The 288358-nt window shown below is 35.9% G+C and overlaps 3 protein-coding genes and 1 non-coding gene across 7 annotated transcripts; 1 reads left to right on the top strand and 3 right to left on the bottom strand.

The window, feature by feature from the left end:
* Nucleotides 1–5774: 5774 nt before the first annotated feature.
* ALX1 (ALX homeobox 1) lies at nucleotides 5775–27930 on the bottom strand. Of its 4 annotated transcripts, none has more exons than XM_043880624.1 (6): nucleotides 27776–27930; nucleotides 27543–27650; nucleotides 26994–27455; nucleotides 23696–24000; nucleotides 20545–20673; nucleotides 5775–6407 (listed from the first exon to the last, which is right to left on the bottom strand). In XM_043880624.1, exons 3-6 carry the CDS (start codon nucleotides 27217–27219, stop codon nucleotides 6087–6089), a joined length of 981 nt encoding a protein of 326 aa, XP_043736559.1. In that variant the 5' UTR covers nucleotides 27220–27455; nucleotides 27543–27650; nucleotides 27776–27930; the 3' UTR covers nucleotides 5775–6086. The 4 variants fall into 4 exon arrangements, with proteins under 4 accessions (XP_043736559.1, XP_043736569.1, XP_043736550.1 ...); XM_043880634.1 differs by having other exon boundaries at nucleotides 26994–27146; XM_043880615.1 differs by having other exon boundaries at nucleotides 27779–27912.
* A 37302-nt stretch (nucleotides 27931–65232) lies between these two features.
* Nucleotides 65233–254245, bottom strand: LRRIQ1 (leucine rich repeats and IQ motif containing 1). The gene is made up of 25 exons (XM_043880603.1): nucleotides 254102–254245; nucleotides 252443–252554; nucleotides 248782–248873; nucleotides 247487–247604; nucleotides 246507–246730; nucleotides 242318–242392; nucleotides 236809–238440; nucleotides 230546–230698; nucleotides 228304–228454; nucleotides 207841–208034; nucleotides 207220–207347; nucleotides 202202–202275; nucleotides 195452–195545; nucleotides 177357–177536; nucleotides 174322–174771; nucleotides 170846–171056; nucleotides 162140–162259; nucleotides 148150–148239; nucleotides 147384–147505; nucleotides 146765–146860; nucleotides 146433–146515; nucleotides 136933–137034; nucleotides 75031–75163; nucleotides 72202–72262; nucleotides 65233–65592 (listed from the first exon to the last, which is right to left on the bottom strand). The coding sequence occupies exons 1-25, from the start codon at nucleotides 254243–254245 to the stop codon at nucleotides 65422–65424; spliced, it is 5010 nt and encodes a 1669-aa protein (XP_043736538.1). The 3' UTR covers nucleotides 65233–65421.
* On the bottom strand, nucleotides 182326–182432 carry LOC122686628. Its single transcript, XR_006338870.1, has one exon. It is a non-coding gene; the product is annotated as a U6 spliceosomal RNA (small nuclear RNA).
* A 2639-nt stretch (nucleotides 254246–256884) lies between the features above and the next one.
* Nucleotides 256885–283241, top strand: TSPAN19 (tetraspanin 19). The gene is made up of 9 exons (XM_043880647.1): nucleotides 256885–256936; nucleotides 264731–264823; nucleotides 264912–264984; nucleotides 267195–267319; nucleotides 271904–271978; nucleotides 275359–275469; nucleotides 279471–279614; nucleotides 280753–280836; nucleotides 283040–283241. The coding sequence occupies exons 2-9, from the start codon at nucleotides 264743–264745 to the stop codon at nucleotides 283106–283108; spliced, it is 762 nt and encodes a 253-aa protein (XP_043736582.1). The 5' UTR covers nucleotides 256885–256936; nucleotides 264731–264742; the 3' UTR covers nucleotides 283109–283241.
* The last annotated feature ends 5117 nt before the right edge of the window (nucleotides 283242–288358 follow it).

The following is a 288358-nucleotide window of genomic DNA, read 5'->3' as shown; positions in this document are numbered from 1 at the left end:
CTGAATTACTTTTCTTCATAGCTTTAAGGAAAGCATGTAAAGTAAGAAGACAGGAGAGTTGTTGCACTTAGAAACTCCTTATACTGACCATAAATTTCCTCATCTGTGCAACGAAGGTGATAAGACCCACTGTCACAAAACAGTGAAAGTTGGGGAAAATAAATATGAAAGTGTGTTGTTAATTCAAAGTTTTATATAACTCTTTCAATTGCCAGGAGAAAACTAAGGCTCAGAGGAATTGAATAACAAGACTTTAAAGCTAAAATGTGGGGGAACAAGGATCCGTAAGGCCAAACTCCTTCCACTGCGCTGCCCAAACCCTTTGCCTCTTCCCAAATGCCCAGCAAACACCAAGAGAAGGAAACAGCAACCCACTCCAGCATTCTTGCCTGGGAAATCTCATGGACAGAAGAGCCTGGTGGTCTACAGCGCATGGGGTCGCAGAAGAGTCAGACACATCTAAACGACTGAACAATGAACAACAAATGCCTAGCACCCATCTGCTGTGTCAAGGTTCCTTGGTGACCCTCACTAGAATGCCTCATTCATTCATTCAACTGCGACTGCCTGCTTTAAAAAGTCCTGTTCTCTTTCAATCCTCCATTCAGCTAGTAACAGATAATCGGATTAAGTTTTTATGTGCTTTTATACTCTTTCCATAACATAGAAACATCCTCTAGGATAAAAATTACTTAATCTGAAGAAATGACCCTGGTTCATCAGAAGGGTATTTTGAGGGTAACATTTGTGCTATGGACTCCCTCTGGAGTGATCTTTAGTGATCGTGTAAACTCCTTCACAGATGTTTTAAATAAATAAAATGCATAGGCTTATGAGGGAAAGCAATTATATCGAAATACAGGTGTCTAGATACTTACAAAACTAATTTTAGGATGCAGTAATATCTGTGCATCTTTGTTGATACATAACAAGATCCAGCAAGAGAGATAAAAATTACCCTAATTTTGAAATTGTTTGAAAACTGTTCTAATCATATGATAAACTTGATCGACCATTATTTCAAGATATCATTTATATTCTATGCAAGTATCTGTTCAATTGGTGACAAAGCGCAGGTACTGCTAAAGCTACTCAGATCTCTTGTCCATATTTATAAATAAAATGCTATGTTTCATTCTAGGTGTTATTCGAAACAAAGACCTATTATTTTTCTATCACAGTTTATGGATCCTCTGAGTTCTATCCAGAGATACACCCTCTTAAATCCACTCTCCTATGAATTCTGCTGTAGCATCCTGCATAGAGAGTTTGAGCATTTGAATCTTTTTCATATTCTCGAACTGGACTGTAGAAGTAACCTGTGAAAGTGAGTCACTCAGTCATGTCTGACTCTTTGTGACCCCATGGACTATACAGTCCATGGAATTCTCCATACCAGAACACTGGAGCGCGTAGCCTTTCCCTTCTCCAGGGCATTTTCCCATTCCAGGGATCGAACCCGGGTCTCCCACATTGTAGGCAGATTCTTTACCAGCTGAGCCACAAGGGAACTGTTTTTATAAGTAACCTATATGGGGCTCCTTTTGCCTTCCACTAAAAACTTATATTTTGACAATGCTGGTAATTGTTCTGAATTATTGTCTTAAACCCTTAAAAGTGTATGTCAAATTAGGTATGAAAATATTACAAGTATATATTATATGAAGATGCATGAAAACCTTCAGTATGTAGTGTCTCTTTCCTAAAGTCAGACGTGCTATAAAATAGTGTCATGATGAAATGCTCGAGTCATTTATTTGTCCCTTGAACTTGGAAAAATGCAAAGTGGTATACAACTCTAAGAAAAGAAAAACTTCTGTCAATTCTCTACTGTTTTATGCAGTAAAATTGAAGAAATAGCTGGACCTTGCCTTGGAGTCTTGCTCACCATGTTTGCAATATATTTCCAAGATATACGATGGCAGTATGTTTATTTAAAAAGTAGAGTTACTCAAATAGAACAAAATCTCATTCTAGCATTTACTATACACTGTAAAACCAGTATTACATTTGCTTTTGAGATTCTGGGCCATAACTGCTGACTCTGCTACTGTTAGGCATTTTACTTCTGATTTCGTTTTCATTTGCATCATTAGGGACATTACTGCCTGGCTTGTATAAAACACATGCAATATATGATCAAAACAAAAGTATAACAATATAGAACATTTTATTAAATTCCCTCACAAAAGTCATACTTACTTTAATGCAGAATATGAATAGCTATAAGGAGATGTCTGTTGGAATTTTAGATGCCTAATTTCTGTAAGTAGAAATGGCTTGACGTTAACCAATTGTCGCTAGTGGTATAGAACCTCTGACTGCCAATGCAGGAAACACAAGATACACCGGTTCAATCACTGGGTCACAAAGATAGCCTAGAGGAGGAAATGGCAACCCACTCCAGTATTCTTGCCTGAAGAATCACATGGACAGAGGAGCCTGGAGGGCTACAGTTCATAGGGTTGCAGAGAGTTAGACACAACTGAAGCGACAGAGCATGCATGCACACACACGTTTATCTTTATATTCCAATCAGGAAAAAGATAAGTCAACCCAAGTTGGATCTTAATAATAAGCTGCTGCTGCTGCTAAGCTGCTTCAGTCGTGTCCGACTCTGTGTGACCCCATATATGGCAGCCCACCAGGCTCCCCCATCCCTGGGATTCTCCAGGCAAGAGCACTGGAGAGGGTTGCCATTGTCTTCTCCGCTTAATAATAAGATGGTTTCCATATTTTTCCTAAAATACTTGGCAGTGAAAATGGTCATTATTTTTAATAAAAATATATCTAACATAATCACTCATCATTTACAATACTATTTGACTTAAATGTTGAAAGACAAAAGTCAGGGTCATTGGTAAGTTTAGAAAATTCTTTGAAAATTTCAAAAGGCTTATACAAACACTGCAGTTGATCTTTTCACTTCTTATTTTTAGCCAAGGAATTGTTTACAGTTACTAATAAAACTATAGCATTACATGTAAGACAGCATTACATAAAACACAGGGAGGTGATGTACAAATCGTACTATGGAAGTCAAATAAGGACCCAGTCCTTGAACTGAAAACGCACATACTAAAAGGAAACAGTAACATATCATCTTTGTGAAAACTGGTGTTAAGTGCATTGGTCTGCCCCTTACCCCTTCCTTGGAGGTAAAAAAAATCAACGGCCAACTGAAATGATGAAACTAACACACTCCAGTAATTTATACACACAATTTCATGAATCTCCTTAAGGTTATTCCGGTTAAGGAAACTGTTATTCTTTTAAGATATGTTGTAAGGACTGAGGGCCAGGATTACAATGGCTGTCTTTCTCTGTTTTCATAAAAAGTTACATAAGAAGAAAATAATCAGTAGTTACTATCTCTAAGAAATAAATATTTTCAAAATTCCACAAACCATTTTCTGAAATTTAATGTTTTTAAAAGAAACAGCAAACTTTAGCTAGTATTCCATTTGCTTCTTACCATAAGTTCAAACCTTAACCAACTCACTCAGAAAAAAAAAGAAAGTATAGGAATCATCTATTAAACCATCTGTGCAAGAAAAGTGTGGAGGCGACAAATAGAGGATAAGATTGTTACAGGGACAAATGTCCAAGGGGATCAACGATATGATGAACAAAGACATCCAATTTCAATACTGTTGAGCCCAAATAAAACTGAAATGCTCCTTAGTTTTTCCTTCCTTAAATATGTACATTCAACATTTTTGTGTTATGAATTCTAGTAAAAATAAATTTTTTAACCTAAGTTCAGAAAGAGCAAGAGAAAATTCAGGAAGTGCGTCTATGCACTCTTTATTTTAGCTTTGTCTTATTACATCAGAAGTAATTATATTTGTGAATTTTTTATTATATTTTAGCAACTTAAATACATAATAAAATTTTCAGCCAATAAAAACAAAGGTTGGAATGTTAACTCAAAAAAACATACAATTCTTACTGCCTTCATAAAATGTGAAGCATGATTGAGGGTACAAACTTTAGGCACGTGTCGGTCCGAAAGACTACAAACTCATCAAAAACAAGAACTATGGATCCATTACTTATTTTATTATCCCAAGTAGTACTTCACACACTGTAGGTGTCCAAAAAACCCGTGTTGATTGAATTAAATTTATATAAGAACTGATGTAGAACTTCGGCTAAAAACATATTACTAAATTGAAAAGAACTGAGTTACAGAAGCTCCAACTAATTATTAGAATATAATGAGGATAAAAATTTAGAGAAGGAAAAAATAAGGCATGAAGTGAAATTCAAACCTGGTTTAAAAGAGTTTTACCTTTCACTTTAATTAGGCAAGGGACCCTAATTTTCAATTATTAAAAAAAGCAGAGAAAAATGAACATGGACACCACTGAGTGGGGAAATTACTGAAAAGAAAATCTTACATTTTAGTTTTAGTTCACAAATTTCTACTGACCACATACATGTGTATATCAGAAGTCATTCTCTTCTGAAACATGAGGATATTTAACAGCTGCCTAAACAATCCTTGAACAAAAGCATGTAAGCATAATTCTCAGGGCCAAAGTTGCACAAGTTTGTCTTGGGAACAAAACTAAAAAGAGAGAGCACAGAAGTCATAAAGAACAGAGTGATTATGAAGTCAAAGAATGTTTGTTTAGGACATCACTCAACTCTATCATCTGCCTAATTTAAAATTTTATTACAGAAGATGTCTAACTGCTGTAAATATTTTCCCACTAGAGACACTTACCGAATTTAAGTACTTTTTCTGAAATTTAATTTTTAAAAATCAGTTAATCTTGTCCTTTAGCCTTGAGGGCTTCCATGCATATCCCTAAAGGCTGTAGGAACCACAAGGAAGATTCTGAGTACAAAAAGCAGATCGTGCTCTGATCCAAGCCATGGAAGTCATCTTCATTTCAATTAATTTACTTTGCCTTTATGAACTTACGAGTCTTTCAAGGAGGCTGACATTTCACTCATCTGAAAAAGCCTGGAATGTGACAGGGGAAAGGGAGGAGAAGTAAATCAAAGGGGTTAGCAGTTTTCCAGATGCAATGTATTTTTCTTCTCTTCTTTTCCACCAGAAATTTGAGAGGCTTCTGACATTTTAATTCCGTGCAAAACCACAGTAGCAAAAAATGTGTACAGCTTCTATGTCAAAAAAACACACACACGTGCACTTGGACATACTCATGATACAAATATACATTCCAAATTGCTGTTCCTTTACCTGAATATTTAAGTGTATTTATTAGATGTTTGTGTGTAGTTTCATTGATACCATTCTAGTTTAAAAGCAACAGCAGATTTTGCAATTTTCTTTTTGTGTGTGATAACTCATCACTGAGGCCGTGCTGGCTTGTTCATTAGAAAAGATGCTATTTATAGAAACTGTTCTCAAAACTGTACTTTTAATCATATCAGGATATTTCAGTTATCACCTTTAGCCACATGGTTTCAGGACACGATGCCCAAATATTTCATGTAAATGCTGGTCATTTCCAAAGAGCTCTTTTTTCATTGCATGGAAATTCACTAAAACATCTAGAGTTAAAAAATCTTCGAAGCCCACAGATAAATTCTCAGCAACAGAGGATATGCCCATTATGCCTTGGAGCCAGAGATGGAAAAATGGCAGTTAACTCCCCAAAATACCCTGCTTCAATATTTACCTGACAGCTTCAGTATCTTGACATTCTCCCCAGTGCATTTCCTCCTTTTTCAGATATTATTTTACAAGGGATTTCTTGTTATACAGAACTAACATAAATCAATCTATAACAGAGGAATTTGTTTAATACATTTATTCTTTTAAGAAGTTGCATGATCATATTTCATTGACTCGTACAATAGAAAGAAAAATCTTACTACTAAAACAGAGTTTGTGGAGATGGGTGCATGGTAAACCTATTTAGTCTTTTCAGAGGTTCATTCTTAGATTTTAATGTTAAATAATAACAACTATTCATTTAAGCTGGTCTCACTGTATATCTTGACCTTTAGCAATTCCACACACAGCAGCTTATTGTGGTATCCATTAAATAGGAGAAATAAGAATGTTTTACTTTGCCATTAAGAGAAAAAGAAAAGAGTACTGTATGTTACATGGCCCATGAAATATTGGCGGTGTGCTCCTTGGCCTTCATTCGAAGAACTGCGATACTGGAGGACCTCCTTTCAAACTCTGGCTTTGTTTCAAATGCATGTCCATTGGTAGCCCCGGTAAGAAGAGAGTCAGTGAAAAAATTGTTGAGGGGCACGTGGCTGAACTGGTTCTGGTGGTTTGAAAACCCCGTGTAACTGGAATCTGTCCGAGGCGAGTGAGAGTAAGGTGTCATACATGAGGAAGTGTCACGTGGTAACATGCATGAAGTAACCACAGAACCGCCACTTGCATTTCCTGCCCACAAATTGTTCTGAATCTGGAATATATAAAACAACAGATATTACATTTACGCATTCTCACTTTGGTTCCTTACTTTTGGGAAACTGAATTTACAAAGTTTTGCTAGCTGTTCTTTGTCTGCTCCTATTGGGCGGTCTATAATTTCATTCTGAGTACATCAAGCAATTACTGAAAAACAATTATTTGAAAGATTCTTCTAGTTTGTCACACTGGAATGGATCACCAAAACCCACATGCCTGACCACATAAAATACTCTCAATACATGTCAGTCTCTTGAGGATTCTTTTTACAGTCATGATTTTTAAAATGAAATCTGATTTAATCATTATTTTTGATCAATTCATGTGTTTAGGACAGTGATTAAAATATGATTAAGTTTAAATACAGTTTTCATCTTTCTAAAGAAAATTACAGAATTGCTTTTTTAAGTTCCATAGCTGACTCAGTGTGGTAGTTTTTGCTGGAAACCAATGCTGATACCAGGCTGGTTGTTCTTTAGAGATATTTTTGATAAAAAATCATTTTGGAAAATGTTTACTGTTTCATTGTTTTTCATTCCCTCTAGTCTTGAATATCTCTGTCAATAGGACAATTATATACATATTTTAAATATTTATTCTATGATTTATATATGATATGATGAGGTTACAGTAGAATTACAACATGTGAAGCAGATTTAGAATTCTAAAATTTGACCAGTACCCAAAAATGGAAGCACAACTGAGAAAAAAAATTCAAGTATTAGCAAAAATACTATATGAATAAAAATTAAGTATAAGGTAACAACTTACATAAGACTGAAAACTGAGTTATCACTTGTGCCCAAGAAATTCACAATCATCATATTAAATCCCTATAGGAAACATTTCTATATTGTGCAGTATTATCAGCAAACACAAATTTCTTTAAAGTTACTAGCATGCAAAAGAAACACTAAGTCAAATTTGTATACTATGAATTTTAAATAGGAGGCATCTTAGACCAGCTATTTAAACAAGAGCAAGGAGAGTGATCACACGCACTACTGAGAAGCACAGAGAAGTCATGCCAAAGGCAGGAGCTGGGAAAAAGCAAGGAAAATGCTGCTTGGTATAGCGTAACAGAGACACAGCCTTGGAATATGAAATCTGAAAATTATATGCCTTTTACAATATTGTTACACTAGATTTAGACTTACACTAATAAACATAACAGCAGTATATATGTTTATCCAATCTGGCTTTCTTTTCTTTTTTAAAATCATAATTAGAACAGAATAATCAATTACTTAACACATATAGAAGAATAATTTTCTTATATTTCTTTTTACATAGGAATTTCAGTCTACCACTGTAGCCTCTGGTATACTCTTACAAAACCCAAGCTTAAGCCATACTTTTAAAGACAACTTATTTTCAATTAATAGCCAAAATATGTCAATGAATCTTCTAGATTACATTGTAGAGACGTTACTCTGTCACTCTGAAAGGGCCACTTAACCATTTTCAGGACTGAACAAATATCATCCTTTACGTGGGGCTTCAATGATTGGCAAGATGCTCATTTTAGTGTTGTTTTTAAAATAGTTCTTTCTAAGCTGCTTTAAATATGCCAAATCTGTGGGAGATATCTATAGACCTCTATCTAGCTATCTAACCAGCTGTCCATCATGATTTGCATACTTTATCAATCCTTAAATTGTCAAGGGCTATGCTGTTTAAATTTTGGCTCATCCTACGACGTTGTGTCTCCCTTTACCCAAAATATGATGATTGGTGTCAGTGACTGCAGAGCTATCTATCTCAAACCAGCAGGAGGGGCTGTTAATGTCATTACTCTGTCAAACTAGTTCTTCCAACTTGATCCGGGTGATTTTCCTCTGACATTCAATCAAACATTGTGCTACACTGAAAAACCACAGTCACATGTCTGACAAAAGAGCTTTCAGGAAATGAAAGTGAATTTGCTTGCTTACTTTTGAAAAAAATAAATGCAAGGCCAGATAGTGGTGGAGAAAGATTATTTAGGCTTTACGTGTATTAAAGGATTCCTCAACTTACAAAACATAGTGCTAGAAATTATTATTGAACTCATCTACTTGTATTCCAAATGCACAGGAATATATTTAACAACTAGGTAAAAATAAATAAATAAATAAGGAGAGTAAAAGCAAGGAAGGTGATCTATGAATTTAAATTTTAAGTATTTTCACCCTAAATGAACTTAGGAAAATCTCTCCATTTTCTATGACATAAGCAAATATTGTTATTTTGATCAAAACTTATTTCAACATGATCAAGCAAGTTAAATGCATTATTTTTCATGAAACAGAACATATAGAAAGGTCTTCTGAACAGAACAGATTAATAAAGCAAGTTACTAACAGCAATACTTTAGTTGGACTTAAGAGATACCCAAATATTTTCATGACCAGTGAAGCTGTCACACACTTTTACTGATATGCTGGGTTTCCATGATTTCTGTCTCCCATCTCTTCCCTGTCTTTCTTTGATTTTCAAATTTCTGGCATGTGTTCATTTGACTTTGGGGATCTAGATGGTTTCTATATTAAAGCTGGATGCAAATCATAAAAAATAATATCCCCAGTGAACAGGGGTCTTGCCTCCTTGGAAGCATTTCCTCTGGAGGTGTAAAACATCTGATGAGGACAATCAAGACCATGCTCATGATATCTAACAGTTATCAATTAATGGCCACGTGTCAAGCATTTTGTTAAAAGCATGACGACTTCTGAATCGTTCCAATACACAAAAAGGTATGTGCCTTTACTATCCCCATTTTGTAAAAGGTAAAACTATAAAGCAGAGAGTGTAAGAATTTCACCCAAGATTGGATAACTTCCATGGAGGAGGTCAAATCCGAACCCCAGAAATCTTATGAGATGCTACAATAACATAAAAACTAGTCTTATGAGTTGAAATTATTTACTTATTCACAATCCTAAGTTTGTGTGTATCTATAAACTCCACTTTCTGAAAGCAAAATTCCCAATGATCACTCACAACTGTTTCTCATCCCCAGGCTTGACACAGTACATGATAAATCCTTAGTACACATTTATTAAATACTGGAAATCTCTAAGAATATGAAATTTGGACTGATTCATCTTGAAGATGTAATCAAAATTTTGTGGACAATTTATGCTAACATACCTAAATTTTTCTCTCATGATTTGAATGCCAGAATCACCATACTACACAATCTTAACAGAAATCATGAAAATTACACTGCTAGAAACCCTGTTGACTCTATATCTTTAGGCAGGTAATCTTCTTTTTCTTTTTTGTTAAACACTTATTATCTTATCTTCTGGAGATTCTGATTCATTAAGCAGGCAGTGTAGCTGAGGGGGTCTGTACTAAAATAATGGCAAAGATGATAATGGGGCTTCGCAGGTGGCACTAGTGGTAAAGAACCCACCTGCCCATAAAGGAGAGACGTGTGTTCACACATATGAGACGTGTGTTCAATCCCTAAAGATGGTAAGACACAAAAGCAATTCAGAACATCATTTAGGATAAAGAAACACTACTGAAGTCCAACTTCCTTCCAAATGCAAAAAATTCTCGTACATTTTCAATTATGTTCAATTTCTGGGATAAGAAACTCATCCTGTTCTAAAAAGTATTCCATTCCCCTCTGGGGAGCTCTGTAAAAAGGTGTAATCTTCCTCTCTCTCTTCTCTTTCTGGACAGAACAAGCAACATCCTTCTTACATGAGAAAATTTTCAAATATCATCATGAGATTATTATACAATCATAAGTCTCTCTTCTCTAAGGATTCTTCATATTGATTTCCAGGCAGTATCATTCTAGTCACATTCCTTTGGATGAGATGGAGATTGTCAATACCCTTTCACTCTTATAAACATCCAGCACTGACAACGGAATATAATACTCTAGATGTTGTCTGATCACTGTGGGGATAATCTAGCAGGTATCATCTTTGTTCTAGATCATCCACTTCTATTAATGTCTGAAGAAGTAGTGTGGTTAAACAACAAAGTTGTTTGAGCTTGTAGTTTAATAAATCTACCATTGTCCAGGTGGGCTTCTTCTATGTCTCCTTCATTCCATTCTTCTAAGTGGTCATTTTAAAAGGATGCGCTAGAATCTGCAAGTCATATTGTCTCATATATATATTTAACAACAGAGAAGTTATACAAAAATCTTACTGACTTATTGAAAGAAATACTATATTTGCTGTTAAATTTTGAAATGAAAGAATGTTATTTTTTCTAAGATCACTACTTATCTTTCTAATATTTTTTATACTAGTTCATAGACACTAGTGCCAAATAATTTTTTGTAAGCTTCTAACCGTATAATATGCAAGAGATGTACAACCAGGAGCAATGTTATTTAATGCCCACATTCTTTTTCAAATGTGCTTTAAAAAAAAGAAAAGAAAAAAGGAAAAAGAAAGATTGCCTGTCTTTACATTTTTTCTTCTTTGCTGTGTTTATAAGGAGTGGATAATCTAAAAATATTCCATGTTTTAATGTGGTTCACAGCATTTTTTAAAGTTCTGGGGGTATGTTCAAAGCATTGTCCACGGAATTTAGCCAACTGCCTCCCATTAGCATGAATGAAAGTTTAGCTGACTTACTACTCTCCACTTTGAATGTCTGCCCCTTAATGTTTTTCTAATCAAGTGAAAACTTTATATTTAATTATTCCACAGCTTTGAATTTTGGAGGAAATTTTTTTTTGTCTGATTCTATCCAAGCTGAAATCATTTAATGTTCACCTTCCTTCCAAGGAATTAAAAGCAATAGCTAGAAGGAGAGGGTTAAATCTAAGAATACACACATATATTAAGAGTTCTTCATTGTGGATCTATGTATGTCATGAATTGAAGGAACAGAGTAAATCATGGATAGGAAATTATAAACCTCATTTACCTTCACCTTAGAAACTTGATATAGATATATTCTTTACATAACCAAAGCTAGAAAGAAAATTCTAGTATGCTAAATGTGGTATATATTTCTAATGTTATTTTCTGATTTTACTGTAGTGGGGAGTTTTTCATACTTCTAAAAAACCTCTTAATCTAGGTTTATTATTCTTTCCCTTAGTTGTAAAGTAGCATGGTGTGTAAAACAATATCAAATAGTTTCCTGATTTATATACTCTGTATCTCAATGTTAATGGTATTTATGGAGATATTAGCCTATAGAATTTAATCTGGATTTAATAGAAATACTGAAAAATTTGAGAATATAGGAGCAATTTTAGAGCACTCTTTAATTTTAAAGTATCTCTAAAGCCAACTAAATAATTTTTTTTCTACTAAAATAAGTTTACTTAATCTTACTCCTCCTCTACATATAGACTGCTTCTTCCTGCCACCAACATTTATATGTACACGACACACACACACACACACACACACACACACACACACGCACACACCCCAGGATACACGTATTATCCTACACTCATATGACCTTCACATCGCAACCCCAGCAGTTCCCCGTGGGAGTTAAAGGGCTGCTGGGAAAAAAGAGATCAGGGATTCACAAAGAGGTATTTGTGATGATGTTATAGCAATAGCTTCTTTCTGTTAAAATAAAAAAGTTGATTTTGGCTTTTCCTGTTTGACAGAATGCTTACTTTTATTGACTACTCTGAGTATTATTCAATACTTACTATAAAGATTTATTACCACATTATCACTATAGAATTTAATTTACCAGATTTTTATATGGCCTCTTTTAAAAAGGCAAACATCACTTTTGACAAAAGTAGTTTGACTTTTTAAGAGGCCATTATGTTCTTTATTAGTATATCCCCTCCTTTAAAATTCAGAGGGATAAAGTATTAATAAGAATCATATGCTTATTAACTTGAGATATTTCTAGCTGTTGGGACCTTAGGGTCCCATTAACTTTTCTAGTAACTACATCAGTAGGCTTCTGGCAGGGAGAAAGGATATAGGTGTTTTTCTAAACAGTGAATTTGTTACCAGTGAAGAAATAATATACACTGAGACTTTGTGTACCTGGGGGAAAAAACCCCAACTTGAATTAATCACACAGTGAAGAGATAAATCTGAGCACATTTAGATACTACTTGAGATAGAAATGAGGATACGTTTTCATCAGCGCCCTCTTATTAGATGTAATTTTAACTATATATACATATATATAAGTGTGTATATATATATATATAAATACTAAGATTTTGGAGAAATTAATTTCAAAAATTTTAAAAATGTGTTCTCAATGCATAGCATTACTAAGTTGAAGTGATCAGAAAGTATTTATTCACCAGAAAAGGATCACATGTTAATTGTTCATTGCTACTTTGAGTTCTTAAATGAAATTTCATCTTAGAAATGTATATATGGATTTCAAACAGGAGGAATGCCTTTTCTGTTTAAAAAAACACTATTAGATGTAATAGTCATGTGAGACTAACAAACTGGAAAGAAATTTGCCATACAGAAAAATAAAAGTGTGTGTCTCTTTTTAGTGCAAAACTTAAAAGACTATCTCAATTAGTCTCATTAGCAATGTTAATGTCTATAAATTTTCAGAATGACATCATATAAATATTGTTTAAATTTTGCATTATTCAAACAATATTTGAAATATGCTCCACATAAAAGATAAAGGAAACATTAAGAACATCTTTCTTTTCCGTTACTGTCGAATGTGTTCTTAAATTTTAAATTGTGACCATTACAAAAAATTTTTATAGGAAATCTCACCCTACATACCTTAAAATGAAACTTTTCAAATCAACTCACTTTAGGAGAGAATAAAATCATAGCATTTGGCATTTGCTATGCAACAATTATCACTTGAAGTATTTTCCAATTATTTGTCACCTTATTTTTCATCTATTTTAATGCACGCATCCTAACTACTGTTGATTCACAAGTGCCTAATTCATTTTTTTTTTCCTAATTCATTTTTAATGAGAATTCTACTACTTAAAAAGTTCAGAGTTATAAGAAACAAAAATTATAAGCTTTCTTTGTAAATTATTAACCTAAAATGTAAATCAAGTATGCAAACATAAAGTATTTATACAGTATATTTTTAACCTTAGAGAGTTTCACAAGGTGTCATATACAAGCTTGCAATTTATTCTTAAAATCCTGAGTCAAGTTACCAATTATATTCATCTTATATTTGAGTTAACGCTAATTTAGAATTTTATTTTTGTTATTTTAAAATCAACTGTGCATTTGCACGAAAAAGTCTATTTAATGCTCCATAATTTAGAATAAAAATGAAAACTCACAGATGCATGTAGTTTAATAAATGTGGTGCACATACAATTCTGGATTAAGGTATATCCTGAGGTTCACACTAACAATAATGGTTTAAACTGCAGGTTTTAATCCAGAAGTTCTCATAGACTTCTCAGACTTTTATGCTTAATTTCCCCCCTCCTCCTTCCATAAGGTAGGTTTAATATATATGAACAATTTATTTTTATATTTTTAATTTTCACTTTTTATTACTTATTTTGATAATCTACTCAATTTAGTGATTTACTCTTTCCTCTTAAAATACAAAATATGTACAACCAAATCAGTTAAATACAACACTTAACAGGGTTCACTTAACTAAAAGCAAAACGAATAAAAAAACCAGCTAAGTTATCACTACTATGTAGTCTTTAAATGACATTAACTTTGAATATTACATTTCAAAAATAAGTCTATTTTCATAATCAACAATGTGAAAGCACTTTACTTCTTCTAGAGGATATTCTTTACTTCTTTAAAGTATCTAGGATTACTTTCACCAAATAGAAGAATTATTCACTGTGTGTGTCTAGCTGTACCTTTACTTGATCAATACTAACAAAATCTACCTCCGGCTACACATAACTTAGTTTTAACATACACATATATGTGAAATACACTTTATATGTTTTACATAAATATATATATTTAATTAATTTAGGGATGGTATCCATTGTAAAAACTATATTGATTTGAATAATTTATATCCTTCTGTAACTGTAAATATTTGTGCTTACAATCACGTGATAAATTGTATCACTTGTTGACCTAGTGCTGTTAATATTTTGTCCCTCCACTCATAAAGGACGTTTCACTACAATATATGACCATCTCATTGGTTGTTTGAAACATATGGAACTACTCATTACACAATGCATCATGTATAGCTACATTATTAACATTTTTAAAAGGTCTTGGAGTCTTTGTTTACTTCAAATACTTGGGGAAAAGACAGAAATAACAGTGATAAAAATGATACTTTTTCTAAAGGTAAAAGCTGCTCCAGGTGCCTTTAAATCACAACCACAATGGTTAAAGGAAATAAGCTTCATATTCTTTATTTAGCTTAAATAAAGGTAAACATCAAGATTAGGAGAGAAACTTGTTGATAGAAGAAGGTAGGGAAAACAATATCTTCATAATCACTATTTCACAGAAACTTTAAAACTGTATAGCAACGTTTGAAATAGTATGTGCTAAGCTAAAAATACTATACAGCTTTTCATCTGTTTTTTAAATTATTTTAGTGACTACAAATTATCTATAACTTGAATCCAGCGTTTGCTAGGTTCAAACTTGAAGTGGCATATATTTATAAAGGCATCAATTAAACAACAGAAAGCAAAAATACTACATGGGTCCTTTTGTACATTTGGAAAACAGATAAAATCATGATTCCACTATTTACTAAGTAAAACCTCACTGAAAATTTTGGTAGGAAAACTTTCAACCTTTCTTTTGAAATTTTTGATGAAAAAATATTTTCTAAGTGAGAAATTATTTATTTTGGTGGATTAAGAATATACTCAAATTTTCCTAAAGCTATCATATTTATTTGGTTATCCTAATTTAAAGAAGAAAGTGTATTTAACTAAATTTGTTCTTTCCCTGGGATCCTCAAATAGTAAATTTACTCACAGAATGTATTGATTCCAATACTACAACAAAAAGGGGCATTCAAACCACTTAGCTACTTCTCTACTACAGAAAAAAAATAAATGAATAATGACTAATAGCTATTATAGAATCGTGACTATTTATTGAGCCCTCATTATGTACTAGGAAATAGTTGGCATAAACTATTTCAATTCTCACAAATAACATATGAACGTCTATCACCATTTTATAAATGAAGAGAAATGTTCCTAGCGGTTAATTTATTTGCCAAAGGTCTAAAAATCTAATAAGTGGCAGAGCCAGGATCTGAACCCATAACTACCTGATTGTAAAGCCTGGAGGCATACATTAAACCATGGCCCACCCCAAATCCCAGGATTTAGCTCCATGGACTATTTGGAAATCATTTTAATCCTCTCCATAACAGAAAAAGTATCATTAACATCTTTATCTACACTAAGACCACCAACTCCAGTACCAACTGTACCTCAATTTTACAAATAAAGAATCAAGATTAAGGAAGTCCAGAGACTTTTTCAAAGTCACCCAGCTAGTAAATGATCAAGTTAATGTAAGCTTAATCTGAACTAAACCTAATGGCGCAAAATGAGCACTTCTTCTAAGAATGAAGGCTAGCTATAATCTTTCGCTCAGTCATGTCTGACTCCTTCCTATAGTCCATGGAATGGTCTAGGCCAGAATATTGGAGTGGGTAGCCTTTCCCTTCTCAAGGGGATCTTCCTAACCCTGGGATCGAACCCAAGTCTCCAGCATTGAAGGCAAATTCTTTACCAGCTGAGCCACAGGAGAAGTCCATAATCTTTCTAGAAAATGTGTATAACTTAACAAAAAATATTTTATTCACCAAAAATAACTATTTTAAAGATGCTTTGGTTTTAATAAATTAGAAACACATTAGAATCTAATGTTGATAGATACTTGCTTGGTTCTTCAACTCAAGGACAAAATTATGTCAGTCTCTTTTGGTGTGCTTGATATATAGTCTGCATCAAGAAATGTTTGCAGAATCTGTAATATCTACTTTGCAATCTGTCTAGAAAGCAGGAGATTTTGTCTGGATCATTTGTATAACCGCTGTGCCTAAAACAAGATCGAGCATATATCTGTTTGATAAAATGCAAAACTATAAAATGATAAAACTCTGGATGAAAATGCATTAAGCTGAAAGGGGTCTGCAAAATCTTTCTAGTCTATTCCTTTCAAAGAGGAAAAGTTAGCTGCTTAAGACCACAGAGCTGGTTGAGAGCAGAGATTCAGAAACCATCTGTTTTATAAAAAATAGACTAATTTTGTTTTATAATGTACTCCTGAAAACTGAAGTAGAACGAAACTTTTTTCACATCTATTCGGTGTATATATAATCTGCTTAACACTGTGATGATACACGCGTGAGTAAGAACTGAATCATCTTTTAAATACTTTACATCCTAAATGGTGTGGCAGGCATTTTTACACAATCCACCACAAGGTCGGTGAGAAAGTGAAGGCATTGATTGAGGGAAAATTGAGAGGCTTCCTGGTTTAGGTGAGGGAAAGGGAATTCAAGATAGAGGGAAACAGATTTAGCACAAGCAATGACTCTTTTCTAAAATATCATGTAATGGAGAACATCAAATAATTTAATTTAGCTATACTGTATTGACAAATGGAAACTAACATTGTGACCCAAAATAGAGCTTTTAAAAAAATAACACTACTATTTTCACTACATCAAAATATACTACCTTTAGTTACTACTGACATCACAGTACTCACTTTTTTGTTTGCCTTCAAACATGAGCAAGTTTTAAAAAAACAGTATCTTAGTCCGAAGAAGTATCTACATTTTTAAAATGTTTTATTATTTAGAAATTTTTTCCTTTCCAAAGTAAGGCGATGTTTCAGCGTCAAAATTGAACTATTTCAATACTCAGTGTTGGTTTAAGGAGAAAATGCTGCATAAGAAGCCCGGGACTCCTGAACTCAAAACACTTGGGCTCCAATTCAATGAGTTAATGGCTCTAAGGAGGAAGACTGGCTTAAAACAAGCCCTCAACTGGTAAGTTACTTTTTTTACTGTTACAGCTGTTGTTGCTAGTGTAATGAAGACCAGTGAAAACAAAGTATTTAGAACATTTTAGAAAGTATTAATTACTATTCATAAATAAACATTGTATGTTATATATAGATACTTTATGCTAGGTAAGATTATGATACAAAGGCTTACTATTATGAGCAGGCTGAAGGAGAACATTTTCTAAACCATTTCTGGTTTTGATGTATTTCTGTGTATGCTTTTGCTTCCCTGCCAAATTGCTAATTCTTTATTTCTGTCCTGCCGCCAACTTTTTCTAGTTCCAACTTTTTTGTAATTAATAATTTTTTTCTGTAATTAGTAACAGTAACCACATTCAATGTCTTATTGCACTGAGTTGGTTAGACTCTTTCAATTCCTATTTTTCCCATTATAAACTATTTTCAAGCCACATGATTTTTTTTTTTTTTTCATTTTTAAAAAGAAGTTTCCCTAGGCTGAGTCTTGAGAGACATGACTTTGGCATAGCTATTTTTTCAAACAAACTAAAATAAAGTTAACCACATATTTTTAAATGAAACAGACTTTCCCCCTGACTTTCTTCAATACCTAGAGTGGGGAGTGGTAGACACTTGATTTTAGAATTTTTGGTAACCAAACATTAAATGACTTAGCAATGCAGAAAAGTACTGTGGATTTGACAGCACTGATTTTTATCAATGTTAATGAACTGCATTGTCAAAATAACTTCAACATATGATGTCTGTGTTCCCATATTTAAATTAAGAGGTGGTATAACCAAATATACATAAAAATTATGAAGAACCCACAAAGAGAAATTAGTGCAAAATTCTATTATCTCTGAGGGGAATTTTTTTTAACTAATCTTTTGTTGGAGTGAAAAAGACCATCAAATGTATAATCTGACGGTACCATTTCCTTTCCTGCTTGAGCTACTACGTGACCTCATTCTGCTAATTGCTAATATCGAAAGCTATGAGGCACAATAACATAATGGCAAGATAATTTTAGGAGGTGACTAAAATTAAGGCTGACTAGAGTGTATTGTTATATTAAGCTTTTATATAGAGCTTAATTGGTGCAAGGCCCTATTCTACACATTTTATGATATTCTAAAGAAGAAAGGGGGGCTAGCAACTAGGCAACTAAGAGCAAGGAGCAGAAAAGTGGAAAATAGAAATAGAACAATGAAAGGAATGAAGACTGAAATAATAAGGTGAAAAAAAGTACGCTGCAGTCAAGTGTTGTGAGATAGACTTAGCAATAAGACTGCTTAGGGTCTATTGGAAAAGAGTTCATAATTTGTGACTTTATTGTTTCTAAAGTCATCACAATCAAGTAGTTTAAAAGTATGCAAAGTATATGCCATCTCTGTTATCATTCTATTGTTTTTCACTGGTTGGCTGTGAACATTTTCTGCTCCCTTGAACTAAACTGCAGATCTGAATAATGCGACTTAAGTCTTACGTTACGCTCTTTTGCTATTAATCATTTAATCATACTACTTACCCTTAAGAGCCACATTGCCTCTGCTTAAATCTGAGCTTTCCTACACTAGTAAAAGTGAAAAGATATCTCACTTTTATTAGAGGCAGTAAATACCTCACCCCTCTGTGCCTCAGTTTCCACATATAAAAAATGGGAACAATTAATATCACCTACTGTGTAAGGTTATTGCAGGATTAAATGAGTTAATAAATGTACACTGCTTAGAAGAGTGACAGACAGTGAAGGCTATAGTCTTGTTAACAACTAGGAAAACTGCAATCCTGCTCCCATGGAACTTACCACCTAGAGGAGAAACATCCTTGCAGCATTTTGCTTAGAACTCAACTAGGACACTCAAAACGTGTTGATGGTAAGTAACCAGGAGGATACACATATTTTTAAAACAGGAGAAAATATAAAGGAACTACTTTAAGATAAACTTTTTGAAATAAGGGAAATAAGATTCTTCTTAAGGTATGGACCTTTACTCAAAAGGTACCCATATCACTGGTCTTTAAGAAAACTGCAGTGGCAAGGCTTAGCTGGAGAAGCCCTTTATAGACTGCCCTGTAAGGAACCACTCGTGTGATCATGGACCAATTCTTTTTCTTAACTCATCTGGCTCTGGTTTCCTGACTTTTAAAACAAAGGAACTAGGTGATCTCTAAGGCTCTTATATCCACATATAATATTACATTAGTAAATTTCATGAATTAAAAAAAAAACTCATGAATTTACCTGGAGGAGTGAAAGTCTCAAGATAGGTTTTTTAAAAATCATGAAAGGTACAAGAATACAAAGACAGCATGAAATTAAAGGACGGAATTCATGCTCACAGGGTATGAATTTACAGTTGAAGAAAATGAGTATCCTTAAGTTTGGAGCTATGATGATTTGTTTACTGGACTATCAAAATATTTCATCAGTATATGCGTTACATATTCATTTTCAAAGTAGTCTCTTATAACACACATCATTAAACAATAAGGAATTAAATAACAGATGGCTTGTTTCTTATAATACACATATTCTTTATGTAGTAAATACAATTTTCAATATTATAATTCAGTAGCAGGAAAAATTAATATCCAATTACAAAGACAAAATATATTTTATTTATGTGCATTACAAAGTATGCAAAAACAACCCTCTCTAAATTAAAAGAAACAATTAGAGGAAAAAAATTTCTAAATACTCTTAATGTGATACAATTTAAAAATTAGGTCCAGAACTAATTCTATACATGTTTTAAGTCACAAAGGGATAAATGTTTCCTTGAAACAATAAGCAGTTTCAAAGCTGAAAAGACAACACAGGAGAAAAAAATAGTTTTAAGTGAACTGAAGGTTTCATCAGCCACATTCAACAGCAGGTTATGGTACAGCTCATAAAAAAAGAGCCACAGAGCCTAGCAATATTTTATGTATTTAACAAAGGGAGTGAGTCTGAATTATTAAAATGCAGAGTAATTAAGAGACAGATTATTGAATGATGCTACTTAAGTTGTTGCAATGTATACCAAAGAAAAGACCTTGAAATATTTTAAAATAAATAAAAATAAATATTTTAGCAAAATAAAAATCTAACAAACATGGAAACAATTTTTGGAGATTAAAATTTTCATTCTTGACTATTATATTAGACGTGATAAAGTTTACACTAGCCCTTTGAAGAATATACAAACCACACTTGCGTATCTCAGTGTTCTGTGCAGTTTACCATACCTGTGGATAGCTGTCAGTTCTTGGCAAAACTGATATGTCATAGGTGGCAGCAAAATGGCTCTTAGCTTGTTGGATCTGGCCGTAACGTTCTCTTTTTCTCCACTTGGCCCTTCGATTTTGAAACCAAACCTAGTTTTTTAAAAAAGTAGAATTTCAGCTAAGGAATAGCTGGTAATGCAAATATGATGGTCAAAGACTTAAAATCAGAAAGGTAAACCAGGTCAAGAAAATTACAAAAGCAGAAATGTTTTTATATTAGAAAGGGATCCACAAGTTTTACTTTCTATTTTATTTTACCCCGATATGATAAGTGCCATGTCTACTAGGCAATATAGTTTAATAGAATGAGACAAGATGTTTTCAAAACTTTATTTAACATGTCTGAGCCTCTATTTTTTTTACTAATTGAAAATAAAGAAGAATTAGATTATATGACCTTGAAGATTCCTTATATCTCCAAATTATCATAGATAATAATCCTCTCTCAGAGAATGCAAGTCTGAAAGACACTCATAACTTTTTAATTTGGGGTTATGTATAGAACACGAACTCAGCCAATCTATAACCAAATTAATATCTAAGTCTGTCAAAACAATTATCTTTAAAATATGTCACAAAGTGAAAGCTCCTCTGGGCTGTACCCAGACTTACAAAAACTTAGAAAAATGTAAACAAACACATTACATCTAAAACATATGGTACCAGCAGAAATACAATGATTATTTAGAAGCAAACTAGTAGGATTACATGTTATATTGAGTATGATAAAGATTATGGATAAAATGGTATCATCTGAAGCTGAACTATGGTTTTAAAATATACAAACTGTTTAGACATAAATTGTATCATTTATAAGATTTTCTCTTATAGAAAATGCTCATAAAATCTTAAAGATAATTTCTCCAATTTAAAATACTTATGGATAATATAAATTTTAAAATAGGACAGATATAATCAAGTGTCAAGAAAGACTGTGTATTAGTATGGCCTCCACACAGTTACTAAACTGTTTTCCAAATTTCTTTAATTAATTATACAGTAGAAACATCTATTCTATCATCTATTTCCCTCAGAGGGTTAAATATTAACCAGTTCACACTTGTAAGATCTCCAGAATCTTCATTTTAATATTTTAGGTATTAAAAGGTTATACAAAAAATTAAGTTCAACATGTATAACTTGATATATAATTTACATGAGCAGCTTTCAGAAAACTGTTTCGTCTTCAGAGAACTAGCTTCAGAATACAAAATATTTAGGAAAAAAGCTGAAAATGAATTATAAAAATGCACATTGTAAAAAAGCATTTCATTAAAATTTATTTGAACTTTTTATTCTTTTTTGTATTCAATTCTACTCTCTTATCTCTTTTCCTTCACACTTAAGAAGACATGTTAATATTCAGTCTGGAGTGTAAGCAAGTATTGCAAATTCAAGATGGCACTTTGGAGAGTTCTCAGCAATCAGAAGAAGGCAGGGAGCCACCTGTTCAGATGGTTTCCCAGAGCCCTGCTGGTGAGTGTGTATCACCCACTATATTCAGGGCTTAAGACACCAGTAACAACAAAATACAGCAAAGCACTTTTTCTCCATAGACGGGCACCAAGAGCATACTGACGGAGTTTAGTAACGAGGGCTTTTTCCTTTAGAAGAAAACCTTGACAATCACCTTGAAATAGGTGCCAATTACCACTCTTATGCAAAAAGCAAGGAAACTACCTGAGTAAAATAGGTTCAGGCTGACTCTCTGGGCGTCTTCTTAGGCCAAACTTAACCAGGACTTGGTGAAATGTTTAAGGGGAAAACAGACTTTGTGCACAGCTGATCATCTATGTGTAAACATATTTTTCTATGGTTGTGAGTATAACTAATTTAAACACATGAACACAAGACCAAAAAACACACGGGTGGGGTTTGTGTTAAGGCTTGGCAATTCTCAAATTCTTTCTTACGACTGACTTTCTCCATATTTACTTCCTGAACTAAGATAAAATAACCATTTGTCTCTATAAACTAAAGCAAAAATCTGCTGCTTGTTATTCGTCCACCACCAGATGTTGTCTTTAACAATGTATAAGAGACTTACAAGGGCTCAGTCTTCAGAAGGAATACGATTACTCTACTCAGAACAAAAATTTATTTCTTTATTCTAGTGGTTTATGGAAATTGCAAAATTCAGTATTATTTTTTTTAGAGTCATAAAAACACACGAAATGGTCATTCTCCTGAATTACTCTTACTTGGGAACTAATGAAATAGTTTAAAAATATGAAGGCTAGGAAAAATAAAATACGCTTAAGAATTTTACCATTTTTAATTTTGTTTTTTCAAATTATTAAAAAATGTAGTATACTGAATCATCTAATTTGATAATTTGAACACAATTTTAGATATAACTTAATTGAATTTATACTTTTAAAAGTTACTTTTAAGACTATTATTCCTACTGTTTCTGAAAAAATCATGTAAGTTATCCAGATTTTACAAATTACAATGGAAAGGCATGTATTGACAATTGCTGGGACTAGAAAACTGTAGATGTGCTTATACAACTTTTCTTTAATTATGTATAGTGAAAATAGTTTACGGTATACCTAACAATTGAGAGTTTGTGAGACTGTCATTTTTTTTCCTTTGTTTTATTATAACTCCAACCTTGGTAAAATTATAGATGCTTATGGGCCACTATACAAATAACTTACAAATCTAAGGTATATAACCCCAAAAAGAGCTTCGACAGCTGATACAATAGAAAAATAAAATACATGAATTACTACATTGGAGAGCTATGGTTCTGGGTTTTTGTCCTTTAAAGATCACTTTTTGAAATCAGATATTTGTTATCATATTCTGTTCTTCTAAAATAAGCATTAGCTTTTATGCCTAAGTAATAAGTCAAGTTCTTTTCTCTTAGGCTTGTGTGTGAGTTGTTAAATCGTTTGCAAGTAAAAAGTAATTTTAGTAGACTTACATGCCTCTGCTACGTTGTTCTCTATCTTCAGCAGGAGAATTAGTTTCTGTCTTTGTGGTAAAACTTTGGAATAAACTTTGTGGTAAAACTCTGTGGCAACCCTGGAATCATTCTAACACTACCCCCCAACCACCTCCCCGCTCCAAACACACACAGCCTCCAGCCTTCATTGGCTCCTACCTGGACCCTGGCCTCAGTCAGCTCTGTCCTCAGAGCAAGCTGCTCTCTGACATACACATCCGGGTAATGGGTCTTCTGAAAGACCTTTTCCAGCTCCTCCAGCTGCAGGCTGGTAAAGGTGGTTCGGTGTCTCCGCTTCTTGCTGCTGGACACGTTGCTGTCACATTTGTCCCCAAGTTCGTCCAGTTCTCCCTTCTCTGGAATCCCTTTCACAGGAGACAACCGGAGACTGGTACAGTTGTCCATAGCTCTGTTTAGTTCAGTGTGAAGAGGCTGTCCTTCTACTTTAGTGATCCCATAGTTCACTGCACCCAGAGGGGGGAAAAACAGTTCTCAGGATTGCAAAACACCTTGATGAAGTAAGATGAAGTGATACAGAGCATCAGGCAGGGAGTCTGTTACGATTATATCGTGCGGCACTGATTTGATCATCATATTATCTACTATTGGGCTTCCCTGGTAGCTCAGCTGGGAAAGAATCTGCCTGCAATGTGGGAAACCTGGGTTCGATCCCTGGGTTGGGAAGATTCCCCTGGAGACGAGAACGACGACCGAATCCAGTATTCTGGCCTGGAGAATTCCACAGACTGCATAGTCCATGTGGTCCAAAAGAGTCAAACAGGACTGAGTGACTTTCACTTTATCTACTATTATTAATTCACTTTAGGCAGGTTTAGAATCATCTAAAAATGTGTACATGGAACTTATATAATTTGCCAGCATCACATATAGCTCTGTTTTTCAGGATTAATGTAATATTTATCCACATAACTTATAATCAAAGTAGTCATATTAAGAATCTCTGGTTTAAAAAAAAACTAAATGACCATAATTTTTTACAAGTGAGCTGAATTTCATATGTCTTATTTATTCACAGCAGACAAAAGTAAGCTACTAACAGGGCTCAAAAAGGACATTTCAATTTTAAATACTGTCTGTAAACCAAAATCCATACTCTTCTCAAAGTTATGTTTCTCCTTCACACAAAACCTATGGACTAGAGATTTAAGAAATGGCATTGTTTCTACTATATTTCCAATATTTCAACTGTATATCATGTCCACATTTAACATTTTAATTTCAAAAAGTGACCTACTAAGTTAAAAAAAGAATTTTTCATCAGTTTCTAAAAGTGTTTTTACAGAAAAGGGTAAGATTTAAGTAGACTTCTTTAGCTGCAGTTATCCAAATATGTCAAATTTATGCTTAACTCTTTTAAAACATGAAACTGTCTTAAGATAGAAAGCTTTACTCTTCCTTTCAATAAAGCACAAAAATTAAAACATCTATTAGAAGATTACAAAGGGTATCATCCTGCATTCTGTTTAGGGGTGTTTTAATTTCAGTGATTTCCTCCAGATTCGATTGTACCCCACACACAAATGTAATGGATACACAGAACGAAATAGGAAACATTTTTTTAAGTCGTCTCAGCCATAACAACGATTTCCAATGAACTGTTACACTTTTTTCGTTTTTGTCTATTTTAAAATTTTCTTACAATGTATTTTTAGAACTGCTTTACTTTAGTCATTATACAAATGTATTGAACTCTAGTACCTAGGTAAATCAAATACCCAATAGCCTTTAGGCAAAAAAAGTTGTGATGTAAAACTAAATATAAAGGAGAGCCTTGACTGATTAACAAACAATACAGTTTTGTCTCCGTGGGCAGAGTTAATGGGGAACTGCGGTAATTAGCGATGGGGGAGGGGAAACAGGCGTGAGGGTAAGGGCATCTCAGGAAAAAGGCAGGAACTTGCCTAAATTTAGCGGACTGCTTGTTGCCTACAGTCACCTTACTTAAAACTTTCCTATCAAAATCCATCCTAACAGTGTGATGCTCCTTTAAAACTTTATAAAGTATCAAAAATCACCTATTTCTCTTATTTTTGGAATCCCGACAATTTAAATAAAATATTATGATTCTTATTCAGCAGTCAACAGAGGACATTTCAGAACCATTTAAAAACAAATCCTGTCCATGGAAATAACTTTATGGATACACTTTAAAATTCCAAAATATAAATCCTGCAATCTGAAATATAGACAGAAAGTCAAAACTTTAGTATATTAAAATAAAATTATTTTTTCGCGTCTTTCTAAATAAATGAGACTTAACGGATTTTTCTGTTTGTTCCTTTATTTTTTATTTAACCTTGCAAGTCAAAAGTAACTTGCAACGTTGAACAAAATGAGGCCTTTTTTAAACAAAGGCTATCGCGTACTAAGTATTTAGAAGAGTAACTACTATGAGCCAGTGGCTCGCCAGATTGTGAACCTCCATTAAAATAGGGGGCGGGAGGCTTGTTGTAAATATTTCACACTTAATTCGTTTGTTATTTTAAAGCAACCCGCTCCTTACAGCTTAACTGTGGAATATATACAATGATAAGGAAAAGTCCTCTTGGAATTGTAAACGTGCTTTAGCTGTCGCTATCTGAAAAAAATACGTTTGTATTGGGTTACAAGATAAAAAGATAGATGGTTTGTTTTGATAACATTTTGACTTTGAGATACTTGGCCATCCAAAGTTGAAGATTTCACCCAGAAGCATTCCGAAAGGCTTCTTAGAGGCGACTTCTACCGTGGAGTCAGAAAAATCAGACAATGCGGAATTCGCGAGTGAGTGATTATATTCGGGATTCTTTGCCCGAAGCTACGTAAAGTGATTTGGCGTTGAACATTTATGCTGTTGCATAGCAAACCCAAAGAAGCAAAAATCACAAATCCAGAGAAACTCATCTAGTAAGCTTCTAACTTCACAAAGATATCGTTACGTCTTGGAAAATTAAAAAAACCAAAACAAAAGGTTTTTCACCTAAGTTTTCTAGCTCGTGACGGCAGTGACGTCCTCTAACGAGCTGTGATGGATTTCAGCTCCCCCGGCCCGGGGCAGCGCGGCGGGCTCGCAGAGGAAGCGCGCTGTCTCGACTCAATTACGCTCTGCTTAGCGCCCTATCAGTTTACGCCCGGGTCCTGGGTAGCGGGACTCCACGGCCCGTCAGGGACGCGACTCGGCAGCAAAAGAAGAACCGCGAGGATGCACCCCGGGGGTGCGGGCTCCTTCCTTGGCTCCCCGCTCACCCCCTCCCCGAAAGTCTGCAGCAGCCCCAACTCCGCTTCCTAAAACCAGCACTGTTCCACCGCCTTCCTCCGCCCTCCAGCTCTCCCGCTCCCCCTTCCTTTCCTTCCTTCTTTCCTTCCTGTTTTCCTTCCTTCCCTCCCGGTCCCGACCGGTCCCCGCCCTCGGATCTGCGGGTGGGCTTCCGCGACCCCCCTGGAGCCGGGGACTCACCGCTGCTGTCCAGACTGGGCGAGGTCCTGTCGAGGCGCACGTGATGCTCGGCGCGGGGCAGGGGCCCGAAGGCCTGCACGCATTTGCCCGCCGACGCTTTGCTATAAAAGGACTCATTGTCCAGCGTCTCCATAACGTGCTCCAACGCGCCTCCTGCGCCCATGTAAAAATCACTGTTTTTACTCGGTGGGCTCTTGAGGGCAAACTTCTCGCTCAGAAACTCCATAATCCTGGAAGGCTGTCGCAGAGCTCCCCGGAGCTCGGGGGGCTGGAGCGCGCTGGGGGAGGGAGCGAGTGGGCGGGAGGAGGGAGGGCCGGAGAGGAGGGAAGGGGAAGCGAGCGCTGCGGCGACTGGAGCTTCCCGGCTCCGAGCCTTTTAAGACGTCTCGGCTGGAAAGGGGGCACCCGAAGTTGCTTTTATATCTTGAAACTCAGCTGGGCTCCTCGGGCAACCTCCCAGTTCTAATGAATATGAAAATAGGCAGGCGACTAAACTCCACCCCGGGCCCCCTCCGCCCCCCACCCCACCCCCATCTTCCCCCCACTTACCCGGGCAGGGCGCGTCCAGGCCTAGGTTAGACAGACAGCTCCATTTCAGACAAATGCCAGCAGGGACGAGGCCACGACACTCAGAAACATTGTCGCCGCGACAGTGGACTGGCATTTCGGAAGAGCTTGGTGAGATCGCGAGGCAGTTAACCTTCCACTCCCCGCGCTCTGCGCCCTCCGGGGCCACCCGCCCGGCACCGGGTCCCCACCCCGCCCCCACGCCGGCCACTCACTACCAGAAAGATTTAGAGGCGTCTTAAGAACTTGAAAGGAAGTAATGCTCTAAGGGGCTTTTATTTCATCCGTAAATCGTTTATGTGGAAGATCCACATTAATCCGAAGCCCAAGAAGCCGGATACGTGGGCAGCTATTAACTGGGCTGGCCGTGGTCGAGGGGCCGCTGCTTCTTCCAATCCCGAGGAGTTCGGCGTCCGGGCGCTCTCGGCGCTTACGAACCCGTGGCCTTTCCTTTCTTTCTGGAATGCGGCGGCGTGTGGATGTGGTGGCAATGGGAGAGGGAAGCCGAGCAAGGCATTGAAACCATTATACCAATATCAACCTCATTTCTCCACCCTCTCCCACCCTCCCCTTAGTCCACGATTTTATCATTAGATCCAGATTATTTTAAGAAACCTCGATAGGAAAAGTGCCTCCTAAGGGTCCTTACTATAGGCCAGAGGGGTTACACAAAGGGGTTTATGAAAGAGGAAGGCCTTCATCGTGGTTTTTAAAAGATGATTACTTTTAAAGAGTCGTAGTGGAGTTTGGAAAAGCGCGTACGGGGAGCGACGGGCGCGCGCGGAGCTGGGCGCACTGGCAGGCGGCGTCCCGGCGCGGGCTGGGCCGGGGCTTCGGCTCCCGCCGGAGGGGATGGGAGGAGGTCGGGGAGCTGGCGGCTCTCTGAGGGCAGAGCAGCGCTACGGGGTGGAAAGCCCCTCTGTGAGGCTTTAGAACTGCCTTTGGTATCGGAGGATCCCGCAGCGTCGGAGGGAAAAGCGTTCAGTGCCTTGGGCAAGAAAAGGCCGCCATTAGCAACAGGCCTCTTAAACTGGCAAATTTGGTGAAAACGCCCACAAGTTGGGCATTAAGGGTTGCGCCCTCCACGAGAGGCCTCCGCCCGACAGCCTTTTTCGTACAGGCCCTAGCCGCGCCGATGGCGTCTCCCCAGCCCAGCAGGGCAGTAGCCCCGCAGCCTTGGGCACGCCGGGCACCCCCGACCCTGGCGTGGCGAGGCCAAGCCCAATTCTGGCGAGCCTCCGGAGGGGCTCGGGAATCTCCATGTTCTTCAAGGTCTGGGCTGACCTAGGACTCACTGGAGACCCTCTTCGAGGCCACAATGTGCCGCAGCCGGGCAAGAACAATGATGGAGCGCTCCGCATCTCAAACTTGCGCCTCAACACTGCTCTAGAAGCGCGGCGGGTCTTCAACCGAGATCGGGACGAGTGGAACCTCAGCAGGCGGCCCGGAGCCGCAGCCTCGCTCTCTCGGGACACTTCTCCGGAGCAGGGGCACGAGATCGGTTAGTTCACGTGGCGCCGCGCCCGGCCTGGCCTTGAGCGCGCACTCGGGTTCCTGCGAGTTGACACTATTCCTGAATGATATCACTTTTCCTGTATTATTGTTACTATCTCCAAAGCCAGGCAGGCGGCACCAACCACTAATTGTTGAATCTCCAAGGGGCGCAGTCAAAGAAAAGCTTTCAGGGACTGCGGTGAGGGAGAATACCAGATTGTACCAAGGCGCACGAACTCCTAGCCTGGCATCCAGGGATGGGAGGAGGGGAAGAATGTGGCGGGGGTGGGGGGGGGGGCAATGCCAGGGAAAAGCTAGCGAGAAGGTACCCTGGAACATCCTGTCCATGCTTAAGGCGGAGAAGCAGGCTATGCGCTTCCCGAGCTCCTGCGAGCGGATCCTGGACCGCTCCTGTAGGAACGTTGGATATTATCTACTCAGTCTTATGCGGGTTGAGGATTTTTTTAATTCTCTCCTAGCCCCTTCTGTACCTTACCTTCAGATGTTCTTAAAGTACTTTCTCTAATAGACACGGGGAGGGTAAGAGAAATGGTCGTCTAATAGGTTTTTCAGAAATTCACAGCAGCAAGAACAACGCCTTGCTGATTTGAGGAAATACACAAACAACTCCTAGCTATAAACTTAGTTACATTGTAGAGCTCTGTCAGCTTGTTTATAAATATGCGTCTTAAGAGCCCTAAATTCCCTGAAAAACATTCGGTGTCTCTTAAATGAAAGACATATGATGCAAGCTCTAGAGTACTTGTAAACCAATAAAGGTCCAGCTCGCAGAGTAAACTGCAGGAGAGCCAGGGTCGACAGCTGCATAGGAGAGATGTTTCCACCCCACACCTCAATCAACCCCACTTTTGATGGTAGTGGTAGGCGGGATGGGTGCAAGGTGTCACCAATCCCACTTAATATCCCTGAAGCCTCTTGGAAATACAAATCTATTATACAGAATCCCGTATGTTTGGGGACATGTAACCACATGTGCCCAAAACAGAGGGAACAGCTAATGACAAACTCCCATAACGAATGCTTAATCTGCAGTTTTTGGCAAGAAGCTGGGTCTCTGGTTGCCAAGAGCTGGGTTAAATGGATTCTGAGAGGTTGAGATGCAGTTTATGGTCATGTCACAGCTCTAACCATTGGAGCATTAGATAATAAAATTTAAATATACTAATTAAAACAGCAATAATTAAATGATTTATGGAAATCATAAGAAGGGAGAAAAAACTGGAGGCTGATTGGGTTGGAGTCTGCCTCATCCCCCCTTAGATCTACCTGGTGCTTTGAAGATAACCTTAGAAATTGACCATAGCACTTTGATAAATACTTGGCACTAGTCTATTCAGAGCAGACATTGAGCTTTCCTCTTCAACAATCTTTAAAAACCTGCTTCTAATCCACATTCCTTATCCCAGCCCTCCCCAATTCCAACTAGTCAGCATGACTAGGGCTCCAGGGGCCAGTACTTAAGGAACCGTGGCTGGCAAGAGAGACTGGGTTTATTAAACCACATTCTCACTGGGATTTTATCTCAGCACACTCAGTCATCATTCTCAGGCTACCATTCCCTTCTTTCCTACCACCTTTCTATTTTGCCTGTGGAGAACTGTTCATCATTTTCCATACCTGGAACCTGGGTTTCAAATCCAGGATTCAGCTCCCCATCTTTCATATTAGTCAAGAAATCTACCTGGCTGAAAGTACTTGCAGGAGGTGGTGGGAATGGGGTAGAAGTGGAGTAGGAGAGGGGATGTAGGAGTAGGAGACAGAGGTGGGGAGACATCAATTGCTTTTAAATCCTAACAAAATTTATGACGTTGTAGGATGCCAGGGCTTTCAGATCCCTGGATATAGCTACTGATGCTGCTGCTTCACATTTCTTTGATGAGACTGAGGCACAGTGAGTCAGGATGCAATGTGCAGAGTCTGGAAAGGAAAAGGATGAGGTTAGCATGACCTACTGCAGGTTCCATCTTTGCAACACTGTTTTCTTATTCCTCTGGCACCAAGGATGCTAACACAGTGGGAAGGCTATTTTGTGAAGTGACTCTGATGTTCTGATTTGAAGTTACATTTAACATTTTTGCAACCAGCTTGCGGTTGTTGCTGCTGTTGTTAGGTGCCAGCTCCCCAAACACAGTGATTTGGGGTGTGTTTAAAGTCTTCTTTATTTAGCTCCTTTTAGAGCCTAAAGTAACTGAGTAAACTCAAACTGGTTAAAAAGTCTATTGAAATGACTGACCCCATCCCCCATTGCCCCACACACAAAGGTAATTCAGCTAAGTCAAGTTCAGATAAGGGATTGGCTGCCAGTTTGACTTATTACATTTTAAAAAATTCTCACGGTCTGAAAGCTTCTTTTGATGCTCCCCTCTCCCATGAGAATGTATTTTGGGAAATGAAAAATATTTTGAGTACATGCATCAAAGCTGCAGTTGAAGCAATGTGTATACCACTATGGTTCCTTTCTCAACTTCTTGAGAGAAATATCACACTTATATAGTAATAGTGGGAATGTCAAGCTAGGGTTGCAAGAATTCTCATCTTAGCCCTTTCTTTTTTCGGCAAGAGTTTGAGGCATATTGGTAAGTAAAGCTAGAAAAAATGCGTGCTGAATTAGATGAACTATGACAAATGTAGAAAAGCAAAAGTCTGCAGAGGGGAGGGGAAGCTGGGTAGAGGGAAAACTCTCATGAAAAAGTACAAAAATAATTGAATGTCATGTATGATGGCAAGAAGCCAGGTGGCCTCATGTTTTGTGTGTGCTCTGCTGCTTTCCTTCCCTGGCTTCATCTTCATCCTTCCCACAGCTCTACAGACATAACAGATACAGAAATGTATTTTGCATTGAAGCAGTTCAAGAAGTTTTCATCAAAATAATGTATATATACTAACCCAAAGAAACATTTAAGCTTTTCTTTAAAATATATGTTCCGATCCAGCATCAGCTACTCTGGAAAGCACTCCTACAGATTAATGTATAACTTTGTCATATTTTTGAAGCCTCTGTATTTTAATTAAAAAAAAAAAAACAGTGGCCTGAATTTTAATGATTCCTATCACAGTCTTTCAAGTGTGCTCTTAATGAAGCTCTCAAATAGGTTAAATTTACCTGTGATTTCAATCATAGTAAATATTTTGGCATTTTAGAAATCCATATGCTTTTTCAAAGACCTATGCTTGTTTCTGAATTTCAACTTGTTTCAGTAATAGTTACTTACAAAGTTGCCCTTTTCTTAAAGAGAGAAATGGACTTAATTTCTGCTCACCTAAAGGATCTAATTTAAATGTGAAAGTCTAAGATGACTATTTTCCCCACTTGCAAATATTTTGACTTATCTAACATGTCATCGCTTACATTTACTATAGAAATGTATTTTATTATAAATATTAAAAAATCATCATTCAACTGCGATAATCTACACTCATTATGACTTTCCTCATTGCTCCAGGAAGTTCTGAATATAATAAAATAAAAAGACAGTTAAACTTAAATCTCTGTGACAGATGTACTTTTGTATAGTGTATAATTAAGCTAAACTGTATTCAATTCCTAAATCCAGATTTCACTAGCATATTATTAATCGCTTACCTATAACGTCTTCCACCGTTTTGAGGTGTGAATTATTTAAACTTCTATCCAATGTGTTTTCAATACATTTTTCCTGTTAATTTATTAGATATGTCTTAAAGACAGAACTTATTTTCAAGAAGATGCTGTGCACTTTTACGCGTTTAGTTTTCCAGTCTCTGGGAGAGACTTCTTAACAGTGCAGTATAGGTAGAAGCAAAATGACAGGACGAATGTTTCTCCTTTGGACTGGAATTGTATATAAGTCCATGGTCATTAAACAAATCTGGCCAGGGTAGGGCCCAAAGACATAATCAAGGCAGATCCAAACTGAGAGAAGCAGATTCTCCTCCCGTTAGACCCCTCCAGCCACTGAGCCCCTCCCTCGCCCTCGAAAACCTTTTGCCTCGCGTCAAGAAAACAGTGTGGGTGCAGAGGAGGTGCGGTTAGAACGCACCTCATCATAAGCAGCCCAAAGCCATTCGTAGTCTGGTTTAACCTCTTTGCCGCTGTGCTTTATAAATTCAACAGAAAGAAGAAAAACGCGTTTATTACAACAAGGATTAGCCGGGGAGTGGGGAGGAGGTATGGGGGAGAGAGCCAACACCTTCATTCGAAAACTCATCAAAGAACTAAAGAGGAAGCTCAAGATTAATATTTATTCACTTCTTTGCAACCTCTGCCCACCTCCAACAATTCTGCTGTTAAGTTTTATAAGGGAGCTTTAACTTGTAAAGTGCCCTAAGCAGAGATGCGGAATGAAAATGTCTCTGTGGCTCGCGTTCGGAGAGCCGAGCTGCAGGGACACCCCTCACCGGGACGCAGGCTGGACACGCGGCTGCGGGCGGCGCCCGGCGGCGCGAACCCGCATCCGAGAGCCGGCACGCCGGTTCCGCCGCAGGCGCGGTCGACCCCACGCCGGCGCTCTGCAGTCGGGAACCGGAGAGGGCTGCGAGCCGAGCAAGCTTCCGAGGGCCGGCCGCCGCGATCCCTGGCCCCCGCGGGTCGCCACCTGGAGCGCGCCTTGGGTGGGGTGGGGGGGTAGGACCACCCTGCCGGCCGTCGGCCGGGGGAGCCGCAGGGCACCGCCCGAGCGCGCCTCTGGGGCGAGGGTTGAGTCTCCAAACGCCGCCTGAGCTGACCTCAAAGCGGTAGGCGAAGTCACCTACCAGGCGAGAACGACGCTGTGGTCGAGAGAGCATTTGTGGAGGAATCTCTATTCTGAGCAAAGAGAATGAAGTTTCGCTTCTCCTGAAACCTTGAAAGAGCCTCCACGACTACAGAAAGAAGTTCGTGGTTAACCGATTTGCTGCTAATATTTCATCAGTGGTGCTCTCCCTCCTTTAATGGCGAATGCTTGGGAAAACGACATATTTTGAGCATTCCATCCAAATATTGATATTGGCAAATAGATCATCCAACCGTCCCCTGGTCAGGACAGGGCACTTTTTGTTTCACAAGTTGGCAATCGGAATTAATCCATATCACAAACTGCTGCTGATTTGGGGGATGAAGCAGAAGACGTGTCATTCCCTTGAACAGTAACGTATGCTCGCGAGTGTGTGAAGTGGCGCGCACACTCCCTCTTCTCCCTGCCTTCCACGGGGTATGAGCCCCTCTGTCATGGGGCCAGGTTTCGTCCTGATGGCAAGAGGTTCCTAGTGGGTGCGTTCAATGCCAGGCAATGGTCTGGTCTTCTCTTAAGATCTTGCTTTGCAGTAAACATTTCTTAACCTTTACTGGATTAAAAAAAAAAAAAAATGTCCTTTTTGTTAAACTGACGCACTACCTCTAGCAGGGTGGCGCCCGCCGCCTGGGAAGATGCCTACTAAGAAGGAATCCCCTGGACCTCAGCGGATTACGTCATTTCTTAGCTCCCCATGGCAGACGCCCCCAAGGACGTTTGCTGTAGTCAGATCTTTCCTAGGTTCACAGTTTGCTCTTACAAAACGTCATGAACGCACAATTTATTAATGACGTTCAAATATAAGAAGCAATTAAAGTATTTACTGCTGTTCTACCAAATCCTTCGGGCGACTCTTTTTCAAGTTCCCCAAAAGAAAGGGGGAAAAATGGCTCTAAATAGTTCGTTTATATTAGAGTCTTTGTCAGATTTCAACCACTTGTGCAATACCAAATATATGTGTGTGTACGTATATATATACATATATACACATATATGTATATAAGCTGAGTTCTGGAGGACTTTTAGTTTTAGAAAGAACTAATGTGAGGGGAAATCTCTTTAATGCACTTACAGGGAACCCCCATATTTCCAATAAATTCATTTCAGGTTAACATTAATGAAATTATTTGTTTTACTCTGTATTTGATTCACATGTCCCGCTTTTGGGGAGAGGGAGATGCAGTCATTCCTTTGCTACAGTAAGAATTGCTCAATAATTCAATTGAATTAAAGAAAATCTAGGTAACTGGTTATTCTGTGTTTAGTAAGAATGCCCTTTAATCTTGTATCCTTTTTCATGTTAATACAACTCTGGATGTTGTCTTAGAGTTTAAAAAGAAGTATAAACTTTGGCAAAATAAAGGAAAAATGCTTTATTAATGTAATTTTTATTTTTCATGAAATAAAATAGATCTATGGGCAATGTTTTATTTGAGTTACATGAGCTGCTTAGGGCATCTTTAAATGCTGGATCACCATGGAGGCAAACCACATAGGATGTAAGAGCCTCTCTGAAGTATCTCATGCAGCTTTTTGGCTCTAGAAGTGAACCCTGAAGAATCTTGTAAAGCATTTTTTAAAAACTGCCTTCAAGTATTATCTATTTGAGGTGGGCATTAATTCTATTCAATGTTTTCATCAACACATATATTTATTTCACTTACAAAATTTTATGAAGTATAGTTTCTTAGGAGTGCTAGTTAAAGTCTTAGACTACAAGAAAAATTGGGAGGCAGATATGTTTGGAGAAGGTAGAATAGTGAAATTAAACCAGTGAAGATCAATATAAAGTTCCAAATTAAGATTAAAAAATATATATATATGTATAACATATATATAATATATATATATAACATATATATATATACAGGAGAAGGGCAGCAAAGCTTTATTATAAGGGGCCCATAGATTAAAGATCTGAAGACACTTTGAGACAACAGTGTGAGTTAGTTGCTAAGGTAACAGCCACAAACTTAGCTTATATTGCATTAGTAAAAGTGAAGCAGTCACAAAGGAAGAAAGATCAGGTCCTCACTACACACTGCATTATGCAGAAGTCTAGAGAACAGAGCATTGCTCTGGAGACTATTTTTACTGAGGGAAAATAACAATTTTGAGCTTTGCTAGTGTATAGGGGGTGAGTCAAAGAGGATTTGGAAACCATATTATGGAAATAATTGCTAAAGGAGTTAGTGATTTTTTAGCTAAGACCTACAAAAGAGTAATTAAATTTATTCAGTTTAGCCCCAGTGTGGAACTAAGTGGATCAAGGTCAGTTAGAAAACAGTTTTTTGTTTTGTTTTGTTTTTATGTAAGAAGCAAACTTTTTTCTTAAACAATGATAGTTCTCTGTGACTAAAGCAGGCTGATGGTCAAAGTTGCATGCTGATGGACAAGATATGTTACAGAAATCTGTCTTATCTAAGTATCTCCCAAATCAAAGCTTCCAAATCATGTTCTTAATGCCTACACTAGCATCACTTCACAACAGATTCCTGTACTACCAAGTTCCAAATTAGGATTACTCTTTTCAGTAAAAAAAAAATAACTTTGTATCATATTTTACCTTAATTATGAGCTAAAATTAAAGACTACACTTAGAAAGCAGGTGTTTTCTGTCAAATAACAATAGTATTCTTTTGGTCTGCTTGTATTTTTCTTATCTAGATAATGTTATCAACTTCTAGCATAATGCATATATAGACATATCTATTTATAACATCAAAAATACTGCAAAGTACAAACTAGACTCACCCAAGATTTGGGTCCAGCTCTGTCCAACACCTGCTGACAGTGTGATCCTGAGAAAGGTATGTACCCATTTAAGATTCAGTTTCATCTTCTGACATGAATTGGGTCAGAGGAGGGGAGTAAATATAGAAGGAGTTAATGTATATAAAGTATTTAGTGACACTGTCTGGCCATGTTATAGGCACTGAATGTTTAATATTATTATGATTTTTAAAATTCAGAATGGGGAAGCATCTTTAATGTTTTTTAAAAAAATATTTACAAAATTTTTATTTTATTTTTTATTCTTAATAAAAAATTTTAAATTAATTTTTTTATTTTTAAGCATTTTTAATAAAAATGTGTTGTTGCTTAGCTGCTCAGTTGGGTCTGACTCTTTGCTGCCCTGTGGACTGCAGCCCACCAGGCTCCTCTGTCCAGGGAAGAATCCTGGAGTGGGTTGCCATTTCCTTCTCCAGGGGATCTTCCTGACCCAGGGATCGAACCTGTGTCTCCTGCACTGGTAGACAGGTTCTTTACTACTGAGCCACCAGGGACACCAAATAAATCTAATGGACATAGGTAAAAAATAAATTAATGGTGCTAAGAAATAAAAAGTAGTTTTTAAAACAGAAAATTCAATTATTTAAATTAAGAAAATGAAATATATAATTATCATTATTTAAGAGCTAGAAAGAGGAAAAAGGGTCACATATCAGAAACAAATCTCCATGAAGATTCTATGTCCTGAGGTGTTTGTACTAGTGCAATGTAAATGTGCTTGCCCAAGACAAATATTCATTTAGGCTGTAAGCACAGGTATTGCCTCTAACAAATTTTCCAAGATTTTTGTGATTTGGGAGACCTGGATCCTCCTCCCAGCTCTGTTATTAACCATCAATTTGTATAACCTAGAAGAAATAAAATTACCTGTTAAGGTCTCAACTTGTCTTGTTAAGATAATCCCATTGTAAATCATGTTTTGAAGAAAAAAAAGACTATATTGAAGTTGTTAGAAATATAATTGTCAATTAAACTATATGGTCTCTAAGGGGCTGATATGGTCTGAACCTTTGTGTCCTCCCCAAATTCATAATGTTGAGACATTAATCCCCAATATGATGCATTTGGAGGTGGGGCCTTTGGTAGATAATTGGTTATGAGAGTGACGCCTTCATGATGAGATTAATGCTCTCTTTTGAAGGGATGAAGAGCCATGGGTCTCTCTCCTGCCATAGTGTAAGCCAGGAAGAGGGCCCTCCTTTAGAACAGATCTCTGAATTCAAGATTTCAGAACTGTGAGAAATATTTGTTGTTTAAGCCACCCAGTCTATGGTATTCTGTCAGAACAACTCAAGCAGACTAGGACAGAGTCGGCTATACAGTCTAATATACTAGCTTTTTCCAGCCATTGCCGGGATTAGAGGACTCAGAATGGTGCTCCCGAGAGCCTCATGGACTCATTCCCTGGGGTAGAGCAGCTTGTTCAGGATGTCACGGTGTGCAGCAGTATCTTTGTGAGGAAAATATTTACCAAGAGTTCTGCCAGTGTCTGTGCTTGAAAGCAGCTTCTCTCAGATTTAAGAAGTATCAGCATATGTGAAGTCAAATCTCAACAGACTCTGAAAGACTAATGCCTCTTAGTCATTCAGTTTTCTCCCACTTAACATGAATTTAAAAAATGAAAAAATATCAGTGTGCCCATAAATCAGAGACTTTGTGATAGGCAACCATGCTCTTATCGTTTCATATTTGAATAAGATTAGTATTTTGCCTGTGCTCAGTCATGTCTGACCCTTTGCAACCCTATGGACTGTAGCCCTCAGGGTCCTCTGTCCATGGGATTCTCCAGCAAGAATACTGGAGTGGGTTGCCATTTCCTTCTCCAGGGATCTTCCCGACCCAGTGATCAAACCTGCGTCTCTTACATATCCTGAGTTGGCAGGTGGGTTCTTTACCCCTTGCTCTACCTGGGAAGGATTTGCCTAATCATGTTTATTATTATTTTGAAATCAGCCAGTAACTTTTGGGAATAACATTATCTGACAATACCAACACCTTCCTATTTTTGAAAACTATCACATAGCAATTTTCCACCTAGAGACCACACATGAAACCTAAAATCTCTAGACTGGACAGGTCTCAAGGTACTTTATCCAAAGCTACTTTCCAATCCTTTTCTCCACTAATTCCCTGTCTCTCCCACCAGGCTCTTTCAGTTCTGTCCAGTCCCTGAATTCTTCTGCTCTCCATTCCCTGTACATGTTGCTGCTGTCTCCAGGTACTTATTCAGACTGTATCCTAAAATGCTTTCCTCAAGATCAATTAATCTTTCAAGGTCAGTTAAGTAAACAGCCTTTCCCTGTCCATTCTCACTTGAGAGTTCCATGCCCCAAATATTTTTTAATCCCCTTTAGGATACAAAAGTGAAAGTTTCTTGTAGAGTTGTTTATTGGTATACTCATCTTTTAAAATTATTTTATATTTGTGAAGATAATAAAAGATACAAGTTTTTGTTCTCAATTTTAAAAATGGAATAATTAGGAAGAAATAAAATCAAGGGATGGATATCTTTTTTCTTTGTCTCCCTAAAGAGATAATGAGCCAATATTTTCCTTGGAAGAGAAGGCATAGGAAGTAGAGAATTGGGAGGAGAGGAAACTGTGAGCCAATCTAGCCAGTTACCTGGCATTCTCTTTGGGACCTGGTAGTGGAAATATTTTCTGGGTCTATTTTGGAGTATAGAGAGTTGCCTACAGAGTTGTGTGCTAACATTTCCACCTGTTTTCTAGAAATATATTTTTTATTTGTCCATGTGAATAAATAAGCTAACATGCTATTAGCAATGTATGCCTTTTACATTTCCAGTGTTCTGCACGCTTTCTATGGAGGAGGCCTGATATGTATGTATGTATGTATTTGAAGCACTAAATTCCACTTCTATTTCAAGGCAAACATTGAAAAGTTGGTTTTCAAGATCTTTTAAAAATATTTGTCATTTCATGGAAATATTTCCTCAATAAAGTATGCAGAATTGATCCAATTTGGGGTTTAACTTTGGAAGATTAGTTTGGAAAGCTTTTCTGTGTCAAGTCACCATTTCTTGAATGCTTGTGATGCCCAAGGGATTGAGTCAGGGGCTTCTGATCTACTTTGTCACTTGATCTCACTGCACCCTATGAGGTGTAGTTTTAATTTACTAGTAAGCAGACAGACTCAAGAGTCTGCTGCTTGTCCAAGGTAATGTATCAGAGTGTGGGTTAGAACACACGACAGGTGGATTACCCAAAAAACGTGTTCTCACTTTCATCCATATATGTCATATCAAAATATGTACTGAACAGAACAAAATTGATGTGCTGATTTCCTACTTTGTACTGTGTATTATACTAACTCATTCTAAATGATGGTTTCATTTTGAAGTTAATAGAACCTCCACGGTTAGACCAAATCTGAATGATGCAGAGAGAGATGAAAAACAGACCCACCGTTTCTTGTAATTTTCTGTTGATACATGAATTTTGGGAGAGAAATCTTGAATAACTGTGGGAGGAAATCTCAAATCCATGTCAACAAACGAAACAGTAAAGTTAACACTTATTTATTTGACTTGGAATGTATACAGTTGAATATTACTAATTGTTATAGATATCTAATCAGGAATCATCTTGTTTTTAATACTTCTTAACTTTTTAAAAATTATTTATTTATTTATTTATTTTCATTCATCTCTACTAGTTGGAGGCTAATCAATACTTCTTAAATTTTTTCTCCAAGATAAGAAATTTTAGAGACTGGTAGAGTCGAAGTTTTCTCTTGTAAGATAATGTTCTTATGTTCTTACAGTTCTATTTAATTTAAAAAATGTATTGCATATGAGTTAAATAAAATATATTAATTTTACCAATTTCTGTTTACATTTGTAACGTGGTTACTAGAAACATTAAAATTACATATGTGGCTCACATTATATTGGTATTGTACAATGCTGATCTAGACCAATTCCGTGAAAATTATAAAACAAGTTTGAAAGTTTCTATTATGGCCTTTGTAGGAGAAAATAACCTTTTAGAAATTCCCAAAAAATTTTTTGGAATTAAAAATTTTTTATTAAATTCTTAAATTATGATTAAAATTATTATTATTAAATCAATTTTTACACATACTCACCTGGTTACCACTGGTAGGTGTATTCGGGCCTTTATAAGGGAAGCATGGATTTGAAGTGGTTTCTCACTGTGGCTCTTGTGATATAAAAGTGGTTATAACAACACCTCCTAAAATGTAGGGATGCTATGCAAGTTACACTCATAGTAAAAACAAACTTTTGTAATGTTAATTCAATTGGTTTGCTTTTCTCTAGAGCTTCATAGAAAGGACTTGTCTTTCTGCAGCGCCTTGGTTAGCTATTGTCCAAAAGCAAGGATGACAAACAGCAGAGAAGCCCTTGCTCTGACCTCTCAGAGCTAAAGGAGATGTATATAGGGTTATCATTACCATCTTTCTAAATTGCATATATATGTGTTAGTATGCTGTAATGATCTTTAAGTAATTAGCCTCCAACTAATAAAAATAATTGAAAAAAAAAAATAAAGGAGATGTAGTCAGCGATGGCACTCCTCCCTGCCCTTCCTGCTCCCTTCCTCACTGAGCTCCAAAGAGTCCTCGTGACCCCTTCCTGCTAGTAGCCGTTCCAGACCTACTGCAGAGGACTCTTGCCCTTAAGTGCTGGCAGGGACACAAGTTATAAATGAAAAGTCACATGAAACCTTTCACCTCGGTAAATTTTTGACTTTGGTAAAATTCTGGATCCTAGACACAGTACATGAATTGCATGATATTTGGAGTGAGAGAAAATTGGTGTTCAGACTGTCCTGCATAAAGCATGCATTATAAACACACTATATTTGTTCTTTTCAAATCCATTCTATTCATTTATACAACCTTTATGTTTTAGGTCTTAAAACTGGACTTATAATACAATGCCAGATATAATACGGCTCCCATTAAGAGATCCCATCTCTGTCACATTTCAAACCATACCATTTGAAAAATTAACAGCTATACAGTTCTGGGTGTTCACTGGATGGACTGATGTTGAAGCTGAAACTCCAATACTTTGGCCACCTGATGCGAAGAGCTGACTCATTTGAAAAAACCCTGATGCTGGGAAAGATTGAGGGCAGGAGGAGAAGGGGACAACAGAAGATGAGATGGTTGGATGGCATCGCCGACTCAATGGACATGAGTTTGGGTAAACTCCGGGAGTTGGTGATGGACCGGGAGAGGCCTGGCGTGCTGCGGTTGCTGGGGTCGCAAAGAGTCAGACACGACTGAGTGACTGAACTGAACTGAGTACATACGAAAGCCTGATACAACATAGACTACAATGTGGATGCAAATTCTATTTCTTACCACCAGTAACATAAGACTTCAACCTGACTTTATAAGATCATCCCTTATTAAAATCAAATTAAAATAAACATACATACATACCAAATGAGAGTTAAATTAAATAAAGCAGAGCTAAATGCAATGATGCCATCTTAAAGTCTAGAATTGCAATGGAGGGTTCTTCTTTTTCATTTAATAATATTCACTATGTTTAGCAGAATCAAAGTTTCCTTTTCTTATAAACTAGGATTTTTTTTTTTACTACAGTGTCCTGTAGATACTGTCTTTTATCTATTATCTTATCAATTATTTTCTGCAACAATACATTGTACCTAAGTTATCTCACAGAGGGATTTCCTGGTGGCTCATATGGTAAAGAATCTGCCTGCATTGCAGGAGACTCTAGTTCGATCCCTGAGTTGGGAAGATCCCCTGGAGAAGGGAATGGTTACCCACTCCAGTATTTTTGCCTGGAGAATTCCATGGACAGAAGAACCTGGTGGTCTACAGTCAGTGGAGCTGCAAAGAGTCCGACACGACTGAGCAACTCACTTATCTCACAGGATAGCCTCTAGGTCAGTGGTAACTTATAGAAATGCAGTGTTAAATATACATGTAACTTAACATTTTTAGTACTCCCTTTAACAGTTTTTAAAACCAAATGATATTATTTTAATAATACATATTTAACCCAAATTCTATTGTTTTAACATAGTCAATATAAAATTATAGGGCAGCTGTGCATTCTCTTTTCATACTGTTTGAAATCTGTGTATTTTATATCTCAATTTAGACTAACCATATTAAGAGGACTCTGTAGCTACATGTGGCTTAATGGCTAACATTTTGAACAGCATAGATTTGAATTATAGTTCTTTATCTGCTGGAAAGAGGCTTTCTCTGAATCTCACAAACTAATGTAGAAACAGCTCCATCTGGGTAGGCAAAAATATCATGATAGGTAATGGATTTTATCCTATACTATAATAGTAAGATTACACCTCCTATTAGTGATTAGTTAAAACTTAGCTTTGACAGACAATATTCTATAGAAAGTTTAAGGATCTTCTTCCCCTAAATTAAAGCATACATGGTAGATAACTCACTTGCCCCCAGTATAGTCATGAGAATCATAAATCTTGATGGCGAAAATTTTTCTTGCCTCTGAAGATTACGGAAACTGCACTTGGTAGGAAATATGTGAGTGCTGTAACACTAACTAATGCATGAGCACAATAAGAAATTAGGATTTGGATTGCTTCCCACAGCACCTTGTAAGATCCATAAACCAATATCATTAACTCTCCTGTTAAGACATTCTGGAATCTCCGAACATCCTATCAGCCTTTTTGTGATGAGATTTGCTTTGTCGTTCTTATTAGAAGTGATTGGTGATGATTGTGATAGCAGTGAGGGAGGCAGCTAGGTAGGAAGGTGAGAACGGAGAATTGGGGCTGGGCATGAAACAGAGGCGGCAGCAAAGAACACAATGCCATTCTGAGACTTTCATTTGAATAGTAGCATTTCCTGAGTCCATTACTGTCAATTCAAAATTCAGTCAACTAAGTGACAATGTAAGCTTATAGTTCTACCTTCCCAAATCTTAAAGACAAATATTTGTCTTAATATCTCATCAAGAAAACAGGAGAAAGTGTATCTCTTCTTTTGATTTATTTTGAGGTTTTGTTAAATTTTTTAAATTAGAAAAAATTTAATTAAAATTTGTTTTAAAATTTACCTTTTCTGGTATCATAAGCACAAATGAATTAGTGTTAAAAAGATAATTTTTAACTTTGCAAGATTTTTCAATAACCATTTTAGGGCTGGACACAATAAATGATGCTGCAAAGAACTTCCAGTATAACTCCACAATTAGGAAACTATTTTATTGATAAATAAATCAGTCATAACCTACAAATTTAAGGAGCATCAACACCCATCATCTTCCTCAAAATTAATATTATGAAACAATTACACAGATCACAGAATAAGGAAACTAGAGATTAAATTATTTTAGGCTCTAAAGCAGTTTAATCATAAACATCTCACTTTTCATACCAGCCTTTCCACTTTATTGATTGCACATCTGAACCATAAAACGCCATCAGTATCAGCTTTAATGTGGTTTTTCTCTTGAAGGGCTCACATTAAGCTGAGATAAAATATTTTCCATCATTACATTATGTTGGTTTGTGGATGCTATTAGTAAAAATATGACATAACATCGTTCACAAAACAACTACACATGGAGCTTACTTCCAAAGCCTCAATTTCTAGGCCACAACATATGAATTTATGTTTTCTTTATCAATTGACAGCTCAAGGCTCATTAACATTTCCATCTCAATCAAGTTAAAAGATATTTACAGGCTTGAGATGCAAAAAAGCTCCAAAAGTAGATGAGGGATGCAAACTAAATGAATGAATCTCTAAATCTGCTAATCATTTCAAAATGAAGTATTTCAATAAAGAATAAGGAAAGCAGCAAAACAAGCCAAAAGTTCACTGGATCCTATTACACAGCAACAGACTGAAAAGTCACTGGAGAATTTAGCTTTGTGAAAAAAGCCCCAAAGTCAGGAGAGTTAAGATCCTAAGGGGTATGAAAGGTAAATGCAGCATTTTGCATATTCTTCTTGCTAAGATATCACAGAATATTAACCACACAATAGTAATAGTTTAATAAAACTCATCTGCAGTTTTAGAAAATATATTAACCTTTTAAAATTATAAGACCAGGGTTTAAAAAATTGGAAAGATTTCTTAACAATAATTATTTTAAGGCACTTAAAAAATTATAAAGTACTTTTGAATCAGAAGAATATTATTAATGAACTTGAATGAGCATTTGCCCTTAATAAATGATAAGAATGAAACATTACAGATAAAATATCCAATTCATTAAATTGATATTTAAATCTATGTCATCTAAATTTAAATGGAACATATATATTTTTACCTTAACTCTAATCTGTTTAAGATTACAAAGTAAAACAAAAAAGCTATTTTCATTTTCTATTCTGAATTATTTTATATAACAATTTATGTTTGAAATATCCAATTATAATAGTCAAATAAAATTTATTAATGTATTAATAACCCATTAATACTATAAATGGCCAATAAAATATAGCTATATTTTCTTATATTTATGGTATTACAATTTATTATTAGTAACAACAATCATCTCTAGTACATGTGTTATAAACATTTTAAATAAAAAAGAAATTGGATATGCAAATTCCATTACAGTATTTCAAGAATTCACTTCTGGAAGTCATCCCACATGAACACAGGGACAACAGCAAAACTGTGTTTCACATATGGAAAATAAGAGAAGTCCATCAGGAAATAGAATTGTGAAATATGTATATTAATACAAATTAAATACGGTACTCTAAAACATTGTATCCGGTCGGTAACATGACCAGATAGCCACAGATCTCTTGCAGCAATGTGCCATATGTTTTGGATGCTGAGGCTTGAAGGATTAGTTTGAAGTTTTCATCTTCTTTTTGCCACTTCCCCATCCACCACTGAGCTGTACAGGATTGTCACGGAATGATATACGTTCCTTCTTAGAAGATCTTGCATTTGTTATCATTGGTGCAAGGATTCCCTTAATTGAACAACCTAGACAGTGATATTAAATGTACACATTCACTTAACTTGATCCAAGTAAGATTATATTTAAAACTAAGAAATATATTTGCCAGTCACATTCATTTTAGAACTACGTGATCTTTGAGTTAAAGAAAATATAATGTTTCTTTTTGTTTGCAATATAATCAAAATTTAGTATAAATTATATTTAGGTTAAATGAAAGAAAATGATTTTAAAAGTTAAATAGATATAACAATTCCTTCTATCTATAATCCAAATATCCCTGGTATTTCAACACTATGAGATTTATCTTCTAAGTTTCTAGTATATTTGCTTATGTTTTCATAATTTAAAATTTTATAACTTTATTTTTGTAAATAATGAGTATGTTAAAAATTACTTTTAGAAGTGGTCCTGTTGAATTAAGAACTTTTTCAGAAAAAAAATAGCGCTTGGCAAATTTTGGGGGAAAGTATATTAGATGTAGACTCTAAAGATATTCATGGGTTCTAGTCTGGCTGCATAAAACACAGTTTTGTGATTGGACAGGTCACAGCCTTTCTGAGTCTTGGTTTTGTAAATGAGGAAATTATTATGCATTACAGGGCTGTTATGAAGATGAACTTTCTGATTATACTGTGGAGGTGGTTAGACCTGGGAGAATGCTTTGTAAACAGGTGCTATAAAAGTGGAAGAAATGACGATTTACACTCAACAAGTTAGAACTTATCCAGAGAAAAGTAACAAAAACTGTGAGAGGTGCAAAGCACATAGTTGTTATAAGCATGGGATAGCATTTTAGAAATGTTTTACTCAGCAAGAACCCGAGATACCCTATCAAGAATACTAGTAAAGAATTATGATCATCTGCTTCACGTCTCCTGAGGATTAAGCAAGTGCACAAGGCTGTCTCTGGGGGGAAATGGCCTGAAAAGCCCAGAGTGAGGCATTCCAGAGCTCCCTCAGTCCTGGTTTGGGGCGAAGGTTCAAACCACGTGATTCTTCTTCATTATGATGCTTTTGTTTTTAAATAAGTTTAGAGGGGAATATATCAATTTTTTTTTCAATATTAGTTCTCCAACTTAAATTTAAAATATTTAAAAATATATGTCCAAACAGATTTGAAAACATTAGACCATTTGTGGAATTTGGCCTGTGATTTCAGATTTGGTACAGCATGAGGGGTAAAATTGATTATAAAAGTCCACCTTATACTTAAAAACTTTTTAAAAACAGAGTATTGCTTTTTTATTTTTAATCTTAGAATTGTGACAAGGAAAACAAACTCAAAAGTGTTAATGAGCCTCTGTAAAAGGAGCAAATTTTATTGGTCCACAAAGAAAATCTTACTAAAAGGCAAGGGAAAAAAAGTTAAAAGCTATTGTCTTAGGAAACGATATTCTAGAAATGGAAAGGCTGACGCTTATGCCTATGGGCAGAAGTCTGTGATGGAGTTAGAAAGGACTGCAGTTTAAGAGGCCTTCACAGCTGCGCCTTGTGAAGACAATCTCAGCAGAGAGACAAAGGAGAAATGCCAAGTGAAGTTGGCCTCTATGTGCCGGCCAGGTTTAGCCTGCGTTAAACTAGCCCTGGTAAGTTAGTTAGTCAGGATCCTTTGTGAAGCTGCAAGAACTCTTTCAAGCAACAGGATGTTACTGCTGCACAAAAGCAAGAATTTCCTAGTGATAAAATAGTGACCTAAAAAGTTAAGAAAGCATCCTCAGAGCTTGTCCTGTATTTGCTAGCTCCAAATTGGAAATATATGTATATATATTTTAACCAAATAACAGAATGGAACCTTCACTTTGGTTTATTTAAAACAGCAATAATAATAGTAAGAGCAAATGACTTGCCCTAGCAGTAAAAATTCTTTGATGAATAAACTATTTGTTGGATAACAAGTATCTATTTATGAGAGCACATTAGTAAGGGAGAATGCTAGGGCTTGATGGAAGGTGTAGCATGCAGGATTGAGAAATGGGACATATTTAGAATTCAGGTATATTTATTTAAGATAAAAAATTGAACTTGATAAGAGTAAGCATATTTCCACAAATGCCTTAACACAAATGTTTTGTTCCAATAAAAAAAGCTAAATAAAGTTCCTTGCCAGCTTTACTCAAGCTAATAAGTAGAAATAAGTATATATTTTAAAATACAAATTGATAACATAGGTCATTATTGGTTAAATATTTTTGACGAAAGTATCTTAATAGTATATAGATGTATTATTTAATGCCTTTATTCTTAACATAAGCTTTTCATCAAAGATGGCAGATAATGTGTAAGAATGGTGACACTTTCTTTATAAAGTATTGAAATATTTAAAAATAATTTCATATACTTCTAAAACAACTATTTCAAAATTAAATAAAATGAATTGCATTACAATATGGCTTTTCTGAAGACCAAATCCTGATTCTGAACAGTGTTTCTTAATTCTAAAAAATTTTTCTATTGACTAAAAATTTATGTATGGTACTTTTTTTCCTAATAGTGTTCTGTTGTCTTTAGTATTTTGAAGCTGTTGATAAATCTTCAAGCCTTTTTGTACTTGTCCACAGTGTAACCCTAAATTACAAGGCAGCTTGTAATTTTTCATTGTTTAGTATAATTCCTTCAGCAATAATTATAATTTAAAAACATATTGTGTGATATTACAAAATAGATTTATAACAATTTTGAAGTACATTTTCTTCAAATAGAATGGTATGAAAATTCTATAGGAAATTAGTCTTTAAAACTACATAAACACTATGTAAATATATATATTTAAAAAAATATTTTAGATGTGATTAAGCTTGCATTTCATTATTTTGCTATGTGTAAATAAGCAATTTGAGCAGTAATCAATATAGCTTATTCTCTCATTGCATTTAGTGAGACTTTTTGTTATCATATAAATTCTTGAAACACCAGAAATACAGAAATAAATTGAGGAGTAAAGCAAGACATCTACGAAGGAATCACATACTGGCATTCATTGTAAAGCTATTACTTTGTCCTATGATTACTCTAGAAATGAAAAAAGAAAATAAAAAAGCAATTTAATAAGTCAATGTATAATCATTCTGAAATTACATACTCACATGAAAATACAATAGTTAGAGATTTTACCTCAAAAAAAATGGATATTAGAACTAGACTACTGATGGGTTCCTGGAATAAAAAAATTATAACTAAAGGATCTTTGCCAGTTTTTCTCTTTCCTGCACATTATTGTTACAAATTTCACCTTTTTTTCGACAACAGTCTGCTGCATATTTGCAGGTGACCATATAAATCAACCAGTCTCTTACATATATGCTGAAAGTATGTCTTGATAAGTACGATCTATCTTCCAGTAAGTCGCTTCTTTGCCACATAATCTGTGTTCTGCTAAAGATTTGTTCTGGTCCTTTAAAAATGTTTTTGGGTTAAATCCTTGGTTCTTTAACAAATGTCAAGGTCTATATACGCTGTGTTTTGATAAGTAATTTAATATGTAAAATGCTTTGAATGACGCTCCTGGTATGTATAAGAAAAACTTCCTTAAACAGGTTAAAGTAGAAATTTCATGATGTATAGTAATACGTCATTGGATTTTCGTTGAAACACTATGTGTCTGGACATAAAAATCATTTCAAAGTCCTTCTCATATTGTACTGCTTAACAGCAGAAACAGCAGAAGGAAAGCATGAAGGAAAAAAAAATCAACATTTTAATGAAAGTGACCAGAACAAATTTTTAGCAGCAAAGCATTTACATCAATTTAAATGCTGTGAGTGAGTTACACTGGGTAAGTTTGAGGTTGAGGTAGATATTACAGTGTTCAAGTAACAGTTGCTTTTAAGGGCTATTGCTATGTCCAACCTTGAATTGTAATGATCATTTACAGATAGTTTAAAGTCTAACACTAAGAATGAAAATAAAACAAATAAAGGGGTTGTTTATATCATATTTAGATTGCCTCCATATAACATGGTGATTTTGCTTGTTTTGAAATTGTTTTCAAGGTTTTTCAGTGAATAAAATTTTTCTCTATAACATAAAAATACTAATAACATTTTCCTGTTTCTTGAAATCCCAACTGGACAATGACATTTACAGTTATCCTTCTTACACAATATTTAAGACACATATAAAAAAGAAAACCAGTTAGGTTTGGTACATTTGATAGCCACAGACTACCCACGGTATTTGTTATTGTTGCTAAAAATCATGATGCCTGATGTTTCTTTTTAAATCAACATGACACATATAATTTGCTTTGTCTATGTACATTTATTTTGAAAAGGCAATTCCTAATGTGCATAAAATCTAATACATATCATAGAGGGTGGGGTATCCTGATACATAGCATAGATTTTTACTTTTGTATTTTGTGCATTTCTTGATCTTTTATAATAACTACCATTCATAGCTGATCTAGAATCTTTGAGGCCTCCCTATAGTATGCACTGTTTCTGGGTTTTATTATTTTTAACACACTGCTGTGTTGATTTCTTCTCAGAGATGTGTTTGCACAGACAAGGATGGCTAGAATATGGTGCTAAAAATTCTATCTAGTTTCTTTAAATTCTGTTTCTTGTACTTATATTGTTTGATGTTGTTCTCATTTTTTTTTCATGGGAAATTTTTTTTTCAGTGATTTTTGGTTATAAAATCTAAATAGGTTTTATGATTTTTTTTTGAGTATTAGATTAGCTTTCTGTCATGTGACCATTAAATAACTCTTCTTTCCTGGTGTTTCTGGCTTCCCACCAAACTAGTAGATGCTTATTGAGTATTTGAACTCCTACAATAAATTGACTAGGTAATAAAAAGTATCACTCAATAAGGAATTAAGAATGAAATTTAACAATCTATAAATTATCTAGGCATCTGTTTCCTTCTATACACAGTTGGTTCTAAAAATCAGGTCATAGGTCCATTATTCTCATCAATTCAGAAAAAGTCTGTTCCTAGATTCTCTAATTGTTCTAAAAATATTCTCTTCGCTACTCTGCTTATTATACTTATAACTAAGTGTCCATAAGTATTTGTATTTAAAGAGTAATGGCATGACTTATGCTAGTAATTGAGAGTATTTTTTACACTTAACTGATATGCATATTCTTTTGAAACAACCCAGTTCTTTGTCTTACCCCTCTTTTTCCCATGTTAATTAATTTTGCGGAAAGTAAACATTTAGCTAAAAAATATGCATTTTAAGTCAATTCCCAAATGTTTTATCACTGCACAGTTATCCTTTGGCATTTAAATATTTAAAACCTAAATTAGATTTTCAAGATCACTTGGAATCTTTGAAAGCTTGAGCTCAAACTCTTCCCTTTATTTACACATTCATTCAATATGTATTTATTTAGTGCCTATTATGTAGCAGGCACTGTTCTATTCTGCCTTTTAATGAAGCTCCCCTGTCAATATGCTTCCATGTGCCAAGTAATATTAGTAACCATCATCTCACAGTTGCTTTCCATTTCACTCTATTCTCATAATTTCATCTTTACAATCCTCATATGGAACTTGTATAAAACAAATACTTATTTCCACATTCCCAGATAGTGAAGACTTGTGGATAGGTTTCCCAAAAACTTTTCATGGAAACTTTCATTATCCCTTTTCATGCTTATTAGTTCTTAGCAGGGAGACATTTGGCAACAATAAACATGACTCGCCTGAGAATTTATTATATTATTGTACTTAGTTTCATTCATTTGACAAATGCATTTCACATTTGACCATACCCATTTATTTTTGCACATTAAACTAGTGTAAGAAATTGGTTTGAAAGTGACAACAATAACCAAAAAAAAAAAAAGAAAGAGTTTATTTATGAAGGAAAGGGGTAAAAACTAAAATACTACAGTTAGAAACATGATGCTTTAATATATTATCAATAGAGCATACATAGATCCTGTCCTCAAAAATGTTGAAATGTGTGTAAGTTGTTTTTTTATTACAGAGAATAAATGTAGTTGACATATGTATAACTAGCTTGCTCACAAAAGTACAGTTGAAATTTGTCTTTCTCTGGATAATATCAACTGCTGGTGAAACCACTGTTTTAGATCTGTAAATATTATTCTGTGGTTACTAATAACTGTTATATTTAACTGTGTCTGGAATCGTTGTTGACTGTTTCATTAGACTGTCTCAGATTCTGGAAACAGGCTGTATCAGGCTGTTAAAGGACATTAAATCAATAGCTATTTATTATGTGCCTACTCTGTGCTAGACTTTTAATATATGTCTATTAGATGTTTCAGCAACCATGTAAACATGAGCGTGGTATAATAGTGATTAATTTTGACTATCCAGTTCTGGTTACGGGAATATTTTTAGGGTTGAAGTGTTAATGTTAAAGTGTTTGTTTATTCAGGGACACAATATTAAGACCTAACAAATCTGTGTTCTTAAAGGTCCTGCCAAAAAAATTGAGATTCAGAAAAATCAGGGTTAATGGTTTAAGCAATATTAAAAGCCTTAAAATAAAATTTTTATATTGTCAGAGACCAGCTCTTGCTGAACAAACTTTTTTAAAAATAATAATTCTATGATATAGCTCTAAGCTTCTTTATTGACATGTTTCTGTAAATCAAACATTTCCGATAAGAAACAAGAGGATAAACAAATCCAGATTTTATTATACATAGAAGAAAAAAGTTTAACTTGGCCACAGTTGTTTATAAAAATCTTATTTACCTTATTTTTAATCTGTGGAAAAAAATAACATCAATGTCAGGATTAAAGTTTGAATATTTTAATTAAGAAGTTTGAGAGTTTTTACCTCTACAATGGATTTTGATAATGGTGTTGTGGAATTATTTTATTAGAAGAATTTGTAGACAGAATGCCATCATTTACAACTATGCCAGTTAATTAAAAGTATTACTTACTAGAGTGCACATTTTAAACAATATCTTTATTATGCATTTAGCATCAACAAAAGTTTGCCCTGTACAAAATTACTCAACTTTTTACTATCAAGTCTATTAAAAGACTAGTATGTGCCATTGTCCACATTTTCTCATCACACATTTATCTTCAATTCTGCCAAAATTAGTTTACTCATGACCTGAAAATGTCATCTCTTGAACGAGTAGCAGGGATCTAGGAGTTCCTTATGTTCCAGGCCCTGGCATGGCACTTTATATTCACCATCTCATTTAATCCGCAATATAGCTGTGCACAATGCATTATCACCCTCATTTTAAAAATAAGGAAACTGAGGCAATGAAATTAAAATTTTTGCCCAAAAGTAAGTGACAGTAACATATTTGAAACTTGACTTTATATGACTAAGTGTATTAAAAAGAAGACAGTATCATTTTTAATTTTAAGAAATAAAGAATACTAATATAATAGTACCATAAAGAAAATCATTAGGCAGCAGATGTGAGATGCATATCTTTTTTTACATTCCTTCCAATGGAAAAACCTGTCCATTACAGAACAATATCATCCTTAATTTCTGTAAGTTGAGGAAACACAAGAGAAAGGTATTTCTTTAATCTGTATCCGTATCTATATTTTGTGCTATGCAGTGCTTAGTTGCTCAGTCATGTCTGACTCTTTGAGACCCCATGAACCATACCCACCAGGCTCCTCTGTCGATGGGGATTCTCCAGGCAAGAATACTGGAGTGGGTTGCCATGCCCTCCTCCAGGAGGTCTTCCCCACCCAGGGACTGAACCTAGGACTCCCACATTACAAGAGGATTCTTTACCATCTGAGCCACCGGGGAAGCCCAAGAATACTGGAGTGGGAAGCCTATCCCTTCTCCAGGGATCTTCCTGACCCAGGAATCAAACCAGGGTCTCCTGCACTGTAGGCAGATTCTTTACCGGCTGATTTACCTGGGAAGCCCATCTATATATTATCTGTATCTATATATGATATGACAACCCTTAACATGATTTTTCAATTTAAGAATTACTTTATCAAAACACTTTTTTCAGACAATTGTATTCTTCAGTTATGTCACTGCCTTTCTGTTTACCCATCAAGACCTTCTAGGTACTACCAGAACTTCTGAAGTTGTTCAAAGAATGCTCCCATATTTCAATGATTTTGACTGAATTACATAAGCACATACAGTAATAAAACATTAATAAGTGTCTTCTTTGAACTTTACAAAAATAGACATGGAATACTAGAGACTACATATTTTCTCCTTTAAGAAAATATCTGAAGAAGGATTTCCCTAGTTGTACAGTCGATGGAATCTGCCTGCCAATCTGGGAACACGGGTTCGATTCCTGATCCGGGAAAATTCTACACGCCAAGGAACAACTAAAGCCCATGAGCTACAGCTACTGAGTCTGCACACATAGAGCTTGTGTTCTGGAATAAGATAAGCCACCGCAATGAGAAACCTGCACATTGCAATGAAGAGTAGTCCCTGCTTACTGCAAGCAGAGAAAGCCCAGGAAGCAACAAAGCTTCAAAGACTGAGTGCAACCAATAAATAAATAAATAAAATATCTGAGGAAAATGCATTAGAATTAAAAACTATCTAGAGTTTATAAAGGCTAGGTACAAGTAAAACCAATATGCTATTTAGTGGACAGTTGAACCAAAACTCAATTTATTTCTTTATTATATATATATATTTCAGTCTATTCTGAAAAATATGCAAGGAGGGACATAAATGGGGCTTCCCAGGTGGTGCTAGTGGTAAAGAACCTGTCTGCCAATGCAGGAGACGTAAGAGGCATGGGTTTGATCTGTAGGTCGGGAAGATCCCTTAAAGGAGGGCATGGCAACCTACTCCAGATTCTTGCCTGGAGAATCCCCATGGACAGAGGAGCCTGGTGGGCTACAGTCCGTGGGATCACACAGAGTTGGACATGACTGAAACAATGTAGCAAGCACCGGGACATAATTCAGCATGACTTTCACTCATCTTTTGACCACTCTATGTGACAGAAAATTAAGTTAAAGGTAAAACATTTCTAAGCTTCCAGTGAGGAAATAATTGACTTGTAAATTTAAGTTATGGAATGCAGGGAATCAGTTGGAAGTAGCAGAGCTGCCAAAAGGGTCAAAATGCTAGTTAGAGATTGTGGATCCTTGAAAAGGGACATTTCAAAGGAGATACAGGTTAGGAGTAGGGTGGCAGAAGGGTTAGAGAGCAACAAGATGACAAAATGGGGAGGTGAATTCACCAGTGAAGCACCAGTGACTAGTATTATATTCAGAAAATAAAGTCATTTATATTTACAACTATATTCACCCAATCAAGTTGCCTTACTGTGGAAGTGGAGAGAGATGGCTGATGTGGGTCAGCCACATTAAAATGATGTGTGTCTTGCCACATTAAAAATTAACACTGCAATTCACTAACAAATCTTTGCATTGGATAGAACTCATTATTAATACATTCAGAGAGAAAAACCAAAGCTCCTTCACATGAGATATACTGTTCATGTTTTTAAAATACCAAAATAATTTTGAAATACCAAAATAATAAAATTTTTTATTTTTGAAAATAAATTTAAGCTGTATTTTAAAAAATATTTGTAATATTTGCTATATTATATATAAGGTACAGAAGTACTAAAAAGTTTAGAATTTTGACATTTAATTGAATTAGATATCATCTCTATTACAGACTCAGCCTAATATATAACACATATTTGTATATATGTTTACATATATACATATATATGGAAAAAATGGAGAAGCTCTGTACAGTCAGCAAAAATAAAACCTGGAGCTGACTGTGGCTCATCAGGAGCTCCTTATTGAAAAATTCAGACTTAAATTGAAGAAAATGGGGAAAATCACTAGGCAATTCAGGTATGAACTAAATAAAATCCCTTATAATTAATTATACAGTGGAGATGACAAATAGATTCAAGTGATTAGATCTGCTAGACAGAGTGCCTGAAAAATACGGACGGAGGTTCACGACACTGTACAGGAGGTGGTGATCAAAACAGCCCCAAAGAAAAAGAAATGCAAGAAGGCAAAGTGGTTGTCTAGGGAGACTTTACAAAGAGTTGAGAGAAGAGAAGCAAAAGGCAAGGGAGAAAAGGAAAAATATGGTAAAGATCTAACAGAAGCAGAAGAGATTAAGAAGAAGTGGCAAGAATACACAGAACTGTACAAAAAAGGTCTTAAGACCTGGAAAACGATGCTGTGGTCACTCACCTAGAGCCAGACATCCTGGAGTGTGAAGTCAAGTGGGTCATCACTATGACCAAAGTTAGTGGAGGTGATGGAATTCCAGCTGAGTTATTTCATATTGCAAAAGATTATAAAGTGTTGCACTCAATATACCAGCAAATTTGGCAAACTCAGCAGTGGCCACAGGACAGGAAAAGGTCAGTTTTCATTCCAATCTCAAAGAAGGGCAATGCCAAAATGTTCAAACTACCAGACAACTGTACTTATTTCATATGCTAGCAAGGTAACACTCAAAATCCTTCAAGCTAGGCCTCAGCAGCACGTGAACCAAGAACTTCCAGATGTACAAGCTGGATTTAGAAAAGGCAGAGGAACCAGAGATCAAATTGCCAACATCTGCTGGATCATAGAAAAAGAAAAAGCAAGAGAATTCCAGAAAAACATCTACTTCTGCTTCACTGACTATGATAAAACCTTTGACTGTGTGGATCTCAACAAATTGTGGAAAATTCTTAAAGAGACAGGAATATTAGATCACCTTACCTGTCTCCTGAGAAACCTGTATGCAGGTCAAGAAGCAACACTTCAGTTCAGTCACTCACTTGTATCCGACTCTTTGCAACCCCATGGATTGCAGCACACCAGGCCTCCCTGTCCATCACCAACTCCTGCAGCTTGCTCAATCTCATGTCCATTGAGGCGGTGATGCAATCCAACCATCTCATCCTCTGTCATCCCCTTCTCCTCCTGCCTTCAATCTTTCCCAGAATCAGGGTCTTTTCAAATGAGTCAGTTCTTCACATCAGGTGGCCAAAATATTGGAGTTTCAGCTTCAGCATCAGTCCTTCCAGTGAATATTCAGGACTGATTTCCTTTAGGATGGACGGGTTGGATCTCCTTGCAGTCCAAGGGACTCTCAAGAGTCTTCTCCAACACCACAGTTCAAAAGAATCAATTCTTCGGCACTCATCTTTCTTTATAGTCCAACTCTCACAACTATACATGACTACTGGAAAAACCAGAACTTTGACTAGATAGACTTTTGTCAGCAAGGTGATGTCTTGCTTTTTAATATGCTGTCTAGGTTGATCATAGCTTTTCTTTGGAGGAACAAGCGTCTTTTAATATGATGGCTGCAGTCATCATCTTCAGTGCTTTCTAAGCAACAGTTAGAACTGGACATTCAACTATGGACTGGTTCCAAATTAGGAAAGAAGTACATCACAGCTGTATTTTGTCACCCTGCTAATTTAAGTTATATGCAGAATCCATCACGCAAAATGCTGGGCTGGATGAATCACAAGCTGGAGTCAAGACTGCTGAGAGAAATATTAACAGCCATAGATATATAGATGAAACCACTCTAATAGCAGAAAGTAAAGGGAAACTAAAAAGCCTCTTGATGAGGGTGAAAGAGTGTGAAAAAGCTGGCCTTGAAACTCAACATCCAAAAACTAAGATCATTGCATACGGTGTCATCAATTCCTGGCAAACTGGGAAAAAGGTGGAAGCAGTGACAGATTTTATTGTCTTAGGCTCCAAAATGACTGCAGATGTTGACTGCAGGCACGAAATTAAAAGACGCTTGCTCCTTGGAAGGAAACCTATGACAAACTTAGGAAGTATATTAAAAAGCAGAGATATAACTTTGTTGACAAAGGTCTGTGTAGTAAAGCTATAGTTTTTTCCAGTAGTCATGGAGGGAAGTGAAAGTTGGACCATAAAGAAGGCTGAGCGCCAAAGAATTGATGCTTTCAAACTGTGGTTCTGGAGAAGACTCTTGAGAGAGTCCCTCGGAGAGCAAGGAGATCAGTCAATACTAAAGAAAATCAACCCTAAATATTCATTGGTAGGACAGAAGCTGAAGCTGAAGCTCCAATACGCTGGCCACCTGATGTGAAGTGCTGACTCATTGGAAAAGACCTTGGTGCTGAGAAAGATTGAAGGCAGGAGAAGAAGGGAGTGACAGAGGATGAGATGGTTGGATAACATCATCAACTCAACGTACATGAGTTTGAACAAACTCTGGGAGATAGTAAAGGACAGGGAAGCCTGGTGTGCTGTAGTCCATGGGGTTCAAAGAGCTGGACATGACTGAGTGACTAAAGAATAGCAATAACTAGGATAAATCTCATACAAACAATTTAGAGAGAAGGCCATAAAATGCTAATGGAAATGGTTTCCCTTGTTCTGGAGAAGATAATATCCACTTAAAACTAAGGTTATATGAATATATGATATAGGAGAAAAGCAACAATGGTTGAAAAATTCATTTGTTCTCTGAAGTGCTAATCATATACAATTCATCTTTGTACTTTTCAAAAACTAAATTATAATTCATGATAGTGTCTGTAATGTTCCATCTGTACACTAAGATAGACAGAAGCAAAACATTTATGATGCCAAGAAGCTGGATGGGAAGCAATTGATATCCTTACACTAGGAATCACAAGACCCAGATTTGAGTCTCAGCCCTACAACTTTCAGCCTCCTTAGCTCTGGGCAATTTATTTATAAAATTAAAAGCTAAATCCCACCTGTTCTGAAGTTAATCTCAGGCAATAGGTGATGAGGAACAGCCTTCTGAGCTTCTCATTTTTTTCCTTTTCTTTTTTTCCCATTCACTTATTAAGACTATTTTTCTAAAAGAGTAATTTCCGTTCACAGAAAAATTGAGAGGAGGGTACACAGATTTCCTATATATCTTCTGTCCCACATATGCATAGTCTCCTTCATTATCAACATCCCCATCAGCAAGGTACCTTTGTTACAAATGATGAAATTAAATTGACAAAATATAATCACCCAAATTACACAGCTTACATTATAGTTCATTCTCAGGTTTTGCTTTTGTACATTCTATAGGTCTGGGAAAATGTATAATGAATGGCAGTATGCATATAGTATCATATAGATTATTTCCACTGTCCTAGAGTACATCACGAGAAACACTGGCCTGGAAGAAGCACAAGCTGGAATCAAGATTGCCCAGAGAAATATCAATCACCTCAGATATGCAGATAACACCACCCTTATGGCAGAAAGTGAAGAAAAACTAAAGAGTCTCTTGATGAAAGTGAAAGAGGAGAGTGAAAAAGTTGGCTTAAAGCTCAACATTCAGAAAATTAAGATCATGGCATCTGGTCCCATCACCTCATGGAAAATAGATGGGGAGACAGTGGAAACAGTGTCAGACTTTATTTTTGGGGGCTCCAAAATCACTGCAGATGGGGACTGCAACCATGAAATTAAAAGACGCTTACTCCTTGGAAGGAAAGTTATGACCAACCTAGACATCATATTAAAAAGCAGAGACATTACTTTGCCAACTAAGGTCCGTTTGGTCAAGGCTATGGTTTTTCCAGTGGTCATGTATGGATGTGAGAGTTGGACTGTGAAGAAAGCTGAGCACTGAAAAATTGATACTTTTGAACTGTGGTGTTGGAGAAGACTCTTGAGAGTCCCTTGGACTGCAAGGAGATCCAACCAGTCCATCCTGAAGGAGATCAGTCCTGGGTGTTCATTGGAAGGACTGATGCTGAAGCTGAAGCTCCAATACTTTGGCCACCTCATGTGAAGAGTTGACTCATTGGAAAAGACCCTGATGCTGGGAGGGATTGGGGGCAGGAGGAGAAGGGGGCGACAGAGGATGAGATGGCTGGATGGCATCACTGACTCGATGGACATGAGTTTGAGTAAACTCTGGGAGTTGGTGATGGACAGGGAGGCCTGGTGTGCTGCGATTTATGAGGTCGCAAAGGTCAGACACGTCTGAGTGACTGAACTGAACTGAACTGAAAAAATCCCCCATGCTCAACCTATTCATCTTCCATCCAACCCCCTACTACCTTTGATGTTTTTACTGTTTCCATAATTTTACCTTTTTAAGAATGTTACATAGTTGAAATCATACAGTATGTAGTCTTTTCAGGTTGACTTTTTTCACTTATTAATATGCATTTAAGTTTCCATCATGTCTTTTCAAGGCCTAGTAGCTCCTTTGTTTTTTTTTTTTTTTAATCACTGAGCAATATTTCATTATCTGGATGTACCACAGTTTATATAGCCATTCACCCACTAAAGGACATCTTGGTTGCTTCCAAATTTTGGCAATTATGAATAATGCTGCCATAAACATCCATGCACAGGCTTTTGTTTGGTTGTAAGTTTTCAACTTCTTTGAATAAATACCAAGAAGCACGACTGCTGGATCATATGGTGAGGGTATGCTTACTTTTGTAAGAAAGTGTCAAACTGTATTCCTAAGTGGTTGTACCATTTTGCATTTCCACCAGCAAAGAATGAGATCCTGTTGCTACACATTTTTGCTGGCAGTTGGTTTTGCCAGTGTTCTAGATTTTGGCAATTCTATTGATAATAGGTGTACAGTGGTATCTCATTTTAATTTGCTTTTTCCATGGATGTTTTGGTCTTCCAACTTTGTTCTTCAACACTGTGTTGGCTATTCTAAGTCTTGTACCTATCCATCTTTGTACTTGCTTAATGATTCTGTACCTTGCTTTACTTATTGCAGGCATGAGACTGCTTGCACTCACGATGTTGCTGTTCATTTGCTAAATCATGTCCAACTCTTGCGACCCCCATGGACTGCAGCACACCAGGCTTCCCTGTCCTTCACTGTTTCCTGGAGTTTGCCCAAACTCATGTCCATTGAGTCGGTGATGCCATCCAACCATCTCATCCTCTGTTGTCCCTTCTCCTCCCACCTTCAATCTTTCCCAGCATCAAGGTCTTTTCCCATGAGCTGGTTCTTTACCTCAGGTGGCCAAAGTATTGGAGTTTCAGCTTCAGCATCAGTCCTTCCAATGAATATTCAGGATTGATTTCCTTTAGGATTGGCTGGTTTAATCTCCTTGCTGTCCAAGGGACTCTCAAGAGTCTTCTCTAGCACCAAAATTCAAAGGCATCAATTCTTTGGCATGTGCCCATGATGAGGTTTATATAATGACCCACAGATATATGCAATACTATTTAAATCTTAAGTTTACTCAGTGAGGGATTAAAAATGCATATTATATGTATATACTACAGCTATGTACAAATTAGATATATATATATATATGTACATATATATGCACAGAAATACATGAATATATAACATGCTAATAATTCTTTGCTTGCAAACTTTATGTTAATGGAATGTACTTAGTAAATTTGAAATAAATGTTAATGGTCCTTTTTGAAATTTTTTACTTTAGCTACCACCTTTATTCTTTCAATCCCCATATACTATTGGGTACTGGCATCTAGTAAACCATGTATTTCACTTTGTACTTTTGATAGTCAGATTAATCTGCTTTGATAAGAGCTGTAAAATTATTTTGTCAATATACTGGAGGCATTGTAAAATGTTAGGATTGACTCAGAATATCTTTCTTCAACTGATTTTAGGCTTTCTAAAATAATAGGGTATTTTCAGGAATACTTGTTAGTTTCTCATTAGCAGTAGAAAAGCCCAATTCCTCCACTATATTTTCAAACTTATCTTGAAATTAGGCTTCATTTTTAATGCAATTTTATTTTACATCACTTCAGTATGTGGAACCTCTGGTCCAGACAGGCTTCTCAGCGTTTCACAAATATATATTCATATTTTACCATTTGCCTTTGTTTAAATGGTTTATTTCCACTTTTTTCCCCCTTACTTAAATCCCAAATGTCAGTCTAGGTACAGATCAAGTATACTGCCTCCAAGAAGCCTTCTTCATTTCAACAACATTAGCAACTTTACTTTTGAAAAATATTTTTTTCCATATTCAGTAAATTCAGTACCATATTATAAGGGCTTACATTTCATGAGAGTTTAGACATGCTCAGAGAAGAAGCTGATATGGGGTTGATTATACACTATTACAGAGGAATTTTGGATTTTCAGTCTCTGGCTAACTTTGAAAATGGAATATGTCCGGGAAAGTGCAGAGATAATATGAAGAAGGCAACTGGTAACCAAAATTAGGTGTATAGCGAGCAATGATCCATCAATAAATGGCTCCAGAAAGAATGAATGGATAAGAGGAACTATATTCTTACTAAGCTACATGTTTTAGCCCAAGGAAGAACAGAAGACAGTATAGCACTGAGTTTCGAATGAGAAAAGATGGATTCAAATTGTTGCTTTCCTTTGCTAAGTTTTTGGTGCCAACGTTCAAATAAATAAACACTCTAAGTCTCATTTATATTATCTATCAAAGAAAAATAATCATATAAGTCAGAAAAGACTATTAAAAGAAATCGGATAAACTCTAAATTGCTAGAGCAATAGAGTTATTGTTATTGTAATGCATCCTTTATTTTAAGTATTAAGTGGGAAATGAATTGAGAAAACCAAAATCATTTAAGGATATCAAATATTTTTAACTAAATATTGTTTAGATCAGGAATTTTTTTGCCTAGTCATTTCATAATGGCACATTTAAAAATATGAATGTGACCTATTTCATCTATTTTCAAATCATAATATAGATTAGAAAACTTGGTAGCAGATTTCCTTGGCCTCATGTAAGAGGGCAGTAAGACCTAAAAGGAAAAGAACAAAAACCTTAGGAAATTCTTTAAGAAAAGACATTGTTACTTTATATGGATGGCATAGTTCTGCTATTATTTGATACACAGAAAAGGAAGACAACTCTACTTTGAAATTGTTTAAAAATAATACAATAGTAACATAACACATACAACAATAACGAACAATATAAACAAGAACAATACTTTAAGTTTTTACTTATTACTAGGCAATGCATCACCATACTTTATGTATATTTTTACTTATTTATTCCTTACTAAAATTCCATGAGATAGACATTATACTTCCATTTTATAGAGAGTAAGCTCATTCTTAGAGGTTAAATAATTTACCCAAGGTCACACAACTTATCTGTGATAGTGGAGTGGGAATTTTAAACCTGAATGTATCTATTTCTAAAGAATATGTGTTCCAAATATTATAGCAGTATTGAAAGAGAAATAACTAGAAAAGTTCAAAGGCTGAAAAAGTTTTATAGCTGTAACCCATAAACTACTCTCTAGATTTGGCTTGCGAAGCTGAAAGAAATATTTTAGTTTTAATAAGGTGACAAGATTTTGAGAGAGAAAGCTGGAGGAAAAGAGCTTTCAAAATACTGAGACTTTAAGTGGTTGGCCCAGTGCCATGGGGGCCTAGGACACAAAGACTCTGACAGTTAAAAGATTTCTATGTATAATAAGCTATGCCATTTTTTTTTCCTGTTAAAGAACTATTAAGACATTTCTTTTAAGCCAAGCTAGTTAGCCATGTGACTAGATACTACAGACTTCAATATCTTACCTCAACTGATTTTTCTTTTTTACAACAATTACAAAGAACATTTACTAAGCACTTATTTTGAGACAGATACCATTCTGAATGCTCTCTCAGTTCAGTTCAGTTCAGTTGCTCAGTCGTGTCCGACTCTTTGCGCCCCCATTGACTGCAGCATGCCAGGTCTCCCTGTCCATCATCAACACCCAGAGCTTGCGCAAACTCATGTCCATCGAGTAGGTGAGGCCATCCAACCATCTCATCCTCTGTCATCCCCTTCTCCTCCTGCCTTCAATCTTTCCCAGCATCAGGGTCTTTTCCAATGAGTCAGTTCTTTGCGTCAGGTGGCCAGAGTATTGGAGTTTCAGCTTCAGCATCAGTCCTTCCAATGAATATTCAGGGTTGATTTCCTTTAGTATTGACTGGTTTGATCTCCTTGCTCTCCAAGGAACTCTCAAGAGTCTTCTCCAACACCAAACTTCAAAAGCATCAGTTCTTTGGTGCTCAGCTTTCTTTATAGTCCAACTCTCACATCCATACATGACTACTAGAAGTGAATGCACTATTTTTGATCCTAAAATAATTCTACAAGGTAGGTATCATTCCTATTTTAAGGATGAGAAAATTAACTTATGATACAAATCTAGGCAAACTGGTGTCAGAGGTCATATCCTTCACCATTATATTACATGGATGTTACAGTAAACTCGTATGACAAGAATTTGGCAGATAGTATTTATTCATATTCATTCTGTTATTTAATAAAAAATATTTTCTAAAGTGGCTTGTCTTAAATTGTCACCTAATGAACACTTAGTCATTAGTAGTGTTTGCAATAATGTCACTTATTGACGACTAATGGAAACTACAGTGTGAATGGCCTTATTACAGTTTCTTAGAGAAAGTGTTAAGAAATGAACTCTCAATAAAGATCTTATATACTCTAAAATCTATAACTCAGTTTTATGTAAGTGAAAGGTGAAGCTTGTGCATTTCAGGATAGTTGCTGACTTACTGAGTTATTTATGTTTTAACATTCATATAGTACATTTTGAACAGAAGCTTTGATATTATGTAAAGTGAAAAGGCAATTTGTGTAAAAATTTTATTAGGTTTGTTTATTTTTACCCACACTACTTCAAAACAGTATCATATGAGTTTGTAATATGCAATGCTTAGAATGGATATGGTATTATTCACTATTACGTGTGGCACAGATTGATTCCTTATGAAATGTTTTATATATATATATAAAACATCTGACGTTATTACCACATTTTGTTGCTGTAGAAAATTTGTATTAAAAGAATAATTTTACATAGGTGAATTAACCTAAAATGTTTCTCAACCATATTGACCAGAGCAACCTTTCATGACCAGATTCTGGGAATATTTGTAAGTTAGATATATTACAATTATTTTAAAACAAAATTAAAATTCATTAAAATAAATTTACACATATAAATGGATTTAAATGACTGGAATCTAATAATGCCAAGCATCTGGAGGAAAAGTCAGAGAATCATTTTGAAGTTTTCATTTATCTGAAGAGCACTATCTGGATTGTTGAATTGTTCATATTCAAATAAATATTGACTGTGTGTGTATATAATCATACAATCAATGAGTAATAAATCTTTTTATAGAATAACTATTACTTAAAATGAAGTGTAAGTTAATATGTGGTCTTCTGAGGTTTACTATACTTTGGCAAAATTAACAAAATATGATATTAAATAAACCATCTTTTGTGTTAATATACCATAACACTCTAGAAAATGTTTTGCTATCTTTACAGTGTAAGTTAGATGAAGAGTTTGAAAAACTTAGGCTTTCTTACTCTCAAATACCCTAAGATACAGATAGTTTTTAAATGTTTACATTCTTTTCAGAGTTAAGAATTGCTTTGTAATTCTTGTTAAAACCATGATATATGTATATAGTTATATTACCAAATTAATAAATGGGTGACAAGTTTTCAAATGTAGAAAGTCATCATTAGTAAATACAAACTGTCATCTATTCAGTGGAAATAGCTTTTAAGAGCATGGTTTTGACAGTATAATGTTATTATCTAAAGTCTGCTATTTAAAAAAAAAAATTTCCTTCAAACAAACTTTACTTACAATATATATTAAATTAATGACAAAAGGCCAAAACACATAACTTTGATATATAAATCCAACTTTTTACAATTAACCTAAACAAATTCTTTTAGAACTAAATGATCAAAGAATTCAATATGATCCATGGCGGGTAGAGGAGTAAATCACTGAGTCACAGAATAGAATTAAAATAAAAACTGATGCTGTTAATTTTAGAAATAATTTAATTCTGTTTATATCAAAAGAAGACATTCAGAGAAGGAAAAAATTCAAATGGATAGTTTTGGGCAGTTCTGGTTGCTGGCATCCTACCCCTTATCTGTAAAAGAATGCTTGCTGGCATTAGTTTCCATCAATTCATTTGTGATTTTGAAATTAATTCTGAAGGAAACCACAACTTACTTGAAGATCCTGCTGAGTGTCTGTGTGCCTGAATTTTTTTTTCTGTCTTCACAGACAAAGCACTTCCACTGGTCATGGAAAAAAGGTCTAAATCCGTGTCTTCTCTGCTTACAAGTCTTGCCTGGGAGCAATGGGAGAGAATGTATACAATCATGAAACAAAATATGGCATTTTCTGAATGCAGCTCACATTACCCCAAATAAACAAACAGGCTCTGTCAAACAACCTTCTTCAAAATGATACCACAATCCTTTATTGCTGCCCAGGCAGAACAAATGCACTATGTCAAAGCATTTTTTGCAAATAAGAGCCGATTTTAAAATTGAGGTTTGCTATTTGAGTCTGTACAACAAAAGAAAACATTTCAGTACAGTAATTTTGATGAAAATCAATCTGAAAGGCAACTGATGAAACTTTAAATAGCTTAACATCACTTATTTACCAAGGATATTATTTAATTTTTAATTGAATGTTAGAAATGTCACATTGGATTATTTTCTGCCATATTCATGTTTTACCACTTATAAAATTCCCTGAAATGCCTTTCATCCCATATTTGTATACTACAAAGCCACGAAAGATCTCTACTTTCTCACTACAGTCATTATTAATGTAAAATACTATATGTTCAGTTTAATTTGGGAGTAAGGGTAGACATATAGAAATTTCAAGATATTTTAAGGACATATGTATTAAGTAATTTATTTCATCTCAAATTACTCTCTGAAGTTTTATTACTATCTTGGATTGAACTGAAGAGTTAAAAGAATCACCTCTTGGCTATAAATATTGTTTTACATAATGTCTAATATCATTAAGTAAGGATTTATCAGGATTCGGCCCCTAAATGGGAGAAAATGTCATGATAGAAAGCAAAGTGGCCTCAGAGTAGCTGGAACTTTACCCAAACCACAGGATGCTTGAAATCCTGTGAGAAAGCATTGTCCTTAATATCTGATGTGAGAAAAATTTAGAGTAAAATAAAACCATCAAACCGTCACTGTGGTTACAAAGCTATCCCTATATGATGCGCTACAAAAACTCATGAAACCAGAACCTAAAGATCATCTTCCTTCAAATTCAGATGTCTGCATCCCCCCCTCCCACCTTCTCTCACTGTTAAATAAGCAAGTTTGCTATTGGTGAACTCAGAGAAGAAGCCATTCTAGGGCATTAGTCACTTTTTAAAATGCACCTGGCTAAGTGATACCATTGTTTTGTCAAAAAAACCTCCATAGAAAACTGTTTCAAGTGAAATGACAACTGGCTCACAATTTATACTTACGATTTTTATGATGAAAAATGTTATACATTCTTTCTGGATTTTATTTCATTAGTGCACAAGGGTATGTATTTAATGGTCCCATTACTATAGCTCCATCAATTCTGAGACATCACAAGAACCAATCAGGAATAAGGGGGGACTATCAAAGCAATACCAAGATTTTGGTGACATCAGTTACAAAATAAGGAAAAACATGCTAACCACATAAGGGACCCTCCTGCTGACAAAAGAGGCTTTAACTATAAGCCTTGGGATTTTAAAATCAGGTTTTATTTGCTTCAATTTAAGGATAATTTCACTATGCCTACTTAAAAAGCAGAAATCTCACCCTCCTCCAGACAAGATGATACCTACATGTCAAGAAAATATTTGTGAACATGTCTTCCAAAAATCTTGTTATCATCTAAGCCATTAACATCCAAAAGATTGTTTATTCCAAAACAGAAAACAGTATCAGTTATTAACTAAGCCAGATTATAACAGAATCAAATTTAGAAGTGAAATTTAACAATAACACACACTTTCACAATGGTGCCACCTCACAGCTTAAATGCAAACCTAGAAATTTCATAGAGGCTAGTTACATGTCTAGGAGCATATTTGACTCAGCGACATATGTATTTATGTTCAAATTCTATCTGTGAAAACACTGGTTTCAAATTGAACATCATCCTTCCTCTTACTGTTAAGGAGTAGAGAAATCATAAAGAAAATATATCTTTTCTTCTATGTCATGTAAAATGGATATACTATACATGCAAAATAGAATAAAATTGACCTTGCTTTTAATACTTATTCTACAAAACTGTATGTTTAACCCCAAAACATTGTAATATTAAACATTCTTCACAGTTGTAACATGATAAACAGTTTTTAGTTTGTGTCAGATCAGGATTTTCTTATGTGCAATGCAATAGCAAATATTTAAATAGTGATTTTGCAAAACTCTTGGTCTTTGTCTTCTGATCAGGTCATGTTTGTAGCCTCATCTACAAAGTTTGTAATATTCTTTTTTCCCATATTTGCACAATGAAATGAGTGGTATGAATTCTGGAACATGACTTCTAAGCAAGTGGATCCTGCTTCACCTCCAAACCAAGAGACTTAATTTAAAGTAGAGAATCTCTTCCATTTAATAAAGAACAGTCAGTTCTTTCTTATGATTTTTTCACAAACAGGATTTTATTAAACATTTATTTTAAAATTTTGTATTTTTAGAAGACAAACAGCACACATAAAATAAATACCTATTTACTTATTATGCAGATTTTTTTAAAAAGAGAAATAAAATATTATAAGGTGAAATTCACTTGTAAGCTGCTTTTCAGTATTTCTACATATGTTTTGAATAAGCATATTCAAAAGTTTTTAGAATGTTATTTCAAAATTAACCTAACTTCTTTTTGCATTTTGCTTCTTTCACTGTACATTACATCTGTGAAATACAGATCTAGTTCATTTAACTGTTTGAATAATATGCTAATTATTGCAAAATTACTGTAGATGCCATGAACATACCACATCATTGTACTATTTCTAGATGTAATACAAGTGTTTTAAATATATTTTTCTCTTTGATTGCAGAAAGCTGAGGTATGCATACCCCTCCATTCATAATACATTGTCATCATTGTGCAAACCCCTCTCTTATATAATAAGACAGAGGCCTTGTTGTGTAACATATGTGGGCATGGAAGGCACTTTACATGCTTTATAGAGCTATAATTTACATTTAATAAAATGCACAGAACTTGAACATGAAGTTCAATCATTTTCAAAAATTTTCTTTTCGATTTACAACTCCCATAGAAGCTGCAAAATTGGTACTAAGAGTTACTTGTATAGCCTCCACACAGCTTGTCCAAATGATATCTTGTATAATTCAAGTTCAATTAATAAAAACAGGAAATTGACATTGGTGCCATACTATTACTAAACCATAGACCTCATTCACCAGTTTTCACACGCACTATTTGTTGTTGGTTTATTTATACTTCTCTGACATTTTATCACATGTATAAATTCATGTAACTACCACCACAATCAGAATAGACAATTATTCCATCTCTCCAAACAACCTCTTTGTTTTCCCTTTAGAGTAATACCTCCCCCTAATCTAATAACTGGCAACCACTAATATAGTCCCCATCATTATAATTACATAGTTTTGAGAATGTTATGTAAATGAAATCATACAGTATACAACATTTTGAAATTGTCTTCTTTCACTTAGCAAAATGCTCTTGAGATCCATGAACATCTTTGTGTATACCATAAGTTTATTCTTGTTTGTTGCTTTTTGTTCCTTTTTGTGTATCTGTTGTATGTATGTACCACCATTTGTTTACCATTCACCCAGTGAATGAGATTTGGGTCATTTCCAATCTTTTCAGCTATCACAAATAAAACTATTATGAACATTTATGTATACATTTTTGATTGAACGTAAGTTCATCTCTCTAGAAAAAGTGCTTAGGAGTACAACTGCTGAGTCAAATAAGTATATATTTAACTTTATGAGAAATTGACCCCCTTTTATTTTATTTGTTTTTACAGTGGCTGTACCCTTCTTTAGGACTTCTCTCTGGCTCAGTGGTAAAGAATCTGCCCATCAATGCATGATATGCGGGTTCAATCTCTGGGTTGGGAAGATGCCTGGAGTAGGAAGTGGCAACCCACTCCAGTATCTTGCCTGAAGAATTCTATGGACAGAGAAGCCTGGTGGACTACAGTGCATGGGATCACAAAGAACTGAACATAATTTATTGACTAAAAAATAACAATTCATGCATATGGTATATGTCTTTGAATTTTTATAAGCACTGTTTGATAGGTTATAATTGTAAGGGCCTTGCACATGTTAATGTTAACATCTGTGATTTAACTCTACTACAGTACACCTTCTCCTTCTGTTTAATCCTGTTTTTTCCTTCTCTCACAGGAATTGTTCCAGAGAGCTTTCCCCAATAAACACCCTACATTCAAATATCAGAATCCCAGAGTATATTTTCTGGAGAAATTGAACTATGAGTGTCTCCTGCAGGAAAATGCTAGCATTTTGGGAGGATAAGTTTACTAAGCAATGCAATTGTCTTATCTATGACACAGATCTATCTACATCTATGACATGCCTTCTGATGTATATTTGGAAGTATTGTTTGCCTTTTTCTCATTCTTGTCTATCATACAATAACTTTAATCTTATTTGGAAGACAGAGATATTATTTATTAGCTTCCTCAAAACCCAGCATTTGAATGTTTGACTATGTCTAATTCTGTCCTCACTTTTGAAGCTCAGTGACAAAGTATTCTAGATGAGATTTATATTTATCCCTATATTAAGAAATAACTCCATCTCTTGGTATGCCTTGTTCTGATATGATGTTAACTGTCAATCTATTGTTCCTTTGTAGATAAACTTTCCCTAATTCTTTTATGCTGTCTAATCCAGGGTTCATTTCAAAGATATTATTTTTTATTTTCAGAATGCATAATTGCCTCATTTGCATATCCATCTTCCTCTAATTAAAATTTGATCATTTTTTGTTTGATTATTTTCTGTCATTTTATTATGCGTGGTATTTTTATGTCTTTGAGTATCTTATAGTAGCAGCTGTTGCAGCCTTTTAACATTTCAAGATTTTCCTTAGTTATGGCCTGGTCCCAGTTGTACAATTATCTGCACAAGTTTCCTACAAGTAGGGTGTTTTCATTCCCCAACACCTTGCAAGATTTCCACACAATGTGGCCTTCAATTAGCCCAGTATCCTTTTAGCATAAATCCTTGATCCATTCCCCTGTCTTGATTAAAAAAAAAAAAAGTCTGTTCTACTACTACTACTTACCTTGTTTTGTGTTCAGCTGTTCTTCAATATATTTTTTTAAAGTATTTATCATTCTATATATTTGTCATACATTTGTGGGTAGTGTGATATAATGGGATATGTAGGAAGATTAATGTCAAAGGGTTAATCTCATAGAACCACTTTGATTAGTAATCTACCCAATCAGTTTTCATTCATTTTTAGAAGTATAATAATTAAATGTAATATCCCTTCCTTTATTGTGGCATTCCTTGGCACTTTATATTCCTGATTTTTGCTCCAAAGTGGCTACTCAGAAATCTGTGTGAGAGTGTTAGTCAATAATATGTAGGGTGCTAATAGCCTGAGGTACCACTTTTCCTAGGGTAATCTCTATGTCATTCTGCCAGAGGGATTTCTGTTAAAATGCCAGAAAATATTTGTTTAGTGATTATTTCAAATACGTGCATCCTTCTGTAAATATTTCCATAAGCACATTAATTATAACTATTGTCCTAATTTTTCTCCTGTTTTAGGAATGACGAATATAACTGCTCTGGATATGATAATATTATTTCCCATTAGAGAATACATTATTTTTCTATACTAAATTCTACATGGTAAGTTGACTTATAATCAGTTTTCTCAGTGAATGTAGAGTTTGAGCAAGGAATATTCATTGGTTGATATAAATGGAAGGTGTCATAAAGTGAGGGTTATTTGATGCCCTTCATTTTCACATGCCAAGGAGGCCACACACTTCTGTCATTGGTCAGGGTACCCTCTTTTCTGGAAATTTCTGTAAACACTAACATTTCTTGTTTGGGGACTCTATTTCTCCAGATTCCATATTGGCCATTCTCCTTCTGTTAACATAGGCTTCCTCGGATATCATACATTTCAGCTGACGTTTGAAATGCACATGAGTTATACCGTCTAGAGTATACATACACTCTGGTCACCATGCTAGAATTTGGTTGCTCCTAACACTCCAACCATTTACACTTTACTACTTAGAATGGTTGAATACACATCTACTTTTTTTTTTTTTTTCACATCTACTTTTTAATTTTTATCTGGTTTGAGTTTTTGAGTCATGAGGGTGCTTTGCTGTTTCCCTCAAGTATCCTCCTTTTAAAATAGTCTAGACAATAATATTGTTATATAATTTCTTGCCCAGAGTATCTTTTTTTTTTATTTACATTAGTTGGAGGCTAATTACTTTACAATATTGTAGTGGTTTTTGCCATACATTGACATGAATCAGCCATGGATTTACATGTGTTCCCCATCCTGAACCCCCCTCCCACCTCCCTCCCCATCCCATCCCTCTGGGTCTTCCCAGTGCACCAGCCCTGAGCACTTGTCTCATGTATCCAACCTGGACAAAGAGTAGCATCTTGTTATTTTAAAATCTACCAGATAAACTATGTATTTTAAGGTGACATCATATTTTAAAGTCATATTATAAGCCAAGAAAACATGGTACTATTTTAATATTTAATATGTTGAGATTATCCCCAAAAGACACAGCTGTGTGGTATTTTCACAATTTGTACTACTTATTGACACATCTTAAAGTCCCATCTGTTGAGTGCTGTTGTCCACAACATTTTTTCTGAACTTTAAACACATTTCTTACCACAAGCTGGACTCTTCCACCATTAAGTACGTCTGGATCTAACTCAGGCAAGAAGTGATTGCTGCATGGTGACAGAAACAGAAATCATATTATTATCCCAATGTAGAGGAAGACTATGAAAAACATGCCCAGTGAAAAGTCTGGGAAAAATCAATAATACACAAAATGGAAATAATTGTTTTCTTAAATTAGGTGAATGCAAAGATATACACAAATTTATGTCTTTTCATAGTTACTTTAAAATTCAATTTGACATAAATTTTAAATTTGCCAAACATAAACGCATACACAGAGAAAAAATCTGAAAGTACCAATAGTCTTAGCTAATAAATTATAGAAAGGATAAGTATTGTACCACATCTACTTATATATCTTACTTATAAGAAAGGCAAAACTTCTTATTTTTAAAATAGCTCTGGTATGTTTAATGCATTATACCAGTGCTCACAATTAACTTCTGTTTAAGGCTAGAGCATTGGTATTTGGCTTTTCAAGAACTTCTGTTTTTGAAAAAAAATTTTCTTAAAATATTATTACTTATATATTCCTTTATATGTTATGTTTTCAAAAGAGAAAGTCCATCAATAATCACCTGTTGCATTATATGTTTAAATATAACTAATTAAGGGGTAACTGGTGTTGTTAAATGTTTAAGTATCTTAAAAATACATCCTGAAATGTTTTGTTTGTATTTTTCACATTATCTGCACAGATGTTTTTAAATCTCTAAAGAAGACCTCTTTCATCTGGTTAATATAGATGGTAAGCTATGAGTTATGCTACATTTGGTTATAGTCCTAAAAATATCTTGTTATGAATTATGCTAAATCAATTAATACCAGCATAAAGCAAACTGTACTTGCATCAATAGGAACACTTAGCAAAATTAAAAAAAAACCTCAACTATTGATTGCTTTATTCCTACTTTCTTTACTCACAATGAAATAGGATATAACCACCCAGGTTTTTAAATGTTTTAATTTCACTTTTATTTTTCACTTTTCCCCATATTATTGAAGAAATTATATGGATAGAATTGACTACATATGAAGGTTTTTTCATTTGTATATATTATAAAAAAGGTTTAATTTTTATACCTTATAACATTCTGCTATATTAAGTGTTAGACCTCATAACTGTAGGATTTGTTTCTTTGTCACTCATTTAAATAGTCAATACCCACAACCCCTGGAAATGTGTCCAAAGTGTCATCTATATTTAGATTCATATTGGTTTATCTATTTGAAAATGCTTAAATAGCACTTTTAAAAATTGTTTTGTGGATATATGTAGCTACAGTGAAAGTCATAAAAATTTATGACAACTGTCTAGTATGGGAAACTAAATAAAACTCAGTGTTCTGTAATAACCTATAAAGGAAAAGGGTTTCCCAGGTGGTTCAGTAGGTAAAGAATCTGCCTTCAGTGCAGGAGACCCAAGAGACCTGGGTTTGATCCCTGGGTTGGGAAGAGGTGATCTCTGGGTGAGGGCATGGCAACCCACTCCAGTATTCTTGCCTGGAGAATCCCAGGGGCAGAGGAGCCTGGCAGGCTACAGTCCATGGGGTCACAAAGAGTCAGACATGACTGAAGCGATTGAGCACATAAGTGAAAAGAATGTGAAAAAGGATATATGTGTGTTCTACACCTGAAGCTAACATGACATTGTAAATCAACTGTACTTTAATTAAACAAAATATATTTCAAAAATATTATCTCCAGACTTTTATTCCTTTAAAATTTTGGTTTAGTAGTTAGGTACATAAGTGTTTTATGTTTTGTTTGGACTGAATCTTGTTCCCTCAAAATTTATATGTTCAAATCTTGTTCCCTCAAAATTTATATGTTCAAATCTTGTTCCCTCAAAATTTATATGTTCAAATTCTAATCTTTAATACCTCAGAAAATTACTCTATGAAGACAAGGTCTTGAAAGAGACAATTAAGGTAAAATGAGTTCAAAGAGGTAAGCCCTAATCCAATAACTGGTGCCCTTGTTCAAAGAGGAGATTAGGACACAGGTAACACAGGTGGAAGGCTGGTCATGTGAGGAGCCAGTGAGAAGAGAGCCATCTGCAAGCCAAGGAGAGAGACCTCCAAAGAAAGCAAACTTGCTGACTCCTTGATCTTGGACTTTCAGCCTCTAACACTGTGAAAAATAGATCTCTGCTCTTTAAGCCATGCAATCTAGTATTTTGTTATGGCAGCCCTAGAAAACTAATACATACATTAATATAATAAAAATTAATTGACTACTTATTAGGTTAAAGGCACATTTCTTTGCTGCTAAGGGACATCAACACTTGATAACCTCAATTTGAGAGCTCACCTCTATCTAGTGAGAAAGAGCGATATCATCTCACTATAAAGAGGAGGGAACTAAAATATTGAGACATCACTGAAAATCAGTTACATGACTGGTAAAGTGGCAGGATCAGGGTTGAGTTTAATATTAACTGCCAAACATAAATGATAATAAAAATAACACAAAATAAAATGCTACAATCATCAATACAGATGATATTTATAAACAGTTAATAGATACCATGCATTTTACTTTATAAAGTAGAATCATTTGTGTGGTTCATCATCACCATCAATCATTTGTGTTGATTTTTAAGCATTACAGAAACTAAGTTCTTGAATTTTTTATAGTGAAAAACATAGTGATCAAATCTATTCTATATAAGAGGCCATTTATAGTCTGGTAATGTAGTATATTGGCCTTTGGCTATATAAAGTCATGTTTGTTTTAGCATAATTAACCTAGGTTTCACTTTTCAAGATGTGTTTGCAATACAAAAATCTTAATTTAAGGGAGATGACCTCACCATTTCGTATTTCTGGAACCAGTCGTTTCAAGAACCCCAACCTGTGTATGAAGCCACTGGTATGTATATTCTTTACTCCTTTCTAATTTTTCATTTGCAGTGGTATCCTTATATATAATGTCTTCTTCCTTATCTAGGGAAAAATGTGAAAATATTATTTGTTTTTTAAAGAAATCAAGTTTTGGCCACGCAGTTTAATCTAGGCTAACAATTTTATCACAAGATAGAGAAAAACAAGACAGGTCATGGGAGCTAAATCATCTGCAAGAAAAATACAGTCAGTCACTTATAGATTAAGTACTTTTCCTGTTTGAGTTTCAAACCCACCTATTTTGAAAAGCAGAGTTGTTTTAATGAAACTAACACTCTAGAGGGCTTTTTAGTGTTTTAGTTAGAAAATAGAAATAATTATTTTTGGTAGGCAGAATTTAAAATCTGACTGTTCTCATACAATCTTATCCATATGAAGAATTTATAATTTATATTGAGGATACTCAAAACAGATTTGTAATTTTGTATAAAACAAAACTTGGTTTATATAAGCTAGTACAATATGTAAATTAGGAAAATCATTTATATTAGGTTTAGGAAACCTGTGCTAATGCCATTGCAATGATTTCAAAGATGGAGAGGGGAAAGCGTAACAATGAAGACGAGCATGGAAACTATGCAAAAGGAGATATTACGCCAGGTGAGAATACAAGGTAACAAATATAAAGGAAAATAAAGTAGTTAAAACAAATAAAGAAAAATCCAACCCTTATAGCTACACTTAAATATAGTATATGTATTCATATTATTAAAAAAAAAAAAAGGATCTGCAGACATTGCTGCCACATCAATGCCACACACTTGAGTTACAATGAAGACCTGTTGTTCTAGAGCACTTCTCCATAGACTTGATTTTTTAGATGACTTCTTTTTTGGTGCCATCACAATTTTTAGGGACATGTTAGCTTTGTAGGGTTCACTGACAGTACACCAGAGAGGGGGTACCTACTGAAACTAACTCATGGTAATTAAACTCACAAGAAATCTACAATTTAAAATCTGGTGTTTAAAATGTCAGTTTATTAATTTGAACTATTCTTTCAATTGGCTTCACCTAGCTTAAAACTCAACATTCAGAAAACCAAGATCATGGCATCCAGTCCCATCACTTCATGGCAAATAGATGGGGAAAAAGCGGAAACAGTGACAGATTTTATTTTCTTGGGCTCCAAAAGCATTGCCAATGGTGACTGCAGCCATAAAATTAAAAGACGCTGACTCCTTGAAAGGAAAGCTGTGACAAACCTAGACAGCATTTTAAAAAGCAGAGACATCACTTTGCTGACAAAGGTCTGTATTTAAAACTATGGTTTTTCCAGTAGTCATGTATGGATGTGAACACTGGACCATAAAGAAGGCTGAGCACCAAAATATTAATGTTTTCAAATTGTGGTGCTGGCAAAGACGCTTGAGAGTCCCTTGACAGCAAGGAGATCAAACCAATCAATCATAAAGGAAAGTAACCCTGAATATTCATTGGAAGGACTGATGGTGAAGCTCCAACACTTTAGCCACCTGATAAGAAGAGCCGACTCATTGGAAAAGACTCCTGATTCTGGGAAAGATTGAGGGCAGGAGGGCAAGGGGATGACAGAGGATGAGATGGTTGGATGGCATCACTGAATCGATGAACATGAGTCTGACTAAACTCTGAGAGACAGTCACGGACAGGGAAGCCTGGCGTGCAGCCGTCCATGGGGTTGCAAAGAGTCAGGCACGTCTTAACAGATGAACGATTCTTTCACTATAGATATTCAAACATAGAAAGTCATCTTTTATCTGCAGATTGTTTGGAGGACAAATGAGGCATGCTGTGAAGCTTATTTTGAATGCTAGGTGCATGGGCAGTGACACATTCACACATGTATACACACTCAGCATCTATTGTTTTGACTATGTTAAGGCGATACATTTATCATGTCTTTTTTTTTTTTCCTTAAGATTTGCTGTGGTACTAGCGAAATGACTGGTTTTCAGTCCAAAGAGATACAAGGTCCAGTTCTCAGAAAAGCTACAAGTCAAGATGTTTATTTCTCTAAATTACATTACTTAACTTCCTGTTAACTTCTCATGACATCTTGCCTTTCTAAAATGGTCATATCCCTTGTTTCCTGCGTGCATGCTAAGTTCCTTCGGTTGTGTCCAACTCTTTGTGACCTTATGGACTGCAGCCAGGCTCCTTTGTCCATGGCCTAATCCAGGCGTGCATACTGGAGCGGGTTGCCATTTCCTCCTCCAGGGGATCTTCCCGACCCAGGGATCAAACCGTGTACCTGTTGGCAGATTCTTTAGCACGAGCACCACCTGGGCTTCCTGAATTTAAGCCACTGCCTCCATAGTTGCAGGGCTTCCCCGACAGTTCAGTTGGTAAAGAATCCGCCTGCAAGGCAGGGGGCCCCGGTTCAATTCCTGGGTTGGGAAGATTTGCTGGAGAAGAAGGGACAGGCTACCCACTCCAGTATTCTTGGGCTTCCCTTGTGGCTCAGCTGGTAAAGAATCCATCTGCAATGTGGGAGACCTGGGTTCGATCCCTGGGTTGGGATGATCCCCTGGAGAAGGGAAAGGCTGCCCACTTCAGTATTCTGGCCTGGAGAATTCCATGGACTATACAGTCCATGGGGTCGCAGAGTCTGACACGACTGAGTGACTTTCATTTTCACTTTCTCCATAGTTGCTGTACTGAGGGAACAATTACTCTGCATTCAAAGGCTGACCACTGAATTCATGAGCAGACACCATTTTAGTAAATGGCCTTCTTTACACAGAAACTAAAAAAGAGACTCAAACAAAGGGAAGATTTGGGCTTGCCACCCCAATTACTGCATTAAGCACTTTTCTTTTCCATCAGAGTCCCAGTGTTTTATCTGCCTTTCTTGGTTGATCAGACCAAATGGTGAACCCATGAGTGCAATAACAAAAAGGAATGACAGAGAGGAATCAGTGACCCTGGTAATCAACTGAACCCACAATTGGAACTTTACCTACTCTTGATATGTAGCAAGTGTACTTTTAGCTAAAAATAATCTTTGCGTCTTTCTGCTTTTGAAAATAGAGACATATACTTGCTATAGCCCCTTTTTAAAGTGCTCATTCTGAAGTTTTCCTCAATTCTGCAATAATACTCCATAAACCCTAAGAAGTTTTACATCAGACTGAGTCCAGTTTCTCAACAATCATCCCCAAGTAAAGATTACAGATTTCACTGTAAGAGTCCAACTCATATTCTTTTAACCTGAAGGCATGGATTGGTAGATTGGCATGAATTCAGTGTAAAAAGAGAACTAGCATAGTGGTGACATTGGCTGGATAGATCCAAGCATACTGCCATTCAAATGCTGCAGGAAATGATTCTGCAAATGACTTTTGCAATACCATTTCAGGATTACCCCTGTCACTGAGGAGAAAGTAGGATTTACTTCTTGAAACTTGATTTTAGCATTTTATTTAGGAAGAATAATGGTGACCAGGTTTACTTACAGACTTTTATCATTTTCCAGTTCAGTTCAGTTGCTCAGTCGTGTCTGACTCTTTACGACCCCATGGACTGCAGCACGCCAGGCTTTCCTGTCCATCACCAACTCCCAGAGCTTGCTCAAACTCATGTCCATCAAGTCAGTGATACCATCCAACCATCTTATCCTCTGTCGTCCCCTTCTCCTCCCACCTTCAATCTTTCCCAGCATCAGGGTCTTTTCAAATGAGTCAGTTTGAGTTGGAGTACTGGAGTTTCAGCTTTAGCAATCAGTCCCTTCCAATGAGTATTTAGGACTGATTTCCTTTAGGATGGACTGGTTGGATCTCCTTGCAGTCCAAGGGACTCTCAAGAGTCTTCTCCAACACCACAGTTCAAAAGCATAAATTCTTTGGCGCTCAGCTTCCTTTATAGTCCAACTCTCACACCCATACATGACTACTGGAAAAACCATAGCTTTGACAGGATGAACCTTTGTTGGCAAAGTAATGTCTCTGCTTTTTAATATACTATCTAGGTTGGTCATAGCTTTTCTTCCAAGGAGCAAGTGTCTTTTAATTTCATGGCTTCAGCCACCATCTGCAGTGATTTTCAAGCCCCCCAAAAAATAAAATGTCACTGTTTCCACTGTTTCCCTATCTATCTGCCATGAAGTGATGGGACCAGATGCCATGATCTTAGTTTTCTGAATGTTGAGTTTTAAGCCAACTTTTTCACTCTCCTCTTTCACTTTCACCAAGAGGCTCTTTAGTTCTTCACTTACTGCCATAAGGGTGGTGTCATCTGCATATCTGAGGTTATTGATATTTCTCCCGGCAATCTTGATTCCAGCTTGTGCTTCATGCAGCCTGGCATTTCTCATGATGTACTCTGTATATAACTTGAATAAGCAGGGTGACAATATACAGCCTTGATCTATTCCTTTCCTGATTTGGAACCAGTCTGCTCTTCCATGTCCAGTTCTAACTGTTGCTTCTTGTCCTGCATACAGGTTTCTCAGGAGGCAGGTCAGGTGGTCTGGTATTCCCATCTCTTTAAGAATTTTCCACAGTTTGTTGACAAACTATGACTATGTTGGCATAGTCAGTAAAGCAGAAGTAGATGTTTTTATGGAATTTTTCTGGTTAGACTTCACAATAAATCCTTTTGATTTTAGAAGAAACACCTTTCTGCCTTCAAAATGCAATCTACTACCTACCTACTGTTCTTTCCTATTTTTCTAGGTCTTTGTCAATTTCTTGTACCATCATCCTAAGACAAAAGTTCTCTTTTTGATCCATGTTCTCCCCTAGTTACTACAGTCTATATATGCTGTTTTTACTTCAGGACACACATTCTATTAATTTTATTTAAAATTGTTAAACTTTTTATTTATAAATTGTTAAACTCTTTTACTATATAAATAACACATTTTCACAACAGTTAACCTTAAAAATACTGAAAAGTAAAAAGTCAAAGAAAAGAAAATCTACAAAAAGCCCACTATTCAAAGCTAACCACTGAATAACATTTTTAAGGCATTTCTTTGTAGTTCATTTTTCCATAGATTTGTTTTATAGCATTTTTTCCATTAAGTACTATAACAAATGAATTCTATGTAATGGAACTCTAAACCTGAAAGTGCTTTTAAGGGTTATACCCTATGATGTACCAACTTGTTACATGAAGGTTTTTAATTATTCTATTTAATCCATTTTTAAGGTGGAATTAAAGATGACATGTCTGAATTTTATGAATATTTTGAGGAACGTGGTATAATCTATATTGTCAAATAGTTTACAAAACCTTTACCAATTTACCACAAGCTATATAAGCACCAAAGAATTGATACTTTTGAACTGTGGTATTGGAGAAGACTCTTGAGAGTCCCTTAGACTGCAAGCAGATCCAACCAGTCCATCCTAAAGGAGATCGGTCCTGGGTGTTCATTGGAAGGACTGATGTTGCAGCTGAAACTCCAATACTTTGGCCACCTCATGCGAAGAGCTGACTCATTTGAGAAGACCCTGATGCTGGGAAAGATTGAGGGCAGGGGGAGAAGGGGACAACAGAGGATGAGATGGCTGGATGGCATCACCGACTCGATGGACATGGGTTTGGGTGGACTCTGGTATTTGGTGATGGACAGGGAGGCCTGGCGTGCTGTGCTTCATGGGGTCTCAAAGAGTCAGACACAACTGAGCGACTGAACTGAACTGAACTGATATGAGGTTAATCATTTCACTAAGTCCCTAGTCAGCATTGGGATATTAAGTATTTTAAAGCTGTTGATACTTTGAGAAAAATATTGTCTAATACAGTCTTAATTTATCTATTTCTACTGCTAGCAAAATTTAAAGTGGTTCCATATGATTTCTTATTAATAATATATAAAGTATAAAGTATCTCTCTTGTTCTTCCCAATTATCTGCTGGATTCTAGTATTTCCATTTTTGCTTTCAACTGACCATTCAAATTCCTTTATCTGTTACCACTGGTGCAAATATTTTCTCCTGCCCATTGTTTGATTTTAATTTCTACTCTATTTTCAAAAGGGGCAAATTTTTCTCTAGGCATACAAATTTATCTACTTGCTAAATATCTTCTAAACTATGAACTTTTTTCCTCTCATAATTTATAGGTTGTATCTTCCAATTTGACAAATATAAAATGATAACTAAGATTTCAGGGACAAATTCTACACTCTTCTAATATTTTGTCTTTCACACTAAAATACATTGGTTAACAAAATTCCATTAAGAGAACTCTAACTCTCTCAGTCTGCTTTGTCTTCCCTTTTCATTCCCTCCTTAATTCACTGCAATCCAATTTTGTCAAATTGAGATTATCCTTACAATGAGGACCTTAAACCATCTTATCTACCAAGCACATTTATTCCTCATCTTCATTGGCCCTTCTGCTGAATTCAACTACACAGAACACTTTGCCTTAAAACTCTCTTCTCTGTGAGACTTTGGAACATCAGACTTCAAGGGTTTCCTTTCTGGTTCCTTTACATATACTCCCTCAGATGTTGATGCTTGTCATTCTATAGAATTTAGGAGCACCCCACCCTCACCACCTCATTCCATGCCTAACGTTGTGCTGGCCTTTGATGCCAGTCAACTGGATAACTAGATGGTATGGTGATGGTTTAGATGCTAAGTCAAGTCTGACTCTTGCCACCCCATGGACTGTAGCCTGCCAAGCTCCTCTGTCCATGATATTCTCCAGGCAAGAATATTGGAGTGGGTTGCCATTCCCTTCTCCAGAGGATATTCCTGACCCAGGGATCGAACCCAGGTCTCCTGAATTGGAGGCAGATTCTTTATCAACTGAGCTACAAGGGAAGCCCAGATAACTAGATACATAGTGTTTATTGCTTCAAGGGGGTGGCAGCTTAGAGGACTGGATATCACCAACCTCTATTTTATTCCTGTTCTCAGATCCAGCTGAACTTCAGAATCACAGCATGTTTTTATCATCATCCTAGTGAGTCTGCTTTTTATTCTGACTCCCCAGGTCATTCAGACCAGATATTCTGGAGTTTTCCTTGGCTGCTCACTCCTTATGTAATGATATTTAATCCAGAACTAGGTCTAGTCTCCCTGCCAGTTATCTCACTAATACCTGGCTCCTTCCCTCTCTCCACTGCTCCATTTTGACAAGGAGTGAGTCTCTGTTGACTGACTGACGTGTGTGCCTTAGCTCACTGCAATATGGCTTCCTACCTGTACCGTTTCACTGAAACTGTTCACACCGAGATCATTAATACAACACTGCTAAATCTTTCACATTTTTTGAAGTTCTTACTGACTCCTCTAATATTATACATTGTCCACTTCTTCCTTCTCGAAAGGCTTATTTCCTCTGACTCTTGCTTAGTCACACTTGTCCTGTTTTTCTCTGCCCTACCATCTAAACCTCAGTTTCCTTCAAGGGTTCCTCTTCCTCTGGCATATCTTCTAGTCTCAGCATTCTTTTCTGGCGCAGCGTCCCAGCCCCATCTTATTCTTTGGTTATAAGTTTCCTGTCAGAGGATATTCCTTCAAGTTCTTCTCTCATGTTCTGAAATGTATTTATCCAAAGTCTCTCTACTAGGTATCCTACAGACAATTTAAACAGATTACGTAAAAAGCTAAACTCAAGTTTTATCCCACCTTTTCCAAGTTCCTATAATTCTACCATCATTGTCAGGGTAAAACTCAGAAACCTGAGTGTTGTACTGAACCAGTATTCTTCCTCACACTTTACCTGCAGATTTTACCTCCTAAATTCTCTTCATTCTGTCAAATCTCTGGTGTTTGCATTGTCACTATTGTAATTCGGCCCACTACCATCTCTTCTCAGTTACTGTAACAGCATTCTCACTGGTCTTTTTGCTTTTGACCTTGTTCCCACTTATATATCTCCATACTGCAAATGGTCTTTCTAAAGTACCCATTTAATTTGCACTTTCATAGGTTGAATTCTTGGTTCTCTACTGTGTCTGGGTAATGTTCAAAACATTTTGCATGGCATTCCTTATCCCTTTAGACACATCTAATAAGTTCCTCTCTCAACCACCCAGATGTATTATAATTACTCAAAATGATCTCGTTTGCCTATAGACATTGTGTTTGGGATTATATACTTCACCAATGGTGTTCTTACTTCAGGTCTTACTTTGGAATTTACATTCTTCAGAGTAAGCTCCTGGTCTTCCAACACTTCATTCCTTATTCAAACTAGGTTAGAGATGTCCTCCATGGATAATATAGAGACCTCACGATAGCGTTTATTATATCACACTTTACTCTTCTATTCATGTGTCAGTTTTATCTACTAGAATATACATTTTATAAGTGATACATAGTAGGATGATGTTCAATAAATATTGGTAAGATTAAGGAATGATTGTCATAGTTAATTAATGTTCTCTGAGAAATGGAATTTAGATTTTTAGCATGCAGACAAACCTGTGTATTGTGGAGAATAACACATGTCTAAATGTGATTAACTTTATTATTATAATAGAAACTTTAGCTCTGAAAGTTGCAATTAGATTGGGATAAAACTGACAATCAAGGTAGCAAAGTAAAAACAATGTATATATATATATATATATTTATAAATGGCTACTTTATAAAATGTTGACAATGTATACAATCCTAGAGAAAAGCAGTTCAGCTTTAAAAAGTTCTCCAAAAGAAATTTGTTTTTTTTTAAATTAATGAAAATATTTTTTCTTCATGAAAAGCAGAGTAAGTGTTCATTAAACTCATATGCCTCAAATTAACCAGTTTCCTAAATTTTCAATATAGCATAGTATCCTATACAGAGGAAGATTAGGATTCAATTATCATTTGGGACACACAAAAAGAAGCTAATGATTTATATTTTTAATACCTATGGCAACTTTCCCGTGACTATTTTTCTTTTCTTTTAATAGCCTTTCTCGGTAATATAATAATAAAATACTATTGGTTTCATGGGTGGAAATGAGTTCATTTCTTTACCAAAAGCTTTCGGAGGACATGGTGGCATGCTGGCATGCTGAGCAAAATGTTTCATATGACAGAAATATTTTTGATAACTTTGATAAATGGCTGATTCTATGTATCTTATGTTAGGAATAGTAAAAAATATGATTTACATTATAAAGTATAAGTGGTCTGCATGTGTTTGTTAAGAGCAGTTATTGCATCATACCTCACAAATAAAGGGCGAATAAAATTGGAGTTTGGCATAAACAATTTTAAATTCATTAACATCTGTATAAATACTTGTTGATAGGCTGTTTATGGCTTCCTCCTTAACCAATCCAGTCTGTTGTTGGAAAGTTGACAGCACTGGCATGAAACCAATAATTCTCTAAGAGCCATTTGTGTATGACAAGCAACATTTCTATTCTTTTAAAATATATTTAAATATATATGTAATTGATCACTAAGGAAAAATGATTGTATGAACAAAGAGGAGGACTGTTAGTCTGAGAGCTTAAAAACAGAAATCTTGGGAACAGAGCCAAACTATATGTAAGGGTCAAAGGCTAATTGCAGCACTAACCACTCCTTTACATATTTCACTATATTTTATGGCAGAGAAGGCAAAAACGTACTAGGATAAAAAAATACTTGCTAGTTTCTGACATTTGAATTAATTTTCAAAATTCATCTGTTTGGGGGTGTTGAATTTATAAAAGCAAAGAAAAATAAGAGTTACTAAATTATACAGTTTAAAATACATGGATTTTGTAAGATATAATTTTAATACTATGTCACTGCTAGCTTTAAGTAAATCCCTCTAGGATAACAGAATCACTCTTCTACAAAGTGGATATAGTTGTGCTTATTAAACAATTATGCATTCTGTACTCAATTTATAGGATATGTTTTCCCATTTGTGTTGTTCAGTTGAGCTGTACCTCCTCATTAATGTCTTTATAGTAGAGTACCAAATACTACATGAAGAGTGGTTCTTTGGTTTCTTCTGTGAGAGCCACATAACTCAAGAAAATGGCAGGTTTGTTAACATAGAATGTGTCTCCATGTTCGCTGTTAACCAGGGCTGAGGCTAGGATAAGGCAAGTGAGGCAAATGAGACACTTGCCTTAGGCACAAAATTTAAGGGAGTGCCGAAAAATCAGTAATCAAGATAAATAATATTTTAAAAGCAAAATTAGCACGAAAACCCATGATGAACAAAATATCACAATTTTAAATGCCAGAATGTGTTAACAGCGCTGTGCCAAGCTCTATTGGAGCCTGAGGAGAAAGGGTAAATCAGTAGTACTGATCCTTCTCTGCCACGGCATTGGCAGATGTACCCACATCTAAGTGATACTAACAAAAGTATCACAGGATACAAAACAGGATATTGTTTTTAGAACGATCCCATAGCCATTGTCTAAGATTCCTTTCTACTGTTTCTCATGAATCAGGCACACCACTGATTTTTCCACTAGACGAGGCCCTGGATCTACTATATATAAGAAAATAATTACAAAGTAATCCAGTTCGTAAAGCAAAGCTACACATTACCCACCTTTCCATCGACCTAACAACTAATTTGCACAGTCAGCTGACCTTTCACTTACTATGTGTCATGTTGGGCAAATTATTTATGCTGTCTCTGCCTCAGTGTTCTCCTCTTAAAATGGATATAATAACAATATAAAATAAGAAAATATATATAAGGTCACACATTTAGTATGGATTTAATAACTGTAGCCATTTTTCTTTAAGTGAAATCAGCTCTGTTATGCACAGTTTTGATGTTCTCTCAACTGTCACAAGCTAAGACTTACCTACCCTGCAGGTGGGACCATCCGTACAAATTTCTAAATCCAGGCTAAGATCAAGGTTCCAGGGGATGGCTGTCAGGGGGGAAGATTCCAGGATTAACCACAGAACTAGACTGAACAATTTTCTGGGGCAGTCTAGGAAGTCCGTCTTTCCAGAAATCTAAGTCTGCAACAAGTGTTTTTAAAATGCATTTTATGTCATAATAAATGAGGCTCTTAGTGTATCTTTAATGCAGAAGAATTAATTTCCAAAAGATAAGAAGGGTACACAGTCCTAATTGATTTGAAGTTATTTCAAATAACTTCAGCAATTGCTCAGTAATAACCATGAAGGAGGTTCCATTGACATGATTCTCTCCTGTTTCACTCTCTCAATTTAATTATCCTTGGAAAATATTCCTCTATCCAACCTAGACTCCCTCAGGGAGTGTTAATATAGTAGGTCATCCAAACCAGGGCCCACCCAATAGAATAATGATGAAACTAATGATGTAAGTAGGTTGGCTTTCAAAATAACATGGTTATAATGGCTACATAAATATTCGTGCCTACTTTTTTTTTGTTTTCTGATATAATTTAGACTTCAGTTCCCTGCTATATCTAAAAGTTCCTACTCTTTGGTAAAAAGACATCTCTAATTCATGTATATTGATTAACTGAGGGCCAAGTAGATGGTTAATTTTCTTTGTAATCATTGTTTTTGAATAGCTATAAAACGGAAGTACTCTAATGCATATGTCCTTTCCATCATAAGGGACTGGAATACAAAAGCAGGAAGTCAAGAGATAACCGGAATAACAGGCAAGCTTGGCCTTGGAGAACAAAATGAAGCAGGGCATAGGCCAACAGAGTTTTGCCAAGAGAGCACACTGCTCATAGTAAAGCCCCTCTACCAACAATACAAGAGGTGATTCTACACATGGACATCACCAGATGGTCAACACCGAAATCAGATTGATTATATTCTTTGCAGGCAAAGATGGAGAAGCTGTATGCAGTGAGCAAAAGCAAGACCTGCAGCAGATTGTGACTCAGATCACTAGCTCCTTATTGCAAAATTTAGGCTCAAATTGAAGAAATAAGGAAAACCACTAGGGCATTCAAGTATGATCTAAATCAAATCCTTTATGATTATACATTGGAGGTGATGAATAGATTCAAGGGACTAGATCTGGTTAGACAGAGTGCCTGAAGAACTATGGACATAAGTTCGTAACATTGTACAGGAGGTGATGACCAAAACCATCCCCAAGAAAAAGAAATGCAAGAAGGCGAAGTGGTTGACTGAGGAGGCCTTACAAACAGCTGAGAATAAAAAAGAAGAGAAAGGCAAAGATAAGAATGTAGACTTCCAGAGAATAGCAAGGAGAGATAAGAAAGCCTTCTTAAGTGACCAATGCAAAGAAACAGAGGAAAACAATAGAATGGGAAAGACTAGAGATCTCTTTAAGAAAACTGGAGATACCAACAGAACATTTCATACAAAGATAGGCACAATAAAGGACAAAAACAGCAAAGACCGAACAGAAGCAGAAGAGATTAAGAAAAGGTGGCAAGAATACACACAGTAACTGAACAAAAAAGCTCTTAATGACCCCATTAACCATGATGATGTGGTCATTCATCTAGAGCCAGACATACTGGAGTGTGAAGTCAAGTAGACCTCAGAAAGCATTACTACAAACAAAGCTAGTGGAGGTGATGGAATTTCAGTTGAGTTATTTCAAATCTTAAAAGATGATGCTGTGAAAGTGCTGCACTCAACATGCCACCAAATTTGGAAAACTCAGCAGTTGCCACAGGACTAGAAAATGTCAGTTTTTATTTCAATCTCAAAGAAAGGCAATGCCAAGGAATGTTCAAATTACCATACAATTGCACTCATTTCATATGCCAACAAGATTATGCTCCAAATCCCTCAAGACAGGCTTCCACAGTAGATGAGCCAAAAACTTCCAGATGTACAAGCTGGATTTAGAAAAGACAGAGAAATCAGAGATCAAATTGCCGACATCCGCTGGGTCATGGAAAAAGCAAGGGAATTCCAAAGAACATCTACCTCTGCTTTATTGACTATGCTAATGCCTCTTACAACAAACTGTGGAAAATTCTTAAAGAGATGGGAATACCAGACCACCTTACCTGCCTCCTGAGAAACCTGTATGCAGGACAAGAAGCAACAGTTAGAACTGGACAAGGAATAATGAACTGGTTCAAAATTGGAAAAGGAGTACGTCAAGGCTGTATATTGTCACTCGGCATATTTAACTTATATAGAGAGAGCACATCATGAAAAATGCAGGGCTGGATGAATCATAAGCTGGAATGAAGACTGCCAGGAGAAATATCAACAACCTCAGATATGCAGAGGATACCACTTTAACAGCAGAAATTGAAGCAGACCTAAAGAGCCTTTTGATGAAGGTGAAAGAGGAGAGTGAAAAACCTGACTTAAAACTCAGCATTTAAAAAATGAAGATCATGACATCCGGTCCCATCAATTCCTGGCAAATAGATCGGAAAACAATGGAAACAGTGACAGACTTCATTTTCTTGGGCTCCCAAATCACTGCAGATGGTGACTGTAACCATGAAATTAAGACACGCTTGCTCCTTGGAAGAAAGCCATGACAAACCTAGAGAGTGTATTAAAAAGCAGAGAAATCACTTTGCCAACAGTGGTCCACGTAGTTAAAGCTATGGCTTCTCCAGTAGTCATGTATGGATTAAGAGCTGGACCATAAAGAAGGCTGAGCACCAAAGAATGGATGCCTTCAAACTGTGGTGTTGGAGAAGACTCTTGAGAATCCCTTGGACTGCAAGGAGATCAAACCAGTCAATCCTAAAGGAAATCAGTGCTGAATATTCATTGGAAGGACGGATGCTAAAGCTGAGGCTCCAATAGTTTGGCCAGCTGATGTGAAGAGCTGACTCACTGGAAAAGATCCTTGTGGTGGGAAAAATTGAGGGCAGAAGGAAAAGGGGGCAACAGAGGATGAAATGGTTGTATGGCATCACTGACTCAATGGACATGAGTTTGAGCAATCTCAGGGAGATAGTGATGAACAGAGAAGTCTGGTGTGCTGCAATTCATGGGGTTGCAAATTGTCAGACACGGCTTAGTGGTTGAACAACAATAACAATACATTCTGATATGTTTCTCATTGATTAATCATTTTCTGCATCTGATGATTTCAATATTTCCCAAACTTAAGAATACAGATATACGTCTGTTAGAGGTAGAGATAACATCATATGAAATACTGAATATGTGTTAAAAAGTATTGCTTGCATTATCGAACAAATTTATAAGTAAAAATAACTTTCTTTTCCAATTTGATTGACAACATATAAAAGACTAATAAACCTGGACCCAGACTTATTGTTTTCCACTAGTAATAACTTAAGCAAGTATCCCATTGCCTGGCGAAGATTTAAGAATTTTCTAAATGGATACTCATTAATGAAAGATTTTTTTCTTTATTATGTTATCCTAGAAAGACAGAACTTATTTTAGGTAGCAGAACTGCATTTGTAAATGAATCATGGCCTCCATTCATGGAAAGCTTGCTGATGTACTCCTGGCATAGTGGAGACAGAAGTCAAGGTAGAGATTACAGGTCTTCCGTATAAAATTAACTTTAAACTATTTATATACTTAGTGATCTGTGGAGCTTCATGAGTTTGTGTATCTTCCTGGGTGATTTCAGTGCTCTGGATCTAGGCCATTCTAGTAGATGTGTAGTCTTGTCCCAGTGTTGTTTTAATTTTTTCTTATTCGTTTTTAAAATCATGTTGGTTGGTTTCTTATTGTTGAGTTTTAAAAGTTTTTGGTACATTTTGGATAACTGTCAGATATCTTTTGCAAATACTTTCTCCCAGTCTGTGACTTGCCTTCTCATGCTTTTGATAGTGTCTTCTATAGAGCAGAAGTTTTTCATTATTTATTTCCTGGATCTTGCATTTGATGTTATATCTAAATGTTTTCCACCAAATTCAAGGTCACCTAGATCTTCTAATATGTTATCTCCTAGGAGTTTTTAGTTTTGCATTTATGTCTGTGATCCATTTTGAGTCAATTTTTGTGAAAGTATAAGGTCTGTGTTTAGATCCTACTCTTTATATTTTTTTCTTTTAATTTTTGCATGTGGAAGTTTAGTTGTTCTAGCAACAACAGTTGGCACGGACTTTTTTCTCCATTGTACTGCCTTTGTTTCTTTATCAAAGACCAGTTCACTATATTTGTATGTGTCTATTTTTCACCTGTCTGTTCTGTTTCACTGATCTATTTGCATATTCTTTTGCCAATATCACACTGTCTTTGTTAATGTGCCTTTATAATAAGTCTTGAAGTTAGGTAACATCAATGCTTCAAAAAGTATTTTAAAATGAAAGTCTGAGCTGCTAAAAAAAAAGGTAGAGAAATCTTATCCTACAAATATAAGAATGAGTGAGTCTAGAGGTCTGCTGCACAACATAATAAACTATAGTTAAAAATATTGTACTATGAATACTGAAAACTTTCTAAAGGAGTAAATTTCTCAGGTACTTTCACTACACACATACAAAATAGTAACTATATAAGAATACAATAGCTATCTTGGTTTTGTACACTTTGTCTATAAATGTATACCAAATCAACAGATTGCATACTTTAAATACATATCCGTGTGAGGACACGTGCTAAGTCACTTCAGTCATTTCCGACTCCTTGTGACCCCGTGGAATGAAGCCAACTAGGCTCCTCTGTCCATGGGATTCTCCAGGCACGAATAATGGAGTGGGTTGCTGTGCCCCACTTCAGGGGATCTTCCCAACCCAGGGATCGAACTTGTGTCTCTTACGTCTCCTGCATTGGCAGGCGGTTCTTTATCACTAGCACCACATGGGAAGCTCCTTAAATATATATATATATATAATTTTTATTAAAATGAAATTAAAATGTTAAAAAATTAGAAAAAATACAAAAAGAAAATTTGTAAGTGTAGCAAGTGACTGCATAGGAGTTATCTCTCCATGGTAAGGGGGGAAAGAGCTCTTTAGTAACTGGCTGAAGCAGTCAAAAATCTTTCTGAGTTGGACAGGTTAAACTCACAGCTCTAAAAATTTCCCATTAATTTGGATCTAAAGAACACAAACTAATTATAACAAAAGTCATTAAACACCTTGGAAATAGAATCAGAAAAAAAAACAGAACCACAGAATCAGTCCATTGCATCATGAAGGTAGTAGATTATCAGATATAGCATAAAAATAAACATCCTTAATTAGATAAAACACACAAAATATTATGTGTCCATATACATAAAATAGTTCAGAAAAGGCATTAAAGCAGTAAGAGGTGAGTAAAATTAGGAAGCTCTGAAACCCTGGAAGCAATTCTAGAAATGAAATATGATTGATAAAATCATAACTATAATTGACATTACACACTTCACAGATGGAGTAACATAAAATTAGATTGACTGAAAAAAAGTTAGTGAACCTGGTTTACTGTCATTAAGCATTGCTTATAAAATTAGCTATTAAATTCCAAAGACAATACACACTATTTTTTATTGTTACCTAATGTTATAAATCTGAGATTTACTCAGAATTCACATGATCGAAAGTACTGACATTTTTCTGTAGAGACTTAAGAAATACTTTTGTCATCTGACTCTATAACTCAAAATAATATATTAGTGGGCATTCTTAACCCCTATGAACGTGGAAAGCACTCAACCGTGGTCTCAGACAACTCTAAACTCATCAGTTGCCTTAGCAATATAGTGGATAGGGCACAAGAATAGACTTGGCAGAAGGATCTTGAGTGTCATTAGCAAGCTGTTGCATCCTCAGAAAATCACTTAAATTTTCTGAATTTCAGTTTTCTTCCTTAAAAAATAATGTGTGTTTCCTTTTTGTTATGAAAGAAATGCATTTTCACTTGTGAATTTATCTCTGAATGTAGTTAGAGTAAAATCATAAAGACTAATTCCCTATCCTTAGGCTAGTAAAAAATACGATAAAGAGTTCTAGTGAATGTCTATACTAAGAAATCGATATCTAAGATCTATTCTTAACATTACGCGGTAGCTGCCTAAGGAGAAAAGAGGGCAGAACGTAGTTTGTTGAGCAACCAGAGTACCCCCTAGGGACTTCGTGTATCTCACTGTGTCTTCACAACATCCTGGGAAAAAAACTATAATTATCTCCCCCCTCACTCTTCCTGGAGAATAAAACTAAAGTTTTGAGCTTATGTAAGAGTCATATAAATTTGAACCTACATTTGGCTGACTCCAAAGCCCACAGTGTTTCCACTTCATCAAGAAGCCATATTTTCCCATGAAATTTCCCTTAATGTCAGATTTCTGAATATGGAAATAAGTGACATTTAAAATGGTCTTAATATACCAGCTGTAATAAATAACACAGAATTTCTTTTTCTCCTGTGGATAGCTTTTGGAAAATAAGGAACAATTTTGAAATAAAATTTTCCATATTTTGTCTCTGAGGAATTTGTAAATTTATTCTAAACCTATTCAAATGTTAAATTACGGGGATAGAAAAGAACAATAGGCATTCTAGCCATAGGAAATTACGTATGAGTTGGCCAAAAAACACAGTAATCTATAATGATATACTTTTCCTATTGTAAATGCTTTATGAAGAATAGTTTTTTCACACACTTGAAGAAGAAATAAATTTGTGATTATTTAAAGCATAGTTTTTGTCTACACTCTCTGAAAAACTAATTTTTAGCTTCATGTGTTTCTGTGCTACAAAAGAATTATAAAACAACATATTTTGACTTAAAGGTACTGGAACTTATTGATGCCTCCTTTTTTGTCTTCTCTTTTTAAACTTAAATGTGAATAGTTTAGCTTAGTGTTTGAATTTGTTTTTCAATTAAGAAAACAATTTTGTGAAGAGAAAACGTTTTCAAATTGAACACTCAAAATCATAGTAACAGGACATAATATTTGGTTAGACTGACCATGTCTCTAGGGTGGCTTTAGTCTGAATTCTAGTATAAGGAAAGGAGAAGTAAATCATTGGTTTCACATTTAAAACTGACCAGGTGGTACTGTTGTGAGACAGTTCTCCACTTCTGAACATCCCTGAAGTCTGACACTAACTTTTGTTCCAGACTATTTGAAGCTGAAGTTCCAATACTTTGGTCACCTGATGCGAAGAGCCAACTTATTGAAAAAGACTCTGAGCTGGAAAAGATTGAGGGCAAGAGCAGAACAGGGTGGCAGAGGATGATATGGCTAGATAGCATCACTGACTCAAAGGACATGAATTTGGGAGATAGTGGAGGGCAGAGAATTTGGGAGATAGTGGAGGGCAGAGACTGGCTTGCTGCAATCTGTGAGATCACAGACTCGGACATGACTTAGTGACCAAACAACCACAACAATATTTTTTCAAAAACATTTGTATACCCAACAGCCTTAGAAGATAGTGACAGTGTCTCCTCTGAAGCAAAGGGTAGATTTCCTGGGTGTCCAGTATAAGATAATGTTTTCTCATCAGTACAAAAGGCAAGTTAATTTGCAAATCATTATAGAGTATTTGATCTTCCTAAACTTTCTCAGTTGCGACCTAAACCTAAACTGAGTTTCTCAGTTGTGACCTAAACCTACCTTGAACTCAGTATCCATCTGGACTCCTTCATTTTAGTCCCATGGAAATTGAGGGGCAAAGGGAACCAACACAAATAGTCTAGTGCTCCGGCTGCTTCTTGTGAATAATAAAGTCCTTTGCCCCTGACCTAGGAATCTTGTATCTTCTGCCAGCATTCACAAAATGATGTCAGGCTAACTTTCTACTTGAAAGTAGGATCAAATCTCAAACTCTGAGCTGCTGACATAGAGAAATTTTAATTTCACAATCTAAAAGGAATTACCAATAATGGGTATATATAACTTTATAATGAACCATTGTTCCTTTATGAAATGTTGCTTAAGCTTGTGTGTACTTTTATCCCGTTCTTTTGATTGACTCTTTTAGTGGAAATGCAGTTAGTAATCACAAGTGTATAGTTACTGCTTTTTAGCTGTACAGGAGTTTTAAGGAATACTTAACTTACAATATTCTAGAACTAATAATGTGTCAAGTTTGCCTGGCTAAGGCTATGATTTTAAGACAACTGTTATGTGAATTAGCACAAACAAACCTTAGGCCAAGAAGCATTTTCTAAAGCAGAGAGAGAAACAAAAAGTCTTGAAATCATGGAGACCTTGGCTCAAATGTCAAAATTGTCATTTCAAAGGTTTGTATCCACCAGAAACAAGAAATGGTAGTAATCTTTTTTATTTATAGTACTCAAAGGATTTCATAATTTAGCTTCACAGATTGGCAAGAAATATATCATTCCCATTTTATAACTGATAAGACTGAGATTTTAAAGTGGTAATGACCAAAATTTCTGCTTCTTAATTCAATTCTTGTCTTACCACACTAAGCTATATTAAATTTGAATCATTCAGAAATGATAGGCAATGTATTAGCAATGTATTTTCCAACATAGTAAAATACATTGAAAGCCAACTCTGGTAACTATTTCTTTTCCATATATTGAAAATCTTTCAGTTGTATAAGATCCCTTGACTTTAGGAAAGATGCTTATAGTGAGTACCTAGAAGGAAAACAAAAGGTAAAATTGGTGAAACAAAGTACAGAAATAGTTCTGGGCAAAAAAAGAGCTATTGAGTTTTATATTTTTACAAGAAAATTTCAAATGAAAGATCCATGTTTCAAGAAAAAAAAATTCATAAATATGAAGTATGTTGATAAAATCAAACATAAATTGACAGTATAAAGAGCACAATAACATCTTGTAAAATTAAATTATGTCACAAGTAAAATAGAGAAATGTTAATATATAAGTTAGAATTGAGCTAAGTTAAAATGTCCTATGATTTTTATATTCCCTAGAAAGACAAAAAGATGATGTTAACTTAATATGTTAAAATTTCCAGAGTAAAAACTAAAATGAATATATATGGATAATATTATTTTCACATTAGTAAAAATAAGATAATAGAAATAAAAGAAGTACTTAGTCCAAAATGAAACAAATAAAGTAAAGAAAGAGAATGCAGGGTATTCAGAAAGCAGAAGATAAAATACTCCTTCAAACATATCAGTAATTACACATAAATGGTTAAATAACTCAGTTAGCATATAACAATTGTTTCTAAATTAAAACAAAATAAAATTCAAGAGCCAAACTTAAATTACAAAGGTGCAATAAAGGTGAAAGTGAAAGGATATCACACACACAAAAAACTAACCAAAAGAAAGCTGGTGTTGTCATAGTAACAAAAGACAAAATAGACTTTTGGGCAAAAACAAACAAACAAAAAAACCCTAAATTTGCTAAATATTTACTGTGCTCAGTTGCTAAGTTGTATCTGACTTTTAAACGTCATTAAACATTAGTGTTGTTTCAAAATGATAAAAAGTTCATTTGACCAAGAAGATAAAATACTTTTAATTTTAAGAGTATAATATAACCTCAAAAATAATACAAGGTGTCTTCTTAGACCTCAGTGGAAATATATTAGAAATCAATACTGGAAAGATAACTGGAAAGTCCCCAAATACATGGAGATTAAACAACACTGGTAATCATACATAGGTCAAAGAAATAATCTCAAGAGAAATTCAAAAATATTTTGAACTAAATGAAACTCTGAACTAAATGAAAATGAAATGAAAACTTATGAAGTTTGTAAAGTGCAGGAAAAGAAGTACTTATAGGGAAATTCACAGTAATGAATGCATTTCTTAGGAAAGCATGCTACGTCACTTCAGTCGTATTCGACTCTTTGCGACCCTATGGACTGTAGCCTGCCAGGCTCCTCTGTCCATGGGATTCTCCAGGCAAGAATACTGGAGTGGGCTGCCATGTCCTTCTACAGATTTTAGGAAAGACGAGAGATCTAAAATCAATAATCTAAGTTTCTACTTTAGGAAATGAGAAAAAATGAGAAAATTAAATTCAAAGTAAACAGAAGAAAAGAAATAGTAAGAATTAGAGAAGAAATCAATGAAGTTGATAACAAAGAATTAATGGAGAATAGCACTGAAACCAAAAGCTTGTCCTTTGAAAAAGTCAATAAAATCAATAATAGCTAGGAAATCTAAGAAAACAAAGAAACAAAGAACACAAATTACCAATGTCAGAAATAAAAGAGTGGACATCACTACAAATCCCATGGACATTAAAAGAATAATAAAAATATGCCATGAGCAACTCTTCCACAAATTTGATAACCTGGAAGCAATGGACCCATTTCTGAAAGACACAAATTACCGTAGCTCACACAAGAATAAATAGACAGTCTGAAGAGGCCTATTTCTATCTGAAAAAATGAATCAATACAGACTGAATCATCTATACAGAAAATCTAAAATAACTAACAAAAAGCCTTCTGAAGCTAAAGTGATTTATAGCAAGGTTGCAGGATCTAAGGTAATATATAGAAGTCAATCACTTGCCCATTCACCAGCAACAAATAAGTAGAATTTGAAGTTGAAAACCAATACCACTTATGTTGATATCCTCAAAATTAAAGGTTTTAGGGATAAATTTAACAAGATATACAAAAGATCTAGATGAGGAAAAACTACAGAACTCTTATGAAATAAAGAACTAAATAAATGGATAAATATTCCATATTCACGGATTTGAAGATTCAACACTGGCAAGATTTCAGTTTTTCCTAACTTGATCTATAGATTCAACAAAATCCCAGCAAGTCATTTTGTGGATGTTGGCAAACAGACTCTAAAGCTTATAATGGAGAGGCAAAAGATGTAGAACAGGTAACACAATACTGAAGGAGAAGAACAAAGCTGACTGACACTACTCCAAGAGTTGCTATAAATCTATAAACAAAGACAGTGTGGTATTGGCAAAAGAATAGCCAAAGAGATCAATGAAACAGAGTAAACAGTCTGGAAATAGACCCACAAAAATATGGTCAACTGATCTTTGACAAAGGAGAAAAGGCAATACAATGGAGCAAAGATAGTTTTTTCAACAAATGGTGATAGAACAAGTGGACATCCACATACAAAAAAATAAATCTAGACACAGATATTATACCATTCACTAACATTAACTTAAAATGGATTACAAACCTAAATGTAGAATGCAAAACTCTTAAAACTCCTAGAAGATAACACAGAAGAAAACCTATGTGACCTAGGATGTGGCCAAGACTTGTTAGATCCAACACTAGAGGCAGGATGTATGAAAGAAATAATTGATAAGTTGGAATTCAATAAAATTAAAAGTTTCTGTTCTGCTAAAGATAATGTCAACAGAAAACAGACTGGGAGAAAATGTTTGTAAAACACATCCAATAAAGGACTGCTATCCAAAATATACAGAGGACTCTTAAATCTCAATAGGAAGAAAATAACCTGATTAAGAAATGAGCCAAAGACCTTAACACATACTTCACCAAGTAAAATATACAGATGGCAAATAAGCATATCAAAAGATGCTTCACATTCTATGTCATCAAGGAAATGCAAATTATAACAACAGTGAAATACCACTACACACCTATCAGAATGCCCGAGGTCCAGAACTGTCAACGCCAGATGCTGACGAGGATGCAAAACAACAAAACTCCCATTCATTGTCTGTGGGAATGCAAAATGGTACAGTCACTCTGGAAGAGAGTTCAGTTTCTTACAAAATGAAATATACTCTTAGCAAATAATCCAGGAATCATATGCTTTGGTATTTACCAAAATGCGTTGCAAATTCATGTCCACACAAAAACCTATACAAAAAGTTTATAGCAGCATTATTTATAAATGCAAAAATTTGAAAGCAACCAAGATATTCTTCAGTAGGTAAATAAATTGTGGCACATCCAGACAACAGAATATTATTTGGTGAAAATAAATGGAAAAATAACAAAAAAAGAGATCAGCTATCAAGCCATAAAAATGTATGAAGGAACTTTCAATGTATATTACTAAGTGAAAGCAGCCAATCTGATCAGATTACCTACTACATGATTCCAACTATGTGACTTTCTGGAAAAGAGAAAATTATTGATACAGTTAAAAAAACAAACAAAAAAAAAAAATCAGAGTTCGCCAGGGTTTAAAGCAGAGGGAGGGATGAAGAGGTGGAGAACAGGATTTTTAGAGCAGTGAAACTATCCTGCATAATACCATAATGATGTTTATGTGCCACTAAACATTTTCCCAAACCTATATAATGTACAGCACCAAGAATGAACCCTAGCAAACTATGGACTTTGGGTGATGATGTGTCAATGTAGGCCACAGATTGTTACAAACATACCACTCTGATGGAGGATGGTTATAAGGGGGAGGCCATGCAGGTGTGAGGTGTATGGAAATCTTCTGCACTTTCTGCTCAATTTTGCCTTAAGCCTAAACTACTTTAAAATATTTATTTAAAATACTTAAAACATTGCTTTAAAATTAGTATCTTAGTTGCCTGTGTGTTCAGTCATGTCCCACTCTTTGCAACCACATGGATTATAGCCCAGCAGGCTCTTCTGTTCATGGAATTTTCCAGGCAAGAATAGTGGAAGGGGTTGCCATTTCCTCCTCCAGGGGATCTTCCCAACCCAGGGATCATACCCATGTGTCCTGCATCTCCTGCATTGGCAGGTGGATTATTTACCACTGAGCCACCTGGGAAGTCCCATCTTGGGCGAGCTGTACACAAAAGTTTTAGTTTACCACACTGCCTGAAATAGAAATCTCTCAACAATTACCATGGGAGCAGAAGCTCAACAGCCCAAGACTAATAGGTGATAAACTGTAGTGAGAAAGTACATTTCTGATATAGCTGGAGGGATATTTGGAGGTAGAGATGAGATTTTAGCAGTAGAAACAGTTATAGTTTTCTACCAAGGACTTACATGCTCAGCAGAGGTCACACACTTCTAGTACATTATCTCACATTGGGCCTTCCCGGTGGCTCAGATGGTGAAGAATCTGCCTGCAACGCGGGAGACCTAGGTTCGATTCCTGGATGGGGAAGATCCCCTGAGGAAGGGAATGGCAACCCATTTCAGTATTATTGTCTAGAGAATCCCATGGACAGAGGAGTCTGGCAGGCTACAGTCCATGGGGTTGCAAAGAATTGGACACAACTGAGCGACTAACACTATAGCATGCACATATCTCACATTATCCCAGAAGTCTACAGCATTATTGCCATCTTAAAGGTAAGAATGTTTCAGCCCAGAGAGGTTACAATACACAGTAAGTGGTACAGCTAGGAAATTTAAATTAATCTGAAGTTTCTACTGGAATATTTTTTAACTAATATAATCATAATTTTTTTACATCCCCACCAGGGAAAGAAAGTCCAGGTCTCAATTTTATCTACCTTCATATGTAGAATTTGGGAGTCATGAATGACTTTAAATTTCTATCAAAAACTAATTTTTGATAAAGTCACTATACATGAATTCTTTCCCTACATTTCATAGTGTCTTTCTGAAGCTAGATAGTGTTGGGAGGACACACTTCTACGTTTCTTCTTAATTTGATATCATAACCCATATACTTCTGTTGCTCTGCTTTTCAATATGTTTCTTAATTATTCAATTACTTTATATTTTGACTTTACCCATCTTCTGTGTTTCCCTACATCATTTACACTTTCCCTTCCATTCTTTTCTTGGTGCTCATATTATGGCAAGAATACAGACAACATTTTTGACAACAGTGAAGGAAGATGAAAACCAGTCTATAAAGGCACCTCTTGGAGGGATCGTGCCATTCATAGAGTAATGGCAGGGCTGGTGAGAGGTTGCTGATACTCAGCGTATCTTCTGACTATGGAATCTAACCATTTGCTTTCCCATCTGCAGGCTCCAGGCTTGCCAGTTTGGACATGAGCTACTTCACTAACAGGAAGCTTACCCTGGCTTTCCCTGGCTGAGGGAATGTCTTTGAAATAGTTATGTTTATCTTTTACTTAGATTTTGCTAATTTTAGCTCGATATTTCAAACCCACAAATTTTGTGCCTGTACTTGCTTGGGATTTGAGATTCTCCACCTTGTTCTGTCTCTATGACTTAAAGCATCAGTTCAGAACGAGGTTTGCAGAAATGGGAAGGTAATGTCGCCTTACTGAGCCTTATTTCTTCACCTGTAAAATGAAGGGATCACAATTCTTTTGCCTTACTATCTGAGTTAAATCACATTTAAAAAAATTGTCATATACTAGTGGTAATAGAAGAACCTTTTTAAGCTTTATGACATGGGTATTCATCAATCAGAGGGACCTAGTGATGGAATTCCAGTCGAGCTATTTCAAATCCTGAAATATGATGCTGTTAAAGTGCTGCACTCAATATGCCAGCAAATTTGGAAAACTCAGCAATGGCCACAGGACTGGAAAAGGTCAGTTTTCATTTCCAATCCCTAAGAAAGGCAATCCCAAAGAATGCTCAAACTACCACAATTGCACTCATCTCACACACTAGTAAATTAATGCTCAAAATTCTCCAAGCCAGGCTTCAGCAATATGTGAACTGAGAACTTCCAGATGTTCAAGCTGGTTTTAGAAAAGGCAGAGGAACCAGAGTTCAAATTGCCAATATCTGCTGGATCATCAAAAAAGCAAGAGAGTTCCAGAAAAACATCTATTTCTGCTTTATTGACTATGCCAAAGCCTTTGACTGTGTGGATCACAATAAACTGTGGAAAATTCTTCAAGAGATGGGAATACCAGACCACCCGACCTGCCTCTTGAGAAACCTGTATGCAGGTCAGGAAGCAACAGTTAGAACTGGACATGGAACAACAGACTGGTTCCAAATAGGAAAAGGAGTATGTCAAGGCTGTATATTGTCACCCTGCTTATTTAACTTATATGCAGAGTACATCATGAGAAACGCTGGGCTGGAAGAAGCACAAGCTGGAATCAAGATCGCCGGGAGAAATATCAATCACCTCAGATATGCAGATGACACCATCCTTATGGCAGAAAGTGAAGAGGAACTAAAAAGCCTCTTGATGAAAGTGAAAGAGGAGAGTGAAAAAGTTGGCTTAAAGCTTAACATTCAGAAAACTAAGATCATGGCATCTGGTCCCATCACTTCATGGGAAATAGATGGGGAGACAGTGGAAATAGTGTCAGGCTTTATTTTTTGGGGTTCCAAAATCACTGCAGATGGTGATTGCAGCCATGAAATTAAAAGACGCTTACTCCTTGGAAGGAAAGTTATGACCAACCTAGACAGCATATTAAAAAGCAGAGACATTACTTTGCCCACAAAGGTCTGTCTGGTCAAGGCTATGGTTTTTCCAGTGGTCATGTATGGATGTGAGAGTTGGACTGTGAAGAAAGCTGAGCACTGAAAAATTGATGCTTTTGAACTGTGGTGTTGGAGAAGATTCTTGAGAGTCCCTTGGACTGCAAGGAGATCCAACCAGTCCATCCTAAAGGAGATCAGTCCTGGGTGCTCATTGGAAGGACTGACGCTGAAGCTGAAACTCCAATACTTTGGCCACCTCATGCGAAGAGTTGACTCATTGGAAAAGACCCTGATGCTGGGAGGGATTGGGGGCAGGAGGAGAAGGGGATGACAGAGGATGAGATGGCTGGATGGCATCACCGACTCGATGGGCATGAGTCTGAGTAAACTCCGGGAGTTTGTGATGGACAGGGAGGCCTGGCGTGCTGCAATTCATGGGGTCGCAAAGAGTCGGACACGACTGAGCGACTGAACTGAACTGAACTGAGCTTTAAACTGGGACAGGGTTCTGGAGGGCCTCTACTGTTTAGGAATTCTTTAGTTACTGAACATCAGCAACTTGGAAGGGGATTTACAGAGGAGCAGCTAAAGCGGCCACAGTGCCTGGAATGGCCGTAGTGAGAAGACACTCAAGGAGTAGCTATTTAAAATAAGGATGCTTTTTTCATTCTTTTGCAAGTGGTTGACCAGTTTTCCCAGCACCACTTGTTAAAGAGGTTGTCTTTTTTCCATTGTATATCCTTGCCTCCTTTGTCAAAGATAAGGTGTCCATAGGTTCGTGGATTTATCTCTGGGCTTTCTATTCTGTTCCATTGGTCTATATTTCTGTCTTTGTGCCAGTACCACACTGTCTTGATGACTGTGGCTTTGTAGTAGAGTCTGAAGTCAGGCAGGTTGATTCCTCCAGTTCCATTCTTCTTTTTCAAGATTACTTTGGCTATTCGAGGTTTTTTGTATTTCCATACAAATTGTGAAATTCTTTGGTCTAGTTCTGTGAAAAATACCGTTGGTAGCTTGATAGGGATTGCATTGAATCTATAGATTGCTTTGGGTAGAATAGCCATTTTGACAATATTGATTCTTCCAATCCATGAACACGGTATGTTTCTCCATCTGTTTGTGTCCTCTTTGATTTCTTTCATCAGTGTTTTATAGTTTTCTATGTATAGGTCTTTTGTTTCTTTAGGTAGATATACTCCTAAGTATTTTATTCTTTTTGTTGCAATGGTGAATGGTATTGTTTCCTTAATTTCTCTTTCTGTTTTTTCATTGTTAGTATATAGGAATGCAAGGGATTTCTGTGTGTTAATTTTATATCCTGCAACTTTACTCTAGAACACTTTCTAACACCATACACAAAAATAAACTCAAAATGGATTAAAGATCTAAATGTAAGACCAGAAACTATAAAACTCCTAGAGGAGAACATAGGCAAAACACTCTCCGACATAAATCACAGCAAGATCCTCTATGACCCACCTCCCAGAATATTGGAAATAAAAGCAAAACTAAACAAATGGGATCTAATGAAACTTAAAAGCTTTTGCACTACAAAAGAAACTATAAGTAAGGTGAAAAGACAGCCGTCAGATTGGGAGAAAATAATAGCAAATGAAGCAACAGACAAAGGATTAATCTCAAAAATATACAAGCAACTCCTGCAGCTCGATTCCAGAAAAATAAATGACCCAATCAAAAAATGGGCCAGAGAACTAAACAGACATTTCTCCAAAGAAGACATACAGATGGCTAACAAACACATGAAAAGGTGCTCAACATCACTCATTATTAGAGAAATGCAAATCAAAACCACAATGAGGTACCATTACACGCCAGTCAGGATGGCTGCTATCCAAAAGTCTACAAGCAATAAATGCTGGAGAGGCTGTGGAGAAAAGGGAACCCTCTTACACTGTTGGTGGGAATGCAAACTAGTACAGCCACTATGGAAAACAGTGTGGAGATTCCTTAAAAAACTGGAAATAGAACTGCCATATGACCCAGCAATCCCACTTCTGGGCATACACACTGAGGAAACCAGATCTGAAAGAGACACGTGCACCCCAATGTTCATCGCAGCACTGTTTATAATAGCCAGGACATGGAAGCAACCTAGATGCCCATCAGCAGATGAATGGATAAGGAAGCTGTGGTACATATACACCATGGAATTTTACTCAGCCGTCAAAAAGAATTCATTTGAACCAGTCCTAATGAGATGGATGAAACTGGAGCCCCTTATACAGAGTGAAGTAAGCCAGAAAGAGAAAGAACATTACAGCATACTAACACATATATATGGAATTTAGAAAGATGGTAACGATAACCCTATATGCAAAATAGAAAAAGAGACACAGAAATACAGAACAGACTTTTGAACTCTGTGGGAGAAGGTGAGGGTGGGATGTTTCAAAAGAACAGCATGTATACTATCTATGGTGAAACAGATCACCAGCCCAGGTGGGATGCATGAGACAAGTGCTCCGGCCTGGTGCACTGGGAAGACCCAGAGGAATCGGGTGGAGAGGGAGATGGGAGGGGGGATCGGGATGGGGAATAAGTGTAAATCTATGGCTGATTCATATCAATGTATGACAAAACCCACTGAAATGTTGTGAAGCAATTAGCCTCCAACTAATAAAAAAATTAAAAAAAATAAAAAATAAAAAATAAATGTATTACATATAAAAAAAAATAAATAAATAAAATCTTGCCTTTTTTTTTTCATTCTCAAAAAAAAAATAAAATAAAATAAAATAAAATAAAATAAGGATGCGTTTCAGCATGTTAACTAGCTGTTCCAGCCATTTTGAATATGCCAGTCTTATACCAGCTCTATTTAAGTGCTCTCTGAAGTTTAGAGCATTATGCTATTTCATAGTGTCTATGATGCTTTGATCTTGATCTTGCTGGAAAATGACCATTGGAGGTTTTCACATACTAGGTCAACTACCACCTGCGTGCGGGCTCTGCGTGCTAAGTCGCTTCAGTTTTGTCAGACTGTGTGACTCTATGGACTCTAGCCTTCCAGGTTCCTCTGAATATGGCATTCCTCCGGGCAAGAATACTGGAGTGGGTTGCCATGTCCTTCTCTTGGGGATCTTCCTGACCCAGGAATCAGACTTGGGTCTCTTACATCTCCTGCAGTGGCAGGGGGGTTATTTACCACCAGTACCACCTGGGAAGGCTATCTTCTAAGCTTCCATCTATTACCAAAAGCATTCTGAGTTCAGAGAAGATAAAATGTAAAAAAAAGAAAGGCATATTTTGGCATCAGCAAAATAAGATGAACAAATTATGACTATTTTTATTAGCATACTATATTTCTATAATATGAAATGCAATTATCCTTAATGGTAAATCTTAGATCATTAAACTAGCCTACCCAGAACAAGAATTATGCCACATGATATTTGATTGTTACTCTGATATAAATCTGATATATTTTGCACAGCTTGCCTCATTTTTTTATTGAGTGCTGACTTCCGCCAGTTATTATTCTAATTGGTGAGGATCTAGTAGTGAACTGATAGAATACTGATCTTCAGCAGCATACAGAATAAAGAAACACTTTAGTTACAGCTATGAAACATATACCTCTCCATGTGATAAGTACTAAAAGCAAGTAAGTCTGTCCTGGGTTCAGTGGGAATATATAACAGGGGAATTATTCTTTGGTAAAGTCTAACCAAACTACTATTAGGTACACTATTTTTATGTTGTGCTTTGAGGAGGCCTAGGAGGCTTTGCAAATGCATCTCAGTGGCTGCTATCGGAAGTAGCCAAGAGATCAGACCCACTTCCTAAACCAGAGCAGATGTACTCAGCTATTTTACACACTATATTGCATTTGGGGTAATATTTCACTTGAAGAAAGAGGTTTTTTGCTAAAACAAAGTTTGAAAACCACTGATCTGGTGGACAAAGCATGAATTTCAGCATGAAAATGTTTAAATTAAATTTCCAACTCTACTGCCCATTTATAATTTGACTTCAAATAACCCAAACCACGTCTAAACACACGACTGACAAACAAATGATTTCAAGTGATTCTGATCCTAGCTTTCAGTTGAACTGTGAAGAAAGCTATGCAAATCATTCTAGTTGGGCTGCTGTGCCTGGAACAGCCTTCATTGCATGCTGCGATTACAAGAATTCTGGAACTCTCCTGTATCCATTATGTGTCAGAATATTCATGATCTTCCTTCTTTGTAAGGTATATAAAAAAAGCATATCACCATAATAATAAAGATAGCAATATGTGCTAGGAGTTTTGACATGCCCTTCATATTACATTAATTTTTATTTAATTCTTATAAAAATTCTGAGGGGTGCTCCTTATCTTTAAAGCGAGGAGGGTTCAAAGAATTAAGTAATTTTTCATGGTGATAGTGGTGAAGCTTGATTTAGAGTCAGTGGTATTCTCTAGTACTTATCTTCAGTTAGGCCACCTCTCTACATCAACTTTCTATAACCTAGATATGGTTACATGAGAAAGATGGGCGTGGGAAGCTATGCACTTCTCTGAGGTAAGCAAAGGGATGTATGAAAGAAATAGCGACACGTATCACTTTAAAAATGCACTAAAACAATAAACCTGCTTGAAAACAAATGAGCATTTGTTCTAAAAATTAATAGATCACACAAATGTCTTATTTCAAAAAATTTGCATGTGTCACTAGTTGTGAAATGCTACCATTAAAGTACTCAGAGAGATGCATATACACAGAATTAACATAGTTTTATACTATGACAGGATAGATAGCATATGTAGCTCAGACTAAGAGGGCTGACAAATCTATGTAGGCAGACTAACCTTCCTGGCTAAGAACCAGGAGTTACGCTTGTTACATAGAACTCTCAAGGGTACCACGCAATCAGAGGTCACAATCGAGGCAACAGAAGCAATGTCACCATATCAGAGAATGGGCCAATTCAGATCTGGTCCCTGACAGTCACTGAGGTCAAGGCTTGCGGCTAATAATTGTATTAAACAGGAATATTCCCTGCACACTTTTAGAATTGTCATCTGAACAAACAAGTCCAGGTCATCTGTGGGTTAAATCTCAGTTCTTTTTCCTAGTACTTAGAACTTACTTTCTAGTCTTAATCCCTTATAATTTTTAAACTTACAACTGTAATTTTCTTTTGATCAAGTAAATGCTTAATAATTTTATTTTTGTTTTCTGATCTTAACAACAGCAAACTTTCATTTAAATGAATGCATTTGTCACTTAATTCCATTTTATTATTTGCTGCCAAATGTAATTTTAAAACTCTGACTATATGACAACAATCACAATTTAAACTTCATATTTTAGTGTATATAGTGCATTATAATTAAAATAATAAGAATAATCTTATACTCAAATTTATGAAATCAAATTTTAATACCATTTATGTATCATTGCATGTATCATTTATATAGAAGCAACTAAATTCCAAATAGCAATTTTATATAAAAGGTGTGAAATTTACAAATAGTAATTAAAATGTAACAAAAGGTATATTTATAAATAAGTAGCTGAGTCATGTATTTAAATCAAATAGGGAAAATAAAATATATATGAATAGGGTCGCATTTAGGTTTATATGAGATATATGACGTGCACTATTAGTTCACATTTTCCTCAATGTAATTTGGAATTTATGAATTATACTGAAATCACATATGAATATTTATTTTTAATTTTGATCTATGTTTTCAATTTTATGATAAATGTTTAAAACATCTTTAGTTGCCCTACTCTTTTAGTTATGGTTTAATTTAAATAAAAATCCTTGAGAGTTTATTATTTTTGCTATAAAATTTTACTGCTTTGTAGATATTTCACAAATCACACTTGGAAAACCGTATATTCTAGAGCTCTCTTTTGTTCATATAAATTCTAAGATGTAAGAAAATCAAGAGTTTGATTCCTGGTTTTATTTTATGTTATGTTTCAGTTTGAAAATGCTTATATTTAATGTTTAAATTGTACACAAATATACACACACACCACATAACCTCACAGTATAGTTCCAAGTGAAATACTCAATAAACAAAATATAAGGCTTTAAGATTAAAACTGGCAATAATTCAATATTCAACTGCATAAGACTGAAAGTCTATTTTTTCACAGCTGCATAATTAGTATATTATCAATAGAAAATTATGGTCCTATGAGTAATAGGACACATCACATTCTAAAATAGCTTCTAAGATCATACACTTCTCACTGTTTAATTAACTCTATAGCTTTTAGTTGCTTATTTTACAATGATTCTTAAGAATATGTGAGATCAAAACTGAGAATGTGTAGCTTGATAAACTCTATATCCCTGTGAGAAGTGTAAATCTCAGCTTAGTTTAAACAGCTCAAATTAAGTGTCAATTTCAGAGATTTCTTTCCATATTTACTCTTTTAAAAGTATATTTTAAGTTTAGCTCTAATATATTTTTAATACATAAGTTTATTAACTGTACAAGGAGAAGAAGTATCAAACATATGTTAAACATTAAAACTGTTATTTTAAGGAAACACTTCTTGACCTCATTAAAATAATTAACGTTTCATAACATTATATTTCACGTCCAAGTTATGAAAAAGGAAAAAAAAATTATCAAAACAAACTACAGTCAATTACATTTTCAGATCAGTAAGATGCACTTGTAAGGGTCTTTCTTCTCCTAATCCAATTGCCAAAGGCACTTTAGCAGCTCAAATAGGTGGTTAGAAACATTTCTGCCATGATTTCTGAAATATACAGGGTTTTGTTGTTGTTGTCATTTTTTTATGATTTCCCCTTTCTGTAGCTACAAATACTAATAGAGACAGAAGATTACTCACAATTATTCACACGCACATGGGCATATATAATTGGAATTAATTTTAACATCCTTATTTTCAAACTATTCTGGTGAGTCACTGAAACACTATTAGTTTTGATTATTTACTTATTTATTTTATAATCTGAATCACCCTAAAAGAGTAGAACTGAGGAACTATACTACAGCTAATCTTTTTTTAGAGACACCTGGTGATTTTCCATCCTAATAGGCAATAAAATCAATAATTTTGATTGCTTTAAACACGATGAACAATAAGATAGCACATTTCATTTTGATTCGTTCATATTTAAGATACATGATTTCACTTTAAAAGGAAAAACTTTAGTTAAACCGTCTTCTACTTTTTAAAATCCTATGGCATTTGACTTGTTTCTAAAATTATCTGGGTTTCGCACTCTAAGACCTGGGTCACAACCTTATTTAGGGACAGGAAATAGTTATCAGGTCACTGAGTGGTCAAACGAAAAGGATTTGAAATGCTTCAGCACTTGGGACTCCACTCATCGAAATGATTGACTTCTATGTTGTTTAAAGGTTGAAGTTTCTTTACTGGAACTAGTCAGATTATGCCTATGTGATCACAGCAATTTTAAGAAAAATCTACAGGGTACAAACATACATAAGAGTATAAATGAACAGCCTTATACATTTACAAAAAAGGACCAATCTTTAGGATATGCACAGATATTTTAATTAACAATATATCTGAGTCCAAGGCTAATATAAGTTCCTTGGCATTTGAGTGCAATAAAAGGGGATAAAAGCAAAGGGAACATAAATGTTATCTCTCGATGCTGTTTTTCTTCTAGAATAGACTAAAAATATGCCATACTGTTTAGCAGCACACTTTACTATCATACAGGATAAAATCATATAATTATTCCTGTATAATAATGATTAACCTAAGCCTATATTTATATTCACCTGATGTTACTTCAAGTGAATACAATCTATCTCCGATGATGGAAATAGGGAAAATAGGGAGAAATTGGGGCAAAATGAGTATATACTTGATATGTCATTTAGCACTGGATCAGTTTCCCTAGAGTTCAGGACTATTATTAGAAATCAAAATGATCATTTTGCACAGTTTCCAAGGCAAGCAATGTCAGGGATTTTATGTAAAAAGAAGTTTGTGGCTGGAAAAAAAGAAGTTTAATGTACGAAAGGTGATGGAAGAGAATTAAGCCGAAGTATTGCCTGCATAACTCATTTTCTAATGTTTGAAAGAATAAGAAAAGGACATTATGAAAACTGTACCAAATTGAGGTATTCCATATTTACATAACTTTTCCATATGATCACTAAAACTTCAAGAAATAGATGTTTTATTCCACAAATGTTAAAGGAAGCAATCCTATCACTGATGGACAGAAAGTTGGAAAATTAGGCACAGATTTTATTTTTAAGTTTTATTTTATAATAAGAAACTGGGCCATTAAAACTATGTAACCAAAGCTGGAGTGCGTGCACTGGAAGGCCCCTGCAGTCTTTTACAACGTTTCAGAGGCCTCGGTTGTGAACTGGGTTTGCACTCTGCCAGCAGAGCAGTTCTGACCCATGGAGAGCACTCCTTCAGATCAACACTGCCTCAGGCCTTTCTGCTTTCTCCAAGAAGTCTAACATTTCAGGCATCAAGTTGAATTTCTTCTGGAGATGATTAACCCAAACCCATGACAGATTTTTTCCAAGATATCCAACCCCTTATGTTTATTTTATCCTGGCTCTTTTTTGGATGTACTGGACACAAGTAACTTACTCATTTTACATGTTAAAGTATTGGTGGAGAGCCATTAATTCCTTTAAAAAAGGAGAAAATATGTCAGTATGCTGGGCTCTATTGTGTAAGTTCATATTAACTGTATGATTTAAAATTTTAAGAAAGATGTTTCTCCTCTGGTATAGAATTTTTTAAAGCATTTCAACACATCTCAAGATAGGGATCTTCTACTTTTTGGGAAATGCATTCTTGTGGTGTATTAAAAAACACAATGTTAGAAGGATCAGTTACTGTTTCCATAAGCCCAGTTTGTAGGGGGTTTCAACTAACCTAAATCTTGGCATACACAGTTTAGTTAATAGTCAAATAAAAATATATAGAAGAGACTATTCTCCTTATATGCCAATCCCTGTCATTGTTTCTATATCAGTGGCATTTTCTTCTTATCATAGGTGAGATGAGCTGTAGGAAAATAATTCAGGTGTTTTTATATATTTCTCTAAGTAAAATATTTTAAACTAAGAGGTGACTGGATGACTTCTTTAGAGATGACTACTAATACTTTTTTTTTAAAAGACATTTTTTTCTTTGAAGAAACAGTGCAAAAAGGTCAAATTTTCATAGTTTTTTAATAGATTTTTTTTCTGTTAGGATGATGTAAGGTTCCAAATGAAACAGGATTTTCATTATGAACATTTGAGTTACTTTAAAAATATTAAAGAAATATTTTAAATATTAAGACACTCAAATATATAAATTAAGCATAGGAATAGAAACATTTACTAAATAACATATTTGAACATTTATTCTTCTAAAATTAATAGAAAAGTATCAAAGGAAAAAGACATAAAGTTAAATTTAGGGGACACTTAAAATGTAAAGCCTTGGTTTCAATACACTGTCTGATAATACAAGTAGTTTAAGGAAAAAATGTATAAATTCGAATGTAACATCTCATTCCAAGAATAAGAACTCATTTCATGAGACAGAAATTTGTACAGAGGTATACGTGCAATTACATGAGAATGGACACAAGCACAGCATGAGGTTGGAAAGCAGCTTCAAAGTATTAGAGCACCACAAACACAAATTCCATTTCAACATAAGCGTGTCATTCATAAGCAGCAATTCTGGGAGCTAGCTTTGAGTTTTATCTAAACTTCGAGTTTAGCATCTGGCTGATGACAAAATGTTGACTTTATGGCAAATAAGTTTTAATTTCTCAGGATTAAATCCAAATATTACTTCTGATAGTAATTCAGAAAACTAATCTACAAATAGTAATTGATATCATCTTTTAAAAAAATCTCTTATATAATTTAAGGTTACTGGTGCAAAGAACCATAGGACACATTTTAGAAAACTTCAAGGGATAATTTTACTTCTAACAAGGACAAAACATTGCAAAACTGTCAAAATGACAAATCTTAGAATCACAAGAATTAAATTCAGGCTCCATATTAGTCTTTTTATTCTTCTTGAATAAAGTTGCAAAATAAACTTTATCTTTACAAAATATATATCAATATCTGAGAATATTTTCTCTCTAAGTGGAGGATAAAACTAAGTTAATTTTTATAATTAGATTATTACTGGAATGTTTAAAGATATCAGTTTCTTCTTTAATTCATGCTTCAATGGGCTACCCAAGTTCAAGACCTTCTACAGAATGAAGAAAAGAAATGACAAGGGATAGCATATACATTGGGGGTGGTAGGTTAATGCCAGAAGTGTGACTGATTGATTGACTGACATGACTTTAAAAAGTCTGGATTAAAGCTGTCTATCAAATTTGCCCAGAAGAATAAAATTTAGAGTAGAATGGATTATTGACCAGAATCTGTGTCTTGTCTATTCAGGTATATGCATTTACCTTCACCTGAAAAATCCCTTTCCATGGAAAAATGATCAGCTAAATAGAATAATAAACTTCCCCAATATGCATACACCATATTTTAAAATATAATGTTTCAAAGTGTATGGAGTTACTATAATCAAATTCCAATTTGTACAGATTTCATTATAAATGACTACTGTTTCTGATAATAGCAATAGCTAATGTGTATTGAACTTACTATTCATTAGGTATTACTCCCAACATTTTATATGTACTGATTTATTTACTCAACTCTGTGAACTCTGCATTATTTACCTTATTATACCAATTTCATAAATGAGGAAACAGACACTGAAAGAGGGTGTGATAGAGCAAGACCTGTAGCAAGGGGCAGAGTTGGAATTTAAACCTAGATAGTCTGGCTCCATAGCTCATTCTCTTAACTGTTAGGTTGAGTATTGTTTTTTAACTAAAATAATGATTTGAAAAAGTCTTATGGAAGATAATGAAGCTTTGGGGAAAACACATGGGATCCCACAGTTTTATTAAGCTGCTATAAAATATCAATGGAATATAGAAATCATTTAGTTTTCTTTAAACACAAAAATAAATAGTGACTTTATTACCCATCTCTTCTAGAAAATGTTTCAAAAACTATGAAACCATAAAATGAAAGGATGCTATTTGTAACGAGGATATTTTCAAAATCCAAAACTTCACAGCTGGTGGAGTTTAAGTAGGAAATGATTAAATGAATTCCAAAGTGTGCTAAGTAGATCTACAGGGTGGCTGAGACAGTGGGACCTAAAGCTTGGATGTGAACACTAAATGAGTTGTAAGTTTAACTTGGGAATAGGCCAATATGTGACTTTGAGTAATAGCAATTGGCAGGAAGAGTGTTTCTGAGACTCCAAAGATATTTCTTTTTTAGAGTCAGAACTGCTTATTAATTCAACAAATACTTATTGAATGCCTAGTATAGATGGATCTAATAATGTTGCTAGGTTCTGGAGATGAGAGGAAACAGAAATATGACTAAAACTTGATCCCTGACTTTAAAAAGATTTATAGTCAGTTCAGGAAATAGACAAAAACATATAGTTATAGGATAGTAGTAAGCAGACATGACAGAGGCCTATGGGAAGCTTGGTGTTATTAGGAGAGCCTTACAGATGAAATGACATTTATTTATCTGAGTCATGAAGGATAAGTAAAAGTCTGAAACTAGAAAGGTGAGGAAAAGCATTAAGGATAAAGAAAGCAGCATGAAAATATGAAGAGCAGGGCATTTTTTGGAAAGAACAAGCTCTTTATTATAGTTGGGGATATACTGAAGTAGTTCAATATGGTTATAGAGTATCTGGGGGAGAAATGATACAAGGTGGTAGTGGAAAGGTATGCTGGGAACAGCATGTGAAGGGTATTGTATGTTTAAGACCTTGGAATTTGTACCAGAGGAAACAGAAAGGCATTGTGAATTTTAAACAGGAGTGTGTTGTGTGAAGAATAGCAGTTTAGAAAGTCATTGCTATGCAAGTATAGAAGATAGCATTTATAACATTAAGAGATGTGTGAATATTATAAGGTGACCATGACAATATTTCAGGGCAAGAGACACTGCAGGCAATGGCTGATGCAGGGGTAGGGCCTACACTTAAATGAAAAAGTGAACAGAATTAAGAATGATTTTCATTTATCTAGGTTAAGTGAGTGAATGACTGCTGATGCTCCTAACAGAGACAGCAAAAAGGATCAAACAGGTGGGTGGAGTGGAATGTACATATACACTTCATATTAGACATACTGGGTTTCAAGTGCCTAGGAAAAAATCAAAGGGTGAAGGGTGGAGGTGGATATTAGGTTGTCACTGCCTGTAAACATAAGCTATATGAGAGAATTAGGTGTTATATTCTTGATCTTTTCATCACCCCTTGGGAATAGGTCTGATTTGTACTTCCATGATGTTTTCTTTTGCCTATTTATATGTCTCATCAACTGGACTCGAGGGTAGCTTTTTAAAGGCAAAATTATGTCTTACTCATTTTTGTATCCCTTCACCTACTATAATGTCTGTCAAAGCAAACATCTGTTGTACTTGTAAATAAATACGTGGATTGAATATAGAATAACGTCACACACACACAAAACTCTAAGGGATACTTCTCTTTTAGGAACAGAAGTAGGCAGAGAAGACAAATAAAGAGGAGTAGTAAGATAGCTAGGAGAACCGGGAGAGAACTGGAATGAGGGTGTAACGGGAGAAAAATTCTAGGGAGAGAAAGTCCCAAAGAAATGGCAAGTAGAAAGAGGGCGGAAACGAGGTTCCTGAGTTCAGCAATTAAGAGGTTAACACTGATTACTGTCATGAAGGTAGTTTGAGTACAATGATGAGAATGTGACCAGAATGTATACTCTGCATAGCTTTATGAAAGGACTGTACATGAGATTATAAATTTCAGTCTATTAGTTTGTCTCTTGTTAGGCTGAGTTTCTAAATCAAGAACTGGTTATTACTTCTGCTTCCAGCCTCAAGTACAATAAAAGAAAGCAGAAGCTTAAAAATGTTTTTTTTTTTTTTTGAGAGAGTAAAAAATGCTCAATAAACAGAGGGTGAGAAATGAAGATACTAATTAGACTTCCTAAGAAGGTTGATAAAAAAGAGAGATGGATGGATGGGGTAGTGGCTTGAAAAAGGAGGAAGCATCACATTTTCAATAATAAAGATGCAACTTATTCATAGGCTGACTTTAAGAAATGGATATAATACAGGCTGAAATTTACGAAACAAGGCAGAAGACAACTAAAGGGGAGAACATCATGGGATCTGCAGAATAACATTCACAGCAAGGATGAAAAGTTTAGCCTTGGAAAGACAGCGAGACCACTATTTAGGAGAGAGTTATAGTGAAGTTTGGAATGTTAACGGGAATAGAAATGATTGCTGCCACATACTGAATACTGGGCTAGGCAATGGTTTGGCTCTGCACAACTGCTCTATGGGATGAGTATTCTTTTCATTCAATAGGTGAGAAGTAACTTAAACACGGGCTTCCCAGGTGGTGCCACTGACTGCCAACACAGGAGATGCAAAAGACGTGGGTTTGGTCCCTGGGTAGGAAAGATCGCCTGAAGTAGGAAATAGCAATCTACTCCAGTATTCTTACTTGGAAAATTCCACGGGCAGAAGAGCCAGCAGGCTACAGTCCATGGGGCTGCCAAGAGCCAGACACCACTGAGCACACGACTTAAACACACTCATGCCTTGTGATTGCTATTTCTCTCCTTTCCCCTTACATCTTCGTCTGCCGCGCTCAGCCTGCTCCAAGCTACCGTCTCCGTGGTGGACTACTGCACCGACCTTCTGCCTTTTCTCATCAGGTTCACTCCTGTTTCCTTTCTATCTGCTCACCATACCACCTGTTTCATAATCATTACTTGAAGAACACATCTGACCATTTCATCTTCTGCGTATAATGACTATTGTTCTTGGAATATAGAAAGCCAAATCCTTGACATGGACTAATAAGGACAAATTAAAACTATTCTGTCCTTCACAGTGACTGTGTCAATTTACACTCCCACCAACAGTGCAAGAGGGTTCTCTTTTCTCTGCCCTCTCTCCAGCATGTATTGTTTGTAGATTTTTTTGATGATGACCATTCTCATCAGTGTGAGGGTGTATACTTCACTGGAGTTTTGATTTACACTGATGTTTACACTACCATGTATAAAATAGATAGCTAATGGGAACTTGCTGTTTTGCACAGAGAACTCAGCTCAGTGCTCTGTGATGACCTAGACGGGTGAGCAGCGGGTAGGTGTGAAAGGGAGGTTCGGGAGGGAGGGGATATAGGAATACATATATCTGATTCACTTCACTATACAGCAGTTGTTCAGTCATTAGGTTGGGTCCGACTCTTTGTGACCACACGGACTGCACAAGCTTCCCTGTCCTTCACTATCTCCCAGAGTTTGCTCAGATTCATGCCCACTGAGTCAGTGGCACTATTTCAATAAAAAAATTAATATCTCCCTTCCAAAAAATTAAGATATAAACTTGCTCTGTCCCCTGCCAACTTCTCCAGCTTCATCTGACTTCTTGTTCTCTGGCCAAACCAGCCTTCTTTCAATTCCTTTAATGGCCAAGGCTACCCTATCTTCAAAGTCTTTCATTAGGCCCACACTTTGGCCTGGAACACTCTTTATCCACAACTTCTCTCTTTGCCTAGTTACTCCTACCCAATCTTCAAATTCAGTTCTAGTGTCACTTCTTCCCTAAATTCATAATGAGTTTCCCTTACTTTTCCTCAATAGAACTTGACTCTGTTGTGTCATCATACACTTCAGTTCAGTTCAGTCACTCAGTTGTGTCTTTGCAATCCACGGACTGCAGCATGGCAGGCCTCCCTGTCCATCACCAACGCCAGGAGCTTGCTCAAACTCATGTCTACTGAGTCGGTGATGCCATCCAACCATCTCATCCTCTGTCATCCCCTTCTCCTCCCACCTTCAATCTTTCCTAGCATCAGGGTCTTTTCCAACGAGTCAGTTCTTCACATCAGGTGGCCAGAGTATTGGAGTTTCAGCTTCAACATCAGTCCTTCCAATGAATATTCAGGACTGATTTCCTTTAGGAATGGACTGGTTGGATCTCCTTGCAGTCCAAGGGACTCTCAAGAGTCTTCAACACCACAGTTCAAAAGCATCAATTCTTTAGCGCTCATAGCCCAACTCAAATCCATACATGACTACTGGAAAAGCCATAGCCTTGACTAGACAGAACTTTGTTGGCACTTACACACTTATATGAATGTTAATAAATGTCAGTCACCCTCTTCCCCGCTTCTGTCAGACAGTGAACCCCTTTACTTATGGCCTGTGTTTATTTCATTCACCACTGTATCCTCATCTCCTTACACAATGCCAAGCACGTGATAGATATTCAGTAAAGATGTGTTGCTAGGTTAAATAGGAAAGACAAAGTAATAGGTCTGAGTTCCATTCTCAGTTGATACTTCAAAGGCAATTACAGTCAATCACATCACTCTTTTATTCCACTGCTGGCCTGCATATATCTTGATGTTCTCATTTTTGAAACTTCTGTATATTACCTTTTGGTCTTACAAGAGAAAAGATAAAGATTTAGTCCTTTTACAGCACATCTACCATAAACCTATATACTTCATTTTCCCATTTCTTAGACAAATAATAATTTTTTGGCTAGATCACAATATTTAACTATTTATGACAATGTAAATATCATTTATACCTGAGCCATAAATATGGGCCATGGGTGCTGTGTATGTTAGTTTCTCAGTCCTGTGTGACTCTGCGACCCTTTGTAGCCCACTAAGCTCCTCTATCAGTGGGATTTTTCAGCCAACAATACTGGAGTGGGTTGCCATCTTCCTCCTCCAGGGGATCTTCCCAACCCAGGGACTGAATCTGTGTCTCCTATGTCTTCTGCACTGTAGGCGGATTCTGGATTCTTAACCCATGGGGGTTAAGAATTGAGCCATCGGGAAGCCCAGGAAGGGTTAATAGTTAGCTCTATGGTTTTCCTATAGTTGCAAGGAAGTGTGATGATTTCATCCGCCAGTAAAGTAATTGTTAGAATTTAATCTCTACTGAATCCAACAAATGAGAGTTTAGCTGTACCAGACCAAGCCCTCATTACTGAAATTGTTTACTGAGCTATAAGTAACCAATATGGATAAAATGCAACAGAACTCTAGTTATATACCCACAAGTGCACTGGGTTACTAGCTGATCATATACCTGAGAAGACTATATGACTAATTAATAGTAAAATCTGCTGGGATCATCAGAGATGATGGATTGCTTAAACTCAATTTACCTGCATACTCATAGACTTGGCTCGACTCTCATGCCCACACATTTCCTAAGTGCCGAATGGAATGATTAGGACACCAGGTGTTGTGTCTAGATGTCACAATGTCGTCATTATACTCAACAGGTTTTGAGGTCTCTTCTCCTTTGTCTTTCCTTAAAGTTAGGTAAATACAGTGTTGTGTGAAGCCTATTACATTTCATTTATTTAAGTTTTGATTTTAATTCAAAACACACAGCTTCTAATAGAAAAAAAAAATAGCATAACAGTTACGGATTACATTTCTCCTTGTGTAACTGATTTTCTTCACATTTAGTTAACCAATTTTTTACATCTAGTTAGTTTTCTTTGTACTGTCATCAGTGTCCAAATTCTCTGTTAGAAGGGTACATCTACCAAAGATTCATGAATTAGCATTCTACACACATATCTACATGTACATGCTCAGTCACTCAGCTGTGTCCAACTCTTTGCGACCCCATGGACTGTAGCCTGCTAGGCTCCTCTATCCATGGGACTGTCCAGGCAAGAATATCAGAGTGGGCTGCTATTTCCTGTTCCAGGGGATATTTCTGACCCAGGGATCGAACCCGAGTTTCCAGTGTCTCCTGCATTGGCAGGTTGATTCTTTACCGCTCAGCTACCGGGGAAGCCTCCACACACACATCCATAGGTCATTCCCAAACTCTTTTCCTGAGGACTGTATCTCCTATTGAATATGAGTGATGAGACAATGAAAAAATTTTTTGTTCCTCAGAGACGTTATCTGTCAGCATAGAGTACCTATTCTTGAAACCTGTGTGTGCTCTCATCTTGGGATCTCTCTTCACCATCCCTCTGTTTCCCTCAGTAGATCTCATATGTTCTTTTTCATGGTTTACCTCTCCATCTTTGTGGAGTGGTTCCTCCAGTAGCTTCCAGATCAAGGTTGCAAGGGAGATACATTAAGACTTGATATGCTTTTATACTTTTTAATTTTATTAATAATTCACCTGTTTACAGAATTATGGATTTCCCTAGTGGCTCAGATGGTAAAGAATCGGCCTGCAGTGAGGGAGAGCCAGGTCGGGAAGATCCCCTGGAGAAGGGAATGGCTACCCACTCCAGTATTCTTGCCTGGAGAATTCCATGGACAGAGGAGCCTAGTGGTCTACAGTCCATGGGGTTGCAAAGAGCCTGACACGACTTAGTGATGAATACTTTCACTTTTTTTTTTCACTTATAGATTTCTAGGTTAAAAATAACTTTGCCTAAGGATGTTGAACATGCTGTTCCATCATCCTTTATGGTTCAAGATTAATGTGGGGAAGTCCAATGCCTTTTAGGTAACTGATCCATTGCATATGATCTGTTTTTCTTTCTGGAGGACTTTTAAAGTCTTTCCCTTGTCCCTGGTTTTATGACATCTTCTAAGATGTGCTACAAAGGTGATTTTAATTTTATTCATTTTCCTAACATGATCTGGAAACTGGAAATTCCCTTAGTTTGGGGAATTTGGGGAGATGATTTCTCTGACAGCTTCCTTCAATCTATTTGTTGTTGTGTTCTCTCTTTTTGGGACTTCTTTCAATTATTAAGGCTGGACCTCCTGGACTAAGTCTCTTTTCTTTGTGTTCTCTCTCATGTTTCATGTCACTTTGTATTTTTGCTCCAGTTTCTGGGAAATTTCTTTAACACTATCTTCTAACTTTATCTTTTGTCAAGATTTTATTTCTGATACCATATTTTTACTTTCAAAGAGATTTTTTAGTTCTCTGAACTCCCTCTTTCTTATTATAGCATCTCATTCTTATTTCATGGATGCAATATTTTCTTGTCTCTAAAAATATTCATCGTATTTTTGAAGATTTTTTCATGTGAAGTTGACTGTGTTTGTTACTTTTTCTTAAAAGTTTCTTTCAGATGTTTCAGTTTAGTTCAGATCAGTTGCTCAGTCATGTCCCACTCTTTGCAACCCCATGGACTGCAGCACGCCAAGCCTCCCTGTCCATCACCAACTCCCAGAGATTACTCAAACTCATGTCCATTGAGTTGGTGATGCCATCCAACCATCTCACCCTCTGTTATCCCCTTCTCCTCCCACCTTCAATCTTTCCCAGAATCAGGGTCTTTTCCAATGAGTCAGTTCTTCACATCAGGTGGCCAAAGTATTAGAGTTTCAGCTTCAGTATCAGTCCTTCCAATGAATACTCAGGACTGATTTGCTTTAGGATGGACTGGTTGGATCTCCTTGCTGTCCAAAGGACTCTCAAGGGTCTTCTCCAACACCACAGTTCAAAAGTTCAGATGTTTAAGAATCTTCATTTGTGTGCTTACATCTAATGGGCGCCTATAAAACTGATAAATTGTAAATTAACTCATTAGGTAGGATAAAACAAGTGTGTGATGTCAATCATTTCAGGGTCACCTACATGAATCATATATTGGTGAGGGTTTTCAGATCCATCACCTTTACCTGGAAGACCTTCAGTTCAGTTCAGTTCAGTCGCTCCGTCATGTCCGACTCTTTGCGACCTCATGAATCGCAGCATGCCAGGCCTCCCTGTCCATCACCAACTCCTGGAGTTCACCCAAACCCATGTCCTTCGAGTCGGTGACGCCATCCAGCCACCTTATCCTCTGTCGTCCCCTTCTCCTCCTGCCCCCAATCCCTCCCAGCATCAGGGTCTTTTCCAATGAGTCAACTCTTCGCATGAGGTGGCCAAAGTACTGGAGTTTCAGCTTCAGCATCAGTCCTTCCAATGAACACCCAGGACTGATCTCCTTTAGGATGGACTGGTTGGATCTCCTTGCAGTCCAAGGGACTCTCAAGAGTCTTCTCCAACACCATAGTTCAAAAGCATCAATTTCTCAGCGCCCAGCTTTCTTCACAGTCCAACTCACACATCCATACGTGACCACTGGAAAAACCATAGCCTTGACTAGACAGACCTTTGTTGGCAAAGTAATGTCTCTGCTTTTTACTATGCTGTCTAGGTTCTTATCTTTTAATTTTTAAAACATCATGAGAAGTAATGATTGGTGTTTCCAATCTTTACAGATGAGAAAACAAAGGCATGGAGCATACGGCCAGTGAGGATTTATGCAAGATTCAAACCGAAGTCTTCTCAGCCCAAATCCATTGCTACTTCATTATCTCATGTAGCCTTCTTTAGATAGAAGACTACAGTCCTCAGTGATGAACTTTCTAAAATAGGGTAATCATTATCTGACACCTTGATAGGATTATTAGCTGTCCCAGAAATACAGGAAGTGTCCAGGGTAGGAAGTAAATAGGCAGCTGACAGGTGGACAGAGAGGTTTCTTTCAGGGAACAAGGGACAACACAGATAAAGGATGCCATGAGCTTCTCCAGAGCCACTCTCCTCTCCCATTCTGTCTGTAAAGTTTTGGCTCAGGAGTCCAGATATCCTTATTTTCCTTATGACTGCACAGAGTACCAGGTAGAGAGCTGGGTGGCATGTGTGCCCTGCTTTCTTCTTCTTTTTTTTAATTTATTTATTTTAAATTAATTTTTATTGGAATATGGTTGCTTTACAATGATGTGTTAGTTTCTCAGTTCAGTTCAGTAGCTCAGTCGTGCCCGACACTTTGTGACCCCATGGACTGCAGCATGCCAGGCTTCCCTGTCCATCACCAATTCTCGGAGCTTGTTCAAACTCATGTCCAATGAGTTGGTGATGCCATTCAACCATCTCATCCTCTGTTGTCCCCTTCTCTTGCCTTCAATCTTTTCCAGCTTCAGGGTCTTTTCCAGTGAGTCAGCGCCTCACATCATGTGGACAAAGTATTGGAGCTTCAGGTTCAGCATCAGTCTTTCTGAGGAACACTCAGGGTTGATTTCTGTTAGGAGTGACTTGTTTTATCTCCTTGCTGTCCAAGGGACTCTCAAGAGTCTTCTCCAGCACCACGGTTTCAAAGCATTAGTTATTTACTTTATACATAGTATGTAAGTGTCAATTCCAATCTCCTACCACCCACCTTCTTTCGCCCTCAATCTCCACATACTTGTTCTCTATATCTGTGTCTCTGGCTTCTGCTTTAAGTTTTGCTGTGTATAGACTTTCATGGTGGAACTTACTTTCTTTTAGCACTTTGAAGATATCATTACACTGTATATTAGTCAGCTTGGGCTGCCATAATAAGATACCTCTGCCTGAGTACTTAAACAGAGATATATGTTCTCACAGTTTTGGAGCCTAGAAGTCCCAGATCAAGGTTGTTGGCAACTTTAGTCTTTCAGAGGCCTCTCTCCTTGACTTGCAGGTGGCCACTTTCTTGCTGTGTCCACCCATGACCTTTCCTCTGTGAGTATGTATCCACTCCTTGTGTCTTTTCCTCTTCTAATAAAATGATCAGTTTTATTGGATTAAGGCCCCAATCATCTGACCTCCTCAAATCTTAACTAACTCCTTAAAAGGCCTTATCTCCAAAGTCAGATTGAGATTTAGGGCTTCTACCCTAAATCTGTCCATCAGTTCAGTAGCTCAGTCGTGTCCAACACTTTGTGACCCCATGGACTGCAGCATGCCCCAAAGACTTTGGGTAGCATATGATATTTAACAACTGTGTTCTGACTTTCCTAACTACTATTAATAAACAAGCTTCATTATTATTGCTACTTGGAAGATAATAAATGTTTTTTTCCTTTTTAAAAATTTTTAAAAAATTAATTAATTTTAATTGGAGGCTAATTACTTTACAATATTGCAGTGGTTTTTGCCACACATTGACATGAATCAGCCATGGATTTACATGTGTTCCCCATCCTGAACCCCCCTCCCTCCTCCCTCCCCATCCCATCCCTCTGGGTCTTCCCAGTGCACCAGCCCTGAGCACTTGTCTCATGCATCCAACCTGGACTGGCGATCTGTTTCACACTTGATAATATACATGTTTCAATGCTATTCTCTCAGATCATCCCACCCTCGCCTTCTCCCACAGAGTCCAAAAGTCTGTTCTGTACATCTGTGTCTCTTTTGCTGTCTCGCATATAGCGTCATCGTTACCATCTTTCTAAATTCCATATACATGTGTTAGTATACTGTATTGGTGTTTTTCTTTCTGACTTACTTCACTCTGTATAATAGGCTCCAGTTTCATCCACCTCATTAGAACTGATTCAAATGAATTCTTTTTAATGGCTGAGTAATATTCCATGGTGTATATGTACCACAGCTTCCTTATCCATTCGTCTGCTGATGGGCATCTAGGTTGCTTCCATGTCCTGGCTATTATAAACAGTGCTGCGATGAACATTGGGGTGCACGTGTCTCTTTCAGATCTGGTTTCCTCGGTGTGTATGCCCAGGAGTGGGATTGCTGGGTCATATGGCAGTTCTATTTCCAGTTTTTTAAGAAATCTCCACACTGTTCTCCATAGTGGCTGTACTAGTTTGCATTCCCACCAACAGTGTAAGAGGGTTCCCTTCTCTCCACACCCTCTCCAGCATTTGTTGCTTGTAGACTTTTGGATAGCAGCCATCCTGACTGGCGTGTAATGGTACCTCATTGTGGTTTTGATTTGCATTTCTCTGATAATGAGGATGTTGAGCATCTTTTTTTTTTTTGTGGATCTGAAAATTTTTTTTCTCTTTGTCTTTGTTTTTTTAGTGCTTTTACTGCAGTGTGCTCAGTGTGGTTTTCCTTGTATATGTTTTCTTTGTAGTTCGTGGAATTTCTTGAATCCATAAATTGAGGTTTTACTTCACCTTAGTAAATCCTCAAAGACTAACTCTTCAGATATTATTTCTATACAATTCCATCTCACCTTTTTCTTGAACTGTAATCACATGTGTGTTAGATATATTTGCTGCATCTCACGTCTCTTCTTTTTCCTGTATTTTCCATTCTTTTTATTTTGTGCTTCAACTTTAATATTTTTCTCATAGCTATTGTCCTTCCAGTAATTCTCTCTTCAGTTTAGACTAATCAGTAGTTAAACCCAGACACTGAGTTCTTTATTTCAGTTATGCTACTTTTAAGTTATCAACTTTCCATTCAGATATTTTTATAGGTTTAATATGTATACTGAAATACTCAATTTTTTATTCTATACCCCTAAAATTACTCTGTGTATTCATTTTATTTATTTATTTATTTATTTTGTGTGAGTGTGTATTCATTTTAAAGCCTTCATTATCTGAAATCTCCTTAGCTCAATTTCTGTTGTTTATTGTTTCTCATGGTGTTCAGTGATGTTTCATTCTCCTTCTATGCCTTTTTTTTTTTTCCTTTCAGTTCAGTTCAATTCAGTCGCTCACTAGTGTCCGACTCTTTGCGACCCCATGAATTGCAGCACACCAGGCCTCCCTGTCTATCACCAACTCCTGGAGTTTACTCAAACTCATGTCCATAGAGTCGGTGATGCCATCCAGTCATTTCATCCTCTGTTGTCCCCTTCTCCTCCTGCTCCCAATCCCTCCCAGCATCAGGGTCTTTTCCAATGAGTCAACTCTTTGCATGGGGTACCAAAGTATTGGAGTTTCAGCTTCAGCATCAGTCCTTCCAATGAACACCCAGGACTGATCTCACTTAGGATGGACTGGTTGGATCTCCTTGCAGTCCAAGGGACTCTCAAGAGTCTTCTCCAACACCACAGTCCAAAAGCATCAACTCCAGTGCTCAGCTTTCTTCACAGTCCAACTCTCACATCCATACATGACCACTGGAAAAACCATAGCCTTGATTAGATGGACCTTTGTTGGCAAAGTAATGTGTCTGCTTTTTAATATGTTATCTAGGTTGGTCATAACTTTCCTTCCAAGGAGTAAGCGTCTTTTAATTTCATGGCTGCAATCACCATTTGCAGTGATTTTGGAGCCCCCCAAAATAACATCTGACACTGTTCAAACTGTTTCCCCATCTATTTGCCATAAGTGATGGGACCAGATGCCATGATCTTAGTTTTCTGAATGCTGAGCTTTAAGCCAACTTTTCACTCTCCTCTTTCACTTTCATCAAGAAGCTTTTTAGTTCCTCTTCACTTTCTGCCATAAGGGTGATGTCATCTGCATATCTGAGGTTATTGATATTTCTCCCAGCATACTTGATTCCAGCTTGTGCTTCTTCCATCCCAGCATTTCTCATGATGTTCTGCATATAAGTTAAATAAGCAGGGTGACAATATACAGCCTTGACATACTCCTTTTCCTATTTGGAACAAGTCTGTTGTTCCATGTCCAGTTCTAACTGTTGCTTCCTGACCTGCATACAGATTTCTCAAGAGGCAGGTCAGGTGGTCTGGTATTCCCATCTGTTTCAGAATTTTCCACAGTTTATTGTGATCCACACAGTCGAAGGCTTTGGCCTAGTCAATAAAGCAGAAATAGGTGTTTTTCTGGAACTCTCTTGCTTTTTTGATGATCCAGCGGATGTTGGCCATTTGATCTCTGGTCCCTCTGCCTTTTCTAAAACCAGCGTGGACATCTGGAAGTTCATGGTTCACATATTGCTGAAGCCTGGCTTGGAGGATTTTGAGCATTAATTTACTAGCGTGTGAGATGAGTGCAACTGTGTGGTAGTTTGAGCATTCTTTGGGATTGCCTTTTTTTGGGATTGGGATGAAAACTGACCTTTTCCAGTCCTGTGGCCACTGCTGAGTTTTCCAAATTTGCTGGCATATTGAGTGCAGCACTTACACAGCATCATCTTTCAGGATTTAATTCCATCACCTCCACTAGCTTTGTTCGTAGTGATGCTTTCTAGGGCCCACTTGACTTCACATTCCAGGATGTCTGGCTCTAGGTGAGTGATCACACCATCGTGATTATCTGGGTCATGAAGTTCTTTTTTGTACAGTTCTTCTGTGTATTCTTGCCACCTCTTCTTAATATCTTCTGCTTTTGTTAGGTCCCTATCATTTCTGTCTTTTATCGAGCCCATCTTTGCATGAAATGTTCCCTTGGTATCTCTAATTTTCTTGAAGAGATCTCTAGTCTTTCCCATTCTGTTGTTTTCCTCTATTTCTTTGCTTTGATCACTGAGGAAGGCTTTCTTATCTCTCCTTGCTGGAACTCTGCATTATTAAAATGGGAATATCTTTCCTTTTCTCCTTTGCTTTTCGCTTCTCTTCTTTTCACAGCTATTTGTAAGCCTTCCTCAGACAACCATTTTTCTTTTTTTGCATTTCTTTTTCATGGGGATGGTCTTGATCCCTATCTTCTGAACAATGTCAAGAACCTCCATCCATAGTTCATCAGGCACTCTGTCTATGAGATCCCGTCCCTTAAATCTATTTCTCACTTCTACTGTATAATCATAAGGCATTTGATTTAGGTCACACCTGAATGGTCTAGTGATTTTCCCTACTTTCTTCAATTGAAGTCTGAATTTGGTAATAAGGAGTTCATGATCTGAGCCACAGTCAGCTCCCAGTCTTGTTTTTGCTGACTGTATAGAGCTTCTCTATCTTTGGCTGCAAAGAATATAATCCGTCTGATTTTGGTGTTGACCATCTGGTGATGTCCATGTGTAGAGTTTTCTCTTGTGTTGTTGGAAAAGGGTGTTTGCTATGACCAGTGCGTTCTCTTGGCAAAACTCTATTACCCTTTGCCCTGCTTTATTCCATACGCCAAATGTCCCTGTTATTCCTATTCCTGCCTTGAGAACCCCATAAACAGCATGAAAAGGCAAAATGATAGGATTCTGAAAGAGGAACTCCCCATGTCGGTAGGTGCCCAATATGCTACTGGAGATCAGTGGAGAAATAACTCCAGAAAGAATGAAGGGATGGAGCCAAAATAAAAACAATACCCAGTTGTGGATGTGACTAGTGACAGAAGCAAGGTCTGATGCTGTAAAGAGCAATATTGCATAGGAACCTGGAATGTTAGGTCCATGAATCAAGGCAAATTGGACGTGGTCAAACAGGCGATGGTAAGAGTGAATGTCGACATTCTAGGAATCAGCAAACTAAAATGGACTGGAATGGGTGAATTTAACTCAGATGACCATTATATCTACTACTGTGGGCAGGAATCCCTTAGAAGAAATGAAGTAGCCATCATGGTCAACAAAAGAGTCTGAAATGCAGTACTTGGATGCAATCTCAAAAATGACAGAATGAACTTTGTTCGTTTCCAAGGCAAACCATTCAATATCACGGTAATCCAAGCTTATGCCCCAACCAGTAACGCTGAAGAAGCTGAAGTTGAATGGGTCTATGAAGACCTACAAGACCTTTTTATTTTTCTTTAGTGTGTGCCAAAAATTATACAGGAAAAATTGTAGAGATAATTCGAAGCTTGAGATGATGTTATCTGTTTTGGGATATGGTTTATATTTCTTTCTGGTAACAGGTTAGCAGAAAAGTCCCAGTTCATCAAGAGTAGTGACATTATCAAAAGTTTCTCAGCTCAGTTTCTCAGTTCTTGAGATGTCCTTCTTGACTTATAAGTCTTAACTTACTTGTTAGTTCTTGAATGACTTCAATTAGATTTTTTAAAACTACATTTTCCAGCTTTTAAAGTTGTTCTCAGAAGGAGAGGTGGTTTGAGTTAAACAGTCCTCTATTACCAGAAGTGGAAACCCTCTTGTATTTTTAAATAAAAAATAAACTAATAATATCCAACAGCCTATATATCAGGGTTCCTTTCAAAAAACTCTAAAAATTCTGAAATCCCTTTCCATTTTTATCCATATACACATCATATATATGAAATATATATAGTCTCTATGTCAATTATATATATATTATATACTTATATATAATATGTGTAATTAACAAATGAATTACTTAGATATATTAGTGAAAGTGAAAAAAAGTGTTAGTCCCTCAGTCATGTCCAACTGTTTGCAACCCCATGGATTATATTTAGGCCACCGGGCTCCTCTGTCCATGGAATTCTCCAGGCCAGATTACTGGAGTGGGTGGCCATTCCCTTCTCCAGGAGATCTCAACCCAGAGATCAAAACCGAGTTTTCTGCATTGTAGGCAGATTCTTTACTGTCTGAGCCACCAGGAAAGCCTAGGAAGTTTAATCAGCCTCTCCCTGGTCATGGATTGCCATTCCCGAAAATCCCACTTATCTACAGACAAATATTTTTTTGAACTGCAGTTTGTTTTATGCTTCACTAGACTGAAATCTCTAATCACATTTTTTTTTTTCCTGTAGAAAGTTGAAGTGAGTCCAAATCTTATACTACAAAATAGTATGATAGTGCCTAAAATATATTTAGGGAGTTTTAATTATAAGCAAGTCTATTCTTAGGAGCATACCTTCAGGTAGTGTTTGGTTACCTGCATTAGTTTTGTGGCATTAATTTACCAGCTCTTAATACCTAATTGTGTTGGCACTGTTAGAAAGTACTCTATACAGCTATTGTAACACAAGACCTACAAATAAACAATATACATAATGTGACTCTGTGCTCTAAACTGGTATTAAAAGGAGGAAAGCTTGAGAAGAAAATGCTTGTAATCATACACTAAAAATACCATAAGAGAACATGGTTTGATTAGAAATGATCTGGAGTAAAAATTATAGACATTGAAGTCTTTTAATGACTTCAATACTCAAAAATTTAATACAAAAATATTTGAACTTCTATGATACATAAAGACATATGGTATGTGTGAATCTTCAGTTTTAAAGAAAAACAGAAAGTATGTTAGTGATGACAGCACCAAACTGGGAATTATGAAAGTCTGACTTTAAAGTGAAGTGAAATTGTCCTAGGGATTGGAGGAACTAAGACTGAACCTGACGCTTTTTGAAGGCTGTTGGGCCAGATCAAATTTTTTTTTCCCCTAGCTTGACTAGCTTCCTTTCTTGGCCAAAACCAGAAGCCCAAATTTGGCAGTGTCTTCAGGAGTAGCAAATTTAAGTTTTAGCAGATTAGAACAGTAAAGTAATTTAATGTATTCAATATGATTAAAATAAAATTAAAGTGTCAGTTATGACTGGAAAAAGAGGAATAAATAAAACAAAAATATAGTGTTTACTTTTGGTCTGTATGGAGAGGTTCTCATCTATATGAAAATTAGAACAGGTACTTGAAAATATGATCACTTCTAGAATCTAAAAGATTTGGTATTTAATAATGTTAGGTAATCAGAATGAAACTAGATGAGATAGCAGCTAATTACAGGTCAAAAAACATATTTATCACCATTTTGACACTAAACTGTTTCTTAATTTATATTAATGCAAGCTATAGTAAAAGTGAAAGTCATGCCGTCATATCCAGCTATTTGCAACCCCATGAACTGTACAGTCCACGGAATTCAGGCCAGAATACTGGAATGGGTAGCTGTTCCCTTAGAAAGGAATTAAAAAAAAATATTTTTTTCCCAGAGTTTTGGCTAATATAATAGTCAGTTTTAAAATTTTTTCTTACCAAACCAGCTCTTCAACAAATGCTAAAGGATCTTCTCTAGACAGGAAATGCAGAAAGGTTGTATAAACGTGAACCCAAAACAACAAAGTAAATGGCAACGGGACCACACCTATCAATAATTACCTTAAATGTAAATGGGTTGAATGCCCCAACCAAAAGACAAAGATTGGCTGAATGGATACAAAAACAAGACCCCCATATATGCTGTCTACAAGAGACCCACCTCAAAACAAGAGACACATACAGACTAAAAGTGAAGGGCTGGAAAAAAAATATTTCATGCAAATGGAGACCAAAAGAAAGCAGGAGTCGCAATACTCATATCAGATAAAATAGACTTTCAAATAAAAGCTGTGAAAAGAGACAAAGAAGGACACTACATAATGATCAAAGGATCAATCCAAGAAGAAGATATAACAATCATAAATATATATGCACCCAACATAGGAGCACCGCAATATGTACGGCAAACACTAACGAGTATGAAAGAGGAAATTAATAGTAACACAATAATAGTGGGAGACTTTAATACCCCACTCACAACTATGGATAGATCAACTAAACAGAAAATTAACAAGGAAACACAAACTTTAAATGACACAATGGACCAGCTAGACCTAATTGATATCTATAGGACATTTCACCCCAAAACAATCAACTTCACCTTTTTCTCAAGTGCACACGGAACCTTCTCCAGAATAGATCACATCCTGGGCCATAAATCTAGTCTTGGAAAATTCAAAAAAATTGAAATCATTCCAGTCATCTTTTCTGACCACAGTGCAGTAAGATTAGATCTCAATTACAGGAAAAAAATTGTTAAAAATTCAAACACCTGGAGGCTAAATAACACGCTTCTGAATAACCAACAAATCATAGAAGAAATCAAAAAAGAAATCAAAATATGTATAGAAATGAATGAAAATGAAAACACAACAACCCAAAACCTATGGGACACTGTAAAAGCAGTGCTAAGGGGAAGGTTCATAGCATTGCAGGCTTACATCAAGAAACAAGAAAAAAGCCAAATAAATAACCTAACTCTACACCTAAAGCAATTAGAGAAGGAAGAAATGAAGAACCCCAGGGTTAGCAGAAGGAAAGAAATCTTAAAAATTAAGGCAGAAATAAATGCAATAGAAACTAAAGAGACCATAGCAAAAATCAACAAAGCTAAAAGCTGGTTTTTTGAAAAAATAAACAAAATTGACAAACCATTAGCAAGACTCATTAAGAAACAAAGAGAGAAGAACCAAATTAACAAAATTAGAAATGAAAATGGAGAGATCACAACAGACAACACTGAAATACAAAGGATCATAAGAGACTACTACCAGCAGCTCTATGCCAATAAAATGGACAACTTAGATGAAATGGACAAATTCTTAGAAAAGTATAACTTTCCAAAACTGAACCAGGAAGAAATAGAAGATCTTAACAGACCCATCACAGGCAAGGAGATCGAAACTGTAATCAAAAATCTTCCAGCAAACAAAAGCCCAGGACCAGATGGCTTCACAGCTGAATTCTACCAAAAATTTAGAGAAGAGCTAACACCTACCTTACTCAAACTCTTCCAGAAAATCGCAGAAGAAGGTAAACTTCCAAACTCATTCTATGAGGCCACCATCACCCTAATTCCAAAACCTGACAAAGATGCCACAAAAAAAGAAAACTACAGGCCAATATCACTGATGAACATAGATGCAAAAATCCTTAACAAAATTCTAGCAAACAGAATCCAACAACATATTAAAAAAATCATACACCACGACCAAGTGGGCTTTATCCCAGGAATGCAAGGATTCTTCAATATCCGCAAATCAATCAATGTAATACACCACATTAACAAATTGAAAGATAAAAACCATATGATTATCTCAATAGATGCAGAGAAAGCCTTTGACAAAATTCAACACTCATTTATGATTAAAACTCTCCAAAAAGCAGGAATAGAAGGAACATACCTCAACATAATAAAAGCTATATATGACAAACCCACAGCAAGCATCACCCTCAATGGTGAAAAATTGAAAGCATTTCCCCTGAAATCAGGAACAAGACAAGGGTGCCCACTCTCACCACTACTGTTCAACATAGTGTTGGAAGTTTTGGCCACAGCAATCAGAGCAGAAAAAGAAGTAAAAGGAATCCAGATAGGAAAAGAAGAAGTGAAACTCTCACTGTTTGCAGATGACATGATCCTCTATATAGAAAACCCTAAAGACTCTACCAGAAAATTACTAGAACTAATCAACGAATATAGTAAAGTTGCAGGATATAAAATTAACACACAGAAATACCTTGCATTCCTATATACTAACAATGAAAAAACAGAAAGAGAAATTAAGGAAACAATACCATTCACCATTGCAACAAAAAGAATAAAATACTTAGGAGTATATCTACCTAAAGAAACAAAAGACCTATACATAGAAAACTATAAAACACTGATGAAAGAAATCAAAGAGGACACAAACAGATGGAGAAACATACCGTGTTCATGGATTGGAAGAATCAATATTGTCAAAATGGCTATTCTACCCAAAGCAATCTATAGATTCAATGCAATCCCTATCAAGCTACCAACGGTATTTTTCACAGAACTAGACCAAAGAATTTCACAATTTGTATGGAAATACAAAAAACCTCGAATAGCCAAAGTAATCTTGAAAAAGAAGAATGGAACTGGAGGAATCAACCTGCCTGACTTCAGACTCTACTACAAAGCCACAGTCATCAAGACAGTGTGGTACTGGCACAAAGACAGAAATATAGACCAATGGAACAGAATAGAAAGCCCAGAGATAAATCCACGAACCTATGGACACCTTATCTTTGACAAAGGAGGCAAGGATATACAATGGAAAAAAGACAACCTCTTTAACAAGTGGTGCTGGGAAAACTGGTCAACCACTTGCAAAAGAATGAAACTAGAACACTTTCTAACACCATACACAAAAATAAACTCAAAATGGATTAAAGATCTAAATGTAAGACCAGAAACTATAAAACTCCTAGAGGAGAACATAGGCAAAACACTCTCCAACATAAATCACAGCAAGATCCTCTATGACCCACCTACCAGAATATTGGAAATAAAAGCAAAACTAAACAAATGGGATCTAATGAAACTTAAAAGCTTTTGCACTAGAAAAGAAACTATAAGTAAGGTGAAAAGACAGCCGTCAGATTGGGAGAAAATAATAGCAAATGAAGAAACAGACAAAGGATTAATCTCAAAAATATACAAGCAACTCCTGCAGCTCAATTCCAGAAAAATAAATGACCCAATCAAAAAATGGGCCAAAGAACTAAACAGACATTTCTCCAAAGAAGACATACAGATGGCTAACAAACACATGAAAAGGTGCTCAACATCACTCATTACTAGAGAAATGCAAATCAAAACCACAATGAGGTACCATTACACACCAGTCAGGATGGCTGCTATCCAAAAGTCTACAAGCAATAAATGCTGGAGAGGCTGTGGAGAAAAGGGAACCCTCTTACACTGTTGGTGGGAATGCAAACTAGTACAGCCACTATGGAAAACAGTGTGGAGATTCCTTAAAAAACTAGAAATAGAACTGCCATATGACCCAGCAATCCCACTTCTGGGCATACACACTGAGGAAACCAGATCTGAAAGAGACACGTGCACCCCAGTGTTCATCGCAGCACTGTTTATAATAGCCAGGACATGGAAGCAACCTAGATGCCCATCAGCAGATGAATGGATAAGGAAGCTGTGGTACATATACACCATGGAATTTTACTCAGCCGTCAAAAAGAATTCATTTGAACCAGTCCTAATGAGATGGATGAAACTGGAGCCCCTTATACAGAGTGAAGTAAGCCAGAAAGATAAAGAACATTACACCATACTAACACATATATATGGAATTTAGAAAGATGGTAACGATAACCCTATATGCAAAACAGAAAAAGAGACACAGAAATACAGAACAGACTTTTGAACTCTGTGGGAGAAGGTGAGGGTGGGATGTTTCAAAAGAACAGCATGTATACTATCTATGGTGAAACAGATCACCAGCCCAGGTGGGATGCATGAGACAAGTGCTTGGGCCTGGTGCACTGGGAAGACCCAGAGGAATCGGGTGGAGAGGGAGATGGGAGGGGGGATCGGGATGGGGAATAAGTGTAAATCTATGGCTGATTCATATCAATGTATGACAAAACCCACTGAAATGTTGTGAAGTAATTAGCCTCCAACTAATAAAAAAATTAAAAAAAAAATTAAAAAAATAAAATAAAATAAAACCTACCCAACAAAAAAAAAAAAAAAAAAATTTTTCTTAAATATTTTGTTTCTAAACTTGTATACATTACAGGATAACCCAAGAACCTGTGTTCCTTATTGTCTTCATATTGTTTGATTTTTGCTAGCTTTGTTTTGACAAAGAAATTATGCCCACTTCTCTTTAGGCATATATTCTTTGGGTGAACTTGGGCAAGTTACTTATCAAACTCCCAAAACCAGTTTCCTCTGTAAAATATTGATAGTCATAATATATTCTTAAGAGCTTCTGGGAAGACTGAATCAGAGAATTTAAGTAGAACTGTTAGCACAGTACCTAGCAAGAAATGCAATAAATATTACTAATTGCAAATAAGACAAAACAAAACAAACGCAGCCCCACACTTATACTTTAAAAGTAACTGTTGCCAAAGATTACAAGTTTTGAGCACCCACTATGTATTTATAATGTGTGCTTCAAGCATTTCACTAGGTGAATCTCATGTAATCCTCAACAACTAGAAACTGTTAGTATTTAACTTTACAAACGAAAAATAATGCTACACAGGGAAATTAAATAATGTCCCCAGGCACACAGTCAATAAAAGGAAGAATTGTGATTCAAACTGTGTTTGACTAACTATAGAATCTACACCTGTGAAAGTGAAAGGGTGAATGTGTTAATCATTCAGTCATGTTCAACACTTTGTGACCCCAAGGACTGTAGCCCACCCGGCTCCTCTGTCTATGGGGTTTTCGAGGCAAGACTACTGGAGTGGGCTGCCATGCCCTCCTCCAGGGGATCCTCCCAGTCCGGGGATCGAACCTGGGTCTCCTGTATTTTCTGCATTAGCAGGTGGGTTGTTTACCATCTGAGCCACCATCAAGCTATGCCTCTTTTTACATTAGAGTGACATCAGGCTCCAAATTGAACATTTGAAACAAACAACAAGAAAAGGAAACTTGGTGGGAAATACTTAAGGCAATAATTAAGAAAGAGTTTCAAATTTTAAGGCAAGATCAGATATTGAAAACTAAGTATAAATTATAGGTGATATAGAATAAACCAAGACAGGTACTGGACATGATATTAATATAAATAAAAATAAGCAAATAAGTCAAGCAAATCAATATTGAATCTATAAAATGCTCAGGCTCTTAGTTTCATATCATAGGAAAAACTAACTGGTATCTGACACATAGTTATCCTCAGAACAGGTGTGGTTAAAAATTCTTCAACCTTTAGGTCTGAGTTAAGGGTCTAAATCTGGCAGCTAGACAAAAATTGCCAACGACTCATGAACAAAGCAAAATATAAGGGCACTTCATAAAACATGGTCTGTTAATAGGGTATAATTATTTACCTTATGTCATTTACTATAACTTGACATTTCATGTTAAATATTCCCTAAGTTTAAGCATATTTTAAATCCTGGACCAATGGGATATAACTACCATCCACTTTGTCTTGCTAGTGACTTCCAGATAAAGGCAACAAAAATAATCAAAGCATTTTAGTAAAATTTATAAGATGAACCATGAAAACCCCACATAGGTATTATTGAAAAGTAGATACATATTTTTACCTTTTTTTTTTTTTACAAAATCAGATGTTTTATAAAACATTTTATATTAAAGAAAAAAATTCAAATAATACTATCATCTAATTCCAACAAAGCCAATGAAATTATTACAGGGCCAGCATGCAACTATTCCACTATTTAGAAACTGTTCCACATAGAATCATTCAATCTAAATCTACAGTAAAATTTAATTCTGATTGCCCTCACTTTTGGGGGGTAAGATACCCAATTAATTTTATTTGAATTTTTTAAGGGATAGCAGTTTTTCTCATGTTTTAAAATTAGATTGCTGTGATACTTATTAGATTAAAATTATATTTCTGTTGGGTAACTATAAATATATTGACATTTATCAAATCATATTCACAAAGGGTGCATCTTACACTCTGTGAACTGTATCTAAGAACACCTGGTTAAAAATGCGCCCTCCAGTGGGAAGCGGTGGTTAGTCAGGTAGCTAACTTGGAAGCTGGCTTCTAACCAGCCAGAAAACACAGGATGTGAGACTAGGAGGTGGGTGAGGCCAGAGCAGCAGTTAAAAATAACATGGTGTTCAACCTGGCCAGAAATGATTAAATCATCTTTGCCTCACTCTTTTCCCATTAAAAAAAAAGGCAGAAATAAACATTAGAGAAAATTACTTTTTGCTACTTACATTTTTGCCAAGCCCGTTCTTTTGAAAAAAAAAAAAAGCCTTAAAGTAACTATTAGTCACTAGAATATAAGCTGCATACACAAAGACCATTCAGTGAAATTAATAACATGCTCCCAAATGCATTTGGGGTTTATAAAGAAGCAAGTAAACTAAACACATTTCATACTGAGGAAAGAAAACAAAAATGCACGTCATATCAGAAGGCATATGTGGCAATGTTCCATTTTATTTCTATCACTACTATAGTACAAAAATCAATAAATACAGTGTATACATATATGCCATTCTTGATAGTACCATGTCTTCACCTTTCATATGTCACAGAACAGGTTGAGATAGATTCCTTCTTTCTGATTCTGAAGTACATGTTAATTTAAAGGGCAAAAATGCCCTAATTATCTTTCTTCCAAGGCATATCCTTCCTAAAGTAAGATGCTACTACTTAACAGGTAAGATCTATGGAATTGTTATTTATTTTAGCAGAATTTCTACTCTCCCTTTCAAAAACAGTGAAGTTGAGACTGTTACAAAGAAATGAACCCTGATTAAAACTGGTCTTGTTTTATATCGGAAGTATATTTTAGTTCTATTAAAACACTAATCCATAAACATTTTTGAAATAAGATTGATTTTTAAACATTCAATGGTTATCCCCTTTTTAATGTTTTGCTATAGGAATTTCAATTATTAAAAAAAGTTGGATGTTAAAACAAATTTCCTTATATCATCATCTACTGATCCAACAATTTCCATGATTTGCTACACTTGCTTTATCTATCTTTCTAGGTATATTTTTATTACTATATGCTTAAAGGAAATTCTAGATCCCACACCTTCTACCTTGACTTAGTAAAGTATCTCTGAATAAATATAAAATTAGTAGCTATCACATTTTTCTTTAGTTGAGAAAACACCGAATAGAAACATAAATTAAAGTGTATCTATTTTCACTCAAGCTATGATGATGCATAATTTTTAGGATTTATTTAAAACATACAGAAGACAGGGCTTCCCAGGTGGTGCTAGTGGTAAAACATACAGAAAACAAAGTATTAAGATTTTTGAATAGTTCACTTCCATGCAAAATATTTTGACTCTATTTTTTCCTATTAGAAATTACAATCCAAAACTATAGGTGAAAATTATTACAATTTTAATATTAAAGAAAAGCAACAGAAAACTTGTTTTAAGTCATATTTAGCTGTTCTATTATATTTAAATACTCCTGCTTAATAAGTCCATAATTGTCCTGAATGTAGAAACAGGGAATACAATCTGCCACTCCACTTATATATGCAGATTCTTTATCCAAGAAGTGAGTTGGACAAGATTCAAATATAGTAAAATATTTAAAATTCCAGAGTTTAATTCATAACATTTAAATGTAATTTGCATATGTTAGCAGTAAATGTATTAGAATATCATTTCAACATGTATTCACTTCAATTGATACAAGGTAACATATTCTGTCAGTGTAAAATTTAAATAAAGTTAGTAGCACTGATGATATAGCATTATAATTTTCACACATAAATACAAAGAATTTAAATTTATATATGCAACAATACAAATACTAAACTACCATGCTAATGAATCAAGATACCAAATTAGTATTTTAGCTCCAAGAGCCATATTTTGACTTTTACTTAGTTATGTTTTATACATAATTTTTAATATATGTACTTTAGAACTAATGAATATTTTAAAAATTTTTCTTTAAAGACAATTTTCCATCTTTTAATTTTTCTCTATGTCTGTGATTAAATCATACCTTCAAAGGAACCATCTCTTTGGGGCTGCGCTTTCTCTGGTGGTTTTGTAACAGAAACTTTATTTTCATTGCTTTTGAATAATGCCAGGCGTACAGTGGGATCTAGACAAAAAGAGATTAAGACAAAAGTTCAGCTCTGGTTCTTTCCTTCTCTCAAATTGCTAAACATTTTCTACATTAATATTAAAAATAATAGCCATTCTATAAAATTCTGTGAAATTGATGACTTATTAAAAATATCTCTATAATATAGTAAAGTAACCAACATCTATATATTCTTGGTTATCGGATTAAGAAATAGCCAGTACTTACTACACAGGGCAGAAATACTAATAATGAGAAAAAATTGCATTTAAATTTTCCAGTTATGCCATCAACATTTTATTTATGGAGTTGTTTTACTGTTTATTATTTTAACTCCTTTGTTAAATTCCTGATATTTTTGTTTGAATATATTTTTTCATAAATATACATAGATAAAAGCTATCATCAAAAGAAAAACCATATACCCTACTTTTTTCCTTCTCTGAACTATAAAGAAGGTAAGATATAGGAGATGGAAGCAAGACAAATGAGATAAGAAACATAAAATATAATTTTCATTGGTTTTACAGATAAATGAATAATTTCTGGTTTGCGTCCATCTATGATATTTTACATAATGAAGATCTATAAATTCTAAGTATTTTTTATAGCCAAGAGAATTCTGAATCTATTAATTTTACAAAATAAATAATTGTAAGAGTAGGGTCCTATAACTTTTTATTGATAATAAATGGTTCTAAGGAATGTGAAATCGGGGATTTAGGTGGTTTAATTAAGACAAAAGGTTTATGCTTGTTGAGGAACTGTAATAAAGAGTAGAAAGTTCTGCATTTAAAGTAGGTTAATATACTTTAAAAAAGATAGGTTGTATCTGACTGATATAATGTTGTATGTCAGTGATACCTCAATAAAAAAATAAATGAAGTAGGCTAACATAAAACCACAATTCAGCACAGTCTACATTTTATTGATACCTTTATATCATCTTGCAAAAAGAGACTATAAGAATCTTCTATTAATATCTAGTATAATAGAAGTGAATATGCTAAATGAAAAAATGAGATTTAAAATATAAAACCCAAATTACTTATTTTAATTAAATGTTAAGATAGCATGTTTTTTCAAATGTGAATTAGAAAAGCAGAAAAGTATTTGCAGTTATTCTCAAGCATGAGTATGCTGAAGATTTCCATTAGTCTTCCAGTTATAATTTACCCTTACTAAGCATGATAGACATGTTTCAGAGAGGTTTTGTTTTTCAGATTAGGGAAAATAATAGTCAACATTTGGACACATCTCATAATTGTAAGCGACCAAGGTATCATAAGAGTTGGGTGCTTCTATATGAATTCAAATACTGGTATGTTAAAAAGAGCATTAGTGGACGTCCCTGGAGGCTCAGTGGTAAAGAATCCACCTACCAATGCAGGAGACATGGGTCTGATCCCTAATCCGGGAAGATCCCACATGCCACAGAGCGACTAAGTCCATGCCACAACTACCAAGCCTGTGCCCTAGAGCCCGCGAGCTACAACCAAGGAAGTCCGCGTGCTTAGAGCCCTTGCTCCCAACAAGACAGACCACTGCAATGAGAAGCCCCCTCGCCTCAACTAGGACACCCAACACAAAACAGGTAAAATTTTAATAAAAGAGCATTAGTCACTCAGGGAAGGCAGATTACTGTGGGTTTACATGTTCTATGATACCTTATTACAACCTTCCATTTTTCTACACATCCTCCTAACTTTCTTGCCTTTTTATTTGATCTGTTTGTATTTCCTGAGAAGAAATATTACAATTGTACAAAACGGGGTTAGATCCAAGCTCCAATTTTTACCAGTCGTATGATTCTGGACAAATTGGTCTCAACCTCTGCTTCCTTTTTGTCCAATAATATTAACTTTGAAATATTACTGTGTGAATTAACGAGATATTGTATGCAAAGCATCAAGAGACAAGTGTAGGTAGGTACTTAATGAAGGGCAGCTACTAAACAGATAATTACAACATAAAAAACAGTAACACTTCTTGGAAAAGATCTTAAATCATTACTAGAATAAGGTAGGATATACAGGAACAGACTGTTTGATCCATAATTGACTTCATTCAATTCAATACAGCACATGAAATAAAAGCAATGGATCTTCTCTAAGTTCTTTTGTACTCCTTTGGGCAAATAATAAGCTCTCCATGACTTGATTTCTTAATATGTAAATCATGGATAATGATAGTACTTGATTCACATGACTATCATGATTAAATAATTCAACACATAAAATCTTTAGAAGAGTTGTCTAGTTGTATATTCTCCAGGCAAGAATAATGGAGTGGGTAGCCATTCCCTTCTCCAGAGGATCTTCCCAATCCAGGGATCAAACTTTGGTCTTCTGCACTGCAGGCAGATTCTCTACTGTCTGAGCCAGCAGGGAAGCCCTAATTTACTCAATAAGATCATTTTATTCATCAAGAGCACATAAATAATACTACATTTTTAATATTTTTATTTTAAAGCATTCTGATTACATCACCTTAAATGGGTTTAAAATAATTCAAGTTGCAAAGGAATAATGATAAGAAACCAAAAATGTAGTAATTCTAAATGGGAAAAAATCACCTGATTCTAATCGTCCCTGGAAAGACCACCATGAATGATGCTATTGCTACCTTCAAAAAATACACAATGGAGTAAGAAAGCCAGTAGATAAGGATATTGTAAAGAGCATTCCAAAGTCATTTAAATCTACACCTCAGCAATCATCAATGGCAGGTCTATGTTGCTGTTTTTTAAATTTTTGTATCTCTCAGTATGACTTGCCCAGTATTTGAGAAATAGGTTTTAAATACATCTTTATCATTTATTTAGAGAAACCCATAAGTAAACTGCAGTTCATGGGGTCATAAAGAGTCAGATACAACTTAGCAATTGAAAAACAATTAGTAAGCTGAGTTTCCATTATGTATGTGGTTCTGTACTTGACACTTTATATCCATTACCTCATTTAAGTAACACTTTTCTTTAGGCATTATAATATCCTTAACATTGTTTCAATCTCTTTACAGATTTTATGAAATAAAATAATTTTATTTCAATCTGTAAAGATCCCGAGCAACCTCTTTACAGTTTCTTTAATCCTAAACTTAGCTCACTTACTAATGACATATATGAAAATCTGAAAATCTGGTTATTATCCCCATTTTCTGTATGTGCCATTTAGAGTACTATAAAATAAGTTTTATGTTAAGGTTGAATGACTAGCTATAGTTCATTATTTAATAATGAGTATTATTTACTAATTTAAACTTGCTTTCTCACAGTAAAGAGTCTGCCTGCAGTGCAGGAGACCCGGGTTTGATCCTTGGGTTGGGAAGATCCCCTGGAGAAGGAAATGGCAACTCACTCCAGTATCCTTGCCTGGAAAATTCCATAGACAAAGGAGCCTGGCAGGCTCCAGTCAATGGGGTCACAAAGAGTCGTACATGACTGACTGACATCACTTTCTTTTCTTTCTTTCTCAAATACAGGCTTCCCTGGTGGTTCAGATGGTAAAGAATCTGCATGCAATGCAGGAGACCTGGGTTCAACCCCTGGGTCAGGAATATCCCCTGGAGAAGGGAATGGTTGCCCACTCTAGTATTCTTGCCTAGAGAATTCCATGGACAGAGGAGCCTAGGGGGCTACGGTCTATGGGTTTGCAAAGTTGTACACAACTGAGTGACTAAGACTTTCACTTTTTCTCAAACATAAACATATACTTAAATGACTATAAACTACACACACAGTCACACACACACAGAGTTATATGTCTTTAGTGATGTTTATCTAACTTACTGCTGATCTGCTTAACAGCTATTTATTGAACATCTACTACAGTTTTTAAATGACTATAAAATACACTAAAATACTCTAAATGACTGTAAAACAGGGCTTCCTGAAGCGACTTAGCAGCAGCAGCATAGCTCAACTGGTAAAGAATCTGCCTGCAATACTGGAGACCCGGATTCGATTCCTGGGTTGGGAAGATCCCCTGGAGAAGGAAATGGCAATGCACTCCAGTATTCTTACCTGGAGAATCCCATGCACAGAGGAGCCTGCATGCTACAGTCCATGGGGTCGCAATAGTCAGGCACGACTTAGTGACTAAACCGCCACTACGGTATTAGGTTCAGGGAATTTGGTGGGGAGCAAGTGGGGACCGAGTCCTCCATGATTTTAGTATTCAAATAAGTTTTGTTATTGGTTTATTTAGAGCACAATGAAGTAACATTTAATCAGAATTCTTTTAAGTTCCTTGTGGGAATCACTGAGGTGAACAAAATAAACCAGCAATACACTCCACTTTGTCAGTTTTGTCTAAGCTGTTTCCTTTTGATCCCTCCTCCTTAACATGTCTTAATTGTCTTATCATTTTGCAACCTGATCTCTTTGCTATAGCTCATGAACGGCTTAACTCATACTAAAAAGTTAACTTTTATTATTTTCTATATGGCTTAACTCTTGGCTATAACTAAATGTTACCAACAGTCTCAAGCTTTTTTCTTCATTCACATGGAATCAGCAAATATCTATTGAATACTTCCCATGTACTTGACACTGTGCTAGGTGTTATCAACAGCTGCAAGATGATTCTTGTCCCTAGTAATGTGTGTGTGTGCACACGTGTGTGTGCTCAGCTGTGTCTGACTCTTTGCCACCCCACAGACTGTAGCCCGCAAGGCTCCTCTGTCCTTAGTATTTCCCAGGCAAGAATACTGGAGTGGGTAGCCATCTCCAAGAGGATCTTCTTGACCCAGGGATCGAACCCAGGTCTTCTGCATTGCAGGCAGATTCTACACCACTGAGCCATCTGGAAAGCCCAATATCCCTAACAGGAGTTCTATCTTTATAATGAAATTAACCTTCTTTTCTTCATCCTGGTTTATCTTTCTTCTAACTCTGAAATTTGATATGCATAAATATGATAAATGTTGGAATGAAAATGTTATGTTTTCATCCTTGTATTCTTAGCCCTTAAACTTACTATTCGTTCTCCATTAAAATCCCTACACGCAGACCCCTCCTCTTTGAAGAGAGGTCCACATCAAAACCATTCACTCACTTTCTTTCTCCATCTGGCTCATCTTAGTTTTGCTACCAATTATGACATCTTTAGGATACTGACCCTTAGATTTTTCAATAAACCAGCAACTCTCACTTTACACATGATGTTCTTCACTGCAGTACTAACTTCACTGGGTATCTGCTAAATTCCTACCCAGATCACCAAATTCTGAAATCACTCTTGTCCATGACACGACAGTAAAAACAAAAAGACAAGAAAACAGAAGCCCAACAAACACAAGATCAGCCATCACTGGCTCACAGCTAGGTCCATCATAAGGGAAAGAGCAGTGACTTACTACAGATAACAATTAGAAGCCAATACCAAACTGAGTAAATCACGGTAACTCCTCACAATTTTCGATTCCATCCTGTAGCTTTCAATTAATTCCTCCTCATCCTCCATCTCCCCCTCCTCTCTCTTCTGTTTAAAGCAGATGACCTTATCTATCCTAATGGAAGTCACCAATACTGAAAGTCCTCTGAAGGCTTTCCACACCGTTTGCTTTCTCAGCCCCTTGTTTCTTCATTAATCAGTAACCTGAGTGGTATTCCTCTCCTATCTGCAACTTTCTTCAAATAACTAACCCCCTACCTTTTGCCCTATTTTCACGCTCATCTTAATCAAATATTATTGACATATCCCTTGGTTAAATAAATATATATACAAGATACAAACAGGAAATATTATTAAGAGCAACAGCAACAACTGAGCAACTTGCTGTAAGGTTTTTCACAGTATGAAGTTTGGATTAATGCTTCCCTATTTCGTCTATTTATGCCCCACCGCCTTGAGGATTACTGCTTTGTTAGACTGCAGGGATTCCATTTAATTTTCTCCTCTGAGTGTCCCATTTGACACTCTCCCTACACCCAGGAGATCAGGGTTCAATCCCTGGTTCGGGAATATCCCCTGGAGAAGGCAATGGCTACCCACTCCAGTATTCCTGCCTGGAGAATTCCATGAACAGAGGAGGCCGGAAAAAACAGATATGATTATAAATGAATGTTAATAAGCGTCAGATGAAAACTAAACAAATACTTGGAAAAAACAAAACAAGAGAAAAAAAAAACAGGGTTTCCCTGGTGGCTCAAACAGTGAAGAATCTGCCTGCAATGCTGGAGACCTGGGTTCAATCCCTGGGTCGGGAATATCCCTTGAAGGAGGAAACGGCAACCCACTCCAGTACCCTTGCCGGGAGAATTCCATGGACAGAGGAGCCTGACGGGCTACAGTCCACGGGATCACAAGGAGTCAGACAGGACTGAGTGACTAAACCCACAGAACTGGTTAGTCTCCCACAGTTTTATGAACAATGTTGCCCTCTGGTGGCCTGAAATTTTCAGGTTGGCAAGTTGGACGTGTAAGAGATACACATATGTAACTGTATAATTGAAAATTACTAGTAAATTTTAAAGCATTTAACAGAATTAAAATGTTTAATATATAATTTAAATTTATTAAGTAGTAAAAGCTTAAAATTATGGCCATTAGAGTCAAATTGAAAGTGAAAGTGAAAGAAAGTAAAAGTCACTCAGTCATGTCTGACTCTTTACTGTACAATCCATGGAATTCTCCAGGCCAGAAAACTGGAGTGGGTAGCCTTTCCCTTCTCCAGGGGATCTTCCCAACCCAGGGATCGAACCTAGGTCTCCCACATTGCAGGCTTTATCAGCTGAGCCACAAGCAAAGCCCAAGAATATTGGAGTGGGTAGCTTATCCTTTCTCCAGCGGATCTTGCTGACCCAGGAATCGAACTGGGGTCTCTTGCATTGCAGGCGGATTCTTTACCAAGTGAGCTATGAGGGAAGCCCAAATTAGTTAATAGCATATCACAAGTCATTAATTAATTGCATATATTAATTGATCACATTAACACTAGAAAAAATTTTATTCTATAAGAAGAAAGACTGAGTTACAGAGTCTTAATATTTGTTCACATATGCAAAAAGACATAAATGCTACATCATCTAGTTACTAAAGATTAAAATATAATTGTACAGGATCCCACTGATTTTCTTTTTCATCTTTAATCTTACCTTGACTATATCTATTCTGGGTATATGTGGAGAAGGGGGAGTAGAGAAAAAGAGTAAGGATTTAAAGGTCATTTTGTTTTACACTTCAGAATGCAAATTTAAAAAAAAACTGGTTTCATTTCATCAATCTGATAGTATTTTGATAAAATACTATTTTGAGAAACAAAACAAAATCTTAATATAAAGACACAAAACCTCACACAGTAATAAGAATGTGATTTGGTTTACGATCATGTAACTAGAGTAAATATCTCTATAAAAATTATATGATTGCCATTTTGGATCTTTACCTAAGAGGTCATGCTTAATGACCACAGTCAAAATGCTAAATTTAAGATATCCTTGTTAACTTGAATATCTGGTTATCCTTTTTCTTTTGTTACCCTATCATGCCCCCTTGTGACAGATAAAAAGAAGTTTAACTTTTGCCTCATAATATTATGTCTAATCTTTGGCTACTGAAGCAGTGATTTTTATTTTTATGTTGAGCATATATTCCTTATTAAAATTTTTCTAAAAATATTACCTACTATGCTGATTTATTTAAAAATGTACTCAACCTAAAAAAATAAAACTCAGTTACTAGAAATAGCAAGAAAAACCTATATATTTCCAGAGACAGAGTCTAACAAGATAAAATTTTCCTTAGCTTCACCCTCGCAGACTATTGCAAATACTCTAAATAATTTAAAAAATTAGATCTTGAACATAAATAATAATTATGTGTTGAACATTGGCTGAATCAGTTTGTAAGCCACTTTTGGTATTTGAACTTGCTCCAGGAGTTTCAGTAACTTATTAATCTCAAAACATTTATTTAAATGTTGCTTTTGATACTGTTGAAAATGAGTAGAAATATCCATCAAAGCAATATAACATTATCAAACTACCCTGAACTACTGCACTGAATTCTACTTCCCTAGAACTGAAGGAGAGTCTCACTGTTTTTAAGGGCTTGGGGTTATATTTCCCTGGGTAAATACCACATAGTATTCAGTTCACAGAGCCCGGATGGACTCGGTAGGAATTTACAATATGAGTACAGGACGCACTAAACAATCTGACAACAAAGCAAATATTGACATTTTCTCTAAAAATGCTTGAAATTTTAATACTTTAAATGTAAAAAATTTTGAGTACACACACAAAAAAATCACACTTATCTTAAAAAGATAAAAGATAAAATTAAGATATCACCATACAAGGCCAAAAAAGGAAAGTTGGACATTTATGAATATAAAAATGAATCATCAGTAATTTATTAATGACTAGTAACGGCTGTGTCAACAAATATCAGTTATTCCTCAGAAACCAACAGTATTTTGGTTATTTTTTTCTAAAAATTATATATATATATGTATATATATGCATATATTTCTTAGAATTCTAGAATTGAATTGATCAAAGTAATGAATAGAAAATTAATAAAGGTAAAAATTAATCTGAGTGTTTCTTAGTATACCGGTATAAGCTAGAACTATAGGATAAATATAGACTCCTTGCTTGTCTCAGGAATAATTTTATGGAGACATTTCACTGACATTAAGATTTTTATAAAGGAAATTGATGAATGAGAGAAAGCAGATAAAAAAGAATGTCATGTTACTTATATTGAGCCTATGAGTCCATGAGTAAACACAGTTATTTGAAATATACAAATAACTTAAATTGTCTTAATTGTAGCTATAAATTCGTTAACCACCTATTTCTTGCTCTGATATCTATAAATTACTCCACATATTAAGTAATTTTAATAATAACTAGAGGTGTCCAAATAAAGACAAATGACTTGAAGAGCCTGGCAACTGGGACAGAAGAAAGATGCCTTTGAACATTTCGCAAGTTCAGCATAACCACAAAAGATATACACTGTGCTCCTTTCCCAAAGTGTCAAAGCTGATATTCATGGAACTGATAAATGTACGGAAATAGTTTATAGAATAATCAAGCAATTTAAAAACACACAAAGGAATAAGTATGTGAAGCAGATGCTCTTTAGAATCACCATTTGCTGAGACGAACCAGCTTAGAAAGCAATTACAGCATAATTCTCAGTGCACAATAGATAGAATAATCAATAGCAAAGTAGATAAGAAACAGGGACAAGTAAATACAGCATTTAAGAGTATAATAAATCATTAAATGCAATATCATAAATTTCTCTACATTTTTCTTATTCTTTTTATGGAATATTACCTTAGACAGTCTCATATCTGTGCATTTTATTTCTATGCTTATTAAATACAATTTGCTAAAAATAGTTTAAAGATTATATTTTCAATGTCAGATACACAGTTATGGAGCATTGATTACCCACCTAATTTTTTCCTTAACTTCTTTGATTTCATTTTCTGTGCTCTCTTCAGCATCTGCTGAGCAGTAGAAATATCCTTAAAACCCCTATTAAAAGATCAAATTTAATAAAGGCAAAAATCCTCAGACTATATTTATATTATGCATATAAACATACATATCTGAATTATATCATACCAAAACAAATTTGAATTCCCATTTAAGAATCTAAATTCAACAGAGGTATAGTTTCTTAACAACTAATAAAGATATTCTTGAAATCTTGAAAAATACTTGTTTTGGATATTTAAAAGTATCTAAATCTCTTAATATGTTAGTGTTAAATGAACTACATACCATTCTTCTGAAATTTTTTCTTCTTTTTCAGACTTTAGCAGACTCTTTCTGCTGGTCTTTGCTTCAGGTGGTCTGGATAAAGTTCTATTTTCTGATCTAGCAACAGGACAAAAACCACACTTGACTGAATCAGCACAAGCATATCAACACTTGTTAAAACTACAAGCTGTTTATGTTGTCTCACACTTGGAAATAAAATATATTTAAGTTACAGAAAAAACTTTATCTTGAAAAGTAATAAAAGTCAGCCATTAATTTAAAATGTTTACATTTCAATTACTTGGAGCATATTTCAATCCTATTGTCAAAAGAAACAACATTGGAATTTTTATTCTAACTCTTATTTCTACCTATACAGCAGTATTTAAAAGTCCACTTGTATGCAACAGTTAATAATATTATTTCACTGACACTTTGTATGTGCTTTAATGAATGTACATCACACATTTTTCTTACACTGAAAACTCCATAAAATCATTAAATTTTTAATACAAATGCTCTCCCGTGTTCTAAACAAGCAAATTCATACATATTTCCATAATCTTACTATTTTTGTAAGGAGTATAATATTCTTGCCATTCATTAAAGGTTGATCCTCTAAAAGAGCAATTTAGCTTACCTGCTATTAAATTGTGTGTGTTCTGATGAAAGCAAATTTTCTTCCTCATTACATAGCCATGCTTGAGCTGGATGACTTGGTAAATTAAGTGAAGTATCATCATATTTTAAGATTCCAGAGAACTCATCAGAAAAAAAAGTACATACATATAAAATAAATTGAAGAAAATCTAACATTTATATTGTATTACTTTACATGCATATTACTGAGTAGTTTAAGAAAAACTTATATAAAAATTAAAAATTGTAATAAAATTAAATTTATAGACATACAAATGTCCTTTCTTGCAGTGGTGAGGGGTATGCTTTTTGTATAGTTTGCATATACAAAATGATTAATTGAAAAGATCATAAAAAAATTCAGAAAACAAAAACTTCAAAGATTATCAAATAAATAACAGATATTGCAGTCCATTGACCTCTGACTGAGAATCTTCAGCTGTTGCCCTTTTAATGCATATTTTTGTATTTTTAAAGTGCTGTCAACTAGTGATTTTATGCAGCTGAAGCATGTCATATATTTTTTTTTTTTTTGCTACTGTGAAATAAAGTGTTGAAAGAAATCCAAAATAAAGAAAAAAAAATTAGGAGCAAATGAAAGAAAAGCTACATGAAAAATTACATCTGGGGATGAGGAGGAAGTCAGAGGCTTCTAAAAGTAATTGTGTTTTTCAAGTCAATAAATTGTATTATTAATCACTGCAGCGTAGCATAACCTTAAGAAATGAGCAAAGATCGAGCACTAAGAGATTTCCATGACATGTTACCTTTGGCCAGTGCAGCTGGTTTGGAAGAAGCAGTGTTTGTGAAGGGAAGCGGGCGGAATCTAAAGCAAGCCATTCCTTCTCTAAGGCAGCCTGAACAAATAATAACATTAATGTACATAATTTAGTTTGCATAACTTTTATAAAGATTCTTTTAAACTGTCTTACACACTACTAATGTTAAGAAAGTCTATCAGCATTTCTACTTAGAGGAAAATTTGCTACTTGCTCTTGTGAAATGTTATGCATCTGTTTAATGCAAACATTCTAAAAAAATGGGATAAAACTTTTCATCCTCAAGTAGAATAAAGTAAAACCTTGAGTACTCACATGTTCTAAAAAATGAGAAGTACAGATTGTTCAGTGTATTTAATGGTTTGAGAACTAGGACTGTGAGCCAACTCTAGATGTAACTGAAGGACATAACTGTTTTACTTTTTATTATGCAAATTATAATATTTTCCATCAAACCTCACTATTTAAAATTTATATTATTTTAACATATTAGTATCACTTTTTTTCTGCAAGTACTATCTGTAAGTTAGCTTTTACTTAATTTTAGCTCAAAATTTCACAAATTTTCTGAATATATGGAAAAAAAGAATTTTGTGGCAATATATGGAACATGGTTCCTGATAATATATTCTCTAATTCAAAGGTCTGAATGATAAAAACATAAAATTTGAAATGATTTTAAGTCACTTCATTCTTCATCTTATAAGATCTTTATTCCATTTAGGTAATTTCCAAACTTTTTATCTTTCTACAGTGGAACTAGTTACACTAGTATTGTATAATGTAGGATATCATTATCTAAATTTTATTTGCTTGGCTTATCGAATATGGTTTAAATAATATCCTTTGGTTCTATAATTTTTAAAAAATCTTTAAGGAAAAAGGATGGTCAGAATACCAATGAACTTGATTTTTAAAAGTTTCTAAAATGATCAAACATATTTATGTTTTAAAAACTGGAATGACTATAAGCTAAGACTTAAATTCAATTTTCCATTCATAGAGCTTCAGTGGTTCTTGACTGTCTCTTGAAAGACCACTGGAAAGGCAAGACTAAGACGGCCGGACTACAGACCAGCAGGGCAATGGCAGACCATTGCTTACAGCGTTCAGTCTCAGGAAATCTAATCAAATTTATGTTATCTGAATATCGATGTATAAAGAACACAGTTGTGCACCAGTACATTGTTCAGTTCTACCTGGGAAGAGATTATTAACACGTATGTTACAGTTATATACCTGTTATACCTGGTTTAAGAATATACATCTGACTTAAGAAGGGCTACTAAATGCAAAATTGCAAGCAGTATGTGTGGCTGAGATTTTTTAATTATCTCTTTTGTATGACAATTCAAGGAAAATTTAGCTCTATCCCAGGGAAGATCAAGGTCCAAGACATATCAGTTCTCATTAAATTAATATTCTTATTCTGTAAAACTGCTAAAATGAAGAGACGTGGAGACAATACTACAAAAGGCAAAATGCCAGAGGATTCTGGGAACATGGTGGAGTAGGGAGCACTGGGAACCTGTCTCCCAACCTACACAACTGAACCGGCAGAGTCTGTCTAGTGTAACCGTTTTAGAAGTCTAGAGTCTACTGAAGGCTTCTAACGCCCTGGGGAAGATGGTTAACTTTGGTCAATGTCAACTCTTGGCACAGTAACAGCCACCTGTCTTCCATTCCCGAGCCCCGAGGCAGGCAGTGGTCCCTGTGTTTCAGGAGTAAGTTGCACATAGCTTGCAGTGGTCAGGGTAGACAATGAGGATGCTGTCTGCCAAATATTGGAGATCTGTGATTGACCTTTGTTTGTTGCTTCTGATCACAGAGGTACAAAGAGGTGAGTGGCCATATCATACAGATGATACCATACCATATAGAGTTTCTTCCTTGGAAAAGCTACATAAAGTCTGGGGAAATTTTTAGTTCTTTAAATTGATATCTAAAAGTGCAGAAAACTTTGAAAATAGTTTTTCTTATTTTTTTAATATAGGGTGACAGACTTTTTTAAGATTCTAGAATAATTCTTTAACTTTAATCTTTTAAAAATTTCTAGAGACATAAATAGAAGGTACAATATAAAATGCTAAAGATACTTAGCAATTATATAATCTCAATCAAAAATGTTACCAAGACTACTGATTTATATCAGTTCAAGCTTATTAATATCAAATATATGTGGCAGTATCTAGTATGTTGAGGAAAAAAACTCAAAACATCAGGAGGAATTGGTCATAATTATAAATATGCTGTTTAAAAATATATATTAATATGTCTTTCTTACTGCTGGGCATATACAAATTTCAGTTATTGCTTAAGAAAACCTTCTGCTCAGATATTCCTTAATTTACAACTGAGAATTTGGAAAGCTTTCTGTTTATTAGAAGACTAAATCAAAATTTATTTACATATTAAAAATAAAATTGTTCGTGTCTCCTGGTTTATGGGAACTTTAATAGAATTTGTATTTTGCTGTTGTGTGAAAATCGTATAATCTGAATTATGTTGAATCACTTCATAGTGCTTTTCAGGTCTAATATATCCTTCTACTTTTCTGCCTATTCGTTCTATTAATTTTTTAGAGTTTGATATTAAAACTCCAACTAAAAAACTAAATTTTTCTACTTAAAAAAATAAGTATAATATGGTAGATCAGACAGTAAAGAATCTGTCTGCAGTGCAGGAGACCCAGGTTCGATCCCCTGTTTGGGAAGATCCCCTGGAAGAAGGGAATGGTTGCCCACTCCAGTATTTTCGCCTGGAGAATCCCACGGACAGAGGAGCCTGGCAGGCCACAGTCCATGGCATCACAAAGAGTCGGACACGACTGACCCACTAAGCAAGGCACAGCATGGGTGCACACAACTTGGAAGACTCTCAAGGGAATTAAGAGGAGTGAAAAAAACAATCCACAAATGATACAAATTGTATGACTCATTTATATAACATTCTTGACAGGACAACACTATAGAAATGGAGGACAGATGAATGGTTGCCAATGGCAAGAGACTGGACTGGGGAGGTGGCTGAGGTTACAGGGGCAACAGGATGGATTCTTATAATGATGGAACTATTTTGTATCCTGATTGTGGTGTTGGATACATGAGTCTACACGTGATAAAATCATGATAAAACTGGATAGAATTAAACACATGTGAGGACAAATAAAACCAGGGAAATAGGAAAACATAAAGTTGAATTCAGATAAATTTGCAATTATGCATTCACAACTTTTGAATTGGACTTTGAATGTTGAATTCACAACATACATTGGACTTTTTATCAGAGAAGAAATTTTTACCCTATAATCCAACTTTGAAAGACTAGGAAATAGGCTATCAGAAGAGCTGGGAGTAACCTTCATGCTTATTTGCATGAAAGTGAAACTGAAACTCACTCAGTTGTGTCCCACTCTTTGCGACCCCATGGACTAGGGAGTCCATGGAATTCTCCAGGCAAGAATACTGGCATGGGTAGCCTTTCCCTTCTCCAGGGGATCTTCCCAACCCAGGGATCAAACCCAGGTCTCCCATATTGCAGGCGGATTCTTTACCAGCTGAGCCACAAGGGAAGCCCAAGAAGACTGAAGTAGGTAGCCTATCCCTTCTGCAGTGGATCTTCCCAACCCAGGAATTGCACTGGGGTCGCCTGCATTGCTTATTTGCATATGTATATCTAAAATTTTTCACACCAACTAGTAAAATCCTTCCATTTAACTTATGAAGCTAGAATCAGACTTGCTCTAAGCCACAGGTTACTTAAGAGTGGAACAAGTCCTACAGATTCTGGTCTTTTTTTCTTTCTATAACCCCTGACTCTGAGCCCCAACAGTTTCCACCTCTTCTACCTAAGTTGCCTCATGCCATTGTCAAAATAATCCTTTCTAACACTTCTTGATAACTTTGTTGCGCCTCAGAATCCTTAAAATCCTTGGAAACTTGGCCCATTATGAAGCTCAAAACACACTTTCTAAACCTTCCCTTCCATTATCAATGTTGATACCTTTTCAGTTATCTATTAGGCTAACTTCAGCCATATAGCTGTGGCCCTTGAAATTCATCTGTGTAATTTTTCAGTTTTCTGAACCATTAGAGCCTGACAGTTATGTGCCTTTTATCCCAAAAGCTAACTCAACAATGAACTGATAGACTGACTTCACTACTCTCACTTCTTTCTGTCCACATGCCTAGATAAGGCAATTTGATCAGTTTTGTGACTGTCCTCAGAAAGGGATCATACCCTTGCAGCTCCTTCCTACATAATACTTATGCAAAAATACATGGAGGATGACACAGACCTATTTTGACAGCTCAGGATTTTCTCCTGATCATTCCTAGGTATGGAATATATTTCTTTCCCTAATAGGAAGTTCCAGGCCAGCTTGACTGACACATCAAGAGGCCTAGGGTATACAAACTTAATTCTGGTTAAGTTTTATAAAAATGCACTTGTTCTTCTTCTGAACCCTTCCAGACAAAAGGTCTAGGTGTGACTAGAGAATCATTTTAATCACCACATTAAAAATGTGTAGTTATAACTACTGAAATGGGACACACAGTTCAGTTAGAATTACTTCTTAAACTAGGTGATCTACTCATATCTTTGAAAAGAAAACCTCAGATTCTGAAAAGTGTAGGAAGGGAAGGACATTAATGATCTTCTGCCATTCAGAACTGCTCTTGAAACCTTCCACCATAAGAAAAATGCCCCTGTGGGACCCTCCCAAGCTTGTGCAAACACCTTAAATTTAACTTACAGCTGGGTCTGCCATCCCCTTCCAGGAGTCTATGACTACACTGTGACAGTCATTTTCCTTAAGTCTATCACGACACTGGGTGATGGCCAGTCATCAGTCTGCACCAGTCCCCACTTCCACCCCCTCATAAAACATCTCTGGATTTTCAGTCTTCCTATGGGGTGGACAAATGCCACCTGGAGGGTGTCCTGGTCATATATAACTTTCAAATGTTTAAGAAAACACCACTATGGCCTTGAAAGCATTCAAGTCAGTCTCAATTCACTGGCCAAGGTTGTTTTAGATGGCAGGATTGTCTTAGAATTCTTCTTTGAGGGTCAAGAAAGAGTCTGTGTAATAGCTAAGACTTCCAGCTGTACCCGGAAAAGCTGATCCAATGGGAAGTTCAATACAGAAGCTTAAAGAGGAAATGCCTGGTTTAGTTCAATTCAGTCACTCAGTTGTATCCAACTCTTTGTAACCCCATGGACTGCAGCACGACAGGCCTCCCTGTCCATCACCAACTCCTGGGGCTTGCTCACACACATGTCCATCAAGTCAGTGATGCCATCCAGCCATCTCATCCTCTGTTGTCCCCTTCTCCTCTTGCCCTCAATCTTTCCCAGCATCAGAGTCTTTCCCAGTGACACAGCTCTTTGCATCAGGGGGCCAAAGTATTGGAGTTTGGGCTTCAGCATCAGTCCTTCCAATGAAATTCAGGACTGATTTCCTTTAGGATTGACTGGTTGGATCTCCTTGCAGTCCAAGGGACTCTCAAGAGTCTTCTCCAACACCACAGTTCAAAAGCATCAATTCTTCAGTGCTCAGCTTTCTTAATGGTCCAAATCTCACCTCCATACATGACTACTGGAAAAACCATAGCTTTGACTAGACAGGCCTTTGTTGGTAAAGTAATGTCTCTGTATTTAAAATACAGTCTAGGTTGGTCATAGCTGTAGTGGTTTTGGAGCCCCCAAAATAAAATCTGTCACTATTTCCATTGTTTCTCCATCTATTTGCCATGAAGTGATGGGACCAGATGCCATGATCCTCATTTTTTTAAATGTTGAGTTTTAAGCCAGCTTTTTCACTCTCCTCTTTCAATTTCATCAAGAGGTTTTTTAGTTCTTCTTCATTTTCTGCCATAAAGGTAGTGTCATCTGCATATCTGAGGTTATTGATATTTCTCCTGGCAATCTTGATTCCAGCTTGTGATTCATCCAGTCCAGCATTTCTCATGATGTACTCTGCACATAAGTTAAATAAGCAGGGTGACAATATACAGTGTTGACGTAATCCTTTCCCATACTGGTTCGGTTGTTCAATGCCCAGTTCTAACTGTTGCTTCTTGACCTGCATACAGATTTCTCAGGAGGCAGGTCAGGTGGTCTGGTATTTCTATCGCTTTAAGAATTTTCTGCACTTTGCTGTGATCTACACAGTCAGAGGCTTTAGCATAGTCAACAAAGCAGATGTTTTTGCTGGAACTCTCTTGCTTTTTAGATGATCCAATGGATGGGGGCAACTGGTCTCTGGTTCCAGTGCCTTTTCTAAATCGAGCTTGAAGATCTGAAAGTTCACAGTTCATGTACTGTTGAAGCCTGGCTTGGAGAATTTTGAGCATTACTTTGCTAGCATGTCAGCTGAGTATAATTGTGCAGTAGTTTGAGCATTCTTTGGGATTGCCTTTCTTTGGGATTGGAATGAAAACTGACCTTTTCCAGTCCTGTGGCCACTAGTGAGTTTTCCAAATCTGCTGGCATATTGGGTGCAGCACTTTCACAGCATCGTGTTTTAGGATTTGAAATAGCTCAAGTGGAATTCCATCACCTCCATTAGCTGTGTTCATAGTGATGCTTCCTAAGACCCACTTGGCTTTTCCTTCCAGGATGTCTGGCTCTAGTTGAGTGATCACACCATCAGGATTATCTGGGTAGTGAAGATCTTTTTTGTATAGTTCTTCTGTGTATTCTTGCCACCTCTTCTTAATATTTTCTGCTTCTGTTAGGGCCATACCATTTCTGTCCTTTATTATGTCCATCTTTGCATGAAAAGTTCCCTTGGTATCTCTAATTGTCTTGAAGAGATCTCTAGTCTTTCCCATTCTATTATTTTCCTCTATTTATTTGCATTGATCACTGAGGAAGGCTTTCTTATCTCTCCTTGCTATTCTTTGGAACTCTGTATTCAAATGGGTATATCTTTCCTTTTCTCCTTTGCTTTCCACTTCTCTTCTTTTCACAGCTATTTGTAAGGCCACCTCAGACAGCCATTTTGCCTATTTGCATTTTTTTTCCATTGGGATGGTCTTGATCCCTGTCTCCTGTACAATGTCACGAACCTCCGTCCATAGTTCATCAGGCACTCTGTCTATCAGATCTAGTCCCTTAAATCTATTTGTCACTTCCACTGTATAGTCATAAGGGATTTGATTTAGGTCATACCTGATGGTCTAGTGGTTTTCCCCACTGTCTTCAATTTAAGTCTGAATTTGGCAATAAGGAGTTCATGGTCTGAGCCACAGTCAGCTTCTGGTCTTGCTTTTGCTGATTGTATAGAGCTTCTCCATCTTTGGCTGCAAAGAATATAATCAGTCTGATTTCAGTGTTGACCATCTGGTGATGTCCATGTGTAGAGTCTTCTCTTGTGTTGTTGGAAGAAGGTGTTTGCTATGACCAGTGTGTTCTCTTGGCAAAACTCTATTAGCCTCTACCCTGTTGCATTCTGTACTCCAAGGCCAAATTTGCCTGTTCTTCCAGGTGTTTCTTGACTTCCTACTTTTGCACTGTGGTCCCCTATAATGAAAAGGACATCTTTTGTGGGTGTTAGTTCTAGAAGGTCTTGTAGGTCTTCATAGAACCGTTCAACTTCAGCTTCTTCAGCATTACTGTTTGGGACATAGACTTGGATTACTGTGATATTGAATGGTTTGCCTTGGAAATGAACAGAGATCATTCTGTTGTTTTTGAAATTGCATCAGAGTATTGCATTTTGGACTCTTTTGTTGACTATGATGGCTACTCTATTTCTTCTAAGGGATTCTTTCCCACAGTAGTAGATATAAAGGTCATCTGAGTTAAATTCACCCATTCCAGTCCATTTTAGTTTACTGATTCCTAAAATGTTGATGGTCACTCTTGCCATCTCCTGTTTGACCACTTCCATTTTGCCTTGATTCATGGACCTATTCCAGGTTCCTATGCAATATTGCTCTTTATAGCACTGGACTTTACTTTCATCAAGAGTCATATCCACAACTAGGTAACCTTTAATGAAGCTTGGTAATCTTCATTAAACGTATCATGAGGATAGCCTAATGAATTTTGTCCTAGCCCCTGTCAGATTATTCACAGTGGCCACTGGAGTGGCTATGTGTGAGAAAATCTTCCATATACATACTAGGGGTACATATTGTTGACAGACAGCTTTCTTTACATCTCTAACACTTCTGTGTGACTTAAGACATCTTTTGTTCTGGACTATCTTTCCAATAATGTTAATATATTATAGCTAACAGACTTGGAAAATATAGTTTCTGGGTGTTTTCTTGAGGTGCAGAAGGCAAACTTTGCGTTCTGGTATAAGAAAATAATGACTTCCTCTGGAGCATAAATCGAGCAATTTTTTAGCAGTCCTTTTAAAATGTAGGGTTTCCTACGCCTTCCAGTTCCCAAGGGGGAATTCTTCTCTATGGAACTTGAGGGCAAAGGGAAATAGATACGAGCATGACATTTCTGCTGCATGACAAGTAATAAATGTCTCATTTCTTCTGCCAGCATCCTTGAAAGTGTGGCAGCCTACCCTGTTAGATTGCATGCAGGATAAAATCTCAGATCCCTCACTTCTCTGCATTTAAAAATTTAAGGCAAACTATGGGCTTTATGTAAGGAGACCCAACTAGTCAATTCTAAAGGAAATCAATTTTGAATATTCATTGGCATTACTAATGATGAAACTGAAGCTCCAATACTTTGGCCACCTGACTCATTTGAAAAGACCCTGATTCTTGGAAAGATTGAAGGCAGGAGGAGAAGGGGACAACTAGAGGATGAGATGGCTGGATGGCATCACTGACTCGATGGATGTGAGTTTGAGCAAGCTCCGGGAGTTGGTGATGGACAGGGATGTCTGGCATGCTGCAGTCCATGGGGTCACTGAGCAACTGAACTGAACTGATGGGCTTCCCAGGTGGCACTAGTGGAAAGGACTCTCCTGCCAATGTAGGAGACATGGGTTCAATTCCTGGGTCAGGAGGATCCCCTGGAGTAGGAAATTGTAACCCACTCCAGTATTCCTGCCTGGAAAATTCCATGCACAGAGGAGCCTAGCATGCTTCAGTCCATGGGGTCACAAAGAGTTGGACACGACTGAGCATTCACACACACATGCTTAATAAAAACCCAAATAAATTGATTCTTGGTTATCAGTGCCCCCTTGGTTAACCATTTGTTAAATGCCAACACATTTCAAACAGGCAACAAACCAATATAAAAACTTCATGGCAGACTGATCCAGACTTTTTGTTTGAGGCAAATTTATCAAGACAGTTTTTTTTTTTTTTAAGACAGTTTTATATTCACTTCTTTTATAGCAATTGTAATTCCCTGTAAAATTCAAATATATTTCTGATCTCTCCTAGACTAGGGACCATGTTATATCTGTCTGTGTACATATGCTGGAACCAAGCACGGTGCCCACCATACTGTAAGCGTTCAGTATTTGTTGGCTGGGAGTGAAAAATAAGCTTGAATAGATGACTACAACTCTTTTGCAGATATCTTAAAGAGGAGTATTAAACTTAATCCAAAGGAACTACTGTTATGACCTAAATAAGATGAAAAGGAAGTACTGGTTAGATAAGCCTTGCATTTGTAAATAGGAATGTAAAAGAAAGAAAGAACACACAGAAAGCAGTGACACTTTGGTAATTTGATTATGTCATCTGAAGTTGCTAAGATTATTTGAAAATTAAGTGATGGCAATTAAAAAAAAACAGTGAAAACTATCAAAGGAAAGAAAAGTAACAATGCCTTCATAATTCATATTTAGCTTTAATTCTTAGTCCCCTAAACTATAATCTCTGTATTAGAAACAAATTTATCCATTTAAAACAAATAATACATTTAACTCCTTTGCTCAAAACCCAGTAAAAATTTTCTATCACATTTGAAAAAAATTCAAAGTTCTTGAAATCATATTGTGGGCTTTATGTGGACTGTTCCCCGATCATTTGTATGTTTCTTCCTGGTCTCAGGTTATTCTCCACTACTCATCAGTACTGTGCTGTGTTGTGTTTAGTCGCTCAGTCATGTCCGACTCTTTGCGATCCCATGAGAGTAGCCTGCCAGGCTCCTCTGTCCATGGGGATTCTCCAAGCAAGAATACAGGAGTGGGTTGCCATGTCTTCCTCCAGGGGATCTTCCAAACCCAGGAACTGAACCCAGGTCTCCCCCATTGCAAGCAGATTCTTTACCAGCTGAGCCATCAGGGAAGCTCATGAATACTGGAGTGGGTAGCCTATCCCTTCTCCAGGGGATCTTCCTGACCCAGGAATTGAACGGGGGTTTTCTGCATTGCAGGTGGATTCTTAACCAGCTGAGCTACCAAGGAAGCCCACTAATCAGTTCTACTTCTTGTGAATTTTGAGTTCGTTTAGTATACTAAAAAATCCCTGCTTTTTTCAATTCCATACCACTTAGCCATGTATAGTATTACCTGATGGCTATCCCTTCACTTTATTTTCACATCTCTATCAAAATATTTCACCTTATGCAGGCCTTCTCTGATCGTAAAATCAGATTCTGTGCTCTCTTAATTTTTTCTTATAAAAAATTTTATAACCATTTTCAATATGTAAAGAGGGAAACTAGAGTTAAAGAGTGAAATTTTATTATTTTAAAAGGGTTAATTATATAATGACTTAACTGTTCTAAATGCATATGCTCTAATACATATCCTCAAACTATGAGGCCAAGTTTGACAGAACTAAAAACTGATTTAAAGAAACCCACCCATGTTTGATCCTTAGATTGGGAAGACCCCCTGGAATAGGAAATGGCAAATCACTCCAGTATTCTTGCCTGGCAAGTCTCATAGACAGCGTGACCTTGTGGGCAACAGTCCATGGGGTAGCCAAGAGTAGGCTATGACTGAGCAGGAAACACACACACACAATCATAATAAGAGATTCTAGCATTCTTGTCAATAACTGATAGAAACCTCTCCAAATCACTAAAAATAAAGATTTTTTAAAATACAACTATCAAACGAAGTAACTGAGGTTTTAGTAGCCATAACACCTGAAAATGCACTTTCAAGTATATCTGGAACATTATCCCCAAAAGATTATGTGCTAAGACACATTTTTAAGAAACAAATAACATCAATCTTACATCTTCCAGAAAACCAAACTCTTCCAGAAAACAGAAACATAGGAAACATTTCCTAATCAAATATAAAGGTCGACACAATGTTGACATCAAAATCTGAACAGAATTCTACAAGAAAGATTTACAGGCATAGCTTATTCTTGAATACCAAGGCAAAAATCCTAAAAAAAAATATTAGCAGAACAAATTTAGTGGTATATAAAATTATAATACATTAAAGCTAAGTCAATTTGTTCTAGGAATACATGGTTTAATGCTTGAAAATCAATGTCATAAGCATACAAAGTATTTGATAAAATCCAAATCATGTATAGAATCATCAACATCATCATCATACATTAACTTCTTGGAAAGGTAAGAAGATGCTAAGGAGGTTAACTCAGTCAAATATAGAGTTTCTAAAAGAAATCTATATTAAATGTCTGACTTTGTAGTGGAAGTTTTTACTCTGAGATCAGGAACTAGCAAAAGATGACTTCTAAAATCACCACTATTTAACATTGTACTGAAGGTACTAGTCAGGACAATAGAGCAAGAAAAATAAACAAAAGACATAAGAATTAGAAAAAAAAAGAGAAAACTGGCATTATTCTCAGGTGATATGATTATGGGTACAGAATATTCAAAAGACTTGAGAGATAAGTAAGAGATTTCAGAAAGTGGCTGGATATAAGGTTGGTATACAAAAACAAAATAATATCAGAAAATGTCAAATATCTAGGAGTAAATTTAATGAAAAATGTATAAGAACACTATGAAGAAAATAGAGAGTATAGTGGGTAGAGATTTTAAGTTAAATAAGTGATGAATTATTCTGTGTTCATGAATGTAAAAATGCAATATTCTAAAAAAAATCAGTTCTTCCAAATTGACTTATAGATTTATTACAATCTCAGAGAAAATTCAAACAGTTATTGTGCAAATTAGGATCATTCCAAAATCTGTACATAAATGAAATGGATCAAAAGTATCAGAGTAGATGTTTCTTGAAGAACAACAACAAAGTTGGAGCTCTTTTAAGACTAGATAATAAAATTTATCATAAATTATGTAGTAGTTAGAGTATTAATATAAGGATAAACTATAACAGAATGACAAGAAAAATTAAGAGAACCCATGCAGAGTTTCCTAAATTTAAATAATGCAGTAATCCATTGTAATCCAACAGTAATCCATTATAAAAAGTATGGTCTATACAACCAATAGCTGTGGGTCAATGAGACAATCAAATGTGTATCTTTGGAGGAGAATTTGACCCCCTACTCACTCTGCAGGCAAAATTTAATTCAAGATGCACCACAGATTTAAATGCTGAAAGTTAAGATATTAAAGTTTCTAGAATATCTTAGTGAGCTGAGTAAGCAAAGATTTCTTATATGTCATGAAAACAAAAATCTTTTGTTTTTAATTTAAAATAGAAACATTCTGTTCATCAAAATAAACCACAAAGAGAGAAAAAAAGGGAAATCCCAGAATTTAGAGAATATTTTTGCAAGAGAAAACAGAATAGTATTCAGATTATAAAAAGCACCCCTACAAGTCAATAAGAAAAAAGATGTACAACCCAACTGAAAAATGCACACAAACACTTGATCATGTCGAAAAAGTAGATATCCAAAGGCCAATAAGCAAATGAAATGGTATTTAACATTATTAGTTATGAGAGAAATGCAAATTAAAACAACTAGATACCACTACAAACCTACTGGATTGGTAGAAAATGACATGAAAATACAAAGTTTTGGTGAGGATAAAGCTCCTCTGAAATTTTTATATTCTGCTGATAGGACTGTAAATTAATACAATCACCTTAAGATGCTGTTAGACACTAGCTACTAAACACAGGTAAATTATATGACTCAGAAATTCAGTTCTCAAAAGAAAGGTGAATATGCACATCAAAAAGCATGTACAAGAATGTTCGTAGTGTCTTTAGTCATATAGGCAACACTAGAAATAACTCAGTAACAAATAATCCATCAATAGTATATAGACTTTTAAAAATTGGTATATTCAATAATAGATTAAAAGTAGTATATTCTATATTCAAAAGAATGGTATATATGCAACTATACTCATCCACATAGGTGAGTTTCACAAACATAATATTATGTGAAAAAAGAGTAAATACTGGATGATTCTACTTATTGGAAGCCCAGAAATAGGCAAAACTCATCTATGATGATGGGGGTATGACTACTATGGAAGCACAAGGAAGTCTTCTGGGTATAGTCATATGTTCTCTACCTTAATCTGAGTGGTAAATATGTAAGTTTGACTGTATAGAAAAGAGGAAACGGAATGAGCAAGACTAAGGATGTAAAAGGTAAGTGCTCTGTATGATAAGAGGGTGCTCAGTGTGATTAGAGTATGTGGACGCCATGGATGGGAAGAAGTAAATATGTCTGCAGAGTTTGCTGCCTGATTATTGAACCCTTGAAAAACAATTTAAGGAGGTTGTTCTCATTTTGCTAGGCAATAAATAACTATAGTTGTTGAACAGGGCATAAATAAGCTCAGTTATATTTAATGAAGAATAATTGATGAATTATTAAATTAATAAATGAAGAATTATTAATGAATAATAATTTAATGAAGAATATACAACCTGATTGTATAAATCAGGTTGAAGAATATACAAGAATTCTTGTAAATATTCTATGATCACATTTACACACTATACAAGCTTGTATCCTAAATGAAGATGTTAAAAAATTAGAAGCATAATTTTTCAAGTGCTATTAAAAAAAAATCCATAACAGAGTGTTAACAAGATGAAAACCTTAGAACCTGGTTTAGCTCCAAAAGACCAATATTTTAAGACCAATATCCATATGTTGTAGCTAGCACTTACTTCATCAAATGTAAAATCTTCTAAATCTATTTCTTCATATTCTTCTTCAGATTCTTCATTCTTAATAGACTCTAGAGCTGTTGTCAGTTTCTTTCGCAAAAGAAAGCCCTTCCAAACCGCCTAAACAAAAATTTAAAGCATGTTATACAGGGTTATAGATCAAACTCTAAACCAGATTCTCTGTGTTATCCCATTAGGAAGATAAAACATCTTAGACCTTAGTTTAATGGCTCGATAATCTGTTTTTTGAACTTTATGTGACATTTAAAACTGCAAGATAAATTAAATGACTGCTTGTGTCTAAAGTTCTGAATCTCAGGGGACTTCCTCGTAGTAAGCAGAAAAGAATCTTTAAAACTCCCTCAACTGCACATGTAGGTCAACCAATCAATTATCTGACAATCCCTCCAGGACCCATTCTAAATTAAGAAGAAAGAGATACAGAGGAAAACCAATTCTGTTAATTTTCAAATGATTATGTATAAAATAAACTAACATGCATTAAAGAAAACTTCAACATTTATAAGTGGCCCTATTAGAGACTTGGTATCCTGGCCCATAGCAATTAACTAATTTCATCTTTAAATAAACCAAGCACATGATAATAGAATTAAAAACATTAAGATTCCTCAATAACCATGGAGGAATCTTGGAGCTTTCCTAAATTTAACTCCAAGAACACTAGAGCTTTTAAAAAATTAGTATCTTTATACACTGCTAAGCTCCAGGACATACAGTAAGTGTAAAACACAGGTAGAGATAAGTGAGTATTGCATGCCTTCATTTGTCTATGAAAACCCATATAAATATATAACAAACATATATTATATAACTTTATATATTTAAATATGTCATTTCTAATATTTATAAAGTGAAAGCATAAAGTACAAAATTAATTTCAAAAATTATTACCTATAGATATAGAAAACAGAGGGGAAGATATAGAAATAGAAGCCAGATATCTCTGAATATACACTTTGCTTAGATTTGAATTTGGAATTGTGCACATGCTTAAGAAAATTGTAACAAATAAATATGAAATAAAAGAAACTTCTGAAAAAATATATAAAGAGATTTTATGCTATGGGCATAACCACACAGAAGTTATTTAAAGTGACTCTGAAATAGATTTATTTGGCTATACTCCTAGTGAAATGCAATCAAAAGGTAAATTTAATTACAAAAGTTACCTTAAACATATTTTAGTAATCATATTGTTAGCAATAATACTGGTGTTGCTATTCTGTGAAATATATATATTGAGAAGAGGAATATACAAACAGATAATTGCCAGAACATATGTGACAATAGAAGTAACACACAATCTCTACAACAACCAGCCTAGTAGGTCAAATCTCCACAACAATTAGCCAAGAATGGTTAAGACTTGGTCAATGACTGCCAGCTTCCCTATTTTTGTTACTATTTCTATCTCAGGACCAAGTGGATCAATAAGAGATAGCCAAACCTACTTCCCCAACCAATCATGTAAGATGCCCCATTTCTAGCTGGCCAAGGGTGTATGCATGTGTGCGTGTGTGTGTATTTGTACACACACATGCACTTACATAGTAGAAACAGGACTGAATAAATGAGAAAAAAACAGACTATGGCAAGGGAGTCAGCCATCATTAGTTGCCTCTGGCAGAGACTCAATGACAAGGAAGGATGTGGGATAAATGTATATACATTTATACACAGTGATGAATACATGATTGTCACATACTAGGCTCTCACTAAATATTATTTTCCCAATTTCTTTTCCCCCTTGTTTATAAAAATTCTATTTACTTAGTTTATCAAATAAGAAAAGTGTGATATTAAACATCACATAAAGTTTAAAATGTATAATTAACTAAATTTTTATTATTTTGCCTCTAAAGATGAATTTTGGTATAGAAGTAATATTCCAATACTTTTTAACTTGCTATGAATAAACTATAACCTCTCAAGAGAGTTCAAAACTCTTTCACGTGGAAAAGATCTCAATATGAATCAAGAACTTGAACAACACTGAATGGTAGAAACAGAAGAGATGGTATCTTTGTGTGATGAGGAACATGCTTAAAAGTATTGCCTAAGAAAGTGGACCTGCTCACTTTAATTTACCATGTGGAGAGTACCATCAGCTCTCTGCCCTCGTTTTTAGTCTCATGCAGCTGGGTTGTTATTATAGACCTGGGTATGTCATGTACTGTGGGTGATTGACATAGGCAATCTAGCTACCTTAAAGGAAAACAAACTGTTTTTCCTTTCTCCCTCTTGTTTAAGTCTGTTTGAGCTTCAGTAAGGAAAGTGCCATAGACTTGGTGACTTACGCAACAAATGTGTATTTCTCCTAATTCTAGAGGAGGCTAGGAGTCTAAGGCACTGACAGATTTATTGTCTGGTGAGACCAAGTTTCTTAGTTCACACTGTGTCCTCACATGGTAGTAGGTGCTAGACAGCTCTCTGGGCTCTCCTCTATAAGGGCACTAATCCCATTCATGGGGGCTCCACCATTATGACATATTCACTTCCAAAAGACTCCATCTCCAAATATCAACACAATGGAGATAAAGTTTCAACTTAGGAATATCGTGGAGAACATAAACATTCAGGCAACAGAACCCTTCATTTGGGGATTTTTAAAACTCCTCTTTTATGATTCTTTTATCTGGCATTTATGCTCTCTTGGTTGCTAGCTACCTTTCAAAATGCTTTGCCTCAACATGGCAAATGGGCCTGTGATTTCTTCCTGCTAGGGAGGTACCCTAGTAGGGAGGTATCCTTCATATCCCTTCTTCTGATCTTGTGCTAACAAAGTAAAGAGCATTAGGGAAACATGCCTTCTTTCCCTGGATTATCTTTTTTTGTTGTTACATCATCTTCTCTTCTTCAATTATCTCTCCTCAACATCCCCTTTTTCCTTATACCATTAAGATACCAAGATTAGGTGCAGTTTTAGGGAAAAGAGACTATAACAGGAATTCTTTAATACAGACCTTCAGTGACAAGAGTGAAAGGACTGATTCATCATGTTTCACAGTGGATCCAGCCTAACTTATCAGGGATAGGACTTCTGCAGAGCTCTAAACTGTATTATACACACTGTATTTTTCTGGGGTGACACAGAGAGATACCTCCCTCCTGCATCAGTGGAGGGTCAGAAATTCAAGTCCAAGCCATGGGAAATAAAGGTAATATAAATGTGTAATCAGTGTTCAGATTCTTCTTCTAACTTACTTATTCATGTCAAGGTTTCCATTTTTTTCCCCTAGTCAATCAAGTATGATAAATTAAACTTTCTTTCTCACACATTCAAATCAATTCCCTGGCCAGAGTCCTATCTATATTAGATATACCTGACACCTTTTTCTTCTTTGTGAGTGATAGTCACTCAGTCATGTCCAACTCTTTGAGACCCCATGGACTGGGGCCCACCAGGCTCCTTTGTCCATGGGATTCTCTAGGCAAGAATACTGGAGTGGGTAGCCATTCTCTTCTCCTGGGGATCTTTTCAACCCAGGGATCTAACCGGGTCTCCTTCATTGCAGGCAGACTCTTTACAGTCTGAGCTACAGAAAAAAAGGACCATACTAAAAAGTACAAGGGAAGCTAGAATACCTAGGCTGGCTGTATGCTAGGACGAAGAGGAGAACTTGGGTTCTGGTGAGCAGAGAGCAGTCTCCACCACATCCTTCATGAATCTTCATTTTGCATTTAAAGGCCAGGCTCTTTCTACTATATCATATTCTGCTCTGCAGGATGGCTAGACAATCTAGAATTCATATTTTTAAGATGAATAGTTTAAGAAACTAGATGATTGTACTGAGGAGAAAAGAAAACGAAGCTGAGTTGACTTCAATGATTTTAAGTGCCATGATATAAATCAGGAGAGACTTATTCTAAGTTGCAAAGAAAGACTGAATTACGCTTACTTTTGTTACAGACACAAATTTAACACAAGGATATTCAACAGATATAGTCACTGAGCTAGACTGTTTCATCAAATAATGAACTTTACTTTATTGAAGAGAATGAAGCAAACATTCATCATCAATGTTGAAAAATGTATTGCTCATCCACTGATGAGAGGAGGAAGTTTGAACTGCATGATATTTTCATTCCTCATGCAACAGAACAATATTCTGAGACCATAACTGAGGTTGGTTTCTTCCCTTCAGAGTTTCCTTGAATCCATTGCACTCCCTCCCCTCCCAAGCCATTCAGGCATCAGCAAGAGCTTTGTCTATGCATTGCCCTGAGGAATGCAGCCCAGAAAAATTAAGTCAACCAAAATACTAAATGTATTCATTAGTACTATAGCAAAGACAATTCTCTTGAAAAACTATGCCTTTAATAATGAAAACCAGCAACTTAGTTATAAGGCTATTTTTTCCAGTTGCTTATGCCAATACCTTCTAGGCATCTCTTAACTCCTCCCTGTCTTCCAAAATCACATCCCCACATACTAATATCACTAAGTCTACCTTCAAAGTATATATATATATGCCCTCAGTATAAATCAACATATATTCTGGAATGCGACTTTCTCACTACTTCTGCACTGCTCTGGCCCATGCCGCCATCATCTACTATTTGGATTACTGCAATAGCTTCCTGATTTCACTGCTTCTACCATAGCCTTCCTACAGTATTATCACAACCTAAGTAACTTTGGTCATGTGGGTCCTCTGCTCAGATTCCTGTAATACCTTCCCATGTCATACAGAGTAAAAGCCAAAGTCTTTACAATGATTTACAATTTATAAGCCCTGCTCTTCTCCCTTCACCCCTCTGCACTCACAGTGCTTCCTCCTGCTCTATAAACACTGTGAGTATGCTCCTAAAACAATGCCTTTGAATCTGATGTTTCTCTGCCTGAAATATTCTTCCCCAACATACCTAATGGTTTATCTCTTGCTGCACTGTCCCCTTTTCTGGTCTTCCACATCTATTCTGTCTAAAATGATTAATTTTCCTTAGAAACTCCTATCTTGCTTCCCTGGTTTATTTTCCCCTTAGTACTTGTCACTGTCTAATACACTTATCTTACTTATCTGCACATCCTAGCAGGATATAAGCTAGTAAAATTTTTGTGCCAAATAATATTTACTAAATGAGTGAATAAAGGGAAACATTATATTTTTTAGTTACTAGAATTCAATTTAGGTGCAGTACCACATTTCCAGCCTTTATTTTATATATTTAATTTGTTGTCCTTTTCCACCAGGACACAAACTCTAAGAGGAAAGAGATCTTGTATGCCTTGTTCCTAGTTGTATTTCTTAAACCAAAAACAATGCTTGACAACCGTATGTTCTAAAAATTATTTGATGAGTGAATAAATAAAGGATGAAAGTGAACAGATTGAACTTCATTTTGAAATCTGGTCTTGGTGAATTCTGAATTTTTAACTTAAACGAGTGTTTAAAAGACTTTACCAATTAAGATGGGCTTCCCACGTGGCTCAGTGGTAAAGAATCAACCTACCAATGTAAGAGATGCAGGAGAGGCAGATTCCATCCCTGGGTCGGGAAGATCCCCTGGAGGAGGACATGGCAACCCACTCCAGTATTTTTGCCTGCAGAATCCCATGGATAGAGGAGCCTAGTGGACCACAGTCTATGGGGTCGCAAAGAGTCAGACACAACTTAGTGACTGAGCACACACACAACAATTATTTTAGCAGATTTTCACATTCTTCTGTTGTTCCATGTCCAGTTCTAACTGTTGCTTCCTGACCTGCATACAGGTTTCTCAGGAGGCAGGTCAGGTGGTCTGGTATTCCCATCTCTTTCAGAATTTTCCACGGTTTGTTGTGATTCACACAGTAAAAGGCTTTGGCATAGTCAATAAAGCAGAACTAGATGTTTTTCTGGAACTCTCTTGCTTTTTTGATGATCCAGCAGATGTTGGCAATTTGATCTCTGGTTCCTCTGCCTTTTCTAAAACCAGCTTGAACATCTGGAAGTTCATGGTTCATGTATTGCTGTAGCCTTGCTTGGAGAATTTTGAGCTTTACTTCACTAGCATGTGAGATGAGTGTAATTGTGCAGTAGTTTGAGCATTTTTTGGGATTGCCTTTCTTTGGGATTGGAATGAAAACTGACCTTTTCCAGTCTTGTGGCTACTAGTAGGTTTTCCAAATTTGCTGGCATATTGAGTACAGCACTGTAACAGCATCATCTTTCAGGATTTGAAATAGCTCAAGTGTAATTCCATCACCTCCATTAGCTTTGTTCATAGTGATGCTTCCTAAGGCCCACTTGACTTCACATTCCAGGATGTCTGGCTCTAGGTGAGTGATCACACCATCATGATTATCTGGATCGTGAAGATCTTTTTTGTACAGATCTTCTGTGTATTCTTGCCACCTCTTCTTAATATCTTCTGCTTCTGTTAGGTCCATACCATTTCTGTCCTTTACTGAGCTCATCTCTGCATGGAATGTTCCCTTGGTATCTCTAATTTTCTGGAAGAGATCTTTAGTCTTTCCCATCCTATTGTTTTCCTCTATTTCTTTGCACTGATCACTGAGGAAGGCTTTCTTATCTCTCCTTGCTATTCTTTGGAACTCTGCATTCAAATGGGTATATCTTTCCTTTTCTCCTTTGCTTTTCGCTTCTCTTCTTTTCACAGCTATTTGTAAGGCCGCCTCAGACAGCCATTTTGCTTTTCTTTTTCTTGGGGATGGTCTTGCTCCCTGTCTCCTGTACAATGTCACGAACCTCCGTCCATAGTTCATCAGGCACTCTGTCTATCAGATCTAGTCCCTTAAATCTATTTGTCACTTCCACTGTATAGTCATAAGGGATTTGATTTAGGTCATACCTGATGGTCTAGTGGTTTTCCCCCACCTTCTTCAATTTAAGTCTGAATTTGGCAATAAGGAGTTCATGGTCTGAGCCACAGTCAGCTTCTGGTCTTGTTTCTGCTGATTGTACAGAGCTTCTCCATCTTTGGCTGCAAAGAATATAATCAGTCTGATTTTGGTGTTGACCATCTGGTGACGTCCATGTGTAGAGTCTTCTCTTGTGTTGTTGGAAGAGGTTGTTTGCTATGACCAGTTCATTCTCATGCCAAAACTCTACTAGCCTTTGCCCTGCTTCATTCTGTACTCCAAGGCCAAATTTGCCTGTTACTCCAGGTGTTTCTTGACTTCCTACTTTTGTATTCCAGTCCCCTATAATGAAAAGGACATCTTTTGGGGGTATTAACTCTAGAAGGTCTTGTAGGTCTTCATAGAACCGTTCAATGTATTAACTCTAGAAGGTCTTGTAGGTCTTCATAGAACCATTCAACTTCAGCTTCTTCAGCATTACTGGTCGGGGCATAGACTTGGATTACTGTGATATTGAATGGTTTGCCTTGTAGACAGAGAGAGATCATTCTGTCGTTTTTGAGATAGCTTCCAACTGGACATGGAACAACAGACTGGTTCCAAATAGGGAAAGGAGTCCATCAAGGCTGTATACTGTCACCATACTTATTTAACTTATATGCAGAGTACATCATGAGAAATGCTGGGCTGGATGAAACAAGCTGGAATCAAGATTGCCCGGAGAAATATCGATAACCTCAGATATGCAGATGACACCACCTTTATGGAAGAAAGCGAAGAAGAACTAAAGAGCCTCTTGATCAAAGTGGAAGAGGACAGTGAAAAAGTTGATCTAAAGCTCAACATTCAGAAAACAAAGATCATGGCATCCAGTCCCATCACTTCATGGCAAATAGATGGAGAAACAGTGGAAACAGTGGCAGACTTCATTTTTTGGGGGGCTCTAAAATAATTGCAGATAGTGACTGCAGCCATGAAATAAAGAGACATTTACTCCTTGGAAGAAAAGTTATGACCAACCCAGACAGCATATTAAAAAGCAGAGACATTACTTTACCAACAGAGGTCCATCTAGTCAAGGCTATGGTTTTTTCCAGTGGTCATGTATAGATGTAAGAGTTGGACTAAATAGAAAGCTGAGTGCTGAGGAATTGATGCTTCTGAACTGTGGTGTTGGAGAAGACTCTTGAGAGTCCCTTGGACTGCAAGAACATCCAACCAGCCCATCCTAAAGGAGATCAGTCCTGGGTGTTCATTGGAAGGACTGATGCTGAAGCTGAAACTCCAATACTTTGGCCACCTCATGCAAAGAGTCGACTCACTGGAAAAGACCCTGATGCTGGGAGGGATTGGGGGCAGGAGAAGAAGGGGACAACAGAGGATGAAATGACTGGATGGCATCATGGACTCGACAGATATGAGTCTGAGTAAACTCTGGGAGTTGGTGATGGACAGGGAGGCCTGGCGTGTTGCAATTCATGGGGTCGCAAAGAGTCAGACATGACTAAGCAACTGAACTGAACTGAAACATGTTTCTAGATATAGCTCTAGATGAGGCCAAGAAAGACTTGCTTCAACTAATCAAATGTTAGCATATGTGACAAATACCACATTGGAGCATAAGTTTTAGTATGATTTTCTGGTTCAGTTTGACCATAAGAATTTACAAATTACAGACTTACTCCTTCAGCCTAGATCCCAAATAGAAGCACAGTCAACCTGCAGACACCTGCAGCCTATATGTCACACGAGTAAGAAATAAATCAAGGTATCTGTAAATTGCTACGATTCAGGGACTGCCTGTTATACAGAATAACCCAGTGAAAGAAAACTAACACGTCTCTCAAGATTAATTGTTTCACCCAAAGAGTAAAACTAACCTGAATAAGAACAGCAGCCTTCTCCTTCTGTTCTTGGATATTCATGGTACTTTTAATTTTTTCTTTCTTTAAAATAGTTTGGTTTTTGATGCAAGAATTTGGCTGGGATGTCAGGGGTCCTATTGCAGCAGGGTGTAGCTCTGCAGAGAGATGAATCTGCCTGCGCGCAGTGTAACCGCGCCAATATGCCTGGATCACCGTAGCAGCCACACTATTAAGAGGAGAAAAAATTATTTTTAGTATCCATAATATACAGCTGCAGATACGAGATCCTCATAAGCTATATTTATTTGTAAATTAGACTATATAAAGTATTATTTTAAAATAATACCTGCTCTTTTATTTAACTGTAGTCATAGAAGTAAAAATAATATGGACACCTTCAAATCTGAAGGAGAGAAATGGGCCAGTAACTTAGTGATATGAGTCTTAGGGATTTTTGTTTCTTTTAAAGAGGAAGATATTACCGGGACTTTGTATGATAGTGGGAATTTGAGCCAGTATTAAGGGGGAAAAAGTGATGATGCGAAGAGGGGGACAAAGTAGGACTCAGTGTTGAGTTGGCAAGAGAGGATGGGATCTTGTTCACAGTGGGGAGGTTAGGTTTTGAGAAGAAGAAGGGCCCTCCTTCATTTTCAGAGAAAGGACTCATAAGAGCTTTGTGAGCTTCATTTTCCTCCCTGCCCATGGACAAATACATAAATCATTCTCTTACAAGCCCAGTGGTAAATTCTAACATTTTTCCAGTCTACGTCTATTGGCTATTATCTGGCATCCCATTAATCAGCATTGTGTTTCCCCATATCCCCATAAGCTGCCCAGCAACAATAGCAAAAATTTAACAGCAATGTATGTTGACTGTAATTGGGTTCTCAGTTTGCTTAATCATTTAATGCTTCATCATTGGATATGCTTTCCTTTTCCCACACAGATTACTGCAGAAATATTATCAAGGTACACGGTATAATCAATGTGCTAACTATTGTCTTAATTGCTTTTCAGAACCTTGAGTTCAGTTTTAAAAGACATATAAAGGAGAAGTGACTGATGCACATTCACTTTCCCAGGCTCCCTTGAAAAAGTTTCAATAATTTTATAACTGCCAAGCCCAAAGAAATTTTTTCTTTCTTTCTTTTTTTTTTTTCAAACAAAGTGAGTTTAAGGCAAAGTGGAATTAAGCAATAAACTGCCAGAAATGATGGATTCCAAGATGGTGCTTGTGGTAAAAAATCCACCTGCCAATGCAGGAAACTTAAGAAATGTGGATTTGATCCCTGGGTCAGGAAGATCCACTGGAGGAGGACATGGCGACCCACTCAAGTATTCTTGACTGAAGAATCCCCATGGACAGAGGATCCTGGTGGGCTACGGTCCATGGGGTCACAAAGAGTCTGGAACTAATGAAGCGACTGAGCAGGTATGCAAAATGGAATGAGGTAATCCTTTTCTGTTGTTATGAATATTGTTAGCAGCATCACCACCATTTTATGTAAAGCCTGTGGAAGTCTTCAATCTATTTTGCTATGAATTTAAATTAGTGGGTAAAACTTTCTGTGAAGAAAAATCATGTTTCAACAAAACATTTCCTCCTTCTAGGGTAAATGGTGCTCTTGTGTACTCAGTCATGTCTGACTCTTCGTGACCCCATGGATGATAGCCTGTAGGCTCTGCTGTCCGTGGAATTTTCCAGGCACCATACCAGGGTAAATAGAACTTAGTACATTTTGCCATGGAATTAATTCACATTTGATCATTCAATCATTAATTCATTCCTTCTTCTGTTGGACAAAAATGAGTTAACGAATTTGAAAAAGAGTAGATATGTGTATACGTATAACTGAATCACTTTGCTGTACACCTTAACTAACACAACACTGTTAATTAAATATGCTCCAACATCAAATAATTTTAAAAAAGATTAAAAAATGAGTTAAGGAATTTTAAGGCACAGTAATACCCTTGCATATTTGGGTGATAAAAAAAATCTGAAACCATATTTGCAATGTATAACTGGCAAAGAATGAAAAGTTGTTTAAACCAAAAGATTGAAAGATTAGTAAGAAAACACATTTAACCTGAGACAGTGTCTTATATTTCTCTACAGATACATACAAGTTTCATGGACTGTAATCCTGAGTGTCTTAGAAAACTGACCAGTCATTTAGCGCTTGAATTCCTCAGCCCACTGTCTTTAAAGTTTCCCAAGGAAGGAAATAAAAAGGTATATGAGGAATATTTTCCTCAGTGACACTAATAGCGGGACTGCTTTTCACCACACAGAAGGCAGTAAAAGGTAAAGAGGCTGACCTAGGGCTTCCTGAATGTCAGGAGCTCTCCGTGTTGGGAAAAGCAGCTCATATTATTACTATCATCAGCATCATATTATTTTTTAAGTAAAAAACAATTATGCTAACAATGCCTTTAGCACAGGAACATATGAAAATTATACTGAGGAAACCAGAGCCCAACTGACGATGAATCTTCCTGAAACGCTGAATGGCAAGGTTCAGCAAGTGGGCATACATTTTCTTTTCCCTTTATTCTTTGGGTCTTTGGTTTGTCTATATCTTCAGTTCCTCATCCTTTCTTATTATTATTTGGCAATTTTATTTACCATGAATTAAAACAGCTCCATGTTATTTATCTGAAATTTCAATAGACAATGTCTGGAGTGTTTAGAGCTAAAAGGATTAAAACAGGTAATATCTAGGGTATCCTGGCTAAAACTATCCCAAAACATACCAACATACTTGGCATGCTGAATATTTTAGTGAAAGTGAAAGTCACTCAGTCACTTTCCGACCTTTTGTGACCCCATGGACTATACAGTTCATAGGATTCTCCAGGCCAGAATACTGGAGTGGGTAGCCTTTCCTTTCTCCAGGGGATCTTCCCAACCCAGGGATCAAACCCAGGTCTTCCGCAAAGCAGGTGGATTCTTTACCAGCTGAGCCACAAGGGAAGCCCAAGAATACTGGAGGGGTAGCCTATCCCTTCTCCAGTGGATCTTCCTGACCCAGGAATTGAACTGTGGTCTCTTGCATTGTACGTGGATTCTTTATCAACTGAGCTACGAGGGACTATTTTAAACTCAAGGGATTTGAGAAAAGGCGCAGGAGGGATTTTCTGACCTTCCCTGGAAGCATGTCCTAAGATCCTCATATGAGAGGTCTTTGTAGTATTTTAAGAATAATGGGATTGTTTTCTTATTAAAAGTTCATTTCAATTATTTAGAGATTAGAAGGCAGAAAAAATAATTTCACAGTTACTCAAATTAAATAATATTAGTTGATTAAATAAGAATCTGCCAAAATTCAACCAAATTAATCTGTACTATATTTAATAATCTGTGCATATCATAAAACATAAGGAAATAGACATGAAATACGATAGGATTTAAAGCCTCTACCAAACTATCATTATCCATAAAAATAATAAAACAGAACTGTAAAAGAAAAATGATCTATAAAACTTACATTTTTTCATGATGTTCAGTATTCTGGCAGTTCTCCAGTAGAAACCCTGTCCTTACTGTTTCAATGAACGGTATTCTTTTGCTGGGGAAACTGCTTGTCTTGCTGTCTTCTCTTTTCTGTTCTACTATTTCTTCCAGATTTCTTTCTTTACTATCTTCACATAAGGAAGGGTTGGTTGATGAGGAATGACTAGGGCCAGAGTCCATCCATTTCTCAGAAATATCTGGTGATTTCAGTTTATATTCATTTGCAAAAGAGTAAAGAACACTATTTTGCTGCATGCTATCACTGTGTGTAGGAGGCAAATGATTTTGCTGGGCTTCTGATTCACCTCTCCTGGTGATACTTACATCCCCATGTTCATGAACACATCGACATTCATTACTAAGTGTCATCAATTTCTTAAAATAACAGCAGAGATTTTGTGCAACATCCAAGGTGAAAATATTTCTGAGCAAATAAATAATGAGGACATTTAATAAAAAGAATTATATCAGCAAATAGTAACACCTGTACAGACTTTGAAAACAACCGTGTGGTGACCTGACATGAATATTAAATTTTACTACAAAATTCATTAAAACTTGATTTCTGATTGTTTTTATAAAAACTGATCTCATTACTCACAAAAAGTGAAAATATTTCTGTAGTTAATCTCAATCCATTAATCTAAACAAAATATCTGAAAGTTTTAGAATCACTTTTATCCTAGGTATTTTTGGTACAAGTGAATGAGAAAAATCCATGCTTCTACTGCCATAAACACAAGAAATCATGGCTGCCTAAATTTGGAGAAGTTATTTATGAAACAAGATTAAAAGTACTTTGTACACTGACTTTTGCCATGCAAAATATTTGTATTGGACATTTAAACAAATAACTTACATTATGGGAAAGTTTTTATTTCCATTTTTCTCTGGAAAAAAAAAATCTGTTGCAAAGATAATTCAAATACTTTCAAGACATAAATGTCTGTGATTCTCCTGAATAATTGTTAGATTTAAGTATTCCAAGCAAAATGAAAGTTATATTTCCTAAAATGTAGAGATAGACACTTTCTATGTTTACAAATGGAGACATTAGCATAGATTCCTAAAATATATGTTAATATATCCTTTTTGTTGGTGAATAATGCAGAAAAAGTTCCCTTCAATATTGGATGTCAACTGTTTATGGCTAAGTGTTGAATTCACCACCATTTATGATGTAACATAAAAATGGTCAATTTCCAATACTAAAGTGATACTTAATTGCAATAACAATAAATTCTTACAAATAACTGTAAATATAAATTTCAACATGAGGGTTAAGAGTCATCTTTACATAAAAATCATAGGTTACCATACATACACAAGGAGATATCAATTTAGATTTACAAAAATATAAATGTAAAATAAGCTATTTATTAAAAGTAAACATTATCCATAACAATTGGAATTACTTTTAAAGCTGTGAGATTTGTTTATAATCTGAATAGACTATATTAAAAAAACCCATTTAAATAGAAAACCCAACTCTTACATAGCATGAACATATACGAAAGTACAAATAACAAAAATTTAATATGTAATTTAGCAATTAATTTTAGACACTGGGAAGCACATTTCATTGTTCCATTTATAATGTAGACATCATATGAAAATATAAAATAACTTTTATTTTTCACATGTTTTTTGGAGTAGTATAAATGATAAAATAGAGTTTTAATATATCAATTATAATTCATTTATAGTAATACATTGAATTCATGTATCATGAATTTGGTCCCATCCCTTCATGGCAAATAGATGGGGAAACGATGGAAACAGTGACAGACTTCATTTTGGGGGTCTCCAAAATCACTGCAGATGGTGACTGCAGCCATGAAATTAAAAGATGCTTGCTCCTTGGAAGAAAGTTATGACCAACCTAGACAGCATATTAAAAAGCAGAGACATAACTTTGCCAACAAAGGTCTGTCTAGTCAAAGATATGGTTTTTCCAGGAGTCACATATGGATGTGAGAGTTGTACTATAAAGAAAGCTGAGTGCCAAAGAACTGATGCTTTTGAACTGTGGTGTTGGAGAAGACTCTTGAGAGTCCCTTAGACTGCAAGGAGATCAAACTAGTCCATCCTAAAGGAAATCAGTCCTGAATATTCATTGGAAGGACTGATGCTGAAGCTGAAATTCTAATACTTTGGCCACCTGATGTGAAGAACTGACTCATTTGAAAAGACCCTGATGCTGGGAAAGATTGAAGGCAGGAGGAAAAGGGGATGACAGAGGATGAGATGGTTGGATGATATCACTGACTCTATTCACATGAGTTTGAGTAAGCTCCAGAATTTGGTGATGGACAGAGAAGCCTGGCATGCTGCAGTCCACGGGGTCATGAAGAGTCAGACACGACTGAGCGACTGAACTGAACTGAATTCAGAATTCAGAATTCAGGGTGGGGGGTATGAAGTTCTCTTTCTTTGATATATTTTTAGGACTCTGTTCTCAGCCTCTGTCCTCTGAATATGTGCATGTCTTGACTGCTTTTCTCCACTATACATCCATAATAACTTAATATATAATAATATGTGTAATATTATTCTTTATATAATAGATATATAATAAGTATGTTTTGTAAAACTTGACTTGCTCCATTGTGATTACTTATTTAGCTAATTTTCTCTTAATGAAATCATGAATTCTTTCAGGTCAAAATGTAATACTTAGCTTCTTATGTGTCTTGTCCATCAATAATTGATGAATAATGTATGACTGAATAATTGAATGAATGAATGTTTGTATATTGTTGTGAAGCTATTTCATGCTTTCATTTATTTTAATCTAATTTTAGCCTTTAAAATATGCTCAAAATACAGATTAATACATTTCAAATAATAAAAGATGATGCTCATAAATTTCTTTTTTAAAGAGAAAATATTCCTAAAACATACTGTACAAGTCCAAAAAAGTAGCAGTATATTGATCAGAAAATTTTTAAATGCTTTGTATAAATTGCACTGTATCTTTTAATTACAAGAAGAAGATAACAGTCTTACCTGTCTCCAGTAATATATTTTTCACTTAGTAAGTTAAATTCTCTAATTTGGGACTGACAGTGTTCCAGGAAATGCTCTAATTCTAGTTTATAGTGTTCTTCAGTGTGACTTTCTGAATAAGAGGTTAATCTTTCACCATTCAGGATTCTTAGAGCAGGTAATATCTTAAGTAGAGAATGCCTATTAAAAATAGGAAAAAAATGAATAATCTTGAAAAGGAGAGTTTATATATAACATGATTTATGCATCTATTATTTAAATAATATAAGCAGAGAATACATCTCTGAAACTTATTGATTTTATAGAGAAAATTCTATTTTTTTAAAATTATGGTATCATGTCATGTATCAAGTAAGTTTTAGAGTTCTTGACACACATTTAATCATTTTCTTCTAAAACACAAATGGTAAATTCAAGCAGTTGGAAACGGGCTGGAAGTAGTAAATAAAAGTCTGCATTATGAGAAAGATAGTATCAGGTACACTCTTTTCTAAAATAAGATAATGTAACTCAAAGCTACTGTCTGTTTCAGAAGTAGGTGTAAATTCTGATCATTTCTCAGTGAAATAGGGTTAAAACAAAAATGGTGGTGATTACTCAATATTTCATGATCTGGAAAATCCAAAATTATGATATTTCTCCTTGAATCTTGGTAAGGATTATAATAAACAATCTCCAAAATATGAGCAAAAGTATTTATCAATTTAAAAGATTAATGCTATGAAAAAACAGGTCAGAAAGCAAAAGTGGTCTACCAAGCCCAGTCACTTTGAAGTACTTCCCAAGCTTTACACAAGAAAGCATGTAGGCTTCTTTTCACAAGGCTATTTATGGTCACAGGGGCAAACTAAACTTATTGAATGAGCAAAAGTTCATACTAAGAAACTAACAGTTCCTATGAGGAAGATTATAAGTCACTGACAAAAGATATCAAAGAAGACTACATAAATGGAAAGATGTCCCATGGGGGAAAAAATCTGCAGATAAGAAGATTCAATACTGTCAAAAGTCAGTTCTTCCCAACTTGATCTAGAGATATTACATATTTAATTAAAATATCAGCAAGATATTTTGTGGATATCAACAAATTGATTTGAAAGTTATATAAACATGCAAAAGAGGCAGATAGTCTGCTTAATTTTGAAGAAAATTTGAAAGACTAACACTACCTGACTTCAAAATAATCTATGAAGCTACAGTAATCAAAATAATTAAGTAATGGCAAAAGAATAATCAAACAGATTGATGGAACAGAATAGAAAATGCAGAAATAGACCAATAAAGTCAGTACAATGGAGAAAAGAACACTTTTCAAATATTAGTGCTAGAGTAAGTGAGCATCTCTGTACAGAAAAATAAAAGAATCTAAACATCCAGATGCAGACTTCTTAAGCTTCACAGAAATTAACTCAAAATGGATCACAGACTTTAAAGCAAAATGCAAAACCCTAAAACTCCTATAAGAAAAAATGTAATAAAATCCAGATGACCTTGGGTATGGTGATGACTTTTTAGATACAATACCAAAGACATATCTATGAAAAAATTATTTATAAGTTGAACTTCATTAAAATTAAAAATTCCCATACCCAGGGACACTGTCAATTCAATGACAAGTCATACACTGGGAGAAAATATTTGCAAAAGACACATCTGATAAATTACTGTTATCCAAAATATACCAAAAAAATGCTTAGAACTCAATGATAATAAAATGAATGTCTTGGTTTAAAAGTGAGCCAAACATGTTAAAAGACATCTTACCAAAATATATAAATATGACAAACAAGCATTAATTAATGGATTGCAAATTACAACAATGAGATACTACTACCTACCTAGTAAAATGTCCACAATCCAAAACACTGATAACACCAAATGCTGGTGAGGATATGGAGAAACAGGAATTCTCATTAAGTGTTGGTGGTAATGAAAAATGGAAGACGTTTTGGAAGATAGTTTGGTGATTTCTTACCAAATTAAACATCTTTACTTTTGATCTAGCAATCAGTCTCCTTGGTATCTATCCAGATGAACTGAAAATATATGTTCATATAAAAACCTGCCCACATATGTTTACAGCAGTTTTATTTGTTTCAGCCAAAAATTGAAAACAACCAAGATGTCCTCCAGTAAGTGAAGTGAAAGATAAACTGTGATACATCCATACAGTATAAAATTATTTAGCATTAAAAAGAAATGAGCTATCCATCCATGAACAAATATAGAGGAAATGCAAATGTATATTACTGAGTGAAAAAAGCCAATCTGAAAAGGGCATATGTTGTATAATTCCAATTGTGCTACATTCTGGAAAAAAAAGCAAAACTATGTAGACAACAAGATTAATGGTTGCTTTAAGGGGTTGAAGCAAGCAAAGAAATGCTCAAAATTCTCCAAGCTAGGCTTTGACAGTATGTGAACTTACAGATGTTCAAGCTAGGTTTAGAAAAGGCAGAGGAACCAGAGATCAAATTGCCAACATCCACTGGATCACAGAAAAAGCAAGAGAATTCCAGAAAAAAAATCTGCTTCATTGACTATGCTAAAGCTTTTGACTGTGTAGATCACAACAAATTGTGGAACATTCTTAAAGAGATGGAAACACCAGACTACCTTACCTGCCTCCTGAGCAACCTGTATGTAGGTCAAGAAGCAACAATGGACTGGTTGGGAAAGGAGTGCATCATGGCAATGTATTGTCACCCTGCTTATTAAATTTAAATGTAGAGTACATCATGCAAAATGCCAGGCTGGGTGAAGCACAAGCTGGAATCAAGATTGCCAGGAGAAAAATCTGTAACCTCAGATATCCCAATGACAACACACTTATGGCAGAAAGCAAAGAGGAACTAAAGAACCTCTAGATGATGGAGAATAAGTGTAAATCTATGGCTGATTCATATCAATGTATGACAAAACCCACTGAAATGTTGTGAAGTAATTAGCCTCCAACTAATAAAAAAATTAAAAAAAAAAAAAATAGAAGAGTGAAAAAGCTGGCTTAAAACTCAACATCCAAAAAATGAAGATCATGGCATCTGATCCTATTGTTTCATGGCAAATAGATGGGAAACAATGGAAACAGTGACAGACTTTTATTTTCTTGGGCTTCAAAATCACTACAAATGGTGACCGCAGCCATGGAATTAAAAGACGCTTGCTCCTTGGAAGAAAAGCTATGACTAAGTTAGACAGTATGTTAAAAAGCAGAGACATTACTTTGCCGACAAAGGTCCATCTAGTCAAACTATGGTTTTTCCAGTAGTCATGTATGGATATGAGAGTTGGACTGTGAAGAAGGCTGAGCACTGAAGAATTGATGCTTTTGAACTGTGGTGTTGGAGAAGACTCTTGAGAGTCCCTTGGACAGCAAGGAGATCCAACCAGTCCATCCTAAAGGAAATCAGTCTTGAATGTTCATTGGAAAGACTGATGCTGAAGCTGAAACTCCAATACTTTGGCCACCTGATGTGAAGAGCTGACTCATTAGAAAAGACCTTGATGCTGGGAAAGATTGAAGGCAGGAGAAGAAGGGGATGATAGAGGACGAGATGGTTGGATGGCATCACTGACTCAATGGACATAAGTTTGAGCAAGCTCCAGGAGACGGTGATGGACAGGGAGGCCTGGTGTGCTACAGTCCATGGGGTCACAAGTCGGACACGACTGAGCAACTGAAAAACAAGGGGCTAAAGTAGAGGGAGGGATGAAAGGGCAAGGCACAGAGAATTGTCGGGGCAGTAAAATGATCCCACACATCACCCCATGGTGGATGCATGTCATAGCACATTCAAAACCCATAGAAAGTAAAGCACCGAGAGTGAACTCTAATATAACACTGTGGAGTGTGGGTGATAAATATGTGTCAGTGCAGGTTCATTGACCATAAAAAGTGTACTGCTTTGGGACTTCCCTGGCAGTCCAGTGGTTAAGATTACACGATTCCAATGCAGGGGACACAGGTTTGATCTCTGGTCAGGTAACTAAGATTCCACTTGCCCTGTACCACGGCCAAAAAACAAAAGTATACTGCTTTGGTGTGGGATATTTACAGTGAGGGATATTGTACATGTGTGGGGACTGGGGGTGTGTGTGAACTTTCTCTACTTTCTGCTCAGCTTTGTTGTTAACCTAAAATTGCTCTAAAATAAATTTTGGTAATTAAAAAATGAAACAAGCAGTTCCTAAACACTAAATGAAGGATGGCAGGGTAAGAGTACTAAAATGCTAAGAGTTATGAATGCAAAGCCCTAATAACCACTATTCCTTCTACCTAGGTTGTGTACTCAGGATTGATATAGCTATTTGTGCAAACACAGATGTAAAATATAATTTTAATTATTTTTTAGTGGAGGAAGTGGTCCATTAAGGCAAAAATGCATAAGGCTAACCAAAGTCATAATGCATCCTGTGTATAGTTTATGATCTTGGTAGCCTTGGTATTAAATAAAAGTCATCATAAGAGAGGTACAAATACATCTTTTTCAATGAAACAAAATAGAAGAATACCACAGTTTTCCATTTCCTGGGGACACAGTTGACTACCTCCCTACACTCCTCCAACCACTCCAGAAATACTGCCTTACAGATAACAAATAAGAGAAAAAAAATTAGATTTAGATTTGGTTCTTCAGGGTAATTATTAAATGTTTTACAATGTTAAGAAGCAGATAAAAGCTTTGCTAATAATAAAGAGTGTAAGCTGTTAAAAATTTGAGCCCATACATTTTGAGCTTTTAAAAATTATTTATTTTTAATTGAAGGATAATTACAATATTGTTAGTTTTTGCCATAATCAACATGGATCAGCCATAGCTATACATACATCCTCTCCCCCTTGAGTCTCCCACTCAACTCCCAACCCATTCCCCGCCCCCGCCCCGGCCCAGGTTGTCACAGAGCCCCAGTTTTGAGTTCCCTGAGTCATATAGCAAATCCTCCCTGGCTATCTATTTTACATATGTTAAAAAACATGGATTGGCTTATGAATTAATGTGTCATCCTTGCACAGGGGCCATGCTAATCTTCTCTGTACCATTCCAATTTTAGTGTACGTGCTGCCGAAGCTAGCACTATTTTGAACTTTTTTAGGTGGCTTGAAGTTAGAAATGCTTATCAATTCAAAAACTACCCACAATGCTTACCACAAAGGGTTAAGTATCTGGCATATATTGTGTTTCTGCTTAGAGTCGTATTAAGACATGATTCAAAAGCAGAACATTACCTTACGATAACAGCTATTCATCACAGGTGATAAGGTAAGCAGAGGCATTCACCTCAGAGGTACAATATTAAATATAACAGGAAATCTTTAACTAAGGCTTCCCTTGTGGCTCAGTGGGTATAGGATCTGCCTGCAATGCGGGAGACCTGGGTTCAATCCCTGGGTTGGAAAGATCACATGGAGAAGGGAAAGGCTACCCACTCCAGTATTCTGGTCTGGAGAAACTCCATGGACTCTACAGGCCATGGGATCCCAAAGAGTTGGACACAACTGAATGACTTTCAATTTCACTTTTTCATCAAAGCAAAGAAATATTCAATCCTACCAAATAATTTATTACAGTACTAAGAAAGCAACATTGTATTCTAACTATTCATAAAAATACCAAGTCAAATTTCTTTAAGATAAGACTGTGATGTCAAAATAACTTATTTAATTATAATTATAAAATGGCAAGTGTGAAAAAATGATTTTTGAGAGGTGATAATACAGAGTATTGAAAGTTAAGACCATATTGGTGTTCATAATGCTTTAAAATGCTCCATTTCTATTACTGGTAAATTTTTTTAAAAATTAAATCTCCTAAACTATAGAAGAGCAAATAAAAGGCTTTTAGTAACTTGGTGGACCCAGCAATTCCACTCCTGGGCATACACACCGAGGAAACCAGATCTGAAAGCGACACGTGCACCCCAATGTTCATTGCAGCACTGTTTATAATAGCCAGGACATGGAAGCAACCTAGATGCCCATCAGCAGATGAATGGATAAGGAAGCTGTGGTACATATACACCATGGAATATTACTCAGCCATTAAAAAGAATGTATTTGAATCAGTTCTAATGAGATGTATAAAACTGGAGCCCATTACACAGAGTGAAGTAAGCCAGAAAGATAAACCCCAATACAGTATACTAACGCATATATATGGAATTTAGAAAGATGGTAACGATAACCCTATATGCAAGACAGAAAAACAGACACAGATGTATAGAACAGACTTTTGGACTCTATGGGAGAAGGCGAGGGTGGGGTGATCTGAGAGAACAGCATCGAAACATGTATATTATGAAGTGTGAAACAGATCGCCAGCCCAGGTTGGATGCATGAGACAAGTGCTCGGGGCTGGTGCACTGGGAAGACCCAGAGAGATGGGATGGGGAGGGAGGTTCGGGGGGGTTCAGGATGGGGAACACATGTAGATCCATGGCTGATTCATGTCAATGTATGGCAAAAACCACTACAATATTGTAAAGTAATTAGCCTCCAACTAATAAAAATAAATGGAAAAAAATTAAAAAAAAAACTTGGTGGAAATAGTTCTTGAGAATAGCAACATTTCTAATTCTTTGGGTACCAAGCAAATATCAATCTGATACCTTGATTTCCAGAATGAACCTGATTAGCTGACGAAATGAGTTATGCCAGTGACAGGCTCCAGTCCTTGAAATAGGTTCCCAGGAGGCGCTAGTGGTAAAGAAGCTGCCTACCACTGCAGGAGACTTAAGAGACATGGGTTTGATCCCTGGGTCAGGAAGATCCCGGGAAGAAGGGAATGACTATCCTTGGACAGAGGAGCCTGGACAGAGGAGCCTGGCAGGCTATGGTCCCTGGGGTCTCAAAGAGTTGGACATGACCGAAGCAATTGTGCACACATGCATACCTTGGAAGGGAAATTAATAAAGCATATTATCTTATCATAAGTTGCATTCTTAGGGGTTGCTGCTGCTACTGCTAAGTCACTTCAGTCGTGTCTGACTCTGTGTGACCCCCATAGACGGCAGACCACCACGCTCCCCCGACCCTGGGATTCTCCAGGCAAGAACACTGGAGTGGGTTTTTGCATTTTCCTTCTCCAGCGAAGCACTGCATTTTCCTTCTCCAATGCATGAAAGTGAAAAGTGAAAGTGAAGTTGCTCAGTCTTGTCCGACTCCTAGTGACCCCATGGACTGCAGCCTACCAGGCGCCTCTGTCCATGGGATTTTCCAGGCAGGAGTACTGGAGTGGGGTGCCATTGCCTTCTCCGTCTTAAGGGTTAGGTAAAGCTAACTATCTTTTCCTTGAGGGTATAATCATCTCAGTAAGCGGTTGTATATACAAAACTTTTCACCAGGATGGTGGCCCCATGGTGACAGTGCAGATGAAGTAACACTGGTGAGACGCTCGCGAGCAGACACCTTTCAGGTCTCAGTATGGCTAAGTGAGGAGTCAGTAAAAAGAAGGCAATGCTCATGCTGCTCGCATGAGAACCGCAGGGTCTAACACTTCTGTCTTTGCCTTAGTCACTCCCTAAATTCATTGAGATGAGAATTCAAGGCAGATCTTATGTGGGTCTCTAACCCCCAGGGGAGTGTTTCTGAAAAGCTTGTCCTTGAACTACTGCTTCAGTAGTGCTTGGGATGTTTTTTGAAACGAAGAGTCTTCAGCTACACATAGCCCTCTACTGGCAGGTTTGGGGAAATCTATATATATATATATATATATATTTTTTTTTTTTTTTTCCTTTTTTTAATTCAGTCTTTCATGTGCACTTTAAAGAATAAAACCACTACATTGGGAAGGAAATAGACCACAGCATGTTATGCTAAAATCAGAGACAGTCAAGTTTGAAGTAAAAAAAAAAAACAAAAAACAAGTTCAAATCATTTATAAATTATCTTAAATTAAAAAAATAGCTTTCATTTTTCTTAAAGAAACTTATACTCTATATATCAATGATATCAGAAGAATTTGCTAAAATAAGAGACACTGTGGTCTCTGGGTGGTCACATTCCAATGATATGTCACTGGTTAACATTGCCATTGGTTTTATATAAATGGTGTGAAGGTGTTTTTAGAAAACTATCCCTGTAACTCTAAAATTCAACAGTACATACCAAATACATAAATAATTCAGACATATGTCTGAAGATTTCTGAACAATTATTTCTACTCAGAAATAATTGATGGTTGGAATGAAGAGCCATTTTAACCAAATAAACCAATACCATCCAAGAGGCAAAAAAATAAGAATTTGTTTTATCTGATTAAGGATCAGATTAATATTTTACCACAAATATCTTATTTAATAAAATAAATGTTTATGTTTCAGACAACCAAAGTAATGAAAAAGACATTCAGAGATAACACAGGACGGTAGAGTTTTTTCTAGGTGGTGCAACTATCATCATGCGGAGGCTGTTGAGATGTTAACTGACACCAGATCAGTGTGGGGAAAAGTGATAGCTTTATCACCAAATGCTATATTTTGGACATATTAATAGTTACTGATATAGACTCATTAAGTATAATATTTTAGCTACACATAATCAGCCTAGAGAATGTGGGACAACAGACCTTGAATTTTTATGTTTGGAATATTTTGATGTTATACTCATCACCTTTATATAAAATAGTTCCCAGTTCATTTTAGTTACACTGTTTTGAACCTTTGGATGTAAACATGTAGTTTGGTGGGATCTTGAAGACTGTGACAGTGTCTTGAAATTTGTGAATTGCATAATAAATATCCAGACTGGACTAATGTTTTATTTGAACAATTTTTTTTCTTGAATCTTTTTTTGAGGAACAGTAGTCAGATTTGTATAAATTAGTAGTGCATGGATTGGCTTTAAATTAAAATGCAGCCTTATAAAGACTCTGTGATAAATATATTAGAAAGTGCTGTAACAAGTTGATTCATGTGTGAAATGAAGTATAAGGACACTGTGAGATCTCAGCCTTAGTTTTTCCAGCTGGGCTCCTCCTAGTCAAGGGCTGAATCAATATTTCATTTAGTGAAAACTTCCTGGTGAATATTCTGTCACTTAAGAAGCTCTATTAATCATTCATGAATGAAACACATTCCCAAAGGAAATTCCAAACTGAGTCTGTGGATTAAGTTTTAAAAAGAGATTTTTTAGTACATCAGTTTTGTTCGTGTTATCACTGGCTGGACATGAAAGTAAGAAACCAATTGGGAAAATCTATAACTAATCCCTTTGTTGGTATCAAGGGGTTATGTAAAGTTCAGCGGAACACACTAGTAAAAGTTTGAGTTGAACCTTTCATTAACAAATCCATATTTTATAGATCACCAGATTTTAACCTCTTTAGATAAGTGAATCTCTTCTTAAAATTATGAAAACTGTATTAGGGCAACTGGATCTATATGAAATTTGATAGGTAAAATTTGCAAGTTGGTATTGTTCTAGTTCAGAAAGACTAATTTAAACATAGATAATATCATAGCTAAATAATTGTACATATAAATACTAATCTATTTTCTCTCAGTATTACTTCTAATTAAATAGTTTCTTTAAAACTATAAAGTATATATACTAAGTGCAGTAAAATGTGAATATTATCTTTATATACTTCTTACAATAGGTTATATCAGTAGGTTTTACAACAAGCATATTTTATTCAATTAAATAAGTGATATTTTCTACAAACAAAATAACAAAAAATAAAAGATTATTCAGGACATAGGTTTGCTTTTAGCTGCTACAACTTGCAACATGGCAGCCGTTTAGATGGTAACTGATCCCAGATCAACAACAGAATTCATGTCCTATTTGCCCAACACCTAATAGTAAAACCATTATCCCCTTGCTCTGAATAATGTACATAATTGCCATTTGATTTGTCATTGTATGCCAATTCTATAACTTATTCTCTATAGTTACTTGGGAAAATAAAAATATCTCTCTAGAAACAACCCATTAGACATCTTTATAATAAATAATAACACCTGTCAAACAGTCCTTCAGACATAACTGCACTCTCTATATGGATTCCGAGAGTGAGGACCCAAACGTGGGGATTAGCGCTCTAAATCTCAATGTAAGAGAAGCAGTCCTAGATTGTGAGTTAGGGCACCTGTATGGGGACTTGACCGCTTCTATTCCAGAAGATGAAGTCCTTCACCAAGCTGGCATAAGGTCTAGAAATATAGTCAGGTGGCCTTTTCACATCTACACACACATTCTTTAAATACTTGTAATTTCTGATCACCATCTAATTTGTTGTTAACTAACAGTTGACATTTCCTATGATAACTTGTCCTAAGATCAGTTTCTCAGGAAACTTGGAGAATTTCACAAATACTATGGTCCCCAAGGAGTCTGAGGACTCCAATTTTAGAACTCCAGATATTGATAATTACTGAAAATCAAGAATAATATAAATTGTCAACTGGGAAAATGACATTTTCAGTCACAAAAGTAAAACTGAGTAAGTTCAATAGAAAAATTAGTGGCTGAAACATGTATTTTTTACATGTTTACACATTATAATGTAATTAAATTTAATAATGTATACTTTCAACAAATAACTTGGATGTCATACAAGGACGCTATAAGAATCTGTACAATAACTGGGGCTACTTCTACTACTTAATTTTAGCCATTTTTAATGCTAGCATTTTCATTTAATTTGGCTATTTCTCCTTAACTTCTTGCCAGTTTTCTGCTGAAAACAAGCTTCCCCAAACACTATTGTCATTTTCACATAACTGTTGAAAATCTCTCTGTAACTCCTTAAAAATAAAGGCTAGCATTATCAAGTGTGTTTCTGTTAGGGATGGCTATAAAGTGCTGCTGCTGCTAAGTCACTTCAGTCGTGTCCGACTCTGTGCGACCCCATAGACGGCAGCCCACCAGGCTCCCCCGTCCCTGGGATTCTCCAGGCAAGAACCCTGGAGTGCGTTGCCATTTCCCCTCCATAAAAACTGCTACCATGTGGTAACACATATATTTGCTCCTCATAGAGACTGCTCTGCTCTGATACTCATGTTCTTCCCTAGGTTTCCCGGGTTTCTTTGCAGTTAGTTTGGCCATGGGATTAGTTATAGGCCATACAATATGAGAGAAGTGATACCTACCACTTTTGAGGGCAGAGTGGTTAAATGTCAGTTGTTTTTCTGGTGGTCATTTTCCCCCACCACAATCTACTACCTATAAAAATGAAGTTATGTTCAAGTTTTGTGACACAGAGTCACAAAATGGAAGCAGGCTGAGTTTCTGAATCTGCTTAGAAGAGACAGGCCAACCTAACATCAGACATAATGCAAACAAAAAATTTCTACTGATGGAACCACATAGATTTCTGAGTTCCTTGTTGTGTGGTATAACCTATATTACCCTAATGAATCTATCTTATGAGATAGGTACTATTATCATACCCATTTTACAGATGAAGGAAGAGACATAGCAAAATGAAGTAACTTGAGCAAGGCAAACATCTAGGCAGTGGTAGAACTAGATATGCACATGAGCAGTTTACTCTCCAGGCTTGAAAAATACATGTTTGGTGTATGTTTTCAGGATAAAAGAGACTTTTTATCCTAGACATGAAAGTTACTATCTGGCCATAATATAACACATGAAAAAGCAGAACACAATGTTGAAATTCTGGCTTCAGAACTCAAATAACACCCCTGACAATCACTTCCTAACTGAGCAAATTACAAGGTATCCATGCTTCAGGAAATACTCTGTAAAATGAGAACAATAATTACAGAACCCAACTCAGTTGCTGTGACGTGAAGGATCATGTACAGGTACTTAGCCCATTTGACACGCTATAAGCCTAAGTACCTGATTTCTTCCTTCTTTCCAGTGGTATTTCTCACTATACCCACTTTACCTGAACACACTGGTCTTTTACAGACCGTAACTTCATCTTTCACATTCCCTCCTCTTTTGAATATTTCCTCTATCAGAAGTGCTTTTTGCTTTTAGTTTGATCCTTTAATTAAATTAAATATAATTTTTTTTGATGCTGGCAAAGTGCTGCACTCAATATGCCAGCAAATCTGGAAAACTCAGCACTCGGCAGTGGCCACAGGATTGGAAAAGGTCAGTTTTCATTCCAATCCCAAAGAAAGGCAATGCCAAAGAATGTTCAAACTACTGCACAATGACACTCATCTCACAGGCAAGCAAAGTAATGCTCAAAATTCTCCAATCCAGCCTTCAACAGTATGTGAACCATGAACTTCTAGATGTTCAAGCTGGGTTTTAAAAAAGCAGAGGAACCAGAGATCAAATTGCCAACATCCGCTGGATCATCAAAAAAACAAGAGAGTTCCAGAAAAACATCTACTTTTGCTTTGTTGACTACACCAAAGCCTTTTACTGTGTGGATCACAACAAACTGGAAAATTCTGAAAGAGATGGGAATACCAGACCAGCTGACCTGTCTCCTGAGAAACCTGTATGCAGGTCAAGAAGCAACAGTTAGAACTGGACATGGAACAGCAGACTGGTTGCAAATTGGGAAAGGAATATGTCAAGGCTGTATATTGTCACCCTGTTTATTTCACTTATATGCAGAGTACAGCATGTGAAATGCTGGGTTGGATGAAGCACAAGCTGGAACCAAGATTGCGGGGGAAAATCAGTAACCTCAGATATGCAGATGACATCACCCTTATGGCAGAAAGTGAAGAGGAACTAAAGAGCCTCCTGATGAAAGTGAAAGAGGAGAGTGAAAAAGTTGGCTTAAAGCTCAACATTCAGAAAACTAAGATCATGGCATCTGGTCCCATCACTTCATGGCAAATAGATCGGGAAACAAATGCAAATAGTGAGAGACTATTTTTGGGGGGTTCCAAAATCACTGCAGATGGTGACTGCAGCCATAAAGTTAAAAGACACTTGCTCCTTGGAAGAAAAGCTATGACCAACCTAGATAGCATATTAAAAAGCAGAGACATTATTTTACCATCAAAGGTCCATCTAGTCAAAGCTACGGTTTTTCCAGTAGTCATGTATGGTATGGATGTGAGAGTTGGACTATAAAGAAAGCTGAGTGCTGAAAGAATTGATGCTTTAGAACTGTGATGTTGGGGAAGACTCTTGAGAGTTCTTTGGACAGCAAGGAGATCCAACCACCCAACCCTAAAGTAACTCAGTGTTGAATATTCATTGGAAGGACTGATGCTTCTTAAAGCTGAAACTCCAATACTCTGGCCACCTGATGTGGAGAATCGACTCACTGGAAAAGCCCCTGATGCTGGGAAAGATTGAGGGCAGGATGAGAAGGGGACGAAGGAGGATGAGATGGTTGGATGGTATCACCAAAGCGATGGACATGAGTTTATGCAGGGTCTGGGAGTTGGTGGTGGACAGGGAAGCCTGATGTTTTGAAGTCCATAGGGTCGCAAACAGTCAGACATGACTGAGCAACTGAACTGAACTGATTGTGAGGCATGCTGGATCTTAGTTCCCCAACCGGAGACTGAATCCATTCACCCTGCAGTGGAATCTTGGAGTCTTAACCACAATACTGCCAGGCAACTCTCTGATTTTCAGTATTACCAAACTATTGCAAGATTAACTCAAAGTTTGCCTCATAGGTGCAGGCAGTTTCCCCTGGTCACACTAAATTAAGATATTTCCAAATTTATAAGGCATATCTGCTGTCTAAAATAATCATATGACACTTGTATTTCATTGCTTTTATTATTATTTTATTAGGTACTAAAATTTGAGTTAAGAATAGATTTTGGAGCTAGACTGCATAGATTTGAATCCTGGGTCTTCGACTTGCTAGCTGTGTGAACTTGGGTAGGTGACTTAGCCCTTTCTGCTGATATAAAGTTGGGATATTAGGTAGCTATTTCATTATCATAGTGTGAGGATTAATCGAAAACAGCACTGGGCACAAAGTAAATGCTATATCAGTATTTGTCATCGTTAGCGTTCATGGTTATCATTTTTTGCATACATTTTCTATCTCTAACAAGATTATAAAAATGACTTGAAATCATGGGTTACATTGAATTGCCCTTATAATGTCCAACATGTTAGGACACTGACTACATGTAGTAGGCACACACTAAATACTTGGTGATTAAATAAGCACCCACATACAGTCTGGTTGGCCTAGTAATAGTAAATAACAGATTTTTGTGCGCTTACCACATTCCAGGGATTATTGCCAACAGAATATGTGTATTATCCCATTCAAATCTAGTGGTTATGCCATAAGAATAGGTACAATTATTATCCTTATTTTACCAGTGAAGATTCACAGACATAGAAAAGCTAAGTTACTTTTCCAGGATCACAAAGCATGGGGCAGGAAGAGGTCCTTGTTTAAAAACACAATTATTTCCAAACTTCATTGCACCTTGAATCACCCAAAAGGCTTGACAAAGATTACTGGGAATCATGTGCTACCTTCTGGTTTGGTGGACCTGGGTAGAGTGTAAGATTTTGCACATCTAACAGGCTAGCAGGTGATGATGAAGGGGCACCCAGCTTTAAGAACCACTGCACTGGGTTACACTCTTTCCTCCAAGCTACACAACTTAAATTACACTTGGAAACAGATGTTTCTAAGCCAGAGGTTGACAGGTTCTATTCTAAAACATGTGGAACATACCAGGTTTGCCTATCAAACAGTGTAACATGAGAAATTTATGTGGAAACTGAGCTTTAAAGCAAAAAGAAAGAAAAATAGATTTTCTAGCAAAAAGATAATAACTCTTCTGTGATAATCAAGTTATCAGTAAACAGCAAATCATACAGGTCTTTGACTTGGTGTAAAAAGCTGCTATTTTCTTAAATAAAGGTCAATGAACAAATTTAAGAACCCAATACATCTAGAAAGAGAATGTCATAGGTTTGCAGTGATCTTAAACAAGGGAGAGAACAGTGACTACTCCCTAGACTCTTATCTTGTTCTACAAGTGGCTTAAGTCAGGTACAGGGATTTTAAACATAATCAGATCCTTGGTTTTTTGGTAAGATATCTTATATTCCTCTGAAATACTCAGAAAAACAAGGACCTTTTTGGCTGTGGTCATATATCACAAGGAAACCAAATCAGGGCAAAAAGTCAACTGCTTCCACCCTAGGATTGGATGTACACAACCTTTTTTTCAGTTATTCATTTCTCCCCGTCTGTATTTTGTTCATAAATGTATTTTGCTATCTGATCAAACTGATAAGACTTGCTAACTTGATTCAAAATTAGTATTTTTGAAATAGATTTTCCTACCTGAATTTTAGTAAGTGTTTGCCTTTCCCTACACTTAGCAAGTTGCCAAATCCACCTTCCTAAATTAGGCTACAAGCCCAGTCCACTTTGGCTTGTTTTGCCTTGATAAATCCATGTCCTGATATGACACAAATGTCAAATTTATAATAATTCATGGTAAATCATTTAACAAATGCATGCTGCTGGACATAAAAAGAGACAGGAGTTCAGGCTATAAACATCATCAGTCCTAGAAAATTCCAAATTGCATATGCAAAGTTTTTCAGTAGACTAGGATGTAATTCACCTAGAACTGGTAAATGAGTCAGGATATGTGAGAGAAAAACCACTTAGAGCCAAGGGAAATAACAAGTGGGAAGCAAATAGCAAATATTAGAGGAACCCACAGGAGGATAAGAATAATTCTCATCAGCCAAAGTCAAAAGGATACATAGAAGAGACATTAGGCAGAATTCTAAGAAAGTTGGAGTCACAGTAGTTGGGCTAAATTAGTACTAGTCTAAATAAAGATTTCTTTGAGATTTCTCTAACAGAACTTAAAAGGAAGTTTTGAAATCATCTCACTAATTCCAAGTAACATATTAAACAGACAGTGCATGTCAGAAGCAAAATATCAACATATATTATGTAAAGGAAAAGATGAAAATTAAGGAATCAACAAGTAGAAAAATTTAAATGTCCAGAATATAATCAAAATTGTCTGGGCATGCAAGAAGTAGGAAAATCAGGATAAGAAAAAAAAATTAATAAAAATAGACCTCAAAATGAGGGAGATGATTAAATTAACATATAAGGATGTTAAGACAGCTATTATAAATATAATCCATATGTTCAAGATGATTCAGAAATATATGAACATGATTAAGAGAGAAACTGTAAATGTTAAAAAAATGAAGAAAACTTGTAGAAATGAAAATCATAACATCTAATCTGAACTGAAAAACAGTTTAGGTGGGATTAACTGCAGAGCAGTTACACAAGAAGAAAATATCAGAGGATTTGAAGCCACAAATAACTAGTAATAGTTACATACGCAATAACTAGTAAGACTGAAATAGAGGCAGAAAACAAAAACAATAAATATAAGAACAAAGCAATAGTGACTTCAAGGATATATCAAAGTGGTCTAATATTAGTGAAGTTGGAGTTCTCATAGGAGAAGATAGAAGGAAGCAGAAAAAAATACTTAAAAATAATGGCCAAAATTTTTCACAATTTTATGGAAACTATAAATCCACTATATCCAAGAGGTTCAATAAATTCTAAGCAGAGTTGCAGCAACACAGATGGACTAAAAATTATCATGATAAGTGAGGTGTATCAGACAAAGACAAATATCATTTTATATCACTTATATGTAGAATCAAAAAAGTGATACAAATGCACGTATTTACAATACAGAAATAGACTCACAGACTTAGAAGACAGACTTATGGTTACCAAAGAATAAAGGCAGGGAAGAGGGATACCCTGGTGGCTCAGTGGTAAAGAATCTGCCCCCAATGCAGGAGACGAAAGAGACACAGGTTTGATCCTGGGTCGGGAAGATCCCCTGGAGAAGGAAATGGCAACCCACTCCAGTATTCTTGCCTGGGAAATCCCAAGGAGAGAGGAGCCTGGCAGGCGATAGTTCATGAGCTTGCAAAAAAGTCAGACATGACTTAGTGACTGAATAACAACAAAATTAACAGATATATATACTACTACATATAAAATAAACAATAAGGATCTACTGTATAACATAGGGAACTATATTCAATATCTTATACCTATAATAGAAAAATTCTGAAAAGAATACACACACACAAATAACTGAATCATGTTGCTATTCTGAATCTGAAACTAACACAACATGGTAAAACAAATCTACAGCAATTAGAAAAATGCTAAGCAAATAAACAAGGGAAAAATTCTAAGGAGAGTTAATCTATCTAAAACTACATCAAAACACGTTATAATCAAATTGCTAAAAACCACTGATAAAATCTTAAAAGTACCCAGAGAAAGAGAAATGAAGACAAGAATGTCCACAGACTTCTTAGAAACAGTGAAAGCCATAAGACAGTGGAGAGACATTTTTTTTTTAAATAAAAAGATAACAATATTTTATTTTGGGCCCTTACTCAGTATTTCACAGATTCTCAACAAGTTTTAGGTAGGTTAATATTAGTATTTATTTTACAAACTAAAACTCAGGCAGAGATTTACATCGCAAACCATAACAGGAGTCTTACCATAACCAAGAATAACATGGTTTTCCAGATTAATCTAATGTGTGAATTTAACAGTGATGGCTTGCAAATAGTCATTAAAAACAAAACAAAACCCAAACCCCACTAGACAGTACAGAAATTCTACAATCACAAAGTATATTTTTTCATTTACATCTAGGTACTTAACTGCAGTATTCCAAATAGAGGCCTGAATTCACACATGCTTATAATACATACTTTAACAGACACCAACTTTCTCTTTTCAGAAGATAAAACAAAATCAAATTACTACCAGAAAGGAAAAAATTTTAAATGGCAAGCTATGGGATGTAGATGACTCAAAAAGTAATTCCCCAAAAATGTCTTTTCTATAAACACAAACCTAAGTCAACATCAAACTAAAATTGTCATATAGTCAGTGGTATAGATCAAAATTATCATTTCAAATTTGCATTAGTTCTTACATGTACAAAAGATTATTTTAGGCAGAAGGTATTTTTAAACAACTTTTATAAAATTGTTCTATTTGGAATAACTTTTAAATTATTCTTTATTCATTTTTCCCAGGAAATTATTAATAATATACACAGAACAATTTTCATCAAATTGTGTTCTCTGCAATTATAATAAAGTACATACATAGGGTGCAATGATATTTATTTACCTCCAGTTTACTTCTTGAAGAAGTGGGTTTCCAGTGAGAGACAATTCATGGAGAGAAAAGCATGCATCAAACCACTTTATGGCACTTGTAAGATCTATAGAAAATAAACAATAAAAATTATTACGAGGCATTACAGATAAAGAAAAAGTTATACATCAATGACCATTTATTTGACTATTAAAGAAAAGCACAAAAATTATTTATTCTGCAGAATATGTTTTTAAAAGACCATATTAAGAACAGACTCTGCTATCACAATACATATTTCTACCATTTAGCAGCTATGTGAATTTATGCAAATCATACAATTGCCTGATAATTCAGGTTTATATCTATCTCATAGGGTGAGAATTAAATGAGTATGTAAATGGCTTAGAGCAAGCGTTGCCAGGTCGTTAACACAACATATAAAAAAGTAAAGTCAAAAGTAATGGGATAGTGGTAAAATTGAACATTTGCCTAAACAGAATTACATTTATACTTTCAAAAGTAAAAACAGTAGGTCAATCCAGCAATCCAGGGTACATTAAAAGCAATTTATACTGGAATTGCTCTCCCACAGAAAACAATCATAAAACTGGACAATAAACAGGAAGCACCTGTTTTTAAGCCTGACTTGGGAGAAAAAGCAAACACACATGGTGAGCTGACTATCACAATTTTGGGTTTGTTTTTTTTTTTTGCCTAAAAGTATGTAACCACTTTAGAGCAAGAAAGTGGAAATCAGGCAAAGAGACTGTTTTGCTGAGTGATGAGGCAAAGTTTAGACATGAGGCTGGAATTTATGGTGAAAAGTACTGAGAAGAAGCTGAGTGTATATATGTTGGTGGGAAGAGAACTGGGGAAAAAGTATATGTAAGGGTTTACCACAGCTCTTTGGACAAGTGCTAGACAGGGCAACATTCCGAAAAATCTAGCAAAGATAACCTGCTATTAGGCTAAGAGCTGAGTGATGACACAATAGTTCATGCAGCAGTGAAAGACACTGGAATTTTAGCCATGTCAGATAAGACTTAACCGAATATAGCATCTCAGACTCAGCTAAAATCCAGAAAGACCATGTATTAGGAGTGAAGACAATGCCCAGGGGTAGAGGAATGTATTGAGAGTCGAAAATTAAAATGATTTTCTCTCCCTAGGAGAGAATGAAAGTAAGGTTGACAGAAACATAATTATCCATTAATACCTTAACTGCCTGCTAGAATCACATTTACTACACGTTAAAAGAAAAATAAAAATAGCCGGACTCAGTAAACTGTAGTATGAACAATGTTCAGCATACAGTTCCAAAGTATTGGACAATAAAAAGAAACAGGAAAATATGAACTATCATTAAGAGAAAATCAGTTAAAAGGTAGACCAAGGTAGACCAAATGGAAGTCAATTTTTTGACAAACACACCAAAGTCAATCAATGATGAAAACAGTTTGTTCAACAAATGTTTCTGGAAAAACTAACTGTTGTTTAGTTATTCAACAACAACTCATCTTTGACTCCACACCATTTGTAAAAATTAATTTGAGGTAGGTCATATATCTAAAAGTAAAAACTTGAAGTACAAGACCTTTATAAGAAAGTTAAAAAGCATAGAAAATCATCTCATTCTGGATGTAGAAAAATATTACAAAGGACACAGAAAAAATTATTAAAAATAAAATAGTAAACCAAAATTTAAATTTCTGCTTATCATGAGGAATGCTGGGCTGGAAGAAGCACAAGATTGCCAGGAGAAATATCAATAACCTCAGATATGCAGATGACACCACCCTTATGGCAGAAAGTGAAGAGGAACTAAAAAGCCTCTTGATGAAAGTGAAAGAGGAGAGTGAAAAAGTTGGCTTAAAGCTTAACATTCAGAAAACTAAGATCATGGCATCTGGTCCCATCACCTCATGGGAAATAGATGGGGAGACAGTGGAAACAGTGTCAGACTTTATTTTTGGGGGCTCCAAAATCACTGCAGATGGTAACTGCAGTCATGAAATTAAAAGACGCTTACTCCTTGGAAGGAAAGTTATGACCAACCTAGATAGCATATTAAAAAGCAGAGACATTACTTTGCCAACAAAGGTCCGTCTGGTCAAGGCTATGGTTTTTCCAGTGGTCATGTATGGATGTGAGAGTTGGACTGTGAAGAAAGCTGAGCACTGAAAAATTGATGCTTGTGAACTGTAGTGTTGGAGAAGACTCTTGAGAATCCCTTGGACTGCAAGGAGATCCAACCAGTCTATCCTGAAGGAGATCAGTCCTGGGTGTTCATTGGAAGGACTGATGCTGAAGTTGAAACTCCAATACTTTGGCCACCTCATGCGAAGAGTTGACTCATTGGAAAAGACCCTGATGCTGGGAGGGATTGGGGGCAGGAGGAGAAGGGGATGACAGAGGATGAGATGGTTGGAAGGCATCACTGACTGGATGGACATAAGTCTGAGCAAACCTTGGGAGTTGGTGATGGACAGGGAGGCCTGGCGTGCTGCAATTCACGGGGTCGCAAAGAGTTGGACATGACTGAGTGACTGAACTGAACTGAACTGAAACATACACTTAACAAAATTAATAGGTGAAAGAGAGACTGGGAGAGAACACCCCCAAAACATATATCTGACAAAGAGTTTCATCCAGAATAAATAAAGAATTTATTCAAACCAATAAAAGCAAATAGCCAAATTTTTTAAATGGTAATGAAAAGACACAAAACAATATATAGAAACCATCAATAAAGGTATGCAAAGATGCTCATTATCATTATCCATCAGGGAAGTGCAAACTAAAACCATAATGAGATAACACAATGATATACCAAAACCCTATAGAATGGAGTGATTGGAACTCTAATGCGGGGAAGTTAAATGTTACAACTATTTGGGAAAACAGTTTCATTAGTTTCTTATAAAGTTAAGCATGCACTAACAGGGGCTTCCCTGGTGGTTCAGATGGTAAAGAAACTGCCGGCAATGCAGCAGACCCAGGTTCAATCCCTGGATTGGGAAGATCCCCTGTAGAAGGGAATGGCAACCCACTCCAGGACTCTTGCCTGGAAAATTCCATGGATGGAGAAGCCTGGTGAGCTAGAGTCCACGGGGTCAAAAAGAGTCGGACACAACTGAGTGATTTCACTTCACTTCTAGAATTCTTGCCTGGAGAATTCCATGGACAGAGGAACCTGGAGGGCTACAGTGCGTGGGGCCACAAAGAGTTGGACATGACTGAGTGACTAACATTCTTCACTTTGACTGTCATGCATCTACTTTATTACCTAGTAATTTCATCCTTAAACATTTATCCAAGAAAACTGAAAACTTATGTTACAAAAGTATTTGTACAAGAATTTCCATAGGAACTTTATAATCAGTGTACCCCAGATGGTCAATACTGAAATCAGATTGATTATATTCTTTGCAGATAAAGATGGAGAAGCTCTATATCAGCAAAAACAAGACCAGGAACTGACATGGCTCAGATCATGAACTCCTTATTGCAAACTTAGGACTTAAGTTGAAGAAAGTAGGGAAAACTAGTAGACCATTGAGGTATGACCTAAATCAAATCCCTTACTACTATACAGTAGATTCAAGGGATTAGATCTGATAGACAGAGTGCCTGAAGAACCTTGGACAGAAGTTCGTGACACTGCACAGGAATCAGTGATCAAAACCATCCCCAAGAAAAAGAAAAGCAAAAAGGCAAAATGGTATACTGAGGAGGCCTTACAAATAGCTGAGAAAAAAGAGAAGCTAAAGACAAAGGAGTAAAGGAAAGATATATCCATCTGAATACAGAGCTCCAAAGAATAGCAAGGACAGATAAGAAAGCCTTCCTCAGTGATCAATGGAAAGAAACAGAGGAAAACAATAGAATGGAAAAGACTAGAGATCTCTTCCAGAAAATTAGAGATACCAAGGGAACATTTCAAGCAAAGATGGGCACAATAAATGAAAGAAATGGTATGGACCTAACAGAAGCAGAAGAGATTAAGAAGAGGTGGCAAAAACACACTGAAGAACTATACAAAAAAAAAAAAAAAAGTCTTAATGACTGAGATAACCAGATGGCGTGTGATCATTTACCTAAAGCCAGACATCCTGGAGTGTGAAGTCAAGTGGATCTTAGGAAGCATCTCTATGAACAAAGCTAGTGGAGGTGATGGAATTCCAGCTGAGCTATTTCAAATCCTAAAAGATGATGATGTGAAAGTGCTGCACTCAATATGCCAGCAAATTTGGAAAACTCAACAGTGGCCACAAGCCTGGAAAAGGTCAGTTTTCATTCCAATCCCAAAGAAAGGCAATGCCAAAGAATGCTCAAACTACTTCACAGTTGCACTCATCTCACACACTCAAAATTCTCCAACTTAGGCTTCAATAGTATGTGAACCAAGATGTTTAAGCTGGATTTAGAAAAGGCAGAGGAACCAGAGATCAAATTGCCAACATCCATTGAATCATCGAAAAGCAAGAGAGTTCCAGAAAACATCTATTTCTGCTTTATTGACTATGCCAAAGCCTTTGACTGTGTGGATCACAGCAAACTATGGAAAATTCTGAAAGAGATGGGAATACCGGACCACCTTACCTGCCTCCTGAGCAACCTGTATGCAGGTCAAGAAGCAACATTTAGAACTGGATGCGGAACAAGGAACTGGTTCCAAATTGGGAAAGGAGTACATCAAGGCTGTGTATTTTCACCCTGCTTACTTAACTTATATGCAGAGGACATTCCGTGAAATACAGGGCTGGATGAAGCACAAGCTGGAATCAAGTTTACTGGAAGAAATACCAATAACTTCAGATATGCAGATGACACCACCTGCAGAAAGCAAAGAGAACTAAAGAACCTCTTGATGAAAGCGAAAGAGGAGAGTGAAAAGGCTGGCTTAAAACTCAATATTCAAAAAAAAGAAAATCATGGCATCTGGTCCCATCACTTCATGGCAAACAGATGGGAAAACAGTGACAGACTTTATTTTCTTGGGTTCTAAAATCACTGCAGATGGTGACTGGAGCCATGAAATGAAAAGACACTAATTCCTTGGAAGAAAAACTATGACCAACCTAGACAGCATATTAAAAAGCAGAGACATTAGTTTGCCATCAAAGGTCCATCTAGTCAAAGCTATGGTTTTTCCAGTAGTCATGTATTGATGTGAGAGTTGGACTATAAAGAAAGCATCAAAGAATTGATGCTTTTGAACTGTGGTGTTGGAGAGGACTCTTGAGAGACCCTTGGACTGCAAGGAGATCCAACCAGTCCATCCCCAAGGAGATCAGTCCTGGGTGTTCATTGGAAGGACTGATGCTGAAGCTGAAGTTCTAGTACTTTGGCCACCGGATGCAAAGAACTGACTCTTGAGAAAAGCCCTGATGCTGGGAAAGAGTGAAGGCAGGAGAAGGGGACGACAGATGAGATGGTTGGAAGGCATCACTGACTGGATGGACATGAGTCTGAGCAAACCTCAGGAGTTGGTGATGGACAGGGAAGTCTGGAGTGCTGCAGTCCATGGGGTTGCAGAGTCGAACACCACTAAACAACTGAACTGAACTGACCCCAAACAGCAAACAAAATATCAATCAACAGGAAAATGGACAAACTGTGATGTATTCATGCAATGGACCACATATCAGGAAAAAAAAAAAACAACACACATTGCTGATACAAACAACTGAATAACTGATGTGGTGGAATATCACAAGAATGCCAGGCAAAAATCTAGAGTCAACAAAGAACATACTGTTTGATTCATTAATATAAAGATGTAGGAAAGTCAGATTTAACCTATGGTGACAAATTTAGAACTGTGATTATCTCTACAAGGGGACTGACTAAAATTGGGGATGGGGAAGTTTGAGGGTGAGGGATTGTTTAGCCAAATCAGCACATCATTCTTTAAATTAAAAAACTTTTGATGGATGTCTCCTCTGTACTGGTTAGGTGTCAACAAGTTAGACAAATGTGTTTACTTATCTTCATTAGACTAAATTTTTTCATAGGTATAGGATATATGAATTTTAAATAAGAATATAATTCTCACATTTTCCAAGGTTTACCAGAAAGATATGGAAGTAATATGAGTTTAAAAGTAGAAAGAAAATGTGAATTAAATTATTTCACCACATATTCAAAGGAGTTTAGAATACATGGCACCCTAATAAGCCATTCTGGCATTTTCACTATTTTAAGTTAAGTGCACTTAAAAAAAAAGAGAAAATGCAAGAGCCCTCTAATCTTCCTTCTTTTTCTTAAAAGCAAGAGATTACATTCCCATGTGAAAGGTATTTTCCTATAACAGAAGCAAAGAGACATTCTTGTCTTAAGGATGGGAAGTTAACGCTAAGAGATATGTATGCAAACAAGCTTGTTAACCTAGCCTTTATTTCCTAGTCACTTTTCCATCCAATTAACTACCTTAGCGCCCAAGCCCCTCTGCCTCCTCTCATTTTCACAATTTATTACTTTTTGTCCAACTCACTATATAAGTCCAACCTTAACTGCTTCTTGGGGTCTTAATTTTCTTGTGAGAACTCTCACGTACATGTGAAAAAAAAATTAAAACTTGTATTTTTTTTCTTCTATTTATCTGACTTACATCAGTTTAATTCTCAGGCCCAGTTTGAGAAAAGAGAAAATTTTCCTCCTCTACAGCATTTTGTATAGGTATGTTATATACATCTCCCCAGAACATTTCCTTACCATATTTGGAACAGAAACTCAAAAGCCTATTATTTGAAAAACAACTATATATTATAAACTTACCAGAAAGACAATTGTCGCTGACATCCAGTTTTTCCAAAGAAACAAAATGAAAAAGTGGTACGATTTTTGTCAAGCTGAAAACCAAAATGGAATTTAAATAAAATTTAAATTGAAGTGTTCTTAATATTATTGATGTAATTATACAATAATATATTTAACACAATAACATAATGTTATAAATTATAACTCTGGAAGAAATACATAACAGCTGCATTTTCACAACAGAATAAATTTGTAACATTAACTAAAGGTACTTTTTAAAAATACAGTAGTTACAAGATTCTAAATATTTATTCTATAATAGAGGATTTACATTTATTTCTAAACAGAAATGATCATGGAATTGCTAATATCAATCATAAATATCAGAAAGCTTAATGTATACTTGGTATTAATATAAGAATTAATGGGCTTATTGTTATTGTTTTGTTTTGTCTTTGCAGATGGCTAACTTTACAAAGAATTCATAATCTCTATGTATTTTTTTCTGGCTCAAACATATAACAAACCATTAAGAGTCAAAAACATAAAATTATTTATTTTTACTTATTAACAATATAACTTTAATTAGAGTCAATAACTTTGTTTTTAATTTTAAAAAGTTTCATTTACTAGATTCAAAGTATTCTAAGTCCTGTAAGTATAAAAGTTACACTGGGGTTATTTTTAAATTGGAAATATGCATTTAAGGAACACAATAATAGAAAATGTTTTCTATTGATAAAATACTTAAATTTAGCAAACATATGCTAATATTTAAAATTCATACTCATTAATAGAAGCATGTTCAAATTCTAATAATAGTAAACTTTTCTCTCATTTTTAAAAGTTTCTATCATTTTTTAAGATACAACTGTCATTAATACCCCACATTCAAACAAGGAACATAAGTGATACTGAAAATATTCACAATATTAGTAACAAAAAGCTATAAAGGGAAAACTAATTTTAGTTTGATTTGCATTTCAAACTAAGACAAGATTACACTTTCTTTGTTACATACCATCACATTACCCTAGCTACTTGGCAAAAAAAATTAAGCTAGTTCATCTAAATCTTTAAATAAGATGAAAATTTCTTTGTATAAAATATATTCTCATCACAAATAAAAAAGTCTTCTGAATTAATACCCACTATAAATGCTGAAGATTCATTTATGTTCATAATAAGCTTTTACTAAAGGAGTACTTCTGGTACAAAACAGAAAAAAACTATGTATTAACTTCTACTTTTACTTTCTTGGTGTTGACACTGTCCCCCTAGTTGTCCTGGCAGAGATTTTTACATCTTTATTCCTACCAACAGCTTGCCACGGTAAAAACAACAACAACTAAAAAAACACAAAACACCAAGTACTATTATTCTAAGATGAGAAGTTTACAGGATAATACTGTGACTGGAAGCCTCATGTCACAAAGCCAACTCTTGCGCTGATGTTAACTCCTCTCTTGTATTATCCTGTTCTACATTAGAAGAGAGACAAAAGATGCTACTGATGCTAAAATAGACTAAATAAGGAGACTGAACGATCTCTCTGATTATATTCAATCCTAAGTACAATAATACTATTTATACTACCTATACAACACTAATTTCAGGGGAAAATATCCAAGGTAATAAAAGAAAAAGTGATCAAATATTGGTCATTACATTTGTATATACAGTTCATTATTTGCATATACATTCCTTAATAGCAAAATTTACTGAAATGTCACATGTATTCTAAAAAAGAAAGAAAGAGATGTAAAACTTTTCCAATACATAATCAATGGATTTGAGTACTAATTTTATGACATTTCCTACTTAGGCATTCTAGATCATTATATTATTATATTTAGATCATTAAGAAATTTAAAATACAGTTCTAATAAATGCATTTATTAAAATAAAATCTTACTTTTTTTTTTACCTTTAGTATATTTCTAATACTAAATCTTTGCCCTTATGCTAAAAGGATTTTGAAAGATTAATAGATACTGAGTTTTTCTCTTTTTTCAGAATATCTCATGTTTTTAACCATAAGTTATATGTAGCAACATTTGGTAACATATAGGTTATAAGAGACATTAACTAAAAATAACCAAAAAGTTTTAAAATTGAAAATAAAATTCTCTTCATAAAAATAAAGTATTTCTTCATATAAAGAAATATTTGGTTTAACCAGATATTTTTTATAATATCAGAATTTTATCTTTTCAGAGAATCATGCTTTTAGAACCATATTCTTTTTTTTTTGGAAATTTTCATCAAGAAAACTGGCTATTCATTCACCTTTATGACTATTCATTAGGATGGCAGAAACCTAATAGTAGAATCATTTTTTTTAACCTCTATAACTTTCCTTTTACTGACATTCTGTGTATATTTTTTTCCAAGAAAATTCAAACCAGAAAGACAAAGGACATTAGTGAAAACCTAATACCATTTGACCTTGTCACATTAGCCCTGGGCATAAAAAAGATATAAATTTCAAAGACGACAAAAAGCAAAAGATTTGTACAATGAGCAGCCAATGGGTAATAGTTTCCACTTTCTGCTCCTACTTAGAGTCTCACTGGAAGAGGAAAGACTTATGAAGCTGGAGAGTCTTCCAGTTAGAACTCCACTGAGAAAAACTTAAAACAGTCACATGTCCTAATGAAAATTCAAAACAGAAGTTAGGATGAAACAAGTATTTCAAACAATAAGCACTAAACATCATTCTTTATATGTATTTGATTTGTTGGAAAAAAGCATGTGGACACATAATTTCTTCCTTGTGATGAAAATATTTATCAAAAATTTTTTTTAAAAATGTACATTTTAAAAGACATGCCAACCACAAATCCAAATATCACATTTATAAAATTCTCCTCAGGTTTGCAACATGCACTGACATACATTATTGTTTTGAATAATCATCAAAATCCCGTAAAATAGGTAAGGTAGGTATTGCCACACCTTTTATATGTGAAAAAACTGAGGATCAGGTGGTGAGAAAAGATTTGCTCAGTGTCAACTGACAGGTAAGTTGTTAATTCAGAATTCAAACCCAGCCAGATCTGTTGACCCTGAGTTTTACCAAACCTAAAGAAGTTCTGAAAAAGTCAACACACATGGTAAAAGCTTACCATAAAATGGGTAATTTCTACAGTTAATGGTATTAGCTTCTGGTGAAAAATACCTAGTAAGAAAATTATTTTTTCACTGATTTTAGGAAATAATTTCACTAATTTATATGTTTATTTCTATCAATCATATTTCCCTGGTGCCCTCAGGACTTATTCACTTATCCTTTCAGAAATGGTAGGTTATTTATGCAAAAAGCTTTCATAAACCCACAAAAAAAAAACCTTTCAAATATAAATGATATTGTTTAAAAATGCAAAATAGCCTATATTATACAATTTTACCACCTTTTTATATAGCTAAGTGCACCAGATTGTTATTTTATTTCTAAGAGATTTTGAGGGTAAGGACACATGTTACTCAGTTGTGCATTACCCAATACAGCAAACACCACCTGAATATCCAAATGTTATGAAGCTAATTGCTGCAAACAAAATTATAAATAAGGATTATTTGGTTTAAGTATCCCAATTATTGTTATCAACTCTAAAATTTTTTAAATAGTTCATTTTATAAAATTCCTGGTCATCTATAATTGATATGAGAAATAAGACACATCATATTGATAAGGCAAAAGCCTATTAGCTAGTGTTAACTTCAATTTTTAAAAGCAAAATATTCCTTTGATGATTTAAATCATCCAAAGAAATAATGGAATTATTTCTCAAAAATGTTGATGCTTTAAATATTTTCTAAACTCTTTAAGATTACTATGCTCACCAATGTGGCATGGAGTCTAGTTCTATAAAATGTTAGATATGTCAGTAACTGAGTGATTTACTGCATATGTCCAAAGCATAACTGAGTATGTCTACTGAAATCGTATTTCTTACCTGAAAAATATTGTGAAAAGATCCAATAAATATGTGATGGTCTAAATTACTTAAATAGCATTATCTGACAGTGCTGCTCAGGAATAAATATCTTTTTAAAGGCAAATCAACTTTCATATTTTAGAAATGATTAGAACAACTAGAAGGAATTTTAAAATACAAATTCAGTTTTCGACATGTCAAATTCTGGAATAGTTTAATGGGCAGAAGTCAAATCATTTAGGACTCAAAGGATAAGCACTACAGTGACAGAAATTGAAAGAAAATTATGTTTGGGAGGTGATATATATAAATATAAAAATATATATATGTATATATATGAAACAATGAGTTGTCTTTGTTCACTTGTTTTGCAAGAATTATACCACTCACAGAAGCAACTTCTTGTAAAAGATAACTCCTATCCCTTACTTCTTGTGCCTTTGATGACCAAATTAATCATATTAGAGTTAATAGGCCTCAATGAAATATTAAACAGAGGGAGACATATACATCTTGTACTCCTGTTTCAGTTTCAGTTTTAGACAGCTATTCTCTGCAAAGATCCAGATGTTTGGTGGTTTTAAATGGATCTTCTATGGCAGGTACACATCTCGATTTAATATTAAGGTATTTTTTTAAGTGTTACTTTATATCCTTAGGGAAATCAAATTTAAATCTGTCTTAACAGTTTCAAAAAGACATGCAAGTTGAGAGCAGATTAAAAATCGTTCTTCCAGGACTTAATAAGTACCATTTGAGAGAATGAGACATCCTTCTGAATTAAATTAACTACCTCCTATATTTTCCAAGGAGGGTATCTTTACAAATATAAACAAATCTGCCCTGAGAAATTTCCATAAGTACATTTTTGAGAAGGAACAAAATGAGTAAGATCAGTACAATTAAAATCCTACTAAAATTTGAGGATATGTCAATACATGAAGTTAGATTTATAATTTATGCACCAAGTTATTGTAATGTACATTCCTTGAATTATTGGGAAAACCTAACAGCTTTTCTACTTGTTATGAAGATCACATATTTACATTAATCATTCACTGCCTTTAAGCTTAATAAAGCAAATTATACTTGTACCTGTTTTGAGAGATAGTCAGGATTTGCAGTAAAGGCAGCCAGTATGAAGAAAATGTTTCCACAGTTGAAATGCTGTTATCATTCAAGTGCAATTCTCTGAGAAGAACGTGATTCCCCAAGAATGGAAGCTATATTTAAATTTGACTTATTAGCTTATATTAAGCAAAACACTTTTGTCATTTAACCAAATTAAAAAATATAAAGCCTACCAAAACTAACAGATATATTCTGATAAACAGCATATCATAAATCAGTTATTATAAATAAAATTCCAATAATTATTTTCATAATTTGCATATTTTAAATTAGAAGTCCTCATGACAAATCTTAATTACAATTGCAGATAAATTTGGTCCCACTTATACACTGAATCATAACTGAAAAATTATGATCTATATTTTAGTATTATAAAAAACTAATGAATTAACTTGTTTATAAGATATTGTAGTAATGTTGAACAGTTTTTAAATAGTGAAAAGTACATAATAGCTTAAAATGGAAATCAAATTCAGCTGATAAGCAAAATGAATAAAAATTAAACAAACTGCTTTTAAAATGTGTGGTTGATACTTGCAGCTAAAGAAAAATGTTGTGTTAATCAAATTAATTCAAGTCAATTACCTCACTTAGATAATTTCCCTGTAACTTCAGTATTTGCAGCAATCCACAGTTTTCAATGCCCTCCACTTCAGTAAGATGATTATATGAACAATCCAGGTATATAAGGGTAGGTGCATCACAAAGACCTGTTGTACTAATTAACTGATTATGGTCCACAACTAGTTGCTGAAGATTTTTCAATGATTCTAAGCCACCTGGAAGAAAACAAACATTTCCAGGATCACTTTATCATACATTCTTCCAAACTCTAGAGTTGCAATTTTCTTCTAAATAACTGCATATTTTTATTTCTGAATATTCCTAATTATAAGACTTAGCCCAATTTTCTGAGGAAAAAATATGTGTAAGTGTAAAATTTATTATTATTTGAACTTATACTAAAGAGACATATTTTTGAATGACAATTATGTTCCACTTCAAAATTTAACAAAATACTAGAAGCCATATGTTGGGCATTGATGTTGTTTTTTCAATTGAAAATATAGCAAGGGAGGGGGGTAGAATCATTGGGAAAAAAAACAGTTTTCAATTCAGTTTCAAAGTCTTTGACTTTTGAATGCTTGGTTAAGCTGGCTACATATTAACAGAATGTAATTTTCATACCATTGAAATGTCTAGCTTAGATTCACTAATGAAGTAGGTATAACTTATTAATATCAATAAAGTATTAGTATATTTTCTGCTATTATAAGATTGTGACAAGTGGCCTCCTTTTTACACAAATAAACTTAAAATCAATGATTTCTTCTAAAAAATATCACAGGAGCCTTAGATTAGACTATAGCTCAGTGACTATAAAGGAAAAACTGAGATGGTTGTTTAAATGAGTCATCACTGGAAAGAGATGCTAAGGAAGTCTATAAAAATTTCATGGAAGATATTAAAAATATAAAAAATTTTATGTAAATTGAATATTCGACTATATAAGTTCTCCGTAGTTACTACCCTGCTATATGAAATAAGCATTTCCAGAAACTGGAAACATCATTTAAGGTTTAGAGTAAGTACTAGTAAGAAGAATGTCTTCTGTGAGTATCGTGCAGATGGGAGTCATTGAACTAGATGTTAGAGAATTGAACCTCATTCTGATTTCTTGTAGAGCCCTCACAAAATATCTTCTTCAATTAAATGATGAAATAGAGTTTTTCTACCAAAAATGTTATATGATAATAAATTAAAAGATCATCTTAAAAGAAACATAATTATGAATACAAATTAAAATCGGGAATATATGTAATTAATTTTTCCTGAAGGAATTTAAAGCATTTAATCCAAGATATATTCTTTTTATTATACACTGTGATTTACAGAAAGGGCAGATAGTCTGTTTATATCCACAATGGAGAAATAAAATGAAGAATCAAGTAATATTACCAAGATTTCACAAGAAAACTTAATACTCTGTATCATCTTTTAAAAATTCAGATAGTGTGATAACTTGAATTCTGAGTATATTGTAAAAATACTTCACAAAGATACATATTAAGTAAAAAATTTTTTTAAATACAGTATATCTAATAGTTGGAGTAAAATAAAGCAACTTAATGTTACGGATGATTATTTCTCATAAAAATTTTATATGAAAATGTAAATTTTCATATAATGACAAATGTTGCATACCTAAGAGAAGCAGGAAAAGGCATAGAAGATCCAAAGAAACAAAAGAAAGACTCAAATTTAAATTCAGACAACAATATTACTTTTTAAAATTCTTATTTAGAATTAATGTAATGGTATTTTCCTGTAATATAAAATAGCAATTATGAACAAGAGAAAATTATTATCTGATGTTATCAAGGAGTTAATTATTCTCCCCTATAAGATATTTGACTAAAATGAACCAACTATGTTATAAATTCCAAGGTATTAGATAATATATATTACATACAATAATAAATATATATTAGCTTCAATATAATTTAAAATCTGCTGAAACAGAAAATACTTCAGTTTAGAATTCCTTGTAATCATATGTACTAATAGAAGCAGAAAATATTAGGAAGAGGTGGCAAGAATACACAGAAGAATTGTACAAAAAAGATCTTCACAACCCAGATAATCATGATGGTCACCTAGAGACAGACATCCTGGAATGTGAAGTCAAGTGGGCCTTAGGAAGCATCACTATGAACAAAGATAGTGGAGGTGATGGAATTCTAACTGAGCTATTCCAAATCCTAAAAGATGATGCTGTGAAAGTGCTGCACTCAGTATGTCAGCAAATTTGGAAAACTCAGCAGTGGCCACAGGACTGGAAAAGGTCAATTTTCATTCCAATCCCAAAGAAAGGCAATGCCAAGGAATGCTCAAACTACTGCACAATTGCACTCATCTCACACGCTAGTAAATTAATGCTCAAAATTCTCCAAGCCAGGCTTCAGCAATACGTGAACCGAGAACTTCCAGATGTTCAAGCTCATTTTAGAAAAGGCAGAGGATCCAGAGATAAAATTGCCAACATTCACTGGATCACTGAAAAAGCAAGAGAGTTACAGAAAAACATCTACTTCTGCTTTATTGACTATGCCAAAGCCTTTGACTGTGTGGATCACAATAAACTGTGGAAAATTCTTCAAGAGATAGAAATACTAGACTACCTTACCTGCCTGTTGAGAAACCTGTATGCAGGTCAGGAAGCAACAGTTAGAACTGGACATGGAACAACAGACTGGTTCCAAATAGGAAAAGGAGTATGTCAAGGCTGTATACTGTCACCCTGCTTATTTCACTTATATGCAGAGTACATCATGAGAAATGCTGGGCTGGAAGAAGCACAAGCTGGAATCAAGATTGCCGGGAGAAATATCAATAATCTCAGATATGCAGATGACACCACCCTTATGGCAGAAAGTGAAGAAGAACTAAAGAGTCTCTTGATCAAAGTGAAAGAGGAGAGTGAAAAAGTTGGCTTAAAGCTCAACATTCAGAAAACTAAGATCATGGCATCCAGTCCCATCACTTCATGGCAAATAGATGAGGAAACAGTGAAAAAAGGCTGGCATTACTTTTTTTGGGCTCCAAAATCACTGTAGATGGTGACTGCAGCCATGAAATTAAAAGACGCTTACTCCTTGGAAGGAAAGTTATGACCGACCTAGACAGCACATTAAAAAGCAGAGACATTACTTTGCCAACAAACGTCCATCTAGTCAAGGCTATGATTTTTCCAGTAGTCATGTATGGATGTGAGAGTTGGACTATAAAGAAAGCTGAGCACCAGAGAACTGATGCTTTTGAACTGTGGTGTTGGAGAAGACTCTTGAGAGTCCCTTGGACTGCAAGTAGATCCAACCAGTCCATCCCCAAGGAAATCAGTCCTGGGTTCATTGGAAGGACTGATGTTGAAGCTGAAACTCCAGTACTTTGGCCGCCTCATGCGAAGAGCTGACTCATTTGAAAAGACTCTGATGCTGGGAAAGATTGAGGGCAGGAGGAGAAGGGGGCAACAGAAGATGAGATGGTTGGATGGCATCACCGACTCAATGGACATGGGTTTGGGTAAACTCCGGGAATTGGTGATGGACAGGGAGGCCTGGCGTGCTGTGGTTTATGGGATCGCAAAGAGTCGGACATGACTGAGCAACTGAACTGAACTGAACATCAGTTAACCTGCTGAAGCAAGTAAGTCATTTCAATCAAAAGGAAATGCTAATTAATATTAATTTGTAGTTGTAGAAAATAAAATGTTCTTTATCAAATATTTAAATACCTTAAGCAATCTACTTCCATAAGCTTAATATTTTTAAAAGCCACGCACATTGCTTTTAAGTTTTTCAGAGCCAATCAAGAGCAGGATTTTCTATTAGCTCATTTAGATCAGGGAATGAACTTGTGAAACTTTTCAACAATCACCTAAGAGGAGAACCAAGAATGAAACATTAGGTTACACACTGAAGAAAGGCCAATAATCTGGCACAAAAGCTAAAAGTAAAAGGAAACAGCACATAAAGCAGGAGAATAATTGGAAGAAAAAAAGCAAATGAGATTCTGTGCTGATGACAGTGATGAATAAATATACATTTTACAATTATCAAAGGTATTTCTATTTACACTAAATTACGACAGTGTGAGCCAGAGTGGGCAAAGAAGGAGAAAAGGCCACTGCTTTGGCAAGTAATGATGTAGCAGAAGAATTTGCTAGAGGTTCCCATGAAGTAATAGAAGGAAAGCCACAGTGCAGTGGAAGGGAGACAGTGAGTGTCGCCTACTTTTTAGATATTTGATAATGGTGAGAAGACCCTTCAAAGTCCTTAAAATGGCCCACAATACCCCATCTCTGAACTAATCCTCTACTATCCCCTTCTCTTGGTTCATTCTAACAAGCTGACCTCCTGGCTGTTCCTTGAACATACCACTCAGGGCTGCCTGAACATGTGAGAGACAACAATCAGGGTGTGATATGTTAGGTTAGGAAGAATTAAAGCTCATCAGCTAATTAGACTGATTTTGACACTGAAGCTCCAATACTTTGGCCACCTGATGGGAAGAGCTGACTCACTGGAAAAGACCCTGATGCTGAGAAAGACTGAAGGCAGGAAGAGAAGGGGATGACAGAGGATGAGATTGTTGGATCTCATGGTTGGCATCACGGACTCAATGGACATGAGTTTGAGCAAACTCTGGCAGATGGTGAAGGACTGGGAAGCCTGTGTGCTGCATTCCATGGGGTTGTAGAGAGTCAGACACAACTGAGTGACTGAACAACAACAAATCAGTCAATTTCAGATATTAAGACATCACGATTCTCTATCAATATACAGAGAAGGTACACTTATCCATAGAGATTCCATCAGAGATTCCAATCTGGTGAAACTAGCATGACTTCAAGCCTCAGATACTAAGGAATATTGGACTGAGCATGCCTACTTCTAGGAATCAATTATATAGTAACACACACACACAACTATGAAGTAACATATAGAGAGACTCCTTGCCATATTATTTAAAAAGCAAAGAAATGGATAAAAGTTAAATGTCTATCAGTAAGGGTAATAGTAAAATAAATTATGAAGAGAAGTGAAAGTCGCTCAGTCATGTCCAACTCTTTGTGACACAATGGACTATGCAGTCCATGGAATTTTCCAGGCCAGAATACTGGAGTATTCTAGCCTTTCTCCTCCAGGGGATTTTCCTAACCCAGGGATCAAACCCAGGTTTCCCACATTGCAGGTGGATTCTTTACCAGCTGAGCCACAAGGGAAGCCCAAATAAATCATGGAGCATCTATAAAATGAATATGTATAATCTTCAATATGAACTAGTCTAACATAGAAGAATGCCCACGATGTATTTTTGCATGTAAAATCCAAGTTGCATACATAGGATTTTAGCTATTGAGTATACCTTATAATAAATATACACCTCTATGATTGTATTTCATAGAACAAGACCTAGATTGATTTGTGGTGGTGGTGGTGGTGGAGTTGCTCAGTCGTGTCCGACTCTTTGCAACCCCATGGACTGTAGCCCACCAGGCTCCTCCGTCCATGGGATTTTCCAGGCAAGAATACTGGAGTGGGCTGCCATTTCCTTCTCCAGGGGATCTTCCGACCCAGGGATCGAACCCGGGTCTCCCGCATTGTAGACAGACGCTTTACAGTCTGACCCACCAGGGAAGTCCCAGATTGATTCGTAAGCAACTGTAAATAGTGGTTATGCCTCAAAATAAGAAAGAATGGAGGAAGCAGACAGAGAGCAGTTAACCTGTATACATTGATACTTCTCTATCTTGTAATTCTTAAATGAGAAACTGTTAGTCACTCAGCTGTGTCTGACTCTGTGTGACCCCACGGAATGTAACCCACCAGGCTCCTCTCCATGGGATTCTCCAGGCAAGAATACTGGAGTGGGTTGCTATTTCCTTCTCCTCTTAAATAAGAATGTACTTATTGTATAATAATTTTAAAAACAATGTTTTTTTTTTTTTAAATCAGAGCAAGTACTGAATAGAAGTGTTATTCCATATTTAATACTGACTACCACTATCACCAAATGGTAGTTGGACTGGACAAAAATGAGAAAGAAACTGATGCTATCAATCATCAGAAGGGTTTGCTAAACAGCCCAATTGTGGGGACACTGTTCATAGACAGGAGGGCATATCTGTTGGATTTTAAGATCAAAGTTTAAAGGAAATTTAGTGAAATGGCAAAAGAGATTTGGCAGGATGCACAAAACACTGGCCTAACTATTAACAATGGGGGAGGATGGGGAAGATGTGCATTTGTGCATGCGTGTGTATGCCTAATGAGAAAAAGAGAAGGAAATCACCTAAAAAATATATACTGAGGTCTGCCAACAACCATGTGAATGTGAGACGGAAAGGAGATCTTCCAGCCTCACTGAGCCTTGAGATGATGGCAGCCCAGTGACACTGCTTCACTGCAGCCTCAAGAGAAGCCCTGGGCCAGAGCCATCCAGCCAAGCCAATTCCAGGCACCTGAGCCACAGAAAACAGGAGATAATAAATGTCTGTGGTTTTAAACTGCTAAATTTGGAGATACTTTGCTTCAGAACAATATATAGCTAATATAGTAAGGATCCTACTCTGAAAAAAAACATGAGAAAGAATAAAATATGTTGAAAATGTTTTGGGCTAGGAAAGAACATTTAAAAAAATTTAATGTAATGAGAATTCAAATATACTAAAATAACAGAAGTAGGTAAACAAATGGACCAAAATAGCACCATAACAGAAGTGATAAATAATTTGGAAAAACCAGTGTACAGGACAGAGAACTAAAGATTGGATGGCTCACAAAGAAGAGATAGCCACACTGAGAATAAAATATTTAGAAGCAGAAGATAAAATGACAGAGATTACATTAATTAGATAAAAACAGACATGACAATGTCAACCAAAATATGGATCATCTATGAGTGAGAAATAGAACCAAGCCAAAAAAGCTTTCAAATATATTAAAAAAAAAAAAAAAAAAGTTTCCAGAAATGAAGGAAGAAAAATCTATAGTTTAAAAACAACATTATATTCTAAGAAAAACTTATGTGGGTTTACTGACAATAAGATGTCTTGCTGAATTTATTAATCAATGACAAAGGATATGTTATTCAGGTATTTGAGCAGAAACCAGTTATGATGGAGTAAAATCAAGTTAGCCTCTAGTTTAACCGCAGAAACAAACATATCAAAATGCAATGGAGCAATGTCCACGAGGGCTTCCCAGGTCATTCAGTGGCGAAGTATCCACCTGCTAGTGCAGGAGACGCAGATTTGATCCCTGGGTCAGGAAGTTCCCCTGAAGAAGGAAAGAGCAACCCACTCCAGGATTTTGCCTGGGAAATCCCATGGACAGAGAAGCCTGGTGGGCTACAGTCCATGGGCTTGTAGAAGAGTCGGACACAACTTGGGGACTAAAAAAAATAAACTGTTACTTCACTATTAGAATAAAAAATATATGCCTAGAACACATCTCTTTACATATACTTTAGTAATCATAGGTTTTGTTAAACTTTTTAAAATATTTAATTAAACTTTACTTAATTATCTAAACCTTCTTTAACTAAATTATCTAAACCTTTAACTAATCTTTATCCTAAGTAGATTTATTTACATATAAAAAGTTGGCATCATTGCCTGAATTGTTACAGATAGTGTTCAAGCAAGTGATTTCATATTTTGACCACATTTTTTCATGTAACATATCCTCTTCACAAAGCAGGTCATTTTGTTTACCATTTTACATTTGCTATTCCTCAAAGAGTTTTTTTTTTTTTTCCTCAAAGAGTTTTGAACCTCTATTCAGGTATTAGCTATGCTTATTACAGTTGTTATTTTCTTATTAGTTATCTGTGAAAATTTTTTTCTACTTTCCTGAAATAATAGGCATGAAATATATTTTCTGTTAACACATATAAATTATTTATAGTTTTCACATTTCTATTATAAATATAAAAATCTGTTTTTCTAAAAATAGCTTTACTTTAATATAAAACTCATAACTTGTTGTACAGTCCTAAGACTGTGTTGTGTCCTCATGGAAATAGAAAATGGATATAGACAGAATATCTGCTCAAGTATCATTTACTTGATAAATTCAACTAGAATTTTAAAAGAATATGACATGGACAATTATTCACAATTTGTTGTTAAGTGAATAAAGTTAATTTCAAAACAATATTACAATAGTGATTTTTAAAGTAGATAGAAAACAATCTAGAAAGTTCATCAATACTGGCTATATCTGGATGGTGGGAATATGAATTGCTATTTTATCATTTTACATTATAATTTATAGACAATAAGATGGTGTAGATTAAAAATTAGAAAAAGATACAAAATTCCATTTCCAGAAATTTCTGTTCAGATAGTGAGATCTTTACCCTTGAAAACAACTAAAAACAGTAACTACATTTTTTTAAAGTGTTTCCAAATGAGCTGTAACGGAAGAATTCTGAGTCCAAAATCTGGATAGGTATGGTAGGCAAAGAGAAGTAAGCAGATTGGCAAAGCCAGTTTTCAGAGTGGGAAAACTTGTTAAATCGGATGAATATGAAGATCAATTTCTATAGCCTCACAGTTTGAGTAAACAAAACTTAAAATTCACCAATAGTAAGCAAGTATGACAGACAACCCCAAGTAAACTGGGACCCCAATCAGCTATACCCAACCGGAAGACAGGAAATTAAACTATCTATCTATCTCAAAACCTCAGGATTCAGTGAAAAAGGGAAACAGTCCTCCCTTTAAAATAATAAACACAAGCTGACTCTCCCATAGGTTTGCAACTCAAATTCACAACAATGGTGAGCAGAAAACTTCCACCAAAGATGTAGCACAAATGATTCTATATTGCTTCTGTCCTTTGGAATCTGAAAAAGTCTCTAACGAACAAACTTTAATCTCACAACTAGGAAAAATCACAAAGTTTAAGTCCTAAGGGAAATAAACAGGTAACAAAAAAACACATGAAATACACAAAGAAATAAGATGCCTTAAGAGTTAGAAGAGATGCAAGACAGCAAGAAGAGATGGAAATAATACACAGAAGAGTTGTACAAAAAAAGATCTTTATGATGCGGACAACCACAAGGGTATAGTCTCCCCTCAGAGCCAGACACTGTGGCGTGTGAAGGCAAGTGGGCCTTAGGAAGCACTGCTGCCAATAAAGCTGATGGAGGTGATAGATTTCCAGCAGAGCTATTTAAAATCCTAAATGATGATGCTATTAAAGTGCTGCACTCAACATGTCAGCAAATTTGGAAAATCCAAATTATACTGACATTATAAAATAATGTTGTCTTAAGGCATTCAAAGCACACATATATAGACACATATATATGCACACAGAGTTAATAACTCACTGATAGTACATTAAGTTGGGAGGGAATAAATTAGATTTTCTAAGATCCTAGAATTGCCTTGGAATAAAGAAGAAGGTGGTAAATAAACTTAGATTTGGCAAAGAAAGAAGGAATGATATAACATCTATGGTAAGCCAAAAGAATAGTAAAATAATATAAAACTGAAAATATAAAAGAAAAATAGAATAATTTAAATCCTCAGCAAAAGCAAAAGAAGGCAAGAAAAGAGGAAAAAAAGAATAGAACAGGAAGAACAAATAGAATCAAACAGTAAGAGAGTAATTTAAACTCAAATATCTCAATAATTGTACTTAATTATTGATTACACTATCAGGGACTTACAGGCTACGAATCAAACTGAATTTGTCAGGCATTCTAGACAAAACAATAACAAAACAACACATTTTTCTGTTATAATACAAAAATTCCAAAAAGAGAACTTGTAGAAATACCGTAAGTGAAAGGTTAGAGAAAGATGTGTTATGTAAACAGCAGTTCTCAAACTGTGGTCCAGTGTCCCATCCAGAGATACTTTTTAAAGATTTCATGGAGTTAAACCTGTTTTCATAATAATTCTAAGAGGCCATTTGTCTTTTCTACTCCCATTTTCTCAAGAGTGTATAGTGGAGCTTTCCAGAGGCTATATGAGGTGTGATATTGTAGCAAATTGAATGCAGAGGACACAGGGAAATCCAGCTGTCTTCTGTTAAGTGAGACATTAAAGAGATTTGCAAATATGTGTAACAATGACCCTCTTCTCACTGTATTTTTTGGTTTAAAAATACAGTTATTATTCTAAAACTATTACAAATGCAAAGACTTTATTAAATGGTGAATTAACAAATAAAAACAAACATCTCAGTTTTTTCTTATACAGTAATATTGATATATATGACTCACATTAATGAAAGCTAACTGAGGTTCTCAATAATTTTTAAGAATGTCAGAAAAATCCTGAGTTCAAAAGAAAGCTGGTGAGATTTTGTCAGACACACAAGAAAGACTAAGGAAGAAAGCGCTGATACAGTTGAAAAGGGACATTAAAAAATGATAAAATGGGTCAATTTAACAGAAACCTATAACAGTTATAAATTTGTGTGCACCAGATAGCATGGCCTCAAAAATGGATTGTCCAAAAAAATTCATTTGTGTTTTTCCAGTGTTACAGTAAAAATATTTAAAGCAAAAAAAAAAAAAAAAGCTATGACAATAAAGATCTGCAATCAACAATCATCACAGGAGTCATGTAAATCATGTTTCTCTGGGACTATGCTAACAGGATCAGCGCCCCATTTAATCAACAAGCAGTATGGTATATATCACTAGGCTTCCCTGATAGCTCAATTGGTAAAGAATCCACCTGCAATGCAGGAGACTCTGGTTCAATTCCTGGGTTGGGAAGATCCACTGGAGAAAGGATAGGCTACCCACTCCAGTATTCTTGGGCTTCCCTTGGGGCTCAGCCGGTAAAGAAGCCGCCCACAATGAGGGAGACTCAGGTTCGATTCCTGGGTTGGGAAGATCCCCTGGAGAAGGGAAAGGCTCCCCACTCCAGTATTCTGGCCTGGAGAACTCCATGGACTGGATAGTCCATGGGGTCGCAAAGAGTCGACACAACTGAGCGACTTTCACTTCACTTCACTTCAGGGTATATCACTAATGAACAGGCCCTGAGGCAGGAAGTCCTGAATTTCAATAACACATGCCTATTTGAAAAATAGCTATATATATAAATAAGTTATTTAACTTCTCTAATCCTTTGTTCCTTTTCTTGTGGAATGGGAATGATTTCATACTATTGGGAGGATTAAGAAAAATATTTTCAAGTAGCATGTATAACACTTTCACATGTTTGTACTAAAAGTAATAATTACTGTTTTCTAACAATCATCCTCATAAAAACAATGAGTTAGAAAACTGTAACTGCAGTGACCAAATAAGGTTTCAAAGAGATATGTTTGAGCTAAAACTTGAAGAAGGAATAGGATATTAATACACACTCAGAAATGTCTATGTACAACTGATTAAACAGTAATTTGATCCAGTCAACGCACTGGATCAAAAGGCGGAATCTAGATGGGAAGGAAGTTAGAATAAATTGCCCCCCTTCCTCTTTTAATCTTAGAAATTCTTTGTTGTCAAATAAAGGATGAGAATTGAGCAAAATAGACCTACAGCAAGACTTATGTTAGAGTATCATTACTTTCTCAACATCCCTAAGAAAATTATTCTCTCCCAGTCAAAATTTTTGACATTTCTTCCACAACGCATCCAAAACAAAACAAATAAAACCCCCCAAAATTCAATAGTCTCTTTCAAAGGACTTTCATATAATACAGAATTGTTTAAATCTTCTTGAGTCTACAGCTTCAATATATTCCTTAGTAGCCCTTTAAAAGTTTCCTAGGTCCCACAAAATAAAACTGAAGTCAAGTATGTTTATTCCTCAAAAAGCCATTGCCTGCGGCAAAATTAGCATTTGGCTATACTTGTTATAAATATCTTTTTCAAAGAATTCCTCCCATAGAAATGAGCCAATGGTCTAATAAAACATTCCTGCCACAGGAGAAAAAAAAAAAAAAAAACTTTCCTGTAAGGAACAGCAAAAGTAAAGATGTTGAATGAGGCAGAAGGTTTCCACTAAATAAGTGTTTGGTAAGGTCTACCTCCTTTAGTTGGTCCATGACTGTTATGTTTGACAGTTACGTACAAATGTGCTGAGTTACACATGAGATTTTCAATTTCCATCAGAAGTCCTTCAGGATCATACAGGTTGTGCAGAGAAAAAAAAATACTGAAACAGGAATCAGGAAATGTGGATTCTAGTCCCACCTATGCCAGAAGTTAGATGAAAACTATGTAGGTCTGTTTTTCCATCTGTAAACTAAGAAGCCTGGACTGGCAGATCTGCAAAATCCCTTTCAGCTTTGTACTAGGCATTGTGTAGCCTTTAGTAAGCTAGCACCATCTAGTGGATTCCAAAGAACTCACAAAATGGATAATGAAAAACATTTCTACAGCTTTCTCTTATTTTACTTCATTATTTTTTCCTAATGTTCCAGTGACAACATTTGGCAGCAAGAATTAATTCAGGCACACTTCTCTATGAGCCACAATATAGCAATCAAACCTGTGTGAAAATGCTGAATTAGTTCAGTATCTTTCAAACTTAGAATACTAATTTCATTTTTTTCAGAAGGCAGTATTAACTGAAAATAAAGCAGCAGGAAACAACAACAACAACAAAAAACTCTTGGTATCTATCTACTTACAATAATATTTTCTATGAATGTGTTACCTGAAATTTATAAATTAATGATTTATAAATTATTGGCCTCAAAGAAACCATTTTTTCAGATTAAAGTTTTACTAAAATACCAGAGATAGAAGCTGCATGAATAAGGAAACAAAAACACTTATATGCTTTTACACATTAACAACACACTTATTTTCATTTTTACCCAATAGTCAACAAAGAAAATATGTCAATTTATACCTATTCTCTTTCTTTCTGTTCTAATGCCTGGAAAAACATTTACACATAGTCAGTGCTCAATATATTTGCTGATTAATAAACTTATTAATAAATAAATCTTAAAATTATATGTTTCAGCATAAGAGTTTATAATATGGTATAATAAAACAGTAATAACCTTAAATTATACTTAAATGCATATTTATGAGAGAGGCAATAGAATGAAACAATTAAAAAATCAGGTATCAGCATAGACAAGTGATTTTCAAATCCTGGCTCTATCACTAAATAATGCTGTGATTTTAGACAACCTACTTAAACTTTGTATTTCAATTTTCTTATCTGTAAAAAAAAGGGTTAAACAGTACCCAACTCATACCACTTATGTGAAAATCAAATGAGTTAATATGTATGTACATAAAATAAATGCCTGGTGGTAAAAAAAAGTTATCTATTACCATATTTATTATACTAAGTTCTATAAAACACCTTGGTCATGAATCATGAATTTTAAAAATTAATTTAGTTTAAAAATGTTTCTGCTAGAAAGTCAATAAAATACAACATATTTTCAAAACACAAAAGAAAACTAATTACAATTTACAAATCACCTCTTTTTCATTTGTGTTGGCTATTCATTTTTTAAAAACTCAAAAATATAACTCAAAACATGAAAGATTCCCCACAGATGAGCTTTATCATCTTTAATGATCACTGTGGCAACATTCATTTAAGAAAAGTTTCTGTCATTTTTTTCTCAACATTACTTATAGAAACAAAATCTTACCAATTTGCCTGAAATTTTCTTACAGGAAATTTCGGGCAAAAGAAAGCATGAAATACAATGATGATAACAAACCTTAAAATTTAAACTGAATCCACCTAAATTAAAGTGAGTTATAAAAGATAAAGTTTCATGTAACTTTAAGGAAAAAACATAAAACTTTATTCAGAATTAAAAAGTATAATAAAATCTCTTTTCCAATTTAAATATATCTGTCTTTAAAATCATCAATCTAAAGCTAATTTAAAGAGCTTAAAGCCATTATTTTGTGCATTCAAGACATGCAAAATAATCCAGATCAAAAAAGTAATCATTAAATTACTATGAAATTTATATGACCATGTATACCCAACATAGTAGCTTATTTTTTTGCTACATTTGACCAGAAAATAATCTGTACCTCAATATGTAATATATCTTAAGGATATAATTTTGAATTATATTTGAAATTAATATTTTAGTTATTAATTAACTAACTAATTAAGTAATTAATTAAGTAACTTCATTACTTTCTATTTATAGAATTATATTTTAAACTTTTACTTTGAAAAAGTATAGTTCACATTATGTTTCTATTTCTACAATTAACTAGTTCAACTAGAATGGAAAATATTTAGCAACCAATGATTTCAAATGAAGCCTTAAAGAGAATAACAGAGTTACTATTTTGATTCACTAAACGTAAATAAAGTAAAATAAAACTGTACAATATTTTCCAATAAGAAGAGTAATTAGAACTTACATCACATATTAACTAGTGTAATAATTACAGCCTAGTTAGAATTAGGAACAAACTAAACTCAAAATTACAAGTGTAGAATATGTGGTATTGCTTCCAATTTTATTTCACCTCCTTAAGAAATATTATAGTATGGAAGAGTGACTTATTAACTTATAAACACAAATCTATCTTTGTGCCCCTTCATAAGAGTTCTTGGCATCAATATATCATTGAAAGACAAAATCTATGCTTTTCACTTAGCTCAACCAGAATCTCTATAAGCAGTTCCTGAAAATGAAAAACAGACTCCAACTGGTTCAGAAAATCTACTTTCTCCTGTATACTCTTCTCACACTCCATAAATACAGCGTTTCATGCTACCCAACAGACAGCAAAGATGTCTTTTACCTTGTTTGCCTAAGTGTACTACATAGAGACACCTCAGGTACATCAATTAATACTATGGCAGTTTTCACATAAATCTTGCAGATATCCTATCCCAGGAAATTCACTGACTACAAGAAATCCCATACAGCACTGCTGGCAATGAAAATGAAGCGAAAGGAAGTTCAAGCATTTCTTCTTACAAACAACCTTTTTCTTTCTCTCAAACTTGCTTTAGTGCGTGCCAATAAAGTAACATCCATTATCAGTGCACTTGCCTTCATTCCAACAACAACAAAATTATTTCTGTATGCATTTTTAACTAAAATTTTAATATAAAAGTTGTATCAAAAGTATCAGTATTTCCATATGGGAGAAGTCATGAATGGTCCCAAAGTGGGCAGCATGGACACATAGGCAAATAAACATATTAAAGAGCAATATACACTACATTTTAAAAATTGTCTTGAAATGTGTGCAAAACAAAAGCTTGCCTTGTGAAAACAACTATATGTTTCCCTTATTAAACAAAAAAAGGGGGAGTTGATGGTGACTGATCAGATTCAATTCTCCCCAGATCTCTGCCAGAAACTCATAAAGTGCACCAAAGAAATCAAAATACTCACAATCTATCCTTCCATTGCAAATGGGAGACAAAGAAGTCACAAGCTAAATTTTTTTCTAAATAGGGTAATAAGTATCTGGGATCAACACAATCCAGGCTGAATTCACACTTTACAAAGGAAATCCTACAGAAACTCAACAGATAAGTAAGAAATAAAGGTGTCCCGGGGTGGAAGAACCCATTTATTACCAGCAAAGCCTCCTTCGAGAAAGAGAGATTCATCCTAAGTGGGGTCAGTAATGAAACAAATAAATCCAAACAGCCATGGTCTATATGAGAGAAAAACATTTAAGCTTGGATCAGTAAATAAAACCCCAATCCATGCTGAATACAAGTACATACCTAAAACAAAGTGACTTGGAAAGGTAAAACTTTTTTTTTTTTTTAGATTAGGCAAATACAAACAAAATGAAACCTATCAGACAAGGCAGAATTCAATCACAAAAGTATTAGAGAGATAAAGAAGGGAACTTATAATTTTCAAGGCTAAAACCCACAATAAAGATAACACAATTAAGAGTATGTGTGTAACTGCATGGAGCAACATACATCAAGCAGAAACCAAAGGATGTAAACAAAGAAGTAGGCTGATTAAGAATAGATACACTTAGGGCTTCCCTGGGGGCTCAGTGACAGAATCCGCCTGACAAGGAAGGATGTATGGGCTCCATCCCTGATCCACCTGCAAGTTCCCACATGTCACGGAGCAACTCAGCCCAGCACCACGACTGCCGAGCCTGTGCTTTAGAGGCCAGGAGCCGCAACTGCAGAAACCCGCACGCAATAAGGTGCTCGTTGCATCTAGAGAAAGCCCACGCACAGCAACGAAGACCCGGCACAGGCAAAAATAAAGAAATACATAAATAATTTTTTTAAAAGATACATTTAAACTAGCTCAGCTCCTTCAGTCCAAGGTGAATCAGGTAGACATAGAAAACCAAAAATAAAAGATCACTAACATAGAGCTAAAAGATGAAAATATATACTCTATTATTCCAACAACAAAAAACCCTTCTTTTCAAGTACACGTGAAACATTCCTGAAAATTAACCACATACTAGAAAACCACAAGTATCAAAAAGCAGATATAGCACAAAAATAATTCTTTGACTATAACTTTTAGAATGCTTGTTCCAGAAAAAGGGGAGAGTTGCTAAGCAGCTGGCCCCAGCGTTCTGCTTCAATTGTTAATTCAGATTTTGAGCTGTGAATTAATAAAGCCTTCTGTTGTAGGGAACTTCCCTGGTGGCTCAGATAGTAAAGCGTCTGCCTGCAATGTGGGAGACCTTGGTTTGGTCTCTGGGTCGGGAGGATCCCCTGGAGAAGGAGATGGCAACCCACTCCACTACTCTTGCCTGGAAAATCCCATGGATGCAGGAGCCTGGTAGGCTACAGTCCATGGCATTGCAAAGAATCGGACACAACTGAGTGACTTCACTCACTCATAATGCAATAAAACTAGAAAAAAAGTGACAACAAAAATGGCCTTTCCATATGGAAATTTAAATTTTTAGGTAAAAGATAAAACACTTCATTATAGAACAAATGAAAATATCCATATATCAGAAACTACAGAATAACTACTGCTCCGAGGAAAATTTATAGATTTAAGTACTTATGTCAACAAGAGTAAAAAATAAAAAGAATAACTGAATTGTATAGTTACCTTAAAAATTGAAAAGAAAAATGTAATAAACAGAAGAAAAACAAAACCCCCGCCAAAACCCAAGTATTAACATATATTAATGGTAGGAGGGCAAAATGGTACAACCTATAACCCATATAAAGTGTGTCTGGTACTGTGTTCCTAGATTAAAGATGTCCTTTGTCCCAAAAAGTATCTACATCAAGGAATTAACCTCAAGATATATCTGATAAAGTTTTAGAAAAGGCAGAGGAACCAGAGATCAAACTGCCAACATCCACTGGATCATAGAAAAAGCAATATTGTTCCAGAAAAACATCTGCTTCTGCTTGACTATGCTAAAGCCTTTGACTGTGTGGGTCACAACAAACTGCGGAAAATTCTTAAAGAGATGGGAATACCAGACCACCTTTCCTTCCTATGAAACATGTACACAAGTCAAGAACCAATAGTTAGAACTGGACATGGAAAAATGGACTGGTTCCAAATTGGGAAAGGAATACGTCAAGGTGACATATTGTCACCCTGCTTATTTAACTTATATGCAGAGTGAAAGTGAAAGTCGCTCAGTCGAGTCCAACTCTTTGTGACCCCATGGACTATATACACTTCATGCAATTCTCCAGGCCAGAATACTGGAATGGGTAGCCTTTCCCTTCTCCAGGGGATCTTCTCAGCCCAGGTACTGAACCCAGGTATCCCTCACTGCAGGCGGATTCTGAGCTAAGCCACAAGGGAAACCCAACAAAACCCAACAATAGATTCCCTTCGCCAGGGGATCTTCCCAACCCAGGTATCAAACCGGGGTCTCCTGCATTGCAGGCAAATTCTTTACCAACTGAGCTATCAGGGAAGCCTATATGCAGAGTACATCATGTGAAATGTCAGGCTGAATGAAGCACAAGCTGTAATCAACATTGCTGGGAAAAATGTAAATAACCTCATATGCAGATGATACCACCCTTTCGGCAGAAAGTGAAGAGGAACTAAAGAGCCTCTTGATGAAGGTGAAAAGGGAGAGTGAAAAAGCTGACTTGAAACTCAATGTTCAAAAAACAAAGATCACTGCATCCGGTCCCGTCACTTCATGGCAAATAGATGGGGAAACAATGGAAACAGTAACAGACATTATTTTCTTGGGCTCCAAAATCACTGCAGATAGTGACTGCAGCCATGAAATTAAACAATTCTGGCTCCTTGGAAGAAAAACTATGGCAAACCTAGACAGTGTATTAAAAAGCAGAGACATTACTTTGCCAACAAAAAGATCCGTATGGCCAAAGCTATGTGTTTTTCAAGTAGTCATGTACAGATGTGAGAAATGGACCAAAAAGGAGGCTGAACGCCAAGAAATGATGCTTTCCAACTGCGGCACTGAAGACTCTTGAGAGTCCCTTGAACTGCAAGGGGATCCAACCAGTCCATCCTAGAGGAAATCAACCCTGGACATTGACTGGAAGGACTGAAGCTGAAGCTGAAGCTCCACTGATGCGAAATGCCAACTCATTGGAAAAGACGGTGATGCTGGGAAAGACTGAGGGCAGGAAGAGATGTGGGTGACAGAGGGCGAGATAGTTGGATGGCATCACCAACTCAACGGACATGAGTTTGAGGAAACTGCGGGAGATGTTGAAGGACAGGGAAGCCTGGCGGACTGTAGTCCACGGGGTCGCAAAGAGTTGGACATGACTGAGTGAGTGAACAAGAACCAGCCCTTATCAAGTCCCTCGAGAATCTCAAAGTTACAACAATAGAAAATAAAAATAAAACACAACAACAACAAAAACCCAGAGAATTTTAAGCCAGGTAGTGAAAAACTTGAGATTTTTACTTTAGACTTACCGCACTGAAAATGTATAGATGTGAGTGGAAACTGAATTTCAGGGGGCAGAAGACGGAGGTTGAGTAGTAAGACATGAGAAGTGACAGCAAGAACAGAACACTCTTTCACAAGACTTGAAAGGGGAAAGAGAGATGAGGCAGTGGCAGAAATGAATGGCAACAGGAAGAATCTGACATGAGGAAGGTGATAAACGATGGAGGAATATACCAGAGGAGAATGATAGGTACACTTACAGAAAACAGAAGGGCTGATCTTAAATATGAAAAGGCATTTCCAGATAGCCAACAAGAACCTACTGTGTAGCACATGGAACTCTGCCCAGCGTTGTGTGGGGTCCTGGATGGGAGGGGAGTCTGGGGGGAGAATGGATACATGTGCATGTGTATGGCTGGGTCCCTTCTCTCTTCACCTGAAACTGTCACAACATTATTAATCGGCAAAATACCCCAATACAAAATTTAAAAAAAAAATTTACAAAATTTTAAACTTTATAAAAAATATCCCACATAGATCCCAAAACAATAAAAACACCTAAAAATAGAAGACATTTTCATCACTGAATTTTATGGATTACAAAGAATAAGGGTGGAAACAGCTATTGATACAGAGGTATATAGATACTGGAAAAACACATAGCTTTGACTATACAGACCTTTGTTGGCAAAGTAATGTCTCATAATGACAGATGGAGGGACAAAGACGATGAGGGAGATTCAAAGAGATAAGTTCTTTCTTTTTATGTGGTATTAGTAGCCTTATCTAAAAAAGGAAGGGCTTCTAGGTGGCTCAATGGTAAATGATCTGCCTGTTGTTGCAGGAGACATGAGTTCATGCAGGAGACATGCTTGGGAAGATCCCCTGAAGAAGGAAATCGCAACCCACTCCAGTATTCTTGCCTGGGAAATCTCACGGACAGAGGAGCCTGGCAGGCTACAGTCCAAGGAGTTGCAAAGGGTCAGACATGATTTAGCAACTCAGCATGCAAGCACAAAGAAGGAAAGGTTAGTACAAGTGATGTTTGTAGGTAAAGAGAGAAATATCCTATCAAGAAACAGTAATGACAGTTGCTGAAAAGTATAGTAAGCATGCTGTCACTTCAGTGGTGTCCAACTCTGTGCGACCCTATGGACTGCAGCCTACCAGGCTCCTCTGTCCATAGAATCCCCCAGGCAAGAATTCTGGGGGGCTGTGGTGCCCTCCTCCAGGGGATCTTCCTGACCCAGGGATCGAACTTGCGTCTCTTCCATCTCCTGCTTTGGCAGGCGGATTCTTTACCACTAGCACCACCTGGGAAGCCCGTAGTAAGCATAATCTATAAAAATATGATGGCAACAAACAAGGGTATATTATATATATAATAATATATATCAATATATTCCCCAGTAGAGTTCAGATCACTATTAGTTATAAGAAAAGGAACAGGGAGGTAAATATACTAATTTAAGGAGCTACTAATGACAATCCATTTGCCAGTGGTGGGAGCATATTCCTGTTATATATATTAAAAATATAGTTTTGTTTCCTTCTGGGTAAAAGATAAAATAAGTATGGCTTGGATAAAATTAGCAAATTAGAGATTGTGTCCTATTCTTAAAGAAAAGTAAATGAAACAATATATAATCATGAAAAATAAATGTTAATATATTCAAATTCCATTGTTCTCACCAATTCGAGTGATTTTATTATGTGAAAGCTCAAGACTTTGGATATTGGTGCAGCCATCCAAACCGTGAAGAGAAGTCAACTGATTTTCATTAAGAAGAACAACGCAGAGATTTTCCAAATTTTCACAGTTGATAGTCTCAATATGGTTTTCCTAAAACAAAGAACAAATGTAATTAGTTTTATTTCAATGGCTTACTAATGAAACATTTAAAGCTTGCAGAAAAGAAGAAAGGTGATATACTTGAATTTAAATGATTATCTGAGTCCCTAACTTTTAAGATAACTATGTGGAATGTTATACTATCTGAATGAAAATATCAGGCAATCAAATAAATAATTAACTGATTTAAACTTATTAATAATCTTTTAAAATAGAGAAAATATAGAGGATCAATAACAAAACATTTCAAACTATCTGAACAAGAGTGAACGATTTGGTCACAGTTGCTAACAAACCTATTTTAAAGAAATCAAACACTGAAAAATTTGAAATCTACCCATTTGCCTTCCTCAGTTCCTTTTGTGATGCCAATACCATGAATTAGGTATATATCTTATATGCAAATTTATACTTTTACTAAATATACATATCTCTACAATACAGAATATTGGTCTCAAGGTCAAGATCATACGTCAGGGATGCAACAGCATTCTCTTTTTTTAAACTTCAGAAAGATAAAGTGAAAGTCGCTCAGTCATGTCCGACTCTTTGTGACCCCATTGACTATACAGTTCTCGGAATTCTCCAGGCCAGAATACTGGAGTGGGTAGTCTTTCCCTTCTCCAGGGGATCTTCCCAACCCAGGAATCAAACCCAGGTCTCCCACATTGCAGGTGGATTCTTTACCAGCTGAGCCACAAGGGCTTTTAAGAATCTTAATGGTATAGTCCCAAAACACTCTCTCAAAAACATCTATGAGTACAGTCTTTGTTAACTGGAGTAAACTTAATAAGCATAGGAAACACAAAGAAAAGAAAATCATATTGGTGGAAGCACTGTCGGTCTGAACTGAAAAGAATCAAAAATAAAATGAAACTCTAGCATCCTGACTTCAATCTTCTATGAGAAAGAAACATTGAAAAAAATTCTCAGCTGCAATGAAAAAGAAGGTATGCCTTGAGAATGGACTTAGAAGACTATTGGGCAGAACCAAGAGTCAGAGAGAACCAGTCCCATGGAGCAGAACCAAGTCCTTACTAAGAACTAATGGTATGTTCTTAGCTTTGGACCAAGGGCTGCCATGAGCTTCCTGTTCTCTCCCAGACTGAATGATAAGGACTCTTGTAATTAACTAAGTCCTGTCTGTCTCACCACCATACGTAGGTGTAGGACAGTGGGAGAAGACTACTTTTCCTTTAACTTTACAGATCTCTGAGTTGAAAGAACTCTGAGCAGATCATCTCCATTTGGATCTGATTTAGATGAGAAGATTCTGTGCTTCAAGTTTAAGTCTGATGTCATAAGTTCATAAGATTCTGGGGTCTTTGGGGCATGGGTCCTTTCGCATGTGGGAAAGATATGACTCATTAGGAACCAGGAAGCAGATTGCAGTAGATTATTATTTTGTAAGCAGTTTCCTATAAACCTCACAACCCAATATTCACACATACACACAGTCCCCTCCCACTTGAACTGAAAGTTTAGTGAATAGAACATAAGCTAGTATGATGCAGGCAGACGCTTGATAAGCCCTAGTATTGAAAACTGTCTTTTTGGAAAGCTCACCCTGTAAAGATGCCCAAGGTGGTGGGGGGGTGGGGTGGGCAGAGAGAGACATAGAGAGGGAGGGAAACTTCAACCTCCCAAGGCACCAGACATATAAAAGAACGTATTTGGACATTCCAGCCCCAACTGCAAATTACATCAGACATCCAGGCAACAGAGTATGAAACAGATGGAATGCCCAGAATAAGTCTGGCCTCATTCATGGCCCACAGAAGTAGAGTAAAATAAAATGGAAGCTTTTTTTTTAAAATTTACTAAATAATGCAGTCATTTGTTATGTAGCAAAAAGTAACGAAACAATAACCCTATCACCTATGAATGAAGATAATTTCCCAGGTCATACCACCTAATCATCTTTCCTGTATGGCTCTCACAAATTTTGGCCCTTGATCTCTCTAGACCCTGAGTTACAGGCTATTTTATTAAATGTTCCTTCAAAATTGTCATTTCTTAAATGTACACCTGAATCTGTTTTATATTTTATTATAAAATAAATAATGACAACATAGGACACACCTGTGCATCAATATACTTCAATTTTTTGCAGTTACTCAGACTGTGCAAGGAAGTTAATCCACAGCGTCGAAGAGACAGAAACTGCAGATTTGGACACTCTGCCAGTGTGGAGAGACTGCAGCCTGGCAAATCTTGAAATGTTATTGTTGCAACCTAGAGAATTCAAAAAAATCAGAGAGCATATCATTATCTAAATATAATGAAGACAAACTATATTAACCTTGAAAAATTGTTTTAAATTTTTCATCTTAAAGAAAGTAATGCTATATATTGAAACTCACTTTTATTAACAACTCAACTTCATTTAAGCTGACGATTTTGCCACATTTCTTTCCCTCATAGAAAGGCAAAATAATGTAATCATTCATGACCAACTCAAGTTCAAAGGTAATATATATAGAAGCAATAATAACATAATCATTTTACTCCTTGACTTTTCACCAAATTCATTTTCCTGTTCTTCATGTCTCTTGGCATTATTTTCAGGATTGCACTATATAAACATTGAAGATCTGTGTTTGACAGTATCTTCAGGGTACCTGGATAATATCAGAAGCCGTAACAGATCAGAAACAGATTTTATAACCAACCTGCCATGCTTCAACTAGAATAACTTAGCTCTCTTCTAAAAATGAAGCAACTTTAACTGAGAAGAGATATTGTAGAACTTGTAATAAGTAGAAACATGCAAAAATAACTGGAGCATGCAATAAAAACAACATTCTATTATACTTCTGTATTATAAAAGTATGAATCATCCTTTACTACTGAATAATGTATATACCCAGATCATATAGAATCTGCCGTATAACAAATCATGAAACTTATTATCATACATTTATAACATTTCCTATTATTGAGATATTACCTTGTATTCACTACTTCATAAAGCCTTTTTCCTAAGGAATTTTTCTCTTTTTAAGTCTTTTCAACTAAAGAAAATTCAACATCAAAGAGTGTATTGAACTTTATGGTAGGTATATTAAGGACTACACTTATAGTTCTATAAGAATATGTCAGATATAAATATTTTGAGATTACTGAAAAGCACTCCATGTATTAAACCCAGGATCTCTCACCTACGTAAACTTGGCACAGTAATAATGTAACGATGTGCTGCTTCTTCACTATAATTGAGTCTATGCCCTGAAATAAGTATATAAACTAAACTGCTTTACAGTAAGAATACTTTCACATTGCCACATTGGAAGTCCTAAGGCCAGATTTCCTATGTACTGAACAACAATTTAAAAATTATTAGCTTTATAGTGTATACTAGCATATATACTAGGGTATAACACATGCAAAAGAAATTTTAAGTGTTTTACTGAAACTGAAAGCATTGTTACTTCAAAAAAAAAAAGCTGGGGAAAGCATAAATTCTTAAGTGTGCAACTCCTCTTCTTGTGGAATATTTCCTGTGCAATAAAGTTTTACATTTACATATTTGTGTCAGTGAATGGGAAGATCATACATTCATGGAAACAGAAAGAAAGGATTAGTCTACCCCTTGCTTTAAGTAGCAAAAGCAATAGCTGGTATTTTTTAAACTTTTGGTGAATGAATTTTCTAGTTTCAAAGTAATTTTAGGAATTTCTCAATTACTAATAATCTAAAACAACTTTTGAAACAAATTTCTTTTTTACAGTTTTTCAGAAAGAAACATATTTACCTACATGTGTCAGGATACCTGCTGGGTAATACCCCTATAATTTGTCCAAAGGAGATACTATAAATTCTGTACTTAGAAAACTGATTCTACACTAAAAAACTAAAGACACTAGAATCGAACACTTAAAAACTGAAAACCCTACCGCTGCAGCTTTGCAGTAACAGATGCTACTCTCCAGTGTACATTCTCCTGCTAGTGTAACAATACACTGCCTTGCTGCTGTCGCTTGGTCGTGTCCAACTCTTTGCAAGCCCCTGGACCGCAGCACACCAGGCCTCCCCGTCCTTCAGTATCTCCCAGAGCTTGCTCAAACTCACGTCCATTGAGTCAGTGATGCTATCCAACCATCTCATCCTCTGTTGTCCCCTTCTCCTCCTGCCTTCAATCTTTCCCAGCATCAGGGTCTTTTCCAATAAGTAGGCTCTTCACATCAGGTGGCCAAAGTATTGGAGTTTCAGCTTCAGCATCAGTCCTTCCAATGATCAGGACTGATTTCCTTTAGGATGGACTGGTTTGATCTCCTTGCAGTTCAAGTATCTTCAACACCACAGCTCAAAAGCATCAATTCTTCAGTGCTCAGCTTTCTTTATGGTCCAACTCTCACATCCATACATGACTACTGGAAAAAGCAGAGCTTTGACTAGACAGACCTTTGTCAGCAGAGTGGTGAGTCTGCTTTTTAAAATTCTGTCTAGATTTGTCATAGCTTCTCTTCCAAGGAACAAGAGTCTTTTAATTTCATGGCTGCAGTCACCATCAGCAGTGATTTTGGAGCCCAAGAAAATAAAGTCTGTCACTGTTTCCATTGTTTCCCCGTCTATTTGCTATGAAGTGATGGGACCAGATGGCATTATCTTAGTTTTTTGAATGTTGAGTTTTAAGCTAGCTTTTTCACTCTCCTCTTCCACCTTCATCAAGAGGCTCTCTAGTTCCTCTTCACTTTCTGCTATAAGGGTGGTGTCATCTGTATATCTGAGGTTATTGATATTTCTCCCAGCAATTTGATTCCAGCTTGTGCTTCATCCAGCTTGGCATTTCACATGATGTGCTCTGCATAGAAGTTAAATAAGCAGGGTGAAATATACAGTCTTGATGTATTCCTTTCCCAATTTTAAACCAGTCTGTTGTTCCATGTCCAGTTCTAACTGTTGCTTCTTGACCTGCATACAGGTTTCTCAGCAGGCAGGTAAGGGGGCCTGGTATTCCCATCTCTTGAAGAATTTTTCATAGTTTGTTGTGGTCCACACAGTCAAAGGCTTTAGCATAGTCAATGAAGCAGAAGTAGATGTTTTCCTAGAGTTCTCTTGCTTTTTCGATGATCCAATGGATTTAGGCAATTTGATCTCTGGTCCCTCTGCCTTTTCTAAACCCAGCTTGAACATCTGGAAGTTCTCGGTTCACGTACTGTTGAATCCTAGCTTGAAGGATTATGAACATTACTTTACAAACATATAAACATAATTAAATTCTAGTTATGATGTAGCAGCCTCTCCAGCTGCAGTATAGGAGTGATTCTGCTGCAGTGTACTTGTTGATGGTGTCTACTTCTGAATATGAAGTATTTCTTGGTATTTCCTCCTCCCTTGTACTGAACATTTAAAAATTTTCTGGGACTTCCCTGGTGGTCCAGTGGTCAGCATCCACTCTGCAATGCAGGGGATACTGGTTCAATCCCTGGTCCAGGAAGATCCCACATGCCATGGGGCAACTAAGCCCCACAAGTGGCAACTACTGAGTCCACACACCACAACTACTTAAGCATGTGCACCTAGAGACCAAGCTCCAAAGCAAGAGAAGCCACCGCAACGAGAGGCCTGCGCACAACCAGAGAGCAGCCCCTTCTCGCCGCAAGAGAGAAGAGCCCGTGTGCAGCAACGAAGACCCAGTGCCAAAAATAAATTAGGTTGAATTTTAAAAATTTCCACATGATACAGCAATTTATTTCCTGTTACACTCTAGATTTTCCCAAACATATGAGATCAAATAAACTTTTACACTCATCATTTTGATTGTTATTTAGCTGCTAAGTCATGCCTGACTCTTTTGTGACCCCATGGACTATAGCCCCCCAGGCTTCTCTGTCCATGGGATTTCCCCAGGCAAGAAAACTGAAGTGGGTTGCCAATTCCTCCTCCTGGCGATCTTCCTGACCCAGGGACTGAAACCACATCTCCTGCATTGGCAGGCAGATTCTTTACCACTGAGCCACATGGAGAGTCCCATCATTTTGATACAAGCATGAAAATAATCACAGAAATAAAACTGCTTTATGCTCTAAAAATTAAGGTCAATATAGAATTAATATTCATAGGTGTTTATCAGTGTATGATCAGCCTGATAAAAGAGCAACTAGGGCATAGTGAATGGTCACTAAATGCTTCTCAAATAACTGAACAAATGCATTATCTTAGCCCTGTGGCAAAACTAAAATATTTATAACATTCATAGTTGTGCTCCCATATTACCAAAGGGTAATACAAAAATATTTGGAAAACTAATATTTTCAGTCTCTCATGACTTAAAAATGAACTGACTCATAGAACCTAAGACTCATTCATTACATCTTAACAAAATATCACAAATTAGTTTTCTACTTAATCATCTATATTTCCCCCAAATCCTGGGCAGTTTTGATAAATAAAATGACCTAAAAGAGCCATGTATTTTTTACAGAGTTCACTCTCAATTACTCTTGAGAAATCCAACCCAAGCAGTGTCACTCACCTATGGTAAACTATAATTCCCAAAGTAACAGAAGCAATGACTGTTACGCTTTGTGTTAACAAATTTGTGATTGTGCCACAACCTCAAATCTATTCAACGTAGACAAATAACATCATGTAAAAAATCAGCTGCAAAGAGACTAAATCAGGTATGATTGGTGGCTTAGATGAATGAGAATAAAACTTCATCTAAGCCATGTATCATCACAACACCACTTAATTACAGTCTTCCTTGAATGAAGTGAGACCTTCTGACCTAAAAGTTAATCAGCCCCTAAAATGTTATCATCATCCATGCCGTATTGTGAAGCCATAGAAAAAAATCCTTAAGCTATACCCTTTTTTTGCAGTTGTTATTTAAGGCTAGTTACCATTAGTAGCAAAATACTCAAAAGAAAAATGAATTAGTTAAAGCATTCTGCTAGGGAAAAAAAAAATGTTAGTTGTCAATAATCACTGCTCTTCAGTCATATCCTTCTGGAATACTATTCCATATAGTAGATGATTCAGCATTTTCAATGTTCTAACTTATTTGATGAAATAGGTTAATCATAAGTCCGTTGCCTTTCTCTTCAGATGTTTGAGACCCACATTTGACAAAGACTATTATATACGTTACACAAGCCCAAGACCAAATTCTTCACAAACAGTATTTAAAAACTCAACAATCCTATAAAGTAGGTATTTCTCATCCCAGTTTACAGAAGACAAAACTTGAGGCTCAGAAAGAGCAAGGTGAGATAGCCAGTAAATGGCAGAAAGAAAATGAGAACCCTGATCTCATTTGATACATTAAAAATAAAAATCCACAGTAATATGTTATTTATTTATTGCCTTTTTGCCTACCAAATCAGAATCATAAGGGCAAAGACGGGTTTGTTTCTGTCCCTTTAATCTAACAATAAATATGGACTGATCATGTGGGATAGATGAATCTTTGCTGAGTGAATGAATAAAACAATGTATACATATTAACATTAGTGTTTCCTTTTCTAGGTATCTTGCCTATATCAAGAAATCAAATAAACTTTATAAATATGTTTTGAGCTTAAGGCCTAAACATGTGTATTTTAACCTTAAATCTTTCATCTTAAATCCTTTATTGAATTTAATCTTTCCTGTTTTTCTACACATCTGTTAGTTTCTGTCTTATTTTTGATTGAAACTATGTTTCATAAGCATAGAAAACTAGTAGCATTTGGTAACAACTACTTTAAATTTCACGTACATATGTACCATGTTTATACAGCACGTGACTCAATTACGAAGGGAGCCACTAGGCGGTGCTGTGGTCCAGGACTAAAGCAAATGAGCTCCAAGCTGAGTAACAAGCTGCAATTTTCCTACTCTACCAACTCTACTTTCCCAGATGACTCCATTCTTAGTAGCCTAATAATGGCTATAGGCCCCTTGAAAAAAATCAAAGCTCTTCATAGTGCCTCACTGAAGAAGAGGCACTGAATAATTTTAATTGAGGATTTCTTTTAAGTACAACTCCTCTCAAATAGGATAAGTATTTCATTAGTAACTTCATTGACTAAGAAAATTCTTGGATTTCAAAAAAAGCAGAGTCCGAGAAACAACAAATTAGTGGTTACCAGTGGGGAGAGGGAAGGGGAAAGTAAGTAAGTAATTAAGTAAGCTACAAGGATATGTTGTACAATACAGGGAATATAGACAACATCTTATAATAACCATAAATGGAGTATAACTTTTGAAAATTATGAGTTACTATATTGTACACCTGTAACCTTTCGTACATCAACTATACTTCGATTAAAAATAAAATTTGTCTTATATAAAGATTTTTGAAGTTACATTTTAGAGAACCAATTAAAATTCAGTATGTAAAAAGTATTATAAAATACCTGCTGTAAAGTATCCCAAGGACCACACCGAAGAATTTCTAGTGTATTCAAAGGGGGCATCGTGTTGACTGGGCATTTTATAAGTCTCCTCCTTCTAACAATTTTCTTCTGTTGATTTTGCCTGAAAATTTCAAACCAGGGTTTAAATGATGTTATCCAAGCTAGCCTCTTTTCTTCAATAGAAGACAGAAGTGTTGGCTCTGGCACAGAGCAGGCCACTTTATTTTCACATTCAGCTGTATTTTCATGACATTCTTCTGGAATTTCTTGAATCTGAGACTTAAGAGAGTTTACTTCTTTAAAAACCAAATTGTTTTTTGCATTATAGCCACCCAAATCTTCACAAGGAGCATCTACAATATAATTTTGCTTGCTTATTTTGCCTTCTACATTTATCACAGCATCATTAGTGTTAAAAACCAAGTCACTATTCAGAGCACTGCCTTTTGGGTTCTCCTCTGCCTCTTTAGATTTTAAATCAATTTCTTCTTCTTGTAGTAATGTATTTTCCCCTATATCTTCAGATTTTTCTAATTTCAGTGGTACTGGGTTTTGTTTCATTGAAATCACTGAAATTTCCTTTATATTATTTTCTTCATACAATGTTCCAAACTGTCCTGATATTTCTTTTTCTACTTTTTGCATCTTATTGTCTTGGTTATCATCAATTATTTTCTGTGATTCATTGTCTTTTACTTCATCGATTTCTTGATTATTTCCTAATATTATTTGGGTTTCTTGTCTCATAGTCTCATTTATGGAAGGTTTCAAGACTTCCTCATTTTGTACTTGAAACTGTAATTCTTGCAGTTGAAACTGTTCTTTGACATTTTCTTTTAGATGCAGGTTTTCCAATTTATTTTTTTGATCTATGTTTTCATAATTCTTTTTTTGCTTGACCAATTCTTGTGAACATTGTGCTGCTGGGTTTTCATTTTTTTCTTCCACTTTAAATACTGCCAAAATTGCCTGGCTTGACATAGATTCTTTTAATTGCACTTGTACTGATTCTTTCAACACAAGCTGTCTATCTACATTCTTCCTCTTATCTGACTCTTCAGCTAACCAAGGGGAAGCGTCTTCCCACATTTTTAACTTTCCACCCCCTCGCCTTTTGGCTCCATCATCCTTATTCTTTGATGTATCCTCAATGGTCACATGTTTGGCATTATATTCTCCCTTCTTTAATGCTCTACTTATTATTAGCTGTTTTTTTGCAGCTTCTCTCAGTATCAATTTTTCCATCTTTAGTAGTTGTTCCCTTTGTTGTCTCAGGATGTTCTTTTTCCCCATATATTCTTTTTCTCTCCTTTTCCTTCCCTCTTGCATCTGCTTTTCTATCTCTTCTTCTATTCTTTGTTCCTCCTCTAATCGTTTCCGTTTTTCTTCTTCTATCTGTCGTATTTTTGCTTCCTTTTCCTTCCACTCTTGTGCTTTCTTTTTCTTACTTTCTATTTGTCCCTTTATGATTGGGCCATATTTTTGGTAGGCCACAAATGCTTTATATTTAGCTTGAATTTTTACAGCTGCATTATGCTGTAGTTTTAACAAACGCATTTTTTCTTTTTCCTGTAGGTCTTTAAATTTTGTTCTTTCTTCTTCCATTTGTAAATGTAAGTTTCTAATAAATTCCTAAAATAAAGTAAGATATATAGTAGTCAGCATAAGCTAAATGTGAAATATTACTAAAGCATCATATGAAATTTAGATTAAAACAAATACTGAACTGAAATCATAATAAAGTCAATAGAAAATTTACTTAGAGGAACTAAAGTAATTTATTGAAAAGGGCATATTGATTTTTTTAAATATTTAGGAGCTTCTATCAATTTAGTAAGCTGATACTCTAATATTATGACTGTACTTGAAATTGGGGAATTGAAGAATTCTTTGATGATAGAAAGCATATGCAGTCAGAATGACACAGAGAAAAGGCAAGAAAAGCCAAAAGCTAAAATTTGTGTAGGAGAAAAGGACTTCAAACTTTATGAGACGGGTGTTCTTTCTGATAAAAGAGACCCCTAGAGCTAGCAGCACAGGGAATGCAGAAACAGGGAATGATTTTTAAGTTATAGTATAAGGAAGGTGAGGTAGTAGATACATATAAGCCTAGTTACATTTCTTATCCTGTCCAGCAGGACAGCTGATAAGCCCATAAAGCACTAAGTGAGGTAATCCAGAGTTGGGTGAAAATATCATTGTCACTAAAGTCCTAAAACAAAAGAAAACAGGTCAACAAAATCGGGCAAATATTTAGAAAAACTAACACAAATGATGTGAAGTAACAAAAATGCTTCAATAAGCAAAAGGAAGGTCCAACTTCTGAGAAAACTATTTAATTAAAAGTTAAAGATATTTTTAAGAAAGAAATGTTTAAATAAGAATCTCACATAAAAAATGAAATGCAAGTGCCCAAATAAAAATATATGACTCACTCAAACAAACAAACAAAAAAAATCAAGATAAAATGGTTGAGCAGCTAAATGCCTAAACAAAACTTCAAAACTAGCTGTTTCCCAAAATAATACACAAAACACAAAGTTATGAAATATATGAAGTTCAGGTGTAAAGGCGATCAACACAGAAACTTCAACATATGACTAACAGGAGTTCCAAAATAAAAAAATGAGGAAAACTGAAAAGAAGAGAATCAGAGAAAAATGATTTCAAAACCAAAAACAAAGGCCTTGAGATGAGTCAATTTCACACACACACACAAAATGATGGCTCGTATAGTAAACACTAACAATATTTCAGAACACTAAGGAATATAAGCTCTATGAAGGCAAGGATTATTTCTGTTTTATTCACTGCTGTATCCTGAGTAATCACAGAGAGGTAACTACCTGGCACACAGTAGAAAACCAGCAAATATGTGCAGATGAATGCAAAGAGTGAAAAATCTTAAAGCTTCAAAAGAACTTAATAAATGAGCAACAGATTTGCCATCAAAGACGGCATGAGCTTTGTGCATGCTTCGTCGCTCAGTCATGTCTGATTCTTGAGACGCCATGGACTGTAGCCCACCAGGTTCCTCTGTGCTTGGGGATTCTCCAGGTAAGAATACTGGAGTGGGTTGCCAAGGCCTCCTCCAGAGGATCTGCTCAACCCAGGATTGAACCCAGGTCTCCCACGTTGCAGGTGGAGTCTTTACCAGCTGAGCCACAGGGGAAGCCCAGAGATAGCATGTGCAAAAATAAACATGCAATGGAGTTACATCTTTAAATCGCTAAAACTAAATTGTAATAAACCTCCATTCTGCATCCAAGAAAACTAATCATTCAGTTTTAAAAGCAAAATAAAAACATTTTCAATTGTGCAAACACAGAAAATTTCCTGTCCAAAAGTAAACTTTTGACAAGTGTTTAGCTGTATACTCCAAGAAAGGAAAACTAAGTCCAGAAAGCAGAGAAAGACAGGATTCAAAGAACACTAATCAAAGAGAGCAAGGAGATCAATCCAGTCCATCCCAAAGGAAATCAACCCTAAATAAGGACTGATATTGAAGCTGAAGCTCCAAGACTTTGGCCACCTGACATGAAGAGCCGACTCACTGGAAAAGACCGTGATGCTGGGAAAGATTGAGGGCAGGAGGAAAAGGGGACGACAGAGGATGAGATGGTCAGATGGCATCATCGACCCAATGGACATGAGTTTGAGCAAGCTCAGAGAGATAGCAAAGGAGAGGGAAGTCTTGCGTGCTGAAGTCCAGGGGATCGCAAAGAGTTGGACATGACTGAGCCACTGACTGTACAACGACAATGATCAAATAAACCCTTACCACCTAGCACTTACGTTTTTTATTCTGTCGTCTTTCCGTCATGTCATGTAAGGACGAACATCAGCTGTCCATTTACTGTTGCTCCTTTTTGGGTAATGAGCTTTTTCCTTGGCTGATTTTAAGATTTTCCCTCCTTATCTTGAATTGTAATAGCTATACTATTCAATCCCCAGGTGTGATTTTCTTTGGATTGATTCAACTTGGGGATCTTTACTCATCCTTAAATGTTCGAGTTGAATTTTCTAAAACAATCTGAAACCTTTCCAACTATTATCTCTTTACCCACAGGTTCTGCCCCATTCTCTCCTTGCCTTCCAAATTACTATTAATGATATTTTATAATATTTTAATATTTTCATTATGTATCACATATTTCTTGTTCTCTTTTCTGTTTTTCCCATTTTTGTCCTCTCTGCACTTACATTTGGGCATTTCTTATTGACTTCCCTTTAGCGTCAATAATGTTCTCACCTGTTTTGCCAAATCTAATGTTAAATTTATCCACTGAAATTTTACTTTTTTACACTGAACTATTCAACTCTAGAATATATAGTGCTGCTGTGTTGTGCTAAGTTGCTTCCGTCATGTCCAACCCTTTATGACCCTGTAGACTGTAGCCCCGGAGAAGGCAATGGCAGCCCACTCCAGTCCTCTTGCCTGGAAAATCCCATGGATGGAGCCTGAAAGGCTGCTGTCCATGGGGTCGTGAAGAGTAGGACACGACTGAGCGACTTCACTTTCACTTTTTACTTTCATGCATTGGAGAAGGACATGGCAACCCACTCCAGTGTTCTTGCCTGGAGAATCCCATGGACGGGGGAGCCTGGTGGGCTGCCGTCTTTGGGGTCCCACAGAGTCAGACACGACTGAAGCAACTTAGCAGCAGCAGCAGCAGACTGTAGCCCGCCAGGCTCCTTGGTCCGTGGAATTCTCCAGAAAAGAATACTGGAGAGAGCTGCCAAGCCCTCCTCCAGGGGAAGAATATATACTTGGTATTACATTAAAGATTCTAATTTTCTTTTCCTATCTCCTGTTTATTTTGCTACTGTATAATTATGGGAATTTAATGGCTCTCCTAACTCCAACATTTGGATTACCTGTGACTCACTATTGTCTTTTTTTTTCTTGTCATTCATATTGAATCTCTGTCTTCACATGCCTAACCAACTTTTTTATTTAGAGATGGAGAGGATATGCTTACTTTTTCAGGAATGTGTTTATATAAACTTCAAAAAGACTTGGAAAAATACTAAGAAATGAAATATTTTTGTCTATTTTTTACTTGCAATTACTTAAAATAATCTTATATAAAAACTGCAGTGTAAATTAGTTAAAATTTAATAAACGTGTCATCCTAAACCTAAAGGGATACTTAATACATTCAGTTAGTTGCATTAAAGAAATGTAGTAACCTTTCATAACAATCCTCAATCATAATGAAATAATAGTATGTTTCCTCAAACGTAATAGTATGTTTCCTCAAACCTTGGAAGAAATTTTACATTTACAGTTTAACACAGACATGCTCACTAATTGAACCAGTTTAGCTTCCTTGTCAGGATATTTCATTTCAAGGAGAGTTTCTAGTGACTAAGTATTGGTAAAACTTGAGTAAATTAAATACTATACCAACTAGGCAATACTATTTTAAAATACTCACTCCAAGCATAGTAATTTATTTCAAATGGAGAATGACTACTCTGCTGCTTACAAACAATACATACATACTGCGTGCTGTTGAAATCTCTCCTTCCATATTTTCTCCTCTTTATGAAGTTCATCATTCATCTTGTCCTGTTCTTGCTGAACATATGATAATATTGAAATATGATATTCAAATATCAAAAATATTATGTTTATTCTGTATGACTGTTACAACATATATTAGTAAACAATGGTTAAAGATAAAAACTCACCCAATGGCCCCCAGTTATTAGCACTGGAATAACAACTTTAATCCCAAACTTAAAATATCATAAAATGATACCTAGGTTTCCCATTAGCACATGAAGATATCTGTAATCTTGGAAAGCTGTCTTATTAATTTGAGTATATTTAATCACATAATAAGATGCACTAGCTAGAAATACTTCTGGATAATACAAAAATTACAAATGATAATGTATGTTAAGATGGGTTTTGCATTACAGGGTTTTTTTCCTCTCCATACTATTTCATTTAATTCACATAAAAAATCATCTCAGAGGGTAATTGTTTTCTTTCATTAACTCATTATTAGCATCTATTTTGTTAAGGCTCTGAAAAATAAACAAAGATCAGTAAAATATAATCCCCTTCCTCAAAAACTTTACCTTTAGTAATTCTAAAATGCTATCATATGTTCACACATTATCCCAAATTTAGCAAAATAAGTTAATCACAAGATAAGAACTATAAGGATTACAGTAGGAAGAGTTGTAATAATTAGAGGATTATCAAAGTTTCATACAAAAGATGTTTTTGAAATGACTCGGCTTTTAAGAGATTATATAAACATTTGAGGCATTTATTAAAAAGTTTTTGAACTAGGAAAATGATTACAACTCAGTTTTAGGAAAGTTATAAGTTTACATTTGATAGCTGTCAGTAAAGAATATGCCTGCAATGCAGGAGACCTTGGTTTGATCCGTGGGAGGGAAGATCCCCTGGAGAAGGAAATGGCAACTCACTCCAGTACTCTTGCCTGGATGATCCCATGGACAGAGGAGCCTGGCAGGCTATAGTCTACGGCGACACAAGAGTTGGACATGACTTAGCAACTAAACCACCGCATTTAATAAGAGAGTAAGGCAAGGAAACAGTAAGGAGATCAGTGAAGTAGGTATTACAGAAATCCATGAGAGAATCAGTGAGGGCCTTCTACAGATGCGGTCACAGGAGTCAGAAGAGATGCAAACACAATGCAAATGTGAAACTGCCACCAACTGCCAACTGACTGAATCAGAGGAAGTGGGGAACGTTCTTTGGAAACTATCTCATACGAGCTGTGGGAAATTTTGATGGCATTTAAGCATGGAAATAACATTTTTTGGAAAATAATGATCCTTCTGACTGCACTACCATGCATGAGTTTCCAGAACACAAGAGCAAAAGTAGGAAGGTCAATTAGAGATACAGCAGATATTCCAAGCTACACACTAGGACATCCTGAACGATGGGGCAGTAGTAGACATACGGATGAGACAGTGGATAATGTAACTATTAGAAGGATAGGATCATAAAAGAGAGAGAAGAGTCAAAAATGGTACTCAGCTTTTTAGCTTAGTCTATGATGAGAGCATAGCTCATCAAAATAACGACTCACGAATACCAGAGGCGGAGCACGACTCAGAAAGACAATGTATTCAGTTTTAGATCCATTAAGTTCTGAGTATGGGATAGTTACGTAGTTCACTTTATTTTTATAACTATAGATTTGGTTCTGAACAGCCATTGCTGTGTTTGAGACTATCAAGAGAGAAAGTACATGGAATAAGAAAAGAAAGAACAAAAGATGGAATCCGGGGTAGGACCCATTCAGGGAGAAGGAGAAAAAAATTAACCTAAAAACAGATACCAAGGAAAAATGGCCAAACATGTAAGACGACAATCAAGGTAGTATGGTCCCACAGAAGTAAAGGGGAAATGAAATGGTCAACTGGTTTTTACTGGCACAAAAAGGAAAAGAGGCAAAAATAAATACTGACTGGTCGCTCAGACAGTAGAGCATCTCCCTGCAATGCAGGAGACCTGGGTTTAATCCCTGGGTTGGGAAGATCCTTTGGAGAAGGAAATGGCAACCCACTCCAGTACTCTTGCCTGGAAAATCCCATGGATGGAGGAGCCCTGATAGGCTACAGTCCACGTGGTCGCAAAGAGCTGGACACTACTAGTGACTTCACTAGGATGTGTGAGTGTGGTTCTAGAAGTCATTGTATTTTTGTCAAAGTCAGTTTAGAAGCCAACTTTTTTTTTTTTTTGTCAAAAGCAGTTTAATTCACTGGGATGGACGTAGAAGACACCTAGAAGGTTTAGGTTTGAATGAAAGATGAGGAAATGGATTGAGCACAAATAATTACTTCTTAAGAAGCCTATCTATGATAAGTAAAGCTAAAGAGCAGCTAAAGAAAGATATTTAAACAACAGTGATCTCATGAGTTTTCTGTTTTCTTTTGTTTCCAGGACAGGAGAAAACTGAACATGAGTATAAGCAATAAGAAAGGAGAAAGTTGCATGACTATTTTAACATATATGAAAAAAGTGAGAGTAATAGAGCAAAGAATGAAAAGCTGGCCTTTGGTAGAAAAAGCCTCTCTTACTGAGATAAGAACAAGGGCAAAAAATAAAGCTAAAAAGGTGACCACAAAGATTAACGCTAACTAGATGTGGGATTAGAAAGAAAAAGAAGTTCGTAATTGATGCAAAAATGTGATCATTTACTAATAACAAGGAAGAAGGAGCCGGGTAGAACTCTTAAGGAAAGAAATTTATAACAGCAGTTTTAGAAAATGGAAGAAGCTAACAAAAACACAGGTGAGAATTACTGAATATATAAATTACCTATTTAGAAGCCATCATTATAAAATTATGGAATGGTCCCAGTGGAAAACTTTGAAGCTCCAAGGTAAAATGAAGCACACATTTAGAAACTCATTAAATCTACTAATGTCATGTATATTTTTAAATCATAAATTTATGATTAAGTACAAATTGCTTTCAAAAACTAAGTTATAATTCTTTAAGGGTAAGGCCCTGGAGTTAGATTTCTTTTGTAACATCAAGCATATAGCTGAAAGTTTTGCCCTTGAAGTAGTCAGTAAATTGTTACAAAACAAAATAAAAATGGCAATGAAAAAAGAATTTAAAAATCAGCCGTTTTTAAGAAAATATCACTAACAATCAATATCAGTGATACATTTTACCACAAGCTAGGAAACACTACTCCAATAATCTACATTATATTAATTTCTATTCAGGAATGGGAAAAAAAAAAAAAGCTTCTGACTTTTGAAAATAACTAATCTAGTCTGTGGAAAGGAAAATATGGACTAAAACGAAGCTAAAGATTTGTAGCTTAAATATTAGTAAAAGTCATGGACAAGCTGGTTCTGCAATATTATCATTGTTTTTAATGTATTTACTTTCTACATAATTCAGAAATGCAATGTACTCAGCATGGGAGGCTAGGATACCCTGAACTGCCTACGTGACAACATGCTAACAGAAGACTCAAAACTAGTAAGTTGGGAGTAATACGTAAGTTAACTTTAGTAATGCAAAACGGATTGTAAGTCCTGCCTGTTATCCATACAGTCTAAGGATCCTGATGGTCCACAGGTGAGTCCCAGAAATCCACCAGTTTCTCAAGATGCCACTGCCATGGCCTGAGGATGTGGACCACCTGAGGAGCAGCTGGGAGAAAACAGAAAGGAAAACACAAAACTCCCTTATACCAAAAATGTTCTAGTCCCAGAAATTAGCTCATTTATGGGAATGCAGCACAACTATGACCTGCATGCCTGAACCACTGTAACCAAATATGTTTTACATAATTGCTAGATATAAGACTACACAGTAAGGACATTCTGTGATGGAGAAAATTCTGTTGCCTTTTTCTATGATTAGAAGGGCATAGAAAAGCAACAATTTATGTTGTAAATGTAAGCTTTTTTAGGACAGTCTTTGAAACTTTATAGACTCTGGGGGATCTCAAAATCCAAAGCAGTACCTGAAATTACAACGAATTTCACGGAAAATAAGCAAGGGGTCCATATTAATACTGTTAATCCCCAGTGAACTGCTTTGATTATTAGGGCTAATTAAAACCCATAGAATGGAGCTCGAGCCACACCATAATCCAAAACATCAGTACTGTTCAGAAGGAGTTATTGATTCAAAAAAATGTATGAAAAACAAAAATAAAAATAAGAAAACTTACCTTCTGAATATTCTCTAATTTCTTCTTTTCAACTTCAAATTGTTTCATCCAACAGTGTCTTTTTTCTTCTTCTTCTTGAAACTGCTTTTCTTCTCTATCCCTCTGAACTTTGAGAGTTTCTTTCTCTTGGTCTTCTAGTTCTTTCTGTTTGTCTTGCCAAGCCTCAAAGGACTGCCGACATCTTTCTTCCACTTCATAGTATCCAAAATTTATATCAGCATCATCTGTATTCATGAAGAGAAAAGAATTTAAATCAAACCAGTCAAAGCTGATCCAATATAAAATTTAAAAGCAATTTCAAAATAAAGAAATAATGTCAATATATTACCTAAAGTGAAAGCGACAATGTGCTAATGTGCAAAATACATGTAAACTCCATTGCAGTCAATAAAGAAATCATATAACTTGTCAAACTATCCCAGAAAACTATGCGTGTGTATCTGTGTGTGTGTGCACATGCATGCATTCATGTGTGTAGTTAAGAGATGTATATGCAACATAGCTAAGAGACACTTAAAAAATGCAGGTCTGGGTACATCTATTGCAGTCAGCTCTACATGTGGAAAATTTTCAAATATACTTACATAAAGTTAAATTGAAAGTGAAAGTCGCTCAGTCATGTCGGACTCTTTGTGACCCCATGGACTATACAGTCCATGGAATTCTCTAGGCCAGAATACTGGAGTGGGTAGCCTTTCCCTTCTCCAGGGGATCTTCCCAACCCAGGGATTGAACCCAGGTCTCCCGCATCGCAGACGGATTCTTTACTAGCTGAGCCACAATAAAGTTAATTTAGGAGTCATAAAAAAAAAACTATGAAACATGTAATTAAATAACCATAGTAAGTGTACAGCATTTTTCAAATACCATGATTATTTTCTTCTAAATGGCAAAAGAAAACTGTTTAAGGTTTTTAGATAATTAAAGTGAATCACAATAAAATAATCAAAAGTATCATCAAGCAAAACATGTTCATCCACCTTGCAAAACATGTTCATCCACCGGCAAATCACAAAGGTCAGGCTCCAGAACCAAATCGGGACTGCCACAACGAGTTTTATTTCTTAGAAATTCTTCTTTTTCTATTTCTGATAACATCTAAGAGGTTAAAGAAAGTACCAATGATTAAAGAAAAAAGCAGAGTAAAGTTGTCATTTCAATAAAACATTAAGTATTTACACACACATATCTAGAAAATTATTTGCTTCAAATTGCTTTCAAATACAATTCTACAGCACATTGAAAATTATTCTTTTATGGTGGAGAAAAATGCTTTTCCCAGGGAAGCAAATTGTATTCTACCCTCCTTATGTATTTCAGAATTCTAATAACTTTCTAATATTTACTTACAATATTCAGAATTAACCTGCTTGACACTCATATCCAAATGTTTCTATTAATATGTGCTTTCCTCCTAATACCTGTTTTTTTTTTTCTTCCGCAATTGCACATATACACAAATTGCTAATATATTCAATATGTTTTAAAAACAGATTTTTTTCTAATTTACCTTGAAATATATACAAGTTATAATTTTGATTCATACTTTTCCATAATTAGACTTCCACCACACTCCAGCTTGAAAGGTACAGGATATCTATCTCAATGAAGTAGCCATATAATTCAAAATTAATGTATCAGGACTGAGTGTTACCAAAAAAATAGAGTAAGAAACTTACACACAAGTAACTTTCAAATTCTGCCAACCTCATAAAGAGCAAGAATACAGTTAGGTAAAATTAGAGTTATGTAAAATGAGTAATAAAAATGAACAAGATGCTGAGTCAGTGGAAGAGACCTTCTCTGAAATACATTTCCAGGAGTTTTACCCCCAAATTCTAGGCTTTCCTTTACTCTCACTTCTTTACAGATGTTTTTATTTTACCTTAAAAAAAAAAAAGAAGACATTCTACATTTAAAGCTTCTACAGGGTATTTAAAAACTCCACTGAATCATACTACATTCTTAAGCAAGGTAACAATATTAGAGTATACGTCACTGTTTCCTTGGATTTTTTAGGTAAAAAATACCATCCAATATAGTTATGCTGATCTTATTTACATTATATTTCCAAGTACTGCTGGTTCAAGTCACCATTTCTAATATTTTAAAGACTGTAATTCGCATTGTTTTATATTCTATGTCAGAAGAGAAAATAAAACCAAAAATTATTTGCTTAAAAATTTAATTTTTAAGACAGTGAACTTTAAATCCTATGTGAGATGAAAAGGAAAATTTCTAACTATAATATTGAGCACTTTCAGACAACATATACCTTTATTAACTGTTCCGGATTTCCTTTACATTCAGTTGGTAATTCTGTCCTTAAATGCATATGATTATTAGAAACTCCTCCATAACCACAGCCTATAAAGAGAAAAAAGTGATAACATTTTTAAATATTAAAGCAAGACACAACATGTTAAAATCCCAAACTATTTTATCATCCTTTAATCTTAAATTCCTTATCATTGAATAGTCTTGAACAAAGCAATAGAAAAATACTGAAGAACCAAGAACAAAGGAAATCTGTAATCTTTATTCAAAAATAAAAGCAACAGATTTTTAGAGCATTCTTATCACCTTTCATATTCTAGAACTGAAGTTCACTTTTCATGTATATAGAATAATGCTGTGTTTAAGATCACAATAACACCTTGACTAGAAATCAACAAAGGTTCAAGTCTATCTGCCATAAACAACATAATCTTGCACAAGATACTGAAAATGCTTTAATAAAAGTCTTAATTTAAAACATTATAATGACTAACATGTCCATGAAAGAAACTTTCATTCCCAATTTTGTGAGGTTTTGCTGAATTTTAGTGTCTTTTTATCATCTGTGGAGAGGTAGTTATGTTTCTTTTTCTTGTTCAATTAGCTTGTTTTATTCCTTGGTTGTAAAGTATTTTTTACAGATGACCATTCTGCGAATTAACTGACCATTCACAAGTATTTTGACCAGTATTACAGATTTTCTTTTTCAACACCCATTCAGTCTCTCTAGCATGTTTTCCTATGTGAGAAGCTGAAAAGCAAAAAACAACATTCTCCAGATTCCTTTGAAGGTATGTTTCTGAGGATGATTTAGATTCTGCCAATTGATATATCTGTGGCAAGTCTTTATTTTCATAAAAATATTACGTGTGAAGAAAGGCAGAGAGAGATACTTTCATTTTTCTGGCTCAGACTATGATAGAGGGAGCTTTGGGTTGGAGATAGGAGTGTATAGAAGAGGATTAATATCTCTGAATTTCTTCATTTTATCAGCAGCTCTTGCTACAGCACAGTTCCACAGTGCACATGTGTGTATTTTTCCCTACACTTTAGCTATTCAACATAGAATCTGATCTTTTCAGTTCTATTAAGAATTCTGTGATTTATTGTAATAACTATTAATAGCCTCCAAAGATGTTACTTCTACACTTCCTGGTATGCATACCCTGTGTTGTCCCCTCCGGCACAGAATCTGTGCTGACCCTGTGTAACCATCAGGATGTAGTAAAGATGTTGCATGACTTTGGAGAATGTCATATGAAGCTTTACAAGGTACCACCTTAGTCTCTTAACAATTTATTCATGACATACTCTTTCTCAAAATCCAGTGCCATGCAAGCTACAGAGAGAGACCACATGTAGGTGCCTCCTCCAGCTGATGGCCCCAAATGAATTCCCAGCCAACAAACTGCATCAATTGCAAGCCATGTCGGTGAGCCATCTTAGAATTCCAGTCCAGTAAAGACTTCAGATGACTGTGACCCTAAACATCTGATTGTAAATGTGTAAGAAATCCAAGCAAGAACTACCTGGCAAAAAGCCCAGTGAACCTGTAGAACTATACAAAGATAACAACACACTGTTTTACACAAACACCCCCCAAACCTTACTGCTTAAAGTAGCTAAAATAGTTTTTGCATACAACTGACAGCCTTCATCAATACATCCATATTTACAAATAAAATTAGCCTCTAGCTTCTCTTATGTATGTGTATGCTATGCTTGCACCGTTTTGTATCTAAAATGTGCAGTTTTTAATAAATGAAATATAATCTGCAGATTTTCTGCTCCTTGATAATTGGAACAATTCAATTACAAAATTATCCCTAGTTCCTACTACATTTGAGAAGAAATCTCTTTCTATCTTCTTGCCAAATTGCTGATTTAAGCATGTTTTCTGATTTTTCAAGCAGTTTTGATAATTTGAATTTTCTTGGAAAATTAGTCTATTCATTGAGACTATCAAACCTATTTGTTAGAGCTATACACATGAGACCTTATAACTTTCTAAAACACTGCTATGACTTTAGTTCCTATAATCTTTCATGAAACTAATTTTTTTATATTTCTGTTGATTTTTACATAATCAAGCTCTATACTTGCCAATATATTTAAAATAAATTTTCATTTTAAAAACCTTAGTAAACATAAATAAGCAAACTCCTACAATCCACGATAACTTGACAATGATCACTGCTAAAATCTAAAGGGTCCGCATTGAAGAAGTCTTTACATATTCTTTCACACAGGTACTCGGAACAAAAATCTCAGAGCCAGTTTCCTCTTTTCCTTTCACATCAATCCATCAATAAATATTTTTGGTTCTTCCCACTTAAAAATGTTTCCTAGAATATGACCATTTTTCACCATTTGTGTTTAAACTGCTACCATCTCTAACCATGCTACTGTAATAGGCTTTAGACTCTTGCCACCTCAAGGCATCTTCACTGCACAGCTCCCAGAATGACTGCCTCAAAATACGTCACACTGTCACTCCCTTCTGAAAAACCTGAATATACTCAGAGCAGAGTCCAACGTCCACACTTTGGATTTATAAGAGCCCTGCACATCTGACTCATTCTTTGCCTGACTGTAACCACAAAGGCTGACTATTCTCTGAACACATTAAGCCCACTGAGTGAGCATGGCCTTTGCAATTCCCTCCTTCTGGAACACCAGCTCTCTAGACAGCTACGTGACTCACTTCTTCACCAGTACATCCCATGTGGCTTAATCTCATTTCAGTCACTACTTAAATACCACTTCCTCAGAGATGCCTCCCCTGACTTCACATATCTAAAATAGCAAAATTCAATCTCTACCCCCTTATCTTTTTTTTTAATCCCCTTATCTTGAAATCCTCCCTTCACAGAATGATCATTATTGAAATATTATGTGTTTACTTATTATCTGTCTCTCAACATGGGAACATTAGGATAACAGAGCAAGATCTTTGCCTGTTTTGTTCTCTGCTGTATCCTCAATGGCTACAACAGATCCTCTCACACACTAATATTTTTGGTATAAACATCTGTGAATATCCACATAATTTACACCAATATAAGCATAAATGACACTGAATTTCATAATAACTTTTACAGTATACCATAAAACTTATGTTATTAAAATTGTCCTTCATTTTTTTAAAAGAGTATATTGTTAGACACATTTGAACATTTTAATTGTTGCCATTTTTCATTATAATCTAAGCTAGGATTACACTTCTAGTTAAATCTTTGTTCATTCTATTATTCTTACAATAATTGCAAGATGTAAATTTGCTCAGTTGAGGCAATAAAGGTTGTGAGGCTTTTATATAAATTATATTTTTCTCCAAAAATACATATAAACTGATAATTCTAAAACAGTCCCACACTTGGGTTCCTTTGACATAAAGTAACAGAATGTCTGGCTTTAATTAGGACTAGTAAAACAAATTATTAGTGACTAGTATTTATTGGAGATATAAGGAAGGTAGTAATTAAAACAGACGTGTGAACTAACTTGAACAGACCAATATAATATAGAGATTTTATTAGAGATAAATGCACACACCTGTATATGAGAATAAATAACTTCAAGCAGTTTAATTTTCTAAATTATAAATTATTCATACTTACAGAAAACTTATCTACCAAGCAGATGAAAACTGTACTTACTTAAAACATCAGTATCCTCCAAGTCCTGAAGAATGAGCTCTTCAGCAGTTTTACTCTTATTCTTTATGATGTTAATACAGTGAAGAACAGACTCAGGAAGCTCATCCGAATCCTAAAAATGTGAAGAATAAAAGGAACTGTAAAATTATTTACTAAAACTACGCATCAAAATTTGTTCTAAAATGCCAAAATTTTGACTAAAATGGGTGAATCAGGTAAAAGAACTTCATATAAAAAGCATAGTCCAAACAAACACATTTGGTTAAAATTTGCTTTTCATGTTCAGATGGCTATAAATTGCATCCACGATTCTGTTGGAACTCATCCTCAAATGAATAATTTCAGAATTTCAGTCTTACTTAAGTTAGCTACGGATAAAAAGACACAATAAAACATTATTTTTTCCTGAAGTATTATGTAAGTTATTGCAATCCTAATTAAAAATCAAAGTATAATTATTTCAAGAAACTTGACAAATGTGTTTTCTTGGGGGAAAAAAGCTTAGTTGAAAAGATATGATGCAGCAAAGCTACTGAAGGAATTTGGCCCATTTTATATTTAAAAATATAAAACCAGAATAGGGCAAAAATTAACAGAATAATGGAAAAGAATAGATAACCCTGGATAGATAGGTATATAACAACTAAGTATATACAGCAGATATGACAAGTCAATTGAGAAAAGGTAGATTATTCCACAAATGACACCAGGCATATTTGCTAAATATTGCAAGGAAATTTTAATTAGACTTACTTTTTATAATATAGCTGAAAATAAGTTTCCATTGAATTAAGAATTTTGATATAAAAGAATGAATCCATGAATAAATTTTCTAGGTATATAAACACTGGAGGAAATACACAAATGAATATACATTTGTTTTCAAAAAAATGTAACTATTTCTTTGGTCGAAAGATTTCACATACATTTTGATTTTTATGCATATCTAAACATATAACAATATACTCATGATTAAGTAAAAAAAGCAGGATACTAATACATATGTGTGTCTTCCCAGGCTCAGCTGGTAGAGAATCTGCTTGGAGTGCAAAAGACCCGGGTTCGATCCCTGGGTTGCAAAGATCCCCTGGAGAAGGGAATGGCTACCCACTCCAGTACTCTGGCCTGGAGAATTTCATGGACTGTCTAGTCCATGGAGTCACAAAAAGTCTGACACGACTGTGTGACTTTCACTTCCACTTTCCCTTAGCTGGGCGGTAAAGAATCCACCTGCCAATGCAGGAGACATGGGTTCAATCCCTGGATTGGGAAGATCCCCTGGAGAGGGAAAAGGCAACCCACTCCAGTATTCTTGCCTGGGAAATCCCATGGACAGAACAGTCTGCAGTCCATGGCATCACAAAATAGTTGGACATGACTTATAGCTAAACAACAACATATATGTATATATACACATGCATAATTATATGAATAGTAAAATCTCAATTTTGTGAAAAAATGCACATGTACACACATGAAATTATAGGTAATTTCTCAATATAGTTTTTATATGTAAATATCTACTAATATGCATTGTTTAAAGGTCACCCTAAGGGGAAAAAATTGAGAGGAGTATACAAAACACACTGAGAAAAGTAGTATTTCTCCTAACAGAGCTTCCTTCAGTTGAAAGTCTCAAAAGTACAACACAAAACTTACTGGATCACTGTTATCACTCTGGGTTTCTGATTTTGAATCACTATCAAAATCATATTTTTCCAAGGAAGAAATGCTGATTTTATCCAATTCAGCCTCTATTTCTTCTCTGAGCTTTATATCATCATCATCATTGCCTTCCATCATCCTTCATAATAAAACATAGAACCATTTAGAGAAAACTGAAGAGGCTAAATGCTAGTAAAAACTATAGGTTCTTTAATATGCCACACCAATCCAACATGTTCTATGTAAAAATGCTTTAGTTTAACAAAGTTTTATCACACCTTATTATGCCTATACTATATATCAAAGATAATTGCTTTCTCCCTATTTTCATCCATTATTTCTTTAGTGTTTAACTACAAAATGATCAAATCTAATGATAATTGTCTTTAAATTTGCTAAAGGAAAAGTTATGTGGAACGGGTTTGGCTTACCTTCATCAAGAAACGTCACACTAAAACTCATTTTCATGGTAATAATTAATGGCAAAATAACTGTGAACAGCTTAAGTATTCAGAGATAAAAATACTTAGAACATCCTAGGTCTATATATGGGGACACATTCGGCGAGTTTGCACTCATTAAATCAGAGTTGCCAATTCTACCAGATAGCCACAACAATGAAATAATGAATAATATATGATGTATAAATTGAACATTCATTTCACTTAAATCTTTAGGCTTGTAATGGATATGGGTCAAGCAGTATATTGCAGAATATCTTCACATCATCATTGTTAACTACTGTCATTAGCTTCCATGTATATTAAGTACCTGTGACAAGCCAGGCACTAGTAGACACTTGTGTGCTTGATAATCTCTGGACTAACTTCACAGATTAAAGGTCATTACAGTCATTGTATAGATGAGAAACCTAAGGCTGGAAGAGGTTAGTTAATTCCCCATAGCATTCTGCTAAAAAGTAATGGGAGTAGGATCCTAATTCAGAGACTCTGAATCCAAAGTCAGTGCTTTTCCCACAATCCAAAGGTATCCAAATTTAGGCAAGCTCATTATCTGCCCAGCAATTTTTCCGAACAACCAGTAGACTTCAAACTGCAGATGGTAATCCATTCATGGATTAAGAAATTAATTTAGCTGTTTTTGGTCATCTAGATTAAATGATGGGATAGGATAGGAAAAGCTATGGTAGGTCAGAAAAGAAACTATAAGTGTACTATATAAACTAAAAGTAAAAATTGTTTAAAAAACTTCGCTTCAATTATAAGTACATGTATATGTGTGCACATGTACATGAAATGCAATGCAAATTTTTGTTTTAATGTGGGTCTAAGTAAAAAGAAAGTTTGAACAATGCTGTACTAATAAGTTTTTATTTTCCAATTTTACTCATAACCTCCTTCATCCAAAACAAAATGAGAACCAATGCAAAATGCTATCCCACAATCTAACTTACTTAAAATGCAATTCAAAAGCTTTGAATGAATAGAGGGAGAAAAACCTTTGCTAGGTGGAAAATTAGATTTTAAAAATGGTTATAAGGCAGAAGGCAGAGATACACAAAACTTTATGTAGAAAAAAAGGCAGAAAAATAGGGTAAAGGAAAGGGACATTTCCATCATATGCCCATCTCAGCGCATCTACTGGCTCTTTAGATCAGTCCTATCCAATTACATATTTGAGCAACATATTTGATTTAAATTTTCTAGTGGCAATTTTTTAAAATGTAAAGAGTTGAATTTGTTATCATATATATTAATTCAATCCATTATATCCAAAATATTATTTCAACATAGACTCAGCAGAAAAGCATTTATTACATAGCTAAAAAGTTTACACTTTGTTTTGTACATTAATAATTCTTCAAAATCTGATGTGTATTTTACATTTTTGGGGGCTTCCCTGGTGGCTCAGAAGGTAAAGCGTCTGCCTGCAGTGCGGGAGACCGGGGTTCGATCCCTGGGTTGGGAAGATCCCCTGGATCAGGAAATGGCTACATTTACAGCACGTTTCAATTCGGACTTGCTGCATTTAAACTCTCTATGGTCACCTCTAGCCAGTGGTTACAAAATTGGATACAGCAGCCTTGGATCGATCCTACTGCAAAGACGCTAGGTAAACTACTTCAAGTTGATAGTAAATCAACTGGAGTTGGCTAAAGGTGCCAAGCGAGCTTAGTGGGGTGTCTTAGTGGCTTAAGTGGGGAGTCTTCGTGGCTCAGCGGGTAAAGAACCCGCCTGCCAATGCAGGAGACATAAGAGATGCGGGTTCCATCTCTGGGTCTGGAAGATCCCCTAGAGGAGGAAATGGCAACCCATTCCAATATTCTTGCCTGGGAAATCCCATGGACAGATGAGCCGGGAGGGTTAGAGTCCCTGGGGTCGCAGAGAGTCGGACAAGACTGAGCACGCACACAAAGCAGCCAAAAATGATAAATTTTAAGGAACCCCCCCCCCCCCTTCAATTATAGTTCTTCAAGTTCTGAGTGAACTACCAAAGTTTTTCAAAACTGAAAGGAGCCTCGCGCTCTACAGACTGGCTCAGCGCTCCCTGGGCGCGCGGTCCCCCTTCGCCCTCAAGCCTGGCCTTGGCGGAGAGGGGCCCGGCTCCACTTGCGCCCCCGCAGTTTTGCGGCGCCTCCCGCTCCATCAACCCGGGTCTTGAGGGGTGCTCGCTCACCAGCAGTGGCTGAATCCTCCAGCTGTGTTGGAAAACAGCGCCCGCCCTCCAAACAAAGAGTAACCACGGCAACCGCCAATCCCAAGGAAGATGGGCTTTACAGGTGCCCCAGCAGGACAAACTACCTCTATTCCAAACGAGAACGAACGCTTCATCTCAGAAGCTCGGTGCGGAACTTACATTTTATTCCAGGTAGATTTTAATATTTCATTAATTTTGGAAAGTATTTAATAAAGAAACAACACTTTCTTACAGCTACACAATTAGAGGTAGCCTGACTTTTAAATTGTCTCTTACTTATCTGTTTTTATTATATGCATCTAGTGAATGTTGAGTTGCTCATGTATAAATTGTACATTCCACAAAACCTTACTCCTGAATAGTGATTTGTGGGTCCTGGAAGTATGGAAGAAAAGCCAATAAATTGTTTGCCTTCCGTGACACCAGTTTCTTTTAAAATAGAAAAAAATCAATCAGCAATGACTATCAAAATTTTCTAAGTGAATGGATGTGTGGGGTGAGAAATTAAAAAATTATATTCTGGAATATGTTTTACTGTAAAATATTGACAGTGACACATTTTTTTTAATATTAAATTTGAATTTTAAGCTTATATCATAACATTTGACTTAAAAATTCATAAAGTTCCTATTATTGGTTAAGCAAATATATTGTATACAACTGATTTTTCATTTGTTTAAAGTTTGCAAATGAAGCATTAAATTCCAAGAGGAAGCAGTTAAGCTAATTGTAGAAGCTGTCTGATATACACTAAGCCAAAAGCAAACAATATCATTGAGTCTTTGAAAGAAAATAGACCATGTTTCCTGGTAACAATTGAATAATAAAATGTATTGTGTCAACTTAAGAACTAACAATACAGAGTGAGAAATCAGTAGACTTTTGATATTAAAAAAACACATTACCTGTTCGTTCAAGAAAGAAAATGATTTTCAAAATAAACTGCTCCTGGTTTTAGAATTAAATTTTGGATATTTTCAGTATTAAAGACCATACTCAAGTAACAGTTTTCCTTTTTTTAGCTTTGTTGCTGATTTACAAACTTTCAAACTCTTTGTTTAAAATGTTTGAACTAACATATTTTGTTGCAATTCACATTAAGCTTAAAATTTTATTTGTAATTATGAAACTATTCATGCTTTTCTTAAAGAATATCAAATCCATTAGTAATCAATTAATTTCTAAAACTGACTTTAAACAACTAATTTGAAGATGTTGTTTGAATTTCTTTCCTTCTTAATGCTTACCTTGTCAAACAAATTAATAGCAAAAAAGAAGAATCCTGGAAGTTCTTCTGAAGATTAATTTGTGGTGCATGTTTCTACAACTCATACTTTCAAGTTACTTTTAAAAACAAACAACCCCCCCCCAAAAAAAAAAACAAGTTACTCAGGTTAAAGGGTTATGGAAAAATAACATAATGCACTTAGGGTATAATTTCTAGGAAGAGTGCAATTAAATAGATTTTTGCTAAATGCTGCATAGTTAAACAATAGTTTCAAGTTGAATTGATTTATAGTCTATGACTATTTGCAAATTGTTAGCAAAGCACTCACAATCTTTACTGGGTCTACTTCTCCAGCCTTATCTGTCATCTCTTGCCACTCTACTCAAGCCCTCATGTACTTCACTCCAAAGCCTGGGAACAGTGTTCCATCTGTATTGAAAACTTCCTCTTCTAACCTGTTTTTATCTATGTGTCTTTGCGCTCAGTGGTGTATATGACTCTTTGTGACTATGGACTGTAGCCTGCCAGGTTCCTCTGTCCATGGGATTTTCCCAACAAGAAGTGGTACATATTTAGTTATGAAGTGATGTTGTTGTTTAGTCACTAAGTCTTGTCCAACTCTATTGCAATCCCATGGACGGAGCCTGCCAGGGTCCTCTGTCCGTGGGATTCTCCAGGCCAGAAGAATACTGGAGCAGGTTGCCATTCCCTTTTCCAGGGGACCTTCCTGACCCAGGGATTCAACCCTCTTCTCATATGTCTCCTATGTTGCAACCAGATTCTCTACCACTGAGCCACCAGGGAAGCCCCTATTGTCTGACTGGAACCCTCTTAATTATTCTTCAAGGATTACCTCAAATTCACTTCCTTTCTGAAACTTCCCAGTTCCATTTATTCCCAGACTCTGAACCCGCAACACACAATTCAGAGTTGGCCACGGGTTTGGTTCCCTAATGGTTTGTCTTATTTATTCATTGTGTGTGTGTGTGTGTGTGTGTGTGTGTGTGTGTGTATGTGGGTGTGTGTTCCTGTCTTCTGGCACTTAGAAGGAACTTAAAAACAGTTATTAGAGTATTATTTAACTAATGAAAAATGACACTTACGAATAGGTGAGTTGCTGTAAATTCTCCTTCCCTATAGCATTTGTACTATTAAAAAATATCTCTGCTGTTAGACCATTTATTAAGGAATCAGGAAATGAACCAAAGAAATACCATACCAGGACTTTATTTAAGTCAAAAAGAAATTCTTTGTCTATAACAAAATAAAATATGTCTACCACGTTACAAATATTTACATAGGAACTGCACTAAGTTGTGTACCTTTGTGTAAGCAAATCATTTTCACTGACAACCTCTTTAGTATGCAAGGCTTTGAAAAGATCAGCACATGACCATCTCTTACCGTTCTGTGCAAACATGGCTTAGGGCTTCCTTGGCTGGTTGCTAAGACACCTAGTTTGATGTGTTCTCTTTAACTTGAACCGTTTGCTGTGGTCTGAATGTTTGTGTCCCCTCAAAACTCACATGTTGAAATCCTTACACCCAATGTGACAGTGTTGGAAGATGGGACCTTTCAGAGTAGGTGATTAGTTTATGAGGGTGGGGCCCTCATGAATGGGATTAGTGATCTTATGGAAGAGATCCCACAGAGCTCCCTATGCCATATGAGGATAAAAGAAGTCTGAAACTTTGCACCTTTAATCTCAGACTTCCAGCTTCTACAATTGTGAGAAATAAATTTCTGTTGACTACCTGGTCTTTGCTATTTTGTTATAACAGCCCAAATGGACTGAAGTAAAGTGAAGTCACCCAGTTGTGTCCTACTCTTAGTGACCCAGTGGACTGTAGCCTGCCAGGCTCCTCTGTCCATGAGGTTTTCCCAGGCAAGAATACTGGAGTGGGTTGCCATTTCCTTCTGCAGGGGCTCTTCCGGACCTAGGGATCAAGCTTGAGTCTCCCACACGTCAGGCAGACTCTTAACCATCTGTAAAAGCAAAACTAAACACAACAAAAAAATCTCTACCACACTAAAACAAAACCACCAACTTATTTATGTCATGTAAAGCAAAGGACTGACATTAAGATGCATGACAATGCACATAGGCAGCGTGTCTTCTATGAGTGGTTTCAGCAGCAATGGGAAATATGGCATGATTCAGTTCCAGCTTTTGAAACACAACAGCAAAAAACTCCCTGCCTCCCTACAAGATGCAGGGCCGGGGACAGTTCTGGGTTGCTATTGGTGAAGCATTCATTTTGCTACTTTGCATCACACTTCTCATTCTTTCATTCACAGTTAGTTACTATCTGCATATAATATAAGTCTGCTAGACCATAAATTAGCAGCTTTCAGGACAGATACCTTGAAGAGTTCTTAGGGAGGTTAAACAAATATTGTAGCCTAACACCCTGCCCTCTAACAAACATGCACACAATGGAAGTGAAGTCTCAAGTGATGGATGGGACAGGCAGCGGGTGGGGCTTAGTCTCAACTGTAAAAGCAACAAATCTAAATGATAACTTAGTGTGATCATGGGCTTTTGTCCATTCTGGAAACAAAGAAAAAAATAACTATCAAATGCCATAATCTCTTTTCTCACTTTTCAAATATCAACAGGATTCACGATCTTACCACAATAGTTTCTCTGTCTTCATGTGGTATCTACATAATTTTTTTCCCTAAAATGAAGAAAACAAAGAACAGGCTGGTCTAAGTAATTAATCATCTTCCTCTCTATACTATCAAACCTCTGTGAACAAAAGCTTTCCAAACTTTGCAATTACTTTTAGAAGTGGTTCATTTATTATTGAGAAAGAACTACCAAAAGAAAAAAAAAATCTAAATTTTTATCACATCCCCAAACCAATATTTTATTTTTCTAATTTAGAATTGAACAAAAAAATTATTCTACAAAGAGAACTTTCAAACCTTCATCAGTCAATAGTATAACTCTGCAACTGATCAAATTGACTTACTGTCTAAAAAGGGGGAATTTTAAAAAATTTCTGATCCTATCACTCCCAACCACATTCTTTTCTATCTATTCTCTTTAAAGAGAGAGAAAACTTTCAGAGTCCACAATTATTCAACAAGCTCTTTACTTCAGTATAAGCGAAGGGAAAAAAAATAGTTTGACTGACATAGGTGGTGAAACATACACAATTAATAGAAAATGGTCTAAATGGACTAAAGTTCTACTGTTTTGAAGTTACCATGAGCATCCTCCTTAACCAAGTCAGCTGACTTTGAGAGTTCAGAAGTCTCTCCCTCTTTGACATCTGTCTCATTCAACAGTATTTTGGAAATGATTGTTTTCTCATTTCATAAAGTCTGATTTTTAAAAAAATCCAGGGATTTCCCTGGCTGCCCAGTGGTTGAGATTGTATACTCCCAATGTACAGAGCATGGGTTTGATCCCTGGTTGGGGAAATAAGATCCCACATGCTATGCAGGTGTGGCCATAAAATAAAATTAAATAAGTAAGTACATAGATACATAAAAATATAAAATAAAAATTCCTAATTATGTAATTTTCTATAATCAAACCTCTGCTTATTATAATCTATGGTTAGTCCCTTATCTCCTTCATTTATTCCCAAGATATCAGTTCTCTATCGATGACCCCAATTCTATATTGTCTATGCTCTCCACTTGCCTGCCCTAAATTTCCAGTGCTTAACCACAAGATTTTCTTTTATCAATTCAACCTGAATTTTTAAATATTAAATTAATAGAATTTATGAATTTTTTCAAACAATCCCAGTGATTATCATTATTCTTTTATTTTCCCATTGTAAAAAAATCTTTCTGATCATCTTTGATTCTTTTTTTATTCATAGTAAAGCATAATGAAATATGTTAAAGCCATCTTTTTCTCTCTCTGATTATCTTTCATATCACAATTTCCTGTTGGGCATTTTGTTTGGCTTTTCCCACCCTAATTCACTTCTCTCCTTCATCGTGGGCATATAGTTACCTCCACTTCCAGCTGAGAATTGCCATGTGACTAACTGCTGTGTGCCAGTGGAAGATAAACAGAAAAGTATGCAACTTCTACCTTGCGTGTTTAAAAGATGTTCACCTGAGTTTACTCATCCTCTTCCTTTCTGCTGACTGTAGAGGACTGCACCTCGAACAAATTTGGGAGCCATATATTTTAACAGGCTGGAGCAACACCCCACATGTCTAGGATGATTTCCCAGTAGAGAACCAATTACACATCTTGGACCAAGAGAGAATAAACACCAGTTTATTTTTGTAATTGGGTCCTTTGATAAAACATTTTAACCTTGACTCTAACCTGCTAACTATTATCAGATCAACAGTCAAGCCTCTTGTTCAACATTCCATACCAGAGTCCCTGTAGAGAGTTATCATTTATTAGTCTTCTTTCTCTTTCTCATTTGTAGAGAAACAGAAGTGAGGATTTAGGGCTTAAGTAGCTTCCCTCATAGCTCAGCTGGTAAAGAATCCACCTGCAATGCAGGTAGACCCTGGTTCAATTCCTGAGTCTGGAAGATCCACTGGAGAAGGGATAGGCTACCCACTCCAGGATTCTTGCGCTTCCCTTGTGGCTCAGCTGGTAAAGAATCCGCCTGCAATGTGGGAGACCTGGGTTTGATTACTGGGCTGGGAAGATCCCCTGGAGAAAGGAAAGGCTACCCACTCCAGTATTCTGACCTGGAGAATTCCATGGACTAAGTCGATGGGGTTGCAGGATCAGACAAGACAGCAACTTTCACTTTCACTTTCTTGTTCAGACTGTAGAAGAGGATCACAGCTTTTTCATGTACTGCAGTAAGTAAAACTGAAGCCAAAATGTAGATCTAAAGCATCTTAGAAATCAACAACAACAACAAAAAATCGGGCGGTCTTTCCCACTGAGTGTCCCCTCCAGAAAGTCCAGGCACTGGAGGAATCCACGAATAAGACTAGAGGACAGAAAGTGGAGAAACCAAACAGCAGCAGAAGAGTTCGAGGCAGAGGGTGGAAGATAAAGCCTGGAGACACTCTGAAGCTGGGAAGAAATACCTTGGGGATTTTTAGGAGGAATATGGCCTTAGAATGAAGTAAAGAGGAAAGTGTGTGGGTGCTGTCCTACACATCTCTTACATTCCACTTTCTAAGGCAGTGGAATGTAAGGCACTTTCAGTTCAACAGATGGATTGGTTTCTTCCTAACTAGGGACAGACAGATTCAAATTCGTCTTACTAAACCTGCTTTTGTTACTGAATCAAACTTGGGTCCACTCGCTCACATGCAGTAAAGCCAATCCTCTGAGCCAGAGGAAAGCACAGTGTCTATTGCAGGGCATCCAGCAAGGAGAACAGGCTGCTCGTGCTGGAAAGGTCCAAGCGGCGGTGTGAGGGAGGCGGTTGCGGGGGTGTGTGATCGGCTGGTACACAATTCTTGGATTGGCTGGCATCAAGGTGAAGTCTTCAGCATCATCAATCCCTGGGTTTCAACCACTCTAGGGTCTGTGTTCTTATGGTCAGCAGTTTTCATCTGGCGGGGGCCTGTTTCTTATAAAAATAACTTAGGAATGTGTCAGGCCTTTGTTTGTATCTTTCAGGGAACTATGAGTTCAGTGGTTCTGCTGTGTGGCAGATTTCTAATCTAAATTGTTACCAGCTCCCTAGCCCAACAGCTATTCTTTGTTTCTACATCTTCACATTTCCTAATCATTAACTCTTGAGTCAGCCTTTTGAGACTGGAGGGAGGCCTGGGAGACTAAAGCAAAAGCCTTTTCCTTCAAAGGACAGGGGCACAGGGGCTTATATGCTATTTCACTTTCACACTTGGCACTGTGTCAGTTATCTGCTGCATGTGTTGAAACATTGTAAACCACAGTACTTTTTAAAATATGGAGCTAGCTAGAGTTGAAAAAGTGAAAGAAAAAAGGAAACCCAGGAACATACCCAAGAAAATGTAAAACCTACATATCTAATAAACCAAGCACTCAAAAACAGTAGGATAAATGTTGACTTTTCCATAAATATTTTAGGAAAATAGGGTATCTGGAAAACCATTTTTTTTTTAAAACCACGTTGTTCTTTTCACTGTACTGTATACCAAAGTAAATTGTAAACTAGTTAAATAATATAATTCACTATTTATGAATAATATATTCATTATTTATAAAATAATATAATTATTATTTATATAAATAAAAAATATAATTTGTTGATTGATTTAGTCAACAAATCTGTATTTGTAACACATGGTTCCCACTATATGTTAGACTTGGGGTTATGATATGCAAGATCTGTTCTCTCTGCTTAAGGGCCTGAAAGTCTACATAGGAAGGGAGAAAGTAAAGATGAACACAGGCAACAAAGCGAGATTAGGGAAAGGCTTCTGAGATAACATTCTTCTGGGAAAGAGGAAGGCAGTCAGATGTAAAGGAAAGATTTCTGGCAAGGAGAACAAGGTGTGTTATGACTGCAAACAAAATACTTTACTTTCTGAAAACTGCAGGAAATTCAGTAAGGCAGCTCTTGACATGTTACACAAATGCCCTTTGATCTCAACTGCCTGGACAAAAAAAATGCAGATAAAGACAGACACAGTTTCAAGACACTCTTCAATATTTTGTTATATTCAGGAGAACAAAGAGGAATGTGATACTGACGGCTGGTGTGAGGGAAAACATACAAATAAAAGATATGAGTAGGCAGAATTATTCCAAGTTATTACTGTGGTGTTTCTAGTGAAAGTTGTGCTTATCTTTTCAGAATCATCAGTATATGCGGAGAAAAATAATGTTAAGGAAAAACAAGAGGTTGATTTTTAAATACTTTCTTAATCTCATTAATGGAGCTTTCTTGGTAAGTTTCTTCATAATTATTTAGTAAAGAAAATGTACATCTTTATTAGCAGATAGTTAAAAAAATAAGTATTGGATATTTTTTGTAGGTTCTGGGACTTTTACTCATGGGATTTGGTACATGGCTTTTATTAGATGGAAATAATTTTTTCACAGCTTTGGGTATGTATCTATTTTGCTTTCTCTAAATCAAATAAAGCATTCAATGTTAAGCAACTGAGTACGTGACTTAGTCAGCAGGTGGCAGTGTTTCCCTAAAATTCATTAAGTACTGTTCAATTTTTCCTCAGAAGGTCTTCGTCAATTGGTTTTAGAAACACCTTATTAAATAATAAGACTTAAATCCGAGACCACAAGAAGAGAGAATTTTAAGAGAAAAAGCTAGAAACTCTGGGCAAGAGAGATGAGAGAAATAAAGGATTGCGGTTCTGCTAACTCGAGACTTTTACAGATTTATAAATATTAAGAGATAATGGAGATCAATATAGTTTCACTGCCCAAGTTAAATAATCTCTTTTAAAACTCAGTTACCAGACTTCCCTGGTGGTGCAGTGGATCAGAACCTGCCTGCCAAGGAAGGAGACCCAGGTTCGATCCCTGATCCGGGAAGATCCCACATACTGCAGGGAAACTGATCACGTTCACAACTGCGGAGCCTGTACCCTAGATCCCGGAACCACAGCCTCCTAGCCCCTGGGTCCTAGAGTCAGACAGTTGCAACTGCTGAAGCCCAAGCCTCAAGCCTGTGCTATGCAACAGGGGAAGTCATCACAGCGAGAGTGCGGGAGTGGTCCCCGCTCTCCACAGCTAGAGAAAGCTTGAGCAAAAAGTGGCAAAGACCCAACACAACCAAAAAAAAAAAACCAAACCAACTCAGTTACCGTATCCTATCACCATCACATGGTTAGAAATATAATATTCCCTATGTGGAAACAACTGTACATGAATACATGAATAGATAAAGAAGGATATGTATATATACATATATATAGAGAGAGAATGGAGATATATATATATCTCATTAGGCACTATCCCATGAGCTAAGGATACAGCAGTGTACAAGAAATATAAAGGGCATGTCCTCACGGAGCTTAATTCCAGTGAGGAAGACTCAAAAACAACACATAATTTCACTCCTGCAAACCTTCCCAGTCTCACCTGCCTGAAACTGTTAATGCCAGCAAGGCTAAGTTTCTATACACATTGCACCGTCCTGTGTCTCAGAATGCTTCCACCATTCCAACCTAGAGATTTCCAATTATCATTCAGAGCCTAAATTCAAGTGTTACCTTCTCCAGTAATCTTGCCTACCTTCACCTTCTCCCCTTACTGGATCAGGTGCTTTTCTACCCAGTACCGTGCCAGTAAGTTTCTGCAATGGAGGATTTTTTTTTTTTTAATGCGCTGATTTCTGTGGTTTAAAGAATCCCAGAATGGCCAGTTTTAAGGTGCCAGTGTGGACTGAGGTAGCTTACAGATCTTGTGAAAATGTAACCCTTGGCTTTATGTGCCAGAACAATCTTGTTCCAGCACACCACTGCGCACTGCCTCTGGTCTTCTCCCATAAAATAGGGCATATTTAATGTATTCATTCTCCCTTTAAAAAATTATTTGTTAAGCACTACATCTGCCATAGCACTAACCATTTAACAGTTAGTCTGTTGACTATATAAGTATATATATAGTCTCTAGCCCAGAGAGCTCAGTCTAGATGGGGAGAGAATAAAATACACTTTTAATGGGGCCATATTAGCAATAAACTCAGGGTCTTATACAAGGGAAACTGAACCCACATGTTAGGCTGTTGGTTAGTTGCTTAAGTCATATCCGACTTGTTTGTGACCCCATAGACTGTAGCCCGCCAGCCTCTTTCTGTCCATGGGATTTCCCAGGCAAGAGTACTCAGGTGGGTTGCCATTTTCTTCTCCAGGGGATCTTCCCGATCCAGGGATCAAACCCGCATCTCCTGCATTGGCAGGCGGATTCTTTATTACTGAGCCACCAAGGAAGCCCACATATGTTAGGTACTCAAACTATTTTTGATGAATGAATGAATGAATACATAAATGTTTGGACAGATGTTATACACAGAAGAATTCATGCAAGAAAAAGTTGTCTTCTTTCATAGAAGACATTAAAAACAAGGTTAACTTAAAGAGATCTTCTGAGATTGAAGAAATTCTCTATCATGTCATTAAAGGAAGAAAAGTCCGTAAGAATAAGTAAGAGGTGCTAGAATGAGATTAAAAAGAGAGAAAGAAAGAGAATCCTAGTGATTTGGCAACAGCTGCTTAGGGAAACCTTGGGTTGCTGCATTTATTATTAAATAGAAAACATATCACTTAATAATAGCTATTTTGTGGTTTCCACAGATGAAAATAATCACTTGACAGTGTATATTTTTCGAATTTTGATTGGAACTGGATCTGCTATTCTTCTTCTTTGTCTCTTGGGTTATTTGGGAATTCACAATGAGATCAGGTGGCTCCTAATTCTGGTACGTATTTCATTTCAATAGTCTGAATTTGTAGCTTTGATTTTCAGTGTTCAAATTACACAAGTGAGAAAAAAAATGACTATGTCACTGAAACATTGCACTATAATGGGCTCTTGGGAGCAAGGCAATGAAGTATCCCCTCCCAGGAATCTTTGCTTAGACAGAATTTTCTTGCTGAGTTTTCAGTGGACAACATCTGAACCTCAACACTTAACACATTAGATATTAATTTTCAACACAGGGTCAATATGTATCCATTGCCTAAGGTGAGCTACAACTAACTAAACTTAAACATGAAGACTAAAATCAGAATAAAATGTGTTAAAGTCAATGAACATTGAAGCTTAGGAGGGAAAAGGAAACAGTGGCCTGTAGTTGGCACATTTTCTCCCTGTGGGTGTACTATGTGCGATGCTAACTTATAATTGAGACCACAATATATAATTTAACCAAGAGAAATATAACTGCTGAGGGGGCCAGACTCTGGCATCAGGTTAGCACACTATCTCTCCCCAGGCATATACATGAAAATATAACTCATAATGAGGAATACAAATCTGAACTTGAGTCATTTACCATACACGAGAATGGTGTGGATCACATACCAATCCACAGATTCAGGTGAACTATGTTGTTCAGTCACTCGATCGTGTGCAACTCTTCTCGACCCCATGCACTGCAGCACACCAGGCTTCCCTGTCCTTCACCATCTCCCAGATCTTGCTCAAACTCATGTCCATTGAGTCAGTGATGCCATTCAACCGTCTCATCCTCTTGTCGTCCCCTTCTCCTCCTGCCTTCAATCTTTCCCAGCATCAGGGTCTTTTCTAATGAGTAGGCTCTCTTCTCATCTGGTGACTAAAGTATTGGAGTTCAGCTTCAGCATAATTCCTTCCAATGAATATTCAAGACTGATTTGATTAACTGGTTTGATCTTGCAATCCAAGGGACTCTCAAGAGTCTTATACAACACCACAGTTCAAAAGCATCAATTCTTTGGCACTCAGTCTTCTTTATGGTCCAATTTTCACATTCATACATGACTACTGGAAAAATCATAGCTTTGACTAGATCGACCTTTGTTGGCAAAGTAATGTCTCTGCTTTTTAATATGCTGTATAGGTTGGTCTTAACTTTTCTTCCAAGGAGCAAGCGTTTCCTAATTTCATGGCTGCAGTCACCATCTTCAGTGATTTTGGAGCCCCCCAAAATAAAGTCTGTCACTGTTTCCATTGTTTCCACATCTATTTGGCATGAAGTGATGGGACCAGAAGCCGTGATCTTAGTTTTCTGAATGTTGAGTTTTAAACCAGCCTTTTCATTCTCCTCTTTCACTTTCGTCAAGGGGCTCTTTAGTTACACTTCACTTTATGCCATAAGGGTAGTGCCATCTACATATCTGAGGTTATTGATATTTCTCCTGGCAATCTTGATTCCAGCTTGTGCTTTATCCAGTCCAGCATTTTGCATGATATACTTTGCATATAAGTGAAATAAGCAGGGTGACAATATACAGCCTTGACATACTCCTTTTCCTATTTGGAACCAGTCTGTTGTTCCATGTCCAGTTCTAACTGTTGCTTCTTGACCTGCATGCAGGATTCTCAAGAGGCAGGTAAGATGGTCTGGTATTCCCATCTGTTTAAGAATTTTCCACAGTTTGTTGTGATCCCCACAGTCAAGGACTTTAGAGTAATCAATGAAGCAGATGTTTTTCCTAAAACGTCTTGTTTTTTATGTTTTTTCTTGTTTTTTTCTATGGTCCAACGGATGTTGGCAATTTGTTTCCTCTGCCTTTTCTAAATCCAGCTTGAACATCTGGAAGTTCTCTGTTTACGGACTCTTAAAGCGTGGTTTGGAGAATTTCGAGCATTACTAGCGTGTGAGATGAGTGCAATTATGCAGTAATTTGAACATTCTTTGGCATTGCCTTTCTTTGAGATTGGAGTGAAAACTGACCTTTTCCAGTCCTGTGGCCACTGCTGAGTTTTCCAAATTTGCTGGCATATTGAGTGCAGCACTTTTAACAGCATCATCTTTTAGGATTTGAAATAGCTCAACTGGAATTCCATTACCTCCACTAGCTTTGTTCGTAGTGATGCTTCCTAAGGCCCACTTGAATGCACTCCAAGATGTCTGGCTCTAGGTGAGTGATCACACCATTGTGGTTATCTGGGACATTAAGATCTTTTTTGTATAGTTTTTCTGTATGTTCTTTCCACCTCTTCTTAATATCTTCTTCATAATATCTTCAGGTGAAATATAGCTTTTAACATTTTCTTTAAATCAAATTGGAGAAGGACATGGCAACCCACTCCAGTATTCTTGCCCTGGGAAATCACACGGACAGAGGAGCCTGGTGGGCTACAGCCCGTGGGGTCGCAAAAGAGTCCGACGTGACTTAGTGACTATGTGACTGCATCAGGTCTTAGTTGCAGCCTATGGGCTCTTCAGTTGTTTCATGTGGGATCTAGTTCACTAATCAGGGATGGAACCCAGGACCCCTGCATTGGGATCTCGGAGTCTTAGCCATTGGATCACCAGGAAGTCCTCAAATCAGTTTTAATTCACAGGCACTTTCCTGTGATAGGAAATTCAAATCTAGCCAACGCTGCCTCTTGCCAAGAATGCCTAACTCTTATGTCGCACAGACAGTCCTGGTGATCACTCTGGGTTCTGTTATCAGCTGACACCATTACCATGAAAGCGCTCCCTGTCTCGGCTGATGTGGTTCCTTCAGGACTGTGCATTTGCTGTTTGAATGGCCTGGAGCAGCAAAACCAGGGTTGCTCTTCATCAGGATATGCAGTACCGGCATATCGGTGAAATTCTCTTGTGAAGGACTGGTAAGGGACCATTACCTCAGTTCCTTTCTTGCAGTTTATCTCCCCTGAGACCTGAGACAGTCAACCCTGCCAATGACATAGTAATTGAAGGAGTCCTGCCTGGCAGAGGAATTAGTTGCTGCCTATTGTTAGTAATTGCTACTTCTTGTTATTTGAATATTACCAGGGGCAGAAGCATTTTAGGCAGATTTGGAAACCACACCTTCATTTCCCTCTGGGGTCTTGCCACCTTATCCTGGCAATACCTGGAAAAAAAGACCTCACTCTCTTCTTATTCTCCTCAAAGTCACACCTTTAACTCTCAAATTTTATCGTTCTTTTATTCTGGGGGCTTTAGCATAATTTTCTCATGGGACTTCTGATTTTGGATATGGAAACTGGGACAGAAATGGCTTGCAGGAAAATTTTAGTCTTATTTCTGTCGACATCTAACTGAGGTTAAAAGATAATAATTTTCAAGGATAAAATCATGACTTACCTGTATGAAAATGAACATGTATCAGAGACTTTATTTAAATAATTAATTATAGGGGAACCAGTAAGAAGTCACAACTGGTTTAAATGAGAATTAGACTTGTGGAGATTTATATTCTCTATAAACTGTATTCATTTGTATTTTCATGAATAGTAATCATTTGCATTATGATGGGACTTTTGTATTATTGATACTATCAGAGTTCTGTAAATTAACTCTCTGCAGAGTTGAATAATAGCTTAGACAAATGTAGCATTTCATATTGCCATTGAATCAGAAACCTGCAAGGGTCCAGTAGACCTCAACCAGCTTGCCATTGAAAAGAAACCCAGTAACTTAAACAAAAAATTGTTTTGCACATTTTCTCTGTCTCTACCTGTCTTCACCACTATTTCTTGATAGTGAAGATTAAGTGAGGTATTGTGTTTAGAAGTATTAAAAACCGAAAATTTTAAACAGATCTAAAGACAAACCTATTTTTGTCCCTGAAAATAGGAAACACAATTTATGTCGAGTAAGCAATGTTAATGGACTGTTTTAAAGTATTAAATGTTTAAAATATGTAAAATGAATAATACTAACTAAATCATTCTTGTATTTTATTTAATAAAATATTCAGACACATCACTTTAGAAGTTATTTTGAATTCTAGATAATATGTAACACTGTGCTGCTGTAATGAAGAAGATTGCAGTGGCCATAAGTTTTAAAACAAGAATCAAATAATGCAAAAATCATTTTGTTTGGCTTTGAAGTAGTTTTAGTTTTCAAAGCAATAGTCCAAATGTGCATATAGACTCTACTATTGCTGTTGCCTTTGTTACTTTCTCATTATTTTCTTGTTGTTAAGGCTGTCATTCCTTTGTGCATGATGGAATAGTTTATATCTGGTCACAGTTTAGTGAGTTCTGTAGTGTTAGAGGAGTGGTGTTAAGTGGAGGTCAAGATATTTAAATTCCCCTCTATGAGTTTTAGATCTGAATGAAGAGGGTGTTATTATCAACTCCATTAGACCAAATAGTCTGTTAGAGTTCTCATGAAATATTATCACTTCTTTCTATCTTACTCTTATCCAAATGTTCATTGATTTTTTTGCCTTTTGATGTAATGATTTCACTCATGTATATGAGAACAGGAAACCTCAGTAATACCTATGTATATTTTAAGACTGCATATTTCATATGATGTGCATTTTCCATCACTGTAGTATCTAAAAAATATATTAGGAGCATAGTTCTCATCTCTCTGTTTCTTTTCTCGTAGTATGCAGTATTGTTAATGTGGGCTGTTGGTGTCCAGGTTGTACTTTCAACACTCATCTTTGCAAAGAAAGAAGAGGTATGGAAACATCATCCTTTTATTTGAAAAATAGGAAAATCAGATGTAGATTATTGAGACCTAAACCTATATTAAACCTACATTAAAAGCTAAAGGTAAGTAAATGTCTTTAGGGGAAAAAGGATGAAATGGGAGTACTAGAATTGTATAATAGAAAGGAGACAAGGGTCAGATTGGAATGGAGGACAGAGTTCATGTCTTAACTCTGTCTGCAGAAGACTGAGAATGTTGTTGTAAATGACAAAAAATGCAGGGGGAAAAGGAGATAATACTTAGAATGGGGAATCCAAAACTGGCCCCCTCAGCCAACCCTGGCTGTCACTAATAACCACATCACCGTACTATATTCTGTTCTTGTAAAGAAATATCTTTAGACTTTCTAAAGATACTAATTAGTACTAATTTTAAATTTTGCAATTTCATTAAATAAGATGTACTGAATAATTCATATATTTGTATAGTTATGGCCATAAGTGACACAATTAAATTAACAGGTGATTTATATTTTTTAAGTTCAAAAAAAGCACATAATAAATTGCCTGAAAACTTTTTGGTAACACAACTTACCTCTTTACAGCCTATAGTTACTTTCAATTCTTTAAGAAACTTCAGTATTTCAGTGCCGTCAAGGTCTGTTTTTGTATCCTGGGGGACTGTCTTATAACACTAAGACCATGGACTTGAAGTCGGTCCTTAAACCTACGTCTTCATCTACTACCTTATAGAGTTATCATTAACTGACAGTTATAAAGTCCCTGTAACAGAGTAGCTATTTAAGAGCTCTCTACCTGCCCTTATTTGACTTTTAAAAAATAATTTTTATTTATTTATTTTTGGATGTGCTGGGTCTTTGTTGCTGCCTGCAGGCCTTCTCTAGTTGCGGTGAGCACAGGCGACTCTTCACTGTGTTGCCCAGGTTTCTTATTGCGATGGCTCTGTTGTTGTAGACCACGTGCTCCAGGCATGCAGGCTTCAGTAGTCACAGAGCACAGGCTTGGTTTCCCCGAAGCGTGTGCGATTTTCCTGGACCAGGGACTGAACCCGTGTGCCCCACCCTGGCACCGGATTCTTAACCACTGGGCCACCAGGAAAGGCCTTCCCTCATTGAATTTTGAAGGCGACCCTGATCAATTCCTATGGTTCCTAGCCTTCAAACTCTCTCTCTCTCACTTGCACTTGCCTTCTCTCTATATATATTATATATGTATATAATATATATATGATATATATGAACAAAGCAAAGTATATATATATATATCTCAACGCGTAATTAATAGCCAAACCTCAACAAAATCTTTTCTATATAACACCATTGCTTTCCAACTTCATTTGCTCTCTTGTGCTTGGCATCTGTCCTGGGTATCTAATTACTTAGGGCCTATTGTTAATGACTTGGCATTTATATCTAAAATTTCTTCTCTCCACATGAAAAAATGTGTGTGCATGCACACACAGTCAAGTGAGTCCTGTAATGCTGTCTTGATCCCAACACATCATCCTCTAATTTTTGGACCTGGTGATAGAACCTGAATATTAGACTTAAGGACTTTTAACACATGGATACAGTTAATCAATGTCACCCATATTTATTTAAGTATTATTCACATACTCCTCTCCACCTATTTTAGGAATAATAAAATCTCTCATTTAATAATAACTACCATGTGCCAAAGACTGTGATAGGCACTTTGTTGGCACTATATTATTGATCCTCATAACAAATACCAGAGATGTATTGTAAGTCCTGCTTTCTAGAACAGAAAACTGGTTTTGAGCCCAGAAATACATGTAAAATATATCATGGCCAAATGACAGAGTCTGAACTCTAACATTTGTTAACCAGTCTTAGAGATAGCGGCTTAGTTTATATCACCTTGACTTCTACAGTTCAAACTGGATTAAGCTCTCACGAGCTTTTAAATATTTTATGTCATTTATAATGCTGACTCAGTGTTGGAGATGCACTAGGGCTTCACTGGATATTTTTCACATTGAATATGTGTGAGGGAATTTTATCTATATAGTAGTAACCTAGATTATATATGAAAATCATTTTGACTCTTATATACTAAAGTGTGATCGTGGGCACTCTCAATCTCCCAAGTTAAGCTTTAAAAGTTAAATGAGGATGTATGTCTCCGTGTCATCACAACAGTATAAAATAGAAAAGCATCATTTTCTATTCTGAATAAAAATTAACTCAGAGAATATATGAAATAGATTATATGAATAACACATTATATCATTCTAAGCTCCTTAGATGTAAGTATGTAAGAGTTTAACATGTACAGATGTCTTAATTATTGTAGTATTTCAACCAGTTATCTAGTTTTCATCATTCAAAGATAGCATATTACAATGAGAAAGTATTAGACTAGATTTCAAATGATTTAGGTTTAGAAGTCACACCTCTTCTTCATTCAGGTAAACAAAGCAAATATCATATTCTTTGAGTATCTGTATCATGGTTCATAAAATGAAAATAACATCTGGAATTTCTACCTTTTACTATTTTTTAGGACCAAATTAGGACTTATTTATGAAAGCCATATAAATTTTTAAATGCTTGTATAAGTTCCTATAGAAAATTACCCATGCAATATCTAGATTTCAAAATAACAATTTTCCCCCAGACTTTCAGGTATGATTATTTTTGCTTTAGCATTATGAAAAAATAATTTTTAAATCAAAAAGTGTAATTCTTGTAAAATATACAGTAGATTCAGGTCAATAATTTTATTTAACACCTTGATTAATGTGGGAACTAGTTTAGATATAAAAACTAATTAGAAGGAGAGTCCAAAGAGAAAACATTTATATAGATACAAAAACTGACATAAAAACTGACTTTGAAAGGAAAGGGATCAATTTCATCCCCACCAGGAAAAATTCATCTGCAATTCCCTCCAACAAAGAATCATTTGAATTGGGATATTGAGAGCGACAAATACACAGCTTACAAAGTTGTAAAATAAATTAAAGGCTGTCAAAGGTACAGACTCATAGAATCAGAGAACCCTGAAGGTGCACTAGAGAAAACCTAGTTTCCATTGAAAAGATCCTCAGTCATCTTTTCCATTTATGTCTTTCACAATTTTTCCTGACATTATGAGAAGAAATGTTAGAACCCTTCAACACTGAGGATAGCAGCACATAATATTCTTCTTAATCATAAAAGAAGTCTAATGTAGTCTTCCTGTAGATCACAGTGTAAAATTCCAAAGGTATTCACACTTGCTCATTGCTAAAAATAATCATAGGAAGAAAAAAAAAAAACTTAGAAATAAATTGAAAATAACAAACTGAGTTTGAATACTTCTTATGAGGAACCATAAGGGAAGTTTCTCTCAAATTTTCATTTTTAATAAAATTTTCAACAGGTTCACCAAGCATGGCATAATAAAATTGATTCCATCATTTCTGAGTATGGATCTGAGGATTTTCCTCAAGATATACCCAAGTGGATGATTCTGAATGCTCTGCAGAAAACAGTAAGATGAAATTATCCTAAAAGTAAAAAATTAGACACCAAAGGTGACAGCTGAGAAGTGGGAAGACAAGGAAGGACAGGGGATGGGCACAGGAATGAGAGGTTCTTGTATTTCTTCTAAACAAATGAGGTGCGATAGGATTGTCTAAGTTTGCAGATCTTGAGTTTTACCCTTCTTTTGTAAGGTGTATCTACTTTTCTGGGTCAATTGCTGTCTGGTCATTTTAACCTGGATTCAGCTGTAAAAGTGTTGGGAGTCTTCTGCCAAGTGTGACAATAACCTACTCTGTTGCATCCAGGGGGAGATAAATTCTAAGCCCAGTCCCTGCTGGCAACAGAGTATCCTGTTGGTTCCCATTTGAGCCTGAACATCAGGTTTGCCATGTGGTAACTTTATGATTCTGGATAAGAAATCTTCTTAACTTCAGGTACCATATTAACAAAATAGGCAGAATAACCCCTACCTCTGGTTGTCAAGAACAAAGGAAGTAATATATTTAATGCATAGAAAGCCTTGGATCTCGGACACAGTAAGCAACCTAATACTTGTTAGTTAATGTTGTTAGGGTTATTATTTCACTGTTCAGATGTTTCTTGGCAAGGTAAGGGAATGTGTGTAGTCACCCAAATGGTTACAAGAATAGATCGGCACAGGAACATAGTAAATGCTTGATAAAAAAAAAAAAATAGCAAACATTTACATAGCCCCAGTTCCTTTTTTAGGTGCTTTGCATATACTAACTATTTAGTCCTCTCAGTCCAATGAGGTAAGAACTATTATCTTCATTTTGTTGATGAAGGTAGAGAAATTCGTAACTTAGCCAGTGCCACATGGCTAATAGATGGCATAGCCAAAATTCAATCCCTGACAAACTACACTAGATTTTGTGCCCAAGTGCTATACCAGAGTTTCACATAAACAGTTATTATTTTTAGTATATTTAATAAGAAATGCTTCTTAGGAGAAACTAAATGTATTATAAATGATTTTATTCACCTTATTTTTTCTTTGGTGTATGTGATCTGAAAAGGTATTGCATTTTCAGACAGCATTATGACTAATAGTGTATCAAACCTTCTTATGGTCATTAACTGATAATCAGGAAAACACTTCTATATGTATGACATCACTGTCATTAATGAGATTCCAACTTATGTTTCCTAGCCATGAATATCATTGAGCATTGAGATAGTATATGTAGATTTTATTAACTTTCAGTACCCAGTCTCTAAAGTACTATATTAGTCATTCAACGTTTCCAAGACTGTTGGCACATATTGTTGGCACATAATGCAACATAGGTGGTACTGATGCTATAACTTTCAATAACAAGCTTAGAAAATAATGATCTACTCACTTGCAATTCAGTTCAGTTCAGTCGCTCAGTCATGTCTGACTTTTTGCGACCCCATGGACCGCAGCGCGCCAGGGCTCCCTGTCCATCACCAACTCCCAGAGTCTACCCAAACCCGTGTCCATTGAGTCGGTGATGCCATCCAACCATCTCATCTTGTGTCGTCCCCTTCTTCTCCTGCCCTCAGTCTTTCCCAGCATCAGGGTCTTTTCCAGTGAGTCAGCTCTTCGCATCAGGTGGCCAAAGTGTTGGAGTTTCAGCTTCAGCATCAGTCCTTCCAATGAACACCCAGGACTGATCTCCTTTAGGACGGACTGGTTGGATCTCCTTGCAGTCCAAGGGACTCTCAAGAGTCTTCTCCAACACCACAGTTCAAAAGCATCAATTATTTGGCACTCAGCTTTCTTTATAGTCCAACTCTCACATCCGTACATGACTACTGGAAAAACCATAGCCTTGACTAGACGGACCTTTGTTGGCAAAGTAATGTCTCTGCTTTTTAATATGCTGTCTAGGCTGGTCATGACTTTCCTTCCAAGGAGCAAGCGTCTTTTAATTTCATGGCTGCAGTCACCATCTGCAGTGATTTTGAAACCCAAAAAAATAAAGTCTGCCACTGTTTCCACTGTTTCCCCACCTATCTGCCATGAAGTGATGGGACTAGATGCCATGATTTTAGTTTTCTGAATGTTGAGCATTAAGCCAACTTTTTCACTCTCCTCTTTCACTTTCATTAAGAGGCTCTTTGGTTCTTCTTCGCTTTCTGCCATAAAGGTGGTGTCATTCTTCATATCTGAGGTTATTGATATTTCTCCTGGCAATCTTGATTCCAGCTTGTGCTTTCTCCAGCCCAGCATTTCTCATGATGTACTCTGAATATAAGTTAAATAAGCAGGGTGACAATATACAGCCTTGACATACTCCTTTTCCTATTTGGAACCAGTCTGTTGTTCCATGTCCAGTTCTAACTGTTGCTTCCTGACCTGCATACAGGTTTCTCAAGAGGCAGGTCAGGTGGTCTGGTATTCCCATCCCTTTCAGAATTTTCCACAGTTTATTGTGACCCATACAGTCGAAGGCTTTGGCATAGTCAATAAAGCAGAAATAGATGTTTTTCTGGAACTCTTGCTTTTTCGATGATCCAGCGGATGTTGGCAAATTGATCTCTGGTTCCTCTGCCTTTTCTTTTTCTTTTGTTTTTCCTCTGCCTTTTCTAAAACCAGCTTGAACATCTGGAAGTTCTCGGTTCACCTGTTGCTGAAACCTGGCTTGGAGAATTTTAAGCGTTACTTTACTAGCGTGTGAGATGAGTGCATTTGTGCAGTAGTTTGAGCATTCTTTGGGATTGCCTTTCTTTGGGATTGGAGTGAAAACTGACCTTTTCCAGTCCTGTGGCCACTGCTGAGTTTTCCAGATTTGCTGGCATATTGAGTGCAGCACTTTCACAGCATCATCTTTCAGGATTTGAAAGAGCTCAACTGGAATTCCATCACCTCCACTAGCTTTGTTCATAGTGATGCTTCCTAAGGCCCACTTGACTTCACATTCCATGTTGTCTGGCTCTAGGTGAGTGATCACACCATCGTAATTATCTGGGTCATGAAGATCTTTTTTGTACAGTTTTTCTGTGTATTCTTGCCACCTCTTCTTAATATCTTCTGTTTCTATTAGGTCCATACCATTTCTGTCCTTTATCGAGCCCATATTGCATGAAATGTTCCCTTGGTATCTCTAATTTTCTTGAAGAGATCTCTAGTCTTTCCCATTCTATTGTTTTCCTCTATTTCTTTACATTGATCGCTGAGGAAGGCTTTCTTATCTCTCCTTGCTATTCTTTAGAACTCTGATTTCAAATGGGTGTATCTTTCCTTTTCTCCATTGCTTTAGGCTTCCCTTCTTTTCACAGCTATTTCCAAGGCCTCCTCAGACACTTTAACTTTAAAAACTACTTTTTTAAATTTAAGTTTTTTTAAGAGAAAGTTAAAAAATAACTTTCTCTTATTTTCTGGGTGACAAATACATAAACTGATTCTTTCACACCTTTCCACTCAATTTGATAGGATTGGAAATGAGACATTTCATAAATGCTTGATCATTCCTATGACTCTTTTCCTTTTTACCTTTTTGGGTTTTTTTTCTTGTGTGTGTGTGTGGCAGCTTTTCACACAATACAAAATATAAGGTTAACATCTTACATTAACCCTAAGAATGTAGAAATAACCCTGAGTCTCTATGTATATTAAACACATATGGCAGCATATTTTAGAGAAATCATAAAGAAAACTGTTATAGTTAGGAGAAGGTATGGCTCAAGGGATTCGCCCGCCTATGTTCTGGCTCTAAACATGATTTAGTAAATCAAGTATATCTTTCATCCTGAACTCAATAAGGTAAATTCAGATATAACAATTTCATTCAAACATAGCCCACTTATATGAGTAGAGATCTTTAATTCTGGTTAATATCAACCATAGTAGCAACAGGTTAATGGTTTAAATAAACAAAAAATATACTTGTCTAATCTGTTATATTTCAATGTAGAATAAATTAATAAATTTATCATAAAACCATTTGAGAAGCATAGGAGTCATATAATTAACTGCATTTTGAATATTCTATAGTAAAACTTATAGAATCATTTTTCTAGTTTCAGTGTTGTGGCCGAAAAAATTACACAGATTGGACCAAGAATAAGAATAAAGAAAATTCAGAACAGGTGCCATGTTCTTGCACAAATTCTACATTAAGAAAGTGGTTTTGTGATGAGCCACTGAATGCAACATACCTACAGGTAAATATAAGCCAAGGCTTCTCCAAGTGTTTACAGTAACCCTCCTCCCTTTTTTTCTGCAAGTCATTTTAGAATCCTGAGCAAATTGTTGTATTAAAAACAATGCCATTCATGGTTATTAGGTTCTTAAGCACCTTGCTAATGAAACCACAGCGAAGTGGATTATATCACTTACCTAAGAAATTCATTAAACTTTATGGAATATGTGATCTAAGTGTGCCTAGAACTTGGGATTCCATCAACTCTCTCCTCAGCCATCTTTTGACAGAGGAGATCCTTTTGGCGAATCTCAGTTGTATAGGACTGGTAAAGGAACTGCAGCAGCAGAAATAAAGAGGCATGAGGTTTGGCAAAAACTAAGGGAGGAAATCCGAGATGTGTCAAGGGTGGTGTTCCCATTAAGGTGGCAGAAACCATAGTAGAGTTTCATCTGTAGCAACTGCTATTTACAGATATAGGACATGATACACTGGGGATTTCCATCCCAATAACTTCTAATACTTTGTGTTATTCTAATGTTAATAAAATTAACATTTTTGTTAACCTAATATTTTGTGTTATACTAATACTTTGTGTAATACTTTGTGTTAATACATTTTTGTTAATCTAATACTTTGTGTTATACTAATACTTTGTGTTAATCTAATACTTTGATGTTATTCTAATTTTAAGATGTTATCTTTCAATAAGATAATTCATTCATAGATAAATGGAGGAGTCTCCATTTAAGGATTCTATTTAATCTCCACTTAAGGAATTTCCATTAAGGAATCTCCCTTTAAGGAATCTCCATTTGGAGGATTCTCCAAAAAAGGTTCTCTTTGGGAAATATCACGTTAGGCAATAGTATACACCCTGCTGAATTTCAGTAGTATTCAGAAAATCAAATCCCTCTCAAAACTTAGTAAATTTCTGATTTCGACTACCTGACAACATCTTAGCAACTTAAAAAGTAGCACCTGGGGCATCCTGCTATTATATGAAGCTTTCTGGGCTAAAAAGTCCAGTCTCCAGTTAGATATTGACTTGCTTTTTAGACTTTGGTAAATTACTAATCTCTTTGTCTCTTCTCTGTAATGGAATTATGTATAAAACCATTTATATCTCCAAGCCAATCTAAGTAAGTTCTTTTCCTTAGGGTTGTGAAAATAAAATCAACACATGGTATCATGCTAATGCTTTGACATTAATTGGAATTAACTTTGGACTTTTGGTTTCAGAGGTAAGTTTTTGTTTATATGTTTAAATATAAAACAAAATTAAGTATAAAGTATATGGGATACACTGTAGAACAACCAGATGGAGACCTAAGCAGATTAATTAATCCAATAGGAGCCAGGACCTTGAAACTGTTCACACACAGGAGGTCCCAACTGGAGGCAATATCCTTAGATCAGCCTGGGTGGAGCCTGGAAATCGTTGTCATCCAGGACTTCCATGGCAGTCCAGTTGGTTAAGACACCCCACTTCCAATGCAGGGGGCTTGGGTTCAATTCCTGGTTGGGGAACTAAAATCCCACATGGTGTGTGGCATGTTCAAAAAAACAGAAACATATATTTTTTTAATGGCTTTATAAAAAAAAAAAGTTGTTTTCCTGGGAGGTAATGATTTCATTTCTTTGTGATTAAAAAAAAATACTTCATATCTTGGCAATGAGTTGACCATGATTGGCAGTCTGTACACTGGCAAATTTCTTAAATGTAGGCAGATGTTTGACATTAGTAAATCTAGTCAATCATACACTCTTCCATTCATTGCTTCATTCATTCATTCAATAAATTTGGAAGGGAAAAGAACATCTACCATGTGTCAGCGGCTGTACTAGATGCTGGAGATACAATGGGAAGCAAAATCTACATATTCCTTGACTTCCAGCGTGCCAACTGCAAAATCGAGGTTCAGAAATAGTACTTCATTCTCCAGTCCCAGTTGAAGACCAATAAAAGCTCGTGAAATGTATGAATTCAAAGAAATTGTAAGACCATATAGATTGTTATTGTGTAGAGTATAACAGAATAAATATATAACATGTGATTTGGCCAAAATAAGATAGCAAATTTAATTTATGTTGATCCACAAAGAAGTATCAACCACCTCAGGTATACAGATGATACCTCTCTAATGGCAGAAAGTGAAGAGGAAATAAAGAGCCTCTTGAAGAGGGTGAAAGAAGAGAGTGAAAAACCTGGCTTAAAACTCAACATTCAAAAAACTAAGACCAGGGTAGCCAGTCCCATCACTTCATGGCAAACAGATGGGGAAAAAGTGGAAGCAGTGACATATTTTCTTACCTTGGGCTCCAAAGTCACTGCAGACAGTCACTGTAGCCATGAAATTTAAAAATGCTTGCTCCCTGGAAGGAAAGCTATGACAAATCTAGACAGAGTATTACAAGCAGAGACATCACTTAGCCAAAAAAGTTTTGTATAGTCAAAGGTATGGTTTTTCCAGTAGTTATGTACAGATGTGAGAATTGGACCATAAAGAAGGCTGGATGCTGAAGAATTGATGTGTTTGAATTGTGATGCTGGAGAAGACTCTTGAGAATCCCTTGGACAGCAAGGAGATCAAACCAGTCAATTCTAAAGGAAATAAGTCCTGAATATTTATTGGAAGGTCTGATGCTGAAGCTCCAATACTTTGGCCACCGGATGTGAAGAGCCAACTTATTGGAAAAGACCTTGATGCTGAAAAAGATTGAGGGCAGGTGGAGAAGAGGGTGACAGAGGATGAGATGGCTGGACGGCATCACCAAGTTAATGGACATGAGTTTGAGGAAGCTCTGGGAGATAGTGAAGGGCAGGGAAACCTGGCATGCAAAGACCAGGACACAACTTAGCAACTGAACAACAACCAGGGCACTCACCTAAAGTTCCATAAATGCTTTTCAACTGGTAAGAGTGTTTAGTCTCAGGATGGTGGTAAACAAGACAGTCTTTTAAGCATTGATACTCTTTTTAAATGTTTATTCTCTATTGTATTCATCCGGAGGCAATTAAGATAAGACTGAATGGGGGATATTATTGTGTTCCAGTTTATCATCTACCCTTTGCAGACCATCCTTCAGGATCCTGTAACAAAAAGAGGCAGTTTTTTGAAAGTGATGACGTTAGAAAAATGATGAATACCAAACAGCAATTTATCACAGCATCTAGCCCAGTGATAGACCATGTAATTAAAATTGAGCAGTCTATTCCTTCTGCTTCTCTGTAAATGAACTTGGTGACAGCTGGGTTATCCTAGAAGATTTACTCTGCTGACTTCCTATTCACAATGATATATATGTACCTTACTCGGAAATGGTTTCACCCTCCTTCCTCCCTTTTCCTTTTGCAGAATACATTTTGGTGATTACACGGTGTTAACTTTACCAATTATTCTTATTGATTACATTTTGATCTCTTATTGTTTCCCTTTTTTCCAGGTTTTGCAATTCTCATTAACTATTTCTTTCTTCAGACACATCAAGAATAGAATATATGCAGAAAAGTGACGACTGGATTTTAATTTGTCTGGAAGAAACCAGTTAATTCTTAAAATAATCATATTGAATTTTTCTAGTCCGAAGAAAAGTTTTGAATTATATGCATTGTTTAAGATTTAATTAAGTCAGTGGTTCTATGTGACACAGAATTATTGGATATAATATCATTCCATGAAATTTTTATTAATATAAAATTCTACAATTCAGGACTTTGTCATTTTCTGAATTCAGAGGATATCATCGAATATACTAATTTCAATATATGGTAAATTATCACGTATGGTTTGAGTGTCATATGTAGAAAAAAATACCTATATGATGTTCAGAAAATACTGCATAAACAATTATAACATATACTTTACATTTACAAATTGTAGGTAAATGTAGGTAAATAACAGTGATTTATAGATTTCAAAGAAAGAATGAAAATCTCCATAACACTGATCTCTACACTGAATTAATCTTTTATTTCTCTCTTCTTACAATGCTTAGAAGTGGATAATAAATTTACAGTTTCACAAGTTTGGATATACTTAAGTGGCAATAAGAAAATATTTTAAAAAACATGAATTTTTAAATATAGTAAAACTAATCTACTCTAAATACTCACTGAAGTCTCATATTCATTACCTTCTCATTTTTTCCCTTTTTTGTAAGTTATGCTCAATGAATGCATATACAATTTTCTGAAGGATATAAAAATAACCTACCTGTTCTATTTTCCTAACAATGATATTGTGAGAATAGAAAAAAACTTCTTTGAAAAAATAAAAACTGCTATACAGACATGAGGTGTTATCATATCATTGTTGTTCTTTATGAGAAAAGGCTGCCTTGATCTTGAGGAAATGAAGAAAGAATAGATTAACTGAAGATCCTGCATTGCTCCTGCTGCTATAGAAGGCTCACTCTTATTTATATTTATTAATTCAATCATATCTATTTTCATCTGTCTGTTCAGTACATTGCAAATTTCACAGACCTACAGGCTTTTTTTTTTTTTTTAAGTCCATAAACAAGAAAATAGAAGAAACATTTTCTCTAGTGATCTGTAAATAGACATGGCTTCTAAATTTAAGGGAAATTCTCTTGGGATTTAAAGCTCATTTTCAGATTCCTGTTTTCTCTAAAATGTGCCACAGCACCACACTGATATAAAAAATCTCTGTCCTACTTGGGAGTTGAGCACCAAGTTATTTGTAATCAAATAAATATTATAGAAATATATTCTGATATATATAGATGATTTGTATCAAGCAAATGAAAAAGATGTCTAGATAGTAGATTGCTTATTTTCAGTTACTACAGTTAAATCACAAGATATATGCACCACTGATCAAATCTATCACCTTTATGATTTAAGGAAGTATTTTCTTAAAGGATGTTGCTTTACATGCTGAATAAAATAAAGATTTATTTGGAAAGACAGAGTAGATCAGGATCATATCTCTGACTTGTTGGGGTTTTTTATTTTGATTTCTGAAATAGAAAACTTAGAAAGTTCTGAAAATTAATCTGGATCAGAAAGTGAAACAGTGAATTCAAATTAAGGGTAACACACAATCTTGATTTCCCCTTGAAGCTGTCCTGTCACTTGCAAAACACATTTAGCTTACTTCAGGCTCCCCATTTTAATTGTTTCCAAAACTATTTTGTGATGGTACTATATAAGCGAACTACTTTTAAATTCCTTTTATCTTCTTTTCTTCTTTCAGATAGATACATGCATTCAGTCAACAAGCATTTATGAAGACCCTACTATGTGCTAGGGGCATTGCTCTGTTTTGTGATATGAAGATGAATGGAAACATGCATAGTTCGTCTTCAGTGCTGGCTTCAGGGGCATACAAACCTATCTTTAGAAGAGGCCCACACTTGGCTTAATACTTGGCAGTTGCCATCTTCAAATTCTTAATTTCTGAACAAGGAACTTATATTTACATTTTGCCCTGGGCTCTCTAAATTAGGGAGCCAGCTCTGCCTCTGTAGTTAGAGTCAGTCATACATCCTGACATGTGAACAAATAAATTGCATGTTTGTTGTAATTATTATGACTACCCAGAAAGAAAATGCCTGAGTTTGCTTTAGGAAACAGACGGCACTTCAAAAAAGAGTCACTCATTCAACAGTTACTTACTGACCAACTGCTATCTGTTGGGCATTCTTCTAAGTGCTAGAGAAAGAGGATCAAGTAAAACAAAACAAACAAAAAAGTCATGAAGGTTACATTCAATTCAGTAGACCCAAATAACACATAAACAAAATTATGATGTCAGATGGTGGGAAGTGCTATAGAGGAAAAATAAATCAGGAAGTAGAATAAGGAGTGTTGGGGAATTAGGATAATTGTAATTTGAGATAGGCTGTGCTAAGGTGGCCTCACGGAGAAAATGACTTCTGATGAGATGAGAAGGATAAGCGGAAAAAGTACTACAAGCAAGAGGAAACAAAATAGGAAGGGAGAGAGGACCTGAGGTGCAAGTGAGCATGTTAAGCTCAAGGAAGGGCACGGAAGCCAGTACGCGGAGAGTGGAGTGAGTGGGGAGACTTGAAGTCTGGAAGGGATGCAGGGAATGAAATGGGAAGTGTATTGAGTGAAATGGGAAGCAACTGGCAGGTTCTGTACAAGTTATACCATCAGACATATTTTAATTGGAGCAGCCTTGTTGCCATATTGAAAATACACTTACAAGGCCCAAAAATGGAAGTGGGGAGAACAGATTGGATTTTATTTAATAATCCAAAAATAAGAGATGATAGTGGGTTTGGCCAGAGAGTGGAGTTGGTGAGAGATGGTCAGATTCTGTACATGTTTTGTGGTAGAGTCATCAGAATTTGCCTGCAGCTTCAATGCAGAGATATGAGAAAAAAGAGGAGTCAAAGATGACTTAGCTGGAAGAATGGAGCAATCATATATAGAAATGGGGAAGACTGTGGTAAAAGCAAGTTTATTTTAACACTTAACACTTGAAAGCCCTACTAAAGTGATGTGTCTGCAGTCCACACTAGTCTGCAAGAAACTCAAGGCTAGGGATATTTGGAGTCTTTGCAACTCCAAAACCTTGCTCATTACTTCACAATGTAGATGGTCAACAAAGGTTAATGATTTTTGGTGGGTCAGATTACTTAGTATGCCACCAGTTAAAACCCCACTACTGGGAATTCCCTGGCGGTCCAGAGGTTAGGACTCCACGCTTCCATTGCAGGGGGCATGGGTTCCATCCCTGGCATGGGGAACTAAGATCCTGCAGGTTGCATGGAGTGGCCAAAAACAATAAACAAAACAAGCAAATAAAAACCCTACTGCCCTCTTAGACTGTCTGACTCTGTAGTCAGTGGTTTTGATTCCTTCCAGGAGGCTATCACGAGTTTAATCTGTCCAAGTTTGTTTGGACAAATAAAAAATAGTTGCTCATTTGGTTAGTCTCTGCCACCCGCACCTCCTATCTCCAAGGCACCTGAATGAGAGATGCTGGCAGAACAAACACTTCTTTAACAGGATTCCATTGAAAGGAAATTTTAAAAGAACACAGACAGTTCTGTTTACTTAATGTTTGCAGTATTTGTTTAAATGCGAGTATGTCTTTATTTTCTCTGATTTTAAGGGAGTAATTCTTCAGGGACATGAGAGCCCAGGGCAAGAAGAAAACACAAAAGTCTAACATTTTCACTGACATGATATAAGACTACAAAAGAAAAAAAACACTCTAAATCTTTACACTACCTGTTACGTTTCATTGTTTAACCTCCTTTATTTATTTTTCTTGTCTATTCCTTTTTCTTTTGAAGCCACCCATTAAATGAAAGAGGATAATGGCATATTTCCAGTAAATCTATTAATATTCATTGAATTTAAATGGGCTTTAGTACCATATAAATGATAAAACCAGAAGCAGCAGAAGCTATTCCTTGACAAATCAAATTATCTGAAGATGAAGCTTTTGCTAGTATTCTGAATATTTGGAGCAAAAGTAAAAGGAAAGATTTTTTTACGAGAATATTTGTAATTTGAAAACAAAAGTGTGTAATAATCATTGTGGGAAATTACTAAAGCTTATTACTAATTGCATTCAAGTACAGCAAACATTCTCCTGAATGTCTGAAAAGGTTTATGAAATTAAACATTCAGAACTGCTAAATTCGTTAATTAATAAAGTTTCACATTGTATTTCAGAGAAAAAGTATGAAAGATACTAGATCAGAGAATATGTAAGAATCTCTATAGTTTTTTTAAATTAGAAAATTGGTTTACTATGTCTGTAAATGTATGTGTATAAATAGCATTTAAATTATTATATGCAGTAGAATTAGAAAGAAGATACTATATGAAAAAAAATCAGTCATTTCATGATAATATTCTACAGTATAGAAAATTTACCCACACATAGTGTGGATAAATCAGATTTTATAACTGATATTCTAGTGTAAGTTGTTTACTATTAATTCATTTATTGTATTTCACTCCAGAGGATATGCTATTTTTTTTCATTTTGAAATGTATTTCATTATTATGGAAAAATCAAACACAAAGTATTGGGAAAGAGTGAAACAGCAACATCAAATTTAACAACCAAATCAGCAACTTTCACATTGTAGTAAGGATATCACTGGGCTTCCCTGGTGGCTCAGATGGTAAAGAATCTGCCTGCAATGAGGGAGACCTGGGTTTGATTCCCGGGTTGGGAAGATCCCTGGAGGAGGAAATGGCTACCCCCTCCCGTATTCTTGCCTCCCCAGGGGCGGAGGAGCCTGATGGGCTACGGTCACAAAGAGTCGGATGCGACTGAGCAATTCAGCACTCAGCATATCACTATCTGTTGTTCTTGTTTAGTTGCTGAGTCATGTCCAGCTCTTCTTCGACTCATGGGCTGTAGCCCACCAGGCTCCTCTGTCCATGGGATTTCCCAGGCAAAAATACCAGGGTGGGTTGCCATTTCCTTCTCCAGGGGATCTTCCCAACCCAGGGATCACACTCGCGACTCCTGAATTGGCAGGTGGATTCTTTATCATTGAGTCCCCAGGGACACCCATATCGCTATCTAATGTGTCTAAATACCACTGAATGAAAAATGGCTGACATGTCATGGGGCCACAAATTTAAATCTATTGAGATTATAATAATTTCTTCTCTCTTAAAAAATACATGTTTTGAAAGGTCTGGGGAGTACTTATACAAAAAAATTTGGTAAACATTACCAACAACCTCAAAATGAGTTACAAACAAAATAGTCCCAACATTGAGAGTATTATTTTCAAGAG

This window comes from Cervus elaphus, chromosome 3 (assembly GCF_910594005.1).
Source record: "Cervus elaphus chromosome 3, mCerEla1.1, whole genome shotgun sequence".
Classification (NCBI taxonomy): Eukaryota; Metazoa; Chordata; class Mammalia; order Artiodactyla; family Cervidae; genus Cervus; species Cervus elaphus.
Note: the sequence above shows the minus strand (reverse complement) of the source record. Positions and strands in the feature narration are given on the sequence as shown.

Coding starts and splice junctions, on each gene's coding strand:
- ALX1 (XM_043880624.1), bottom strand. CDS start 27,219: ATGGAGTTTCTGAGCGAGAAGTTTGCCCTCAAGAGCCCACCGAGTAAA. Junction 24,001..26,993: donor GCCCAGTCTGGACAGCAGCG/GTGAGTCCCCGG, acceptor CTCTGGGTGCAG/TGAACTATGGGATCACTAAA. Junction 20,674..23,695: donor TGACTGAGGCCAGGGTCCAG/GTAGGAGCCAAT, acceptor TTAAAAAACTAG/GTTTGGTTTCAAAATCGAAG.
- LRRIQ1 (XM_043880603.1), bottom strand. CDS start 254,245: ATGATGGAAGGCAATGATGATGATGATATAAAGCTCAGAGAAGAAATA. Junction 252,555..254,101: donor AGAGTGATAACAGTGATCCA/GTAAGTTTTGTG, acceptor TCACATTTTTAG/GATTCGGATGAGCTTCCTGA. Junction 195,546..202,201: donor CAGCGACAATTGTCTTTCTG/GTAAGTTTATAA, acceptor TATTTTCTATAG/ATCTTACAAGTGCCATAAAG.
- TSPAN19 (XM_043880647.1), top strand. CDS start 264,743: ATGCGGAGAAAAATAATGTTAAGGAAAAACAAGAGGTTGATTTTTAAA. Junction 271,979..275,358: donor TCTTTGCAAAGAAAGAAGAG/GTATGGAAACAT, acceptor AATTTTCAACAG/GTTCACCAAGCATGGCATAA. Junction 279,615..280,752: donor TGAATGCAACATACCTACAG/GTAAATATAAGC, acceptor TCTTTTCCTTAG/GGTTGTGAAAATAAAATCAA.